This window comes from Fistularia commersonii, chromosome 2 (genome assembly GCF_037954325.1).
Source record: "Fistularia commersonii isolate RoL2024-O1a breed Wild chromosome 2, RoL_Fcom_v1.0, whole genome shotgun sequence".
NCBI lineage: Eukaryota > Metazoa > Chordata > Actinopteri > Syngnathiformes > Fistulariidae > Fistularia > Fistularia commersonii.
The window spans coordinates 15,531,284-15,792,697 of record NC_141285.1 but is presented as its reverse complement, the minus strand read 5'-3'; the positions used below and the strand labels follow the sequence as shown (position 1 = coordinate 15,792,697).

Below are 261,414 nucleotides of genomic sequence, written 5' to 3'. Positions count from 1 at the left end.
ACTTTCAGATTGGTTTTCGGAATAAAATGATTTACAAATAAAACATGTTCTCCTTCGCTTACTAAAAAAAGATGACATTTCATAATAACAGAAGGGTAGCAGTCATGATTTTGACAGCTAACAAACATCCACCAATCATGTTAGGTCAAATATAAAACCCAGTTTTAAAATGCCTTTTTTGGTTTAGCCATATTCTTTTCAAGCCTGCAGTATATCTTGACAAACACCAACAAATGTAAACATGACAAAAAGAACAGAGAACTTAATGGTCAGGTTCAAAATATAAATATGACTTTATTTCACAATCCAGAAAGAGATCAGCCATCCATAAAAGGAATGCTAAATTTCTTCTTTTCTCAAGTCTAAAATGGATATAGTTTTAGCCATGTACAGTAATTCAGTTTTAAAATAAGCAAGACCATCTGTTGTCTAAACACAATACAGTAAAAACCATATAATTCACAAACATATTTACATAATTTCAACAAATGAAATTTCATTTTTCTAGGCTTTTGAATGCTGGTGCTAGCTAATAGCTCCTTGTTGGTTTAAAAAATGTATTTGAAATTTGTATTTTGAGAAATCCACACAGTTGAAAATGAGAAAGCCGAGCTATACATTATCTTTTTTGTTGTTTTGCTCAAAGTGGTCTATTAAGGTCAACTAATTTCAAATATTTTACATTAATTTCATGTGAATGCTGGGTTTTTTCCATTTAGACATTTAATTTTATCACGGTGAGTTTCTGGAAGACTTTTGAACACAAACGTAAAATAATTCGCATTGAATAGGTTCTTCATGTGGCGGCACGGTGACGCAGTGGTAAGCGCTTTGGCCTCACAGCATGAAGGACCCTGGTTTGATTCCGACAAGGGGACCTTTCTGTGTGGAATTTGCCTGTGTGTTTCCGTGGGTTCTCCGGTTTCCTCCCATAGTCTAAAAATACACAGCAGGTTGATTGGGAAAAATTGCCTCGAATGAGTGAATGAGTGAATGGCTGTTTGTCTATGGATGTGGCCCTGCGATTGACTGGTGACCAGTCAAGCGTGTACCCTGCCTCTCGCCCGATGACAGCTGGGATAGACTCCAGCATCCCCCGCAACCCTGAGTGCAGGATAAGTGGCAGAAGAAATTGATGAAAGCACTTTATGTCTGAATGAGAGCTACAGCAGCTTCCCAATCTGATGTCTGCAACCAACCAAGCAAATGACACAACAATGTTTGCTTTGAATTAAATACAAGATCAGTGTGTACTGATTTTGCACAAAAGCACCATGTCACCATTCAATACAACCAGGGTGAGTCAATGTACATTGACATTCTGTCCTATTAGCACCAAATATTTTAGTACAGACATTGTTTCCACCAGTGTTAATGTGAAAGGACTTTATAAATTGCGCAGAAATTTAACTGAGTTCTAAATATGAACACTTTGTCATTCAAGGTGAAAGAGCAATATCCTGTGCCAGGAGTTCAAACAACCCTTAATTCTGACCCTGTTGAAAAGCTGAAAAAAAAAGCTGTAAACAAAGTCTTCACAAGGGTCAAGAGCCCACAAAGTTCCCGGATCTAAAGACTCTTAATGAGTGGTTTTCAGAAGAAACAAATAGAAATGGTTTTAGTACTCAAAAAGAACAAACACAGCTTTGTATGAGAATCCAGAGATTGGACATTAAAAACTGGCAATATTTTGTTGACAAATCTGACACTTTGTGATTTCTGTAAAAAAATAGAGGTCTCTTTAGCACCAATAAAATGTACAATGAATTTTCTGAAATCCTATGATCATACTTGTGCCCTCTGAAATATGCCCAGATTCCATTTCCAGAAGGTGAACATACAGTAAGTGCTGATAATAAGCACTTTGATGTCTCTACTTAAAACTGAGTGAATTTCCTTATATGTGCAAGCCATTTTCAATCAAATAAATGCTGAAATACTGTAAAATAAAACAGGGTTCATGCTTAACTGCCATATATAGCTCTATCTGTACACACATATTTAGGCTTAAGAATTGGGACCTTTTTCAAGTTAAGTTTAGGAAAATAAAAAAGTGCTTCTTAATATGCCACACATTTCTGTGAATAAAAGACATACCATCCAGACAAGGAGAAAATAATCAAAGTAACAAACCAAAGAAGTGCATTACTTCATTAACTACCAACAGGAATCGGAGGCAGCAGAAGGAAATGCACAATGCTACATGTGATAATCTGTAGTAAATTCATGAGTGATAATAGTACTTTATCTTTTGTAAAGAATGACTTTGCTTAACAACGGATCCAGTGAGGATGGCACCAATGTAAGAGCCAATAGGATTCACCTCATCAAAAGAGCACTACTGGCTGAAATAAAGAACATAATCCTACTGTACAACATAGATTGAGTATCAACACATAATGCAGGTTATCATAGAAATCTTGCAGTAAACAGGCTTACACCAGGAATTAAATAGAAATTGTTAGGATCAGAATAAATAATCACATCTTTTTTGTTCTTAATCATGTATATAAAAACCAGTTTAAAAACTTTAAAAAAGTCTTTAAAATGCTGCAAAGCACCATCTCTTTACAATTAAAAACTGACACCGAATCTCACAGTTAAAAAGCCAACAAACTTTGGTCTTCCTCATCACTTTGAAGGTAGAGACAAAGGAGGACAAAGTGAACAGATATAAGAAAGCACAATGAAAATGATATAAAAATGAGAGTAGCAGTTTAAAATTGATTGAGGTAAGGCAAAAGCACAGGGTGGTTGGAGTTTTTTCTGTTTGTAACATGGTGACTAAGTCCAGCGATTGTAGGGACCTGTCACTTGGGTAAGAGCATACGGTGACACAGTGATGACTCCGTCCCTTGGTAGAGTCCATGCTTGACGTGTGGGAACATTCAGCATCCTTCTCGTTTCCTCTGCCTCTTCCCCATTTTCCTCCTCGAGCTCCCCACCTTTGCCATTCTTCCCCAACCCTTTGTTTAGACAATCTTCCATCCTTAGTCTCTCAACCTCCTCCTCCCGGTCACGTTCCCTCTTGGCCATTTTAGCATCCCACATAGCCATTCCATGGCCTGGCTCATTTAAGGACTTGTGCTGGTAAAAGACCAGGGAGATGCGTGTGGGGTGGCTGCGATTTGGCCTGAGGATAGGAGTGGTTGCATGGAGCTCCCGCCGGGCACACTCTATTAGGATGGATCCATGTGAGGGTGCCACAGCCACACCACCTATATTGTGGTCAAGGAAATTGTGCTCACTGTCTGACCACACCTCTTCCTGTTTTACCTCCTCTGGTACAAGGGGTATTGTTTGCGGGGAAAGAGAGAGCGATGAAAATGGAGAAGGGCCATGGCCCCTGACCTCTGTGCTGCCATCTTCTGCAGCCCTGTGGAGTCCATTGAGCCTGCTGAAGAGGCCCTCAGAGGTAGGTCTTGGGGAGAGAGGGGAGGAAGGAGGAGCAATTCCACTGTGTGGAGGTCGCCGCAGTGGAGAGTGCATTTCGTTGGGCTCAGTTTTAAAAGTACAAGGATAGTCAGTACGGGTATGATGTGTAGGTATATATTCCAAGGGATCTCCAAACTGGTTCTTCGGAACATTTCGATCTGCTGGAGAATAACCATTCATGGTGTCATTCATAATCTTGCAAGTAAGAGCTGTGTTATTAGGTCCAAACTGTAGACCAGGAAGGCCATGGTGGCCGGGAGACATGACCTCCTGTGGTGAAACAACCCCTGCAGCCAGAGTGGGATAGTTTGGACCCTGGTTGTAAGTGCTGGACTGGCTCCTCTTAACACTGGCATGCTTGGGTGGTAGTTTGTAGGAGTTGTAATAGGGTTGTTGCTCTGTTGGAATGTAGAAAATTCAAATGTTTATCAATACTGATGGGCTAAAACAACTTTGATTACTTGCTCAAAAAACACAGATGACTAAATAACATGGGTTAACTTTCTTGATACAGACCTGCAAGTGCATCTTGGGAACACATCATCAAAGTACAGTGCAAGCAGACTGCAGTAAGAGTTAAGATAACTAGCAGGTGGTGTTTGGGCTAGCTCCAACCAAATTAACCCTGTCAATCCTAATCAACAACTAAATACAACTAGTTGCAACTTAAATAGCAGATTACATTTGTGAAGAATGATCAAACTACCAATGCTTATCCTACCATTTACAGTTTACTACTAAGACACTTATAGTTTTATCACTGCTTACTAAGACACTTTATAGTTTCACTGAAACACTTTATAGTTTATAGTTTATTTTTATTTCTAATTCTGCCTTTCTTTTATTATTTATTACTGTTATATTTTCTGTAACTCTGGCACTGCAATTTCCTTCGGGATTAATAAAGTTGTTCTTATTCTTATTCCTATTCTTATTTTGGAAGACAGCATATTATGAGTTTTATGAGATACAGTAGATTAGCTAAGACAGGCAAATTGATTAATCAAATGTTTGAATGCATTTAGGCCATAGTTAAACTGACAGAAAGTTTAATTCACTGTTCCTGTTTATTGATTTTTAGAGGGGGAGGAAATAGCCTTGATCATCGATCCATCCAGCCATCTAGCCATTATTTGGGTAGGTCAGCTAAGCACTCTTGTCGACTAAGTCAAAAAACTGACAAATTACTGTAAACAAGGAAAAGCTGAATGAGGTTCAGTGTACCACCTATCAAGGGACATGCATCTATACCTGGACCAGCCATGCACCAGTACAAAAAGTAAGCATTATTACCTTTGCTGGGGGTTTCAGTCTTAACAGGGGTGAGCCCAAGTTTCTTCTCCAGCCTCTCTGCTTGAGCTTTCAGGCGTGCCTCTTGCCTCATCTTACGGGCTGATTTGACTGGTTCAGCCAGAAGACGCACCTAATTTTACAGAAATTTTAAATGCAACACATATTTAATGTTAACCTTGTGTTACGTAACTCAGCAAAAACTAATGAACACTGGAAAATTGATGTTGTAAATATATGAATAAATGTGCTAGATTTTTCTGTCACCTCTCTTGGGAAGGAAGACAAAACTTGCAGAGCACCACTTTGGATCTTGACCCACTGTCCTTCAACCTGACCAAATTCATCCCTATCAGAGATTTTGTAGAGTGGAAGAACATGGAGCTGCTCATCTTCCGGTATGTTCCGAACCGCACGATTATCTTCTTTTGTTAAAGTGCAAACCTGAAAGAGGGCATAAAATAAATCTTCTGATATTCAATCAATACACAACTACTTGAACTAAACCTGGAAGAACACATAATTTTAAGAAAGGCCACATAGAGCTCACCACAGTGCTGCCATTGTTCATGTTGTGAGTGTCCTTATGAGCATGAGCACAGAAATCTACGCACGCAGTGACTCCTGAAAAAGGACGTCCTTCTCTCAATCCCAGCCGACAACCCTCCCCAGACTCCTCATTTTCCACCTAGAGGAGGTGAAAAGAGATAAGACAAGAATTAAGGGTTGACTCCGATTCATGCCAGACACAGCAATTAATAAAAAATAGCACAAAATAAGAGAGGAACAGACAAGAATAGAAAAATGATTAAGATGAATTTTTCCTTTTAAAATTTCAATATAGAGCGCCAATGCAATCTGAGGTGATAGATTAATATCCTACAATTTGAAAAAAAAAAACACATAAAGATGCAAAATCTCAATGTATTTTGATGTGTTAATTGCAATGCGTGTTTGTGCATGTGGTTCTCATTTCCTAAAGGCCATCCTCCAGGAGCCCATGCTAAATCAGGTACAGACCAAACAAAATGAAAACATTGCCCTGTAGGTCCCCCACCCACAGGTCAAATTATTAGGTTTGATGCTAGAAATTGTAAGATGACAGACAGAAGGTATAGACCTAAGCCTGCCAACCTCTGGCATGGCAAAGTGGAATGTTACCTGTCTGGTGGAGAAACAGCTTGAGCTAGTCTAAGAGGTGGATTGGGACCATCTAAAATAGTTAGACACCCCTTGACACCTGGCGTAGGCTATGGAAGCAGTATACAGTATACTCTTAATTTCTGGAGTTGTTCAGGTTAAATAGACTTGGGCTGGTCTGGGGATACTCATCCCCGGCTGAGGGCCAGCGTGTCAGCTGACATTCATCAGTGCCTCACGTAAAGAAGCTCAAGTATCTTGGGGTCTTATCATCATATATCAGTGACAATTGAATGGAACATGAACTGGACAGGCAAGTCAATGTAGCTCTTGCAGTAAGGTAGGTGTTACAATAGATTGTTATGAGGCAGGAGCTGATCCAGAAAGCAGAGCTCTAAATTTCCTCATCCATTTGTGTTTCAACTCTCACCTATTGTCATTAACTTTCAGTTGTTATCTGAAGAAACTGATATTTGATAGAAGAAGCTGAACTGCCTTTCATATATAGGCTGACAGGCTTTACCTTAGAATGAAAGTAAGGAACACAGAAATGCAAAGAAACCTTGTTGTAGAGCTGCTGCTTCTTCATTTGGGTTGGTTTGGGCAACTGATTAGGATCCAGAATACTTTCCCCTCTGTGAAGTACTTGTGTTTGGGCACATCTAACTAGTGGAGGGCCCTGTGGGCATCCTACCTGTGAACTTTTTAGGAGTGTGTTGCTTCGGTCTAGGACACAAAAACTGACCTTTTAGGCCTGCTACTAGCATGACAAAGATGATGACAATGATAAAAGCGATAGAATATAGGTATCAGGAACAAGAACTTTGCTGAAGTCAGTGATGTGCTTTGAATGTAAAAAAAGAAAGGTGTGGCACCTTAAAATCTAACGTGTGTAACTTGGGTCTCTTCAATTGCGGAGGTCTTTAATTGTACTGACCTGGTTCTGGAAGGCCTCAGGAGCTAATGTCTTATAGAGTGGCGCAAGATCAGTAGCAAGACTCTGAAGGTTATTCTCTATCTTCTCCTCCTAAAATTATAATAAGAATAGAGATTGAAACAGCTGCTTTATCAAACAATAAATGATTTGAGTGTTTTTAAAGAGCATGTTGGCTAAGCTTGTCATCTAAACCAGAAACAGATGTTTCTGACACTTAAACAACAGCTTTTTAAAGAGCTGCCTACAAGTTCAACTGCTGTACCCATAAAGACATATTAGGGGCCGATATTTTGCATATTGTAGGGCCACTGTGAACAGAGCTCTTGTTTTCAACAATCTACATCTTCTTTTTCTGTTATTCCTGATGCAAACAAAGATTTAATTCATAGTAAGCTGCTTTGACGGTTTTCTTGAGCATTCAAATTTAACTCTTCAAAAGACAACCCTAACCCTTAACGCAATGGTTTAATAACTGTCACTGACATCTGTTAGCACACATAACCTGATACTGAAAACAATGGAGGAGAACTGTGCTCTTGTGCAACAACTCTGAAATACAGCAATCCTTCCCTATATAAATATTTCCGCCAGATCCTATAGTGCATTCATATCCTCTTCACTGCAGAGCTGTCAGACTGCGCAGTGACATTATGACACCATGATCAATAAATTCAATCTGAGGTCAAGCCCCCTCATTTTTTCTGTTCATATTAAAAAAAAAACAATAGATAATAAAAGTAGCAAAAAAAGATAACAGCAAAAATACACAAAAACAAAAAGGACATGCAAGTATCGCATTGTCCTTTACCTCTTAATGCCTGGCTTTTCTATCAGTAAAAAATTCTCCAAGCCTACTTTGAATACAAATAGCAAGTAGAGCAGCAAAATAACAAATACAAAAACTTTTATCATTTTTTTGCAGTCTATGTCTTTACTTTACAGTACCAGGAAATATAAACAAATAGGAGCTGATCACTGATTATGAAATATGGAAGGAGCTAATTGTCTTACCTCTTCCCGGTAGTCTCCAAGTAGGCGAAACTTGCGGGGCACTTTACTGCGAGCAAACTTACAGCCATTAAAGTACATGCTCCATGAGCAGCCGAAGGAAAACGAAGCTCCACATGTATCTGGGTCCAAACCCTGACAGGCACATGTGCGGCTGCAGAAAAGGGGTGGAGTGAAGTGGGTAAGTAACATGATGTAAAATAAGAAACACATGAAAAGTTGAGAGTGTTACTGCAAGGAAAATCAAGAAGCACTCACTCCTCGTTTAGAGCACAGCGACGACTTGTAGGGGAGCCATATTTAAAGAGGGTCTCTGTGAGCTCCTGGTACAGATGGTCTGCTACTGGCCGAGGGATTCCCTCCCATGCCAGTATGAGAATGACCAACACAGCGGCGTCACAGTGGTGCCCTGGCCTTTGGCGGACCAAACACAGAAGCTTCTCCTCTTCACTACCACGGCGGATCACCTGTCCACAAACACACAGACCCAAAGCTAGCCCATCAAAATCACAATAATATTGTTCATAAAGAGGCCACAAGGGTTAAACTGATTAGCTTATGAAATTATATGTATTGGTTGAAACACCCGAAAAAACTTAGGAACACAACTGAAGATGCCCTCCCAAATTCAGGGCTTGTTTTTAAAAGTGTCACTTTTATGTGCTGGCACTGAGAATTACAACATCTTGCCCTGTGTTAACTGAATCTGGAGATCAAGGTGTGTCCAGTGACTGCTGGGAAAGATAAGCTGATGACCGGGTCTTTGTGGCAGCATAGGGTGACGGCTGACAGGAGAGAAATACCCCACTGGGTCAGTCTTGGGCTAGCTCCCCATTTCGTAGTTTCCCTTGCATAGCAACATATCGGAGACACCCGCAGCTACAAGAAAGAGCATGAGGGAATACCCTTGGGTCTACAAGAGTTGGGGCGAAAGACAACTCATCGACTGACAACACGGTAATGACTAGAATGGAAACAACCATGAGAAATGAAACCCATTGTTGAGCAGAAACTACTGGCACACAGGGTGCGTGGAAATCAGCCCTGTGCGATTGAAAAGATGCTGCGGGAATTGTTGAACTCAAACAGGACCACAAACCTCATGCAACTTTGAGGCTAAGTGGAGAAAAGGTTGGAGAAATTGGGGACCTCATCCAACTGTATGGAATTCAACTGTATGGGGCGCAGGAGACCAGAAAAACAAAAGTGCAGTGATATCACCAGGGGCTTGTAGGCCATTCACAAAACCCAGCTTCCAGGAAAGCTAAAAGCATGGTGCCTGCAGTTTATCCTCCTACGCAGGATATTGTGGATTCTTGCAGTTTGTGTGGTCCCTATCTGTATGATAGAAAGGTTGAAAAGTGGAGCCATTGGTTACATCAAGAGGTGACTTGGAGTGCCACAATGCCTCACCACCTCTATGGAGGTGGGGTCCTCAAGTTGACATGATGCTGGTAGAATCCAGGGATGTAGCGGTATGTGAAAACACAACAATGGACACCAGCAAAGCAGTAGAGGAAGCTACAGCAGCTCTCAGATGAGCTGACATTGTGGGACATGCTCAGTAAGGAGGTGGCAACTTTGGACTGACTCCTAACCAACCAGGTTGGTGTAAGGGAGTGGAGGAAAGTGGAGGAAATTGGTAATTTGCTGAAAATTTGCTGTCAGGAGGAGGCTGTGTGGTTGGCCAAAGCAGTGTCTTTTGGTGAAGAGGGACATATAGCGAAGAGGAGGATCAGCTGGAAAGACCTCTGGGCCAATGAAATGAGACAACTAAACTTCTCCATCAGGGCCACTTTCTTCCATCACCATCCAATCTTCACCAGTGGTTTGGTGAAGATCCGATGTGTGCCCTTTGGTCCATGCCACCCTACCTACCAGAGAGCAAAACCAGCTTAATTCAAGGATACTACACATGGCATCACAACCAAGCCCTCAAGGTCTTGGCAGTCATCCTGGAAGAGAAGTGAGCAACCATCAACTCTCTTCCACCAGCTACATCCGAAATGATATGGACAACATTTGTACATAAAGGAACTACTCCAACAAAACAAGGCAAGTGTTGGGCCTGGCCCATGATTGAAAAATGAGGGGAGACATCACTCCCCCAGCTGGTGTTTCCATTCAAAATTGCCAGGTCAGGTCTCTCTTACGCTACTCACAAAAAAGCAGATACAGCAGCAAATAAAGCAGATACTGTATATCAGAGGTGTCAAACTCATTTCTCATTGCGGGCCACATACGGCCTAGGTAGATGTCAAGTGGGCTGGACCATTAAAATGATAGCATACTCAGCAATAAATGACCAAAATATCATGTCTTTCCTCTGTTTTGGTGTAAAGAAGTACAAGGACATAAGGAAAATGTTGGAATTTAATGAACAATCCTTTTACAAAACATTTCATGAAACACCTCACACTTCCTTAGACAAAAGTGCAATTTTATTTTATCATTCACATGTATACATTGCAATCATGTGATCATGCGATCCCACTGATCTTGCAAAGGCACAAAACTTTAACAAGTAATTGGTATTGAAAAACATAGTAATGCACTTTAAGATTAAATGAGACATATAAAGAAAGGGATTTTTAAACTATTTACACATGTGCATATAAAATCTAAACTGAATCCCTGCCTACACCCTCCAAACTAAAAAGAGTGCTATTAAATGTGTAAGGAAGAAAGTATTTACCTGTCCTGTGAATATGTAAACTTCATACATGAAACATAAATACACATACAATACATACTGAAAACGCATGGAGTCGCATGAACAGTAGAATTCCACCATACTCTTTAGTAGTGAACCTGGTGACTAAAATTAAATTGCACATTTTTGTTAGCAATTAGCTAGCTGGCTTTTACCGCTGCATCACTGATTTCTCGGCTATGGGTGAAAGTGGACGCTGTTTCCTCAGATCCGCCAGCAATTCGTTGAATTTATCTCTTCTCAGTTGTCTTTGCAAGCTGTCATATTTTTCGCGGTGATGAGTCTCGTAGTGGCGCCGTATATTATATTCCTTAAATACCGAAACCTGTTGCAAACTCGCCGAGCACAAAGGTTTCCCGTACGTCTCCGTAAATAAATATGACACTCTTTAACTACTTTTCTGTTTTGATAACGGCATTTGGCTAATGAGGGAGTAGCGGGGAGGTAAAGAACGGGGTAGAAACAACGTCATAATAAGCAGCAGGTGGTACATTGATAACGTCTGCTGATTGGTCCGTCTCAGTGATGCGGATTGTCGTCTACTCTGTCCAAAATAGTGCGCCCCCTAGCGGAAAATTCTCGAATTGCATTTAATCGAAAAAATTAAATCCTTGTCTTTTATGCATTTTTTCACTTTCAAATTATCCTGCGGGCCTGGTCGAACCCACTTCCGGACCGGTTCGTTTGACACCCCTGTGTCAATTATATACAGGTATATAATTGAACTTACAGTATCCTGGTAGGATTCAGTGGAGGAGGCTTATGAAAGAAAACAGCTACGCTCTACTGAACTGGCAGCCGAAGAAGAACATAGCAGTGATGTTGGGAGTCAGGGGCCAAAAGTGCATAGACATTAAAGAATTGTTGGAGGCAGGAGAGAGGGGAAGCCAGTGGGTCTGGTTGAGGAGAAAAAAATTCCTGCTGGGCCCCAAAGTGAGGGTCCACAGATATGTGGTCAACATTGCCTAACTCAGGGAAAAGGACAACCCTGCCTTGCATAGTCCCAAGGGAAGGCTACCACTTTTCTGCAGCTGGCCACTTTGTTGAGTGTGTATAGTGTTAGTGCCAAAACATCAGAGAAAAAGCAGAAACACTACTGAAGACATGCTCCCAAATTCAGGGCTTGTACAGAACTAGTGTCTCTTCTATGTGCCAGCACTAGGGACTACAACATCTTGTCCTGTGTTTACCGAATCAAATATGTTTACAGGTGATGTAAGAGTTTGGTATTTGGTATGAACCCTACCTTTGAATACACAATAATGGGATTATACAACATTAATAATGACCACAAACTACTTACCCACTTAGCTATTGGACAGCCCTGGGAACTCTTTCCTTCTTTCCCAGTGTAAACCACAACCTCCAACCTAACGGCATTTCCTTTGGCACCATATCTGTGATAGATAAACAATTAAGGGTATTAGATCTTTAGTACAGTCTAAACATTCTAGAAAATATTATTATTACATGTGTGAATTTCTATTAACACATGTGTATCCCCACTTGGGCAGAAAGTTGTGTGTGTGAGTATGTGTGTGTGTCCCTTTGTGGATACAAAAAAATGATGTCTAAAGTGGAAGATAGTGGAAACTGCACATGATAAGTTGGCTCAGCAGCCCATCCATCCACCCAACCATCCGTCAATCTTCCGCTGCTTATCTGAAGTCAGGTCACAGGGACAGCAGCCAGAGCAGTGAGGCCCAGAATTCCCTCTCCCCAGTCAGATTGTCCAGCCCTTCTGGGGGGAAGAGCATTCCCAGGCCAGCCCAGGCATTCCCAAGCCAGCCGAGAGACATAGTCTCTCCATCGTGTCCTGGGTCTTCTTCATAGCCTCCTCCCAAAAGGACATGCCAAGAATACCACCGCCGGGAGGCATCCAGGAGGCATCCTGACCAGATGCCTGAGCCACTTCATCTGACTCCTCTCTATGTGGAGGAGCAGCAACTCTACTCTGAGCTCCTCCCAGATGGCTTAACTTCTCACCCTATCTCTAAGGGAGAGTCTGGCCACCCTGCGGAGAAAACTAATTTCAGTCGCTTGTGTCCGCGATCTCATTCTTTCGGTCACTACCCACAGCTTGTGAGCCTGTCAATCTCCTGCTCAGTCCTTCCCTGACTCATGAACAAAGCCCAAAGATACTTGAACCCCTCCACTTGGGGTAGGACCTCTTCCCTGACCCGGAGTGGGCACTACACCTGTTTCTGGTTGAGCACCATGGTCTCGGATTTGGAGATGCTGATCGTCATCTCGGCCGCGTCCCATTTAGCTGCGAACTGCTCCAGTGAGAACTGGAGATCATGGACTGATGAAGCCAACACAACCACATCATCTACAAAAAGCAGAGACTCGATCCTGAGCCCACCAATCCAGATCCCCTCGACGCCTTGGCTGCGCCTAGAAATTCTGTCCATAAAAGTTATGAACAGAAGTGGCGACAAAGGGCAGCCCTGGTGGAGTCCAACTGTCACCGGAAACGAGTCCAACTCACAACTGGCAATGCAGAACAAGCTCCGACACCATACAGGGACCGGACAGCCCCTACAACAGGGTTCGGTAACCCATATTCCCGGAACAACCCCCACAGGATTGCCCACAGGATACATGTAGACTGGTCAGGCAAACTCCCATGCCCCCTAAAGGACCCTGCTGAGGGCATAGAGCTGGTCCGCTGTTCCATGACAGAGAGAAAACCACACTCCTCCTCCTGGATCTGAGGTTCAACGACCAGATGGACCATTTTCTTTACCCCCGCTGAATAGACCTTACCAGGGAGGCTGAGGAGTATGATCCCCTTGTAATTGGAGCACACCCTCCGATCCCCCTTTTTAAAAAGGAGGATCACTATTCTGGTCTGCCAGTCTAGCAGCACTGTCCCAGGGCAGCCCCACAACATCCAGAGCCTTGAGGAACCTAGGGCGGACCTCATTCAACCCCTGGGGCCCCCTACTGAAGAGCTTTTTGACTGCTTCAATAATTTCAGAAATAAGTGTGTCCTCTTCTGAGTCCCCCGGCTCTGCTTCCTCATTGGAAGCCCCCAGTAGGTGCACTCTCTAGCAGCCCCTCTAGGGACCCCAAGAAAGGTTGAGGGAGGCTACCCTCTCGTCCACCGGGTTGAACCCCAATGTGCAGATGCTGAGTCGGGGGCAATCAATGCGCCCACACCTGCCAAGTGCCTCTTACCAGGGGCAACCCCATCCCATACAAACACACCTGCAGGTGACTTGTAGACTTTCAGCCTGTTTCAAGGTAAACATACTCAAGCATATCCAGCAATAAGTTAGTAGTAATCAGTCATTCTACCTGTTTTCCATCAATTCCCTCACTGCAGCAATACTGGGTCCTGCTCCAAGGTGAGTATAGTAAGGGCCCTCCTCCTTTTCACTGATTTGGTCTGTGGAGAAAGGTATGTTTGCCTTAGTTTTCCAGCTTATCAGTGCACATGAAACTTATTTAATACCTGAGGGAAAAAATGACTGGAGTCAGGTAAATTTGAATATTATTGTTCAGTTGTTAGAATTTGGCATGTACTTCCATCACTGAATATCAATATTTGTATTTGTAATTATATTTCAGACAAGTATAATTTATATAGAGACAGGACTTACAACTCTTCATGACATTAGCTGTATTACATTGTATGTTCACTACCAAAAAAAAAGATTGTATTATAAATTGTGACTTTATCCGTCAACGGGAAAAAAACAGGTGAGTCATAACAGCAAAGGAGCCAAAAGTATGGCATCCATTTTTCACTTGATTTGGCTCTGATATCATGGCACAGATTGTGTATAAAATGAACTACAAAGTAATGATAATGACAAAATTAAACACCTCCAGTGTGACATCAATATAAAAAATATAGAAAATCGCTGATGTGAAAAATATAGGTAACACCAACTCACCCATACATTGGCAGGATGGAAGATCACATGTTTTTTTAGAAGGTGTATTAAGCAAATTCTTTGTAGGGGTGTCCAGAAAAGCCATAGGTGACTCCAGAAAGCTGTTGACACTATTCTTGGATGGTGTTGACTCCACAGAGAGGTCCTGACTCCCATCAGTAGAAATGGACAGGACTGTGACAGGTCCGGATCTCTCTAACTTGTAGTAGCCTTGCTGACTTGGAGGGGGTGACTGCCGAGCCCCTGAGAAGCCGTTTGTCAAATCATGATGTGTTGCATGGCTAGGGAAAGCTGTACCAGTAGGGTTGTTGTGATCTTGACAGGGCTGTGCAACTGACGTTAACAAGTGCCTTTCATATTCCTGTCCCAATCCTTCAACACTGTTAAGGTGGTGGAGTGGACTACGTGCAAAGGGGAATGATTGGTTCTCTGGACTAAGAGTCTGGCTGTTCATTCTGAGAGTGCTGTGAGTTGGGTGCATCAATAGGGGTTTACTGTTTGTGCAATTGTGACGTATAAGTGACCTCTCCTCCTCTTGAGCTTCTGCCAAATATCTCTTAAGGTCAATTTGAGACTGAGGCAAAAATAGGTTTCTTTTATGAGGAATACCTGATTTCCCCAGTGGGAGTATCTTTTGGCCTCTTCCCCTGTTGGATGCCTCTCCATTTGCCATGCGTTTTGAAAACGGTACTCTGTGATTGATTCCATCATGTACGCCATCACTCTTTTTCTTCCTCGGCTTAGAAGGAGTTGCTTTCTTCACAGGAGTTTTCTTCGGGGGTAACTTTGAATTGTAGTTGTATTTAATGGCTGGCACAGGTGTTCCTTTTGGAGGATTGTTCTCTGACTGCTGGTTCTGACGGGACTGAATGATGAAGGCCAGATCTGCCAGTTGGGCTGCCACCTCCTCCTCATCTCTGTCCCTCCTCATTCTATCAGCCCTCTTTTCTCTGTCCTCCCAAAATAATGTCTCATGCTCTTTACTAAACCTTGAACTATTTGGATCTTTATTGACACATTCTGATTGGATGACATGAGAGCCAAAGCTTTGCTCTGTCTTTTTGCCAGATGATCTATTAGTATCTGAGCTGGCTTCTAAGAGGTCCTTCACAGACAGCCTTGGGTTTGAGCTTTTCCCCTGGAAACGCTGGATGACATTCCCTTGTCTGGCCACAGGAGGGTGTATTACAGACATCTGATGAAGTGTTGAGCTGATGACCGAGACTTTGTTATATTGGACAGCTGTGGCTGCTTTGACGTCTTGAATGGGAGAATTTGTATTGGAGGTTGTAAATGGAACAGATACAGAAATTGGTTGATCACACCAAACTTCATCTTTAATTGCCACTGGGGTGCTTTGAGGTATAGCTGCCAGTTGAGTTAAGGCCTCAATAGCAATGGCCTGATCAACACTAAGATTTCTCCTCTCTGCAAAAGATTGCACACTTGGTAGGAGGGCTTTCGGAGGGGGTTCACTTTTGATAATCTGAGGAGTTCTTTGCAGACTAATGGGAGTGCTTTTCTGTGTCAAGTCCCTCTTGAAATCCTCTGGGTCTTTTTTGACTAAGTGCAAATCTGGTGGTTCACTTTTGATAGAACGAACAATAGACGAACGTGAGCTGAAAAGTTTCTCCTCTAGTCCTTTCCGCTCAGTGACAGAAAGACAAACAACAGCTGCCAAGGTTGACAGTGGGTCTTCACAGACCTCATCTTCATCTCTCAGCTGTGTGATGTCCTGTTCATTCACCCACACCCAAGGCTCCTCCAGTTTAATCATCTTTAATGGAACTGATGTGTCATCTGGAAGAATCTTGGGGCCTTTGTCCGAGTAGTCTTTGGGAATGGCAGTTATTATGGTCCTTTGAGGGTCCGATGCCATCATTATTCCTTGCTCTGTAGACCTGGGATCAGCTAGTGCAGTCATATTAGCACTGTTGGGTTTTGTTAACTTCTCTACACAAGCTTTCTGAGAGTTCACAGGAGAGCATATGTGTTGTTTAAGTGCAAACCAGGGCATTTGTGAGCCAAACTCGCTTTTAATAAGTGCTGGCTGTCCACCTTTGTTTGGGGCCAGGTTTGGGGTAAGGGAGGAGGTGATAAAAGGAGCTTTTGTATGAGGTATGTGGCCTTCTTCCTCCTCCTCATCCTCCTCTGCTGCCATGTGTGTGTCATCCATCTGTTTCTTTCCTTTGCCATTTACTGACTCACTCTCTGGAACCACCTGGGAAAGAGGGAGAGAGAGAGAGAAAGAGAAACCGAGAGAGAGAATGAGTGGTGACTCAACAAGACCTAGGGACGTGAAGTGATTCAGCTTCTTCTCAACAGTTACACCTCACAGCATAACATATTAGCATCTAACGCTACCACTATCAATACTTTGGAAAATATCTTGAATCAAAGAATCTATCTTGCAAAAGCTGACTCCTCAAGAATAAGAAACAGCCAAAACTGTGTCACCACATAATATGTTATTGCATTAATTCCTGTGCTGCACAGTGTTGACAGACACAGTGCCAGAGGTAGTGAGTAACTGCCAGTGGGTCACTGAGTGTACATTTGCAACGTGCATGAACCTGTTGTATTTGTACTGGGTTTGTTGGAGTGTGCTTGGGAATGAATGCATGTGTATACAGGCACATGTGATCATTCACATAGCTAACCTGCCAAGTTAACCCATGTGTGCTGTTAAGTGAATGGCTGAGCGCTCATTGGCCATTCCAGACAGTGCACCCAAAGCACTGCTTGACCCTCCAATGTTCCACAATGTTTACACTTTGAGCGGCCAAAGCAATTACAGTGGGGAGAACAAGTATTTGATACACTGCGGATTTTTCAGCTTTTCCCACTTGCAAAGCACATAAAGGTCTTTAATTTTTATCATAAGCACTCTTCAACTGTGAGTGAAGGAATCTCAAACAAAAATCCACACATTGTGTGATTTTTAAGTAATTGATTTTTTTTTTTATTGAATGACATAAGTATTTGATCACCTACCAACCAGTTAGAATTGCAGCTCTCACAGACCTATTAGTACTTCTTTCAGAAGCCCTCCTGTTCTCTACTCATTACCTGTATTAACTGCACCAGTCTGAACCCATTACCTGTATAAAAGACACCTGTCCACACACTCAATCAAACAAACTCCAACCTCTCCACAATTGCCAAGACCAGAGAGCTGTGAAAGGATATCAGGGATAAAATTGTAGACCTGCACAAGGCTGGGATGAGCTGCAGGACAAAAGGCAAGCAGCTTGGCGAGAAGGTAACAACAGTTGGCAAAATGATTAGAAAATGGAGGAAGTTCAAGATGACGGTCAATCTCCCTCGGTCTAGGGCTCCACGCAAGATGGCACCTCACGGGGCATCAATGACCCTGAGGAAGGTGAAGAATCAGGCCAGAATCACATGGCTGGACCTGGTCAATGACCTGAAGAGAACTGGGACCACAGTCTCAAAGAAAACCATTAGTAATACACTACGCTGTCATGGATTAAAACCCTGCAGGGCACGCAAGGTCCCCCTACTCAAGTCCCGGCCGGTCTGAAGTTTGCCAGTGACCATCTGGATGATCTTGAGGAGGACTTGAAAAAGGTCAAGGGGTCTGATGAGACAAAAATAGAGCTTTTTGGCCTAAACACCACTTGCTGTGTTTGGAGGAAGAAGAAGGATGAATACAACCCCAAGAACACCAACCCAACCGTGAAGCATGGAGGTGGAAACATAATTTTTTTTGGGATGCTTTTCTGCAATGGGGACAGGACGACTGCACCGTATTGAGAGGAGGATCAATAGGGCCATGTATTGCAAGATCTTGTCCAACAACCTCCTCCCCTCAGTAAGAGCCTTGAAGATGAGTCGTGGCTGGGTCTTCCAGCATGACAACGAACTGAAACACACAGCCAGGGCAACTAAGGAGTGGGTCTGTAAGAAGCATTTCAAGGTCCTGGAGTGGCCTTCCCAGTCTCCAGACCTGAACCCAATAGAAAATCTTTGGAGGGAGCTGAAAGGCTGTATTGCCCAGAAACTGCCCCGAAACCTGAAGGATCTGCATCGAGGAGTGGACCAAAAATCCTTGCTGTATTGTGTGCAAACCTGGTCAAGAACTACAGGAAACAGAAGTGTATCAAATACTTGTTCTCTTCACTATATGATTTTACACGCATGCACACGCACGCACGCACGCAGGCACACGGGCACGCACACACACACACACACACACACACACACACACACACACACACACACACACACACACACACACACCACAAACAGTCCAGAGTTGAGTCCATATTACAGGGTGCAACAATAATTCTATCTGATATAAAAAAAAATATGATACGGCCTTTCTTTAGGAAAAATGCTCTTAATTCTGAATCATTATGAGAAGAATATGACTCATCAAACCCTACTTTTTTAACCCCCATTATCTCATAACTAAGGGGTTCATTAGCAGAAAACTAGTTATATATCAGAGCCTCCTCACAGTCTGTCTGACCTGATGAAAATGCCTTCTAAAGTCTTCAAAAAGCTGAACAAGTACAGTTGCAACTGAAAAACAATTTATAAAATTCTACAGTATAGATATATCCTTTATATGTATCGAGGACATGCACACTGTCGAATTTTATGAATAGAATAACTACATATAACAAACGTATACACATATATATACACACACACACACACACACATATATATATGCAAATATATATATGTGTATATATATATATATTTATGAATGTATATGTGTGTGTGTGTGTGTATATATATGTATATAACATTCGCTGTGGCGACCCCTGAAGGGAAAAGCTGAAAGGAGAAGAAGAAATGTATATAACGTTACATACACTGCATTGCGTTTTTAGATTCACTTGACAAAAGGGTCTACTAATTTAAAGCGACCACTTTGTGTGCATTATGATCTTGTGGTCTGAGTGTGTATGTGTGTGTGAGGGTGTGTGTGAGCGTGTGTGTGTGTGTGTGTGTGTGTGTGCGTGCGGGCGTGTGGTGTGTGGTGTTTGTGTTTGTGTTTGTGTGTGTAGGTGTGTGTGTGTGTGTGTGTGTGTGTGTGTGTGTGTACATGTGTGCAAGTGTTCAGGGGTGTACAACACATCTATTCAGCTCTATTGCTGCAACTTAGTAAATGCATGTTATAAAAGTGCACTCCAAGGGTTTGCGACATTAGCATTTCTATATAAGCCAGAAGCCAGTAAGAAAAACAGAACACATCACATCTTTTATGTTAAAATGGGTGCACTTGAAATGTATCTATCTGTATATCAAAATGAAAATTACTGGGAAAAAAAAAAATTACTGGTTTTATGGAGCTTCATCAACTATTGTGAACCTGAAATGGCAAGACTAGTAAATGAGCAATATCTTCAAGCGGTATAAGTGGTAGAAGAGTAAGTTCCTTTCTATTAAGGGAGTGTACATTTAAGGAGTGATAAGTGTGGGGCCCTGAAACTGTGTATTTATTGTTTTTATTGTTACTTTAACATAATCTAAACCTGTCATATATGTTTTTTGATTCAGAGCAAGTGTCAATGGAAAATGGCCAGTTTTAATGGATTTTATGTAAACTTACAGTTACAGTGTGTAGTACTTTGCTCATGTTCATATTATGCATTGTAGATGTGCTTGAAAACACGTACGCATAGCCGCAAATTGAGTGAATTTTTGCTCAGACAGTCAGTGAACTTTAAGGCATGGTGAAAGTGAAGGTGAAGTTGGGGTAGAGAAAATTTAAAGTTGTGTTTGAAATCACTCAAAAGAAATAAGTTATCATGATAAGGAAACACAAAGGATTTGGTTCCTATCAAATACTTTGGCTGATGTGGTGTTTCTCATTCTTTCCTGATCCATCAGGCTCTGTACCCAATCCAAAGCACTCTGTAAAGTAGCCATCGGTGTACCACCAAAAACACACTGCTGATGCAACAGATAATTTGAACCCAGGCCGACTGGGTACGACAATACAATAGATACCCACCCTACATAATATGTGGACATGGGCCCCTGTTCTTTTCAAATAAAAGCCAAAAAGAGCTCCATCCTTGGAGACAAGGAGTAAAGGGAGAGACAGTGTGTCTGTTACAATAAACTGTTTTCATTGACATAGCAGCACTGGCTGGTTTCCAGCACTGTGCGAGACACATGCATGTTTCTGCAAATGTGGATGTGCATCCAAGTGTCCATTATTCAATGGTGAAACCAAAGCACAGCTGCTGTTTTTGATTATATTACATTTGGCCTGTTGGTAACAAGAATTTTACTGCAGAATGCAAAAGCAGTGTCATGTGCTCTCATTTAGCCAGCGGGTCCCTGGAGGGAGCAGGGCCTGTGATGTTTTAGAGCTCTGTCTTTGTGTTGTGCTTATGTCTGCTTCAGGTCACTTACACTCTTTAGGCAGCTATGTAGTTACAAGTGTTAATGTGCTGTATTTTCCCTCTGCCTGTAATAACTCTTTTGACTGTCAAAGCTTCAGAAACAAACAAAACATTCACTTAAGTAGCTATGGCTGAGTGCCTTACTTGTACAGGTTTAGAGACATACCCTAGTGACCGTTGCTAGAATGCTAACAGCATTCCCCCTAGAGATCCGTCTCCAAGCGTTTGTGTTTATCCATTTGTAACACAACAAGGCAGACACAAAATGCAATCACAAACACATCTAAATATAATCACATGCTATACATGAAATAATTTAAACAAACTACTCTTCTATTCTGCAGTATAGAAAGATTTCCAGTCAATTTATGCAGAGTTGAATTTTAAAGTGCTCCTCTGTTTATTAGTGGCTGAAGTCATGTGATTTTAGGTTTTCACCCCACAATGCTCGCTCTTACAATATAGCTCTGAAAGAGAGAGTGTCTTTCTGGCTTAGAGTGGAAGTTGCATTTTATGTGTAACTCTCAGAGCACGTGAGAATGTCCTTCATTCATTGAGCGAACATTTCCTGTCTTAATGTTCTGTCTACCACAACAACTTAAAAAAAGAAAAATCAAGCAGAAGAAACTTTAAAGAACTAGCTTCCAGTGCACAATTACAAATCGCAATTTAATCATGAAATTTTACAGGTAAAGATGTTTTCTTTTGTGTAGACAACACAATAATAATGCCATACTACTGCAGACAGACCGGCAAAGCCTGCCAAGTTACAACCGGTGGCTTAGAAGCACCCCGATTCTCTGCTAAGAGTAGTTAGAAAACAGCAGGTGCTTAAATAAGGCTGCACAAAACACTAGAAATGTGGAACAAAGGGGGTGTTTCATGAAAGAGGTGAAAAGCATAGAAAGAAAATCAGTTTCTGTTTCTGTTGCTGTGGAACACAATCTCTTTGTTGGTGATTTTGTTGCCACAACCTTTAAATCCACCTTCAAAAGACAAGCCAGACATTCGAACACAGGCGCCAAAGTCCTTGATGATTCTGGAAAAATAATATCTTTCAAATAAAGTACTCCAATCAGGATGTCCCTGAGACATACAGGAGCACCGAATAACCTCTAGATGAGCTTCACCGTGGCTGACCTGTCTGCAGCAAAACAATTGACCTGAGGGTTAGCAGTAATGCTGCCTTTACCTTGTCTGTCCTCGGAGGAAGCCCCTCCAGTTTGGGTAGCATATCACTAAAAGGTATTGGTGGCCATCTTGCTTTGCTTCCTTCAGCCTCAGAAGAAATGCTGGCTACAGTAGCCGTGCACAGGGCAAGCTCTCGGGTGTCATGACTAGGGTGACTGTGAGCTGCTGTAGCAAAACACTGCTACAGCGGAGGAGCACACTCACCTAGACACATAGACGCACAGACATATAGACACACATACGAGATGCCTTTCGCAGATGCAGACAGTGCCTCATCAGCCAATGGCGTGAGGACCTTAGTGGCTTGTAAATTATCTTCCATGCCTAGACTCTCCTAAACAAAGGATCCCCTATGTGGGCTTTTTACTCCAGCCCTACGCACATGAATTGGAGGTAAGCTGTGGAATGGATACTGCACACATGCTGGACCTGGACCGAAGGAAAACAACTCCATCAACTGTGAGATATTAACCCTGGAGCTGCTGAACGATATTCATGCCGGGCCTAAATAACCAAAACTGAATCACTCATAATGGCTGCTGAAAATTGGTGCATTTTACATGTGATAGATTACCACCTGCTTATGTCCCATCATTATATGTATATTGTTTCAATAAATAAAGAAAACAGTTCACTGAATTTCATAATACTCTCGATAATAAATCCTTAATATCCAATTTTTAAATCAGCAAATCATACTCATTAATCATATCCAATTCAAGGTTTGCATTGTAAATATAATTAAACTCAAATGACCAGAAATCTGTAAATACTTCAATCCATACACATATATAAGTAAATACATATTGAAATATCTATCTATCTATCTATCTATCTGTCTGTCTGTCTGTCTGTCTGTCTGTCTGTCTGTCTGTCCGTCCGTCCGTCCGTCCGTCCGTCCGTCCGTCCGTCCGTCCGTCCGTCCGCCCGCCCGCCCATCTATCTATCTATCTATCTATCTATCTATCTATCTATCTATCTATCTATCTATCTATCTATCTATCTATCTATCTATCTATCTATCTATCTATCTATCTATCTATCTATCTATCTATCTATCTATCTATCTATCTATCTATCTTTAATTATCTGTGCAGGCCATACAGAGTAATCAGTTAATCAGTCATAAATTGACAAAAGCAACATGAACAGATACCAACCTCTAGTACCACCTGTAAACAATAAACTCTAGCTAAACTACTCTTTACAATGAGAAAGAAACACAACAAAAAATACAGAAATACTGAGAAAACATTCCAAAGCAAGACATCAATTCTAAAAGAAAGAGGCTTTTTTGAAATTTGCAGAAATCAACCACACTTGTTTACTACTTGAAACTACTTGCCCAAGTGTAAACACATATGATCTATAATATTATGATAAAACACCAATAATACGATTTTCAACAGTGCCTTGGATTCCTACATGATTTGCACTTGTCACAAGGAAGATAACTATTTAGATACTCTAATGTCATTTGTCAAAACAATGATTCTCAAATGGCTTTTCCACATGTTTAAAAATTCCCCAAGGAAAAATTGTGGTTTGAGAAAAAAATAGAGGGACATACAGCAGAAGAGGAAGACCAAAAAATGTAATGAGAAAGAAAGTACTTCCCTCTTTCTAAAGGCAACCATGTGGCCTGGACGCTGAGGTCATACCAGGACAACATGAGCTAGAGGCAGTGCCTGTCTGTAACACTCTGACAACCTCAGCTGCACGTTTGATTACAAGAGCAGAAAGCATGAAGCACGATCCACACAGAAAATGAACACGAGTGTCATAAAAAACATGCAATAATATTGGGACGATACAAGTGCCAAAGCATAGCTCATAGTGGAAGCGCCATGTATTTCTGGTCATACTAGTAGTAAGCTATGCCAAAGCTAGAAGTATGATCTTACAAAACATATTCCATGTTTGCATTTCAACAAGAACTAAACACAATTTTTTCAAGATATTTTGATAATACTCAGGTTTAAAATTGATCAGTGTCTGATATATAACTGATGTCACACTGCAGAGGTAACAGTTACCTTATCACTTCACTTCTAACTTATCAAAATCAAACTTCTGCTAGCTGAGGCTTTGAGTGTAAGTACGTTTGCCAAAAGGCCAACCATTTAATGTTTTAGTTATAAGGGTGACTGCTGAGGGCAAAATATTTTTCTCTAATTACTTAAAATTCAGTAAACTCCCTTTTCCAGAGGGTTGTTTGTTATTCTTAGCTTACTATGAGCAGTGCCTGATAACAGTGTATATCTATGATTGCACAATCATTGACAAGGGATAAACAATTCTTTTAAACAGCCGTAATTACAGCTGATCTCACAACCATACCCAAAAAGCAAAGATTTGAACTCAACACTTTCGATATGCTTGGGCATGTTTGCAGTGTGCTACATGATTCACACCAAATATTCTCTTCACTATCAGTACCAGAATTGCTCAGTTCACAATATAATAACAATCCCTAAATAAACTTAATGCCAAAGCAGAGGAATCCCCTTAAATTCAAAGTGCAATATGTGCACGTGTGTACAAAGTGGTAGGTTTTTGATATTGCAAACAATAAATGTGCAAGAATTCCTGCAAAATCAATGTCTGTATTTTAGAGTACTTTATTGTCATCTGCTGAACTTGCACGCTGTAGTTTGTTCCTACTTATTACGGGTTTCAGAACCTTTTATTGCAGTATAAATTGTCTGTTTACCCTATTAGTATGTTATGTAGATAATAAAGCAATACCTTTTGAGGCAATTTTGAGGACATGTTATCTTGACTTATTATGGTTTCTAACATATTATTCTGGTTTTGAAAAATGCTTTTCTGGATAAACTGCTTTTAAGATAATCTTAGGTTCAATAAAGGTCATCAGCAATGTTAATGTTTATGACAGTTACAGGTAGAGCACCATTCTGGGTGTAGTCTGACTGGTTTTGCAATTATAGAAAGAGGCTATGAGCCTGATTGAAACCAACCCAAACATTGAAATAACATAAAAGACTGTCTGATTCAGTCCTACAAACTGCTGTTATATGCCTTCTAACTGACATTAGCTGCTGAAACTCTTCTATTAGTCTGGAAGTGATATATAATTCTACTATCACCACTGATACTTGTCTGCAACCACCATTAACTTCAGAGAAGTGAAGGAAAGCATCAACCGTCACATCAAGTTTCCATTGTACACAGTACAGTATTAAATGGAAATATGATCAACATGAACACTATCAAGCATGCATTTTCTTGTTTTTTACCTGTGTTTGACTCTTTAACAAACTACCCAACTGTGGTTACAAGAAATAATGATTCATTGGAAAATACAAAAGTTTAGTGCTGGTGAAGAAGAGAAACTTGTTCTGCTGAATGGTCAGATACTGACTCCAAATATATAGGAACTGATTCACTGGAAAAAGAGCCAAGTGTTAGAGCTGTTCCAAATGTGAATGTGGCCAATATTGTCATTTATGACATTACAGCTAGTGCTAATGAATACTTGTCATTCAGTTGCACTGAAAGGCAATGAGTCTTGCAGAAGTGAGTGCTGACAACCCTGGGAAACTGCTCTGACATCCTACATGCCAGTTCTCTCCGGCAAGACAAACAGTGCATGCAAGTATAAGTGTGTTTTTTTACCAAAGAAGGACCTTCCAAACAGGTTGAGCTACCCATGAGGAGAAAACAACAGGTTGATACACCTAACCATACCCATGTATTGAGTTTAGTACTCATATACGGTACATGATTTGTAGAACAAGTTTTTCTTAAGACCTACTTGCTCATGGCCTCCTTTGCAAACATAAAATACAGAGACATACCAGACATCACAAGTATCCTCTGTGACTAGCTCATATGCCACTGGGCAAACCTAATTTAAAGATACAATGAATTCACATTCATAACTCCAAACGCAAAATAATATGGTAATATAGTAGAAATCAGGCTCTTGGAAAGAAATCAACAGCATACAACACCACACCCAAAAACCGCACAAACTCAATTTACAGGGAGATGATGAGGGAAGAGTGGGTCACTCATACCTCCAAACGTTCCAGGAGAGGTGAGTTGACCTTTAGAACCTTTAAAGCAGTCTTTAAATTGCATGTGTTTTTTCGGTAGCAGCAGTGTTTGGTCAGTAACTATAAGAGGTTCATGCCTGCACACACTACGATGAGAAGACTGTTATATTAGGCTTGTGGTAATGAGTTTAAACCCCTATATGGAAGAGAGTGTTTCACCTTCAACCTCCATCAGTTGGTATAAGACCTGAAACTCACACAAACACACACACACACACACACACACACACACACACACACACACACACACACACACACACATACATACATACAGACCCAAATACACACAAAAACCCACACTGTCCATGTGCACAGCCTGGGGGCCCCATATCCACTTACAATGAGACAGGAAAAGGCTTACTTAAGTTTGTGCAAGTGCAACATGCTGAGTAGGCATGCTGGCTATGATATGACTACACGTGTGCATGCATTTTACACAAGAAAATGCAGCAGAGTGTGCAAACAGATGACAGCACTCTGATGTGTTATGGCATGCTGTCCACACTGAGAGACAACAGACAGTAAGTGAGAAGTAAATTGTGAGACAGATTGACAAAAGAATCAACAGGCACATTGATTCATTAAATTCAAGAGTGGACGTCATCGTGGAACAAGAGGTTCTTCATGAACAATGTCACTAAGAAGCCAGAATAGGCAAGTTTTATTTTTTTCAGTAATAAAACTTGATTCTTAAATAGTTGGGCCAATCCAAACAAATACTCTGACTTCTCTAGAAGGAGGCCATTGTATGTCCCTGGTACAATTTGAGTGGCATTTCTTTTGGGGGTAAAGTGAGGATTTCTTTTCACTCAGAGAAACCAAGTGGCACGACTTCAAAGCTGATCCGGGGACTTAAAGCTTTACAACAGGCAGACCACAGCACTCACTTACGGATGCAATGAAACCAAGGGCTCACTAGAGGAGCACTTGTTGTATCTATGAGTAGAAATATTTTTTCTCAACTGTAATACACTAAAGCATACATGCTGACATGTATTTATAAAAACTTATGCTTGCTGCAAATGACTGATGTCTGGATGTGCATTGCAGCCAACAGTCTGCATCTGTCAATAAATCGCTGTCTAAGTGGATGTATATCTGTAATTGGGCCCAGCATTAGCAATAGAGCTTCTCTGATGTATGTTGGGCGGTGGCCAAATAACTTAGCCCCAAATTAAATAAAATGGACATTTCCCCCCTTAGCCACATAGCTTCTTCCTGGGTTACTTGACCAAGTCCTGCAGGTATTCCAGATAACTGCCTCAAATGAATTTTTAAAAGTAATTGACTCAGATCAGGTTGACAGAAAGTACAGCTCTGCCCTAATCAGATGTTTGGCCCTGTAATAGAATGTGTCTGTGCCCTGGAAGAGGTGCTATCCAGGGTAAGCAAGTAGGCAAACACATAGTGCCTTTTCATATGAGGTGAAAATGTTGGCAGTGTCTGACATTTCATGTATCATCCGCCCTCACAACTCGGCACCCTTCTGTCCAGCACATTTATGTCCAAAACGGGGGAAATGCAGTGCAGATCTGCATATATCCATTCACTCATTTTCAGTGTGCCTACCTGTATGTGTGGGAGTTATTATTAAGATTTTTTATCTATCAATGAAAAAGTGAATACAGAGGAGAGTTGCAAACTAAAGCGTTCACTTTTAGCATTTATTTTCAATTTTTCTAAACCACTTACCTCTAACTTGACGGTGTGGATTATTGTCAGAAACTGAAAAGAATATTCTTAACTGTACTTTTATTAGTTTCACATTTTCAATACCTATATTATCATATATACATATCTATATCATGTCGTTATGTGTAAACAGATATGTACTCATGAATATGTATGTTATGTTTGTCTGTATATATGTATGTGTTTATGTTTGTGTATATGTATGATCTATGTATATGTGTAAACACACACACACACACACACACGCATATATACATAAAAGGGTTCACTGATCGCATTCAGTTGGCTGATTTAGAGCCATTGTGGTTTACCCTAATTACCTGGATGCAGGTTATTGAGTTCAAAGCCCTAAATATATAGTTGTGGTCCTCTACTGGTTATCTCTACTAATCCTCATTACAATCCTGAGAATACACCATCAGACAACTGAGGCAGGTCAAAGGTCAGCGCCAGACAATGAGTTCACCATGGCAACCGTCAGAGCTGAAGATCACCACTCCCGTTTGCAAGAGGGGGAGAGTGGGGTTCAAGTCTGTTGAGAGTGTCTGTTTGGACAAATCACTCTCACATTACATTTAAGTGTTTCCATTTATGGATAATGAGACTTTTTAGCTGCACAATGCACCAGAAAACAAGTAGTTGTAGATAGGGACTTATTGAATTATATGTATAAATATCCACATTGGTCATATACATAGAGGTTATGTTATGCATATTTGTATCCGAAATGTGTAGCAGTGCCTTTCCTCTGGTGAATGTATTTAAGCAGAAAAAGGAGAGAAAGATGTGTTGGTGATGAATTATCCAGGGAACAATTGAGTCAAGGCAAAGTCCAGTTTCCCCTAATTCCACCCTTAAATAACCATGACCTAGATTAATGAAAATCTTTATGGACATCATGGCTCTGAATCGTTTGCTGTAGGAGCTAGGCAGACACTGCTATTGGCATTTACAAAAATGTTCTACAATCCAATTAACCCTTTCAAAATGATGAGAAAATGCATGAAACTACAATGACAAAGAATAAGCAAAACTGTAGATATCGAGCAACTTCATTGATTGAATATGATTTTCTTTTTTTACAAAAGGTTCAGACACTTGTGTTGCCATCTGAAAGATGAAAACCTTGAATGAACTCAAAAATAACCTAGCACTTATTCAAAGGCTTAAAATGTTAGTAAACTAGGTCGCTTTCTCTTTGTTTAAGTCCGTATGATGCCCTGTGTGTGTTTTCACTCTTCTGCGGAATATCAATAACATAATCTATGAGTACTGACATCTCTTTTTGTTAGTTCATTGAAAAACAAGCAATTATGCAGCCTACAGCTATAAACATGTCATGACTATTTCTCTCAAATTCACAAAATGCAGGATCTTTTACACTATATGAAATGCATTATTTTGTCATTAGTTCCTATGTGCTATTTTTTGTTTTCTGGTCCAGATCTCAGCTTCATCGTCAGTGCCCAATATATGACTAAGCCTCAAGGGAGCTTGCAAATCTGAGTGAAACCAGACGTTTTTAAAAGGAAAGTGCAATTGTTACTCGTCTTGCACTATCTTATACATACTTTGAAAGTTTCCAGCTTTAATTTATTGCACTGCTTTTTACAGTTTTTTTTTTCTTTTGTTTTGTTATTCATTTTTGCGTCATGCACATACACAGCAAATCAGTCCACTATGTTTCATGATGAAAAACAGAAAGATAAAATAAAGGCACATCAGTCATAGGATCCCTAATCCAATTTCCAGGGTCAGTTCCAGATAGTTATACAGAGAACCAATAAACCAATAATAATTTTATGGTATAAATGTCTATATGAAAATTCTTATAGAGAACCAATAAACCAATAATAATTTTATGGTATAAATGTCTATATGAAAATTGTGGCATGAAATGGTGTTGTGCTACAATTCAAACGAGCAGACACTCTTGAGACTCTTGAGAACACATTAACTGACAAACAAAATTGTGTCCTAATCATTGTGAAATTACACAGATTTGCTGAACCCTAGAATTATATTCATAATGTCATTTCTAAAATCAAATGCACAGGATACAAATCACTGAGTAAGTAGTAATGTTGTCCAAACGATTTTTTCCCTTAAAGTGAAAATTACTGTTAAACACAGTCAATCAGGATCAATTGATCACAGTATATCAGTAAATTATTATTATTATCATTATTATTATCAATATTATCAATAACAACCATTATTATTATTATCATTAATAATAAATATGGTTAATAATATAATTGTCTATTTCTCTACCTGTTCAACATCTGAAAAAAAGTGGAAGAAAGAATTTAGTTTGACTAGCAACCAACCAATCATGATGATAGATGTCCTGACATTGCAACAGCTTACATAGCAGGGGAGAATGCAACACACACACACACACACACACACACACACACACACACACACACACACACACACACACACGCAATGACCCATATTCTCATATTTCCAAAAAATCACACTTGCGAAATCTCTGATCAGGCTATTCGTCCTCGCCTGCCATCTCGTATACTCTGAAATAGCACACAAATGTCTCTGCTACTAATTCTGCAGGTGTTACATAATCAGTCCTAATCTGCCACTGCCAGTTCTCTGACTCGGAGGGCTCAGTCGGTGCATGCGTGCACACTCACACACAAGACTACACAACCACATGGACTCTCACACATAGCTGTTCAGGCAGAGCCCTCCCCCAGCCACATGGATAGCATTGTGAGCCTAACAACTATGTATTATGCACGATTATGCAGTTGGTCTAGTAGTCACTATGAGGAACTCTTAAGTCCTACTAGACTGAATGAAAAGATATTTTCAAGCCTGCAGTTCCTGAGTTTAACTCTACAATAAAAAAAGCTATGTGCTATTTAGCAAACATCTTATCAGTTTGGTAACAAGAAAATGTGACACTGTGGGCAATTTCGCCACTAGATGGTATAATATCCTCAAAGCATGTGAAAACGGAGCGACCAATTAGGGAGCTTTCGATTGCTCGTTCTCCAAGATGGGTCTTGGACATTCCTATTCATACTGAAAGTGGAAAGACCCATTACAGACTGTTATAGCCTACAGCACCGGTTACTCAACAGTCTACTCCTGTCCAGCCTCCTGCTCTGTTGTCACTCTAACTGAATATAAAAGAAGACATAACAGTATTAGTCTTATTTTCATTTTCTTCAGTTGTTGGGTTCAAGCAGTAAAATGAATATTCAATAGAGTGCCTGTAAACTCACTATGACAGCTGCACTCATTTTGACATTGCTCCATTCTAGCAAAAAAAAACAATGAAATCATTTCAGCTGATATATTCAGCATGAGTTCTGGTATATATAAACATCGCCTGTGAGTATTTAGCTGTAAGAAATGTTGCAAATTTCTCATCAAAATAATAATTTCAAACCTTCTATGATGACAAATGCTTTTGCTTATCAGTATTATATTGCTCGGTATCCTGTCCGGGGCCGTGTTTGTAAATTTGATTCCAGAGCCAGAGGGCACTTCTCTCCACAAGTTTATGGAGATTTCATTATAACGAAAAGACAAAAGTAACAGCATAAAAAATCATAAAGAGACAAAAATACCCCTAAAATGCACTGGCAGTTCAAACTGTAGTCTTAGCAAGTTCTTTCTAAAAGCATGTAACTTGTCAGTAGGATGCACAACTTGGACTTGTTTTGGTTTATATAATATGGCTATACTATTATCCGTGCAAACGCAACCAATTCCCAGACACAAGATACAAAATACCATTTTGCCATGGGTAAGCTCTATTTCTTTCTTTCTCCCTCTTTTTGTCTTTCCCGTGCCCTCTCTCCTCTCTGTCACATACTCTTTCACACACGCGCAGAGACACACAAATACACACACACACACAAAACAGATATGCACTCCAACCACGTGCTGAACTGCTGCCAGTCATGAGGCAGGACCTTCCCCTCAACATAATTGCATATACATACATGCAAAAATCCGCAATGTTCTCACATGAACACTTCCCGTTTTTAAACGCTCTGGCATTGAACAGGAAGACACAAATGATATGACATTTAACACAATCAAGGAAGTTGTCTTTATGAAAACCAAAGCTTTCTACTTGTAGATGGTCAGGCAGTCCTCTGAGATAAAACAAAAACAAAAAGCAATGCTGTCAGACAGCAACACTGCCTCTTTTACAGTCACCGCATCTATACTGTTTGAAAGCTTATAAGAGGATCTGATAATTTCCTACTCACAGGTTGACAGGAGTTATTTAAGGACTTGACTGCTACAAGAGCCCGTGTGACGTTATTACTTGAAGAACTTGTTCAAAAATGTATTTACTATGCTATGTCAACATAGTGTAATACAAGCCTTACCTGTGCAGCAAGGACAGCTAGCAGAGATGAAGGTCTTCTCCTTCTTAGTTCCAAACACTTCCTCAGCTTACATATCTGGTGGCCGGTTGTGCGGTTGAGGCAGCAGCTGCACCGGCCACAGCTGACCTTCCTCAGGCATGGCTCACACCTCCCACATCTGCTACGCTTCTTCCTTTCCTTCCTGTGTGGTTTTGGAGTGGTCAAGTGGGGCAGTTGGGCACCCTCTTGCCCGCAGTACCCCGGCAAGATGGAGGTGCTGGGTTCTCCGTAGCCCGCCTCGGACTCGGTGTCAAAAGAAAAAGAAGAGCGCGTGTTTTCGGAGCTGCAGGAGAATGTGGAGCTGCTGTCAAGAGAGGGAGTGGAGATCTTTGGCAGCGAGTCCTGCTCTGGTACTTCTACCACATTGCTGTTCTCACCCAGGGTTGGCTCACACTCAGCTGAAAGTATTTCTGTTTTTGACCGAGGAACATGTGACCGTGGCGGCAAAGATACTTCGTCCAGTGTGGCCGGCTCTTGAAAAGATTCACAATCTTTGGTCTGAGTCTCAGCTGGTGAACAAGCTTGCTTTCCCCACTGAGGAGAAACTTTCTCCAGACTTTGACATTGTTGCAGTTCCCTCTGATTTGACTCCCTTAAGGTCCCAGCTTTGAGGGAGTCACTACGGATGATGACCGGTGTACTCCGTGCCACTACAGTGTTCTGAAGCAACAGGGGGATCTCAGAGGCAGTCGAGAAGCCCGGGACTTGAGGTTTAGCACCATGACTTTGGGTTTGCATGGCTATCTCACACTGCCTCAGAACTTGTATTCCAAGGGATTCCGAGCTGGAGGGGGCTTTGGTTGGATTTGAGGTAGCTGTGTTTGAGACAAGTTGCACTTTTGCAAATGATTCTGGGTGCTCCGTCAGCCCATCATCAGAGTGAGCGGAGCAGAGAGATAGGAAAGCAGGAGCGCTGGGGAGGGAGTCCACCGAATGCATGGAAACGCCACTCTTGTTTTCTTTTTTTCCTCCCCCACGATCATCCAGCCCCTCGACCAACTCCTCCAGATCTTTCTGAGCGTCATCCACACTCTCAGCTGTTTTCTCTGCCTTTAAACTCGCTCTTCTCAAATGATTTAACTCCTCTTTTCTCTCTGCGTCTGCTATGATTCCACTACCATCATTCGTGCTCTTTTCTTTAAAACTGTTGCCTTCCTCATAAGGGACTGGATTTGCACAATTTTCATAACTGTCACTGACAGGATGCTTAAGATTTTCTTCCAAAATGGGTGAGTTTCCCTTTGTATCGTCGCCGCCTTGATTCTGCGGCGAGAAACCGACACTTATTGCTGCTTGATCAGAGGGGCTGTCTTCAATTCTTGTAGGTTTCGACCCCCCGTCACAGACAGGAGCCTCCGTCGCACATCTGAGGTCAACCATGCTGTCATCGACGGGCTTTCCGTCTCGCTGGGGTAGGGTGCTCTCGCAGCTGCAGTGCAAGCAGTGTTCCAGTGTGTCATTACTCGGCGGGGAATCAGCTTTGAGCGGGCTATCCTCCTTAGCATTACTGACGCCTAGGACCTGATCGTTGATATTCTCTAGGACTTCAAAATCAGTTTTCAAAGACACCGGGAGGATTTCTTCTGAGACAGAAGTGTTCAATTTTTCAATTTCCTCATCGGCGGTAATGTCATTGGTGCTGGTTTTTGAAGGCTGCGCTCTTTTTTTACCTCGCTGCGATGCCGCTCCCCTCCCCGTGCTTCCCCTGCTGTTTCTTCTACTTCTACATGGTTTGGGGAACTGGCAGGGAAAAGTTGAGACCCGATTGCCCCGCGGGGACCTCCTGCGTCCCAAGGAGTCTTCCGACTCGCCAATGTGGTCAGCAGGCACCTTACTCGGCCGTCTAAGCCTGGCGGATCCGGTTACATGGAGGGCATCATTAACTCTGCTGGATGACCTCCCGGAGCCCTGACCAGAAGGCCCACTGACCCCTCTCCCTCTTGGACTTCGTCCTGACTGCACCTGAGCCCTGGTTGACGACCTTGTGGGGAGTGCTGGTGTATTCCGGAGCCTCTCCGCGGCTCTTCCTCTGGGTTTACTGGCGTGGCACGTCTGCCTTTTAGTGCTGATCACTTTCTGGCCATTTCTTGTCCGAGCAGGTGTCTGTCTCCTCGTGGATTTGGTCGTGGCAGGCATGGCTGAGGGTGTGAAGGGGAGAATTTCTGACAGCCAGCATGGGAGCCAGATAAATGTCTATCTTCTACTTGGTGCACGAGTGCTCTTTAAAAAAAAAAAAAAAATCCCCTAATTTTTTACTCTTAAAATGCACTTTGTAATGCTGTAGTTACAATGTAGTTGCGGTGCATGACCTGTAGAGAAAGAGTACAGTAATAAACAAAAATATGAGCGCCTTGTACTATAGTTTAAGGGTAAACATTTCGGATTGTGAGCGTAAGTTGAGGTGGAAAATAGAAGAATGTATTAAGATCAACAAAAACAAATTGTCTTTACCCTGACAGTTTGAAATGTCATTTTGGCCACGCCTGAATCATCTACTCGGACGAGCAAGTGCTAAAAGGTTGACGTCAGTAAACGCACACTTCCACCGAGCGGGGTCATTTGTTTCACTGAAGAGATTGTAGGGGGAGGTTGAGGGGGGGAGAAAAAAATGGAGTGCACAAACAGCAGCTTCCCGTCTGGCGTGGTTTTAACAGTTTAAAGGGCGAGGAGGAGGAGGAGGAGAAGGAGGAGGAGGAGGAGTGCGCCCCGGCCGGCGATCGGATCCTGTTTTCGCCTCTCCGTCTGCAGAGGGGGTTATTACCGCCTAACGAACGCTCTTCATTGTCATTGTTATTATTGTTATTTTGCACTTGGCCGCTGTCATCACCGCTCAGCGTTTAAAAAAAAAGCACAGCGCGAAGGAAATCGGGACTTTTCCGATGTTTTTTTTTTTTTATCTCCACGTTTACGGCTGAAATGCTTTACATACCAGAGAGAGACAGTCGCACTGTCTGGACTGCTAATAATACTCCGCTCCGGCGAGACCTTGTATTGCTTTCCCTCCTCGGGCAAATATGGACCGCTGGCAAGTTCAGTCCGTCCGTGGCGGAGACGCATGGACATGACAGGGGCGCAGACCCGGGTCCCAATCCAGCAAGCGCAGCCGGGCTTCGACGCACCGTGTGATTCTGTTTTTTTTTTCCTTTTTTTTTTGTGGGCCGAGCACGACACCCGTTCAGAAAGTAAATCCTTCGTCTGTCAATCCATCCAGGGCAGCCCGCTCTCTCTCTCTCGCTCTCTCTCTCTCTCTCTCTCTCCCTCCCTCCCTCCACCAGACGCAACCCCACGGTCTCCGCTGGGTAGAAACTCCTTGTCGCACTGGAGGGAAAGAGAAAGCGGGAAAACCCGGCGTGGATCGCAGTGGGTGGTTGTCCCGGCCCCGAGGGCACATCGGCAGGTGGACTCCGGGTGCAGGCACCCTGGAGGATTCATCTAGGCTTTTCCCACACAAGGCCTGCTTGAGACAATACATTACAGGGAATAATTGGGATTAAAACACCCTGGTTTTTTTTTTTTTTACCCAAAATATCATGTTTTATTTGGAAGGTTTTTCTCTCAAATGCAATATAACCAACTGCGTTTCTGTGCGTAACTTTCCAAAAAAAAAAAAAAAAAAAAGAGAGACGCGATAGGTATTTTATTATGAATAATTTATTATGAATGTGTATATTAAATTGCTATCAACCATGTGTATTGATGATGCTGAGAAATGGTGTCCGGAAAGAGAAATCCGTCTATTTTCCACTCGTGTTGGCAGTTCGAACACAATAAGAGAAAGATAATTCAGTCACAACTTCGGTGCATCTACTCTATGTCTGAAATCTCAGAACAATCACAACAAAAACAATAAAAAAATAGTTTTAATTACAATTAAAACAACTGTTTTACTATTCGCAACTTTAAAACTTTATTATCCTATCCTTTATTATCCTATTTGACACCAGATGTCTCCCTCTTCTAAATAAAATCCTTCCTCACTTGACCCGGCGCCTCTTCCTCGCACGTCCGCTCAGACGTTGCCACACACAATGTATGACGTCATAGGCCGCTCCCTAACGATCAGATTTTTCTGACGCAATCACACATTATTCAGTAATTTCCGTCGGCAAATATGAAACCAGCAGTCTTGCATTCAACAGTAAATAAGAATAAGAATAAGAATAAGAATAAGAATAAGAATAAGAATAAGAATAAGAATAAGAATAAGAATAAGAATAAGAATAAAAATAAGAATAAGAACAACTTTTTTTATTCCGAAGGAATTTGTTGTGCCAGAGTTACAAGAAAAAAAAACAGTAATAAATAATAGTAGAAAATTGTATAAACAGTAATAAAAAAAAAAGTGTGTGTGGGGGTCAGACTTCATATGAAAAAAAATATTGTATGATTTTTTTTTGTATTTATGTCAATATGAAAATCAAAAAAAACATTCCTTTCATTAAAATGTTATAAACAAAGGACGTGTTTTAGTGCACATTAAATCACGATTAAATGATACGGAAACAACATGATTCAAAGTAAAGTCAATTTCATTTCTTGTATATCAAAGTTTTTATAACAAAACGCAAAATAATTGTAGAGCTCAGCACTAAATTGAAACAAAAATGTAATGTTGTACACAATATTTCCGCGATGTCTCATTCCTTCCGCCTCCTCCAAATGACGTCACTGTGCGTCATTTCTGGGCGACCGTATCCAAACACCACAAACTGACCGTCAACCTGTCAAACGAAGGACTACAAGTGGGCTGGAGTGTCACGGCCGTCTGACGTCTCTCGGAACCGGGCGTTTTTGTCAAACTTTAGGCTTGACGAGCCGTGGGTCGCCTTAGAGTCGCTTCCCATGTTTATCGATCGTCATAACAGGCGCATTTATCCCGGAAGTAGGGGAACGACACACCTGCAGCCTCACGTTGGAATCCTCTACCTTTCTTGATACTGTGCCTTCCTCTCTCACAGTTTAGGGTAAATAGTAAGTAGCATATCTTAAATGAACCCTATGCCCACTTGTTCGGATGATCGCAGAGTGAAAGCCTTATCGATTCTTTCTCCGGCTGCCGACCTGAGTTACGTGGCCCTTCTATGCGAAATATTTACCTGAAATAACAAGTAAACAACCAGCCCTAAAAGGTAAAGTATGAACCTCCGTTGTAATGGAGTTTTTTTTTTCTGGTTGTATATTCTTGCAGCTGTTGATGCTGCAGATCCTTGCGCAAACAGGATGACATCGGAAGCTGCAGTCTCCACGCCCCCCAGCATCAGTACCCCCTCCAAAGGGGACTTCTATTGGCTTCGCTCCTTCGTGGCTGGAGGTAGGATTCGAACCGTGACTCCTGCTGTCCCAGTAATATCTTGGCGCATATGCTTTACATATTATTCTGACTCAGAGGTGGGTCTCAACAGAGCCATAACCTTCTCACTTCCTGACTACCTCAGACAGTGTATGCATGATTATATACAATCAGTTGCACAGTGACTGATATGAATGCATATCAACTACTTTTCCTTTAGGCTACACACTTTGGGGGTCACAGTGGCGAATCAAACTCCCCTGTCTAATCATATTCACTGTATCTTCTTCTCCCACACTAAGTAACGTAATGCTCTCTTTCACTACATCCATGGAGCTTGTCTTTGGTCTTCCTCTAGCCCTCGTATCTGTCAGTTCAGTGCCTCAGCATGCTTCTCCGAATACGCTCACTATCCCTCCTTTTTACATGACCAAACCACCTTAGTCTGGCTTCTCTGACCTGATCCCCAAAACATCTAACATGTGCTATCCCTCTGATGGACTAATTCCAAATACACGTGTGATTATCAACAATAAGGTATACAGTGATTGCAATTACATATCATTTAAAAGATTCATGACATATGCATAGTAGTTTGTCAAGAGCAACAGTGAGTGTGGAAAAGAGGTGAAGAAACACATTCAAGCAGGTTGGAATAGGTGGAGAAAAGTGTCCGGGATTCTGTGCAATAAATAAATTTAATTCTGAATGAAAGGGAATATGTATGAGATGATGCTTAAAGCAGCAATGCTGTATGATTGAAAGGCTGTGGAATTGAGGAAAAGACAGGAGCCAGAGCTGGAGGTAGCAGGGATGAAATCGTTGGGGTTCTCTTTGGGAGAGACTAGGATGGATTAGATCAGGAATGAGTCCATGAGAGGGACAGCACATGTTAGATGTTTTGGAGATAAAGTCAGAGAGGCCAGACTGAGGTGGGTTGGTCATGTACAGAGAGGAGGGATAGAGTATTCATTGGTAGAAGGATGCTCAGGTTGGAACTGCCACCCAGGAGGTCTAGAGGAAGACTGAAGAGGAGATTTATGGATGGATTAAAGGAGGAAAGTTGATGTGATAGTGTGAGATAAGAGGATACAGAGAATAGAGTTAGATGGAGGATGTTGATTGCTGTTGCGACCCCTGACAGCAGCAGCCAAAAGGGCAAGTGTGTGCATAGGAGTCTGGATTACAGATTAAGACTTGGCATTACTTAGGAAACAGATTTCATAAATTTCCACATTGACTTGCAACGATAGCATAATAAAAGTACAATGTACCCTCACTTTTCGCGGGTGTTACTTTCCAAGATGTAATAATTTTGGTGGTATTTACAGATCAACCGCAACGAACCTCCCTGCCATTACGCCTCCTCCTTCTGCTCAAGACGCAGGTGTATGCTTTCCTGGTGCTTTTTTCTTCAGAACCATTGTTATAGGCTGTTGCTGCCTCTGCTTTTTTTCTGGTTGAAAACTGTTTTATAAACTGCCATGACACTCTCGATCATGCTATAGAAGTGGACCGACCGAACCCTATCGTCATCCCGATCTTGCGACTTATTTTGCAGGGCTTTTGCGGCGTTTGTCATAGCTGCAAGTCATTTGAGCGTGAGACCAGTGTCTTAGATTGCTTCCTTCTTGTCGCTTCTTTTCCTAATCCTCGCTGGCAGGCTTCCTCATCTCATTGACGTCCTCGTCTGTCAGCGTATCCAAATGGCAGTCTATTAAGCCATTGATGTTGTCCGGAATCACGTTGGAGAAGCCCTGTCCTCCAAAAATGTGTGCCAGCAATGAGGATTTCATATTTTATTTATTTTATCAAATTTATTTTACTTTAATTTTACTGTTTTTTTTTTCTTCTTAGGCTAGATGTGGCTATTTCATCACAAAAAAAAAATCAAATACTGCAAAAAAACGCTAAAGAATGCTAAATCTCGCGAACCGAATTACAAATTACAAATTACAAATTATGCACAAAGTAGAGAGGGCGCCAAAGCCAAACCATGAAGTAATGAGGGTCCACAGTACAGTTTTGAATCTAAGGAAGTCCAAGAACTTCAAAAACTCAGATAGTAGTAACAGTTTTTTTGACAGATACACCAAGAATTCCTAGTTGACAGAATACAGGAGGGTGAATACAGTCTGTCTGATAAGAGCAGCACAGTTGAAGCGAATATGAAACATGCAAAATTAAGGCTTGGAAGTCACTCTTTGTGCGTCAGGTAGCAGGTACAGAGTTGTCACGAATATAGACTGGAAGTTCCAAAGTCGAAATGATTAATTGAAGGTCTTGTTAGACTTTGTCTTCCAGACTGATAAGCAAGTATTGGCTTGCCAGCTGGGCATTACAGTGATTGTGTAGCAGTCCATAGCGGTGGCAAGGTTTCAAGAAAGAACTTCAGATCTAATAGCATTTGTAAGGGTAGAAAGAACATCAAGGATTCAAGAGGAGTATAGTATTACAACTATTAAACTGTGCAGAACCCTTAGACTACCAGAGCTGTAGGGTTATGGCTGAAATGTACCAAGAACAGCTTCTGAATCTCAACTTGAAGCTGTCAGCTCTACAAGATTTACCTATGTTAGTTTTTTTTTTTTTTTTTTTATAGCCAAGAGAAAAAAGATGTCTTCAGCACCTTGGGGTGTTTGAATGTGAAATGTGGAAAATAGATTGCTAGATTGTTACATTGCAGTCTCTGTCAGCGGATTTTCTGGGCCAGGGCCCTGGAGTCAGTATCTGCATTTTATAAAAATATTAGTTTTCATGACTATGAATCAACTTCCGAAGTCTGTGTCAGAACCTGGTCAAAGAAGTAGTTTTTTTGCTTCGAGCGCTTGCATTATGATAGACAGCGAATCCAATGTCTTTCCTGCAAGCACGAATGACTGAAACATGACACCTGTAACTGACAGACCTCTTTTCGTCCAAGCTTTATTTAAAGTTAATCGGATAATTGTAAGAAATCAGCTATACAAATTTTGAGCACAGCACCGCCATTCTGCTCGATGCCTCGCCAATCTCCTCCAATTCTGTTTGCATTTGTTACTGAGCAGATGGCTTCCACTGTGACTTTAGACACCTAATCTACAGCTGGTTAATACCATGTCCCTCTGTTTTCTGTGAAGGTGTAGCAGCATGCTGTGCCAAGATTACAATCGCCCCTCTAGACCGAGTCAAAATCCTGCTTCAGGGCCAGAATCCCCACTACAAACATCTTGGTAAAAAACCTTCACAAACATAGATGCATGAGGTGACCATTCATCGCTTGTTGTCAAACCTGTCATCTCTCAAACTGCCGATTTTTTAATTATTTCTTTTTTGCAGGTGTGTTTTCCACGCTTAGAGCCGTGCCAAAGAAAGAAGGATTTCTTGGTTTCTATAAAGGCGCAGGGGCAATGATGGTCAGAATATTTCCTTATGGGGCAATCCAGTTTATGGCCTTTGACAATTATAGAAAGGTAAAGTACATCTGAAAAAGTCCCGTGTTGTAAAACTCAATCTTGGAAAATGCAATATGTCAGCGTGTAATGTAAGCTACTGTAATGCCATAAGCGACAGTTGTGCAGTGTTGCTTTTTGAAACTGTTAGTTACTGTTTTCTTCTAGCATGCTGACATTTCCATTAACTTAACAGTTGCTCAGTAAAAGGCTGGGGCTCTCAGGACACATTCACCGTCTCATGGCTGGATCTATGGCAGGTAATTGATCACTGGTGACATCATTTCTTTTTTGATGTAAATGTCTTAGTAGAACTTTCATAATTTCATATTAATAAGATTGAATAGGATTTAAGTTTCGGTGTTGCTCACCTGAAATTAACAATGGAAATTGTACAGTTGAAGTTCATACAGAGACGTTGTGTGTTTCTATAATATTTCTGCTCCTTTATAATAATATATACCATTACAGTAAATTTTGACAGGTATAGGCCACCAGGATGTTAAAAGAAACAAACAAATGCAGTCTACAGACAATTAGGGGGAAATCAAAAGGAAAAAAAATCTAGCATGCAATGGACCCTAAATGTCTTATGTCCTTTTTGAATTAATATAAAACATCAAGAACATGACAGATATTAAAATGCAAAATCTCAAAAGAGTAAATACATAGAGGAGAATAACAATTCAAAGTGATAAAAATAAAGATGAGGGTAAACACTAACATGTAATAACAATAGCAAAGAACACGGAAAGCAAATATAATGTAAACAGTTTGTGGATCTTAAACACAAGTCAGTGGTTATGTTGTGCTCTGTCAGGGATGACTGCAGTGATCTGCACCTATCCCCTGGACATGGTTCGAGCACGGCTGGCCTTTCAGGTGAGAGGGGAGCATCGCTACACTGGAATTGCAAACACCTTCCACACTGTTTATCTAAAGGTGAGTGGCTCATGTTCCTTTCCTTAGCAAAGTGTTTTTTTCCCTTCAACGTTATTAAAGTTTGGTGTCTTTTTTACACAATCTGACCGGTTTGTCTTTTTTTGACATAGGAGGGAGGGGTTACAGGCTTTTATAGGGGACTCACACCAACACTTATTGGAATGGCTCCCTATGCAGGTGAATATTATCATCATTGTGAACATTTCCCACAAGCACCTCAGGTGTCCTCTTTGACGGAAAATATTCTGTTTTCAATATTTTTTGCATCGCATTGTGTGACTCCAGTCGTAACCCCACAGGCTTTTCATTCTTCACCTTCGACACACTGAAAAACCTTGGTCTAAAACATTTCCCCGAGATGCTTGGCTGTCCCTCCTCAGACAACCCCAAGGTTCTTGTTCTAAAAAGCTCTGTCAACTTGCTCTGCGGAGGAATTGCTGGTGCCATCGCTCAAACAATATCGTAAGCTTAAAGTCATGAGCTGACGGGTTGGCTGGCTGAGAGTACAACTGATTACATGACTCTGTAGTTTACATAACTTATGTCTTCTCACCAGCTACCCCTTAGATGTGGCTCGGAGAAGAATGCAGTTAGGGGGCGTGCTTGCTGACTCCGAGAAATGCGTGTAAGTAGCAGCGATCTTTCTGGTCCCTGCCCTGTTAACTAAAATCTTCCATTCCATGTCCTGCTGCACAGGGTTTGAGTGAGAGATACCTAATTTCTTTTGGAGAAGATCATTCTGACTGGCTGTATTTAACATAGTTTTGTATTCTATAAGGTTCCTAAAGCCTGTTAGAATTCATACCAAACATGTGTTTAGGCATTTGAAAGGTTCTTTTAGCTTTTCCAGCGACAACTTTCAAGCAAACTGACACACTTCACTTCAAATTCCAGGCATTTGCATTAAATCTTACAGAAGAAGAACTCTAAAGCACTATTCAGATTTTAAAAAACATAAAGCAAGTGATATTTTTAACAGAGCAAAATATTTTTAGTCTGCTTACCTACATAAGCAGAAGCGTTGTCTTCATATACCCTGAAAGGAGGCCAGGTTTTGGCTTCTGCATTTGACAGAAACTGATTTGGACTCTAACTGAAAAATATAGTTGATGCCACTTAAGGTTTCATTAGCAGTGAGTGTTTTATTTCATGTTTGAAACTCAGAGTCTACAGGCTGTGTAGACCTAGTGACCAACGCTTTTTTTTTTCATATTATATGCTTTCTTTAAAAGCGATCTTAAGAAAGTACTCACAATTTTGTGAGCACTTACACTTTTTAAGAGAGCAGATAGTGGGGGGTGGGGGAGGTGATAGGGATAGTAAATATATTGGTAGACAGATGCTGGAATTGGATCTGCCAGGCAGGAGGTCTAGAGGCAGACACGAGAGAAGATTTATGAAGGTACTGAGAGAGGATATAAAGTTCGTAGGTGTGAGAGAGGATGATACAGAGAATAGGGTTATATGGAGAAGGTTGATATGCTGTGATGACCCCTGAAGGGAAAAGCCGAACGGAAACTAAGAAGAAGAAATCCGTTATATCTCATTTCTCTATACCCTCATTAACGCAGGCCAGTGGAAGTAACTCACCAGCAGCCCAAGATTAGATTTCTGCATAAAAAGTGAAAGAAATGACTATCTGCATGAGAAAATTGCTGATTACCAGAATGTTTCACATTATTATTTGTGTTTACTAACAATGTAATAATTTACTTTCCTTTCCCCTTATTAGATCAATGAGCAAGACGCTGTCATACGTGTATAATCAGTATGGAGTCCAGAAGGGATTGTATCGAGGCCTTTCTCTCAACTACATCCGCTGTGTGCCATCTCAGGCCGTGGCCTTCACCACCTATGAGTTCATGAAGCAGGTCCTCCACCTGAACTAGCCGCTTTGTCCAAGATGTTTCAGTCTGCTCCTGGGCCTTCCAGTTCTACGTAACCACGCAGACCAACCTCAGTGCTTCCTGTGCAGAGAAATCTGTGATCACCATGTCTTAATTCCTGCAGTGTCTTTCCCTTGACTTTCTCTGAGGTGACAGCGGAAGCAGTGGAAGATGGTGACAACTGAAACCGGAAGCCGGACATACAGTATGAAAGCACGACAGTCCATGATTTTTCATAATTTTCGTTTCCTGTAGTTTTTTGTTTTTTTTTGACTTGCCACTTCTTAAGGAGTATTTACTCAATCCATCCACATTTGGTTTTAGTTTCAGCGACTCGCCCATCGACGTTGCCATGGAAACAGCAAACAGCACCATCGGTCTGGCTTGGTCTGCTGGGATGGCTTAGGGTGATGATGCATTCTTGTGTAATGTTTTAGGCAACATCACAACAACCCACTGATTATGTAGGAGCGTCTCTCAGTTTACATTTACTTTGTGTTTCTCTCTTGATTTCTCTAGATTTTAAAATAGAGGGAGGCTTAAAATTGAGCAGTTCATCTCATTGAACAGTCTTACTTTTATGAGCGATACAATTCTACCTCCACATTTCAGAATTGTCATTGTTAACATTTTAATGGATGTCATTGCCTTTTTGGTTTTTAAAAATGGGATATATGTTTGAATGTGCAATGTTTTGTTCAGATGGGCACTTGTGGCTCAGTTGGTATAGCGATGGCCCTTCCAATCAGGAATTTGTCAATGCGATCCCTGCCTCCTCCTATCTGGATGCATAAGTGTCCTTGGGCAAGACATCCAATCTCCTAGTTGCTCTAGATGGTCGGCTTTGCACCTTTTATGCCCTGCTGCCACCAATAATTGGTTTATGTGTGTGTGAATGGGTGAATGTAAAATAGCGCTTTGAAACGACAAGGGGATGAAAGCGCTTTATCAGTGGAGACCATTTACCATTATATGCAGTTGGTTAGATATCTAGGGGTTGAAATTAAACTTCAAGGTTGCATATATTTTTACTGCATACTTGCCTTGAACATTATCCAATCTTAAAATCAGTATAAAACATGTTTTATACAGCAGTACTCAGAAAAAACCTAGTTGAAATGCGATTTCTGTAGGAAAACAACGTCCAGTTTATTACCAAACAGTCAAGAACTGTTTGAAATGCAGTGTTTCTGAAAGTTGGCTCAATTACCGTTTTGTGATCAAAGAGGTATTGTGAGTTGTTTTCATTTTTCAATAGGGATTTGGTAATGTGCATGAAAGGTCTGGTCAAAGATTGTTTTAAAGAATGGACTAAAAGGAAGTGTGCACAGAACTGAATGTTCATTTGTTTATTGTTTTTACTATTTGTGGCCACTGGGTGGCAACATTGAACATGTTTTTCACCTGGGTGGAACAGTATATTTAAAGAAAAAAGAATTACAAATCCGGTTAAAGATGATTTCAGATTGCAATCAATTGATTTTATAGTTAATTATAATTTACATTTTATTTGAGAGAAGTCTTTAAGTAAAATTAAAAATCTAACCAGGATTCGCTCCAGGACGTTTTACATCTTTTATCCGAGGATGTTCAAACCTGCATCGCTTAATTCAGTGTACTGCCAGTGCTGAAATAAACTTCTTCTTCTTCGATTATTGTCTTCAATACAATCTGAGGTTTTACTGGTGTAGTTGCTCTAAGGGCTTCTTGAGATGTCTCAAATGTTTATACATCAATGAGGGAATTTGGAGAAAGCAGATCACATATACTGTAATGATTTATGACATTGTGGCTCTTGACCCATTAAATTGAAGTATCTGCTATTTAGATCATCAGATTTTCTCAATTCTCTCAAATGATTGAATTGGTTTAAAGGTCAGAAGATGGATAACTACTATCCAAGATTATAAAACAAAAAGAAAAAAAGTTTTATCTGCAGGTTTATGTTGCCATGTTGTCACCACATTGGAAACTGTTTCCCTGTTGAAGCACCATGGAGTTCAGTTGGTTGCAATTACTCTGAAAGCAGGGGAAGTGAAATGTTGAAATAGTTCCAGTCACGTCACCTTCGCTGCTTATTAGACGGATGGGTTTCAACTCTCAACTTTCAAAATGATTCCAACAGTGGATGAACACTGTTCATGTAGAATCTGAAAAGAAAATGCACAAATCATTGGATCCAGCTCAGTTTGACTCCCCTGGATAGTATACAGGTACATGTTAATCTACACCACTTCAAAATTATTTCACCTAAAAGTTGGAAATTCGCTTTATTCAAACCTGTGCTCTGAATTCATTATCATTCACATACATAGAGTGGTCTCGCTTCCATTCTGAAAGTAAGACAATATTGCTGAGTAGTTCTGCCACTTGCTGTGCCACATTCATCTCTTGAACTGACAACTTCTTTCTTTTCTTGATTAGTGAGTGATTTTTGAGTGATACTGGTTTTTTTTTTGTTTTTTGTTCGGTTGATCCATCAAGAACACACCAGATCTGTTTCTGCTGCTTGCTCCAACTGACATCAAATATTTATCTATGTAAATGTTTATCTTTATATGTCATACTACCTTGTCTGGTTGTTAGATGAGTAAAGGCTTTTGAATTGAGCAAATGTCTTTTGAATGTTAAATATCCGTTGTATTTTATCTTTTTGTCACTATGATTTTTACAAACAGTGTAAGAAATGTATTGAAGATAATTTATTAAATCAGTTACCTGCCTACATCTCTTTCTTTATTCTAAATGTATATTTATTCAATGATTTTCCTTCACAAATAGACGAGGACCTCTGCTATAATGGTGTCAGAAGTGCCAGTTAATCAGCAATGGTTTCTTTTGAGAGATCATTTTGCAGTTTGGAAAAGTTAATTATTAAATCTTTATTAGGAGGATTCCATATCTGGGTGATAAAGTTTATGTGCGGCTCAGATGTATTTGAATCTTTTAAGAGAACCTGTAATGTGCCTGTGGTTGGTTTCCAGTTCCACATAGAGTTGACTTCTAAATTTGTTGCATGAAAGATACATGAAGCTGATGTACCGGTACCTTTTTGGTTATTTCCAGAACTCCTGCTGTTAGACGCTTCAAACTAAGACTCATATTTTTCTTCTTTTTAGAAGACGCAGGGGAAAAAAAATGGTTTTTATAAAGACAACCTTGTAGTTGGGGACAAATAAATATAATTTGCCAGGTCAGTGGATGGAAACAACTTAAACAGAGGGGCTTAAATTGCTTTATTCCCTGATTTAAAGTATACTATGCGAAAGACCCTTTTTGTGTGCTGCACCTTCCTGTGTTGCTCTCAGGAGTACACATTATATGAAATGTGAAAGACGCTTGGAGGTGTTGCGTTGTTAAGAACCAAAAAACACACGTCAATTGAATCAGACCTCCGTTCAGTTACTTTTCAGGCACAGTGTTCTCGATAAGCTGCCTGACAGGATGCGCTCCCCAGATGCCTAGTGCAGAAACTCCCCAAAACTTTCATATTTTAACATCATATCCATTTCTTATAGTATTCTCTGTGATCATGACTGGTTCTTGATCATCTGATGGGGTGTTGTTGCAACAGTATGACCCAAACATTTTGCAAACTCCAGCCTCCTTAGCTAAAACCATATGCAATGTGATTCTGCTGGGCCATCAAAGATGTTAATTCTCATTGTCTGGATAATCTGTTTACAGCATCCCTCATATAATTTATGAACGTCAGCCAGTGAAAATACAGGTAGTTTATCTAATCCACATTTTTATTGGTGGTCCAGGCCGAATCTGAGATACTGAGACCTTGACTGAGAGAAGGTGAAAGCTTTTGATGTGATGAATGACATAAATCCATGGTGTGTATTGATTTTCAGCAGGTGTCACATAACAATATGTTAAATTTTCTGGATTGCCTAAGTTAGGGCGGCTATATATTTTTGCTTTGGCGTGTACCCCCTCTCTGTATGATCCAACTTTTTTGAGTAGTATGACAACACATCTTTTTCTTTCCTTTTCCTGACATAGGACAGTGTTACAGCTGTGGTCTTTTTCAGAAACATACAAGTAAAATGGCTCTGTGTAGTCAGGATTGTCTAGTGAGGAGGGTTAAAAACGTCAATTGTTTCAGGGCGATGAATGAACGTCGGCGTCCTCTATCCATTTCAATTGGATACCTAATTCCCTCGGTCCAGTGATGCTGACCAGATCTCTGAGAGGCTGCGTAAGGGCAGTGTATCCTGGGATACAGGATCCAATGTATCCTGTTAACCCTAAGGTTAAGCTAACATAGCTTGGACTGTGAGCAGTTTGGGGGATGACAGGATTGTAGCAACTGGTGATGGAAGGTCCCTGACCGGAGATGAGGCAAGCCTAAGAATGTAACTTGCCTTCTGCATATTTGCAGTTTTCGATTCCCTGATTTTGTATCCTGATTTGCTCAGTAAGCTAAGCAGTTCAATACTGTTGAGAAAACACTCTCTCTTGAGATTTCTGAGGCCAGCAACAAACTGTCCATGTACATGCGAAGTATGGTGCCCTCCAGTAAGTCTAGCTTTGAAAGGTCTTTCTTGAATATCCTGGGACTATTCCGAAACTTCTAGGGAAGTTTGGTATTAATGTGCCGTTGCCCTTGGTGGGAAACTATGAAAATGGGCCAGGATTGAAAGATGGTGGCAGACAGAAAAATGCATTTGCCAGGATGATTACCGTACATTATATGTGTGTAAGAGAATCATTCTGTGGGGCAAGGAAGGTATTGGGCCCCTCTGTGTCTGGATCCAATGTTTGGGCTAAACAATGTTTTTCCATGGGACCCAGTGATTGTAGTGGGAATTTGGGGGAGACTGCCAAAGATATATGAGGGGATGCATTCTGATTCAGGCAATATCCCCTTTTCAGTTCCTTTGTCAGGATAACAGCTGCTGCCGTCTAGGTGACTGCCTCCACTGCCTTTGTTATCTTTCCCTTGACTAGTGTTGATGTCAGAGAATTGTCTATGCCGTTCTTTTGAGACAATTGTTTTTTTTTCTTCTGCAGTACCCAGAACTCTTCAGCTTCTTCTGCTTTCTTCTGATCATGCTTCCCACAATGATGTATGATGGCCTGGGTCAATGTGTTCTCATCCTCATTGATCAGCCCTATTATCTTGTGTAGTTTAATAAGTACTGGCAGCAGCAATACCTCCACACATTGTTCCCTGAGCAACCAGCGAGTATCTTGGTTAGCTTCTGGGGGTTCTTCTGTGTTGGTTCCCCTGATGTCTGTAGCTCTTTGCAAATATTCCAGCACATCTTCATCAGCCCCTTTTCTGTTTGTCTTAAAGGCAGAGGGCTCTCCATGAGTGGGATATGTTGATTACAGGATAGCCCACTTATCTCCCCGAATTTTCTCCCAAGTGGTGTCATGCTTAGCGTAAGACTAAATACCTTGTTGCATGCATAGGCTTATGGCCTTGGTGAGACCAACCTCCAGCTAAGGATACTGATGGTATCCCCAAGGTTAAAAGATTCACCTCCTTTTAGTTACGTGAATTTGTTGATGCAGGTGCTTACTCCCTAGTGTAGGCTAGGGAGTTGTTCCACTAACCCCTGCAAATCTTTGGTGGTACATGGTTTGTAGACCATATTTCCTTTCAAATCCAATCTCAGCAGCAAAATTCCAGCTGTTCCCTTGTTTATTCTTGTGTCTTTTCCCGGACTCTTAACCTTGGGATGTACTTGCTGTCTCATTCATCTGGAAATTGGGATGTCATCTGGGTACATGGTTTCTCATATTTGCCCCTGTACTGTGCCTACAAAAGTGCTACCAGTTTGGGCTTCCACTGTTGACCAATCATCGGGATCATCTTTCAACATGTATGGCTCATGAAACTGTGAATAAGAGGTGGGAGCACAACACCTGTTTCTTCACAGCCCTGTTTTTCCTTGCGCTTTGTCCTTTGTGTTCATAGGTGTTTTTTGTTTTCTGAACTTTTCCCCCTCATGACCATCTTCATTGTCATCAACTTCAATAATCAGCTCCTTATCTTTCTCTTCCTCTCTGTCTTTTCTGGCGCATGAGTCTTGACAAGAGCTGGGGCTGCTTCCTTCTTTGTCTGGTGCCTCAAATCTTGGTGTTGAAGCCTCTGGCTACTTGTGGATAGTCTTTTGGGGATCCTCTAGGTGTTGTTATTATTGTCCAGCTGCATTGCCTGTGAGAGCATCAATCATCCTTGTGTTGACCAGCGTGGCTGGTTTTTCTTCATACTGAAACAACACACCAATGAGGGTTACTATTGGGGCTGGGACACTCCCCCCTCTTTGAGCAGAGGAATTGTAAAGGAGTGGTCAAGCCGCCTCATCCTGTAACTTCCTTAAATATGAATACAGACTCACGGTCTGTAGTTCTCTCATTCCCCTGTCCTTGGCCTTGTTTCTTTTGACAGCTGCTGACATGGCCCCACATTTCCAGTCTGCTTCCTTGTGATTCCTCTCAATTTTATGTCCTTCTTTTTTCCCCATACTCCCTAACCCAAATGTTTCCATACTAAATGTCTGCATAAAATCTCTGACTGGTTGGGGAGGGACCCGAAAAGCGGAACTTCCCAAGAACCCCTCCCTATTCAGTCATCCACCTACTCGTTGAACCTTTTTTCCACCTTTGTCCCTTGAGTCTCTCCTTTTTCCTATCTTGTTAAAGTCATCCTTTACCAATTTAAACAGATTTACTAAATTTTTGCTCTCTGGTAATTCTGGAGCTTTACTAACCATGATAACCCACATGAATACTCAGCCACTGCCCCAGGCTAAACGTTATCTTGTGAACACTAATGCTTCCTCCAAGACTGCTTGTCACTCTTATCCACCCTTCATTTCCTCCTTGAGAATATGGAACCACTTTGGTGGTTTTGGTGGTGAAAAGCAGGTTTCATCGACTTGCCACTATGTTGCACCTGTTTTCTTCCTCAATTTTGTCGGTTCGGAAAGTTCACATCGTCAGTCATAGCCACAGAATCATCCTGCCAGCTCTGTCTTCCTACCCGAACCATAAATTTTGCACCTTTTGTGGAAATCCTCAGCTCATCCCTGAGCCATTTAAATGAGTATTTCCAATGTGCAGAATTGGATATAACAGGTTTCTGCTTAGTTTTGATCGGGGCCTGGGGGATGAGAAAAAGTGGAGAGGAGCTTCCAATCTTCCCTTGAGATCATATCGGGTCACCAAATGTTGTGTTCCTAAAAAGATCTCAAAAAAACAAACAATTTTCAATTGTATCAGGCCTCGGTTTAGTTCGTTTTCAGGCATTATTACAATCATGTATGAATTAGTTGTTATTGATAATCCTTCTGACAGGACGCACTCACTAGACAACTCATGGAGAAGCACCCCATTACTTTCACACCCTCTGCGTGTGAAAATTTCTTTTAGTATTCTCTGTGATGATCCTCTTCTTAACCTCCTCCTCCTCCTCCTCCTTCTCTTTCTCCTCCTCCTCCTCCTTTACGCTTTTCCCTTCAGGGGTTGACTGTTATTTGATCATCTGACAGAAGGTTGTTGCCTCTTCAATGACAGGATTCTTTGAGGACAAGTCCTGCATGAACTTGTTTTGATTCATCTGGAATTTTATTAACAGCTTTAAATTGCATCTGTTTTTCTGTTTATAAGGTTTGGCCCTTTTTTTTGCCAAATTGTCTGCTTGGGCATGCACAGCTGTTTTTTCATCATCTTGTTTGCATAATTGTCTTAGTTTAACTATTTCCTAACAGAGACCAGTAGAGTGGGAAGTCAACATCAGTGGCAGACGGTCTTCTGCAAGAGAAACTCCTGCATGCTAAATTTTTGAGGCATACTTATTTTTTAGCAGAAAATAGTGTTTTATTTTGTGGAAATTTCAGTATTTTTAGTGTGTGTGAACATTTTGGAGTCCTGTTTATCCTCTGTTGCCGACATGCTATTGTACACAGTAACGGTTTCCACAGGGAGCCAGTGGTTTGCAGGAACGGACAACTATATCTACATCACTCTCGTTGGAACGGAGCGATGCAGTGCAAGAACTCTGCTGGACAAACCTCTTTACAATGACTTTGAGAGGGGTTCGGTAAGTGAGTCATTTGGGGATAAAGATAAAAAATCCTGGTGATAAAAATGAAGAAGTAAGAAACGGGGCAGCAATAAAATTTGTTTAGTTGTTCAAAACATTCAGGAGCACAGTGTGCCTAGGCTTTATTAGAACATTCACACTTTTTGTCCGCATGACAACTTGCATTGGCATTGTGTTGGCATACTGCAATGTACACAGATTGCACTTGTGAACTGTGCTTCCTGTTTCTCCAAATAATATCAACTGTAAATAAATGTGACGGGTGGACAGATTCCTACCAGCATAGCATGAAGATAGACTTGTTTGCGTGGCAAGTTCTACAGAGCTGACAACTGAGATAAAACATAATTGGGTACTCATGCATTGAATAGATAAAAACAGGATTGATCGTTTGGTATTGTTTAAAAAGAAATAATCAAATCCTAAAGCAAATGATTTTTTTAAAGCAATGCTAGAAAATGCTCATGACTTGCCAAAGAATGTTACTACATGAGAGAACATTGAAACTAACATTGAAACTAATAGAAATAAAATAGATAAACATTTGTTTTAACTGAAAGTAATTAAGTCAGACTAAGAGGCAGTTATGAATAAAAGTGGTTGGATTTCCACCGGGAGAAAAGGCTGATATATTGTAATATGAGCATAGTTATCATGACACCACTATTATTCAACTGAAAGCCTATTCTTTAGAAGTACAAATTCTGCACCTTTTGTGGAAATCCCCACCTTGTCCCTGAGCCATTTAAATTAGTATATCCAATGTGCAGAATTGGATATAATAGGTTTCTGCTCTGCTTTAATCGGGGCATGATGGATGAGAAAAAGTGGAGAGGAGCTCCCAGTCTTCCCTTGAGATCAGGTCAGGGACACCAATTTTGTGTTGTTAAGATCTCAAAATAAACAGCACTTGTCAACTGAATCAGACCTCAGTTTAGTTAGTTTTCTGGCACAACAATAATAATTTATAGATCACTCAGGGGAAATTCCTCCTTTGCATTTAACCTATCATGGATGAACCTTGACCATGAGTTGGCTGCGGTCTATCAGCACCAGGGGAGCAGTCAGGGGTTCAGTGTCTTGCTCAACAACAGTACGACACACTGGGAGGAGCTGGGAATCGAAGCAGGAATGGTGTAAGGACGCTCGCTCTACCTTCTGCACCACACCACGACAAGTTACGATCATGCATCCATCGTTTATCAACAAACCTTCTAACAGGACATGTTCACTAGACATCCAGAACTTTCACGGCCTCCGCTTGTGAAAATTTATTTTAGAATTCTCTTCGATCTTGATCTTGATTGGTTCTTGATTATCTGAGGGTGGGGGGGGGGGGGGGGGGGTCATATATTCACTATTCACTATTATTCAAGTCAACTAGACAACGTAGAAAAACATGCCGAATATGTTTTCTGGTACTCTGGGGCTCAATTGTCTAGAAAAGGGAAACTTTTCTTTTATGTATGGTTAAAAAGCAAGAAAGGCACTATTAAAAAGAAAACTGACAACACACCTGTCTCAGTTGTCCCAAAACCCATTTTTTCTGTATAGGTGGACTCGTACGCAATGAGTGTCCAGGAAAACCTGGGTGATATTGTCCTGGTGAAGATTGAAAAGAGGAAATACTGGGTGCAGGATGACTGGTACTGCAGGTACATCACAGTTAAGACTCCAGGCGGAGACTTCTTAGAGTTTCCCTGTTTCAGATGGCTGGTGAATGATGAGGAAGTGGTGCTGCGGGATGGAAGAGGTAATCATCTGCTAATTTTGCTCGCCACAAAACACTAAATGTTTTTGGTCAAACAAGTGTGTTTCTTCACCCTCACTGTTTTAGCGCATCTGCCTGAGGATGATAAAAGTAGCCTGGTCAAGCAACACAGGAAATCAGAACTGGAAATGAGGCGCAAAATTTACAGGCATGTTAAATTATCACATGTACTGTTTTGTTGAGAGTGAAAGGCTGATCTCCCACCGCCCTGCTGTGTCTTTACAGATGGAAAGAGTGGCAGCCAGGCTTTCCTATGAGCATAGACGCTGCTAGACACCAGGATTTGCCACGGAACATCCAGTTTGACACGGAAAAAGGAGTGGATTTCGTGCTGAACTACACCAAAGCGTATGTTCCCCTTTTGCTATATGTTTATAAAACCATGAAAAGTCAGCTCTGAAGGCCGATGATTGTCCCCCTGTGCACAACAGACAGCTGAGAACAGAGGTAGTATTGTATGTTTATAACCTTAGTTATTTGCATTTTCTTCATGTATGCCTGATCGCTTGCACACAGAGGCACAAAAGGCATTTCATTACACTTCAAAATGATTTTATTATTTATGATTTTGATAGGAAAAATAGTTGATTTTTGCTTATAATTCTCTTCTCACTAAAGAAACATGACCGATAACCCCCCCACAAAAATAGCCCATTTTGTTCCAAAGCTAACATGAGTTGCAGGAATATATGACATTAAAATGAATTTTGATCTGGGATGTTGTGGATTCCAAGGATGGCAACTATGATAACCATGAATTTTTCAGAATGGAGAACCTGCTTCTGAACCAATTTTTACACATGTTTCAAACATCCTGGAGCAATTTCACTGATTTTGAGAGCCTCTATGTGAGAATCAATGGCACAGGCCCAGGATTAAAAATGAAAACCACAATAACAGGTGAGCAACAACTATGGCATATCATATTATTTTGAATTACATTATATTATATTACATACAGAGAATAAGGTTAGACGGAGCAGGTTGATTCAGTGTGGTGATCCGTGAAGGGAAAAGCCAAAAGGAATAAACAGCCATTATGTTACATTTTGTGATATTTTTCCAGACTATGTTATCCAACACTGGAAAGAAGATTTCATTTTCGGGTACCAGTTCCTAAATGGTTGCAACCCAGTAGTGATACAAAAATGCACTGAACTTCCTGAAAAATTTCCCGTCACCACTGAAATGGTTTCTGTCAGCCTGGAGAGAGAGTTGACTCTGGAGGAGGAAATAAAGGTAAACATAATTTTTTTAATGTAATTCTATTCAACTATTTTCTCCCATCACAATATGTTTACTCAAATCTTTTAGCAATAATGTTTAACTGGTGTATATGTCTTTTGGTTCTAGGCAGGCAACATCTATATAGCAGACTATGAAGTGTTAGACGGTATCATGCCAAATAAGACAGACCCGTGCACACAGCAGTATATGATCGCTCCCATCTGTCTGTTCTACAAGAACAGGCAAAATAAGATCATGCCTATAGCCATACAGGTAGGTGATTTGGAAGATGGGATGGGTTATTCAAACATGGCATTTGCTGGGTGTTGATGGGTTCTGACCAGAGGTTGTTTACCAAAGTGATAAAGATAACTATACCTTTGAAATAATTTGAAAAAAAAAAAGTCACAAAGAAATCAATCAAATTTGTGAAATGGTGAGGAAAATGGAGAAAAATATCAGTTAGCCATAACTGTCACACTTTCACTGGAGGGTCGGAGCAGAGCGAATATGAAATGTTATCACTCTGTCTCACCCCCATCTGCTTTGAGAAATGACAAGTGTGTCTCACCCTCCTCTTCATGATGAAAAAGCTCTTTAACAGCTATCATGTCAAAAGAGAAACAAGACTCCTCCTCTGTCTTTCCCAGCTTAGACAGTCTCCGGGCCCTGATAATCCGATCTTCCTGCCCACCGATGGTCAATATGACTGGCTGATGGCGAAGATCTGGGCTCGCTCATCCGACTTCCAGCACCACCAGACCGTCACACATCTTTTCAGAACTCATCTGATCTCAGAGGTGTTTGCTGTTGCCATGTACAGGCAGCTCCCTGCTGTCCACCCCTTATACAAGGTAAAAAAAAAAACTACATGATATTATTAGTTGCATGACAAATGAGCTAACTGGATTGTGTGCCCTCCTTCAGTTGCTTATCCCCCACATCCGTTTCACCATCGCTATTAACACCAAGGCCAGAGAAACGCTCATCTGTGAGGGCGGCATTTTTGACAAGGTGGGTTCCTTAAGTGCATATAATTGAATTCATGTCTTCTCATGAAAAAATAAGTTAAAAAAAAAGGGACATTCTAAATGGATGAGAAAGACAGTGATGAAAGTGCTGCAGATCCTACAGAGCAAGCGGCAATTTATGCCATTCATTGATTCGTTCATTCGTTCATTATCTATACCCCTTCTGCACTCGGGCTGCAGGGGTCCTTCGACCTATCCAAGCTGTCATCCGGCGAGAGGCGGGTTTCCCCTGGACTTTGTGCAGGGCCATCAAAAGGCCACATATAGAGGCGTAATATCATTCTCTTTCTCATTGGAGACCAGTATAGATGTTCATTCATTCACTCTCTCATAGACAAGCTTGGGCAATTTAGACTCTCTAATTTACATATACATTTTTTTTCAATGTGGGGAGAAACTCCCGCAGACACACAAAAACTCCACAGAGAGCCCCCTTTAGGGATTGCTGTGAGGCTGCAGCTTCCTGGCCATATACAAATAAATACATAAAATCTAAAAATGGCATTAAACAGACAAAACAAACAAAAAAAAGAGTAATTTGAAAATGACTTGTTATTTTCCATGTAGGAGAAGTGTGTTAAGTCAGGCTTGGACAATAAGCCTGACACTAAATAAAAAAATGTACTACTTTAATAATGTTGTTGTAATAAATAATTTACTTAAATATCTCCGACAGGTTCTGAGAAGAACAAAAACACAATTCCATTTTTTTTTCTTTTCATCCAGGCAAATGCAACAGGTGGAGGTGGTCACATTCAGCTGGTGCAAAAAGCCATGAAGAGATTGACCTTCAAGTCTCTGTGTTTCCCTGATATGATTAAGTCCCGGGGAATGGACAACAAAGAAGAATTGCCCACCTACTTCTACAGAGATGATGGCTACAAAGTGTGGGAGGCTACTAAAAGGTGACACAATGAATCGAAATTATCACCGAGATGCAGACAGTAGTTAGTGCGTGACAGATTTCAAAGGGGAGGAAGTTTCTGATTTGTTTTTTTTCGATCATTTTATGTGACTGCTGTCTCTTTTTTTCCCGTCTTTGATAGCTTTGTGTCTGATGTGGTGCATATTTACTACACCAGTGATGAGAAAGTGCAGGGGGATGAAGAAATCCAGGCCTTCATCAAAGATGTGTGCTGCTTTGGTATTCAAGACATGGATAGCTGCGGTGGGTACACATTTAAAAGGAACTCATTTGAAAACCCTCCCTTTCAGCTCCTTGAAATAAAGTGTCTTTTAATTGGTTAATCTTCCCACATAATGATGTAATTTTATTTGATTTGTGATAATTTTTTTCATAGGTTTTTTTTAAATACGACATATAGTAATGGGGATGTATGGGCATTGTTCTTACTACGGACCTGGTTCTTTTGAAATCACAAATTTACTTGAAGAACTCTATATTGATATTTATGAATATACAAGTAGGACTTTTAATTAAGTGCTTTACAAGCTAATGCCACTGGTAATTTTAGGAAAGTTAGAAATTCTGTCATCTATAAGTGATTATGTTTATCTTAAGTGCTCATTGATGTCTTGCTGCAAAACAAAAACGTTTATTAGAAAATCCTACTTTGGAAACATCACCTTTTTTCTAGGGCATTTTTTTTTTTCAAAGTGCAATACAAAAGTATCTGGTTTGGTTAAAAATAGCACACTTTAAATTTGGCCAGTCTACTTGAAATGGGTCAGACAGGGAAAAGACAATGTTAGAAATTCACTTTTTTCCCTTGATTGATACTTCGACATATCATGACAGGACACCACTGGTCTGTTTTGAGACAATTGAAATAACTCCTCTGCATTTCACTACTACCTGTTTGACTTCATTATTCAAAGATGTTTTTCTTGCTCAGGAGCTATAGCAATTCAAAAAAGGTGTTTTTTTGTTTTGTAAAAGATTAAATTCAGTTCTTCTGTCTACCTGCCAACCTCTTTGCAGGGTTCCCCAAGTCGCTAAAAACGAGAGAGGAACTGATCGAGTATCTGACCACCATCGTGTTCACTGCTTCAGCACAACACGCTGCCGTCAACTTTGGACAAGTAAGTAATTCATCTGCTTTTATTAATATAAATGATAGCGGTGGCTGAGAAGTAAGTTGTCAAAGTGTTAAATATGTTGACTGGGCAAGGAACCATCTATTACACAGTATTTACAGTATAAATGCATTTAGACAATAAGAAACATGTTCACCCTGCAATTGTGAATGGTTAATGGTGGCTTACATGCATTGTGCACACTGGACACAAGCAGCTCAGGCTGGCAAAAGTTTGGGTTAGTCATTGGATCACTCGAGGACATTTTTTCAAGACATAGTCAAATTACTGGTTAAATGACAGATTCCTACACAAGATAATGAAAAGGCTCGTCACAATTCTTTCATGTGAGATAAAAATTAAGGAACAAATGCAGAAAGAAAAAAGAGAGAGATCTGACTATGGCTTTTTGCTGGTGCAGTGATCTTTGGTGGCAGCAGCCTTGGGACAATTGAAAACTAACGTACCTCCAAAGTAAGATTTACCGCCCCCCAAAATAAAATGAATATATATCAAATGGCAAGGATAGAATTTTACCATCAGTCTATCTGGGGGTTCTGCAAAGGCTGCTTTGAACAATAGCTGATGTAATGATACATTAATAGTATTTGACTAACATTGTTTAACATTTATGGACCACAGAGTCAAGAGTTGTTCCAAAATAAGGATACAGGAAATAAATTAGGGGGGTGTATTTTCATTTATAGTGTCCCATTACTGTTACTTACTATGAAATAGTGGAGTTATATTACTACCTGCAGTTGAGTCCCTTGAGACAATTTCACATGCACATGCAGTTGCGCTTATACTGTAATTTTCCTTTAAACATGCTTTGTATAGTATGACTGGTGTTCTTGGATTCCCAACGCTCCCTCCACCATGCGAAGACCCCCTCCCATCAAGAAAGGTTTGGTCGATATGCAGTGGATCATCGAAAGCCTCCCTGACCGCGGGCGCTCCAGCTGGCACTTGGGGGCTGTTTGGGCCCTAAGTCAGTTTGATGAAAATGAGGTGTGGAAAATATCCAAATGTGGGCATAGTGACAGAAATTCATGATTTCCCATGACGACTCTCCTTTGCCTTCCCTGCAGTTGTACCTGGGAATGTATCCTGATGAGCACTTCACCGAGATGCCAGTGAAGGAAGCAATGGAGAAGTTCAGGCAGCAGCTGACAGAGATAACTGGGACCATCAAGAGGAGAAATGAAGATAAGAAGCTGCCATATTACAACATGTCCCCTGACAGAATTCCTAACAGCGTTGCAGTGTGAGGGACATATGGAGTTCTGCTGAATTGGTGCTGAACTGTTTGAATAAGACTACCCATCCAAGGTCATTTTAATACATAATTTATAGGACTGCCAATTTAGCTGATTACTAAGCAACATGTTAGCCTGCTGTCGCTTTTATAGGTGATTATTTCAGACATTATTGGATTGAGCTTCCTATTAAAATGTTATCTGAATCTGCATGCATGGTTATCTTTTCTTCACAAAATACATGCAATGTAGCCAGGCGGGAAAAGCCCATTATACACATTTCCTATAATTATTGTGTTTCCTGTCAAAGACATCAAATGGTGCAACCATGTAGATAACTTTAATCTGTTACTTAAAGTAATATCAGACCAAAGTGAACAGGAGTTCCATGGAGTGATTAAACTCCACAGCTAACTCCATGGTGGCGCTGAGCAAGCTCCATGATGTCACCCCCTGATGCCGTTGTGATCGCAGCTGGCGACTTCAACCAGTGAAGCCTGCAAACCGTGTACCATAAACATGTGTACATTCCCACCCGGGGCAAGAACTGTGGTGCGTACACGGCCGCACCCCACCCCACTTTGGATAGTCAGGCCTCATCTCTCGCCGTAACCAGACAACTCAAACTCTGGACTCTGGATTCAGAGGGTGTCTTGCATGAGAGCGGGTATGCCACATACAGCACACCTGCCCTCATGCTTCTCGGTCTGGCAATGAGACGGAGTACAAAGCTGCTAAGTACCAACTGAAGAAGGCCATCAGAGCAGCCAAGAGGTAGTACAGAGAGAAGCTGGATAGCTTCCACTCCACTGCTGACCTTGGGTGGATGTGGCAAGGCCTGCAAGGACTACAAGTCCACCGCCAGCATCTGCATTACCATAGACAACCTGCCAGACGACCTCAACAACTTCTACAGCCACTTTTAGAACCCCAACCATAACACAGAGGTGAGTCACACACACAATGAGACCCCCCCCCCCCCCCACGCTTCCTCCCTCCCGACAGCATCATCTGCCCAGGTATGCCAAGCGCTGAGAAGGATCAACCCCTGCAGGCAGCCGGAACGGACATCATCCCGGGTCATACCCTTAGACCTTGTGCCAATGGGTTGGCTGATGTTCTCACCGCAATCTTCAACCTCTCCCTCAGCAAGAGCACCGTCCCCACCTGCTTCAAGAACACAACCATTGTCCCCCTCCCCAAGAGGAGCCCATCCCTGCCTGAATGACAACAGGCCAGTAGCACTCACTCTGATCATCATGAAGTGCTTCGAGACTGTGGTCCTGGCTCACATTTAGAACGACATCTCGGAAACCCTGGACCCCCTGCAATTCGCATACCAACCCAACAGGTCCACCTCAGATGCCATAGCCGCCACCCTCCACTACTCCCTCTCCAAAACTAAATAACAACTCCGTGGGCACTCCCCAAGGATGTGTCCTCAGCCCCATTCTCTACACCTTGTTCACCCATGACTGTGTCGCCTCCCATGAGGACGTCATTCGACACTGCAGTGATAGGACAAGTCACCGATGGAGATGAAGCCGCCTCAGAACAGAGGTGACCAGTCTGGTGAAGTGGTGAGAGGATAACAATCTCACCCTCCACAGGGACAAGACCAAGGAGATGATAGTGGACATAAGGAAGGAGAGGAGACCTCATCAGCCACTGCTCCTCCAAGGTCTTTAGGTTGAGATGGTGAGCAGCTTTAAATACCTGGGTGTCCACATAAGTGAGGACCTCCCCTGGTCGTTCAAAACCACACAGACAGTCAGGAGGGCTCAACAATGACTGTATTTCCTGAGAAGGCTTAGGAGGTTTGGCATGTCACCTAAGATCCTCAGCAACTTCTACAGCTGCACTGTTAGAAGCATCCTAACCAGCTGCACCACTGCTCAGGACCGCAGATGCCTGCATCAAGTGGTGAAGACTGCAGAGAGGATCACCAGAACCCCACTGCCTTCGCTGCCGAGCATCTACCACTGCAGAGTCCACAGGAGAGCTGCCTCCACTGCGAAAGACCACGCCCAACCCATGAGTTGTTCACACTTCAACAGGTACAGGCATGTGAAATGTAGAATTACACGATTCAATAACTTGTTCCACCCAACTGGCATCAGACACTAAAATAGCTGACATTCATTCTTCTGCCTGCACGTGTAAAGTCTACGGCCAATTAATTTGCACTTATCCTTGCACCTGCACTCTGAGTTGCACAAGCTGCACTCAAACGTCTTATTGCATTGTATTCTACTCACTGTTGTATTGCAATGTTCACAGTCATATCTAAAATCATATTTATAATTTTTATACTCTTCTACCAGCACATATCCCAGTGCACTGTGGACAGCAAAGTAGGAATTTCACTGTACAGGAAAACTCGTTTCTACACTGTACCTGTGACAGTACACGCTTTGAATCTTGAATCTTTGAAAGACTCATTAGTATTTTGACAGAATATAGAATCATTATTTAAGTGACCCCGAATCACACTGTTTATAATGTATGCAACAATGAACAAGCTTTAAAAAGGACACCCATTGAAAGCAACTTAATTTTTATTTGGTTGATCTTTTGAATTCTACATACTTTGTTCAAACATGGGAAATTAAACAGAAAACATATCAATATTTATTTTAAAAACAGATGTACTTTTACCAAAGTTTTTACAGTTACTATACCAAAGTAAATTCACAGATTTTTTTTTGTGGAATGATACAAGACAGAGGAAACAGTCATAAATGTTCAAGTCCAGTCAGTAGTAAACAAATGTAGCTTTATGCAGGTTCATCTTTTCCCAGACATGACTGATGGAAGAGACAGCTTCGAGACAAGAACAGAAAGATGTAATTAAACATAAAACACTGACTGCTGAGAAATTACATTCTTCTCAAGAGGGTAAGAAATTTGGGGAGAACTTGGGATGAAACAGTCCATAAAGAAAGACAGAAAATAACAATTGCTCCGAAAATGGAAAAAGTGCCAAAGTGAGGTACTAAACATCGGCAGTACCTCCTCTACTCTTTTGTCTCAGACCTCATAAAAGGAGCCAGCTCCTACAAGGAGAATGTAAAAAAAAAAAAACGCAATCTACAGTTTTTCCACTAATCATCCATCTTAATGAGTATTTCTCAATATTTCACTTTTTATGTCAGTAACAATGAACATGTATGACTAAATATTAAAATATGGATTAAGACATTAATTCCATATTACATAAAAAATGACTTTATCCAGATGTTATCTCGGTGACAAAGCAAAGAAAAACAAAGAGGTATTTATGCCTGAGAAAAGAAAGCGCCAAATCATGTTGAATAACTTTGCTAATGAAAAGGGGCTTAATGAGCAATTTGTAGGTTTTCCTTTTGAAAATAAATAGGACACACACAAAAAAAAAATCATTTTATACCCAGAGGATACATTAGACATTAAAAATCAGTATAGAACTATAGAACAGACCAAAAACAAAAAGGGTAATTGCACTTTTTATCTGTCTAATTGCAAAGAGCCTCCTGGGTACATAAGTTTGAGAGAAGCTTCCCATTACTAGATGTTAAAAATTGACACACCTTAACTCAAATTATATCATATAGAGAAATGATGTTAAGACTTTGAATCTCACCACTGGGGCATTAACAGAAAAATGGTATGTAATGCTTGAAAAAGAGGTGGGGAAAAAAACAACCCACAGATTTAACTTATTGCTGCTGAGCAGTAAATATTACGTGCGGTATGTCGTCAGACCATCGCTCTTCACAAAGAATGCATTGATATCACAGACAGCTTTTTTTCCTTTCATTTTTTTTTTTATTTAAAAAGGTGTGTTGCTGGAATGGCTGGGAAGCTCAACATGAGCCCGGTGTTGACTGCTGTGCTTCAATACACGAAAAACCACTTACAACCCACTGTAAGCCAAATAAGCATCGCCCTGAGAAATGAACTGCTGCCTACCTCTGCCTGCGTCTTCCGCTTCACACCAGCAGGTGATGCTGCAATTGGTGCCCAAGTCAGTGATGGCACACACACACAGACACACACGCCTATGTGACACAGGCTCTATCCCATTTGTGTGTTGCATTGCTTTAGTTGCAGAATATTAAGAGACTAACGTGTGGGCCTACAGTGAAAATCACAATAATGAAATAATGCTGTCAAATCTTAGGCGGCGAGTTGCTGTGCTTCTTGTCAAAGTACGAGAAGCCACTTTTTGGCCATATGTGAGGAAAAAACAACTCACATGAAATAGAAGAAGCAACATGCTGGTTGTTTCGTGATTAAGTTCTAAACTACAAAATCCACCATGTGACAAGTCTGGCAACACATTCATTGAAACAGAGGACTTTTGAGTCGCAGGGATTATTGGAAATGATCCTGTAAATTGTATCCAAACATTCAATGTATAACGAGCACCTCAAACTCAGAATTTTACTGATTTTGATGAACAAATGATCCACGCAGCAAAAAATAAGCAAAACTATTTGTTTTGCTTAAGGATTTGCACAACAGAGGCAGAGGGAAGAACAGACTGTCAATAGGCAGCTGAGGATTTCTCAAGTCATATTCCATGACTGAGTAACATATTAATTAACTGCAGATTGAATATCAGACAATAAGTATTGTCATTCATATGATAGAAAAACAAGAAGCGATGACAGTTACACTTAAAGGCTCTCACTATGATCTTGGGACCTGTAAAAAAATGTTTTATAAAACACGCGCACACACACACACACACACACACACACACACACACACACACACGTATGTATGTGTGTATATATACATATATATATATATACACACACACACACACATATATGTGTGTGTGTATATATATATATACATACATATATAAACACATATGCGTATATGCACACACACACACATATATATATATTCACACACATATACATGCATACACATATATATGCATACATATGTGCAACATTTTTTTAAGTTTACATTCTAGAAGCCTTTAAAAAGTGTTTGTGTTTGGGTGAAGATGCCAGAGCCTTGGCCCAAGTACTATTTAGCAAACACACATTATACTCCTCCTCGAGCTGTCAAAGCGCTCCTATCCTGCAGGTGTGGTCTTTAGCCAGCCTGAAATTCCTTTCTATCATCCATGGACGTATTCAGAAGTATTTGCGCATATTTGGAATTGCAATGAAATATAAATCAGGAAACAATAATTTCCACACATGTATGAGTATATACTCCTTGTACAAAATGGGCCTTAATTCATATTAAACAAAACGAAGGATCTAAGAAGAAAAAAATACTCCATGAACTACGAAACAAAAGCGCATTGATGCATGTTGACGTTTTAGCCTGGGCAGATCCCTGCCTGTGCCAAACAAATAGATCACCCAGTGGCAAATGTGCAGGCTTACCCACCACACAATACGACTGGGGCAATAGGTGAATGTGGTACCACACACACACACACACACACACACACACACGCACGCACGCACGCACGCACGCACGCACGCCAGGTTAGCCTGGACTCAGAGGAGGTAAAAACAGACAGAACAGCCAGAGGGAATAAAAACCATTGGTGGATCTCCACAGCCATTTGTGAGTTTTTGTCAACCGTCGTCCTCTCCTGGAGATGTACAAGTGTGTGTGTGTGTTGGTACGATTCAGGCCTCTTTAGACATTTACAGAAGTCAGTAAAACAGCTCCATCCCATGTAACAGGAGAGGCAAGAGGGTGCCCAAAGGTCAGATAGGAGGACGTGAAGGGAAGGAGGAGAACATGGCCTGTCCATACCTGTGGTTCCATTTAATCTATGATAAGAGGAGGGCAGTGGATCACTTGGGTCATCAGGAGTCCGTTGCTCCACCAGCATTCCCTCACTGTGGGCTTTCTGTGTGTGTGGTGTGTGTGTGTGTGTGTGTGTGTGTGTGTGTGTGTGTGTGTGTGTGTGTGTGTGTGTGTGAAACACAACCTCCGGTAAGCTGAAGCTTGGTGCTCAGACATGGAGCACCTCCATACTGTAATCTTCTGTCTCTGTGTACTGGGAGGAGTTTGTGTCTGAATGGGTGGGAACCAGAGTTTCTTTGTTTTCCACATTTGGCTCCACGAGTGGGGGCTTCTCCAGTGCCACTTTTTTACATGTGTCTGGCCGGTTCTGGACGTATATCACCCGGTTATAAGCCTTCAGTCTCCTCCATAGATGGATGTAGACTTTGCACTGCACATACATGAACACCAGTCCACCTGTAAATCCAATGGCCACCACCACCAGCTTGGTCCAGAATGGCCATTCCAGGATACCTGGTGGGCAGACAGAGAAGTACAGACAAGAAAAAGAAAATATGGATAAGTCAAACAGCAGCTATATATCAAATTTGGTAGATTGCAAGGTGAAAAATGCAAATACCTAATAGTACACATAGAAGGATGTAAAAATTAGCTACTGTTGAATTAACATATTTTAGTGAATCATTCATTCCGTCTACATTAAAGTCTGCCTTTCATTGTATGTAGAAGCCACCATACAATGTAATTTAATGTGCTTACTATACAGACAAATGAGACAAATGGACAGACTATAAATACCCTGTACGCAGCTTGCAGAATGTTTTCTAGCATGCTAATGTTAGATGGCCCATATATGTGCTTTTGCTAGTTTTATAATTAACTTTCATCACACAAGACCAAGTTTGCTTGTTGGGGAATTTATTACTTTGTTGAGATATGATACTAGGGCTTACTGCAGGCTGCTATCACTCCAGTGTATTACACTAATCAATATTTTTCTTACACATCTCTGATCTTACTTAACCGAACCTACACCTGTCAGGTTTTCAGAATTGGAGAAAATATATGAATTCGAGAGAACAGAAATCTTTGGGGAGTAGAACATATTTTATTTACAAAGCTAAAACATGATACAAAAGAGATTTTCAATAGGGCTTAATCAATACTAGATGGGAATGGCTATATTTACAGTTTAACTTTTAAGTGTTGGACAGTCAAAGTTTTTTTCATTAAAAATATGAATGCATAGTAGAGGAATAAGGTACTGGGTTAAAGAGAACTCATTTGTAATTAATTTGTGTAACATCGCATTACTTGTAACTAATCATTCAATTTAAAAACTTGAGATACTCAGTCATTGTTTTATTCATTAGAAAAGAACCAAAAATATTGAAATACACAGCAAGCTTTGGTTATGCAGAAACCCACTGTGCAAATTTCCATCTCCGGGAGTGTGAATTTAATTTACTCTGTATTAATTTTGTGTGGCAAGAAATTAATTTGTTACTTTCACATGGGATAATTTGTTAGTGGTGTTTTTGATTCAATTAAAAGCCACAGTAACAAGACACAATAAGTCACTCTGGGTCTCAAGCGTAAGACATTCGATGAACGGACAAGAATCTAAAAAGCCTGTAAAGGAGAAGCACTATCTTTTTTTTTTATTTATCCTGGCAACAAGTCAGACTAAGGAGGGAAAGGGGCAGTGAGTGCAGTTAGAAAAGATGTGGATACATCTGACAGAAAGGCTGATGCGGTAAAACAAACTTCAAAAGTAAAAGTCAAAAGTTCAAAGGTAAAAAGTTTACCTGGGATTCTTCCGGCTGCATGAATAGAGAGAATGTAAGTATCATGTAAGACCATACATACAATATATTGATAGAGAACACAGATTGAATGTAATGCCAGATATTGTAGTTGTATATTTTGACATAATCAGTCATGTAACCAACATTTAATCTGCCGGAAAAACTCAAGTTCTTAATGAAATACGTTGAGTGTATTGGATTACAAGGAAACTGAGAAAAACAGTATTGGCTCTGTTGACTTGGTGGAGGACAAATGGGACTTGATGTATCTGGCATCGCTATAGTGATTGATCCTGGCACATCTCAGGGACTCACACGGGTCTGAATCATCAGGTCGGAATAAACAGGCACAGCCTGCTCTTCCATCTGTACAGTTTTATCAAAAGCAGCAAGTGTGTGAGCAAGGAATGAGTGACAGTGGATATCGTGCCAATAGATGCTGCAAACAGCTTATCATAAAAAGTCAAATTCCATTTTAAATGCTGGTCAGCGCTCAGATAACTGGTAAAGGATGGTCCAGATGGATGTACAAGGTAGCTCTGCCTTTAGGGGACAATAATGTACCTCAAGTAGCTCCCAGTATTTCGTCTCACACTACGGGGGTACGCCACGCCCCATTGATGAAAATATCTGCACAAAATATCTGCAAAACTACCAGTAATCTCCAGGATTACTGATAGTTTTGCATCTGCAGTCTAGGTTCCAATTCTAGACCATACTGTTTCAAAAACTGATTTACAGCAATCTAGAAAATGCATGTATTTATTACATAAGAGGTTCAAAACCTTTCTGTCGGTACGGAAAAAGGGACAATAATAGTATTGTGCCATTACAACAACCCATGCACTGTGATATGTGGAAAGTGTTCAAAGAAAATAGCAAAAAAATGCATTACATTTATTCCTTTCAGTGTTGGCCCCAAACCCCTTATTGCTCATAAGTACTTGTTTGGCAATTTGCATGGCAGTCTTTACTGTCAGAGTCAGAGTGTGACAATGAGTGACTGCAAGACTGAAAAGTTAAAAGGTGTAAAATGAAAGCTTTGCATTACAAATGAGGCAAGTTTCCTTCAATTTACCTTATCGCTGTATAGGGAAAATAAACTGAGGGTTCAGAAGGAAGAAAAACACCCCAGACAAACAAAAACAATCTCGTTTCCACGAAAGATCAGTCTCAAACTTTATATAGGGTCTGTTCAGTCGTGGCAATATCATCCCCTTTGGTGATCCCATTAACAAATGCCGTGAACACAATCGAGATGCATAGAGATGCAATTGCTGCAATATAAGGTGGTTGCAGACTTTGAGAAAGCAGATTTAAGCTTACAGCTCTAGGTCCTTTGTTATGCAGTTAAGATTACAAATCAGCATGTACTATTTTGTGTCTAAATACATGCAGAAAGTTAATTGAAGACTCTAAATTGCCCTAAAGTGTGGGAGCATGGAACACCAAATAGCTGTATGTCTATGTATGTTGACCTGTGATGGACTAGCGACTGGTCCACGCCTCTCAACCAATGGCAGTTTGGATTATCTCCAACTAAACTGTGACTGAGTACAGGACAAGACCAGGGGTGGGCAAACTATGGCCCGCGGGCCAAGTCCGTCCCGTTGTTCTTTTTAACCCGGCCCGCAAAAGATTAGTACAGAATTCGAACCTGATGTGAATGATTTAACAATTGGATCAATGAATTTCGGAGCTCAAACATGAGATTATTTAATTTTTGGAGAATTTTCCTGAGCTGAATGACACAGATTGGCTTTGTGATTTAGTCTTTACTGTGGACATAGTGACACACATGAATGAGCTGGACGTGAAGCTACAAGGGAAAAACCGGTTGTGCATGAAATGCAAGCAAACGTCAGAGCCTTCAAAACCAAGCTGGTTTTATTTTCAAAGCAAATGTCAGACAATGTTCGAGTCTGATATGTACTCTTAACAAATGTGTTTTTTTTTTTGCATCATATCTTGTGTTGACCTGGCCTGTCTGTCAAATTTTAAAAGTCAATGCAGCCCCTGAGCCAAACAGTTTGCCCACCTGGTATAGACTATAAATGAATGAATGAACTCTGGAGCTTCCTCTGAGTCTACAGGTACCTGCTAACTGAATTTCTGGTCCAGTCTTTCTTAAAATTTGTGTTGGCCTGCAAATGTGGCCGGCATCTGGTGTGTATCAAAGGACTGCTTTGGTCACCTGTCCTCTCATTTGCATGTCATCGACAATTATGTTATACAATACCTCATCGTAGAAAAAAAAAAGAAAAAGCCCATCGAGCTGAGATGCGTTAAGCATCCAGAGCAGTCTGGATTGCCTTCAAACACATTGACGATTTGATATGTCTGTATTTTTTCCTCCTTCACTGGTTTGGAAAAACAATGTATGCGTTTATTTGGTTGTGGAGCAGAAACTGAGGTCGGATCACAAGTATACACTCATAACATTCCCTCTGCTTATGGAATCACATTCTAATAGGAACACTGAATACTTTGACTAGACTATTATGGAACAGATGACTCACTGTGCAGGTTTTTAAGACTGAAAGTCTTCAATTCCCCAGTGAGCTACTGTGATGATGGGGTGGTGAAAAATACACCCATGCATAGTCCAAGAAAATTTCACACCATCCTGACTCAACACACGCACAACCGAAACTGCAATTTTACCATTGAATAATTTACATGAATGAGTCTGAGATAGTGCAAGAATGTAAATGAGAGGATGGTTTGACTGTTTTAAAAACATCACTATTAACACAGACAATGGAATAAAAAATGCTTGTGTGTGTACGTATACGTGTGTGTGTGTGTGTGTGTGTGTGTGTGTGTGTGTGTGTGCTGACCGTGCTTGATTTCATCTGCTGTCCTGTCGATTAGGACATAGAGAGACCACGCCACACAGGTGATAGCAATGACATGGAAGATGACTGAACACATGATCTTCCTCCTCTCACTTGCTGTCATCTGTAACTTCTCCCACTGCAAAAGAGAGAAAAGAAAATTGAATGACTTTCCCGTAGGTCAAATGGCGGAAACATTACTGTCACGTGCCGAAACTGGCTGAATTTACTGACCTATATTAGAAAGATATAATTTTTGGCTTGTTCTACTTAATATTCATGACAAAAAGGTGTAATTCCGGTTCTCAAAGCATGAAACCAACTCGATGTGATGGTTGAGGAAATCAAGGTTCTATTGATATTGCGATAGTTCAATATAACTACTCCTCAATTTCAGCAAACCGTTTCAAATATGGGTAGAGGTGAGTCATTTAAAAAAGGGGGGAGGGTACGTAAGTGCTTCATCTTCAACTCGGCTTCAGAAGGCTGCTGGTCTTTGACTGTCAAGTATTTATTTGAAGCCTCATAATGTTTGTATTCGTTTAATGTTGTAGTATATTGCTGCAAAGGCTAGAGGACGTTCACATGAAAATAAACAGTATTGTGAGCAACAAAGCATGCAGCAGAATACTCATTTATTCTGATAATCATGTGTTTTTACATTGTAAAAACTATAATTATAATTGCTTGCCATAGCAGTGTGGTTTGTATCTTACAGTATATATTTATGCCGGCAAATATACAGTGCGTAACTGAAAGAGAGTTGAGTGCTCACATTGCTGCACATATGGATGTGGATATACTGTTCACAAATATTATTGCAAAATAAAGGAGGGCAAGGGATGAGTGTTCCCATCCATCTCTCCCTTTCTCTCTCTCCTTTAATTTTTTTTTTGTTGATATATCATTCATCTGTCACACCTAATAATTATCACTGTTTACTTATGTAAAATAAGGCCCAATCTATACGTAGGTCAGCTTTTGTACTGTCTCAGAATCATCACAGTCTGTTTCCTTCTTGTGCGGCTAAGCAAAGCTTTTTCCAAAAATGTCTGACATTAATACTGTTTTGAAAGTTTAGTGTTAAATAAAATCTCAAATCTTCCAATTGTCCAGTTTTTTTTTTTTTACAAACTACATGAATTTTGATATTTTGGTATATTCACAAATAAAACACTGCAACAACTTTCGATTCTTTTTGTTAATTTTGACTTGACAGCAAATGTATTTTTCTGAATATCTGAAAATATCAAGTAACAGCGTCAGAACTAGTTACCTCAAAGTACTGCATAAGGAAAAACAAAAGACAGAGTATTTCAGGTTGCAATGTAAACTATTGTATGGGGTTTGAATGTCGTTTTATCCTACAGCCTGTGTGTAAATGAATAATATTTGATCCATTTTGGATCACCCAAACTTCTTTTGTTTGTCCATTACTACACTACAGAGTGTATAGTTACTGTATGCTCACTTTGACACAAAATTGAATAAAGAGAAGCCATTATCCCCCCTTTGAAAAAAAATTAAAAATATTCAGAAAAATTAATGGTGTATAGATTAGATCCAATGGCAATTTTACAGCTGCCTAAAAATAGTTTTAGAAGGTAACAATCTCAGTACATTTCAGTTGTAGTTTCCCTAGCCAGTCTAACTTTACAAAATGATCAAATCTTGTTTGATCAAGCAAATGTGATGCTTTGAGTAATTCATACATAAACACTCACAATTAAATATTATCAAAGAATATTACCCCATTTGCAAATGCATTCAACGCTTAGCCCTGTCCCATCAGCCCGAAAGCAGAACCTGCTGTTCTGCACTTCCCATTATTTATTTAATGAAAGTGTCGGTGATGCACTGACAGTGATATTCTCATATGGCACTCTGCAGGTGAAGAGTGGAATAGCTAAGTGGATGACTACTGATACTCTTCTCACGAGAATACAATTGTCAAACAGTAGCAACAAGCCACTAAGTATTTGGAACTAACAACACTATAGTGTGCTCCACTCTTTGAAAGGGAAGTGTTTGTCGCACATGGAATCTGCTAAAAGAAATACGCAGTTGCACACCCTGGTGAGAATAGGTATGTGATGGCAGAGCGTTTGACAGAGCCACCAGCTGGTGGAAAAGCAGCAAACCTAATTGACAGTGATGACAGTGCTTTTAGAAACAGCATATGTCTCTAGAACAAGAGCGGTATCATCAGCGCCCTTTTGGTTTTTGGCACTGATTTTCAAACATAACAGTTATTGTAGTTAAACTGTAAGCTCTCTTGGGTATTTTCTGGAGCAGACTGAAGTGTGTGCTAAAAACTTAATGAAGAGCATTCAGTTCCAGAGATATAGATCCAAATCCCTCATTCAGTTTTCTTAGAAAAGCCAAAATGACAGAAAAGTGGTGAAGAGGGGCCAATACGGAAGCGAGGCACACGCCAGCCACCAAGAGAGTTACGCCATCAAACTTTAGCCGCTTCTCTCTCATTGGATGAACAATACATAAGAGTGGGTCTAGGGTTACATAGACACAAAATACAGCACTACCAGAAGCAGCTCACATGTAATAAATACTCAGCGAGGACAGAAGTTGCAGTCTGAGTGTTCATGTCGTGACAACCGATTTTTCACTCATTATTAAATACTTAATTGAAAGAGAAAGATCTCAATATCATGTTGACTTATATTCTTACGTGCGAATTTTACAAATTTCCATCAGTGGCTTTCAAAAGCAATTAACACAGAAATATTTGTTTAAGCCCTCTACTGTTGCTAATGAAGGATGGACAAATTTTAATTAGAGTGTCTGTTATCTTACAAGGCACAGCAATTGATAAAGAGTTCTTAATGAAAGTGGATTGCCAATTAAAATGGATGACACGTACCACTTATTAAAACAGCTTGAAAGCTCAGTGTCGTGCTCATGTTGACAGCTTGGATTTAAACAGCTTGAAGGCTCAGTGTCATGCTCATGCTTTTGACATTTTGTGTTGCACAACAAAAGGAGTGATGCGAGATGAGTTGAGATACTTTAAAGGACAAGCATGAATTTATTTACCAGGAATGCTTTCATCGGAATGATGTCCACCTCGGATGAGCACACACACATATTGCTGTCATACCTTGCGCAGGGGTTTGAGCTTGGTCTCCATAATGAACTCGTATTTGCAGAGCTCACAGCAGCGAGTATCGGAGCTCTTGATCCATTGCTGTAGACAGGCCTGGTGGACAAAGCGCAGGCTCCCTGTACAGTGGCATGGCGTGATCAGAGGACTCTCATCATCCCCTTCACAGTGACAAATCCTGCACCGCCAGAGAACACAGTTAACTCTCAGCAAGAAAGAATGTTGGAGGAGGATAAGAATATGGAAAGGACAGATTGAAAATTACAAGGAAAGCTAATCCAGAACAGACACTATATACTAAATGGGAAATTCTGTAGTGTTTTCTGACAGCTTGTGCAGCTGCACAAGAAAGCTATGTGTTTAGATTCAAATCCACCAAGTGTTTTTGTATAATACCCTGAAAGCCAAGGACAACAAATGCTGCGTGTGTGTTAGGACAACTTGATTAAAGATATATTTGCAAATAAAAAAAAAACATTATGAAAGAGTAATCATCCGTCTTGCTTCCATAGCATAGCACTAAATTGAACAAATCTAATATCAGATGTCCAACGTTCCTTTGAGTACGCCAAAAGCAGAATTACATTTTCCTAGAATGACATCTAAGTGGAAACTCCTGAATGTCCATGTTCTTTCAGAGAATGCAGACAAGATGACCTCACTTGCCAAGTAACATTTTTTCCCTTACAGACACAATACTTCAAGGTAACTATGTAATTTCACAGTTGTTTGTGAGGTGTTCTGCCCCCAAAAACGGTTGGAAATTGTTCTGCAAGGTTCTCCTAGCACAACAGATAAGTGGAAAATGAATTTGGGTGCCCGCTGCCGTGCAAGCTTTTTTGAAATCAGACCTCTTGAAGTCCACCAAACAGACACTGTCTAAGAGGTCTGGAGGATGAGGCGTTATCCAACCACATTCAGGATAAGTGTATTTATCATTGCCTGTCTCTTCAGAAGGGGAAACTGTACTCAAATGGTTGGTGGTAAAAAGACAGAAGATGTAGACACTTGGTGAAACTGACACAGCTGTAGGTCAGTGTTAAAGGCCTTCTTAGAACAACCCATTGCCTTGAAGTAAATATTAAATCCATATTACTCAAAGAAGGCAGCAGCCATAGCTATTGCTGTCAGACTTCAATGCTGGGACTCTTACTTTCAAGCAGCTGCTCAGACTTGGACAAGAAGTCAATCAATGAGACATGAGGCCAAAACTCAGTAGCTGCTTGTTATAAAACACAACTTTTGTCTCTGGCTTGACAGGGCAAAAACAGGGGGAAAAATAACATCAAATCAAGTGTGGGCATTTCATAATGCGACTGGCAATTCATTTCAAACTATCCTTGAATCCAAATCTAAAGACGTCAATCGGTAGCTGAGAGTTCAAAGGCTGTACTAATCCAAGTTCAGGGGAGGATAACAACACATGAAGGCACACATGCATACCCACATGCTTCGGCATATGCTGAAGCGTGAGCAAGCAGGATAATAGCTATTTCCAGACTTATCTGATCTGTCCAAAGTGTTACAAGATTACATGACAAGGTAAACACAACAGATAAAAATAGATGATCTCCACTTGCTCCTCTGAAAAGGAGGAGCTGACAGGGAAGGGAGGACTGAGAGATTAAAAGATAGTAAAGACCTGACAAACATCCAAACATGGGATGTTCTTTTCAACTACTGTGAAGTTGTGGCAGCTTTTTTAACTTTTTTTTTTGCATGCGCCGTATGATGAATAACTACTTAGATTTCAAATTCAGCAAGGGATTTTCCAAGAAATTAGAAATCAGCTCTTACAAAATGTTCTTCTGCAATAAGGGCTAAGATTGTGCAAAAACTTAAGGACCAAACAAGCAAATGCAAAAAGCCCGACATTGCAACACACTGCAAGTCATCCACTCTTGCTATCACAGCCAATACACATAATAGATTAATAGTTCACCCACACCTTCCTGTACTTTGCAGCCAAATGAACTGTATCTATTCCAGCAGCAGCACATTGCATTTGGCATTGGAGGGAAGTTAAAATTTAATTTGTGACGCTTGAGCAGTGAAACACATGCCCTGTTTAATACTGAAATGGAAGTGGCGAGGCTATGTTGGATCAACATTAAGATGGGAGAAACGAAACAAAACAAAGTAAGGATATCAAAGCACCACAAGCTGAGAGGGAAACAAGCTCAGCAAAATTATTGCCGAGGCGATGCATTCACTTCCTTCCCTGTCTCTCTTGTTAGTTTCCCTTTTACTTTTTCCCCTATGGCATCTCTGCACTCATCTCTCAATGTGTGCATTCCTCCAGCTATTACTTTCCCTCGATGACAAATGTTTATGCATTTATTTTTCATTAATTTTTTTTCTTTCAACACAGATCTGTGTTGCGTTTTTACGAAACCCATTATGGGAGAGTTATAAAGCGGAATTCATTTCTTCTTTATGTTCACTCTGAGCTGCGTCTCCTGCAGTGAGTAGAAATTACACTGTTCATGGAACAGAGTGCAGCTCAATTAGCTTTGAGTCCAAAGGAGACCATCACCCCTTTTTCTTTGCATGTCTTCTTGCTGTAAAGGGCACCTCTCTGTGTCGTAAGGGAGACCCAGACACATTTCCATTTGGAAGAGTAGGCATGTCTTTAGATAAAAAGATACATTTTTGCTGGTTTCACACATTACTCTAATCCTTCAAACAATGGACAGCATATCCTTTGCCAGTCTTACCTGGTCAAATTGCAGCCTATTTAGTAGTTCAGCATTTGTGCTATTGTTGACCATACCACAGGCTTATTTTGAGCAAAAGCAGGCTCACATTAGTTAGGAGGAGGACTGAAAACTTGAGGGTCTAAATGTCACTTTAGAAACATTTGTTGACTAATTGACCAGCACTCATCAACACTATTCCTTTATCTGTGTCTAATTTTGGTAGAAATATAGTTATTATGTCTGTAATGATAAGCTCAAGCCTTTAGGCCCATGATGCATTCATTTAGATATTACTGGAAAGATTTAAGGGCAGGAGAACCTCCCCTTTTCCCTAGAACTTACCCCTAACACTTTCTGAAGGGATGTCAACAATAGGACTTGTTCCTAACGTGTCAAAACATGTGAGCACGGCCTGCACGCGTGCAGGAACACACAAGGTCAGCATGTGCTCTGAGGCACAGAGCCCATGTAGACTATTTGTAGTCACTAATCTGTCTGTGGCACCTCATCTTGCCAGACCTAGGATCTTGTGTCTCTCTGAGGTTTAGGATGTATAACCTGGACTAGATGAGCTGTGCAAGCTAAGGCTGGGAAGGAGCAAAGAATTCTTTTGAAAACAACGTTCCCTTTTCTTAAAAAAGTAGCTCTCCTCAATCGACAGAGCTCCTTCAAAATGGATCGGTGAGAGGTAGATTAATGTAAAACAAAATGGTTCAAATCTTTCAATTCCATTCGCCGCTCATAATACCCTCACTGAAAAAGTAAGTCCTCTAGCAAGTATAGCCTTTGTACCGGTACCAGAAAGCCTTAACTGGGCCTACGGTTGAAAATTCACACACTTCCCCCAGACAAAAGTTCAGATTCTTCTTTCTTTCCTTTCAACTGCTCACACTGGAAAATACATGAAAAACACATAGGACAGCGCTGTTGACCAATCCAACAAGCCCAATTCGGCTTTTGCCATTTACTATCCTTAATCTTCCTCTCTAAAGCTCAAACCGCATTTCTTTTAAATTCTATACCCTATTCTCTGCCTTCCTTTCTTGTTTGTGTACACAAATATATTTTCTCCTCCACTTATTGACAAAAAGACTGCAAATATTCCTGTGCACAACATAGGAATGATCATCCATAATCAATGAAAACAGAGAAGGACCAATATAGTAAGAAACTAAATTACAGTTCCTCATGTTTGTGCTGAAAACACAACAGGTGTTGAATCAAGACAGCAGAGGAAGGGGCCTGAGGTATATGCTGAGCCTGAAGCAACTACAGGGTGTCAAAGATGCTGTATTAACGACAAAGGCCTCTATTTTAAAATCTTAGCAGGGTAGTTAAACTACAGTCTACTACTCCACAGGACTCTGGGGACATTGTAGTCTAGGGGTGGTCTGGGCTCAATTCACAGAAGGGATGAGCAGGAATTACACCATCCAGTCAGTCACGCACCTGCAGCAGTCACCAGACAATGAGTATGTCGACAGTGGCGCAGTTTTTTCTGACATAGGGGAAGGGCAGCAGTCCAGATCACAGTCCTCATCCATGAAGCATAGGGGGGCCAGAATAGCCTCTGCCCGCTGCACGGCAGTTGAATTTGAGGTTGCAGCCTGGTCCATTTTCTTCAGCGATGGACCACAGTGGTTTTCCTCAAAAAGGCAATCATCTCCAAGTAGCTCCTCAGGGACAAATTCGGCCTCAGTGCCTTCCAAGAGGGCACTAGAGGACTTGGTAATGTGAAGGCGTGAGGCATAGCTTCCCAGATCGGGGCACTGCAGGCTGGCCGAAGTCGAGGAGCGGGAGAACGGAAGGAGCAGCCGGAGAAAGTTGGAAGTTGGGGAAAGATGTGAATGATGAGGTTGCTGATAAGGATTTGGAGGAGGAGGAGGAGGGGCTGGAATATCAGGTAGAGATGGGTAGGATTCAGTACACGGGTTGTTCAGCATGTACTTGTAGTTGTTGGTAAAAGAGGGGACAAGGTAAGGGTGGGTTCGTTTTGGATTTGGGTTTTGATGCGCTGATGCTCCAGCCAGCTTGCCATTAAGTGTATATGCCCTTTGATCTGAGGCACGAGACTGAGCAGGCTCAGACTTCAGCTCCAGCTCTCCCTCAGAGCAGGTGCGATCTATAAAGTGCAGACCTCGATAAAGACTGTCCATGCGCTGTCCAACATCATTCAGAGACATTGAAAACTTGAGTGAGCCATTTGGGCAGATGTTCACCGAGGAAGGACGCAGGAGAGATAGCCAGTCTCGTTGTTTGGCGTGTTTGGAGGCCGCCAGGGCATCTGGGCCAATGGTAGTCACCGATATGCCACCTAAACCTTGAGAGGTTTTACCATTTGAATTCAAAAGTACCACAGCCGTCTGCTTCTGACAATCCTGATCCTGACTGCTTGTGTGACCAGGTACACGTATGTGTGTTTCATGAAAGGGGAGTATGAGACAGAAGGAGAAGGAGTGGAAAAGAACAAACAGAAATGGAAAAGACATCATGCTTTGAAAACAGGGATATTTGATGAAAAAATGTGGCATTAGGGGCTTTTTACCAAAGCAGGCATACACTGACCACCACCGTTTTTTTTTTTGTTTTTTTGTTTTTTTTTCCCTCATAGTCGGCTACCTCCAATCTGGGTTTCACAAAGTTTAATGAACACCCATCATGGCTTATATGGATCACCACTGGAATTTAATTCCTACGTTCATAAAAATGACAAGGTAGAGTTGATTCATACCTGCAGATATCTTGGCTCGAAGGAGACACTGACGTTCGTGAGAAGCTGCATGGAGCATTGACTGAAGTTGGACTCCCCGCCTAAAAAGCAATGAACACAGAGAGGGACAAAGCATTTTCAGACAATGAAACAGACAATGAAATCATGGCAGTCATTTAAGTGAACACAAAACAACTACTTTATTATTCAACGGCTGGATCCAAAAATTTCACATGGTGAGATGATAATAAGGAAACCCCTTTCAGTATCTGAACAAGATCTTCACTGATGGTGCATGCAACAGATGATAAAAGGGGAAAACACAATACTGACAGTAAATCTCTGTTCAAAGAAGTGTCAAGGAAAATGTGTTTCGGTACAACACAGATCACACAAAAGAAAGGGAGGGTGTGAAATGTAGAGGTGCTGAAAGAAGCACAGCTGCAGGACACTCTGCTGTCGATGTTTTCAGTTTGAACTGAGGAAAAAGCCGTACCTGTTAGGGCAAAACTGATGCACTAATAATAAAATATTCAGCATTATCAGCTACAATTTTTCATATCATTGTCCCCATCCTAAATTAACAGTCCAAACATTATCTTGTAGGATTTTCCTCCGAGTTCGTTAGTATAAAATCTTAATGACAAAATTAACTGCTGGGATCTGGGAATATGTGGATCTATATTAAGCAAAAATGGAAACTGAAAAGTGCAACTGGTTTGCTAATTCTGATTTAATTTCTTTCGTATAAAAGTATATGCCAAATTAAATTTAATTTCTGTTAAGTGCTTGTGATGACATACATTGCAGAGTGTGTTACTCTCAACGAAGGGAATCACAGTGTCGACTCGGAAAGCTTTTGCGCATTAAATCAACCAGTAAGTTAATCTCAGACCATCAAACGACATATTTTTCATTATGAAATAAAATTAGCCATTAATTTTAAAACAAGTTGCAAATAGAAACTTCATACCTAAAATATCGTGTTCAGCAGTCGGACAGTTCAACCGCCATTTTTTTTTCCTCAAACATTTGTAGTTTAAAATATGTGTATCTTCATGTTAATCATTACATTACAGTCATTTGGCAGACACTTTTAACCATAGTGACTTACAAAAGGTGCAATTCAGTCACCAAATTCATCACACACACAAATTTATATACATCTGTGTTACAGCATTAGGCATTACAGCAATCACATCCCATTTGTTTGAAAAAAAATGACTGAACAATTTATCTATACGAAAACATTCAACATTTTTTTTGGATTGCAATTGATGAAATAATTACCTCACCACGGAGGACTTAAGATAAAAATCAATCATCTAATTGGCCCGGAATCTTACTATTACCTTATAGCTTAACAGTGTCAAGATATAGATATAAGATAGATATCACAGAAGCATACAGATATTGGTCATTAATATTTGTAAGTAGCAGGGAGTTGGAAAGGTTTTTCAAAATTGCCAGTTCCCTTCACAAGGCACTTTGTCGCCTGCTAATGGTCCTCTGGTGGAGGCAGCTTGAGGATTGAGCAGGACAGTGAAGAATGGGATCTGATAATGCTGAGGTTTCTAACATAAAGAGACATGGAGCCGGTAATTTTAACAAGAAACTAATTACCTATTGATCCAAGCTCTAACTAGGGGGATTATAGCTTACAGGTTGACAAGAGTCAATACTGAATTCAATGTCCAGCCGTGGCCCTCTAACCATTTTGGGTTGGGCGTGGTCTTTTTTTCCCCCTATTTTATAGGGCAAGTCATACATCAAGTTAATTTACTTTACAGATCACCTGACCAAACATCTGAGCAAAGTCATCTCGGGGCCCTTTTGTTTTTAGTGCACAATTCCTGACAAACGTGTTGTTTCTCATGTGAATAGGGTATTGAAATGAATAAATAATCTATCCAAGTGAACAGTTTCTCAAAATCCTTTCATTTCCCCTCAAAATTATATTTCCATCCTAGTTTAAGGAGTTGCCATTGAATGCCTTTGTGTTAGGCTCCCGTGGGAGTCTGGAAAGAGTGTAAAATAAACAGACAGCTTGGTGGATGGGTGAGAGACAAAAAACAATCAGAGCAGGACAGGGTTGTTGTTATGCAACTGATGGTATATTTAACAGAAGATCGGTGGAGAAGCTCAATACTTGACGACTAAAAAGTTACCAAAACGCCATGACCAAAGCTCTAAATATCTAGATGAAAAAAGGAATTTGATGATTCTACTAATGAATCAATACGGTACACGCACTTCTCATTTCAAGGTCAGTGTGAACTCTGTCTTTGTTCATCATCCATTTAGCATCTTGTGCACTCTGGCCAAAGGATAACCATCTGTTTCTTGTTTTTCTAGCAAGGTGATAAAATAGCTCAGATGGTAATGATTAACTTCATAATGGTCTGCATGACTCTTCCCTTAATAGACAGGCTTCTGCTAAACACACACGTTCCTACATCTGCCCACTCTTGACATCTGAACAGAAATTTAGTGCAAGAAACAAATCATTTACGATAACTGCTCAAGAAATGTGGCAAATATTTACCCTTTACTTAATGGAAAGCTTTACAAAATACATTCATATTTCCCTCAAATAAAACCATGCAATACAACATATTCTCATGGACACCTGTTTGTAGTCCTGGGTAAAACAATCCCCAATTTATTATCATATCTCCTCATTTAACCTGGCTTCTTGAGCACTCACTCTCACAAACACATTATACAACAATGAATTGTCCCCTACCAGTTATTCTTTCTTTTTGCTCACCTCTGCACTGGTTGAAACACATCTCTCACTTTTCTTGCTGTACAGACGATTCAAAGAATGAAGTTAAAAAGGTAAACAAACAAACACTCTCTTCAAGAAAGCTTGTAAGTCGCTGAGGATATGTCTGAAAAGTGCGTCAGACTGCACCAGATGCTAACAATATACTTCTACAGCAAACTTAAAAACATCCTTCCTGATATCTTCAAGATATCATAACATTCCAAGCGCAAGGACGGCTTATAAATCTACATTTTTTTTTATTCTATTAAATGCTTCATTGTTTCCTAATTCATGCATGATTTCTATTTGTTATTCAATCATTTAAGTTGTGCCTTGTGTTGTTAGCTTTAGTTCCAGACCCCAGAGAGTGGTTGTGTGACAAGCAGCAAAGGTCTGTCCCACAAAACATTATAACTTTTACATAGATTTTTGTGAAATGTATAACAAACCTTTATATGCACATTGCTGCTATGCCTGCTATACTTTTCTCTTTTATATTTTGCTTTAATTCACCAAGTCAGCATGTAATGTCAGAGTGACCTTGCTGCAGGTTAAATGAATTATACAACAGTCCAATGCAAACTGTCAATATTTTCAATGTAATCACTTAATTTCTCCTGAAATAGCATCATGGCCTTCGAAGAAAACAAAACGAGACAGGACCATGAACTGAAAAATAATCTATCAACACATTTAACACCGTTAATGTATGATAAATGTTGTGCCCTTTATCAAGTGCATACATATTACCACGTTAAACTGACTAGGGAAGTCTAAATGCTCCACGGCCAAATAATACTTGAATCCTATTACCAGTTGCGAGAGACTTAAACACCACAGAAAGTGTACAGATAAGGTAAGAGGAAACGCTGGTCACAATGCAGGGGTTGTATCAATAGCGCAAGTCTTATAATCTCATTATATTGGAAACAGGGGTAAATCAGCATAACAAATTCAGTCAGAAGCAATATGGTTCCCCAACGCCAAAGGGCAGAAGGTCCCTTTTGAGAAACAAAGAGCACATTACAGCCTTAATCAGGATCACTTGGGAGGAGAGGGTCAAATAAAAAGCTTGAGGTGGAGATTGGTGCATTTTAGTGGACAATCTGCACACTTGAGACTATCTTGATTTGTGCCCACATAGCTGATTCTATGCAAGGAGCAATTGGGCGGACTTAGAGCGGCAGCAGGAGATTTTGAGGGAGATGATAAATTATGTTCCTTTGTTATTTTGATATTTCAGAAATATTGCCTTAGTGTGTAGTGTTAGATCCTTATTGAAAACGGCATTGCAGGAGAACAAAGATAAATATTTATTTTGTTAATGACCCATTTGAAGTAAATATTGATGTAGGAGTGTGTACGAGATATAACAAGTGATACCATGCACAAATGATTATATTAACAAATTTTGACATCTTCTGCCTCTCCGGTCACGTAGTGGTGTTTTATCAATGTTTGTGGTTATTTAAAGCTCACTGGTAAACAAGGTCAAAGTTGAAATTATTATTGAGTGCAGTGCTTGGTGGCAAACCTCTTCGGGACCAAAGGTTTACTTGACATTTCAAGTCATTTCATTTTGCGAAAACATTTTTGACCTTTCAGAAAAAGTCATTTTTTAAAAGACAAATAATCGTGGATGTTGACAGAACTTGGGAAGAGAAAAATTTCAAGAGGATAAAGCAGGGGCAATTTATGATTTATTTAAGATTTGTTAGATAGATATCAAAAGTACAAAGAGCTCAGATTTTTGGAAAGTCTATTTTTTTGCTGCATGTATTGGCATTAATCACTTGCATTAATTGTAAATATAATCTGTCTGCCTTAGAGATTAATGTGTGTGTCAATATCTATTTTTCAACATTCTCTGTAGGCAATCATTTACTGCTTTGCTAACAAATAGCGCATAATTCATAATTTTCCACAGAAACAAAATGTACTTTACAATGAAATTCCAAGGCAGGCATAAAATGGCAATTTGTGCATAAAAACAATGAGCAAAAACAATAATGTGTTCCAGGAAATAACAAAACCTGGGTTTTGCACTGCACAAGAGTCAGAAACACTGCAAAATTGCAGCAGCTTGAGTTTTAAAGCATCACCAGATGTTTGGCTGACGATCAACGCCAGCCCACTGAGCACTGGTTTGCTGCTTTTTGTCTTTATGAGGAGTGTAATACTTTAATTCCTCCCAAAACAGAGTAGGCAGCAGCACACACATCCCTGGCACGGTGCTAAAAGAGAGAACTGGCTTGAGCTAAGCCTCCTGACCTCGCTGGGTGAAAACTTGGCTCTAGCTCGCCAAACGGGCAATCCTCAGCCCACACTTGGTGCTCTGATAAAGCTTTTGGAGCTGCTTTTGTACATTCATCATTGACCATTTTGGTATTTACTGAAAATGCTTATTTTCACTCGATGATGCACTTCGGATGAGTTTTCCTTACACACAAATTAGATCGGGGGACGAACGCTAATGGAGGAAAGGGAGTGTGACAATATGCGTGTATTTATTTCCAAGACCGTGCACCTTTAATCCCTCTGCGTAACATGCAGGGATAAAGGCAATATCAGATTAAGAAAACTATTTACCCCATGACTAAACAGTAACACAGGTTTTTATTATGATATTACGAGAGTACAAGAGTACAAGTGACGACATTTGAGACAGATTTTACTCAGTCATCCTCAAAGATGTGAATTTGGTTTGACAAAGAAAGCACTATTTATATAGATAAAAGGTCTACATCTACTGAGGAAAAATGCACAGAAGCCAAACCTGAAGGCATATTTAGTGTTAAACCAGGCCAGATGATTTGACAGAATTAACAAATTTTTTGGGATGTTGGAGCTTTTCACATTCAAATGATCGACTGTGCTGGGATGCCAAACTGGAGAGGATATGAAATATTCCTCTTCAACAGATGCCGAACTTGTCTTATGTACAGCAATATCTTTCAAGTGGGTCAACAATTTGATTCCTTTTTGATTTGATCTGAAATGAGTTGATACGATTCAGCTTGGATCAGTGCCATGCTTCGGTGTCCTTATTTAGAACTGGCTGCAGCTCATGTGGAAATGAGTGAAAACAAATCAGTCGGTCAAAACAACTGAAAATCATAAACCTGTCAGCAACAGCTTGTACAAACCAGGCGTGAAAGACAACTGTAGCTCTTATCAGCGCTACATTTGATACATAATGTGCCTTTATTCTTTTTTATCTGCAGCTTTCAAAGATGAATTACATGACCTGAATTTTTGATCCTTTCAGGAAAAAGGAAAAAAAACATTAACTCACCGCTGGAAATATGAAAATCCCCTGTCACAGCGCGCTAGAATCTCAGAGAGCAAAGAATGTGCTAAATGTGCTGCATATATGCATAACATCTTCTGTAGTCTCACAGATCATATTCTGATTCAGGCAGCTCCTGGCAAAAAGTGGCTTCAGGAGGAGACTGTTTGACTAGGAATATATATATCTCTATATATTTATATCTATATCTGTATATAGATATGGATATCATGTGCTTCACAAGCCAAAGAAGATCCTGTGTTGTCTAAGCATCAAGAGTGTGAAGAGAATTTCCTTACACTTTCAGGCCAACAGTATCTGAACTGATGCACTGTAGTTAATTTTCAATAAGTGACTCTGTTGGGAAATAATTAAGGTGTTAAATGACTAGAACTAATAGTACACATTTACAAGCTCCCAATTTGTTACATTTTTCATCAAGAGGGAACTGGAGGGAGGCTACATCGCAAACTGGCACAATAGTTATCAATAATTACTAGAACTTTGCTTTTAAGACGAGACGTCCACAAGACATCAAGAGACAATCAGAGGACCAAACCCCATTCAGTTCAGCTTAAGGTAGATGGATAAAAAAAAAGAGCAGACAAAGGGAAAGTTCCTGAATCAATAACTGCAAACGTTCTGGAAATACAATAAAAAATATGGTGATTGAGAAAGACAGAGAAAGGAAGCAAAACCAGAGGCATCGATCAGCACTTTTTGGAGTCAATCGAGTCTTTTGAGTTAAGTCAAGTACTGAAGCCTAAACAATTTCATCAAAGGATACCACTCCCACACACCCTGGCCAACAAAATAAGTAAACCCAACCTGCAGAGCTACCACTTGGAAGGTTTCTCTGAAGGTCTTCCAACCTTCACAAAAAGGTTGAGATGGGGGGAAAAACAATTACGATGGCCACCTTCACAAAAATTGTAAATCCTTGTTGACCTTGCCTCACACCACTTGAGCTTCTGCGAACAAGCAAGCTGCTGAAAATACACTGTAAATGAAGTATTTTTGACTTGACTCATAAGATACCTAAAATACAGCAGGGGAGCGGTGCTTTTTCTCACTGCGGTTGCTTTCTTATGTTTTGAATTATTGGTCACAGCTCAGTTCGGTCTTTTGGGAGGAAATTGCAATGAAACATACTTCTCAACATGGGAAGAAGTAGATAACTATTCAATTCAAGCTATAAACTTACTATGCACAGTTTAAATTTGGGGTTCTTTGAGTCCAAATTGATACTTTTAGCTTCACAAAAGGGCAAAATAAGGGGGGAGTGTGTCATTAATTTTTTATTCCCCACAGACACAGGATTTTAAAAACAAAATTGTTTTTCCCGGCTTTCTTAATACATGAAACATTGCTTGACAGTTGAGGTATTTAGACCAACGATAAAAAGCATATTAGGCACTAAAGATCGCATTCTGTGTACATCTATCCATACATCCATATCACACAGCACTGGGATCTTGCTGCCCGTTATCAATACATAAATGAAAACCCCCTGGGTTGAAATGGTTACGACAGATAAAGAAAAAACAACAGCAAACTTGAATTATCACAAGAAAAATTGTGTCCTTAGAAACGTGGAAAAATTCACAAATCTTCTAAAAGATAAATTCAATTCAGCATCACAGAGTCTGTGAATAAGCGATGATATACAGAGGTAAAGTACTTTTTCCTCTTTTTGAGACAATGAAGGCAGTGGATAAGCAGACAGTTATTTTAATAACATTTAGAATATATTTATGGAGCACTTCGAGATTTAAAGGTATTCAGTAAATCTATTCTATTTTTCCTGTACAGAGGGATCCGATGGAACTGTGATGGACGGAAACATGCACAAATGTGATGTTCCCTTTTCCATTTTTCGCGGAATTTTGCTGAAAATTTGAACGTGATTTTGGCTGAAAATACCAATAAATTAATAAATAATGCATGACCACCTCCGCAGCAGAAGATCAAACAGTCCTTGATTCCATCTGCCAACACATTTATACAAACAGCGGGTCCTCAGCAGTCGGCCCTTTATAATGCTATGTATAGGAGAGGCTACACAGAGCTAACTATTACCTCTGTGACAATGAGCCACAGTGTCAAGAAGAGTCTGGTCTGTGAAAGTTTACAGCAAATGGAGCTGATTTGGCAAATGTGATACAAAGAAAGGCAACACTGTCAATTTCTGCCATTCTTTGCAGATCACATCACCATCCTCCCATCTAGACTTTCAGCCATTTTCCTCTCGTTGTGACAGACTGAGGCCAATTTATCATTCATGCATTTTTTTCCATTTGTGCAGTTTGCTTACCTTTGATATATTGCTGGATCTGCTTGCCGAATGACCCAGGGGCTTTTCATTCTGAAAAGAGAGAGAGAAGGGAAAAGTCCAGTGACTGAAAAAGTACATTTGAATGAGAATCTTAAAAGGCCTCTTTGAGTGGCACTTCCTGCAATATCAAAACAAACATATGTCCCATAATTGCTCTCTCTTGAATATGTGTGACAATTGGCCTTTTTTTGTATTCAAGGATAAAAAAAAACATGTAATATAAACATCAAAATGCAACAGATCCAACAACAAGTGGAAAAATACACTCTTTCCAGTGTGTACAATATAACTGAACACGGTAGACAAGCAGAACAAAGCTGCGATTCTCAGCGGCTCTGGGCCCGTGAGCCAGAGCTGTTTGGCATCTTGAGATTGTAATTCAAGTGCAAGTCCAGGCAGGACAAGCTGATTACATAACACATCCATTCAAACTCTAAGTCACACAATGTCACAATATTTGTGTCATTATTGAGAGCAATATAGACCAACACTTCAGCTTGGTCAAGTTTTGCTTGGATAGTGTAAAACCCTCGATTGCTACTTGGCCAGCATCAGCGATTCAGATGAAAAGTGTCTGGGCTGTTTACATTCAGTGCTGGTATTAAATCCGCGCACAGCTCCTTAATGAGCAGTCAAAGTTACATAATGCTGGGTTCTCATAGGATTTGAAAAGGTTGCAGCAGTGCTTTGCACAGAAACAAATCTTTGCAAGAATGTAAAATAGATACATGAGAATCTGCAGCTGGATTAAGTTGTTAAGTAACGTGAATTTATTACTTGGGCCATTATATAAAAACAGATTTTTTTTTAATCTTATTTTCAAAAATTAAACACACATGCCTAATTAGATGCAGAAAAAACAGAAAAAACAGAAAAGAAAGAGTTATGTTTTGATTTGCGTTCGATGCAATTTTTTTGTGAACACAGTTCGCCAATATGGTTTGTTTAAAAAAATTACAGCCTATCACTGTTCTAGTGTTTTAAAGTAACCCTCACCTCTGTAATGTCTCAGGCACAATTTCAACAGAACAGGAACGAAAATCATCTCTCAAAGGGTACAATTTGTACAGCAAATCAATTACCCGAATGTCAGGGAATTCAGTTTTTACAGAAGATGCCAGGGCAAAGCAGCCAAGCAAAAAGAACAGGATGAATGACTGGTCTTTTGAAATTTCTCTCAGCCAAATATGCAGAAACAAGTCAACATGCTTGGACAGAGATGTAACATGACCCCTTAATGTCCCATGACTTTTTTACATCGTAGGAAAAGACCACAAGGGATTAGAGGTAGGTATATCAACACCTTGTTTATTACTTTCTAGGCTACCTTCTTCTACCTTCTCCTAAAAACAAAACGAAAAAAAAAAACTGTATTACCTTCAAGGTTTGAGACTCCTCTTCACTGCTTCACAAAGGCCTTTATCCAACCCATGTATAATTTTATATGAGGGATTAATATCCCATAGTTTGTCTATCTTTATGCACATTATCTAAGGGCCCCTAAGCAGCTACGGTCTTTTATAGCACAACTTTCAGATCAGACTGTAGATTCAACATTTCTTAAACGAGATGTCTGGGACAGCAACGCAGTAAAGGAAGGAGAGAGGTCATTCATAGCGAGTGCTCTGACTTTCAAGGCTAACCCACGATTTGTTCTTTTTTGTTGGCCGCACAGAGGACTACTCGGCCCTCTTTCTTGAATTAATCTCAAGATGAAACATTTGAGGAATACTAACATTAAAGTTATAATAAGAACTGTACTGTAACCTCCCAAGTTTGCATCCAATATGCAAACCAATACATTACCATGTAATAGCCTGAACAAATCCACAAGATGTAACTGCATTATCTGCTTGAGTAAATTTCTTATTTTCTAGGGTTTAAAAAAACTGCATTGTTTACTTAAATAAATTTCTTATCTTCTAGGGTTTAAAAAAATTCAATTGAAGCAATTGGCTATCCCTACAACCAGAGTTCAATGTACTATTGAAAAAGGCAAGTCAACACGTTAGATTATCAACCTTGCCATGAACTTCAGATTTGTCCGTCGGCAGTAAAACACAAAGTTGTTCAAATGGAGATCCCTCCGGGCCCTGTTGAAGCATCTATTGCGACCTCAGAATCTATTCTAAAACCAGACTCTTTTGGAAAAGTTGATAGATTTCCCCTGGGAATTTCCCCTATGGGGATCAATAAAGTTTATCTTATCTTAGATTAAGTAGGAATAGGATGTGAACAGTGAAAAAGCATGATTTTAAGAGCAAAAAATTGCACTTATAGAGTGGCAGAAAACAGGAAGAAGCCAAGTGTGTGACAGTGTGAAACAGTAAAAACTGATTCATGGCAAAAAAGGTTCATTAGCTAATGGTGAAGTAAATTGTAAAAATCTTGATATAAACGTTACCCGTGCACACTAAATGCAGCTGCCCGCTGATCCACAGAGAACAGCTTAAATGCAGAGGATTAACTTGAATTTCTGTAACGATAATTTATAATTGTCTTCAATAAGTATAACGAATGCATTGGAAAATGTAAGTTGTGTTGGCCTGTTTTAAAAATGTAAAATAAGAAGCACCTTGTTGAATGTAGTAATTACCCGGCTGCAAGGAAGTAAAAGAAAACACTTCATCTCCACTTACTAATTGATGGCAGGGCAACAAGAGGAGGAGAGAGCGACTCAGACTGTGGAAAAGGAGACAGCGGGCGAAGAACACGAAGGAGACGAAGAAGCCAAATGAATGCAAGCCATTAGACGGTGGTACTGAGGAGACGGTCAAAGAAATTAGATCAGTAAAAATAATGACAGAGTGATAGGCGTGTTTATAAAGGGTTCATTAGAGTCGGCCTCTTCATTTTACTGTCATTTCTTTTTTCGTCTATAAATCTTTTACATGGAAATAACCTCTGCACTAGCAGGTTTATAATCCTCTGATTATCACAATTTATTATCAATCGCCTTACTGGTGCATGGGCTTGATGACTTAAACAGCCACAATGACGTATTGATTGTAGGAGTACAGATTATCTTTTATGTTAATCTACCGGTCCTGTCTGGTACAGGACTGAAAGCATATAAGACTTTAAAACTGAAAATGTATACAACTTTTTATCGGTTACTGACAGACTTCTTTTCCTTTCAGCTTTTCCCTTCAGGGGTCCCCACACTAACCATCCATCTATCCATCGTCTGCCACTTATCCTGCACTCAGGGTCGCGGAAAATGCTAAAGCCTATCCCAGCTGTCATCGGGTGAGAGGCCGGGTACACCCTGGACTGGTCACCAATCACAGGGCCATATATATAGACAGACAATGTTCACTCTTTCAGGGCAATTTTCCCAATATTTTCTCCTTCACTATCCCTCTTCTGTACATGACCAAACAATCTCAGTCTGGCTTCTCTGACCTTATCTCTGAAACATCTGACATGTGCTGTCCCTCCAATAGATTAATTCCTCATCCTATTCATCCTTGTCACTCCTGAGCGGACCTCAACAACATCTCTCCCACCTGTCTTTTCTTCAGTGCCAGTGTCTCCAAACCATACAACTGGTCTCACAACTGTCTTGTAAACCTTTCCTTTCATTCTGGCTGATACCATTTCATCACACAAGCCCTGACACTTTTCTCTACCCATTCCAACTTTCTTGAACCTGCTTTTTCACCTCTTTTCCACACTCTTAATTGTTCTGGATTGTTGACCCTTCTTTTTTGAAATCCTCAAACTTCTCGATCTCCACTCCAAATAGCCTCACAGTTCCACTTGGGTCCCTCTCATTTACACACAAACATTCTGTCTTGCTGCGACTAACCTTCATTTCTCTCCTTTCCGGAGCATACCTTCACCGATTGAGATTTTCCTCAACCTGTTCCCTGCTCGCATTACAGATTACAATGTCATCTGTGAACATCATGGTCCATGGAGATTCCTTTCTAACCTCTTCTGTCACCCTGTGCATCACCACTGCAACCAAAAAGGGGTTCAGAGCTGATCCCTGATATAGTCCCAAATCCACCTTGAACTTCTGTCACACCTGCAGCATAGATCACCATGGTCTCACTCCTTGCATACTTGTTCTGAACCAGTCTAACATACTTCTCTGCTATTCCAGACCATAGCTCATCCCATGGCACCCTGTTGTATGCTTTATCTAGGTCTACAAGGCACAATGCACTTCCCTCTGGCCTTTTCTCTTCTTCCCTACCAGCATTCTGAAACCAAATACTGCATGTAGTTATTGACATATTAATATTTTGTAAAATATCAAGAGAAGGCTGAGATCTGTGCAGAATACTTGCAAATAAGGATTTTAAGGAAAACAATTAAAAAAATCTAATATAAAATGTAATTGCATTATTCTCAGATACTTTTTAAACCGTTCTTCCAAAAAATTCCCTTTATCATTTTCAAGTAACTGACACAAGGTTCCTTGACAATGATGTTGTACAATTTATAAACTTACTCTGAGGTCATTCAGATTAATATTGTAAAATGTCCATTCTGGTAATCTTTGTGGTTTATTTGGTGTCAGTGAAACACAAACAATGTAGAAAAATACAAAAAAAAAATGAATACAAAATGATTATTACTCTTATGGCAACATTTCTTAAGTAAACAGAATCTATTATTTCCATTTCAAAGAATCTGCCACACAGGGAGGTGTTGGGTTGGTATTTTGATATGAATAGCTTGAACAAGTCGTGATGTGTTCCATGAAATGTGACACTTAAGCCATTTGCGAATTGTATTTGTGTTTTGTTTTTTTGCGGTTCTACAGTTGCTCCAAACAAGCTCACACAAGATTTCAATCCCAACCAGATGCCAATGTAATTCATCCACATAGCGGTAGTTTCACCAAGACATCCCCTTTCCACTCCCACACAAAATATAAATAAGAAAGGACTCTTTTACCTGGTAAATATGACTGACATGCAAAACACCCAGTACAGAGAAAGATGATGACAACTCCCTCATTAGAGGCCACAATGATACCCTCATAGTACAAGCAATAATATGATTCTGAGGACACTAATTAGGAAGGAAAGTTAGTCTTTGTGGTTTCCTGTCCTTGTTAGTGTCCAGTGGCAACTCAAAAACAAAATGGAGGCCGTAAGTGTGGCCAGTCAAGCAGAAGAAAAAAAAAATTTAAAAGGCACAGAAGCTAAAAATCAGGAGAAAGCTTGGCTAACCACAGATATCTTTCCAGAGATGGGAAATAAAATGCAGCATTCCTGCAAAGAGCTGTCATGCACAACTGAGAAGATGAAAAGAAAGATGTTTTTCATTTTAACAAACCACCTATTTGATAAATGGAGTTCCTAATGCAGCAGCAACACATTTGTGTTGCATCATTATGTCTTATTCGAGTGCATCATTCTTTAGTTTCTCCCCAAAAGGGCACTAGGTCTGCCAATCTTCTCCCATTTGTAAGCCTACATCTGCATCTGTGTATTTGTGTGTGTGCATCATAAAACCTCATCAAACTGAAGCAGACACCAAAGTGTGACAGCTGCCAGAGAATAGAAGAACACCCTGAGACAAATGCAAAAAAAATGGCAGCTTTTGCAGACTGTTTGTTTGTGAACACCAATGTCTGCCTTGCACCCTCAAACAGGATGCCAGCTTGTGGTTTCCCTTCCTACTCCTCTATCTGTCACTCATCTGTCTTCATAATTACATCAGTACGTCCATACAGGATATGAGAAAACACAGGGGACATTATATTCAACAGACGGTAATGTAGATGGTGATCTATTGCAGCTGTCTGTCTGCAAGGATAGGACCAAGGACGGTAGTTCAGCCCAAAAATGTTCAATACATAGAAATTTGACAGCAGGGGTGATTGGTCCATGAAGAAAGTAAGCCCATCTTTCTCCCACTTATAGACAACAAGATTCTTATCTTCTGTCTCCTACAAGCAGACAATATGATTCTGAGATGGGTGAAATATTGACTTGTCTTGAAATGAGTGGTAGAAACCGAAACCACTATTATTTTACAGTTAAGGGGAACTGTAAGACTTGATAAGGAGTGTCTGATATTAGCTTGAGGCCCAAACCCACCAAACAAACCCCTTCAGAGCTTGCAGCACGTAGCAGCTGCTTATAGAAACATTAGCTCGAGAGCCTGATCTGAAAACATTTGAAACAAGTTTATTTCTATTTTTCATTTCCCCCCTACAGTATCCAATCCGACGAACAACGAGTATGCACCAAGAACACCAAGTCTGCATCTTGAAGCCCCCAGGGCTTCAAGATGAAACTACATGCCTTTTAGAGGTAAACAAGAAGCAGCGGGAGAAACTGCTGCTGATGCCGCCTAAGGTTCTGATAGGGTAAAGTCAGACCACACTGAGAAGTAAAACACATCATGAATGGGTACACTGTCTAAACTCATTCTTCCTTCCTTTTCCTCATTGCTATTTTGATTCTCTCCTGCCCTCACTAACAGGTTTTAAGCTCCTCCATGACATGTGACTGCATTAATCTCCCCTCCTCACCCTCTCCTGTCCCTCCCCCCAGCTGCGGATTTGACACAAAGCTCTGTGAATTGGTGCATCATTCAGTGACATGCTATGCAGAGCTGTGGACCGAAAGGACACAATATGTCAATATATATGTCAATACCAGATCACTTTGCCACAAAGGGCTGAGTATGTTTGAGTCAAATCCTGGGTTGTGTGCTATATCATTTGACATGTTTACCAACGAACAAGGCTTACACATGGCCATGGCTGATTCTTGAATAAAAGTTTTCAAAATTAAACATTTAATTTCTATCTCAACAGATATGAGGTAAAACTGATAGGGGAAAAAAACAACTAATAATAACCTCCTTTTTGGGAAAGTAACCTCTCTTTAGGTATGGGGAAAATCACATTACATAGATGGACATTGAACGTTTTTAATTCCACTTTTATCCAAACTTTGCATTTTAGCATATCCTAAGCGATGTGCTAATTTTCTGGCACATTCATGTTCATTTCATTTTAACTGCTTCCACATTTCCTGCAAATTGTAAGACACTCGATGCTGATTTTTGGCAGTTACAGGTTTGTTCTTGGACAATTTCCTGCCAATTGTCAAATCTTGCTCAATGTTAGGTAATGCACAATCAAATAATTGTCTAAGACAAAAATGAGATGTAGATATCATATACAAATGCAATAATATTGGTAATGTAGCAATATTACGCTCAGCTCTTCACAGAAGTACAATCAGGCAGCAATGTGTTAGGACATCGGCATTTCCATTTGAAAGCTGATACAGTAGACCACGCACTCCCATTCATCCCAAACAAAGGGCAAGGGCACTGGAGAAAGTGGGTCAACTTTTTACAAAGAAGAGACAGCGGATGCTCCTCCCAAATGCACACACATAATCTACAGTGTGATGAAAACACCAACCATTTAATTATACACAAATTTCTGCAGGATATAGGGCTGGAAAAAAAAAAAAAAACATGATACAGCACTATCAAATCGCAATGTACCTGCTAAGATATACACTGACACATGCTTAACACAGAGACAGCCACTCTCTATGTAGATTAATTTCTTTATGTCTGGCTTTACCTTTTCCTTTTAGATTCACATACAGATAAACACCACCACACATTCCTAGCAAATCTTTCATGTCTCAGCTACTGCAGCAGAAGACTGTTGCCATCACCACGGAGACAGAAGGCCTCACCAGCAACCACTGACTGGAAACTATGATGATCCTTCTCTCCTTTTTATTGCCATTCCTTTCATACATAAATCAGGTATCATATGCACATAGACATGAAGCAAAAGCTACATATTTTAACAGCACTGCATTAGAACACATGCTGCTGCATAGAAAATGAGCATTGATAAAATGAACACACACAATTTAACATTTCCCACAACACATCGAAAATAAGAATCTATACCTGAATCTTCATTTTCCAACAGTAATTCATGACTGGATCCTGGGGCACCTCACTTTTCTCTGTCCCTTTCTCATAGAACACACACAGGCAGACAAACACCGATACAAAAACACAGACACAAGCACACCTTTGAGCAGACAATGGCGTTCTCAGGGAGGTTATATGACCCCGCTGTGGATCCTTGAGGTAAGTCAAAACAAAAGAAAGAAACACAAGAGCCAGGACTGGGAAAATATGGAAGTGGAGCTACAGCAACAATGACAGCAGTCACTGTGACAACCGCAGCTACGGCAGCACGGCACAGAGCAAGAAGACAGACAGAGGAAAAAGGTAGGGAGCAAGAGATATGGAACAGGGAGGGAAAATAAGCAACTGCCCTACATTTTCTCCACACACAAACACAGAATGGGAGCCGCTGCTACGTGTCCGGACTCGCTCTCCCTCTCAGCTGCATGCACAGGCACACACACAAAGTCAATCTGGTACTGTAATCCCATTGGCTGAGCTAACACTTCCTCCAGCTGATCTTCATAAACGCAGGGGGGAGGGGCAAACTGTGGTTGAATCATTCATGAGTGGGAGGCGGTGTCCTTTAAATAGACTCCTTTTGTTGTGCATTTAACATTTAACCTCAGAAGAACCTCCCCTTGACTGTTTATACCAATCCACTTCACACAAGTTAACAAATACATGTGGAGCCTCCTACCTCTGCATCTGAATGTATCAAGAGAAATTTTCAGTCACCAAATAGGTTAAATGCAAACATTACAGTCCACCAATGTTGGTCTGTTACTTGCGGTTCCACCAATCTCCAGCCCGCAAAGATAGACACGATATGGTACATAGATGATTGTTACAGTATGAGTTTAAAAATCTTAAAAGATAAGACCTCACTTTGCAACAAAAACAATTCAAATGCCTGCCTATCACATATGCACGATAAAAAGAGAAAATAATTATCATAATCAAATTAACACAATTATTTCATGCTGCAGTGAGAAATGTTGTTCTGTCTATGTGAGTTTCTGAGTTATTGGGTCAGAGTATTCATGAAAAAAAATGCGATTCCCTTGGAGTTATGGGATTACTGCATTCATGATCATGCTGTGGAGGCAAAAACGGCAAAGTAAGATGCTTTTAGTAGCACCAGCTTGCAGGCATTAAAAAATTAATTTGCATATGTAAATACTTTTTATTTCAGTGACAGGAATGAAAAAAGAATGTCAAGAGTCAATGGTACTCACAATTCATTCAGCAATGTGAAACTGTTTTGTCCACCGTCAGCGGACAGTATGACTCAAAACTGAGATGTATGATTGTGTTAGGAATCAAACTATTATACAAATGGAAAGGATGTAACAACAAAACATGTCAGGGATGCTTGCAACAATGCCCTATTCTGCGATACAGAATAAAAAAAAACGTTCTCTGAGTGAAGTATAGTAAAAGTAACAACCCAAAAACAAAAAAGAAAAAAAAACAGCAGTTTTCAGTTTTTAAATGAGTACCAGGAAATAGGATTCATGCAACAAAGAGGTGACTGAAGTCATTTCACTAAATGTGAAAGTTTCAATGACTCATTCACAAATGAATATATACAGAATGATGATAAATCTGAAGTTGCAGTATCTAATACGCCACATATTTACGCAACATACTCCAAGCTGTTAATTTAGAAGCACAGAACTGGCTTGGTTTAAGATAAACTGATAAGACTGAGGCGTTGTATCATTTGGGTAGAAAAAGGTACAGACTACGAGTGCAGATGGGGTTAATGTACAGAGTGGTAAAAGGAGACGGGTATAGCTGAGCTGTCTGCACTACCATAAGACAAAAGACTTTCATTAGAAATAGGAGATTGAAGTCTCAATGTTTATTCAGAATCCTTAGTAAAATAAGTCAAACTTGTCTCATTTCTGGTTAATGTACCTGTCTGGGACAGGAGGTTGCTTGCCACAAACTGAGCAATTCCACTTCATTCAACCGGGGTGATCTGTAACTGCTGCGTACAGGGACTCCTCTGACAGTGTGTAGAACCCAAGAAGCAAGTGCAGTGACTCTCACTGGAGAGAGCAAGTACAACAGGCCTGGCACTGAGACAAATGATCCCGGGAGAACGAGCCAAAGTCTCCATTCTAAGATAGCAATGAAGAAGAAATCCTGTGCAATATTAACACAGAATGCGGAGAGACAATAGAAGTGTGGAAAAAATACAACTTGAGAAGCATGGATTAGGGAGAGGAAAGGAGGAGAGATCTGATGATAAGAGTCAAAATATGGATTGGAGAGCAGATAAAGGAAATTAAGGAGTGACAGAAAAAGTGAAGAAAAAAAAAAAAGGAGAAAGCATAATGAATCGAAATCATATGAGGGTTTGTGGAGGAAGCGGATGGCAGAAAGAACTGTGTATGGAAGAGAGGAGAAAAGACAAAGAAAGACAAAAAAAACGAAGACTTGGAAGCAGAGGTGCCAGGAATAAGGTAAAAACAATCATTTATAGCATATATACTGTTTTTTTCTGCATCACTAGAAAGGTAATTTCTTATAATTGTCTATTCAGGTAGGTACCTTGAGATAACAATGGGATGAGAGTAGCCCAGTTCTTACCACTGGATGGATCATGGTAGATTTAATCACAAAGTTTTTCTTTATGCAAACTCTTCCCCAGAGCAGTATCACAAAAATAGCCATATAAAATTAGTATTCTATTATGTCATAGTAGATGTTTTTTTCATGTTGGAAAATGTCCAAAAACATGAAGGCTTTTGCACACTCAATGATCATTCATGATTGGACAAATTTAGCTGCCACATATAGAAACCAAGTAAAACAACGGAATGATTGAAATTCAGAATCAGAAAAAAAAAAAAAAAAAATTGTCCCCAAGGGGCAATTGAAGGGCACATTGCATAGCAGCATCAAATTATGAACATCAATAAATGGGGTGTATACATATTATAGGTATAATAAATACTGTACAGAATTGTGTAAATTATATCACTGGTAAGAGACTGAAGTAAACAGCGCTCTGCATTTATATAGTAAATATATCATGATCAGCATTACACTTCGCAAAACTGTGTAACAATCTTGCCAATGCCTAAAAAATTGAATGCATATATATCGGGTGTATTAAGCTAGTGGCTGAAAGTAAACAATATCAAGCTTCAGTAGGTGTGGAACGAGAAACATGTACTCCACCTTCACCCTGAGTGCAGGTTTGAGGTCGCTCATTCATTAACTCTCCCTGTCAATCTTCCACCCAAGTTGAAAGTGCTCTCTAATGCCAATCCCTGGGAAAAAGGCAAGTTTTTTAGACGGTGTGATGAGCATTAAACAATGGTGGAACTGATTATAGGCTCCTGTCAAAAGATTTCATGGGTAATGTGTATATATAATGGTATGATTATAGAAATAACAGTGTGATAGGGTGAAAGGCAGGAAAGTACATGAGAAAAAGACATTCCTGAAAAATTGATGGAACAATAAAGATAGAAATTTCAGGAGATTTGGAATCTCGGAGGTTTGGAAAGGGAGAACAGAGTGATTTCTGCTGGAAAAGAAACATTGCATATATTCCACTGGGCATGATATTGAGCTGTAATAGCCTTTTCATTTCACATTCAAATACAGTCATGCATACTGATAATTACAATATTACAGTTGGTCTGTCTGCTGCATGCTTCAAACAAATCTACCTCAAATCAAGAGACATGGACTAAGATTCAAATGACTAAGTGGGGAAAAAAGGTCATTTAGAAAAATGGAAGAAACTCTTTGGCAATGTTCTTTATTGCTTTATATTCTGTAAGATGTTGAGTTACTCTGCTGGAATAATCATTGGTAACCAAAAGCAGTTTTGATATGCAGTTTTGCTCATCATTTACATATCTCTTTGTAATGCTGAGTGGTTATAAAAGCCTGTTGAATTCATGTGCCATTATCTTCAGACCAACATACACATGCACAAACATCAAGAGGGCTGTTAGTGCAAAAGAAAGACAACTGCACATTGCTGTTTATCAACCAAGGCAACATAAAAAGAAGATATGTAAAACAGACTTACCAATTACTCAAACCAATAATTCTGATCCCCCCATTTTCATAAGTTTTCCAGTAGAAAATCCAATGGAACATTTCGAATTTGACCAATCTATGGAAATGGGTTCCTGTTGTGACCATCCTTAACATGTACCAGCTGAGTGCCCTTGGTTGAAGGAGGGGGATCTTTTAATGTGGCCTCTTTTCAGATGTCGTTTCTTGGCCGAGCTGTTGGGCTGAGACAGAGCTATGGAGTCGACCGGAATGTGCTTGATGATAGCAATCATCAGACAGTGTAATGGATGTTCACACTAGGCCCAGGAAGACGCACATGCTGTGACTGTGATTCAGTATAAAGTGACTAAATTAAGGTGACAACCATAGAACTAAGCACCCCAACAACACGTGGTTGGCTGATGGATATTTAAAAATGCATCACTGAAATGAAAAAACAATGACCAATTGTTCCAGTGAAGAGGGATTTCTAAGAACAATCTAATTGTTGGTAAGAGTGAATGTTTGGGAAATCACCAAACCAACATGCACAAAAAAAATTCAAACTTAAAGGTTTAGCGTTTAGCGGTATAACAGTCTAATACAAATGATAAAAATGCAGTTTATTAGCCCTGAGGTTAGTTAAATATAATCATAATGCATAAAACAAGGCTGAGCTTTATGATGACTAGGGTCTGATCTTATTTTACAATCAGCATTTTCCCAAAAAGTTTGCTCCACGTTTCAGAACTATTTAGGATAACTTTTAAACTACTGACAGAGTTTTTGGTTCTATTATTAACTGAAGGTGGAATAGATAAAAATGAGTGTCAAGTTTTTTAACATCTTAACATCAAAGTTCAAGTTAGCAACATGATCAAAACCTTGGCTGAGTCTAGCCCAGTCAAATGTCAATTTTTCATCAGGGATCAGAATGATTTAAGGTCACATTAAGGTCATATTAAACCACAACCTCAAAACAATTAAATATCAAAGTATAGGGCTGCCCCCCAATTTCAGTCCAGTCGATTGGATCAGAGTATTCAATTAAGAGGTTGTCTTTTTTGGCGAATTAATCCCAAATGAACATGCCTGTATAATTCTTGATACAGAGGATAACAATTACTGTGGCCTTCTGTGCCTTTATCTTTTTTTATCAGCCTAAAATTTGGTGCTTGGTAGAGTCAGGCAGCACAGATAACATTATATGACCAAATGTCTCTTTAATTCTCCCCAAGGCACACAGGTAGGATGTACTGATCAGTGTACATTTAAAATACCTAATTGAGATTGAGTAAATGATCAAAATATCTTAAGAGTCTGAAAGCATTTGCTCACTTTAGCTTGCACAAAGCAATGCATTCTATATTGCTGGGAAATCGGTTATTTCATCACATGTGTATGTTTTAAATTTGGTCTGATGTCCATAAAGTGTTTCATTTATTCATTCTCATCATAATTTGGGTCAAAGAGATGTTTTTGTATTTGCTATGTTTAGATGTTAAAAATCTCATCCCCAAATAAAACCTTAGATAGTAAGACCAGCTATATTTATCGTCAAGTCGATACAGATCTCATCTAAATGGAGTCAGGTCAAATTGACGACAAATCAAAACATAAACGCGGTGTACACTGACAATTTGGAAATGTCCGTTATGATGCTGTCTTTTTCTCCTGGCAGCCGATGTCAGTACAGTGTGCTAAAGCTCTGTATCACTAATGAGTGACTCACTGTTATGGAATACAGCAGAACACACTGTTCTTCAAAAGCAATCTAGTGATAGACAGGTACATGGTGTGTTATCAGAGAGGAGCAGTAGCCTTAGTACACTTCAACTCAGAAGGGATTGTATGGGTCTATGTTGTCCATAATCATATATGTCCATTAGAAAAAGACAGAAGCCATAAAATTTTCTGATTCCACAGCTCGTCCACAGATCTAGGGACAGTCAAACCAGAGAGGTCTAAACGAAAATATTCAGTCATTCAAGAATGCTCTGATGAATGCTTTTTAACCACACACATACACACATGTGGTTATATTCTAAAAACAGACAATGACCATCAGCCATCACTGGATAACTTTTGAGATGACTGGTGATTTTGGTGCATTAGGGTCAGCAAAGGACCAGTAGAAAAAAAAAAAAAAAAAAAGAGGAGGTAGCACGCATTTTTCCTTACATTAATGATAAATGCATGATACATGAAAGACCTTTGTAATGTAATGTTGCATCACACATAATCATGATTCATCATAATCAAGATTATTTTTCACTGAGGTTCATCCATGAGTCCCTAATACATTAGGCTGCATTAAGTGTTATAAATCTCCCTTGCTAAGTATCCTTCACAAAGATGTAACAGTTCACGTAACTGTTTAAACGACTCAAATTAGTTGAGATCATAGCTTGTGCTTTAGAATTAGGACTTTCCGACCTGGTGTGTCTGACACAATTAGCCGAAATGGCTTACAGGGACACAAATGAGCAAAGCACCAACATTGCCTGCAGAGCGGTTATTAGAGATACACATTCTGTGACTCAATGTTAAACCCCAAAAAACAGGAGTTTCAGAAAATCACAGTAGTTCTGTGTCTCCTTTGAAGAAGGGGAAAAAGATTAATTCATTAATTATCAAAAGAAAGAAAATAAAATTGATGGGAAGGCTGACTTGATGCAAGCCTCAGCTCTACCTCTTTCAAATCTCAGCCGCAAAATGAGACAATCCTGTCTCTCAAAAAGTACAAACATGTTAAGCTGCCATTTCTTCATAACATCTGCACTGAATGGTCATATGAATTACAGCTAACCAGAATCTAGCCAGACTATTCCCCTTTCGCCTTTTGGCATTTGTGTACTAATAATGACATCATTACATCATCACCTGCTGGTAACCATATGGTGACCCAATACTGACCCTGTACAGATTGAGAAGACTGCAATGTAAATTGGTTTATTAAACATATACTGTACATGCAATCATATAATCACAGCATCCACTTAAACAACTTACTTTGTCTCCTTCAAAGACTTTATGAGGATATCTGGTTCATGGAAATATTTTTAGATATGATTCAGTGGTTTTCCCACACAACAGATCTATGTGAACCTGACATAAAAGGTAATCAAGTGATTGGGTTCCAAACAAAATGAGAAATAAATCACACTCGTGTCCACATTTTTAAGATAAGTAATTTCTTGGCGCTCCATTGTTTACTTAATGCTGTCATCTAATTTCTTAGTCTTCTTATTACAGAACATTGGTGTGTCAGGACAAAATGGAGACTGGTTTGTTGCCATACGGAGGTGGTTTACCTCTGATCCCCCAAGACAAAGGAGCTAACTTTAGAAAGAAGCAAATTGATCTTAAGCCTTCCACTGGCATCTTCAGATTGGGTGGCTATTGTTTGAACAAAACACTACAGTATACATAATATCCTTAGACTGGTTCCTCTTCAGTGCAGCTTGTTTGTAGATGCTTTGAAGTCCGTGTACCGGTGCAATTCAACTGACAGCTACCTGAGGTAAGGAGCCTTGGACTTACAAACCATCGTACCGTAACATAGGGTTGACTGATGAAAGAAAGAGCCATGAATCTGTCCTCCACCTACTCACTGTGATTGCCATTTGAAGGGTCCAGCCTCATTTGGCTTTGAGATAAATATGGCCAAAAGCAGCAGCAGCAGCAGAAATTTGCCTTTAAAGGCAGTTAATTTTCATATGGGGAATTTACTGTGAGATATATTTGTCCTTTGAATGCTCAACAATGCACACGTGCAAGTAAAGTGGAACTCGTGACAGGAAAACATGCTGGTTATAATGAGGCGAATCCTCTATCATCAGCATGTAACTGAAAATAAGAAATTATATAGTGATTTTGCAGGATTTTTGAGGAAAATAAATCGCATTTCCAGCACATTTGGGTCTTGCATTATTGCCACCAAACAAGAATTTTGGTTTGGAAGAGAGTAGCAAACTATTTGAATTCACTACTAGAAGGAGGAGCAAATGCATCAAAAACTTGTTTCAGATTTAAATGCACCGGTCAAGCGCTGGCCCAGGTACTGCCTGCTCTTACTACCCTCTGCCGACATGATCATGAGCCCTGGGGTCAAACCTGTCTAACAAACCTCCAGCTGGTTTCTGCTTAATCTTCCAAGTAGGTTGCTGCTGAATTACTTTCTCTTTCTGAATTTTTTCCTATGACAATGCCCAATTTAACACAGAGAGAAAAAAAGAGAATAAGTTTACAGGTATGGAGAGGTTATGTGCTTTTGTATGTAAAAAGTGTTTCTTATTTTAAAACGCTCTCTTTTTTTATAAGTGTCATACAAATTTAAGAGTTACACTTTTTTCCTCCATGGAAAAAAAAAAGATTCAAGACATGTCATACCTTTTTATTAAAATGGGAGATTATCACATCTTAGCGTTAAAGTGGAATGAATCATCTAGCGTACTTCTTCACAACAGTGCATAACATCACTTTCGCATCTGCAGACAAATTCAGAACAAAAGAGTTTATATTCCATCTTTTTAAACAAGCAAAGGTTTTATCAGACAAGTACTGCCTACTACCTACATCTAGAGGTGACTCTTGTCTGCACGCACGCAAGCACAACACTCAAGTCATTAACATCCTTCCACTTAGATCTCTTGCTGGCACTCCCACCCTAATCCCTGATTGACAGATTTCGATGCTGGCGTCAATACGAGCTCACCAGCATACATATTTCTGAGTGAAACTTCTCATTCAGGACCGTTGGGAACCTTGGCACAGCTTTGAGCAGCTCACAGTGAGGGCCCTGTAAGCTTCTGCGGGTTTCTTCAGATCATTTTTATAACACTACAAGATAACACAATGACATGTGAAGCAGATCATAGCGTCAAACTAAATTTGAAAATGCAGTGCTGTTTACATGGCATGCATTTTAAATGACTCAAACCCTACAGGGTTTTTTCAAAAGTTACAGCAACGATATCGCACTTTTAACAAAAAAAAGAAGAATCTTGACTGCAGCAGCTGCTGTCTTCAAGTAAAAGAACGAGTAGACTCCCCGGGACATTGAGGTTGTCTCTGTGAAAGAAAACCTGCAGTGCATGTCAAACTATTAGGACTTGCATTTACAGAAATGATCTACCTCACCTCAGGGTAAGAGGAGAGAGGCAGAGAGCGAGATGGAGTGAAGTGTTCAGGAAAGAAGACTACATTTTACAGCCATTCTTTTGATATGAGTGTCAGAATCCCATCTCTCCCAGCTGGCCCCACACACCAACCATCATTTTTATCACTCACTGCCTAGACCTGACAAATACTATGTCCCTATTTTCATTTCTTACCAACTTACAAACTTATTTAAATCTTCTAATCACATTTCCAGTCCCGTTCCGTGATCGGTTCAGGTAAACCATATATCTAGGTAGTCTCATCTTTAAAAAATGAAGTGTTTCAATTCAATTCTAAGCAGAACAGAAATTTACATTCAGACAGATTGTAATGCTTTCCTCATAGCATCTTTTGTCTGTAAAGTAATTTTTCCAGAACTTTTAAAGACTTTATTACTTCATCAGATAAGACATTAAAACAAGCCAACAGCCATTTTTTCCCTCTAAAATGCACAGCCTTATGAATTGACCTCACCTTTAAATCAGTTCTCACCTAATGGGCTTACACAGTTAAATGCTGAACACAAAATGACATAAAAGACTTGAGGCAGACACGGGGCCAAACACTTCAACAGCAAACAGCATACAATAGGTTTCAAAGAAGACATTTGGATGTGATGTTCAAAAGGGAGGGAAAATAAATAAATAAAAAAATTTACCACATATGGTCACGTATAATAAATTCACAAGAAATGTATTCAAGAAACTTAAAAAAAATCAGATTGCAATTTTAACTGGTTACTAGCTTTTATATATTGAAGAACTATTTGTCATAAAACATATATATTCAAAGGAAAAAAGGTGCTTTTATCCGGTAGGACATCTTTTTAAGTGACAAGAATTTTAGAAAGAAAGTCATCATCAAACATCACATTTTCATAAAATTCAAAAACAAAACACCTCCAGACCCCCATTCATATAGAAGCACATTTCTATGGCTGTTTTTTTGGTGTTTGGTCAGCAGCTTCTTGAGAAATCAGCAGCAGCATGTGTTGTCGCCAGTTCAGAAATAGGAAGAACATTATTGCTAATTTTTGCAGTGTATAAACAGCGTGCTCTCTGGAGTAAGAATGAGATTCTATTTGATTATTTTGACCTTAGCAGATATGATTTTCAATATGTAGTTTATACTTTGAAATACTTCCAAGGGAGGCCTTGTGGTGGGAATTGAAGGGAAAAACATCACCAATTTAGGTAATGGCTAATGAAAAAAAGGCCTTGAATGGTGGTTTCCATGGTTATGGCGCTTCCTCTCTTCCCATTTGTCTCCGTATTCATAATGTCCCATGTTCTGAGATATATGAAGAGATAGAAAAGCAGTGTCTGTTTGGCTTTTGACAACTTATATGCACAAATATTGCCATCACCCCTAGCACACTGACCCAAGGCAATGGATAATGGAGCAGCTATCAGCCACCTTGGACGTGTGTGGATTCAAATAAACACAACAATCAAGATGACGGTCGAGTATCCACTGCTACTGCTTTTATAGGCTTCACTATGATTTCACAGAGTAAACATTTTTCTGATTCAAATTGCGTTTTCAGCAGTTTCAGATTTGCATTGCGAATGGTATCTGTCTCTGAAGAGCCCAATACCTGAATAGATAAAAAAGTGGGAAACTACAGCACTCCTACAACATTAGGAAGCAACACTGAGACATAAAGAGCACGTAGAATTTGATCAAGACTTTCAATCAATCTTTTTAAAAGGAAAAAATACCATGGGTAAAAGAGAAACCTGAAAAATAACCTAAGTATTAATCCCCCAACAAGTTGTAAGAGATCATTCTGCCACGTGTTGTGTTCAAGTGTCCTTGACAAATGTCATGAAAGTCTGTGTGCGTGTGTAACAATATGCACCTAGAACATGTCAGAATGATGATGATTACAGAAACGGTGAGCAAAAGCACCGCACGGCCATGATCACGTGCTATGTGTATTCTATTTATTTTTCCGTGTACAAAAGTGCCTTTGAATCGGTTAAACGAATTATGCTGGTTATATAAAATGCAGTTCCTGAAAACAGACCCCGAGTACAAAATTGAAAGTTCAAGTATTCAAAGTGGCTCTGACCATTTTCATTTTTGCACAGGTCACGTCTGTATCTTATCTTCATCATCAACTGTATAAATTTTTCCAACATCTCATCATCCTTGTCAAATTATGACTCAGATATATCAGTGAACACAGACCTGCAACCCCCCTGTGATACCTTAATTGCAAGACTGGAATTAGGTTAAGCTAAATATAGTCATGTCATTAAATTCAAAATATGTCTTGATCAAAACATGCCAATTACAGTCTCCTTTCTTTGGCTTTACTGTCTGCAGAGGAAACAACCCGGGAACATGCTGAGAAAAACTTCAAGGTATCAAAGATGTTAAAAGAAAAAAATGCACGCTGGCACTTAATGCAAGGCTGAGGGAGCACTTTTTAGTAAAACTTACAGGCTGCTGTGAAAGGTCATCGCTTCTTGGCAGTTAATTGGAGTTAGCACCGCATGATTGGCCCACCTGTTTGGACCTGAATGAGTTTACTAGACCTGGCCAGCCTCACCATTGTCAGGACTGAATTCGACAATATGGACCATCTTGGCAACATCATCAGCTTGATCAGACCTTGGACCTCACCATCACACATGGTGCCCGCAATTGCCCATGACATTAGATTGCTATCCAGTGCCTCACATTTAGGGCTCTCTGTGCAACTGGCTGGTAAAGATATTGTATTGAAAGTGGAGCATGTCTACAAAGAATGCTGTGCAACGATCGCAGTACCTCACGGACTCGGATTTACGTGACCTGCTCTTTTTGTTCATGCACCAAGATCCAATCCTTGTAGCTAGCCGATCATCTGACCAACTTGTGGGTCCTTTCGAGCGTCTTTCGAGTGTCTTAGTCAGCATGGACTAATCATCAACCAAGCTAAGTGCCAGTTCAGATTGACCACTGTTGACTTTCTGAGACGGAGTCACGAAGGATGGGGGCGGATCTAATCACTTAGTGGATAGGTGGATTCAATTTCCTCTGGTCAGTGCAGAGGCATGAGACATGACAGTTTTGTGTGAGCACATGCACACATTTTCCATTCTAATGAAAACTGGATAAATGGAAAGAAACAAAACAAAATTGGAGCATTAGACCCCACACTTACAACATAATTTATAAATGTAAATTCCATTGTCCCTGCATTTGTAATTAAAGTAAAAAGCACAAGATAATACTCAGAATTTAGACAAATCTCAAATCTCTAAATAACTCTGTAAAAATTAACCAGTTTTTAAACAAGCATCACCATGAAAAACTAACCTCATGATTAAATCTTTCATTGAACTACTACATGTTATACCATGATGGCACCAAGTTGGTTATTTGTGAAACTCAAGTCAATCACTGCATTCAATAGACCAAAAAAACAAAACAAAAAAAAATATATGTATTCTTTTAAGAGTAAAAATGTAATTTAGAAATATTTACTTAGGATATTAATAAACCAGGCCCCTTGTTCCTCATTACTTAAAACTGGATGAGTTTCATTCCTGCTCTTTTATCTTTCTCCATACTTTCTATTCCTTTTGGCTGCTGCCTTCTGAAGTCACCACAGCAAATCAACCCCCTCCATCTAAAAAATTCTCTGTATCCTCTTCTAACTTCATGTTCCTCTCAGTGACAGAGCCCATATTATTAGTTAGAATAAAAGAGCACAGCCATCGTGAACATCTCTTCAGAAATTCTTCTGGCAATGTTGCAAAGTTAAAGTAAAGTGGTAAACTATGGCAAAAGGAATGATAGTCAAACTTATAGACAAAAGTTGAAAACTTAGCCTGAATAGATGACTACTAATTATGCACCGACCATGATAACGTTATCTTTATCACCAGACAACGACACTTCACAACGTGGTCGCAATTGTGAACGACAGGCAAAGAGATTTTAACAACAAAGTTGTCTGGATACAGTGGAAATAATGACAAAGGGATTAGGGTAGTTGTTAGTTCAAGAAAGAAAATCAAAGCATCCAGGGAAACTGTGTGCAAAATCAAAGTAGTATTTTGGGTGAATTAACAGAGACAGTACTTCTCCAGGCGCTCATGCGCTCTACAGCTGGAAACACAACAGCATAATCTTATTGTAAATATATTAAGAGAGAGACATAAAACCGCTACAAAACCCCTCTGAGCAGATGGATATTCATCACGCACGCACACGCGCACGCACACGCACACGCACGAACACACAACTTTTGAGTAAACAAAAGCAAGACAGTATGTTCTAGTTGGAGAAAAGTGCAGAGGCAGCAGCTCATAATTCAGGAGTGAACGGGTAGATTGAGATCAAAAGGAGACTTAAAAATCTGTAAACATTCTTGTTTGACTGTTGACCACTTCCTGGTTTAGGTGTTATTGGCACTTTTGCAGCAGGTGCTATCATGCAAAGACATTCAGCCATTGATTCATATTTCTTCTTGTCAGTGGAATTCTAAGGAGGAGTTCAATTCAGGGGCATTTGTTTTCCCGATCCTTGCTGAACACATTTGCTAAAGGTTATGAGCTATCTATCTATCAAATAAGGTTTCATAAAAACAAATAGAAAAAATACGGCTTAACATATTGACAAAAAAAAAAGTTTAAATGTTTTCCTTTCAGTAGGTGGGGGTGCTTGAAGGTAACAGGGTTAAGGCATGTATTATCAGTTCCTTTAAATATCTCCCTCCGCTGTAAGGAACTCTTCAGAACTGCTGAAACTCATACTACAAATATAATTCTTCTGCCCCAAACAAAGAAAAAAGGTGAATTGTCTTTTGACTCAATATCATACAAATTCTTGCCTAGTGCTTTGTTTCTGTTTCTTTTCATTCCCCTCTGAGTATATAATGATTCGATGGTTGGGAACAAATATTTGCAGAAAGTAAAATGCTGCAGAGTGTCATTTTTCCCCCAGTAGAAAGAAAATAACCCTTGCAGCATTCCTTAAATAGGTACTTCAAAGTCCCATATTTTTAGCATAGTCAAAGTCCTCAAAGGCCTGGCCATCGTGTTTGCTCTTCTACATTTAATTAGATTTTTGAGCTCTTCAGCGTCAAGTGGCTCAATACAGCCAGTTCCAGTGGGAGACGTCTAAGTCTGGCAGAAGGGCAAACCAACAACAGCAGCTGCTGGCATGTTCCATATGTACCAGGAGAAGTGCACACTAAGTTTACTATAAAAGGTTTGCATACAAAGAAAACAGTAAATTGTGAGACGTTGAGATAGCTGAGGCTTTTCAAATCCATCAGCAGTTTACAACCGTATATAAACAGTAGTGAATCTTTTTAGTAATGCGGAATCAATTAACAAATACAAATTTGTTATACAGCTGATTTAATATTCATGACAAGTCTTGGAAAAAAGGCATTAGACAGCAGCTTTGACTTCTGTAATGTGCTGACTTCAGTCGGTTCCTGCAATAGCCCAATACCTATTTTAGTTTTCAGCTTGAACTTGAATTTGTGACTATTTTTGTGGCTGTTACATTTAACTGATTAAAGGACAATATAAAGAACAGTCATTGTCCTAAAAATTGATTTCTTTGACGTACTGCAAGTTCACAGAAAATAAATGCAAATCCTGCCATTTTACTTGCAGTTACCTTATAGTGTGTATCAGAAGCGTACTTGCAAATGCGTTTTCCTGAACTCCCTGGTTTGAGGAGAGCTGGGGTGAACATATATAATGCCTGTTAATTTGCTGACACATAGGATTTATACTTTTTCGAAACTGCAGCGAAAACAGAGAGACTACCCATTCTTTCTGCGTTATCTTCCTTCACCAGCTTCTGCTTTCTAGGTGGAAGAGACGCCTGTTTGGCCTCAAAGCCTCTATACCTGAATAAAGTATGTGTGCCTGTGTACTGGCATGAGAACAGGACTTAGAAGGAAATATGTGCACGTCTACATTTTTACTACCCAGGTATTGGGCCAACTGAAATGTGTCAAGCATAATAATACGTGTGCTTTTGGAACAGTAGTTGTGCTATGACAGTATGTGTTTCAAAGAGAATAATAAGTCTGATGAAAGAATTGTCAGTTAGGCAAATAAGTAGTTTTTAAAAAAAAAAAAAAAAAAAAGGATTACAATTAGAACTTCTCAATACTTTGAGATTCCTCAACATGCATCCCAAAATCAGAACTGGATGCATAATTTACCTAGTTCAAGAATTCCCTGATGATAACTTGATGATATGCAAGCCCCTGGGCATCAAAATCTGGCAGGGACAGATTTGGACAGCAAAGAGCCAAATGCTTGGCTAATGCCTCCCTGCTTTGGGGCAAAGGAACATATTTTCTAAAGTTTTTACATACATTCTGAGAATATTTTTACTGTGTTTGGAAAATATTCAACTGATAATGGTGAATACGCTGGGTATAAACAAGCTAACCGGCAATCTGCACTCTAAACAAGGATACGCAAGAATCTCCAAAGTGCAGGAAATATTTTTTAATGGAGAGCAAAAAGGAAATTTGGAAATGTAAGGGATAAGAGACTTTAGTCACTATTAGAAGAGCTCTATTGAATCAGCAATGACAGATGCATCAAACAGTTCTCTTGCTTGGGGGGGTGTCAGTGTTTGATCTTGGTCTCTCCAAATCCCAGTAAAAAGCTTTATCAGTGCCCAGGAGGTCTGCTATGGGCGAGTGGAGCCGCAAAAACGAAAAAACATCAGAGGAGGAATCCTCAGTGTCCTTGAATCTTATGCTTGCTCAGAGGCCTCCAGTCCTTTTTAAGAGTGTTTATTTCACATTCACAGAAATATTGTAGCTTTGGATGCGTGGGCGGAGCTTCTCAGCATGCCTTGCCTAAGTTACATCATTGTGCTCTGTGTTTTGATCTGCATCAATGTTGTTTTTCTCCAAACACAGCACAGTAGGTAAAGTTGTGCTGTTTCACACCTGTTTGGCTATCATAAAAACAACAGTAATCCAGCCAGTGTAGCACTGTGAGTCAGAATGTAATAAGAACAATAATAATAATAATAATAATAGTTTATCCATTATTTATCTCTTGTGGGGAAATTCCTTCTCTGCATTTAACCCATCATGGATGAACCATGAGCAGTTGGCTGCCATCTATCAGTCCCAGGGGAGCAGTTAGAAGCTCAGTGTCTTGCTCAACAACACTTCGACACGCTAAGAGGAACTGGGAATCAAACCAAGAATGTTCGTTCCAAGGACAATCGCTCTACCTCCTGCACCATGCCGCCCCCGATGTACATGCCGCTACTGACTCTCCCGGTCTTTCTCTGTATATGTTTCTCTCTATATAGTCAAAAACAGAGTACTGTCTTATTCAAAAATCTGCATTTCATCATTGCTTACATGAGCCCCATTCTGTAAAAAATATACTAGATATAAAGTACTATACAGCGTACTGGTGTGAATGCATGTGAAACATTAAATGTAAATGATACAGATGCATCACCCTCTTACTCGTGTTTTGTTGGATATACAATACGACACAGAGTGAAAACACTAGAGTGACTGTAGAAATGTGATTAGAGAAATATGACTGTGAAAGGAAAAGAAAGAAGCTTGTTTTTCCTCAGTTCTCATCTGCCTACCATTTACTTGGTAGTCAACTCATGCTTAACCTATGTGCTGCAAGCCTTATCCCAAAAGCACAGACCAAAATAAAAATCGGACAAAATTACTTGCTATAGCGAAGAACTGTTGGGGAGCATTTTTCAAGAAATTACAAACTCTTAATCTCAGACACCTCTGAGACACATAAAATATTCTTGAACCTCAATTTATCTAGCCAAACAAGTTCTCGGGTGGGTGAACAAAGTACAGAGACAATGTGCCCAGGAGCATATATCTAAAGAGGATTCTGATACAACAAATGAAGCAGAGCAACACTGGACGAGAAGCCAGAGAGGGTGTTTCTCTAAAGGGGAAGCTGACCCACGTTTAATTCTAAGTAGATGAATGTTCAGCCTTTTTACTGGGATGCTAAAATACCAGCTGTGTCGTCTCAGAGGGCCTGACGGGTCTGTAACTAAACTCTGGCCACAAGTGGCACATGCACACATGCATACTCTCCAAGCTGATCAACATTCAAAGTAAACACTCTCTTCCCTTTGACCAAATTTCCCTTCTCCACAGTATGCAGGTTCCACAGGCACTACAAGAATCACTTCTGTTGATGTACTTGCTCATCGGGGTAAAGAAAATGAGGGTCCGTTGGAAGAGGTGGATGGAGAGCACACAGATTCATGACTTGAATTGTAAAATTGTGGCAGTAAACACAGCAGGAGGAAGACCTAGTGCCCCCCCAGCCTTTGTGTACCAAGAACTTTAACCACTGACAGGCTTGAAATTTCAATATCTTAATAAAAATATATCACAATGACAAGCAGACATCAGCACTCATTTTCTATTGATTATGTTCTTGGAAAATCTATTTACTTCAGCTCACAAATTTGATATAATTGTGAATTTGGGGGAGGAAATATGACAAATAAGTAATAACACAGTATTCAGAATTTCTTTTTGATATCAATATATTCCATTTTGAAAACAAAGGTCTATCACCATATAGAGGTAAGTGCTGCTAATGAGATGTACATTAAATCATAATTGCTTTCTATGCTTATTAAGTGTAGTACTTCAGCACAGCATCATAAATACAATTCCAGTTATTGGATTTTTTTCAAGTTTTTTTTATGCCTGTGTTACGTATCTGTTTTTTTTTTAAAATAAATGCTGCCTAAAAAGAAAAAAATATATATATCAAGCAATTTTCTTTTGGCCACTCGCAAAATGAATAAAATGTTGTAACAAGTTAAAAACAAAAAACACTGATCTGTGTTTTTTGTAATATATTTGTACGATTTAAGAAGCAATCATTGGTCATCGTGTGTGTCTTGATTGGGAGAGAACATCCGTTGGGAGAGAGCAACCGTTGGGCTATAGCTGGTGGTCTACTGGCCTACCATTTGCAATCAGATCATAGTTCTGCTTTTGAAATTTATGAGCAGCTATTTTTTTAATGTTATCTACATCCAACCCAGATACAAGCCTGAGCATAAAAATAGAAAAACATTGTCTGTAAATTGTCACATGTGCACTGAGCCATGGCACCATATGCAGGATGTGAGAGGGTTCTCAAGAGCACCTGTACTGCAATACTGCATTGTACTGTGATGAGGTCCAGGAGAAAGGAGGCCAGACCATATTGTCTTAGCACCTCTCTTTGTTCCACTGATCAAAACAGCAATTGCATCCTGAAAGCTCTTGTGGTGATGGCAACAAAAGCCAGATCCAGAAAGGGGGTGGTGTTTTTGGAGACATAGAAATTACAATCCCATAAACAGTACCAAACAGGTATTTTTGGAATTGCAATCTGCAAATTTTTGCAATCTTGATGTTTATTCTTGATGATGAAGCTAATCTTCGCTTGCCCACTATCAACTGTGATCTGGATTTTTAATATTCAAGAGTTTTACAATGGAATGATGGCAGTGTTTTCCAGTGAGACCGGTTGTTACTTGGTTGAAAGCTGCAACATTACATCACACTCCTCCCTCCATCAGCCCTTTTTGTTTAGTAATTATGGTTAATAATAATAATAAGGATAATATCTATCAAGAACAGAGACTACATCAGTTGTAAAATTATTCTATGTAATTTGTTTGGAGTTGAAATCACAGGGTAATTTCGCACTAATATACCCCAAATCACAATTTATACCATGATACAGCAATTCTGACCATAGTTATTCATTAAATGTGCCACTTATCCAGCACACAGGATCATAAAGAGGCCAGATCCAATCTCAACTAACATTTGGCAAGAGGTGGTTGTGTCAATCAAAGGGCCACAAATAGATTCATTGAACTGATCACTATCATTCACACCTGCAGATTATTTAGCCTTCACTTGACCCGCAGCATGTTTTTGGACTGCGGGAGGAAACTGGAGAACACAAACACAGGCACTGGGAGAACATTCAAACTCCACAGTCTGGGACTGAAACAGGGGCCTTGCTGCTGCAAGACAAGAGTGCTAACCACTGACGCTCCATGCTGCCAAATCCAAGCTGCTGTTTTTAAGATAAGCACACACAATGCAACTTCTAGCAATGGGGACAGGGAAATAACACTTATACATATATTTTAACTAAAGTATTGAAATAATACATCTGTTTATCCTCTTTTGAAAATAATTATTAAAGTAGCAAATTCAAAAATCATGATATTCGTTTGATCTTTGTTAAATAAGGTTTTCAAAATCAATCATGTGTGAAAGCTGAAAATTTTTGTTTGGTACACTTTTCAGCTTTACTGCTCATGAACTATTGACGCCGTCCAATGAATCAAAAAGGTGCGATACATAAACACTGAATATCATACCAATAGGAGCCAATTCTTGAATTGCAAAAGCCAGAGGAAGAGCAGGATATTGTTGCGATATTACCGGTACATGCAAAACCTGTGCTCAACCATCATACAGCAGTGACCTAATGTGTTTTATAAGATAAACTGAATGAAATTGAATATATGTTACCACCACTGGCTCAAAGAAAAGCACCAATTTGCCCCTAATTAAATGCATTTGTTGTGTTCTACTGGCAAGGGGGCGCATAAAAAAGTTTCAACTAATAAGAAATTAACAGTCTGTGGGTGTGTGACTGACAGCAGAAGAAATCCAGATGCAGCCATGATTCTGAAACAGTCTGAAGCAGTGATCAAGCAAATACTGCAACAAAATGAATCTGGAAAAGAACTGCTGTTTAATAGCTTAATGGTAGCCAACAAAATCTAATTTAATGGGTGTGCCCCTGTACAGTTTATTTCATTATTCATAACAAAAAAAGATGCACAAATCAAAATAAGTGCTCGATTCTGGTGGGATGTGACACATCTCCAATTAAACTGTTGATCTCATTGTGTACTGGAAATGAGTGAAACCTGATTAAAGTTATATGACAGTCAATCTGTTTGGCCGTTAAAGTGGAAATAGACTAGTTAATATTTCCTTGTGCACTTCAGATCTGAGATAAATAATGTACCCTTAAATATAAAAACTTCATGTCCTCCTGTTCAAAATTACAGGGTGGATTGATTAGTCATTCTAGAGTTGCAGTACTACTGGCGTGCAACTCCTCCCCTGGTTGATTTAGTGTCATCTTTAAAGCCATAACGTAGATTAATCGTGGTTAATATCAAAAGCAAATTGACATTATACAAACATGGAAAATAAAGAAAATAAATCCAAATGATCCTCACAAACACAACTTTCTGAATAAATAATATAACAGATGGCCTATCATCAATTTAAGCCAGTTAATATTAGGTAAATAAGCTATTGTTATAGTTAAGTTTGAACATGTAAAGCCAGTCAAACAGCTGCTTCTGCTGCTGTTGTTGTTGCAAAATTTCCAACTTGGCAACATTAATCATGCCTTATTTTGCAGATGCTTTTTGATGAATTAATAAATCATATCCTTTGACTATTTCAGAACAGATAGCCTTTTTATATTCTTATATTTTACAAGCTGAATATTTTCAAATTGAAGTTGCTGAGGTAACCTATCTTAAGTCTACATTGGCAGTAACCTCAACATTTTTTTTGTCCAGGTCACAAAACTGTGCTGTTGCGAACGTGCACATTTTAGAAACAGTTCTGATCAGTATGCCATCGGCTCTGTCTACACCTTCTGTGATACTGGCTTACAAAGACTCATCTCAAAAGATCATCACTTTAGCTGTCTGGATACCTGCTTGTCCTTGTCCTTAGCTTTCCCACTGCCCGTCACCCGGGATGAGGTGACATCACGGGGGATGACAGAGATTTGGTGCAGTGGCATGTTCATCCCCGCAGAGCCAATTTGGGACGCTCACACACACGCTTTCTGTGTCGATGCGATGTGTCGAACTGGCATGATGGTGTGCAACACTCTTCCTGCAAGGCCCTGCAGAGGACACACATTAGATTAGAAAAAGTGAAAAGAAAAGACCAAACAAATTCAATATGAATAAGTAAATCATTGGTGCTGGGGGGCTGAAATGAAAGTTGGCCATTAGAAATAAGAATTGAAAGTTCTTAAGTGGCATATTTCCATTTTTAACAATCAAGTTTTTATCTGGGCTGTTGTTGCTTCAAGGGACTCCTCTGCAAAATCATTTCCAGCTTTAAATATAAAGTGATTAAATTCAAACTAGGTCACAATCCGGATATGATCAACACAGTTTCAGTAAAGCTGTGATGAAACAGTACAATGCAATGATATCCGCTAAACTTTTCCCTAGGCGGACTTACACTGTGCAGATCCACTGTCCATTCTTCATGAGGCCATCTACAGAAGATTTTCTAGCCAAACACTATAGTTTATAGTCTCAAAACAGGGTAAGAAAAGTATGAGAAGAGATCAAGGAAAGCCGTGATGTTTTTAACAAGTCACTATAGATGCGATACAATGTGTGTATGTGTTTCAGAGAACCTCAGTATTTCAACAAGAGAGCAGCGGTGCCTCAGCCTCCTGCTGATCTTGGACAGACTCAGTCTGTCTTAGGGACTTACACAAGAGGTTTTTCAAACCGGTTGTTTTAACTTAATGCAGCCATCTGTACGGCCACTAACAGTAATTCAGCTTTAGCTCCTTTGCACCAGTATAGTGTATGGTGTGTGTGTGTGTGTGTGTGTGTGTGTGTGTGTGTGTGTGTGTGTCCACCCGTCTGCCAAGCAACCCCTCAAGCATGACGGTATGAAAATGACAGGATTAGGAAAACCAAAAAGCAAGCAGAGAGATGGGAGGTCAGTGAAATGGCAATAACCACAAACCAGAGCTGTTGACAGGAGCGACATGATGTTACGGTTTCAACTCTGGACTGAGAATGTCCTACAGGCTTATGAAGGAGGGCAGAGACTGACAAGCAAGCAATCATATCAATTTCCCAAGTTTGAAGCCTGAAACAAAATAATACAATTCAATTAAAATTGCTGAGATCTGTTTTCATCTTTTCTGCTTCGACAAAGTCATCGGTGTATTGAGCCACCAGCCTGCAAACGGCGTATTGGACCTATCTGGAGTTAATTGAATCCTTACATCCCAAATTGCTGATGTCTATGGAGAGCGTGGTGATCAGAGTTCCTTATAGACCACAGAATTAATTGTGAGTCAAGATTGTTACGCAAGCCAATATCACAATACTTACAAATCCCTGTTTCAAATCTTTCTGTAGCTGAAAGCCAAAATACTACAACAAAATTGAACCAATAGAAATTAGATTACCTGAAATATAACCATTAAACTGCCCTAGCTTCATCAATAAATCAGTGAATAGACTATGATCCAATGTAATTTAAAGAACTTTCACACTAAAAGATTTGGAAAAGGTCTAAAAAAGGATGTAATTGTGGAAAAACAGTGTCTAGCAGCTATAATTCTTATCCATTTTTTAAAATCTTTTCCTTAATATAGATGACAAAATGAGCTTTATAAAGGAGTTTAAGCTTTTGTTGTTAAGAGTACTAATTTTCGCCGCAAGCCTGCATATGTCTTCGGTAGGCGTGATGATTATAACACCTAAAAAGGGTTTTATCAGGGTAATATCTTTTTTTTTTTAGCGTCAGTAAACAATAGAATTAATTTCACCTAACCCATATATAGGTCTATTGCCCAGGCCAGCATAGAATAAAATGTGAGAGATATTGTGATACATTCAGACTTGAGTTTACCCCAATGTCCACATGTTCTTCAGTAAACAATGTTTTTATTGTTCAGAAACCATCATGCCTTTTTATGTGCTTACAGAGCAGAGCATCTGTGGAAACACTGGTCCAAAACAACTACTAAAGAAAAGCTCCTGGTGATTTTTTCTTTCATTGGTCACAAATGTCCTCCAATGAGGCAAATAATTTAAGAGAGTAGCAAGGTTATTTCAATACCCCAAGAAATGGAAAAAAAAATGAATGAAATTTACTCAGAGGGAGAGTTCACTCAAGTCTGACCTTTTTGACTTTACTCATTGCCTAACAGTAAAAGCCCACCATGTGTTTGTTCTGTGCCTGAAAGTAATTAAATTCACACAAAATTCACGTTACACTGGAGGTAGAGTGCCCTTCTTTGTATGTAGGGGTCAACAGGATGGGGTTCAGCAAAAATGACTCATCGTACTGATTCGCATTCAATACATACCCAAGACCTGATAGTATATTTTTAAAGCTGGTCAGCATGCTTTGGGCTTTTGCCATTTGTGCTCTCAACACATTACTTAATGGAAATCTCTAATCAAAATTTAAGATGGTCTGCTCATGTCCAATCACCAATCAATCATCCTTCTAGAAGTCCGCCCCCCCCCAGTCACCAGCCTTGATTACTTTAAAGCAAAGTGGGATTGGTGACTTGAATGCAAAAGCATTTCCTCTTTTTGGATATTTTATCTGTGTCAGACAATAAAATGAGTGACCTTTTGTAAGTCACTATCCATGGAAAAGACACATACACGAATATTGTTCGCACGTATGTGTAACTAATGAGCTGCAGTAAATGAATAGGGGTCAGGGGAGAGCACCAGCTCCTGAGGGTATCATCACATGGTGGCATCATTGAAGCATGAGCTGTAAATCAGTCAGACTTATTGGATTAAAAACAAAGAACATGCTCATGTGCGCTTTCAAACAATGCAAACAATGTAAATGAGACCAATGCAAAGCTATGGTTCCCGGACATTGTTTTTGTCAAGTGGAAAACAAACAAACAAGTAAAAAAAATAAATAAAAAAAAACAAATGGCATCCATCACGTTTTCCATAGAGCTCATTACTGAGCATTCAGAGTAAAGGGCAGTAAAAACCCTTCACTCCTATCTTAATTGGCTTAGTATTTTAGGCCCACAGTCCATGCTAGACAGGCAGATTGCACTAATGGGCCTGGGGATCTGCTGGCTAAATATATAGCCAGGATCCGCCCTTCACCAAGTGAGCGTGTGCACGCACACACAAACGAATGCACACACAGTGCAGTATACCGACTATAGTTAAGATTAATAAATCTAAACTCCACCTATCAGAACAGCTGTCAGAAGGTGCACTGGATGTGAGATGTGGTGTTTTCCACCTCTGTGTGCGTGTCAGCCTGTGTGGGTACCCGCTCAAAGAGTTCGCTACAACAATATTAAAAGCTACAAATCCTGCAGCTTTCCGACCAATCAGGGGCCTCCAGTGGTTCCATTTTCACACCAATGCGTTAGTACAGAATCTAATCCAGGGATCAGCTTAAGATGCGATGGGAATAGTAAGATAGATTGGTAGTGAATTTTTATTAAGTCTTCTGAAACTGTCAAACAAAGGGTGAGGGATGGTTCTCTTTTTTTTCTGAAGTCTATTATTGCACAGTGTTCAGTCAAAAAATGACTAAAATCTCATGGGCAAGAAAAAATAAATGATCACAGGAGAAGACTCGCTCCAAAGAAGGGAATCATTCCTAGCATTAATAAGGCAGTGCATTTTTAAATGTATTAACTAATCAACTGAAGATATTTTTCAGGATTCTGCAGGACAGCATTTGTTTTTCACCGTTCCAGTCTTTGCCAGACCATTTAAGTGCAATTTCACAATCCGTCGGCTATAAATAGGTTCTCTGGGCAAGTGCTAAAGTTTGGGATGTTCAGTTAAGCCAGCTGACATCTGGGCAAAGTATTTCTTCTCAATTTACTGATTATAGTTTACAATTCAGTAAACAATCTAAGACTGACTATAAATGTTGCTTGGGAAAGCAGCATTTATATTGCTTTTCATCAGATAGGGTATAAACAAATTTATCAAGTTTTCAGTGATGTGATGCTAAAAGCTCCTCAATGTATTTAAGTGCCTTTTTTCTTTTTTTTTTTTAAAAAGCCTGTTAAAATTAGTTACAACTTGATAGCAGAGACAGGAGGAGTTATAGCTCAGGGTACTCGGGTGTCGACCAACAACTCACCAAAAATTAACCACGTGAAAAAAAAAAAAAAAAAGAAATTAAAAATGCCAACATAATTTCAATGGGATAATGGTCAGTTAAGCTGCAGCACATTAAATAAAAATAAAAAGTCACTTGGCAGCAATTACGCAAGTGTTCTCATTTCCCAGCAGGGAGCATTAATTTTGTATGACACTTTCGCGGTCATTCATACAAGTCAATGCTGATCATGTCTTCAGAGAGAGTTGTGCTTACTCCGTCATCATTGGAATTGAATTGGCCATTAAAAACATTTTTTACCATCTTTGTTATTTCTGCTTTTGATTTTTTCATTTCCTTCTCATCCTTGTTGGCTCTGCTCTATGATAAGAACCCCCATCGGCTGATTTTCAAAGCCTTCACCAGCTTACGCAGTACTTTAGTCAACTCAGGTTGTTTTAAACATTCAATATAAATACATTTGACCGGACTTCCAACTTGTTCATTTCTGAAGGTTTCCCCAATAGGTAAATCACTGTCCCGTCTCCTCTACGTTCTGCTCTGCTGAGCACTACTATTATTTGCCAAGAGGCCTCTGTGTGTCAGAGCTGTCAGACCCCACCCGAGATGTGTCTTGACGGCCCGCTCTGCACTTCTAATGTGCAACCATGCAGGAAAAACTCTGCTGTGTATCAATCAATCCTAACATGACTTCACCACACCTGCAGTCTAGATTTAAAAAAGACTCTTCTCCAGGGACTGGCTTGTTAAAACAGACCTGGTCCACAAATGAAGTTCATGGAATTTTTGCTTTTCAGCGATCCTAACTAGAATATGGGTCCCAGGTTGAATTAGTGAATAAAGAAAAGTGATGTTTCAGATCGGATGCTCTGCGTGATTGTGAACATTTGCGTGTCTTTCATGAGCAGTTTTAAAACAATGAAATAGATTTAGGTAATGGGTTACTGACAACGGGCTTTGAAGGTCTGTCTCTGGGAATTCAACTTTTTGATATTTATTTTCTAAAACCAAGAGAAAAGTTTGAATAGGAGACAGTAACCTTAAAATGTATCACGACTATGTAGTGTGTTACACTTGTGCACAAATACATCATACCTTTTAACATATTGTCCTATACCGTTGAGTTTCACCTGACATACCCACGCCTAGACACCGCTATTCTTCCAGACAGGTATCACATTTTATTTGACAAATAATGTATCTTGTGTGTGTGTGAGTGCCTGTGTGTTTGTGTATTTGTGCCTGAAGTGCAGAGTAAAAGGTTCTGCCATTTCTAGACTGCCGTTCTGTCTCGGGATGCGTGTGACACTTTTCAAATAATAAATCTGGCAAGAGACTTTGTTAAAAAGGAAAATTGCACAGATATGCCTCTTCACTGACTGTCGTGTAAAAGAACATAGCGGATAAAAGTTGGGGCAAGGGTGTGGAGGCACTCATTTGATTTTGATTTAACCATGGCTCAGATATTGCATTAATGGAGTACAGAGACTCTGGATTAACAGAGTATCTATAAAACTTGAGACTTCTCAGCTCGAGGTGGTTTGCTTCCGCCTGAATAGATACTGACTTGATTTCTTTTAAGAAACTATTACTTTTTTTCCAAACTTTATGAACGGTTTATTATTCACAATGTGTAATTTAACTTTTTGACTTGGTGTCACACACACACACACACACACACACACACACACACACACACACACACACACACACACACACACACACACACACACACACACACACACACACACACACACACACACACACACACACACACACACACACACACACACACACACACACACACACACACACAACTCTGATGTAGAGGGAGAGTGATTAGAGTTTTTCATAACATACTAGGAATAAATTATCATAATGTTTTTAGCTCATTGTCATTTCAGTTGTAGCTTCATCATTGATCAGCACAGGCATAGTCTGAATAATGCTGCACATTTTCTCTGCCTCCGAAAATGTCTTCTTGCCTATTTACCATATATGCAGGTTTAATCAAAAGCATCAATGATATTTATGTCCACTGACTTATACTCCCCTTGGGCATCCTATGTTATCATGGAAATGACTGAGTTTGGATGTGATTAAGCAAGCGATTGGTGAACGGAAGTCTGAAAAAACACTTTGGATATACTTGTTTCCGTCCAGATAGTAGGAAAAAGTCGTGGTATACTATCAGAGTCTTTAGGCTAAACAGTTAACTTTTTTGCCAACCTTGTCAACTGCTCAGAAAATATGAAAGACAGGTGACGTCAAAAGTTTTGGGGGGAAAAAAAAATACAAATAGGTAGATTCCTATGTACATATTAAAATGCACAGCAACTGAATGTTGTCTTTATGAAAATCTTCACAAGGTTCTAATTCATCCTGGTCGTTGTTAATTCTTGTCAAATGCTTCTTCTAGTACAGTGGTTCTTAACCTGGGTTCGATCGAACCCTAGGGGTTCGGTGAGTCGGTCTCAGGGGTTCGGTGGAGCCTCCGCCGCAGAGGTCCACCCCTCACTCTAGTCTGCAGTTAGTGGGCACAGTCATTGAAAGCGTCCTGCTCTGAGATTCTCAGAGGCAACAGCAGAAGTCACACTGAGGTAAGTTGTTTTGAGTTCATGCACTGTGTTGGTTTTGTTATTTGAACAAGGTGATATTAATGCACAATTCATTTCGTGCACCAGTAAAAAAAATCATATTTTATTTTTTACTAAAGAAGGGTGCGGTGAATGAGCATATGAAACTGGTGGGGTTCAGTGCCTCCAACAAGGTTAAGAACCACTGTTCTAGTAGTAACTGGATTTGATTTTCTTCCCTTGAAGAGGTTTCACCTCTCATCCGAGAGTAGTAGTAGCAACTTCAGTTTTACTGAAGAAGTCTCTTCAGTCCAGTTGCTCCTACCCATAGTGAACTAAAGAAATAAAAGGGATATTAATTAATTCATAGAGTCATCCGTTCCACTACCTGGAGCAATACACTGCAGCACGCTATTAGAAGTCTCTCAACAAAACACACACTAGGGTCTTGATTCAGAGGATTGGGCGGTTGACACATGCTGACCCCGATCACTGAGCTGTCAGGAGCATCAAGAAATCATTTAAGTGGCTCTGACCTTCCCTAACCATGATTTCTGGACACATCCAGACGGAAGGCATTTTATTCATTCTGTTTCAAGTCAGAAAGAAACGATTTTCTTGCCACGTTTTCAAATTCACCCGGTTGAAGTAGGGAAAAAAAAGCTTTTCTACATTTTTTATTTTATCTCCTGAAAATTGTCTGATTTTCCACAAATCATTTGTGGCAGTTAAAAAAATATACAAAAAAAACCCCACAAATATTACCTTTCGCTTGTTCAAGCAATAGGCTGATGGTGAGAGATCTCCCAATCATTCATCCATTGTCTGCCACTTATCCTGCACTCAGGGTTGTGTGGGACATATTGCACATATTGCCACATATATAGACAAACAACCAATTCCTCACTCGTTTGGGGCAATTTTTCCCATTTTTTTCCCCGAATTAATATCCCCAGCTGCATGCTTTTGGACTGTGGGGGGAAACTGGAGAACCTGGCAGACATGGAGAGAACATGCAAACCCCACACAGAAAGGTCCCCTTTTCGGAATTGAACCAGTCCGAGCTGTGAGGCCGAAGTGCTAACCACCGCGCCACTGTTACGGTTAGAAACACTTTTGCAAAATTTCAAAATGGCATTTAGAGATAAAAGAAAAACTCTCAGCCAATAGTAGAGTCATATTTTTGGTGAAGGAACTTAAGTTATGGCACCTGAGCAGGTGAAGGTCAAATTAAAAGCAAGAGGCTTTCATTTCAGAAATGTGGATTGGAGTATTTAGGTTGAGACGCTTCAGGTTGTGTCAGCTACTGGTCAGGAGGTTGAGGACAGCTGTGATAAAGCGGTTCACTTTGATTACATTTGCCACTGGCTATAAAATCATGTTCTTGGGATTTTTTCCCAGAGCAGATAGAGAATTACCTACCTGGCTGCAATTATATTTCTGCTGCAATTATTTCACGCAAGCAGAAAAGAAAAAAACTTGACTTTTTGGGAAAAAAAAAAATTATTAATATGAACAATAGTTGCAACTGAGCCTTGCTATCTCTACTCCTGCAAGATATCAAAGTGGTAAAAATCACAGACTCTGTGAAAGTCTTTCAGCTTACTTTGACACAGGAGTTGATTTAATACAGATGAATTGATGGATAAAATATACTTGGAATTGTATGTGACAGAGAAGTATGGGACAATACAAACAGAACAAAGGGGAGGTGTTGTTAATTTTTCAGACCTCATGCTCTTTCTCTAGACAAGACTACTTATAAATTTATTGCCAAACAAGACCATTTACATTATGCAAAGACCTTTGGTAAAAATATCGAAGAGGTATGCATTTGAACACAAGGCACAGAGAATGGATTCATATCTATTAATTAAATATGCCCTGAAAAGTTAATGAAATGAATGAAGCTAATGCACGAATGAGCTAATTTTGTACCATCCAACCAATTTGTTCACCTGTTAAGTTCAACTCCACATTGTCTCTGAAACTGTAGATAACATCCCTTTCTTTCCCAATAAACAGTTCTATAAATAACACACAAATAGAAACACATGTAACCACTAGACAGGAGACAACGATTAAAAATGCATTTCAAAAAGTACCGCTGATTTTACACTTAAATAATCCCAACAAATAAAATAAATAGAACAACATGATAAAAAGTAGCAGCACTGAACTACAGGATATAAAATCTCACATTATGAACACCATGCGATAACTGATATGATTCATTATGTGCTGTATGGTGATTGTAATTATATTGTAAGTACAAATTATCATCATTATATTATTATCAAAAAAACAATGCAGCCTTAGGGCGGCACGGGCCAGTGTCTCCCTGAGCCGCTCCCAAGCCCGGATAAATGCAGAGGGTTGCGTCAGGCGTAAAACTTTTTTGCCAAAACCAAACATGCCAATCAAACTTAATAACCAGATCATACCAGATTGGTCGAGGCCCGGGTTAACAACCATCGCCATTGGTACCGATGACCTACAGGGAACCAGTGGAAACTGGGATACTCAAAGAAAGAGAGGAGGAAGGTGTGTTCAGAAGCAGACAGAAAAGAGGACAGGCAAGAGTCTGGGATTGAGAGTAGGGACTTTGAATATCGGGACTGGAAAAGGTACAGAGTTGGTTGATATGATGCAGGGAAGGAAGGTGGATATACTGTGGGTCCAGGAGACCAGATGGAAAAGCAGTAAGGCTAGAGGCTTAGCAGCAGGCTTTAACTTGTACTATCATGCTACTGACAAGGGAAATGGAGTAGGATTTATCTTGAAGGAGGAGTTTGTTCGGAATGTTCTGGAGGTGAAAAGAATGTCAGATAGACTTAGGAGTCTGAAATTGGAAATTGAAGGTGTGATGGGATGTGAGTTTGAGAGGGAGAAGTTCTGGAATGAGCTAGATGAAGTGATGCAGAATATCCACAGAGATGAGTGGTAACTGGTGCAGACTTCAATGTGCATGTTGGTGCAGGCAATAGAGGGGAGAAAGAAGTGATGGGCAGATTTGATATACAGGATAGGAACACAGAGGGACAGATGGTGGCAGACTTTGCAAAAAGAATGGAAATTGCTAAAGTGAACACTTTTTTCCAGAAGACAGGAACATACAGTAACCATATAACCGGGGGTTATAGTTGTAGGTGAGAGTGTAGCCAGACAGCATAGGATGATGGTTTGGAGGAGGACTCTGGTGACAAGGAAGATCGAGAAGACAGAGGCAGAGCAGAGGACAAAGTGGTGGAAACTGAAAAGGGAGAAGTGTTGTATGGTTTTCAGGGAGGAGTTGAGAAAGGGAGAGCTTCCAACTACAGCTAATGTTGTCAGGAAGACAGGTAGGGGAGTATTTGGTGTATCATCTGGAAGGAAAGTAGATAAAGAGACTTGGTGGTGAAATGAGGAAGTGCAGGAGTATATACAGAGAAAGCAGTGAGCAAAGAAGAAGTGGGACACTGAAAGGACTGAAGAGAACATACAGGAGTACTGGGAGATACAGCGTAAAGTAAAGACAGAGGTAGCAAAGGCAAAACTGAGAGCGTACGATGACTGGTATGCTCGGTTGGACAGTAGGAGGAAGAGAATGATCTATACAGGTTGGCGAAACAGAGAGATAAAGATGGAAAGGATGTACAACAGGTACGGGTGATTAGACTATCAGCCAGAATGAAAGGAAATGTGTACAAGACAGCGTTGAGACCAGCGATGCTGTATGGCCTGGAAAAGGGTTACAATGACCAAAAGACAGGAGGCAGAGCTAGCGGTCGCAGAGATGAAGATGCTAAGGTTCTCTTTGGGAGTGACCAGGATGGACAGGATCAGGAATGAGTCCATCAGAGGAACAGCACGTTAGATGTTTTGGAGAGAAGAAGCCAGGCTGAGATGTTTCAGTCATGTATAGAGGGATAGTGACTATATTGGTAAACGGATGCTGGAATTGGAGCTGCCAGGAAGGAGGTCTCAAGGAAGATCAAAGAGAAGCTTTATGCATGTAGTGAGTGTGAGAGAGGAGGATACAGAGAATAAGGTTGGATGGAGAGGCTTTATTCGATGTGGCGACCCCTAAAGGGAAAAGCCGAAAGGAAAAGAAGAAGATATCAAAAACACAATCTGCAAAGAGTAAAAAGTATTCAAAACTGTGCTTCTGTCCCCCCAAATTCATGCATATTTTGTTTGCCCATTGTTCATCAGTCCCAAAAGACGGGTAAAATACTGTTCTTGAGTAATTTTGCCAAGTCAGACAGAGACATTGCTCTTTGGTGAATAGTATTATCAAGCTGTATCAAAGCGTATTTTGTTGGCTCTCATTCCAAACCTCACTACAACAAATGAACATGTCATTGATGACAGGGACCAACACAGAGCAGCAGAATGGGATATTCTTATCCGAGGGGATTATAATCCTCATTTACTGTCAATCAACATTTCACATTGCAGTGGGTCCTGGGAAGGGACGTGTCCCAATTATTTGGGTGATGAAAAAAAAAGGTTTTACTTTTTGGAGTGTAGGTACTGCCATCCATGTCACATCACAAGCTGAATTACAAAAATAAAACATTGAAAATTTCATCCAGCTGCCTTATTGTAATAGAGGCATTTTTTTCTACTCCTTGTTCCATCCATGACATAGTAGAATCTTTCTGTTATGCTGAAGCTTAATGAAGACTCAATGAAGAGCCATTTTTACTTCAATGTATTACTGGGAGAATACTAACTACAGAGCACTGTAACAGTAGACTGATTATAATCAATGTTTCATCAAAAACAAGAAAAAAAGCAAAATGCATTATTTTATCTGCAATTTTTAACAGTCGTAAGTCCATGATCAGTATTTGAACAAGATAATGAAAGAAAATCTGACTTATTGAAGTTTGATTGACTGGAATTTAATGGAATTATTTAAAAAAAGATACACTTTTGAAAATGGTTAGAATTTTTTTTTTCCCCTAACAGTTATAAAAGGGGAACGTACTTGTGGGCTAAGCAATACAATAACACCTTGGGGATTGCAGGGGGAAAAGTAGATGATTGAAGCGTTTAATCCCTTCCTTAAATTTAACTAAAGAACATAAGTGGACAAATGCTACCTGTAACTTAAAGCTGGACATCCCCCCCTCAAAAAAAAAAAAAAAAAAAAAAAAAAGGAGCAAAAAACCTTGATGAAACTTCACAAGAAAAATAATCATATGAAATTAGAGGATGCTGGATAGAGAGATATAAATGTGTATCACATTAGCGTCATCTTGCACTATCATCTATATCCTATTTGGAACAACTTTAGCTTTGGTTGGTGGGTTGAATGAGTTGAAGCGTATATGCAATATTTCTGCAAAATTATAAACAAAAATCACAATTCAATTAAAGCAATGTTTTTAGACTGGATATGCCAGTATCGCTTTTTGGCCATGGTTTGACTAGCGTGGAACTCTCAACCTCAGGGCTTCTTGACTGTAAACATCTAAATTTAGAGGCATCCATTTGAAATCAGATCATTTGGGATTCAGCTCAGAACCAAACCTCTAATAGAAAACAAATGGCCACCCGCAGTCATAGCAATAAAAGGCAAATAATGTTGCAATCTGTGAAAGAAAAGTAAATGTTACAAGGAGAGAATCAGTATCATCCTGAACAGTCACTTTAGAAAACATGACAAAAATAATTAAAAAGGAGAGAACTCTTGTTTATTCCTTGTAGGATTATTCATGGGGCTATGAGTGGGTTAATGGGAGTCCTTGTGCTCATGCCTGGAGACAAAGAACCTTGTAAGAGGCCCCTTTGACATCCATCCTATGTTTGTCACTGATATGGTCAGGCCAGAAAATAATCATCCAACACAAAGCTTGACACATTGGTGTTTCTGAGTCAAAACTGTCCCTGCATTATGGACAAATGCACAGTTTACAGCAACTTGGAGGCCTTGAGTGACATATTTCTACAGTGAATGGGGGTTAGTCATAATCAAAGCATCCGTCTGTTCAAGGAAGTCGTATAGTGTAGGCACTTTTGCGTCAGTCTCATTATTAAAGAGTAGCTAATCTGTTTCTGAACAGATTACATCATGATAATTAAACTCTAACACTCTTTAAGAGGCAACTTGAAAGATCTACTTAAAATTTATCACATAATGTACACAAAGCATATTAAGTCAGAAAAGAGCAACAAGGATAATAAATATCCTAATAATAAATAACAATAGGTGAATGACAAAGTTAAGAAAGAAAAGATATTCCACATCACAATGGGGAATAATGACTGGGACAACTTTGCAGATGCTACAAAAGTTTGTTTCTGATATTAATGTACTTGATGAAATTTCAGTCACATATTTCATACTACAGGAAGCAAAAAACTTCTTTTGCAATTGAACTTTCACCAATCTCTGAATCAATAACAGGAACGTTCTTGGTACTCAAAATGGAATCTTAATTGTAATAAAATGAAAACCGAGAGCATTCACATTAGTCCAGCTGTGCATTTGGTGGTTTGAGAATGTGCTTAATGGAAAAAAAACAACAACTAAAGAATATATTTGATAGACTGATTTTCTGTTTTTAGTTCCCTTTATTTACCCGAACAACAGCTTGAGACCATAACCTAGATTTTTCCTCCTGTTTGTTGCAATAAATCTAATTCTTTATACTTGAAAGGAAAAAAAAGGATGTGACCACAGTAGAATATTTGAAAGCCATAATTTACCAAACAAATAGCAAATTCAACTTACATAAACAGGTCAAACATTTATACCACTGTGGCTGATACAAATGAACATAACTTTGTCAACATCCCTTTTCATGAGTTACGATTCCCCATTGTACCCCCTGAATAATGTTAGTTCTGCAAAGGTCGGCTGTGAAGCAGCTGTCTTAAATGTTGCTTCAGCATTAGAAAGATGTTTGATTATTGTTTGCAGAATTGAGTTTAGATATTTTCTTTGATAATTTGCATTGATTTATTATCACAAAATTGCCACCAAAATATTGCAATAATGCAATGTTTCTCGCTATCTCTCTAATATGCATGTCGAGTGTTGCTCGGATATTTTCTCTTATGTCCCCCTTGGTCTTTGCTGCTGGAAGACAGCGTGTTCTGCAGGAATTTAACCTCACCACATAAAAGGCTGAAGGAATGAGAACAGGAGGTATAAAAGTCAAACTTGAACAGACAAGAAACTTTGAGTTAATGTGAAGAGTTTACCTGACTGCAGTTAAAAAAACAGCTTTCTGAATATTCATCTGAATTCCCTCGAGCAATGTCGAGTGGGATGGGATAACAAAATCTTGATATAAATGATCTCATACTAAATTATCAATCAGCAAGGCATTGAAGTGCCATTTACCCACAGCTTAACAAATACTGTCAAAAGAATGATGTTGATTGATGCCCACATCTGTCAGCCCATCATCAGCACATTATGCACAGAAACGCTTTGAAATCAATGTGAGCATCAATGAAGTTAAAGCTTTGATAGAAATAAATTCTGGACGAGGGTTCACCATCATGCATTACGTATTCAATAGGCCATTTCAAGATGGCTGTTTACATCTCAATAAGTAATGAGATTGGAGTACCAAGTGGCTTGTAAAAATGTAGTCAAGTATGATATGCTGAAGAAAATCTTGAACGGCGATGTGAAACCGCCATGAATTGCTACAAGCTGAAACTCAAATATGATCAGGGTCTTTTGGTTTTGAAACATTTATTGGAGACTCAGAGCTTAGGAAGACGGATCATACAATTCTGAGAAAACAAAGCCATGTCAACAAAATCACATGTTGCTGATGTGGAATCTAAAGTCCATTACCGACACTAAACTCTTCCTCTGTCATATGATGGTGTTACTTCCTGCTTTTTCAAGAGAGCAATGTCAGAGTTGCAGTTGAAGAGCTCCTATCAGTTCTGCTGTTGTGTACAGACAGCTCACAATTTTTATTGAAACACTACATCTGGACAAGTAATCAATAAAGACAACATTTCCGTACAGGAAGTGACTGGCAATGTAGATTCTGATGAGTAGAGACGTATCAATAAGCCAATTTTTTATTCCTTCCCAATCTCCATAAAAGAACATCACTGCGCCGTTAATCTTGAGAATGAGAAACATTTGTGACCTTAACTATGCAATCGCTAGGTGGACAGTTGCAAAGTAGCAATTAGGAACAATAGTTTGAGATGGCCTATCATAGTCCATTTTAAATGTATAGCAGTGCAAACTTGGGCGGATCACAAATGCTGATGGAAAAAGAAAGACTAACAAAATAATTTAAAAAAAATATGAAAGAGTTTGGAGTGTCAGGTTGGACAGATCTTTGCAATACCCAGAGTCAAAACATCAACTAAAGAAAATATTTGGAGAAGGCTGTAGTCAGCAATTGGTCTTTCAGAAGTCTCTTACAAAGCAAAAACATACTCCATCCAAATAAGTGCAATTAAAGTACTACCCATTCTGCAATTTATATGACTATTGACTGATGATTTTCTGAATGATTTTATATTCCAAACTGTATTTGGATATGAAAAATAGACTTCTAAATTCATAGTGACATTCATTTTATTCTTTTCAACCAAGCCTTAACTCCAATAAGCTACAGTTTAACACTTGCATGACTGAATTGTGCTGTATCCTGTTTTTTACTATGATACAACTTGAGATGCTCCTCTCAGTCTGCTGCTACAAGCAGACAGAAGCCTGGGAGCCAGTGGAAGCTGTAATGATATCATCAGGCGCAGAATACTCCCTGCAGTGGGACCAACCCACAGCCTATTCAGCTGATTCAGCAACTCTGAGTGGCTGATGTGGACCAGCTGTAATAACCCCCCCACCAACCACCACCACACAAACACACACCGTTCATTATTGTGTATTTGTTCCCTCACAGCATGCAGGGATGCAACCACAAGCTTAAGGTTTAATATGTAGGAAATAGCCGTACAAACAATATCTGGCTGTCTCATTGCGCCCATCAGGTTTTATTACATTCATTTGTGACATCATCGATAGAAGAAAGTCATTAAGTATGATCAATATTTTAATCCCTTCGGGCGAGAGCAGGCCGGTTGCTGTGGGACTCGGCAGCGGGGCTGCTGGGATTGATTTAGAGGCAAAGACAATATGATACCTAATTATGTTATTATATTACAGCCCACCAACACACTGATACAACAAGACTATTTGGAGATATGGTCAATGATTACGGTCCAGTATTAGATGACAGGTATTATGAGGCAGCTGTTTCATAAGGCAATCGGAAACTTGAGGTACATTTGCAGCTGCCAGCTGTGTTGCTTATTTTGTTAGTTAGTGTGGTTTAAATTGAAAAAAGGTTAGAAGACTGGAAGTCTGGTATACAGACGTGATGACCCCCACCATCCAGCCAAATCACTTCAGAAACACCCACACACGTCTGAAAAAAGGGATGGGAACAACATGAGAACTGTTTTTTTTTGGTAGGCTTGATGCATTTCCTGTCTTTTCTCAGAAAGCAATCAATATTATTTTTGAGCAGAATGAGGAGACGGGGGTGTAAGCAGCTCATGTAGGGATGCAGAGTGAGTCAGTGGACCATGAAATAGGCTGACATTCAAATCAGAAATTGAAATACATTAAGTCTGAAGGAAAACAGCTGTTGAATGTTTAGGATGCACATGATATCAACTCGTCGGTGTTGTGGTTAACAAGAACATTTGTACATCTTAAAACTGCAGAGGTGTGTGAGAAGGAAAGAAAAGCAATCCACAGCTTGGTGGTAGTCAGATATTTTGTCAGTCAGAATGTGTCATGAATGTTTCAATAAAAAAATTGCACACAATTATAAAAAATGACCACAAAGCATTATCCATATTGATACAGTTCAATGATATTTTAGAATCATGTACAGCATACTTAAAAAAAGGTTACAATCACCGCAAGTAAACTGAATATGTGTTTAGTTGTTCTGACAGATAATACTGCAAATATGAATTGGAATTCATCGGCTAAAATAAAATTCAATTATAAGGGTTTCATTGATAAAATGATTTATCTCCAAACACCTAGTGAAAATTAGGTCATGAAATTTGTCAATCATTGCAAAGTAATCAATTTGACATTTTCTCTTTTACATAGACTTAGCATCTTCCAAAGCAAAGTGGCATAGTTATACCATCCACTCACCACTCTATCTTGACAGGTTGAAAGTCTACTGGTGTGTGTTTGTGCATGGGGGGGGGGGGGGGGTAATAAATTAAAAACAGTGATAATGATAAATATATATATATATATATATATATATATATATATATATATATATGTCATGTTTTTCTTGAACTCCCATATCTCCAGAGTTTGCTCAAAGAAGAAGAAAAATGTTAAAAATCCTAATAAGTGGAGATGAATAGTTTTTCATCAGACGGAAACACTGGATAAAAAGGTTATCTTAATGTTAGCAATAGAACAAGAATCCCAGTATCTGGTGAAACTATGTCCAAAAAGCCACAACTTAAATGATTTCGCACCACCTGCAAGAGCCCTTCTAATCGCAGCACAAGAGTATTGCTCCAAGAAAAATATTCCTGAATACTACACATTTTAACCCATTGAAAAATTGAATATTAGGGTATAATTTGGGGCCTTTTTTTATAGTCCAAGGCTTTCATGAATAAATATACCTAAATTAAACTAGCAAGCAAACGATCAACAGGAGCGCTACGAATCAACTACAGCTCCTCAAGATTCATTCGAATGAAATATTTTATTTAATTTCTAATCTTTCCTGTTCTACATCATCGTGCATCCATGTATGTGTAACTAGCAGCATGTAATGAATGAGTGCGCCTGCTGATTCTGGCGGAGCTCACACTCTTTCTTTTTAGGAAAGGTGCTTGTTCTTTGTACTGCATCAAGATAGGAATACAACACACCTTACCTTAAGGCTGATACATCCACTGTAGCACAGACAGACAAGAATAAGACCGATCACACCACACACAACAACTGTGAGTAAGAAAGTAACACCAAATTTCCACTGCTAAAACTACTGCCTTGCACGGACTGCAAGACAGAGATCCATGTTTCTGAAGAATTAACACTTGAACAAATATAACAGCTCACTTGCTATAACAATAAAACTCCTTTTTATGAACCTTTCCTGACAGCTTTTTCTTTCAGTGACAAAAGACAGAGCTTGATTGAAATGGCAATAGAAAATAAAATAGAGGCTGTTGAACTCCTCCCATGTTCCATACTGTGAAATACTGTGGGTGGCACAATCCATTGTGAACAACGAGCATTGTACATAACTGTCACAACCTTCAGATACTTTGGCTGCGGTCTCCACACTATTCGGTAACTTTCGTCCAAATGTAACTCTGCAGCCTGAAAGAATGAGTTCATTTGCAAGAGCACAAAGGCACGGTTTATCAAGACTGCAGGCTCCTCGGCTCTCACTTCGAGCAGCTCAACAGACAGTCTCAGCAACCCTCTTCCTCCTGTTTGGAATCATAATTATGGCTTACTCTCTACATCCCCCTGAAGTCGGCACCATCAGGACAACTGACGGCTTCAAATGCTGTTGACAGCTCGGCCGACTCGAGCTCTGGAGCATTTGAGATGATGAAAGCTAATTGTTGCCAGCAAAGTCCCTTGTTTGTTGACAGTCAACCTAGGCATGAAGGATATCTGCTGCTGAAAAAAGGAAAATGCAGTATGCGGTCTTAACCATGTGATGTAGTCACAGAAAAAAGAACTTAATACTACTCGCGGCAGGTTGGTGCAAGTGTAGTCAATGCATAGCAGCTTTCAGTGGAAAGACATACCAGAATTCCATTCTTTACTCGCTTGACACAAAGTGCCAGTTCCTTGATGTCATTTCTCACTTTCAACTGTTTGCTGTCATCAAAACACACCAAACCTGAAAATCATCCATCTGATTCAGCCTGTTTGCATTTCCCAGCACTGTGTGCATCTGGTTATGACAGTATGTTTGTCATTTATTGACTTATCACTACTTATCTGGCTGCATTGCCGACGGCAATGTATGAATTTTATTGTTCAGGGAAACACATTTCCAGACTGTACACATAACAATAAACACTTTGAATCTTGGAACTAAAACTAAATAACTTCTGTCTTTTTTACAAACTGTTCAAGATCCTAATTTTCTGGTTCAAAATGAAAAAAAAGCAGGATTTGGGTTCCAACACAAAACCATCCATATGTTGCTCTTATACAAATTGTGCAGCTATGAGAGTAACAGAGAGAATATGCTTTTGCAATATCTGCAGGTTTATTAACACTCCACAGATATTAATGGGACAACAGGGTTAGTGACAGTTTCACCACAGACTTTAGATACTAGAAGCACTGCTTGGTCTTCGAGGTGTAAAGCTGAGTAAATGCAAGTGTCATAAAATGAAAAAAAAAAATACTAATGAGCGGTGGTCAGTGGCCACGAGGACACAAAACAAAATCCTATTGTTTTTGAAAGATTCTAACCAGTGTCTAGAGGGTGAAACCTCAGTTGCCAAACATGACACACCCTACTTGGGTGTCACACCCCAATTTGCCAAATAACCCGGTGATGTCATAAAGATTTTTTTTTTTTAAACTGGAATCCAACATGGTATAGACTAGAATGAACATCAAAGTGGACACCTGCTTGGTGAAGGGAAGGAGGGGGTCATAGTGCACAATGAACCAAACTACAACACAGGAGGGGACGGAATACTGCAGCTATGGGAGTCACTTGAACAATTACCTTGGATGGGTGTGTGTGTGTGTGTGTGATGGCAGAAGCACGCCTGTAACTCGCGTGTCTTACAGCTTCATTTTGTGTGTGCGCCTCCTGTGTTGGGAAATGATTTTAAATAAAATAAACACAGGTATTGCTGTTGATCGTGGCCTCCAGAGGCTCTTCTCTGCTATCTGGGACGCACCACTACCTTTATTATGGCTCATAGAGCAAACATATCTGACACACTGGTAAATGTCCTGCAAGCTTCAGACTACAATGCACATTTGGAAGAGCAGTCATTTAGATCCCATCAACTCAAAAGACGTTCGCCGCTTCCGCTCTGTGGCGGCCGATTTATGGCTTATATTTTCTCCAAGATTAAAAACAGGGAAACCTTGAGATGGCTTGACGTTTGCAACGCAAATAAAATCTTATCGGAATGACCAGCCGAGCCATCGGGCTGTTAGAAGGGTACAAGGGGACAAAGGAAACATTACGTCTCCTCCCGAGTCGACATCGATGTGTGGAACAGCTGAGAGGAAACATCCAATAATATGAAATACATTTCCATACCTCGGGTCAAACACGCCACTGTCTCCGGGGACTGCGCGGCAGCTTCAACGGCGGTCAACGGATTATAAAATTTAAAAAAAAAATGCAATTCGCACACGTTAAATGTCCCAGCAGAATCCAGACGAGTGCCTGTCCGTCCCTCCGTTCATCCCAGAAACCGACAGACGACCGACTAGCTGACCGACCAAACGCCAGCCAGCCGCCTCCGGTTGGACTTAGTAAACCGAGAGGCGCAACGGAGGCGTCTGAGTCTCGGTCTGGGCGGACGCATCACCGCGTCGGACCGAACGTTGCTGCATATTCCCGCTGATAGGCACGGAGAAAACACTCACCGTTTTTGCAGAACTGCGCGTACGCGTTTATTTCCTGGCCCCGTCGGAGCAGCTGTGCGCGGTGCGTCAGCGACTTCCGCGTTAAAATGGAGTATGATTTAAAAAAAAAAAAAAAAAAAAAAAAAAAAAAAAACACGCAGAGAGAATAATAGATGTGGAGCGCAGGTGGCGGACGCGGGTGCCACGAAATGACGGTGATGAGGAAGATGGTGATGATGATGAGTTGTTGTGGTAATGTGACTATCGGCGAACACTATGTGTAGTTGTTCCTCTGTGAGTGTGCGTCAAAGGTGCCACGAGGGGACAAACGCGCTGAGACTTTTTCAAGACACTTATCAAGCTTCACTTTTATTAAAGCATTTTTAACATCTTTTTAAATTGTCTCAATATGTGTTTCGTCCATGTCCCATCTTCTGTTGATTCTCCGGCGACCCAGGTGGGACACATACAGGACTGTCTCAGAAAATTAGAATATTGTAATACAGTTCTTTATCCTCTGTAATGCCATTAAAAAAAATTAAAAAAAATTACCTTTTCATGATATTATAATATTTTGTGATAGGATTTTTGAGTTTCTTCAGATGTAAGCCGTAATCGGCAATATTGAAATAATAAAAGGCTTGCAATATTTCAGTTGATTTGTAATGAATCCAGAATGTATGACATTTTTGTTTTTGTAATTGCATTACAGAAGATAAAGAACTTTATCACAATATTCTAATTTTCTGAGACAGTCCTGTATGGAGTTGAGAAGTCAAGTTAGATTTTATTTATGCGGCGCCAAATCACAACCCGACATCCACCCATGAGCCAGGACTTGGCGACAGTAGCAAGGAGAAACTGCCACCCAAAGCTTTGACTGATCCGAAGTCAATTAATGTGGGCGGCCTTCTGTCTCTACTGGCTTAGGGTGAGAAATAGAGGGCGAGAGAGGTATAAAAAACCAAGAGTGTGATAGATATGGGCAGAGTATGAGGGCTGGGCACAAATGAATAATATCTGCAGCGGTAATGGCTGAAATGGTACAATATAGAAGATACAATAAAGAAGCGCTGGAAAGGAGAGGAATGAAAGTTAGCTGCAGCAAGACAGAGTATATATGTGTGAATTAGAGGAACCCAGGTAGAGCGGTGAGGCTACAGGGAGTGGAGATCAAGAAGCTGGAGGATTTTAAGTACTTAGGGTCGACAGTCCAGAGGAACACAGTGTGGAAAAGAGGTGAAGGGATGGATTCAAGCAGGTTGGAATGGGTGGAGAAAAGTGTCGGGGTACTATGCAGTAGAAGACTACCAGCAAGAATGAAAGGAAAGGTGTGCAAGACAGTGGTGAGACCAGCGATGCTGTATTGTTTAGAAACTGACACTGATGAAAAGACAGGAGGCAGAGCTTGAGGTTGCAGAGATGAAGATGTTAAGGTTCTCTTTTGGAGTGACGAGGATGGATAGGATCAGAAATAAGTCCATCAGAGGAACAGAACATGTTGGATGTTTTGGAGAGAAGGTCAGAGAAGCCAGACCGAGATGGTTCAATCATGTGCAGAGGAGGGACAGTAAATATATTGCTAGAGGACAAGGAGCTGCCAGGCAGGAGGTCTCGAGGAAGCTGAAATAGAAGCTGTATGGACGTAGTGAGAGAGGATATGAAGTTAGCTGGTGTGAGAGAGGAGGGTACAGAGAATAGGGTTAGATGGAGAAGGTTGATTCGCTGTGGCGACCCCTGAAGGGAAAAGCCGAAAGGAAAAGAGGTAGATGCAACAATTACTTTAATATTCAGAAAAGAAATAACAATGGTGGGCGCCTGGCATCACTGCTGCAGCAGATCAAGCTACGCCCCCTGGGAACCTACAGAATTAGAGACTCCAAGAACTGGGTAAAAGACATGAGGACAAGAGTGTAAACAGGATAGGATGGGTTGGGAGGTCAGTTGTGTAAAATGCAACTGCAAATTCCTCAGGAGGGAAAAAAAATTGCCAAAAAATGCAATTCAGTTGCTGCTACTTGATGTTTACTTAAAGTCTTCCTTCAGTCCCAAGTATGTTTATCTTCTTGATTATACAGTTGAACGTTTGAGTTTCGCCTTGTCCAATGTTCTTTGTGCCGCCTTTGAACATGAGGGCTGTTTTCACATTAGCTGATGAAAATATAGATCTTTTCTTTTTTCCTCGTTTGATGAATGAGAGTTCTCTTTTTCAAAATGGTCTGACAAAGAACGTGTGACATCATAAATATGTTGGCATATGGCCCTGTCCATTATTCATAATATACCAATGTGATTGTGGAAACCTTATGCCTCCAGGTTATTAACTCACAATAGTTAAAATCAAGATGTACACAGCATATATATTGTGAAATATTTCCTATTTGCATGCTCCCCCCAAAACTGTTTAAACATACTTTACATATGTACACACCATATACATTTTAAAACAAAGACTATATACACAAGAGAAAAGAAAGAAGGATCGTACATACAAAAAATTAAAGATTCTAACTATTGATAAATGTTAAACGGTCTCCACCGGATTTGAATCACCCATTCACACCCATATTAACACACGATGGCGGGAGAACTACTGTACAAGGTGCTGACCAGACCCTCAGGAGTTGTCCTTTTGCTTAGTTCTCCCCAGATTCCCTGGCCTTTGCTTTTGATTCCTCTCATGGCAACTGGGTGTGGTCTAATCCCGGAAAGATGTAAGGAAAATGAGTTGATCACTTGACCCTTTTATTTTATTTCATTTCTGTTAAGAAAAGTGTCAGTTATTGCAGTCTTTGATTGAGTGTTTGAGCTTTTGTAAGTAACACACAACCAAAGAATATCACTAATGCCGAACAGAAAAGCTTGTGACCCTACACCAGGGATGGGCGAACTACAGCACGCGGGCCACATCCGGCCCGTTGGTCTTTTTAATCCGGCCCGCCAAAGATCGGTACAGAATTCATACTTGATACTTGATTGGATCAATGAATGTGGGAGCTCAAAGAAGGAGATTATTTCATTTTTGGAGCTACTTGAGAACACTTGAGAATTTTTGGACCTGAATGACAAAGATTGGCTTTGTGATTTAGCCTTTACTGTGAGCATACTGACACACATGAATGAGCTGGATATGAATCTACAAGGGAAAAAACTGTTTGTTTATGAATCAGAGCCTTCAAAACCAAGCTAGTGTTATTTTCAAAGCAAATGTCAGACGAGTCTGATATGTTCCGTTAACAAATGTGTTTTGTTTTTGTTTGTTTTTTTCATATTTATCGCATCTTGTGGTGACCCAGCCCGTCTTTCAAATTTTAAAAGTCAGTGCGGCCCCTGAGCCAAAAAGTTTGCCTACCCCTGCCCTACACAGAAGCCCTTTTTTAGCACATACCCTGATTTTGAGGTTGAGGTAATGGTGCAGTCATTCTGATTTAACAGAAACTGAAAATACAAAGTAAAAAAACTGCTGTTTTTTTTTCTTATCCTTAAAACTGGTTCACTGAACAAACTGCAACTGTGTCCTGCTACTTCCTGTTTCAGAAAAGTAAAGCTGGATCCACTGTCATCTAAAATAAACATTAAAAAAAAAAAAAAAGTTGTTTTTATAATTTACTTTTCTACCTCTGTGTCTGTTTTTGTAGCTTACCTAAATGGTAAATGGTCTCCCTTTACAGGTATATACATACACATTCACACCTTGTGGTTGCAGAGCGCTTTACCCTGGATTACATTCACCCATTCACACACACATTTACAGTGATTGCAGCAGAGCTGCCATGCAAGGAGCTGACCAGGCCATTGGGGTTCAGTGTCTTGCTAGCAGATTTGTGGATGTGCAGACAGGAGCTATGGGTCGATCCACCAGCTTTCAGATTAGAAGGGTGCCTGCTCTACCAACAAACAAAAAACACTCATTTGGTAGAGCATAATATTGGCGATATAATTCCTATATTAACTTAGTTCAGGGGTTGGCAACCAATGGATCTGGAGCCACATACAGCTCTTTGATCCCCCTGGTGCAGCGCCCAGTGGCTTTTGAAAATAATTAACAAGTATTTAATTAAAATGTATTTTATATTAGGTCATTCATTTTTAAAATGTAATTTTAAATTTGAAGATCATAGCGATCTTGTAACGTCTAAATAAAATGTGTTAAAATATATTTGTTGCTCTTACTAAGCAACTACATGTGCCAGTAAAACGATGACAGCATACAGAGAGGGCAGCATTTTTGGTTTGCTGCCGGTGGATAATTTAAGTTTAGCTTTTTTTTTTCATAAATGCAAAAAGGACACAAATAGACATTGAATCTTCTTCCTCTTCTCCTTTTTGCTTTTCGCTTCAGGGATCGCCACAGTGAATCAACCTTCTCCATCTAACCTTTATTCTCTGTATCCTCCTCTCTCACACCAACTACCTTCATATCCTCTCTCGCTACGTCCATAAATCTTCGCTTTTGTCTTCCTTGAGACCTCCTGCCTGGAAGCTCCAATTCCAGCATCTGTCTACCAATATATTCACCATCCCTCATCTGTACATGACCGAACCATCTCAGTCTGGCTTCTCTGACCTTCTCTCCAAAACATCTAACATGTGCTGTTCCTCTGATAGACTCATTCCTGATCCTATCCATCCTTTTCACTCCCAAAGAGAATCTCACATCTTCATCTCTGTGACCTCTAGCTCTGCCTCCTGTCTTTTCATCATTGTAACAGTTTCTAGGCCAAACACCGTCGCTGGTCACACTACTGTCTTGTCCACCTTTCCTTTCATTTTGGCCGATAGTCTTTTATTGCATAGTACCCCTGACACTTTTCTCCACCCATTCCAACCTGCTTGAATCCATCCCTTCACCTCTTTTCCTCACGCTCTGCTGTTATGGACTGTTGATTCCAAGTACCTGAAATCCTCCAGCTTCTTGATCTCCACTCCCTGTAGCCTAATTCACACATGTATACTGCGTGCTCCTAACTCCGCTCGTATAAGTTACCCTATGCACCTGTCTTTTTTGGAAAAAGGTGCTCACTACACCCATTTCCATCCTTTTTGCAAAATCTACCACCATCTGTCCCTCTGCGTTCTTATCCTGTATACCAAATCTGCCCATCACTTCTTCATCCCCTCCATTGCCTGCATCAACATGCCCATTGAAGTCTACACCAGTTACCACTCTCATCTCTGTGGATATTCTGCATCACTTCATCTAACTCATTCCAGAACTTCTCTTTCTTCTCAAACTCACATCCCACAGTATATCCACCTTCCTTCCCTGCATCATATCAACCAACTCTGTACCTTTTCCAGTCCCGATATTCAAAGTCCCTACTCTCAGTCCCAGACGATTGCCTTTCCTCTTCTCTCTCTGCTTCCCAACACGCCTTCCTCCTCTCCTTCTTTGACATACAGTAGCCCAGTTTCCATTGGTTCCCTGTCGGTCATCAGTACCAATGGCGGTCATTGTTAACCCGGGCCTTAACTGATCCGGTATGATCTGGTAATCAGGTTTGATTCGCATGTTTGGTTTTGGCAAAAGTTTTATGCCACGCGCAACCCTCTGCATTTATCCGGGCTTGGGACCGGCTTAGGGAGACACTGGCCCGTGCCCCCCCGAGGCTGCATTACTCAAATAGAAATTGAATATTTTGCCTAAAAGCAACCTTCAACCCAACGTCTTTTTTTCAGAATTCAAAATGTTTTATTGCATTTAAAAAAAAAAAAAAAGTAACACATATTTTGTTTATATATAGCATCTCGGCCAAAAAAAGAAAAACATTATATGACGTATTAATTCAAATTATTAATTTAAAAATTTAAATTTCAAAAGGGTTGTTTGGTTCTCAGTGTTTTCTTTACTGTGGGTAAACAGGTCAAAATGGCCCTTTGAATGGTAACGGTTGCCAACCCCTGATATTTAGATATTTTGTTTTTACACCCCCTTCTGACTTCCATAATGACCTGGTATGTCTGTGCTCAATCGTAACCACATGAAAGATTGCATTCCTGATGTAGAACCAAACTAAGTTGAGTTAAGCACTAATATGGTAAAGCAATAGGAGACTGTCTTTCACGTCAGTGTGTTAGGAGAAAATGGCTTATTAAACAAGGCACTGTAACGTCTGTTGACGCAAAGCCTGAGCTTTATCTCCGTGAAACCTGTTATTGTGTTTGGACTTATTACTGATGCACAGTCCACCACTCCATCGTCGGGGTGGGACAACAGAGTCTCTGTGTTCTGTCTGGCGAAAGAAGGCACATCAGAAGTGAGTCCGCCAGACTGTCATGCATTTATCTTTGTGTCGGAGAGATACAGGATGTCTAGCTCCATGGCATGAGGAGATTAGGATTCGACATTCTTAGATGTACACAGAAGCAGGGAAGTGAGTCAAAGTGTGTTGATCAGTGTTGATACAAAAAAAGAAGGTTTTTTAATATGTTTACCGAGCTAGAAATTACAATGTGATTATTTTAATCCCAGAAAGGGGGGGGGGGGGGGCAGCACCACGCTAAAGAAATCCACAGATATACACATATATATTTTACAAAGTATTTGACTGTAAGTGTTAAGTTAGTAGAAAGAATGGTGACAGAAACCTTTCTGTAGTAGAATGGAGATGAATCGGCAAAATGGTGAGAATTGATTTTGGTATGTTCGTGTTTTATTTGTATTCCCCCAATGACTGTCTCTGTGTCCAATGACTGTGTCCATGCCAGACTGGCAGTGAGCCTGTCAGACAAGAAGAGCTTTTATTGTCAAGTTTAAAACGGGAACCTTCGAGACAGAGCTCTTTCTTGCCAGTGTCTGCCTGCTGTCTTTTAATGGCAGCGATGGCTTCTGTCAATTCTCCCAATCGTTACTGTCTGTGTCTTTGCTTGCATGTTACAGGGGCGTGTTATTATGTTTTTTCTTACTTCCTCGTGTTTTTTCAATTACATCTTAAAAGATAACCAATTTGTGACAAAACACCAGACACATGGACTCAATTTCTGAGAAGATGAGTTTTCAGTTGCATTTCACTGTAATTGGCCCATACCCCCCCAACCGCCTCCCCCCAGATGTATTTCTACTTTGTTCGTCTTTTGAACTTACTGTCTCAGTTCCTCTCAAGACAGTTTACTTCATTATCAAACATTCCAGTACTTAAGAGAATGAGTAATATTTCTAACCCCACTCCTCTAAGTCAAACACAAAAATGTAGATAAATGCAGTGATTATAATTTGCAACACAAATTGCACCAACAGCTGCAGTGCCTTTTGTAATGGGTTACCATTAAAATAGGTAATCAGTAACTTTCTATGTATTTGAAAAGGGAGGCTTATCAGACCTTGACACATTTTAGTCCTGCACCACACAGACTGAGAGGGGCTTCTCCTTGCATGAAAATAACTCCAAAGCATTGTTGTGGTTTCAGCAAAATATAGACTCCTAGCACTTGGCAGAGTTGCAAGGGGCAAGCAGAGCAATCCCAAAACAGAAAATGGATGATGCAGGTCTGGCTGTTTGGTACCGCTCAGGAAAAGATGAAAAATAATCAAATACGATAACAGCCAAAGGAAATTGAACCAAATGTTTCTCCAAAAGTGTGCCATGTCGATGGACAGACAAAAATCTGCTGTTGAATTTTTTTTTTATTATTATAATTGCACTGTCAGAGCAAAGGATTAAAATCAAAGTGTGAAATTTTCCAGAGAAAAACAGACCTGATGCCATTTGGGGACTTTTTTCATTGTTGGGCAAACTCCAAAATGAAACTTTGCACCATCCATTATCCCCACCAAAAGTGCAAATGCCCTGTTTAAGCTCAAAACTCTAAATGTAAATGAAGCCTTTGTTTGAATTTAAGAGAGCCTCTAAATTTCCTATTCACCTCTAAATTTCCTATTCAAAAGAATAAAAGTTGTTCTGCTCCCTTCTGACTCACAGCTCAAACTATCCTGCATTCTGTGATCTTTGCTCTCTTCTCTTGTGCAGACACTTCTCAACATGTTCTTTAGATTTTGTAATAAAAAAAACACTGTAATTAGACCACACTGTACCTCTAGTGGTTGTGTTTCTGCAAGTTGAGAATTCTTATAGATAAAAAGGGAGAGAGCGATATGGTATGAAATAGTATATAATGTGCATAAATCTAGAGAATTGTCTTATTTCACATTTTAACCCTGAACATTGATAATGAAACAGTTCTTTCCCCATACCAACTTTTCAATTTCAGTTATACATTTTCAAACTAACAGAGTGCAGTCAAGTGTTTGAAGGATCACAGACCCCTGTTATCGTTTAATGTCTTCCAGATGCATTGTTCCAAGTCCAACAAATTTTTATGACTTAAACTTGAACTTAAAAAAGTTTTGCTGCAAAAAGTCACAACAAAATCTGTAGCAGTGAATGGCAGTATGCCATTGATCGCCATTCTGATTGACAGGCAGTTACAGTAGCAGTAAGGCAACAACTCCAACTCCCATCTTGTTTTATCTTTTTTTTTAATGTAACTGATCGAAAACCAATGAGAATTTAGAAAGACAGATATCATACGTGCCACCAACCACCAACTTGGAGACACAAATGCATGGCATTGCACTCAGACTCTGGAAACCGAAACCAAAGCTACAAAATGCTTAGGGGTCCAACATTTTCCTTTGGTGAAAAACATGAGTAAATAATTGATAATCAAAACACTTGAAAGAAAATTAACTGTCAGGTATTTATACAAGATTGCGTATTGCAAGATGTTTTGCAAAAAAAAAAAAAAAAAAAAACAAGAACAGCAGATACAATGTTGGACCTCCTTGCTCCTGAGATGAGTTGGAGAAGTCTCTAGTAATCTCACAATATAGGAGCTGAAAAAGTGGGATCTCTAGATAAAAATGACATTCTGGGATTTGCAGATTTGTCTGGATGCTAAGCCAACACAGGAATAATTTCCAAAAAAGTGTGCGTAAGACCATTGAGTCATTGATAGAATTGATTAAGTCACTAAACAACCAAGTCAACTGAATTTTAGGTTAATGTTTGCACAATGGCATTCTTTTTGAACTTGTAATACTCTGTGGTTGTTTTTAGAGACTGCAGATGCTTTTGCAATAGCCACATCTCAGACACAGCAGCTCCTTTTATTTTTTGTATATTCTTGTCTGGTATGTAATAGAGTCATAAAGTCTTTCTCAATCACTCAGTCTGTGTCTCCATACTGAAATGTATTTGTATGTCAAGATAAGGAGCATTTCACTCGAATGCTCTTCCAGGCCTAATTATCTGGAGAGTGAATACATAAACACTGAAAGGTCATTTAGGCCAGGTTTTGTCTTCAACCCACATCTAATTTGGAGATAAAATAAATTATGGCTAGCACTCACATTCCTCTGAATCCTTTTTTAGATACACTACAGCAAGAAGTACGCAAGTGTGTATTTACTCAAAACATCTGTGGATGAAATCTTCTAAGCTTTCTCATCGTCTTTTCTCCCTTTGATGATATGAAATATTCACTTCTTACTATTTGCAGACTTCCAAAAATATTTTGATACCAATGAACAGTCACTTTAATACCTATGTTTATGAATCAACAGCTTAACCTCTTGTGATGGAGCATCAAATTAGCAGAGTCTGGTTAGAAGTATTCAGATCTGTCCTGAGATGGTGACAAACTGCAAACAAGAGATTTGATTGTGAATTTTTGAAAGAATTTTTTTCTTGCCGACTATGGCCATCTTAGTTGTATGAATATTCAAATAAAATATAAGGTATTTAGATAATGTGTCCGTTGCTCATTTTTACTATATGGTGGACAAACTTCAATAATTTTCTTGATAAATTATTTTGCCACATTGTTGACCTTCCCTGAGAGGACAATGTGAACTCCTGTATTGGAGAGGTTGTCATTGTAAACATTGTCCATTGTCCACTTACATTTAATTCATAAAAGGTGAAGCAGTAGTATTAGTTTTAATACAATATTATAATTAATATTATTAATATTAATGTTGATTGATTGGTAAGGGGTTGAAATAAATAGGAACAGTTATTGAAATCATACATAGGTCAGGGACACACGGAAATATGGAAAGAACCTTTATTAGATCAAGTCCCTATGACAGCATTTTAAGTTTTTTTGCAACAGCTGAGCAATAAAAAAGACTTACAAAAAAGATTTATGGCAACCACCTTACTATAGACACTTGATAAATAGCAAAACCAACCCCGAAACCCATAGCTTACTCAATAGGCATACGGATTACAAGTAACATTCACACCTACACAAATTGCATACTTGCCATTAAAAACCAAACTTCAATTTAAATAAGCAGTATTTCATTAATAAATATGTATTTGATCAATAAGTGGCTGTTGCTTTTTTTCTTCTGAGGAAACATTGTATTATTGATGTCTATACGTATGTGCCCAAGTAAGACAGACATATGAGGTGAAGAATATAAAAATCGTGACGAAAACATTAACACTTCATTAGACAAAACACAGACATATTATGATCCCCTGCCCCACATTAAGGGAAGTCCAAAATATAAATATGATAGTTCTAAAGTGCATCGGTCAAAGACTTGTCGAATGAGAAGTCATCTGCGGCCCTATTTTTAAAAAAATGCTGACAAAATTAAAAATAGATATTTCTGAGCATGCAGCAGATATACTGTATTTTGCACAAAAAAACTATCTATTTCCATGCAGATTTTTTTGTATCTTTTGTAACTATGCAATGAAAAAGTACAAGTTAACATAAAAAGAATGAACAACTTCACATTTGTCAAAAGATGATAATTCTGTGCCTTGTCAGTCTGACCTTGTTTGTTCACACTTGGCTATAAAGACTATTTAAATTTCAAGCAACATGGCAGATTTAAACTGGAAAAAAAGCACACATTGGTGACCAAGAATGTTCTTTTTGCAATAAATGTTATTTCTCTTTAAATAGTTTAACTTCTGTGTTCATCCTTAGTGAAAGCTGAATGTTGTACAGTCTAGATCTTAGGCAGCTTGGGAGCACTGACGAGAGGATTGGTCTCCTGTAGAAATCGTCTTCCAGCACTCTTGTAGTCATAAGTGCAGTCATGCGTCTCTGCATAGCGATGAGTGGCACAGAAGTTGTTACCACATCTGAAAGATTGACATCAACAGATGTTTTGGCATGAAAAACAAGTCAATAAATAAAGAAGAATTAGCCCAGGGGTCAGATTAGCGATGCTTTGAATCTTTCCAAATTGGGAAACAGAACTGAACTCCAACATTAAACATTCATCTACTTGATCATTGTTACAAAAGATAAAGAAATGTTGATTTAAGCATATTGTAATTTCCGGACTATTGAGGGTACCTCAATATAAGCCCCACCGGCTAGCCAATCGCTATCTTGGGCTTCCTGCTGCGCACTAAAACCGTCAAAGTCGTCTTCTTTGGTGTCGGAGTTGAACGGACTCAGAATTTCCCGGTCATTTCATCAGTCGGATGTAACGAGGATAAATGCTTTAGCCGCGTGAAGCTTGTTAACCCCCCCCCCCCCCCCCCCAAAAGAAATCCTTTTATTAGCTGCATTGTTGTTTAAGTGTAAAAAGTCACGGCTTATTGTCTGGAAATTCCGGTATGTCACTTGCAAACTATCTACTTGATGAAGCTTTGACAATTAGGTACACAATATTTCTATGCTTGAACCAAAACAGGAATATGTGGTGGTTGTCTCGCAACCACACTCCGGCCTTCGGATTAGGGAAAACACAGGGTTTATCAAGACTACACTGATTTTATAAAAAAAGACCATCTGTACACTGTGACATGGAGAGAAAGTCAACACATCTCTTAATGGTTCTGAGAATTCATTTAGGGTTTTTGGATGTTAGACAGCTTTTACTTAAGAATAGATAATCTGAGCCAAGAATTTACAGGAATAGTTTTTATAAGCTATCTAAAAAGAAGTCTGATTTAAAATATTCTTACACTGTCATCCAAACTACAAAAACTGGTCCCTCAATTTGTTAATTTCTAGAATTCAGCTCCTGATGGGTGCATTCCCACATTACTGATCTATTCTTGATGTCAGCAGATTAAGCACACAGGTGTCTTCTTTAGACAACAAAATATGCTCAATCAACAGATTGCATTTATCAATCAGTTGCAATGTTTTTAAAGTCTTGAAAAAAATTTAGAGACCCAAACATTTTCTATTCATATCAGTCAATTCAGATCGGCAGCAAGCTATACAAGTGTAATTTCCTTCTGGACACTGTAACATTGGGTAAATTGCAGCCCTTTGTTGGGAGTTTTGATCTTCGAATTTAACTAGATTAGTTGCATTGCATCAAAATTAATTAAATTATGTTTGCTAAGCACTCAACTTGGTGGACATAAGTTAAGATTGATATCATTGTAAGAGACTTCTAAAATGACCATCAGCTACTTATGAAAGACAGAGTGTGGAATAGAACTATCTTTGTAAAAGATTTTCAAAAGAAAAGATGCTGTGATTGAAGAGTGACAAAGAGATGGGATCTGTACCATTTACACTCTAGGAGAAAGACAGACAAACGGAATATTCAGATTTATACAGAACTAGGCAGCCGCTGGAAATGTTTACCTGCACTCGTAGCTGGTGGCAAGGCCGGTCTTCTTGCCACAAAGGAAGCAGTACTTAGAATTCTTGTTCTTGCTGCCTGTGGGAGCCTTGACTGGAGGTAAGGGGTAAGTTGGAGTTCCTGAGAGAAGAGTAAACATTTTGGTTGAAGTCAAAAGAGACATTAATATTCTTATCAGTAAAACTATTCAGGGTTAGATAAACATACAGGACTGTCTCAGAAAATTAGAATATTGTGATAAAGTTCTTTATCTTCTGTAATGCAATTACAAAACCAAAAATGTCATACATACTGGATTCTTTACAAATCAACTGAAATATTGCAAGTCTTTTATTATTTTAATAATAATCTATAATTGATTAAATAATCTAATCTGGATACTTGGACAATGATGTCATCTGATGTTAATATTGTATGACTAACCTAAATTCAATGTCATCTAAATATGCAAATGTTAAAATCAGTTAAAATAACAGTGTGACTTTATAACAACTTTTGATGTAAATGTTTTGTTGGTTAAAACTCCACTGTTAGACTAAAAAAAAATCAGATTATCATGCCTTTCTGAATACAAGTTGACACACACTGTGGCCTGTTGTTACAGATGACCTAGTCTGAGTATTACTTTGGTATCGTGCAGTGGGGGAAAAAAAACAACTAAAAGATAACTAAAAAAAACCAAGTAATTCAAATGGTATAGGCATTTTTTTCCAATAGTCATTTATCAAAATCATTACTATCTCAAAATAGCCTGTATTGGTTGAGATATATTGTTGTATAATGAACATAGCAAGGCAGTGAGAGTGTCTTTATCATAAGTCCAAAGGAGAGGGAAAAAAGAAAACCAGACTTTGAAAAAAGATCAGTAACTGGAATTTAGCCTCAAGTAGGCTACAGTAGACTGATTTCTAAATCCTATCGTTCAGGTTTTAAGATTGTTTGAATATCTGCTTTAAACAAGATGCGTTATCTTGTGATTGTTCCATTTTTTATGCTTCATCAACCTAAAGACCTGGAGGAAGAAATACTTTCAGATGATTTCAGAATTCCTTAAAAATACAGAATAAACAGCCATATTTGTTTCGTTATGTTCATTTGTTTCTTTGTTAGACATGACAATTATGAATTCAAAAGCTGAATTTGTAATACATGTTAAGAATACAAAAATGTAGAAAATTACAATTATCTATCATTTTTTATTCATCCATACACAAGTAATTCTGTCATTAATAATAAACCATACCCCATGGAAGCGGTAGTGAGTTTGGGTATGTATTCATCCTAATTCATATGATGCAAAACACCAAGTAAGCAAGGTTTCAATTTGAAAACGCCATTTTGAAATTAGTAATGCCATGATGTCAAGAATGTCATAAAAAGAATATTCAATTTCCTAAGCCTTGAAACATCAGTGTATGCCAGCCAGGAACCCTGATAATCATGTCTGTGGAAGGATGCAGCACGGCTTGGTTTCTGAGCTTTGGGGATGGAGGAACAGATAAAAATTACAGTTCAGTCATGGAGGTGTGAGAAGTTTGCTGTCAAGAAGCTCGGTATAGGATTGGATTTTTATTTTTGGGCACTCTGACTTACAACAAGATGTGAATACAATGCTTCCAAATATATCTGGATTTTGTGACCTATGTTTTGTTTTGTAGACTTTTTTAAATAAAGGTCATGGATTTCATTTAGAACTGCCCTATATAAGCATTTGTTGTCTCATGTTCTAATAAGACTTGTATCATACAGAAAATTTATGACCTTTTCTGATTTGGAAAAATTTTACAAGTATAGGAATGCTGCAGACAAGACACTAAATTTCACTCTGTCATTGTATACATTTAGAGAGATCTGTCTGTATTTCAATATCTACATATATGTTACAATACAGCTCAGTCAGTTACTACTTGAATAGGTTACAATGATGACTTAGGAAACTGGTGTCCTGCGAGCATAAAGAAGGATTGGATTTTAGTAGTAGTTCGATTTAATGGCAATTTACAACCACTGAATATCTATTAGTCAGTAGTTTGTAATTTCTTCAAAGCTTCCATTGATGGAAACATCCATTGGATAAAATTACTGGTTGGATCCCCTTCAGTTATTATCTTAAGTGGGTGTGAACTGGAGAAAAGGTCACTAAAGCACTAAACCCTAACAACCAAACGTGCATACTCTGTGACACCTGAACGTCAGAATAAGATTACATAGTGAAGTATAACACTATATCCACTAACAACTGGCATAGACCGTATGCCCCCAAAAATAATCAATCAGAAGTGGAAGATCATTGAGGGACCAACCAGTTACACGGAAAATCATCGGGCCCTTGAAAGTTGAGTTGGCATATCAAGAGTTTAACAAGGATCTGCTTAAGGACATCAATGTCAAATGCTTAAGGACCTGAAGGCAAACTCCCAAACCAAAGAGTGTTTTTTTGTCTCATACAAGGTATAGATAAGAAAGAAACAATTCACTAATTGTAGTCATTATATTTTGGATAAAATGGACTTTAAGAACAATTAAAAGTGTTCATAAATGTGTCTCAACTTAAAGGCTACAAAGGGGTCTCAAAGGCTACAAAAGCTTAAAAGTACAGCATTAGCTATAATTACAATACCTATTCATTTTAACAAGAGTGAAAGCGGGGTTACTAATAATGACTATCTGAAAACTCACTTGTGAAATTATTAGTCGGGCCTTATTGGTGTCCGCAGCTGAATTTTGATCTCCATCAATGAATTATGAACCTGATAGAATAAACTTAACTAAAGAAATCAATTGCACGCTGACTCACTATGTTACTCCCGGCTTTACTGTGCATCGGCCATCTTCTCAGAGATTAAAGCAGATCAATAGCTGTATAAATACGCAAGTGTAGGACTGTGTGGGCTGACTGCCTTCTGTTGCAAGTGCTGCTTCATAAGTTGTGGCAGCAATGAATATTTAATGCTCTTGGACCACAGCTTTCCAACAACAACACCCTTTCTGAATGTGACTGCATCTTTCAAGCTCTGCATTTCAGATCACAACGGCTTGGCTTTAACATTCCCTATTGAGCGAGCCTGATTCCACTTTTGAAATACAAGTGACAGCTTACCAATATTTTTTAAAACTGCAGTGCAAATTTATTTAATCATTGGTGTGTGATGTGTGAATGAATATATTTGTGTTTCTCTTACCTATTCTCCCGAACGATGTCATGATTCCACTTAAAGCAAGACTGTTTGTGGCCTGAAAAAGACATTATGAAAAATTGTTGCTGAAATGATATTCTCTAGGTCTCAAGTTGCGAAAAAAAAAAAAGAATCCGACTGAACCAAACATATTACTTCACAATGGATGGTTGATAGAACAAAAGAGGTTGAGAGAACTGCTAGCTTCTGATGTTTCAGCTATTTCTTATATCTTGTCAAGACTAATATTTCCTTTTTTATGTTGAGGGTAGTTACAATGCATGTTTTCATACATTTTTCTTACTTTTTTCTTGTGTATCAGGTGACTGTTATGTTGACATACATAACAGATAAGATGTTTTCTTGTTTCTATACATGGATGTAAAGATATATCTATGTTCATCTTTAACATTAGAGTTAAGTCCTGGTGGAGTTAGTAATAGACTTTTGTACACCTGAGGATACAGTGGTCATTTCAAATTATGTTAAGAGTGATGATTCTGGTCAACAATACGGAAATAATTCTCCTGAATAATCAAACACTCAGCAAAACTAAAATATATATGAAATATGAATCTTTTTATGACTCAAATTCAAGAGGGGGTAGAATGAATACAGTGACTGAAGACTGGCATTTCTACTTCCTCAGATTCCAGTCTTTGAAGATGGTACACCTGTACGATGTTACTAATAGTTTCAAGTTATTTGATCTTAGTAAAAACCCTGATGCCCATCTGTGCTCACCATGTAAGAGGATGCTGCTTGGGGCACAGGTGGCATTTGTTTTATGCCATCATCTGGATGGATCTTGTTACTTGATGGTAGCCTGGAGCCAAGGGTGCCCTGTCCTGAGGGAGTGGTTGGGGGCAATGCTAGTGTAAGACCAAATGTCTCACCAACGTTATTCCTAGTGTTGCTGTCAACAACAGTTGTGGAGAGAGAGACCAAGCACTCTGAATTGTTCAGAGGCTCCTTACAAGTGTGGTTGGCAATCTTGGTGATGCCTCTTGCTTCTCTCTTGGATATGAGTTCTGGCCTCTTGCCAGGTGATTCAACTTTAACAGCGCGAAGCCGTGGCACATGGGTTGATGACATCGTGGAGGGGTGAGGGGATGTGTTGCCTGGCTTCACTTGTGCTGTGGAATGTGCTTGTAGATTAGGCTGTAAACAGGGGACAGCTGAATCAAAAGGCTGAGGCAACAGTCTAGTAGAAGTGGATGGGGAACTGCAAGAAAGTGAGGGAGAGGGAGGACTGATATGAAACGATGTGCCAAGCTGGGTTCGTTCTGCTCTGTTGGTGAGGGTTTCACTTGTTCCAAGCATCCAGGTACTGAGAGGGGAGGTGGAAAGAGGCAATTGGTGCTGTGCCCCAACCTCGAAGGATTGACATCCTCCATCTGTTTGATCAGACAAATTCAGACTTAGACGGTCTGGTAAATCCCCAAATGAAGTGGCTGCTTGTGTTGGTGCAACCAGTCCAGTAGCTTCCTTTAACAAACTCAGTCCAACTGCCTCCCCTGCAGGCTTACTGGGATCAAATGGAGGTTCAGGTGGCCTTCTAGTACATAGTGGAGGTAACTGAGGGTACACACAATCCCTCATCAACCTGGTGCTGCCAATATCCAACCTAGATATTTTGGGAGGGGGCCGTATTTTTGCAAATGGGGGGCATGTCTCCCATGTGTCCTCCTCCTGAAGTATATAACAAGAGGGTGAAGAGAAAGAGGGAGGTGGTCGTCTAGGGTTGGACAAGTGAGAATGGGCTGCAGCAGAGGAGGCCAGGGGTGAGTCTAGGTGTTCCTGGTCTGCAATTGGAGGTAGTTTAGCATTTGTATGCTGAGGCTGACTGATCCTGGGGAGTGAACGAAAGAGGCGATGATGATGTCTTGCACTGGAAGGTCCTGGGGAGCCACCGCAAGGATGGAGACTGACCGGGGGCCTTGGTTTTACCTTACTTGACTTCTTCGGCTAAAGAAAAGAGTCCCGGACACAGACATATTAAACCAAAGAATTCTGTCAATTACATTAAATACTTCCCCATCTATTACAATTTTAAAAATCTAAGTATTTACTCCAGCATCCAGGCTATCCCCTTATACAAGTGTATTATGAAGAGGAAAACTTTAACATTTTCTCTAAATTAGGACATTTGGTTCTGTTAATTCTAGACATCCATCAGTTTTAATTGCTTGTTAAAACCAAAACAATAAAAATGTAAGATAACTAGTGTAATTTTAAGATAGGAAAGCTATGTCTGGAAGCTGGAGCAGATATAATGATCATAGAATAAGCTTTGATAACTGTTTGAAGACCAAAACATCACCTCTGACAGCATTTATCTCGATATGTATAGGCAGACATTCCTTTTTAAAATATTGTGACAGTTTACAATTTCTGAACCCTGTTTTTGATAAATTAATTGCAATACATTACAAATATATTTTCTAAAAAATTTCAACAATTTCACTGTTTCTTACCTTCTTGTTGAGATTCATGTCCTCCATCTTGGCTTTAAGTAACTTCATTTTGTTCATAGTGATGGTGTTCTCACGGCTCTGCTGAGCAACTGCAGACCCCTCCGCATCGTCCTCGGTTTCTGTGCACAGGTTGTACATCGATCCACCACTGGAAAATACAAAAAGAAAATTAGCATCTAGTGCCATGCACGCAAAGACGCACACACGCATAATGCCATGCTACACTGAAATGTGACTAAATCTTACATTGTAAAATTTTTTTGAAAAGATATACGGCTCTTCGACGTATTACCATTCAAGAAAGAATTACCATATGCATACCAATATTCCTATTGTATTCACATACAATATTTATAATAGACTATAAATCTGATGATCCAATAATCATATTAAAATAAGGCACACATTATTACAGCATACAAACCTCAGAGATTCTGACAGAGGAGTGAGGGTTCCGTCTCCCCTGTCAACCACTCGAAAAAAGTTAAACTGGTCACCTTCGCGGTAGACCACAAATGTGACCTGCTTGTTTGCCACGGTCTTCTCCCAACCCTCCTCCTTTGTGACCTCCATCAGATCAGCCACTTCTTTAATATGATCCTCCATGGTTACTGATAAAATAAGGACAGTTATTGTAAAGAGGAATCATGTTTTTCAGAGAATATATTGAATTTACAACACTGTTTATATGATGCAAAAATGCCCAGCCTTCATGGGAGTTAGCTTAGTCTTTCATTTCTCTATAATCTTTTCCTCACCTCTTCTGGTGTTGATTGGACCTCCTCTCATAGCTAAAACGAGTTTCAAAGTACAGCCTTCTGCAATGCTAATACACAAGAACGTTCATGAGTAATGCAGCAGGATAAGAATTATTATAACCAATTCTTTTGTGTAAACAAGAAAAAACAATTAAGAGAAGAAACAAGTGAAATTATAAGGGAAAATACTTTACTTCTGAGGTAGAGCTGCCATGTTTAAAAACAAACAGCCCTCCTTGAAAGGTCAGGATGATTTCCAGATGACCGTAAGTATTTGACTACAAATTCCATTGAAGCATTAGTTTCATATGAGCATATGTTTCAACTTTAAAACTTCAAAACCAGAAGGCAGTATGACAGGTGAACTTTGCAAGTTTTAACCAGGGGCCATTCATGTGGAAAATTAAGTGACAAGCATGGACAACAATTCCACCATCTGTACCCAGCAGAACATTAGAGGGCAAGGTTTGCATCTCGAAGTGACAAGAGCAGAGGGCCAAGCTCTGCAAATATGGCAGACAGGCCACTTGTGCCGTCCTACTTTACATCTCTGTCTCATTCACAACATGTTGAATACAATTATGACTGAATCACAGTCCCCGCTAAAATGAATTTAGGGACATATGAATATGATTTTAAACCTCCGTTTAAGATTCAAATAAATTTCTTGTCAATCGTTCACCAAGCCTAGCCGCTGGTGAGATTTTACATCATGGTCACTGTTATTTAGAGGAGAAAGTGTCAGGTGAAAAAGCTTTACCCATAATCATGTAGACAATGTTCATCCTCAAGTTCAAGGTTGTTCCAAATAAGGTGTTGCTGGGCAACAGGGATACCTTTAGAAAAAAAACAAAAAAACAAGACAGAGGAAAAAGGAAACAAGTTTGGTAGGACACGTTACCAGACTCCATCGCTGGGAAAGCTTGAATACTATCATGCCAATAAATATGAGTCAAGTCTGCCCTCCATAGACAGTAATTTGCAATTGCAGGTAAGGCCACATGAAACCGCTACAAAAAAGGTTTCAAAAAGGGCACTTCAATAAATGTCTCATTCTCAAGTTATTTTATAGACAGAGCAGTGATGTTGTGTTTTAATATGTGTAGGTACTATATTCTGTACTGAAGCAAATGACACTAAGATAATAAGGCAAACATATATTTGGATTGCTCATTGTGTGAACAGCTAGTTGTCTCACAAGTCTTGAACAGAAACCTGTGAGTTTTCTGCACAATGAAAGATCCAGGCAGTGGGCTAGCAGGGTGGTGAGGGACCAATTACACCAAGCTCACTGCCTGTTCACAACCCTCCCAACAGGCTGCAGGTCTAGCAGGACATTTTAACATTTTTACCCACGGGTCATCACCCTCCTCATTGTTTTTTAATCATAAACTATGATTTTCTTTTAATTACTGCTAGTTGTTGCTAAGTTAACTTTTCTTTTTTCTTAGAACTTATTCTTTCATCTTGAATATCCTAATACAGGCTGCTCTCGTTCCATGTCAAATTCCTGAGTACTTTGTACATTTGTAAATTAAAGCCATCTGATGATTCTTATTTTGATTCTGATCAAATATACAGTAGACCTTCTTCTTGAAAATAGATGCGCTTTTTGATGTGTCTGTGCAAACAATTTGTGAATTCTAGAACTGAGCCAGGGTGCGTGAGCACAGTGCACAAGCATTGAGGAGTGATGTGCCTTAGCACAAAAATACCAACACTGTCCATACATCACTGTGCATCAAACGAGAGCAAAGAGCAGAACTGACGACCAAAACAGAATATGACAACATTATGGGTATACAAGAGATTATTTTAGATCATGTCTGGCAAGAAAAAAGGTCTTAAAGATGCCAGTTGGAGCAAATATAAACAAAGGGGTGTTCTCAATTGTAATGCAGTTAGGCAGGATGTCTTTAGGCTAGGCCAAATTATCAACCGTGACTGACAGTGGTTTATTCCCTATCGTCTTGGACTCTTTCGACACTAATTTGTGACGTGTGAAGAAATCTGTGTGCGTGCACCACAACCATTAACCCTGCAGGTAGCCCTGAAACCCTATTGATAATACCTTATAATGTGCCATATCTGCTTTATGTAGTGATACTTCATTAAATATACTGCTACTTCAAAGTTTCACAAGAGAGAAATGAAATATTTCAAATCTAATAGTCAATTATAGACATCCTTCAAGAGGCAACAATTTGCCAGTAGAAGTTACATGCTGCTGAAAGGGAGGTATGGTAAATGTTCAATGAGAAAAAGAGTAATCCATAATTGTTTTATCATGAACAAGGCTCTCACAATTTCACCACTAGCTTTATGCAGCAATTACATTTCAGCAAAACTCAAACTGGTTTGTGCAAGTCTGATCATTTTGGGTCATTGTGACCATCTGTAACCCATAAAACCCATTAAAAAAAAAACATATTAGTATTCTGGTGTCTTATCATGGCAGAATGGTTGTGCAGTGGTTAGCACTTCGGCCTCACAGCAGGATCATTGAAAATATTGGGAAAATTGCCCCGAATGAGTGAGTTTTCTGTCTATATATGTGTAGCCCTGCGATTGACTGGTGACCAGGCCAAGGTGTACCCCACCTCTCACCCAACGACAGCTGGGATAGGCTCCAGCATCCCCAATGGCCCTGAGTGCAGGATAAGCGGCAGAAGATCCATAGATGGATGGTCTTCTCACACATTTCATTAAGTTCTCTACAACACTTCAATAGACAATTATCTAAAAAGTAAGTCTAAAAGTAGCTGGTAGATATGGCAGGACTCACTTAAAATTCATTCGAAAGTAAATAACAGAAATTAAGTCATCAGATTGGATTTTGGCCCGGAAACAGAAAAATGACAACTAACTTAATTCTAGCTCTAAGCAATTTTGCCTAAATTTGAATTTGAGCCAGTATTCTTAGGATTTCTTCTGAAATGTACAGTGTACAGGGATGACAAGCTTTTAAGAAAATCTAGTCTTCTTGACCAGGATGCAGTTTATTTATTTTTTTGATAAACGAGATAAGGGCTATAAAGATAGACTATGTAATGGCATTGACTATTCAGTACAAACAAGACTTCTGAAAGGCTGTACATATGCAAATATCTGGAGTAATCAAGGTTTGGCACAACCATTATTATTTAAGTCCAAATGACAATTAATAGTTTGGATACTCACAGTTTGCAAATCCAAATGATGATTAATTTTTTGAGTACTCAAAATTTGCTACACAATGTGTTACCTTTGGTACCAGTAATAATAAACAATTCATCAAAATCAAGCTTTTACCTTCAAGCCTCTGGATCTTTGCCTTGACGGAAATGACAGCCTCAAAAGGCAACACACGCAACTCAAAACAGGTCCCCGTCAGGGTCTCTATAAAAAGTTCCATTGTGTCATATAGAGGAAGTTTGTAGTGAAAAGCCCCCACTCTGTCATCATTAAAGAATGGTGGCTCCTTCCTGTCAGTCATCTTTGAAAGGTTGAAGGCAAGGACTTCAGGAAAATAACCAAATTGGGAGTGTTGCGACAGATGAGGGTGAAGGGGACAAGATCTGCTGATGGGCGGCACGACTGTCACACATCATGTAAGATGACGCCAACTGGGAATAAAAACAAAATGACGGATGGGAGATTAATTAAACACTTAGCGTCCACACAAATCATTTATGGCTCTAAAAGCCTCTGTAATAAGGTGCATGAAAATTAGTGAGTGGTGCAACAACAGCAAAAAAAAAACAGTCAATGCATTTTTGAAAGCTGGTACATTCGAAAGTTATTCTGCATGTAACTGAGATTGATAAAAAAAGACAAAAGAGATATTTGTGAAAAACTTAAGAGAGAGTAATTGACCTTATTTTTTTTAATGGCACACATTATTAATTTGGAATATATGTTACAATAAAACGTTTCATATGTTTGTATGAATCCAATATATCATACAAGACAAAAAGGACATGTATGACATACATGTTCACATAACATGTTATACTGCATATCATGAGTTCCAGGTGTCCCCGAGCCGGCATTTAGATTAATTGGAAAAGCATAGTTTTAGAAAATGCACAAAGGAGCATGTACTGTCGCTCCATGAATCATTCAGTGCAACCTTTACACTCTTGGCCAAAATTCAAGATCAGGTCAGTTGCAAGCCCACTCGTGGTGTGAGGTGTCATGAGCCTGACCCAAAGCCTTCAAAGGATCATTCAGTGTATGCACTTAAAAACCTGCAAAAGATACCGTGTGAAAGGCAAATTTATCGAGTCACATATAAAATCACACACAACATTATTTCCAGAACACACGGAGATGAGTAAAAGAAAGCTCAGATGAGTTTTCCCCTCCTGTACTAAGGAACTAAACAGTTCATTGCAGCGGCTTCTGTACGAGACAAATTAATGATATTTTCAAGTCTGTCTTTTTAAATACAGTCGGTGACAAGGCATTGTTCATCGTATTATAAACATGCGATTTTGAATTGAGATCGAGGAGCCACTATAACCACAGATGAGCTACACGATGCAACGCGAAGCGTGAACCATCTCGCTGTTATTTAGCTATTTAACCATTTGTATGAGGCCTGAGCGACTGGGAGAGGTTATCATTACAGGCTATTGCAAAGAAAACGATAGGATTAAAGGTTACTGGTGAAACTTTCTAAATACATGGCTTAATCTAGCTAACACCAAATAAATATAAAAAGGATGCAGTAATATTATATTAAATCGTTGCTTTAACAGACAACGAAGATGAATGGAGTTGGTGGTCATTTCAATACAATCCCAACGGCTAACGTATGCTGCCGAAAACGGCCCCAGTTGTCACAATAGCATTGTAAAAATAGTATCACCGCTGGCAAAACCTTGTCCCCGTTATTTTCTTGCGTATTACCGAACCGATGCCCGCCTGGGCGGCGATGCTAATATCAGCTATCGTTGCCATGTTAGCCAACAACTCAAACAATGCCTACCTTTCACGACTGTTTGCTAGCAAGCTGCTAGGCTACATCCGCGGGCTCCCCTCCTGTCCCGTCAAGTACAACTCTCGAGGTTTGCGTTTCGTTAAATACTAAGCAGCATGTTTTCACACTGAACCTTACACCCAAACCCACCTAGGTTTGCATCCGATATGGGTCGCCATGGTCTTCTTGTTGGCGACATCGTACCTGTCAAAAGACGGCCGTTCAACACCTTTGTGACTTAATGTGATTGACAGGCAAAGAAACCAATTGGCATCAAGAAGAATGAGGCAAGCCAGATGATGGGTCCAAGGTAGTCGCATCCTCCAGTGCTTAAATGCCAGCACTTTTTTTATTTAAGATTAGCACATCCGATTTGAGTGTGGAAACTTTCATATATATATATATACATACACACACACATATATATATATATACATATATATACATATATTTATACACACACATACATATATATGTGTATGTGTGTGTATATATATATATATATACACATACACACATATATAAATATATGTATATACATACACACATATGTAATACATACACACACACACACACACACACATATATATATATATATATATATATATATATATATATATATATACACACACACACACACACACACACACACACGCACACGCACACACACGTACAAAGAGAGAGATATGTGCACCACTGGAAACTTTTAGAACACTAGTTGTTATGGACAAAGATTAAGGAAAATATAATGCATATATTATACAGTTTAATAATTTCCAAATTTAAGCAAGTTGAAAAAAATCTACACTAAAAATATTTTCTGAAGACTACATGTTTTATAGAAAAAAAAAGATGACCTATTGATTTGGGCCTCTGAGCCTTCAACAATCACTGTCTATTGATACTGATTCGCTTGCATTTAGGTCAGTTGTCTTTGCTAGCTAATGACAGAGGGGATTCAACCTTTTCAGCTTTAACAATACTGATGACTGCAGCATTAACAATAAACCAAAAAAAAATCTCAAAAAAAAAGTTAAACAAAAAAAACCTAATATTCCCTTTCTTTGAAATAATCTTTCAGCTCCTATCATATCTATGTAAGATATAAAACATGAAATCAAGAGTTAGAAATTATCACACGTTTCAAGTAGCATAAAATGTTTCTTTTAGGTTATTAAAATGAACATCTTTTTCATCACAGCCAAGTTAAGAAACGGTTGAATTTTCTTGTTGATAAAAACATTTTCAAAATGCCTTAGACAGAAAGTAAACAGACTGATTCCTCATCAACATAACATGGCACAAACTCAAAGACATGAAATCTCATCATGGCAAAGCCACATGATAAACATCTTCAAAACAAACAAAAGCAACTTACTGTTAATTTCTTTAGGCTTTGAGGCTAAGCATATGTTATGCTCATAAAGTGCTATCATGTGAAGTAATGATTAACAGTATTTAATAATTGTTACTTAACATGTTCAGATGCAATGAACGCTCTTAGATGACAAATTTTAACACAAAATTAAGACATTGTATTCGTATGAAACTTTATGAATAAATACTCCATCAACCATGTAACTGATTTAAAACTCTTCAGAAATTCAAATTGAAAAAAATGATGGATAGTTGTACACATATTGATATTCAATAACAGTTCATTTTCCACCAAGCACATTGAGTGGATCATCAAATATGGTATTAGAATCCATTTTTGTGGAGGACTCCTGGGATGGTGGCATTTTCTTTGCTTGAGGCTGGGGCTTTGTCACTGGTTTGACTACAGCAGATGCAAAGATGTCATCTATGAAAATAGAAGTCACAAATATGGAAGTTAGCAGGATTGTAAACCATATGACCAACAATGCCAAAAGCAGGTACTAATAAATTGGGATATCTGCTTGTGTTATACAATTGCATACCCATGTCATCATCAAATATTGATTTGGCCTCTCCCTTTCCCTTGGATTTCAGTTTTGGTTTTAAAGTGTCCGTAAGGTCAGCAAAAATGTCTATGTTGTCATCAAACAAACTGGCATCAGTAGGCTTTTCTTTGATCTGCTTGGAAATATTAGGCACAGTGGCTACATCATCCTGAAAAGATAGAAATTCAGCCAGTGAGGGAAGAAATGAAACATAATTTAGATTGTAGATAAAACGAGACAGTAAGTTACCTTGAAAATGTCAGGCTTGGAAAAACTACTGCTAATCTTTGCTTCTTTTTTCACTGTGGTGGACGTTGAATTATTGCTTATTTTGAAGAGGTCATCATCATCATCATCATCATCTTCCTCCAAGAATGATGAAGTCTTCTTTGCAGATGAACTTGTTCTTTCAGTTTGGAAAAAGTCATCACTGTTGTCATCAAAAATGGATGGGTGATTACTTTTATCATGGTCTCTTTTCAATGTTGACTTGCTACTAGGCAATTTTTTTGCAGTTGCCCCAGAGTTTGTAGTTGGTGGTGTGTTTGTGGCTGAGGTGCCCCCAAACAGACCATCTGAGCTAAAAAAGTCATCCTCAACTGTTGATGGCACCTTAGTGTTACTGGTATCCTTAGCAGAGTCCTGCTTTCCAGTGTTAGTGGTTACTGGCAATGTCAGATTAGATTGCTGGACAGAGATTTCCATTAGAGAAGGTTGAGAAGGCAAGGAGATGGGCAAGGTTGTGATTGGAGTTGAGTTCAGGGGTGCAGCATTGGCAACTATCTGGCCCAACTTGTCTGGTGCAGATACTAAACCAGTATTGGTGTTAAACACAGGTGTGTCAGCACTGAAATTCTCTTCTCTGCCCAGCATAGATCTTTGCACTGCTTGGTGCCTTGCAGCTCTAGACTGTGGTCTTCGATGCGAAGAACCTTTAGCCCGCCTCTGCATGACAGAACACACTGTATTTACTCAAAAACATACATGCAGAAAAAAAAAATCAATGCAGAGGAAAAGCAACCAACAGTGTCCAATATTCAGATAAAAACAGAAATTAAGAGGGCCCACCTTCTGAGCACTCTCCAACGTTGAAACCTGGACAGGGGTGTCAAAGCTCAATGCGCTCCCATTATCTGTCCTGGGTCCAAGGGAAGTAATGGCAGGGCTGGGACTCAGACTGGAGCTGGATACCCCAGAGGAGGAGCTGGGATCAATATCAGGAAGTACACTTACAGCCCCTGGTATGTTGCGGGCAGCATCAGGAAGTAGCACAGCAGGGTTGATCATTAGATTGGCCTGAAAAAAAACAAAAAAAAACCAGACAAAGGACCCAAGGAGCCAATATAAGCAGACTGTCCATTTTAAAACATTTAACAGAAAATTCCTGTGCTTTAACTCCACATGTTAAAGCTTTAGAAGTCACTGCTCAAAGTGTTTTAGCCTTATAAGCAGCAGACAACAGAGAGGAAAATGAGACACCCGCAAAGCAGTTGAAAATGAGAGAAGTAAGGTGCAAGCATGACATCTTGTGATACTGGCGAAAGGTGAGGGTGAGCAAATCCCTCCTTTTAAATCAATGAAAAAACAAGCTCTATTTTGAGTCATGGTGTTGTATCATTGCAATGATCAAAACCATGCTTTTAACTCTGGATGTGAAGAAGTCTGAAAAAAAATGAGACCTTTAAAAGGGACAATATGTAAGAGGGAAATGTGTTTCTTCAGTTGAAAAGAATGAAATGTCAGAAATGAAGATTTCTAGATCAGTCAAAATAAAAGTTAAGATTACTTGAAGTTTCCCAATCCTTGATGACGGTTCTTTACGTTTTACAGGACTTGGTGCAGGTTTCTGTATAATCAGATTACAGCAAATTCAAAATTTCAAACACTTAAGAAGCATTTCTAAAGTTACTTAACAGTCAGTTTACTAAACAGGCAGAAAATGCGGGACAATTAGTCTGAATTAGACCTTTGAAAAAAACTAATAAATCCAAGAAATAAGGTAATCTCGAACCAACAAAACAAGAACAGAATGAATGGTTACAGCTCAGAAGAACAAAACATTGCTGACTCACTTGGATCACTGATATAGATTCTGTACTCGTGGGTTGTGCTCTGTCATTAGAATTACTGGGCTTCTCTGGTACTTTCTAAGATACAAAACAAAGAAACAGCATATAAACAATACACAAAAATGAGAGACAGATATGTAATCCACTCTGATGGAACTTGTTTCAATTTTGTATTAAGATATGCCGATTACAATTGCTAATGTCAGTTTACAATTTTAAGCATTAGACTATTTTTTTTTTCCTTTTCTGAAATGAGAAATAAATAAAAAGTTGACCAGATTTCTCAATAGAGTTTGTAAAAATAATTAAATAAAACCAAGGTGATAATTAATCATAAAAAAATTCCAGTTTTAACAAAAGGAAAACTTCCAAAGAGACCGGGGAACCAGATCTACATGAGAAGGCACTGATGAACTTTATTTATATAAGTTCCTGGTTAGTTCACACAAAAAAAAAAACGGAACCCTTCTTTTCCAAAATTTCTGCCGGTTTGTGTGTATACAATATGTTCCATTGCTTTGTCAGTGTATGTCAATTAAAATGACCCAGAATTGATGTCAGTCAGATAGTTCCAGTCATGGCTGGGTCCTGTAAAAATCTTCCATTTACAACAGAATGATATGTAGAAGTAATCATAAATGCAACTGAAATATTACCGGTGGAAGAGGTTTAGGCTTGATAGAACTGAAAAGGTCATCTTCATCGTCATCTTCAAAAAGACTTGGTGCTGCTGTCTTCGCTGACACAAGCTTGGAGCCCTGGTGAAAGGGAAGTGATGTTTAATCATCTGAATGTACACACAATTAAACTGTAAAACAGGGCTTCACTACTGCCCTTAACAACTACTTAATAAATAAATACATAAATAATCAAATAAAAAAAAGTTGGAAGCCCCTTTTTCAAGATCACTTTACATAACAATATATGCCACTCACCTATGTAAAACATGTCTACATTCCACATACAGCTGATTGTATGGGCTTCCCAGTATGAGAAATAGTAGTTTACTTCAGATGATTTCACAAGCATTTATAAAGCAAGGTAGCACCGATATGCCCTTCAAATACAATTTCAACTACTAGCATTGATGATTTGGTAAATTTTGTTCATCCCCACATATTCTTGTAATAGTTTATTTATGTATTGGCAACTTATCGTTTTGGATTTATTACTTAGTGATTTCCTGAGATGTAGTAAAACAAAAAAAAACAAAAAAAACAAACAAAAAAACCCCCAAACTTTTGTCTTGATTTTTTCAGTTACTTGTTAATACATAACTTTGAGCTGACTACTTTCCAGTTAATTTTAGTTGATCTGTTACGGCACCTTTCTATTATTTTGACCAAATTAATTTTCCTTAGGAAAAAGAATGATGAGACAATAAGCATGAACAAAGTTGGTAAAGGATGTTAAAAGCGAAAGATTTCTTACTGGACTAAGCACTATGTTCAGATCTAGAGGTTATTGTGTGTCCAAATCTTATTGATCCACTGATTCGCAAAATGAAATCATAACTTAGAATATGAAATATTTAGTGAATATTTAGTTGGTATACTGTACAGCTCTACGTCACAATAAAAGGAAGAGAATGAATAGCCGTTCCCAAGTGTTAGATATTATCTTACACTCATTGTTGTATTCCCTGAGGTGGCAAAGAGGTCAACATCTGGGTCATTGTCCTTCTGCTGCGTTTGGCTGAACAACAATTCCTCATCCTGAAACACACCTGTACTCTTTGCCTGCGGTCGATTTTCTGTGGGCTATGAATACACCACATAAATCAATATAAATCTTGATTATTGAAAGAAAAACTAAAACTAATAAAACTACCTCATACAGACCTTTAGTGTGTTTCTGGCTGTGGGCTGCCTAGGTGTGAAAATTGGATCATTCCAATCTTGCTCATCTTCCTCCTCCTCATCAAAAAGACTAACGGCTGTACTTTTCACTTTTTCCTCCTTTTTTTCCTCCTTAACATTTGATGGTGGGCTGTCCTTGGAGAGCAATCTCCCACTGTCTGCCTCGTCCAATGGGCTACTTGTTTGTTTGTTGGCAAGGATCTCGATGCCACCAAAAAGACTGACTCCCCCAACAGGCTTCTTTTTACTGTCACTGCTCTCTGGCAATGGCAAGGGCATCTCAGGAGTCTTTGCTGCTGGTTTTGCTTGTTCCCGAGGCTGTTCTTCAGCTGGGGTCTTAGAAACTGCCACCTCTTCTAACTTCTCTGGTTCAGGATTGGGCTGAAAATTCAAAACATGTGGCAGAGGAAAATAGTCATTACAACAACGTAGGAAGGTATAATATAGGTATAATAAAGAAGGAAATGAGTGAATATGCTCTGAGTCTAAATGCTTATCAGTAGATTGTTTTATGTATTTCACAAACTATTAATCATATTTGTATAGTTGTGGGAAATTGAAAAAATAATACACAAGATGAATGAAATAGTATCCTAGACAGTATCTGTTCCATTTCACTTGCATTTAACTTTTGCATTTTCATCTGCTCCCTCTTGCATTGTTGATCCTTTGGTGTATGGTTTCACTTCATCAATGAATGAAGTTTGGAAAGGATCAACAACATTCAAACAAATTTTAGGAAAGATAGTGAATATGTCGGTAGACAGAAGAGAAGATTTATGGATGTAGTGATAGAGGATATGAAGATAGTTGGTGTGAGAGAGGAGGATACAGAGGATAGGGTTAGATGGAGAGGGTTGATTTGCTGTGGTGACCCCTGAAGGGACAAGTTGAAAGGAGAAGAAGACACAAAAATATGACGGATAGACCTAATTTAAGATTATTTCTACAATACTTTTTGAAAAAGTCTTATGAATGTGGAAGATGTGAGGGCCCCAGGAAGAAAACGCACTATTTATGATGGCCAACTACAAATTCAAAAACATGTCTGTAAATGTTTTTTTCTTCCAAGTGGGTGGGTGGCTGTTGAGGGGTGAGGGGTAGAAGGACAAGGAGAATTGGGGTAGAAGTGACGTTACACAAGGGAATGTGATGTTAAAGGTTAAGCATAGTACGCTAAGGCAAGATATGGTAGGGCACAAGGGGCTATACAGGAGATTAAGCTGTTAAGCATAACACAGAGGGGGGTGTTTCATGGATGGGATCCTCCAATGAAAAGGGAAGCTATGAGGTAATGTTGGAGGCTCATGAAGTAACATAGTGAGCTGTGATGTCACACTGAGATATCAGGTTATGGTCAAACACATGGGGAGGCTGAGGTGTAAGAAATGGGGTGATGGACTAGGGTCTGCAATCTGAAAGGAAAAATTTGTACATCCAGAAAATAGAAGATGAGAGAGGCGATGTCTGACGGAGAATTATGATAATGATAAAACAAGGTATTGTGGGGCATTGATGATAAGTTACTTTAAGAACATTTTTTGGGGCTCAAGAGATATGATTTTACTAGAAGCATTGCACATTGAAAGTAGGATTGGTGTGTGTCTACAAGAGACATGGGTGAAAAGTATGAGAAGTATCAAAGCATCAATAACTTCTATTTTAATGAGTTTCTTAAATAACTAGGGTTGAGTACTTACTTTTACATCTTGAGCTGTTGTATTTGTGCTGACAGTGGGTTTAATGCCAAATAACGTGCCTCTATCATCATCATCTTCTTCTTCAAACAAAAGAGCAACTCTCTGTGGCTTCTTTTCGCTGTGTGAAGAGTGAAATAAATGTCAAAGTGAATTTGAATGTATTTTCTGTTTCAAATCATGTTAGACCTTTCAGCTTTTTACAAACATAGAAAAACAAAATCATTAAGTCTTTTTAATACCCTGACTTTTTTGTTGGCGTGAACAGGTCATCATCGTCTTCATCAAAGAGGGTGCTTTTTTGGGACGTTCTGACACTGGGGAGACTAGAGGGAGCACTCCCACTGGGTTTCATTCCTCCTGCTTTTGACACATGCTTTGTTGCACTACTAGAAGAGCTGATCCATTGGTCCTACATTGATGCAAATATGTCAACCTATTATTTCATGTCATAAATCATATATCAATGAGTGTTTAGTTCTAAACAAACCTCATCATCACTGAAGAGTGAGCTGGAAGCTTTACTGGGTTGTGGAGTAGAGGCTTTAGTTTGATTGGGTTTTAGCTTAGATTTCGAAGCTGAGGCAAACAGATCCTGCAAGGTGATAGGCAGGATTACTTAAAAGCAGTCACTGCAGAAAAACTTTGGACAAAATATTTTATGAAGTCTTTTTTCACCTCTTCTTCATCATCATCATCAAATAATGACAATGGGGCCTTGCTTTTGCCCTGGCTAGAAAATTCAGGTTTAGACTGACTCTTTGGGATAGGTTGAAAAACCTGTGAAAGGAAAAAAAAATGGATATCACAAAGATATATCATAACCAATCTCTTTATCTTTTTTTCAGGGTAACATGAGAGCCTTACTTGTGTGTCTTCATCATCAGAGAAAAGACCCCTGACCTGTGTTTTTGCAGTTTGCTCAGGTGCTTTCTGAACTTCTGAACCAGGCCCATTCTAAAACACATAAAGAGATCCTTTGTGAATACAAAAGGCCAGCTAAACAGCAACTTTCTCTTTAAAAATGTTATGTTTACAACTGATACATATTACCAGCAAAGAGTGAGTTAGCTGTATAGGGACCAAATAATTTAGTATTTTTTAGACATTAGCTGACATTTATTTAATGATTGAAATTGCAGTCCAAGCAAGGTAAATGCACTTAGGATCCCAACCATAACAAGGACCGACATGACAGAAAAACAGAAAAATAAAAAACTAAATAAAAAAATCAGGTTAGCCAGCCAACAATCAAGTGTCTATTGTCTGTGAAAACACAGAAAATTTGATTTTGTCAGAAGCGTATTATTAAACAATGATCCTTTCAGACCTCCTCAGATTTCTCAGACTCCTCGCTTGTAGACGGCTGGCGTTTTCTCAAGCCCTCAGTGAGTAAGCTCTTAGTCCCAGGACCAAACATGGAGATGGCCCCAGCTGGCATCTAAACTCCCAAATTCATTCTAATTAGTACAATTACTTTTTATAGGACATAATTACTATATGATTAACAATAATTGACACTGAGTAAGTATATTTAAACAATACAAATTGTATCTGTATCTTTACCTTTTTTTCAAGAGGTTTGACTTGTTCTTCAGCTACCACCATATTGCTTTTAGTTGGAGTTGATGCACTGCACTTTTCACTGAATATGTCAGTATCATAGTCATCTTCATCAAAAAGGTCAGAAGCATTCTTGGTGTTATGTTTTCCCTGTCCAGCTAAAATGGAGGGAAAACAAATCCACCAAAGTGTCATCAGGATCAGGATTTCACAGAAGACTACTTGCAGAAGAGATGTACTAATTCTCACATACTTACCAGTTTCTGGCTTTTTCAGGCCTTTGTCGATGAAGAAGTCATCCTCATCTTCATCATCAAATAGTCCACCTCTTCCGACACCAAATCCAGTACCAATAGTGGGGACCTGTTTAGGAGGTTCATTGTCCTTGCTCCCAATGGAGTCAGAGTCATTCCCTGGACCAAAGATGCTGGTGTCTTTTTAAATGAAAGAATTGGGTGTGGTTATGGGATGGATGTTTTGTGCATGTCGGAGTTAAATTTGCAAGCTAGGATGTAACTGCTCCTACCTGGGAATATTGAAACAGCACCAGCAGGAATTTTCTTCCCAGGTTTGTTTGAGTCTGGGTTTTGTAAGAAAATAACAGAAAAAACAAAATATCTGTCATTGGTATTTTGGTATCAGATTATGAGCTTATTCATGATAAAATTGTACTGCAGAGTATAGAGAGTAGCCCTGCTGTACCTCTTCAAATATGAATAGTCATTGAAGATTTTATTATAATGTGGAGATGGGGGAGTTGTCTCACAAAAATAAGATTTGGAGAACAAAGGAAGAGAGCAATTACCAACTACAGTGCCAGCAGGTCTGTTCGATTGCTCATGCACATTAGGCTTGAACAAATTCTGATTTCTAATCATATTTTGCTCATATGAATTTTTCCAAATGCATCAAAATGTATCTTTTCTACACAACTATGAAAAAACTTGTGAGGGAAAACTGCTTTACCTGCATTTCGAGCAGTGCTTGTTACATCTTCAATCACAGAGTTTTCTTTTTTGGACATAGGAGGTTTTGGTGCATCAGAGAAAAGATCCCCCTAGACAAAATATCACAGCTCAGCACAAATCACATTTAAGCTGCAGTTCACATTTCTATGATGCAGAATTGAACTGAACCACAAGGACAGCAAAATTACAGTTTCAATATACCTCATCATCATCATCAAATAGGCCTTTCCCTCCGCTGAAGAGTCCACTTTTCCCTCCAAATGGGGAAAAGTCATCATCATCATCCATCTTTGGTGGCTTAAACATGTCATCGCTGTCTTCTTCAGTTGCTGCTACAATGTAAACAAAGCATGCCAATAAAATGCATATAAACAACTTCGAGGGGACATATAAATACAACGTTAATTAAAAAGCTGGAGTTATGATGATTATGAATAAAAAAAAAAATCCTACCCTCTTGTTTTGCAGGCTTTGGCTGTTTTCTGCCTTTACTTGTCTTTTTAGATGTCAATGCTTTTAAGATATGACATGATAGAAAATAAAATATTCATAAGCATGCAAATGAAATGATCACATATCCCTTGCATTTTCATTTTAATTGAATATGAGGAGTAGGAAGGACAAAGACTTTAAACAAAAATCCAAAGCAAGATGATACACTGCCAGGTACTTGATGATGACTGTGACTTACATGCCCTGTCTCCTGATGGTTTGGCCACTGTTTCCCCTTTAATTCGAGCTGCAAGCTCATCAGCAAAGGATGATGGGCATGTACTCTGAAAATGACATTGAAACAAAAAAGATATGCATTGATTTTACAACACATAATTTTTAAGTGTACTTGCTAATCAACATATCGATATCACTTTAGGACTACTCTACATAAAGTATTGTTTTTTAGGAGTATATTTTCAATATGTTTACCTTTGTTTCATCATCATCATCATCCTCATTGTCAGATTCGCCAAATATGTCAGAATCCTCATCCTCTTCCTCATCATCATAACTCAATGTTGACTTCAAAGGAGAAGCGGCAGTGATGTTTATGGTAGGTTTTTCAAGGTAATGTAACTTTTGATGTGTTGGCTCATATGTAGCATACCTTCTTTATATTATGTTGAACATCATTGTCCACTTGGTTAATGTCCTCATCTGAATTCTGTACAATCAACACCCAAGTCAGAAGAGGGTATTCTCAGGAGGCAAAATGAAAAACCTCAAAATACTATCAAGAACAAGAGAAACTCTTACAGCTGCTTCTTTGTCATCTTCACTCCCAATCACACTGTCTCTATCACTGTCAACTGACAGTTCTGTTAGGTGAAACAGAGATACGTGAGGAAAATGTGCAGTAATTAACGCAGATGCTGATACTGCAGAGACTTTGATAAATATACTACCATCACTAGAGAGGTCACCAAGTCCAACGTCATCTTGCTCCATGAAGGCCTGGGAACCGATCAAATATGGTAGTGGCCTTTCCACATAGAGATCCTACAGTTGAAAGATGACCGATAACACGCATTATCTCCACAGAAGGTTGAATGTGAATCATCAAAGACCTGAATCAGCAAGCAACAAAGACATTCCAATAATCTAAATGCACTATGTCTGTCGATGGCAGTCTGACCTTGGGCTCCAGGATTGCCTCCACTCTGTCTGTGACCTCCTCATCCTCTGAGTCTGAATTTCCCGCTTTGATGTCCAAATGCTCAAAGGCTGACTCCAGTACCTTCAGTCCGTAATTCACAGCCTCTTGCATTTTGGGGATAAGCTCTGCTTCTTTTTGCTCTCTTGTTTTCTTCAAATGAAAAACAAAAAACACATGCAAATAAAGACTGTGGCCACATGCCTGAGGTAATACAAATCCAAGCAGATCTAATCTAGTCCATGCAGTTCCATGATGTCAAGAAAATAGTAAGCAAAGATTTTCATTCCTTTCACCTGCTCAGGTTGCTTCTCCATAGTATCTGCCTTGGGAAGAGTATCTTCTACCTCTTCATCATACACTCTCTGTAACAGCAAATAAACACAACAAATAAATGTATTTAGGTCTATTAGTACACAACTACTGTGAATAATTTGTAACATTGGTAACGCAGACATTTAAGTAATCCAAATTACATTTTCAATGAACTGCGTATTGGAGAGCATCAGAAAGTCATTAAAGACAGAGTGCAAGCAGCTGTCTGTGGCCTTCGTATCACGGATCAACCCGTCCAACTGCTTCTCAATCTCATGTGTCTTTGACAGCATTCTTTGGGAGAAGTCTTGAAGAAACAGGAAAAGCTATGAAGAAACAGACACAATGATGATGAAAGTTTCAAGTACAGGGTGACTTTGTTGGTTTACGTCAAAACTACATTGGTTTTCCTATCATTGCAACAATTGTACATTTTAAGACTATTCTTGGAAGAGTTGTCTAGAGCCGCACAAATAAATTGATTAGCTACCCAAACCACCTGGACATGCATCTGCATGTGTAATACTTCAAGGAATAATTGTAAAAATTCTCTAATCCTCATTCAACAAGTGTGGATATTTTCAGGTTTCTTCACCTTTCTATGACAGTAATAGAAAGGTGAAGGTGCCCTCCAATGTCATCATCTGGGGCTTTGTCAGACACATGAGAATGTTTTTAAACAGTTAGACATTTCATTTCATAGAATAGTCAGCAAATTCCCAATATTCAAGATATTAATTTTTAATGAGGGATAATTTTCAATTTTCTTTTGTACCTTACCCCTGAGTCAGCTGCCAAAGACCAGCTGTCACTGCTCTCCCGAATTTCTTTAAGAGTCCAGGGTCTTTCCCAGACCTGAGCATCTTTTCCTATGTGATCACTGTCATTTGGACCGTTTGCCACGCCGCCTGGCAACCTGCTCATCTGTGACCATATAAACCATTGGTTAAGACAGGAATTAATATTTCAAACAAGGCTTGAAACACATTCATTAAAATCTCAATGTGAATGCCGGCACAGATTTCACCTCACACACCAGTGCTAAAACATTTGATCATAACAGCATGAGAAATGAAAAAAAAACAACAAAAAAAAACACGACTATTCTACTGGAGAAGGACCACATGATGGATGCAAAAGCTTCTAATATGGATGAGAATTCGGAAAAAATGAATAATGTGCTGATCAGTGCAACAATTAAAAAAATAATCCTGTCATCATGAGTAGTTTGGGTCATCATTGTGCCAGTAAGCACCAAATAAAGTATCCTTGATACGTCTGATCCAACTGATAAACCAACCAGTATGAACTGTTGTCCTCAGGGCAAAGGTATAAACTCCCCTCTATCAAAAATGTGAGCATGAGTGAATGCTACAATTCTTTTGGACATTGTAAAAGTAGTGTTCGGGCCACGACGATTGTAAAGGATGCGTGTACTAAATTACAATTCTTCCGAAAAACTACACCACAGCAAACCAGAGCTTGATATACTGAGAAATTGGACGTAACTATACACTTTTAAACAAGGTGAAGACTTACTTCACCCTGTTCGATTTACTTGGATTTACCCGAAGGTATTTGTGCGCTAATCGCTTTCCAGCGTGATGTAAAGTGTGATCGAGTTCAAGAAATATAAACTGCATTAAACATTATTTTGATATCTTCCCTTTAACACTTAAACTTTCTGCACCACTTTCCACACAGACAAACGGTACGGCATTCACGTTAGAAATTAGAAAATGTCCACAAAATTCCCAAATGTTATTTCCTCTTGATCCTATTCTCGTTCTTTCACTTTGGATGTTTAAGTCGCTCCAGGGGAGAAAACGGGGAGTGTTTGATTCGCGGCTAGCTCAACTTAGCTAGCAAACGAAAACGTCAGCTAAAGCTGCTCCGGATACCGCAGAGGAACACAGCAAACCAAATCGACCACTTGCGAGCCTACCTTGAAAAATTCCCCTGTCAACTACTGTCCACGACGACCAAATGTGGTCAGAAAAGACTGAAAAAACGAGATCGATTATGCTAAATTTGGCCTTTCTCTCATTGGTCTTCTGACAGTTCAGCCATGTTCTGTCTGCAGACAGTCACCTGACTACCGTTGCGTAGCAACCGAGGGAAAGTGGGACGGAGTGGAACTAACCTAATCTTGCCGAAAAGGCATGAGAGTTCAATTCGTCTCAGGTTTATTCTTCAGTCGTTCGAGTCAAACGTAGTAATCCGCGATTTAGTAATTATTTATTATCACACATCCATTATTAAAAAGACTTTACCTGAAAGTACAGCGCATTAGGAGCACTCAAACATTAGCAAACTGACTTCGATATTATTGTGCTCAGCGGCAGTATTTTTAAATCAAAAAAATTAAAATAAAAAATTGATGATTGACGTGGCTTTTTGATTACCCATTTCATTTTCCCTTTACCCACTGCATCATCTGTGTCAGATGTGAATGCGAAATCCTTTTGGACCTCTCCCTTTGAGAATCATGCCAATGAGGGAATTCTCAAGGGCCACAAAAGATTAATTTTCCATGCAGTTCAGAGCACTGAGCAGCCGCAGGTCTGTGGTATAACTGTGCTAAGAATTCAGGTGAAGGGAACAAGAAAAACAGGGCAATTTCATCATATCAGCGAATATAAGTGTTAATTAAGTTTCTCGCATCCATTGTTTCGATAACCCATTTAAGAAAGGCAGATTTGTTCAGACAAATAACCAAACTAAGAAGCTTGTCTCTCAGCATGTTGGAATGTGTTTACACACTCCTACTTTTCAATATAACTGCAACGTCAGAAGACAAAAAAAAAGAGGAGGTTGGCTAGCAAGTATCAAAACCTTTTAGATTACCTCAAACTACCCTCTACATGGCACATTGCATTGGCTCTTGCTCATGACTTTCAGTTTTAATCTAAGCCATGTTTCTTGCTGCACTACCATCAATACAGAGCTGCTCTACAAGACCCAACCCTCCAGTTTCCTAACCTGGGTATTCTTTAAGAGGATATGATGACTGTTTATTTTATTGCCAAGGGAAAATCTCGGTTTTTAGAACCCAAAATCCACAAACCTACGAAGGTACAATTGTACAGCTCTACATGTGTTTTGATAATGCCAAAGAACTGGCAGCCCTGGACAAAGAGAAAACAAGCCACAGAAAATACCCGTACACAACCAGATTGTGTTTGGTAACGTATGAAGGATCCCAACTGATGCACCTGCACAAAATCCTCCAGAATTTGCAACAATAGGGTCTTCAAAGTACAAAGCCCACAAAGGACGATACTGCACAAACCTATTCAGTATATGTCAAAGGTAGACCGCAAAGATAGGACTCGGGGCTTTGAGAACTGCTTAGAAACTTCAGAGGCAAAGATTGCTTGCTGGGAATGAGGCACAGCGAAATAAAGAAAGACTGATAGCAGCATGGTTTCCTGACTACTGCAGCTGTGGTACAAAATGGATGATGATGATGATGATGATGATGATGATGATGGTGATGGTGATGATAGTGATGATGGTGATGGTGATGATGATGATGATGATGATTATGATGTGTGCCTTGAGACCAGCACTAGGGGCAGCTCTATCATTCAGCCCTGGAAAGACATCGTGCCTTTTTCTGCAGTCTTTAAAGAGTTAAATAATCTGTTTCTTTCCTTGCACAAATGAGCAAAATTATTATAGCAATGTTTGTCATGTAGTTTAAGTGCTTAAAGATGGTGATAAACAAAAGAGAAACAAAGAACTGCTCCCTGTTTTCGTTGATCCAAAAGATACTGAAACTTGCCAAATCATTTCATGACTTCTGAACAAACTTCCTCCTTGGTCATGAGAAGGGCTTTAGAGAGAACAGTCATATATATATACTCTTCAATAAACCCTTTAGTTCCCATTAACTACATAATTCTTCATTTACAATGATCTGTTTAACTCTTCAACTCGGATTATGTCAACTAGGGTTGGCAAGTTTAGGTATATTGTTGACAAGAGTGGGCTAAAAAAAAACCAACAAAACAATCAACAGTTGAAAGACCTGATAGAATGCCTTCCTTTCACAGTATGCGCATGGAAATGCAAAATATTATGAACATGGAAAGCTTTCTAATATCCAAATAAATGTATTTTACACTACATAAGCAACTCTGCAGCCTGGAATACAGCACTCAGGGATTGAATGGGAAAAGGTGAAATAAAGTTTAGGTTTCAGTGCTTGAAGTGCTCTAAACTTTGCAGGAAAGAACTGGGGAACTTGAATAAGACACAAGGTGCAAACAGACCAGTTCTGAGTCTGACCTGACCAGTTTTACAATTTGTAATTTACTATGAAACACATCTGTCGTAATTACTTCATAGTTGCCTTGAAACCATCAAGTCATCTGTCAGTCAACTATTCGTGTAGAGGTCTTTAGTATGCAGAATGAATGTCTGTCATAACTGTTCAAGCGTCCACAAGTGTGCAAAGAACCTCATAAGGTCAAAATTTGAGGTTCTCAAATACACAAGTTGAGATAGTGCATAACATGTGACAAGTGTTTAAGTCAATGAGTACTTAATGCTGGTCAGTTGAGAGCTGTAGGCTTTTCTTATACTTAAAATCAAAGTCAAAACCATTTTTGAATATTAAAATAAATAAATAAAAAAATCAATTTATTTTCTGTCTGACAGTAAAAAAACAGTATTTTTAATTATTAGAAAAATATTTTCCCATAAGGAAATAGAACACTTATTCAACAGAACAAACAGTTATAATAATGCAACAAGTATAGGACTTTTATAAAGACGGAGAGCACAAATATAAATTATTAACAATGGCTGAATGTTTTTTTTTGAACACCTGTGCATGGTAAATACCTATTGCAGATTTTATTTACACCTGAAAAGGAACAGCTATGAGGTAAAATGACAAGCAGTCACTTCAACAAATAGCTCCCAGTGAACATTTTGCATACTCAAATAGGTCTGAATACCGCATACAACCAAAGCTTGGCCATAAAAGAAAGCTCCATATATTGCAAGCATCCTTACATAAACACTAAAAATTGGATAAAGCCAACCTCATTTCAAGTTTCTAGTAAACTAATTTGTGAGTGCTCCCTCTGGGAATGTCGTCTTAACAGTTTGAAAAAATGGCACTATAATACAACTGGCTTGGTATTTGTTGTTAATCTGATGCTGCATGTCTTGAACATGTATGAATATTTTAACACAATGCAAACAGAGTCAAGTGACGCTTTAAGTAATGGTCATCTCCAAAATAATAATATGTTCACTTGTGTAGACCATTAAACATACATCTTAAATAATTACATTCTGAAATATATACAGATGGTAATTTTGAGTTGAATTATTGAAAATAACTAATTATGGGTTTGGGATTAAATACAGCCAAATAGTGCAAATCCAGCTTTAAGGCAATGGCTACTCAAGCCCAGGAAATACATTTCTCAAACAAATCACATGCTGCTACCTGTTGTGCGGAGTTTCTCTTCTCTCAAAAGGATTTTCAGTCTCTTCATGAGTGTGCATTATATTTCCAACATCTGTTTGTTCATTCATCATTTGAGCTTCCTCGCATGCCTGAGGAGTCCCTTTTAGTGGCCTTTTTGGTTCAATTCTTCTGTGGGATGCTTGCACATCATCACACTCCTTCCTCCTCAGGAATGATTGCAACCTCACTCTCAGCGCAGGTCTCCATCTCTGCTTCAGCATCCCCCATCAAATGATTTTCATCTATAGTAGGGTCCCCTCCAATTTCGGCATTGTTCACTTGTTCTTCTTGGCCACAGGGTAATATATCCATTGGCAAAGGCTGCCAATAATCATACAACTTAGACTGCAAGACAAAATGCAAATAGGAATAGTTTGAATTGATCAAATTTCATATCTGGTTAAGAGAGAATGTTACAGAAATTATATATTCTTTTAAGAGTAAGGCTGCTGTACACGGAGAAGTCTGGTACGCTGGAGGATCATCTGCCACTTAGTGTCAATCCTGGCCACCAAGTCTTTCACCTGGAAGGAGCAGATGAAGTCAAAAGATTTTTTAAGCAAACTTTATCGGTAAACTGAAGAGTTTTTTTTTTTTGTCAAATCCTAACAAATTCATTTTTTCAATGCAATCATCCCAAAGAAGATTGCTGGCAGTTTTTGGACATTTTCCCATATCACTCCACTGTCTCACAAACTTAATCTATACTCTCTGATGCTCTGATGTATTTGAAATTCTAAATGAAAACTGGAATTAGCGTCTATATATTTGTCATGAACATCATGATTTGTATATTAAAAAAAAAAAAAAAAAAAAAAAAAATTCAAACAGCAAGGTGGATTTTCTACTTAGTTTCAACTGCTCCAAAATGTGCATTCAAAACATCGACAGAAATCAAACTCACCTTGCTCCTGTAAAGACATTTCTCACCCTCTCTAATATCACATTTCACATGTGTTTCCAGGTCAGAGCACAAAATCAGCAGCTGTTCCTGAGTGTCAGAAAATAGGATAAATCAACATAATCCCAACAACCTAAAGTTTAATTCCAGTGTTACTAATCTATATCTTACTATTTCAATATGAACAGATGGGCACTCCTTCAGTTTCCTTGAAAATAATTTTAGGACTGAATTTACCTTTTGATGAGATGGGAAGAACTGATAATTTGAAGCTTCGTTTGCTAAGGTCAACAGGCTGTAGCAGAGGTAGTATGACTAAAAGGCAAGAAAAAAATCGACAAGAGGATTTACACGGGTAAATTCACACGTCACACATCAATTCATTCTTATTCATCAGCTTAAACCATCTCAACTCATGATGCTGTAATCATATATATTGAAAAACAAGGCAGGAACACACTGTACTGTAGGGACATTCAGAGTTGTACATAATAATGACTGGCTAACCTGTTGGTCTAGGACGACCATGTCATCTTCTTGCCCATTCTGACTCCTATTTAAGGAGTTCAATAAGCCTCTGAGAAGTAAGGAGGGCTGCATACGGGGCAGGTATGGTCTCAAAGCAGCAAGCTTATCATAGCACAGCAAATGAAAAGAACAGTAAAGATTAATTATGACCCCGCACTACGAACTGAATAATGGAAGAGATCCTCACAAAAAATTTATATAAAAAATAACAGAGGTTTGCATTACAGTATCTGATAACCTGAAATTGTTTGATTAAAGATTACCTGAAATTCTATTTCAGTAGGTCTGTATTTACAAGTTCCATCTAAGAGTTTAGAGATCATGCACAGACTGAGATGCTGTTGCAGTTGCCTGTGAAAAAAATAAGAGGAAAAAAAGTTGAGCGGTTGGAAATTTGCATTTTAGAACAATATGAATCCAACACTTAAATAAAAACAATTGAAAAAAAAGTGAAGACAGGCCTGAAAACAAATGAAATCTCATACTTTCCACGAGTGTGGTCAGGCAACAGATGAACTAACTGGCACATGTTATGGTGGTCATCTGTCAAATCCGTCAGAGCCTGACATATTCTGGGTAACTAAATGAAAAAAAAAAACAATGTACCAGTAATTAGATTCACAGATGTTATAGAAAAATTAAACTACCATTTTTTACTATTAATTAAACATGAAAATAACTGCAAACATACATAACCTAATGTGATAAAGTAATCAGATGCGTGCGAACTAACCATAGAGTCCCAATCCCTGATGTTGTTCACTATTTTATACTGCAGAGTGTTGAGCTCTACATTGGAGTGGAGGATGAGCCGGGTATCCAGGCCCACCTTACCCATTACAGTAAGCAGCAGTAGCAGTTCATCATCGCTGAAAACCCGTGGACACAAACCCATACAGAAGGATAGGTACTGCAGACAAAACCACACGTTAGCTGTGAATGGTCTGAGGGGTAGCATTTATTGAACTAAAATCTGTTTTCAAAGACATGATAGCAAACGTTTTCAGATTCTCACCTTCATGACATTCTCACAATTGTGCAGGGGGAATGTGCTCATTTCCTTTTTGCTGGAGGGAGATTCACTTTGAATATAGACATCATCCCTATACACCAAGCCATTCATACGAATGCAATGAGTACTCAAAATGATCAAAACTTAAAATGATACTTAAAGTAATTCACTATAAACTAGGATTATATCTTAAGATTAATAAAAAAATGACAAATAAAACAAAACTGACTTACAACAAATCTCCCTCTGTGAAACAAGGTTGTAGGTTTTCAAAAGGGAAGAGTGCAACAAAAGGAGCTCCCATGTTCATCAGGGCCAGTGTGATATCAGCCAAGCCTGGCACCCACACTTGAAACAGCTGACTTCCATTTTTTACTAGGAAAGCATGCAGATGGGCCAAAAAACAAATAGCAGTAACTGAGCATATATCAAACCCTGGTGGTACAAAGCAAAAGAACACTTACCTATCTGATATGCAGCATTGCTGGCGATGTCACAGAGAGCCTGCAGCATATTTCCAGATACCATCCTCTCACTATGCACTGACATCATCTGTAAAGAATAAGCCCTATTTTACTTAAGTATAGACATTTAGCCCTCTACTTCAAAGGTTCAAAGGTGCAATAAGTGTGTGTGTGTGTGTGTGTCTGTCACCTTGAAAAGGAATTGAGTAACCTTAGCTGGACAAGGTGAGAGACAACCGTATGCTTCCTGAAACAATCCACTATTGACATGCAATCTCAGCTGCGCTGGGCTTGACCTGAGAAGTAAAAAGGGGGAGGAAGTTGATACAGAAAAAAAATATTCAGTAAGAGAAAAGGTTTTTCTATTGAGTAGCAGTGCCTAATATACTATGAAACTTTTATTTCCAGCTCCTTTTCTGAGGCAAAATATATTTTTTTGGTAATCTAGGGCAAAGAGTCTATCCCTGTGGCAGTATTGAGGTGCATCGAGGAATAGAAATGTCTCGTCACATGGGTCAAATCCTGACTTAGGACATGGCAAGTCCGAAGTGAAGATTGACTCACCTGTAAGCCTGAACTCATAATGGAAATTTGAGAAGGACAGAGGAAACTAGTCCCCCCCCCGCCCCATTGTGAGGTTGTAAAACAAATTTATTCATGAATTCATTATCTACCGCTCATCCTACACTTAGGGTAATGGGGACGCTGGATCCCAAATGTCATTGAGCAACATTCTGGGCCAGTCAGCAGTCGATAGCAGGGATAAATACAGAGGCAAACAACAATTCACTGGGAAATTTTTCAACTGGAAATGGAAGGAAACCAGATGAACCAACGCCAGACAATAAGCAAACTTGACACAAGATGGGGGCCAGTGGGAATCTAACCAGGGTCATCCTTCTTGTGAGGCAAGAGTGCTGGCCATGACACCATACATACAATCAACATATGAATAAAACTCACCAAAGAAGTGTTTTCTGTGCTGTTCCATGTGGAGTGACCTTGAATTGTCTGAGCTGCAGTGTATCCTGGTTGAAGATTTGGCCAAATTTCTCAAGGTTAAACACTACCTCTCCAGGGGGCACCTCTCTGATCGCACTGGATGTCAGTGAGTAGCGTTGAAGAAATTCCCTGACAAATAAATAAATGCCATTAAAAAAAAAGGGTCAAATAAGGATTATTATCTCATTAATATAACATATCATGATCATTTGTTTCACAAAAAAAATTCTTGGAGTGTTTCTATATTCTTTACTGTTGTTCTGTTGAGATTTGCTCCTCCTGGTTCTCCTCAGTTTCTTCATACTCAGCAATTCTCGACAGCTCCTCCTGACACGCATTTAAAAGTTGCGTCTCGTTCTCTTTAGCTCTGATTAAAAAAATATATTAAAACAGTTATTCAACCCCTTCATTCACTGATGATTTGAAATAGTAATGAGTGTAGATCTGATGGAACAACATACTTTTTTTGAGTTTTTATTTCCTTCAGCATCTGATCAAGGTTGTTCTTATAAATGCCCGTCTTTGCAGTAGACGGCAACGGCTGCTGCTGAAAATAAAACAAAAAACAGATTAGATCAAGAGATTAGTGCTGAATCTTGAATACTCTTCTGCTCAGTGATTCCTTTGTTATTTTTTGATCATGATCAAATCTAAAACAAAAATCCCGGTTTTTGTTTCTCAACTTTTAGTTTAGTAAAAACATATTTGCAAAGTTTACGAAGAGGTTTTTCCTCAGCAATCAACAGGTTTTCAAAATCATGGAAACACTTTGTCAGAGTAGGTAAGCAAACCAACATATAAAATTAAGCTACATATTACTTAGAATATCTTCAAGAATGAGAAAAAGGGTTAATAAATATTGTAAATCATCTTTTTCTTTAATGTCTACTTTTTGACAATTCCTCTATTTACAGTGAAGACAAAATACATGGAGCTTACACATTTTAATTGACAGCTGACATTTCCGGGTGTGCTGGGCTCTGAGAAGGATCCCTTCTCTGGTGTATCTGGCAGCTTTGTAACACGTTCCATCATCTCCTGCAAGGAAAGCAGCTGCTCCTCATCACTGCTATAGGAGCTTTGAGTAAGATCCAAATCTAATGCGAAGCTCAGACCCAGGTCAAGTTCCATGTCGACAGGATCCACTTTACTCATGTGCTTCCTATCCCCTTCACTTGCTGGAAAATTGGGAGGTGGAGTACGGTGACATTGCAACGTTGAAGATTGTTTGGAGGGATGTGGTATCACATTCTCAATGTCAAAAGATCTGCATTTCTCCTCAGCTTTACAATTTTCATCATGGAAATGGTTGCATGAATTGGAGGCAGGATTGTTTTTGAGCTCACTGTTTTTAGAGCAAGGGGATACTGGGGTTTCAAGTTGTACTCGCACTAAAGACACAGTTGGCAGGGAAACATGTGAGGGATGTGCTGCTGAAAAGGAAAATTTTGTATCCTCTGTATCTGTGGAGGCAGTAACTGAAGAGGCTTTGGCACTGAGACACAATGATCCATTGCTTGTGTCACTGCAACTTCTCTCCAAGGACAGTGATATGACTTGGCCCTCATCCATCTTGGGCTTTGCTGTCTTATGCGCAGGGCTGATAACATAGGTCATCGGATCAGGGGTGAACAGCGCATCAATATCATCAGGAATGACAGTATTTCTTTTAAGGCGAGAGATTTTGTTCCGTTCTGCTAGTCGACAGCCATAAGAGCCTGAATCTGATTTTGACACCGGTTTATGCGTACCAATGTCCAATTTTTTAGTTTCTTCTTTATCTCTGTTTATGGTCTTGGTTGAAATGTCGATGCTAATATGTTTATGATCAGAGTGAACCTGAGATGAGTTGCCAGTGGATTTCTGGGGAGTACCTGTAGATACAGTGCTTGTTTTATCCTTTCGATCACTGTCCTCTCCTCCCTTCTTCAAAAATGTTCGATACAGTTTTGAAGGTGACTTTACTTCTCTGAGTTTAACAATATGGTTGTAACTGGAATTCATATAGGCCTGCTTTACCCCTGTAGATGGTCGTGCTTTGACACATGGTTTGGGTGACGGCAATGCACAGGATGAATGGTTCAGTGTAAATGTGGAAGATGAAGCAAAGTTTGAATGTTGGCCACATGCAGATTCAGTTAAGAGATGGTCATCAACGTGGTTACGCGATAGTTCCAAATCTGAAGAACATCTCAATGTTGTCTGTGACAGCAGTGATGTGCTCGGAAGGCATTTCGGGGTTAGTGCTTTCAAAGAGTTCACTTTCTGAGGACATGGTCTCTTCACACTGACGTCACATTTCCCAAAATCTCTCGGCCTCTTCTGAGATGAGCAATTTAACTCAACTGTGGGATTAAGAAATACAGATAACCATTTCAGAAAAATACGTATCATCACTACATGGCATGTAAAAAGATGAATACTTAAGTCATTATCACATTTCATATAAATTATTAAAGATACTCTGTATACCCAGAGAGAATTCATATTATCAACTAGTAAAACATGGTTATCCTATTAGCAAAAAGCAGTATAGAAAGCACCATAGAAAAATGAACACCTTATTCTATGCCATTTGTGAAAATAACAAGGCAGAAACAAGAAAGGCATCAAAATGTGAATATTGGTGTCACAAAATAATCAAAAACATACTCTTTTTGATTTCACATTTTGTACAAAACCTTAGTCTCCCTATATTCACCAATACAAAACTGGGTCATCATTATAGATCCACACATAAGTGGCAATAAACATTGGAAATATTACCTGGCTTTAACCTTTCACTTGTAGTTGTCTGTAAATTCTGTTGGCCCTAAAAGAAACAAACAAAGACCTTTAAAATGACATCACCAACTGCGATTTTAATACATACATACATGTATACATAGACTGTATCAATCCCTGAGGCAAATTAATTAGTATAGTAATAACGGCATTAATGAAATCTTTTTAGCCCTATATATTATATCAGAGAGTGAGCTATATCAAGAATGTCTTGAATATTTGCCAGGTTAATGTAGGTAAGATTACTTATAAGCTGGCAAGTATCAGCAATTCATTCATTCATTCATTCATTCATTATCTACCACTTATTCTGTATGTAGGGTCACAGGGATGCTGGAGCCTATCCCAGCTGTCACTGGATGAGAGGCAGGATACATCCTGGACCGGGGACGCCAGTTGATCGCAGGGTCACATATTGAGACAAATAACCATTCACTCTATCATTCAAACATCTGGACAATTTTTCCAATTAATCTCCTGTATGTTTTTGGACTGCAGAAGGAAACCAGAGAAACCCATGAAGACATGGGGAAAACATGAAAGCTCCAGTTTCAACATTTGAAAACAAATTTCAGTTGTTATTTTAATTTCATTCGCAATTAAAAAAAAATCAAAAACTCAGAAATAAGATGTTCCAAAATCTGTTAAAATAACTGAAGCTTCATGTACACTAAATTTATTATCAATACTTTTATTAAAAATCGAGCTTTAAAAATACACAGCTCAGTAAACAGAAATCTTCTTCTTTCTGCTTTTCCCTTCAGGGGTCGCCACAGCGAATCAACTTTCTCCATCTAAACCTATTCTCCGTATCCTCCTCTCACACAAACTACCTTCATATCCTCTCTCACTACGTCCATAAATCTTCTCTTTGGTCTTCCTCAAGACCTCTTGCCTGGCAGCTCCAATTCCAGAATCCGTCTACCAATATATTCTCTATCCCTTCTCTGTACATGACCGAACCATCTCAGTCTGGCTTCTCTGACCTTCTCTCTAAAACATCTAACATGTGCTGTTCTTCTGATAGACTCATTCCTGATCATATCCATCCTGGTCACTCCCAAAGAGAACCTCAACATCTTCATCTCTGAAACCTCTAGTTCTGCCTGCTGTCTTTTGGTCATTGTAACAGTTTCTAGGCCATGCAGCATTGCTGGTCTCACCACTGTCTTGTACACTTTCCTTTCATTCTGGCTGATAGTCTTTTATCACATAGTACCCCTGACACTTTTCTCCACCCATTCCAACCTGCTTGGACCCATCTCTTCACCTCTTTTCCACACTCTCCGTTGCTCTGGACTGTTGACCCCAAGTACCTGAAATCCTCCAACTTCTTGATCTCCAATCCCTGTAGCCTCACCATTCCATCCGAGTTCCTCTCATTCACACACATATATTCTGTCATTCCTCTCCTTTCCAGAGCATACCTCCACCTCTCTAGATTTTCCTCTACCTGTTGTCTGCTCTCACTACAGATCACAATGTCATCCGCAAACATCATGGTCCATAGGGATTCCCGTCTAACCTCATCTGTCAGCCTGTCCATCACCATTGCGAACAAGACGGGGCTCAGAGCTGATCCCTGATGGAGTCCCACCTCCACCTTGAACTTCTCTGTTACCCCTACAGCACACCGTACCAGTGTCTCACAGCTAGCATACATTTCCTGCACTACTTTTAACATACTTCTCTGTCACTCTAGACTTCCTCATACAATACCACAGCTCCTCTCTTGGCAACCTGTCATATGCTTTTTCTAGGGCTACAAAAACACAATGCAGCTCCCTCTGGCCTTCTCTGTACTTTTCTATTTGCATTCTCAATGCAAATACTGCATCTGTAGTACTCTTCCTAGGCATGAAGCCATAGCTCGGTAAACAGAAGTTAAGACAATAAAATACAATTATTTTCAGCTACTTTGAGCCCAGTGTGCTATAATAAAACTAGATGCATATCAGTTCTAGGACATCACAACGCCCTTCTCTATAGACAACTGTTGTTCTGAAGGCTGAAATAAAATGGCAACTTTAGTCACTTTTGTATAGAAATTCTGCTGGACTGCAAAAACGGACTCCAATGTGATAACATGTATCTTTTTTGGAAAGTGGAGATAAAATCCTGGTCAACACATCCCGCAGCGAGTGCAGTTCACAGCAAAAATGAACTTGAAAAGTTATCCACAGATACAGAGATTGAACTTGACCAGCAGCACCAAATTCTTAATGAAGTGAAATAGCATTATGGATCAGGTGCACGTAAGTTGTTGACAGGGTCCGTTACGATAGATATTGCATACTGCTTCAAGTTTAGGGGAAAACCTGCAAGGTTTTGTTACAAAAAAAAAAATTACTACTGTTTTAAGGGTGATGAAAATACACCACACTTTCACCTTTTGCACTTAGCTCCGAGTCACACTCATGTGAAATGACCCCTGTCTTCAATGGATTAAGGCCAATAGGTCAAATTAGTAGACAAATCAGTACAGCACTATAAGACAGCTAGAAGACGGATTACATTAAATAAAGTGTTGTACCTTTGTTGACTCTTGCCTTTGTACTGTTGTATCTTTTCTTTCTGTGTTAGAAGAGGCCAATGAATTGGTCACTTGATCTTTCTTGACATGAGAGGGCAAGGGCAGTTTTAAATCCTTCCTTGTATGAGGGGATACAGGATGGGACAGACTTGAAATCCCTGATGAATGGATTGGTCCCATAGGATTAGAAGACTGGTGCAGTACACTTGGTCTGGCTCCAGTGCACAGTTCAGGGTGGTGAAGTGGCAATATTCTCCTTGGCGGAGGGTGCAAAAGCCAGTTAGTGACTTGAGATGGTTTCATTGGAGTATCTGGGAGAAATTATGTGATGTTAGACAAGAAATTCAGCTGAAGGGTGAGGTCCTTCAGCAGAATAAACAAATTTAATGACACAAGCATTCAGTTTTCAGTCCCCTGCAATGTTCTCCTAAGAACAGGGTTCTTATGTATGGGTATGTTGTCATGACTGTGAATGTCAGAGTGAAAGAATAGCAAAAGAATAATGATAAAAGAACTGGTGATCCACTGAAAAATTCTAGTTGTCTTTATCATATCACCACAAATTTGATGTTTGGTCAATGATATTACCACATCCATGTTTTGAAAAAGATATTAACTAGCAATTAGCAATATTGATCGCAAAAAAATATGATAATCTCAACTTTCAGTCTTAGGGGTATATATTTCAAGATTCTATAAATATGCATTGAAATTTCTGTATACTTGACAAAACAAAGTTAAGAATGAAATATATCACTATATCTCAAAATGGTTTAAAACACAATTGTACAGCTCATTTTCAATTTAAGGTGATCACTCAGCTTTGTTTGAAAATTTTAAAAAATCTTGTCTCTGGCCGTTCTCTGTTGGGTATCCCATAGGGAGTTGACCTCCCTCTAACTCTATCCTCTGCATCCTCTCGCCAAACAACATACACAAACTGGAAAATGTAAACACAAAAATGTGGGAACCTAAGTAATGACAATTACTATGCAATTACAATATGGGACTTCGACCAACCTGTAGCTTTAATCCTCGCGGAGAAGTATTCTTTAAGCGTCCTGTAAGAGACAAATAATGAGGATGTAGGGCAGGGGTGGGCAAACTTTTGGCTCAGGGGCCCGATTGACTTTTAAAATTTGACAGACGGGCCGGGTCAGTACAAGATACGATACATATAAAAATTTAAAAAAAAAAAAAAAAAAAAAAAAAAAAAAGCATTTGTTAACAGTTTACATTTGTTAACAGACATTTGCTTTGAAAATAAAACCAGATTGGTTTTGAAGGCTCTTACGTTTGCTTGCATTTCATGCACAACCGGTTCTTCCCTTGTAGCTTCACGTCCAGCTCATTCATGAATGTCAGTATGTCCACATTAAAGGCTAAATCACAAAGCCAATATGTGTCATTCAGCTCAGGAAAATTCTCAAGTAGCTCCAAAAATGAAATTATCTCTTATGTGAGCTCTCACATTCATTGATCCAATCATTCAATCATTCACATCAAGTATGTACCAACCTTTGGCGAGCCAGAATAAAAAACAGTCCGGATGTGGCCCGCGGGCCGTAGTTTGCCCCCCCAATATAGGGGCTTCTTACATAGGGGAGTTGTTATAGTCTGTGGAAAATTAAGTGATGTACGTCTTACTGCCTTCTATATTTTTTGACATAATTTGACATTTAAAAGTTGAGGGTATCAGAGTATTTGAAGTTTTATGAGAAATCTTGAGTTTCTTAGACACATCAACCGAAGATTATATATCATATTTAACATTTTTGTGAATGAGATATAATCGCCATGTTTATGTATTTAAACACAAATTTGCAAAATGGTCATCTGATTTATAAAATATGAAAAACACTGACATATCATGAGCCTTATTCCAGATATACTCAACGCAGGACCAGATCTTGATCAAAACCTGCACCTTCCGTACACTAAATCTGTTGGCATCGGCGTGTGAAGCAGTTTGGTCAGGCAACGCTTATTCTTAGTGTTAAAAGCACATCACTATCGTACCTGTGGCAGAAAAGGGCAAGACACCTATTTCTCAACTTTTGACGTCAATAATTCCACCGTGTTCAGCGAAGTTACAGTAGAACACCTGCCACATCCATCATTAAGTTCAAACTTGCCGAACACACCCGCAGTAAAATCCTTACCAAATGACATTCTGAGAACTATGGTGCCGAGAAACTCGAAAATCTCATGCATAAACAAACGCAAACAACGGTTAAAAACAGTAAAGTCATAATTATTGTGCCAGAATGTAGCAAAACCATCAACTAGCCATGCTAGCAATGACACTAACGAAATAATAATGGTCGTGTATTCTGTTTTACTACATTTAATTGCTGTGGGGCGACTTTCCCGAACAACGAGGCGATTCCGCGGGCGAAATGCAAAACAAAGGAAAAATTGTAAATCAAGCATTAACTGCATATTTGCAAGACGTTGTTTGAGGAAGTGTTTAGCTAGCTGACCAATGTCTCCGGAACTCGCATCGGAAGGCGAACTATTTTCTTACCTAGAGTGTGTCCTTGATTTTCTGCACCTTTTCTCATTTTGGAAATTACACTGTCGGTGGATAACCACTGACAGCGCCAGTAACTCACAGTACAATTTCTAAAAACATCGCAACATTGACCATCTCCCGCCAGGAGCACTACTGAAGATTTTACACGCGTTGCATTGTGGACCTTGAAGTCCGGATGTTTTCCCACATCCCAAGCTACCTCCCGAAGGATGAATACCGCCATCTACTGTGTCGGGGTATGGATATATTTTTAGGTGAAATTACATCGTTCTTAAAAATGAATACATATTTTCTTACAAATGTATTTGTTGTCTGCTCTCTTCTGAATTCCAAAAAGTCCAGTCTGTTGCTCAGTAGTGTCTCCACTGCTGTCCGCTTCCTCACTTCTAGCACGACTGAAGGAATGTATTGCCAACAGAAATAGATTGGCACTCGATCTTTTTCAGTGAGGTACAAAAACGACCTGTACCTCCACCTCCTGTTTTCCCTCAGTGTTTGTTTGAAAAATGAAATCTTTTCTTCATCATGGTTAGATTGTTACCGTCTCTCTCCAACTGTTGCCAGGGACATGAAAAACATTGCTCTTTTCCACAGGACATCACACTATTACTTTGGTATTGGGCTTGTCTTCCTCTGTGACATCATCAGTTCTCAATTGTGACATCATATCTGAATAATGAACTGGACAGCTCAGATGGTCAGCTCATGCAGCTTCTTTCTAAAAGACTCAACCTATTGAGGAGACTACGGTGTTTTGGGTAACACTCCTGAGAACACTCCTGAAGACCTCCAGTGAGTTTTTCTGGAAGGGTCTGCTGGGTGAGGGGCGTCTCACCTACAGAGACTGAACACACTGGCATAGAAGGCAATTCTGAGCCCCAGGATGCACTCTTGGAGAGGGTGGGAGAGAGGAGAATGGTTGCAAAGCTGTCATCTCTAGTTGACAGTCTAACCCTTCCAAGACACCACCATGGCACTGGGAAGCTCTGTCAGCGACTGACTGTAACTCCAGGGTCCACAAACGGTTCAAGCTCACTACCAGATGCTCACTACTTCGAAGCCCCAAACTCATCCTTTGGAACTCTTGCTGCTTGAGACACTCAGCACACACCATTCTCTGTGTCATTGGCAGAGTTGAGCTCGGCTCTGAGGAGGACAAACCCTGAGAAGGCAGCTGGCCCGGACAATATCGCCAGTCGGCCACTCAGTACCGGCTCAACAAAGCTGAGAGACATCTTCATGGACCTTTTCACCTTTTCAGCACGGTAGTGCAGCGGTTGGTGCTTGTGCTTCACAGCTAGAAGGTCCCGGGTTTGATTCCCGGGCCTGACGGGGCCTTTCTGTGTAGAGTATGCATGTTCTCCCTGTGTCTGTGGAGGTTCCCTCCGGGTACTCCGGTTTCCCCTACCACTAAAAAACATGTACAATAGGTCAGGATGAATGACAGTGTGTTAGTGAGAGCAACTGTGGGACAACGGATGCAAATTAGCCCATCGCTACAATCCGGAGTGGTGTGTTTACATGCATGTCTCATGCGTGTTCAATACATTCAATACATTCTCCAATACACATTCCCTGTCCTCTGTTCCCATTTGCTTTAAGTTCACTACAATTGTGTCCCTCTCCAAGAAAATCTATGCAAATGCACTGCGGACAGCGAAGAAAGAATTTCACTGTCAGGGAAATACATTTCCACACTGTACGCATGACAATAAACACTGTGAATCATGACTCTTGACAATGAGTATTTACCCGTCGCACTCATCTCAATGTTAATGAGGTGCTTTGAAAAAGATAGTCATGACCCACATTAAAAGAACCATCCCAGATAACCTGGACCCACTACAATATCCATAGGGGAAAAACAGTCCACTGACCATGTGTTCAATACAGCTGTCCCAAAAGCCCTCCACACAGCCCTCATACGCTTAGAGGGCAAGGACATCTATGTCAGAATGCCATTCACCGACTACAGGTCAGCATTCAACAGTTATCCCACAGACTCACTCAGAAGCTCTTCAACCTTGGTCTGACACATTCCCTCTGCAACTGGGTGCTGCACTTTCTAACAAACAGTCCCCAGTAGGTCAGAGTTGGAAACTGGACATCAGGCATCAGAACTGTAAGCACAGGGAGCCCCAGGGTTGCGTGCCAAGTCCTCTGTTGTACACCCTCTTCACCTGGCTGCGTGATGTCTCAGACTAACTGAAGTTTGCGGATGACACCACGGTCATTGGACTGATCACCTTTGGGGAGGAGACATTGTGCAGGACAGAAGTGGCAAGAAATAATAAGATAATAATCTCTCCTTAAATACTGGAAGACCATGGAGATGATTATTGATCCTAGGAGGAAAAAGCAGCACACCCCACTTTACATCAGAGCGACACAACACTGCCAACACTGCACAAGAGCCACTTTACTCCCCCTCCCTAATTTTATGTTTCCCTCTTAAGTTACTATTTGTTCCGTTCTTAAATTATTACTGCGCAATAAACTTCTTACTGCCTGTACTGTTTTTGGTACATCTATGCGAGCTGTCGTCAATACAGTTATATTTTGTCGCATTGTTTCGTGTAATCGTTAGTTATTCTTATGCTACCCACCTGGTGTGAAGGAAGCATACAAAGTAAGAATTTTATTGCATTGTCTGAATCACCACATTCTTACAACATGCATGGCAATAAAAATCTTGAATACATGCCGATTAACACACACAAGATCCAAATTTGTGGATAATGTTTAATAATTTATTAAATCATGGGTTTTGGGGTGCAATGGCAATAGTAAATAGACAGGAAGTCTGACAATACTTGACATGTTCCATCATCTGAAAGCAAATCATTGCAGATTGTTGCAATTATCACCCAGAATGCTGGCAGGCCAGTGGTGGGCATCATACAAAAGGCTTAGGGGCACATCACAACTACAATATCAAGAGGAAATGACACGTGAAATGTTAACATGTGGTATACAATGCACCAATACTGGTAAGATTTCCATAGCTCTTCTGTTAATTTTTCAGCATTGTAATGAAACAAGGTTAGTATAATCCAAATGTTGGATTTGGAGCAGCATTAAGCAGCAGTAATCTTTATGGAATGTATGGAGAAGATTGTTGCACAGTACAGACAACAATGTATGTCGGATGTAAATATTACTCTGCTAAAGAAAATACAAAAGGCCATTCAGTTTTTAATGAGCCATTCAGCTCTAGACAATAAAATGTAAATTAGATCCATGGAATACTTCAAACAAATGCTTTGAAAGATGAAGAAAGAACAATAGCACCCTTGTTGCAGGATTTACAAGTCTAATACTTAACCTTAAAGGTTAAGTTTTAAGGTTAAAAAGACAACATTTAAAAATGATTACAGACTACAATAATTCATGTCCAAAATGAATACTACACTTCCCCACCTTTTACAGACAGTTATAATTTTCTTTTAAGTCATCATGATCAGAACATTGCACAGAGAGTCACAGACAGGCCCATTTCACAAGACTTTCTTCTTGTTTTGTTTTTTTCCCAGTCGGTACAACTAATAGAAATTGTGATAGTTTTGATGTTTATTTGGGTTACACTACTATTACTTCCGAGCCTTTCCCTGAGCAGCTACTGCCGCCATGGCTTTGCGAACAGTTTCCTCATCTCCCAGGAACTGCATCGGCTTCACTGGCTTCAGGTTTTTGTCAAGCTCATAGAGGATGGGAATTCCTGTTGGCAGGTTCAATTCCATAATGGCCTCATCTGACATTCCTATAGAGGGAAGCAAAAAAATAATAGTTACTAGCAGTCATTTGTAGTACAGCTGGACAATATGTAATACACACACACACACACACATACATACATACACACGCAGAAGGCACTGGGCCAATGACATTGAGGGAAACTGGAGGAGCTAAGATATCTCAATAAATAGCATTACACTGATCAGAAACACTCATTTTACAATCAGACTTCTCTATTTAGGAAATTGATTGTATTGTGATACTATATATGCTTCTTCTTCTCCTTTTGGCTTTTCCCTTCAGGGGTCGCCACAGTGAATAAACCTTCTCCATCCAACCCTATTCTCAACCCTATCCTCCTGTCTCACACAAACTAACTTCATATCCTCTCTCACTACATCCATAAATCTTCTCTTTGGTCTTTGTTGAGACCTCCTGCCTGGGAGCTCCAATTCCAGCATCCATCTACCAATATATACACTATCCCTTGTCTGTACATGACTGAACCATCTCAGTCTGGCTTCTCTGACCTCTACAAAACATCTAACGTGTGCTGTTCCTCTGATAGACTAATTCTTGATCCTATCCATAATGGTCACTTCCAAAGAGAACCTTAGCATCTTCATCTCTGCGACCTACCTCCAGCTCTGCCTCCTGTCTTTTCGTCATTGGAACTGTGTCTAGGCCATACAGCATCGCTGATCTCACTACTGTCTTCTACACCTTTCCTTTTATTCTGGAAGATAGTCTTCTGTCACACAGTACCCTGACATTTTTCTCTGATATCCACAGCTAATGAATAAAAAAGTAAAGGACATTTACTTCCCATGATTACTTTGCGAAAGCATTCATTCAATCACTGTCCAAATGACATACTGTATCATGGTCGTGGTAGATCTGCTGCCAGGACTAGCTGTCAAACGTCGCCAGTGGATTATAGGGCCATATGTAGAGACATACTGTACAATGATTCACTGTCTCATTCACACGTCTGGGCATTTTAGAGTCTTAATTTAACAAACGGCATGTTTTTGAATTTGGGAGGCAAGCAGAGAGCACAGAGAAAACCCCATAGACACGGGAGAACATGAAAACACGCAAAAGGCCCCAGGCGGTATCAAACTACAAATCTTTTTGCTGTGAGGTAACATTTGCTGCCCCTCAGTGCCACTTTTTGATAACCAGTGAAGTGTACAAATACTGCAAATAATCGTTATTTGCAGTTAAAAAGGACGGAAGGAAAAGACTTATAATATCATAGTAGTGGTATTGCATGATGAAATAAAATACTCACCCTCCAGATGCTTGACGATGCCCCTCAGACTGTTGCCATGAGCAGCAATGAGAACTCTCTTTCCCTGTTTGATCTGAGGGGCGATCTCCTCATTCCAGAAGGGCAGTGCTCTCGCAATGGTGTCTTTCAGGCTCTCACAGGAAGGAAGCTGGTTCTCAGTCAAATCTGCATAGCGTCGATCCTAAAATGAAAATACTGTAATTATATATGTATGTCAAATACGCAAGACCCGAAAATAGGTACTCAATACATAGCAGATAACTCTATATTAAAGAGCCTTTTTATTTATCCGATTTATTGATTTTTTATTCATTCATCTTTTACATTTATTTTTTTGTTCACATTTTTTTAGTATTTTTTAATCCCTCACATCTCTTATGTTCCGCATTCACTTTTTCTGATGCAATATATATATAGTATATACTATACAACTACTTAATCTTTATAAATAGTTGCCAATTTTGAAGTAATTTCTTGACAGGTTTCTTTTAATTTCTTGATGACTTTTAGGTTATTTTTTGTAAGATTTTGTGTTCCGTATTTTGTCAAGTTTCAAGTTGATAACTTGATGATCTGGAAAAACAATCTGATGATAAATTTCAGGTAATTTCTTTTTAATTACCAGGTCTGCTGAACCTTTAAACGTGAATCATTTCCAATATACAGGTTAAATTTTTTTTCTGCTTAATTTACTAACTTGTTGGGAAAAAGTTGATTTACTTGTTATATATTTACAAAGAATTGTCATATTAATAGAAATAATTTAAAGTGTTAAAAATAGATACTGAATTGCCAACATTATATTTATGTATCCCAGTTTTCATTATCAAATAAAATCCATGATGCTTCACCACAGTTTAAACATATTGCATGTAAAGTGTATTGATACTTTCACTGTCCTGACGCTGAATACCACCTATTAAGCAATACAACAAGGAATGCATGCCAGTATTTTTAAAGGCATGTTGTTTTTGCACAATATCAATGAATTCTTCCATTCAATTTGATAGTGATTATCAATGAGTTTAACAAATTTTCTAATTGCTCATACCAAAGACGAACTTTGAACTTGAACCAATAGGTCATCTATTAACTCAGCTTTGGACTTGTGTTACCAAATAGTATGTTCAAGCTACAGCTGCGTTTTGCAAATGAATGGCTGCTGGAAAGTTATGCAATGAATAGAGACACCCACACCTTTTTATAAAATCTTTTTTCTAGACGTCTTGAGACACTTATCCATGGTGGCAAATTTGGTTTCATTGTATTGGTGCAGGAATCAGCTTCAGACATGACTTTTTTATGTGATTCCTGAGTGGACTGAGTTAGCCAATATGTACTCAATCATTTTTGCCTCACAGACCAACAAAAGCATCTTGTCTGAGAGTATGAATAGCAGATATCCCTATCTTACCTTGCTGATGATAGTGTAGTAGTCATGACCTGCATCCATAGGGGGAGGTGGGATATCAAATGAGCGCCTCCATATCTTAACCTGGGCTTCACCGTGCTTGGCAGCTGTCTCAGCCTTGTTAAGCCCAGTAAGACCACCATAGTGGCGCTCATTGAGACGCCAGGTACGATGTACAGGCACCCACATCTGGTCAATGCTGTCAAGCACCAGCCACAGTGTCCTGATGGCCCTTTTCAACACTGAGGTGTAACATATATCAAACTCAAAGTTGGCATCTGTAAGTTTTAGAAAATGAGAGACACTGGTGTTACACTCATACACATGATCACACTTGTAGATTGTTTCAAAAAGAGAAATGCAAGATCCTAACTAATATATTAATTCCTTATATTTTATATTTGACTTGTGATGGAGAGGAACTAAATATTAAGTACAGTTATAGGGTTGATTGTACACAAAAAAAACTTGCAATAGCATTTATGATTTAGTTAAACTCACAAACAGGTTGTTTACATTATCAGTTTTATTACCTTAGAAAAATGTGGTGCAATGTTCGTGTGCAAGGTGCTACAAAATGCATACTAAATGTCTATATAACACCAACGAAACCAATTACTATAATCCACCAAAAGTATTTAGCACTAGCTCCAGGTCAGTAAACATTAAAATACTTTCATGTTTTTTTTTTTGTGACACATACCCATAATTAGTACTTTTATTTAGTCACGCATTTTGCAGAAAATACCTCCTTGCTGGTTTTCTAGCCACATTTTTAAATTTAAGAGTTTTAACTGAGTATTTCTAGACGAAGGTGTTTCAACAGTGACCTCCTTGAAAGATCTGCATATTTTGTCAACCACTGAGAATACAGCAGTTGCACCCCCACGAGGCCCTGCACTTGTTGCATGAAAATCAGCAAAAATTGCCTCCAATACTATACATTTTATAGTATTTAATTTTTAGTATTTATAGTATTTAATTTTCCATTAGAAAACATTTTATTAATAACATTTTTAATAAAATCATTTAATGAAACATTATTAATAAAATGATTTCTAATGATATTACAAAAACACCAAAAATAGCCCTAACAGCGGTGTAATTTAATTCAGAAGTCAATATTTTAAATGTAGTTTGTTGGTGATGGTTTTTTGCTCTGTCACCCTGCTGCTTTTACATTATACTTTACCAGCCGGGATCATTTTCTATTTTTTTCTGTTTATTGCATTCTATTCTATCCTCTGAACAAACGGGTGCAGTGAGATATCTGAAGGTTCAAATCAGGTGGATGGTAATCATTTTATATATATTTTGCAATTGTCAAGCTTTACATGCACTCTCCTCTTCCTCATTCATGCACCACAGCTCCAGCACCGTCGAATTTTAAGAAGGTATCCCTTCCGCACGTTTTCACATCTTCCTAATGCATTCATTGCGCGCTCTGCTGCAGGAACCATTATGCAATCGTAACCGTGTAATGACATTCAGCAAGTCCGATATAACACAGGGGTCGATGGGTGACAAGGACCAGATTTCAAACCTTTGAGAGCCTGTCCGCCTCTCTTAGCCTCTTTTTCTCCGGTTTCACTCAAATCTGCATCGAACCAGCCGCAGAACCGATTCTCCTGGTTCCAGTTGCTCTCCCCATGGCGAATGAGAACTAACTTATAAGCAGCCATGATCGAGGGAAAAAATGTCAGCCCAGCAATAAAAAAACAGAAACTGTGGTTTCCAAAAATATCTCGATCTTATGGATGCTGACTAAGAACTCCGGGCGAATGGACTGGCCCACCAGAATCCGTGCGATAAAGATTTTTTTATCGCATGGATTAGTTAATGCAACACTTCCTGGTTTTTATGTCCAATCAAATTCCAGAAAAACGAGCATCTTTCGTTTTTCCACCAATAAGAATAGTGGGCGTCATCGGAAGCCCCGGATCCTGACCTTTATGCTGTACATTGTACTGCATTGACTTTTCATTGAAGGTTTTATCACCACATTACCCCATATAGCTCTCTCTATAGGGATGAACCCATAGGGTTATCTCATTGTAACATTGGATTTTTTTAAATACGATCTTTAATGAGCTCAAAATTGATTTAATTCAGTTCATGAAACAGTTATCATAATCCATTTTCCGTGAAAAGGATTTGTACCTGTGTGGTGGGGGGGGAGTAATTTTCAAAGCTTGGTTCACTAGCTATACAGCATACAGCTCATTCATTGTTTTGACAATAGATTTGAGTTATAAAAAGTGAGAAAATATAACATCAAATCTAAATGTAGATATGCTTGTTAAAAAGGAATTGGAATATGGCCAGCTTTCAGATGTTAATCTCCCCTCAGCGATAGCTTCAACATTAGGAGCTGCACAAAATGAAATAGATTTAAATTAAATCCATTGTAACTGTTTTCACAGAGCATTGAGACAAATTTAAAGGCAAAACCTACAAATTTCTCAGATTTTTCATCACTAAAAGTGAATTTCACTACATTTTCAATGTTTCGCAACATGAATTAGACTTCTAGATTTAAAGTTACAATGAAACAAGACACCATGATAAAGTTTGAGAAACAGTGATCAACATTTTATCACACTTTTGATGTTCACACACCAGTAGACTTTTGTGGACAAATCAGTTGAAAATCATTAGTTGCTTCCCTAAGTTCCAAACTCATGAAATTAGGTTTCATTCCCAGTCAAATTCAGTTTTTGACCAAACATTGTTGGAAATTTCTGCTTGAGGGAAAATTCATTCTATGAAAGGATATGGAAAAGTTACTACAAAACTCAGAAAAGCTAAACAAGCCCCCATTCCTAAACACCATCATTAAACTAAACTTCATATTTTACTACATGATATTGCATTTTGATAATGAAGGTAGTACTCCCCAAAACTGGACTTTCTTAAGGGACATTTGTCTGGTTTGAAAATACCTTGTTTCCCTATTTTCCTAAATACAGCTGAACACACACATTCAGGTTGGTACACATTTCCGATCGGAGTTGTTAAGTGTGTGGCCACATAACAGCCTGTAGAGGACTTCCCCATTGAGTAATTCTACCCTTTTTTTGATGGCCTATGTGCACAAAACTCAGTATGTTTTTTTGGCCTGTCCAACTGATCTCTTTTTCATCAGGAAGTAATGTTACTGGACAGTAAATTGTCAGCAATATGTCTGACTGTGAGCTAACTTAAACCTACAAATTTGTTAATAACACAATATAAGGAACAGGCACTGCTACCCAAGTACCCATTCTATGCAAATACAGATAAATTGCTGATGAATGCTTTACTCAAAAATCTGCCAGTCTTCGCTGCATTGGACAGATCCAAGGACAGGCAGAGACGGGTAATATCTGTCTGTCCTTGAAACAACAAAATATTTGGTGCCGCCGTGTTCATGTGTAAACTACAGAGTCTGTTAACACCGTTTAACATTTCAAAAGGCTTGTGATGAGAGTTCCTTGGAGTTAGTTCTTTGGACTTTAGTCATGGGAAAATCAAACATCATGCCGAATTCCATATTTGGAAGGATATTTTTTATGAGATTAAATGTCAAAATGATGGAGGTGTTGCTCTGCATGCACTCCCGTCATAAATGTCAGATGGGAAAATACTTCACTTTACTTCCTCTTTGACTTTCTCCCTTGCTCTCGCCAACACATTCACACTGCAAAACATTCTCTGTCTTGCTGAGGATTGGAAACAAGAGGGCAATTGCTCCATAAATAGCTATCATTTCCCACCACTGGCATTCATTGCCGTCTTGCAATACACGAACACTGTGCCCATTCAGAAATATCTGCAGGGCAAAAGCTGCTGGAACAGATGTGGAAGCACTACTCCCAAACAGCATGCTCGGAAGCAATAAACTGATGAGTACCGGAGGCCATCTTCAGGGTCTAACATGTTGCTTATGTCTTGCATTATTTTCCTTTTCTTCTTTTTTGAAGAATTTTCACTTGTTCTGCTGTTTCCCAAACCCCTATTTTCCTGTCTTCCACAGTGGAATGTACACAAAAGCAGTATCTAATGAAAACCTGAGGGTGCTACTGTGAGGTTGTTTCTGTGAATAAATCTCATATATGTGTACATGTAGTGCACTCAATGGTATATGAAATAATGACAACTATTTAATGCAGATAGTTTGAAACTACACAGTCTCTGGACAGGGAAGATTGATGAAATACTTCCAGAACCCATCAACTGCTGTGTATGTTTATTATTAGGGACCTGCTTTAGTGAACCTTTGGAGAAAACATACTATGTTCTGGAAGAAATCATACAACTTTATTTCCTTCACTTGCAAAGTTTTTAGGTTCACCTTTAATCCATTGTAGATCTCATACTTTATAAGTACACCTGATTAATTTTAAAAAGCTTACAAAATAATTTTTCAAACAATACCCAACTCTTTTAAGTTCAGAAGATCGGGTCATGCAGTCTATATAAGAGATTCCTGTATGTGCTGAACCGACAACTTGTAGATGAATATTAATATCTAAGAAACATCTGGAATTGATTTACTGTTTAAATATGTACATTTATAAATGTTTGTTAACATGACGGCCCTCTGTCATGACATAGACCATCTAAAAGTGATGCAAAAAAGTTGAACTTTTTAGTTCCAGTGATGCACAATATAAATTTTGTTTACAAAATTTTCACATTCTTAAATGAGATGTTGACATTCAATTTAGATCTCACTGGTAATTTAATCATAGATATGGATCACAGCTATGCCATCTTCGTTCACTGTACATTTTAGCAGAGAAATCAGACAATATTGGCATGGACATCGGTCCTCGATGCAATCATTTCACAGATGGCCAGAAAAGACTATTCGGAGTGGGTATGCGGGGTTGGTCCTTTTCAGTGGTGTGGAAAAGAGTATGTACAGGAAATGTTGCTTTGGCTGTGTTGCCAAAGAAAATCTCACACAATTGGCAAACCAAGAAAAGAGCCTGGCTTTTGCTTCAATGTTGCTTCAATGACCAAATGGTCTGTGTTTTCTTTACAGTCTCACTATGTAGTTGGAAAGAAATACAACAACCTCACTGTTGTGGTCTCCACACCCTTGTGGTGCATGAAGGTAACAAGGATTCCAGACTTGGGCAATTACCTGTTAAAACTGATTTTCATGTTCATCCTTAAACATCATAAGTGTTTAAGGATGATCTAGCTTTTGAAAAATCTGTACTGACATCCACAAATGGTGGAGAAGTGTGGTATATTCAAACAAGATTTCAGGGTTAATGTGGAGAATACTTTTCCAGTTCTAATTGTCAGCATATGCTATAGTTGTGACTCATGATTGGTCTCAATATCATTGTTTACAACATACTGGACTGTTGTGTACTGTCTCTGTTGGGCTGTGTGTTTTCACAGGCACCGACACGTGGACAGACAACATTTCCCTGAAACGTCTCAGAAGGGGAGAGGGTGGGGGGTGAGGGACTCTTTTCCTTTTAGAAGTGCTAGATTTATATCGTTGCTGCAGCTGGTCAACATTAACCCTTCAAATCCTGAAAGTCAGATCCCAGATGTCACCCCGCACTTGATGCTTGCATTTACACTGTGTTCCCCTCTTGCAATGGCTTCCAATGGTCATTGATGCCAGAGGATGAGTTACTGTGCTGTGATTTTTTTTTCAGAATATATAAATTCTGAGGAAAATGCAACACAAATCAAATACCACATAATTATCAATTATCTGTGATCTTCCAAACGCATTTCTGTCTACTCTTAATTATTAACATCCAAAATTGGTGAGTATCCGAACATTAAGACTTCTCATCTTTGCTAAACTATCAATCATGACTTGGAAATTTGCTGATTTAATATTGGAATCTCCACTGCATTTTTGTTGCCTTTGCTTTTTGTACTGCACATATGGAAGGATTACGTTACTCAGGCAAATTTAAGTCTAGATAGAAACTCTTTACAGCAGCACATGCTCCTTTCTGACAGTATCTAAAGTGTTCAGACTACACAAGAATCTTGTTCAAAGTGTTTTAAATAAACAAATAAATGAGAACTTTGTTTATTTGGGCTGCTGGTACTTGTCATTAGTGTTATCACTGATTTTTCATATTGCAGATCTGCAAACTTAACAAAATATCTTATACAAAGTATTAGATGCAAATCTCAAACTATGCAGGTTTTCTCACATTATGAAATGCTCTTTTGTGCTTACTATGCGCAGGATATTGGCGTGACTTTATTTAGGCAACTAGCAAGCCGACAAGAATAGCTTTTACCATGAATCATCCTCCTTAGCTTGGCTTCCTTTTGAGTGGCTGAACTTTAGCCAACTTCAAGAACCCTAACAGACTATTATGGTATGAATAAACCTCCTCCCAGATAATCACACCCTTCTTCCAAAAGCCAGATAACTCTTACACACCACATTTTCTTCATCATAGATCATATTTGTGACATTGTCACTGTATTGTCAGTTATTACAGGCACAGATAGTCTTTAAGAATCTGTCTGTCCTGTGGTTCAGTGGCACACAGCACATGAATGATCCCTGCTGATTTGCCAAAGCTTTAATTTCCCAACAGGAAGTTCCTTGGGGCTTCTGTTGTTCAACTTCTAAAATGTGTGTTTCATTTGGAGAAGCCACCATGGGCATAATTTCTTTAAGTGCCCCAGTCTTTCTCTAAATTTGGCTGAGAGCACTTGGGGTTGAACACAGTGCATCTGCTTTTATAAGAATAGCCAAGTGTATAATCACAGAGACCAACTGTCACTTACTGCTCTTTATTCTTCAACTTTTTCATCTTTGGTTTTACATGAAGAACACTTGGGTGAGTATTTAGTTAAATGCACATAATGGCAGCAATTACATATTTTTGTCGTCACAACAATGTTGAGAAGGTGAACAGCATTCAAACTCAAGGCACTAAATGTTTGTATAAAAACAGAGCTGGGCAACTGGGTATCAACAAATGGTCTGATTCGAGACACATCAGTAAAATTTGCTGCAATACAAAAACATGTAAACAGATAAAAAATATACTTTTAAAACGGTATTGACAATACTCTCTTATAAAGGACTTTTAAAATATGAAATCACAAGATAAAAATAATCAGGGGTTGTGACCACAACAAGGAAATGTTGAATGATATGCCCGGCTACAGCTTTGGACCATATCAATGTATACATTCTTGTCGAAATCTTTTTGTGGCAACTGGACCCGAATTTCTTCCCCTGTAGATGTTTCACCTCTCATCTGACAGGCTTCTTCAGTTCAGGACTGAACTGAAAGGTGAAATGTCTTCAAGGGAAGAAATTCAAAAGCAAAAGTCCAGTTGCCATAAAAAGATTTTAACAAGAATTAACCCTGACCTGGCTGACTGAGAACCTTCATAGACATCAAGGTACACAAGCTCTCGCACTCTATAAATGAGGCCCCTGTTTTTCAGATGGTTCTGCCTTATGATTTAAGTTGAAAGATTATTTTGTGGAGTTAAATTACAGTGAAGTTAACTATTCATCATCTTGCTGTGGATTGCATCCCCACCCTAAGATCACTACTACCCCCACCTCCACCCCAAACCGTTGCCACCACCTCCCCTGTCACATCAGATCACCGTTTGCTCTCCTCTACACTTCCTGCACGCCCCATATATAACGGAGAGGAGGAAAGCCAGGCAGCACAGGCAGGCGAAGACGGCGGCCGTCAGGTAGACCTTGTACAGACAGAAGTGCTTGTACTGCTCCAGGTTGCAGTAAGAGTTTCGATCCGTTTTATAGATCATCACACCTATGGCCGGGATGTACAGTACGGCAGCGGCCACGTCGTGCGCCAGGTTAGTGGACATCCAGCGCTCTCCGCCCAGCAGCGGTACAAGGTCCTGCTTATCCAGGATGGTGATGAAGAAAAGGGCGAGGGTGAGGAGCCAGAACAGGACAGCGACGAACAGGACGAAGTGAATGGGTCCTTCGTATTTGTTTGCGGCGATGGTTACCCACAGCCCGGCTCCGAACACAATCTGCAGGATGCGGATGATTCCAAAAAAGCTCTTTAGGAACTTGAGGATATTCTCCCTCACCTGCGGAGGTTGGACTGGCATCTCTCTCCTCCGATCGCGCTCGGTCCCTTATTCCCGAACAGGGCGGATGCTTTCTGCCAGCTGCAAACAGCTGGCGAAAAGATTGCAAAATATAGGAGGTGGAGAGGACAGGGCCTGGTTTGTGGTCGAGCGAATGCGCCAAGAGGTAAGAAGTTTTGGGAGAAAAGAATGAAAGCTCTGTTGTTTCCGCAGCCCCCGGGGTTTTGAGATGAGAAGCCTTCCTTAAATGTTTCGTCTTTTCCGTTCCCACTTTTCAGTGTAGATCCAGTATTGGGGGCTGGGTGACGAAAAGGGGGAGGTCTGTAACCTAACGCTCGTCCCTCCTTCGCAAGGCTTCTGGATTCAACAATGCGCATCTGCTGCTGCTTCCAAGATGAACAACCCCCCCCGGGTTGGCGGTGGAGGGGTGTGACCCCCTCCCCCTTCCGTTTGCATAAAACAGAGATATTGACAGGATGTGAGGCGAGTTTGCACTTAAAACAACCGCCAACAACCATCAGCAGCTGTGACACATAATCATTTAGAGCTTGCATAAACAATGGCCAAAACAGCGTGGCCATTTGATGTAACTTGGCTAAACGACACGAGCTATGTATTATGGTTGTTTTGATAAAGTTGGGTGTTACTGGCCTTTATTTTTAGTGCTTTTACGAAGTTTCACATTTTTTTTACGAAGTTTTACATTTTATCTGTGTTAGACCTGCCCAGCTGCTGCAGTTGATAACTCACCTAACAGCTAATACTAGCCCATTTACAGAAGAGCACATTACCGCGCACTGCCCCTGTAACTTTAAATAAATGCCACCAAAAGAGGAGGGGACCCTCACCTTAGGTATTATCGATTTGTATTTTTCTCTCACACCAATAAGTTCGTAGTTTTGTAGTTTTGTAATAATACATGGTTTGTTCGTGTCCAGGGCCCCTGCGTCAGTTTGTTTACGCATTTGAGATCAAATGCATTCTCCTGTGTCTCGTGCCAGTCAGCCTAACTGACGTCAATGGATTTTAGCTCGCGCCCCTACGTGGCCTTGGGGGAGGAGAAAGCTCTAGCTCCCGATTGGTTAAGATAAAGCACCGACGAAAAGAAATGTTTCTCATTGGCTGTGAGGCGTCATCATTGCGTGACTGACAGCGGACTGGAGGGCAGGCATGATAGCAGGTCGGGAGAATAAACAGACTGTTTTATGACTGAATCGTCGGTGCCAGAGTGGCAGCGTTTACTGAAAGGGAACAAGATGCTGTAGTGTTGCGGATTTATATTCTGTTTTTCTGGTAAGTCATAACATTGTTTTTATTTCTATAATTTTTTTTTAGCAGCTCACAGGATACTTGTTCTTTTGCAATGGGAAAAATCCACCGGTTAGCTAGATCGGCTATATCAGCCTGAACTGTTTGGATAATTGCATTTTAGCACACGAGTGTTTCTACATATTGCTCTTTGTCACTTATATACCGCTTCTTACGTGAGAGGTGCAGGGTTTGAGCGTTCGAGATCCTTCATGATTTGTTTTGTTATTAGCAAGCAGTGGGAGGGAAACAAAAAGAAAGGCGCCTTTCAAAGATCTTTGGAATTTCCAGTCGAATAAGTAGGTCAAAGTGAAGATCTGCATCGAGAGCTGGAGCCCAACAGTCCAATAAAAACTTGTTAAGGACTGTTATTATTAAGTACAATGGGCAAAAGTGGTTTAAAAATAAGAGATGCACAAATGTACTCATAATTGACCAAATTAATGCCATCTGCATTAATGCAATATTTGCAAATCTGGATGTGAGAAGATTGTGTAGATGTAAAACTATTTTGTGCAGGCAAATGACTGGTCCTTCTCTCCGGAAAAATTCATAAGTGGACCTTGATTATAAAGGATCTTGAAATAATGGAGAGGCGACTGACTAAAATCAACCATGACCGCAGGGGACTCACCCATCTATTTCCTTGTCAAGATTAAAGTGTTTGTGAGAAATACAGATAATGCTACACCTGTACTTTAATTGGCTTTAAAGAACACACAACGCTTGTCTCTTCACCTTAAGTAGGATTAGAGAATCAGAGCAGATGCTTGGCAGCTGACCGGCAGGGCTCTGCTGGTTTAAGCTGTCGACAAGTGTTTTGACGCACATTTCGCTTTTGTTTCTAATCACGCAGTCGAGCCTGTGGATGCCACCTTTTCTTGACTCTTACCGGATGGAAACTGCACAGGCTTCTCCTCCTTCCTCCGCGGTGGCAGGCCCGGCCCCCCTGTGGCGATTGGCTGAGAGGCGTAGCAGAAAGACTGGCTCAGGGAACATTTTTAGCAATGTCAACTTGTGGCAGCTCCAGAATCTTTTCAAATCAGCGGGAGATCAGGATGCAGAGCAAAGGGCCCAACTGGTTTGGGGTCACAGAAATGAAGCTGAACTGGCCCAGGCCCTTGTAGGATTGAGGACCCGAAGTCACAGGAGAGGGCCAAGGGTGAATGGGAAAGACACACTGGGCACACACTGGTTGAGAGCCTTCAATCACCTGAGGTAAAAAAGTAGCTAGACTCTTGTTCCCTCTGCATGCACCTGTACACAACTGCCCCCTACTGCCTGTGCTCTTATGCTTTCATAATCCTGTCACATAATTAGATCTTTGCATTAGCTTAAATTGCAGTCCTACTGTATTGGCTGACTTATGAAGAGTTACCAGTTAACTACTCTGCTTCCGTTCAGTTGGCCAGCCCATTTACTTTCTTGCTAACCATTGCCAAGGTCATTAAAGATATCCCATGTTAACAGCTTTAGTCTATCTTCCATTCCTAATTCCTTAACTGAGTCTGATTTAAACCAATGCCTCCTGTGATGTCATCACTGCTGACATCTCTGCACTTTTCCTGTGACATGTTTCCTGGACTGACACATTTAATAAAAGGTAGTGCCTCATGGTATTTCAGTATATGCTGCAGTCATGATATAACTTTGATGTAGGTGGCTGTTTTGCATGATTTGGTGAATGATTTCTTTCCCCCTGGCATCTTCGGCAACATCACAATGACTATTCAATCCATCACCTTTATAAATCCCACAAGGGGCAATTCTTAGGAGGGGGTTATACTTAAAAAAAACATCAAGACATTGTTAGAAGAAAAAGGGAAGTAGATGACAAATTGTATCTGTAAATAAACAATCAAGAGAATGGTTAAATAAGATTTCAAATGACTTGTCAAAAAATATTACAATTTTACAATTTTGATACAATTTTGATACAATTTTATTTCTTTTGACTAAAGTGATCATGACTGAGACATGATGTTTTTTGTTTAGGATTGGAGAGAACTTGCCAAGTAGTCAGGGAAGGGGACCTGAAGAACAAAGTGATGCTGGGGCCGGAGTCCACAACGTTACAGAGCCAAGTGCGCACACTTCAGTAGGGATGACAGGAAGATTCACAGCAGCTGCAGCGGGGCCAAGAAAGGGCCAGGGCTCATCTGAGACATCTGAGAGACCAGCTCGGACTGGCTCAGGACTGAGGAGAGGAGGAGAGAATGACCCTGAGAGATACCTCCATAGAATACTCCACTGACCTGTCCCAAACCTCTGAAATGTATGTGGGATTTCTCAAGCTGTGGTACTTGAGAGCATACACTGCCCACTAGTCTCACTTGAATACAGGAGAAAGTCTGAATGAATGTCTAGCAAGAATTTCCTGTCCTTATATCACTTCTTTTCATTTCACAAAGCAGAAAACAGGATAGTATCACATGTGGTTGAGAAATCCCCACTTGGATCATCATGCGAAAACAGAACATTTGAGGGCAATTGGTGTGCGAAACAGGTATGTCATGGTTGCCTCTTAGGGAACTCTTGTTATTCTCCTAGATTCATCTTTCCAGTCAAATGAGTAGGCATAATTGTTTTGACTACATTTTTTTAATCAAGATATGAACAGTCGTGCCATCCATCTATGATGGATTTTTCAATGGTATGAATGAAAAGATGTGAACATATTTAACAGGTGTTTCCCTTTATATGTAGTTTCTTGTTTATTCTAACAAAATATTTATTCTCAAACACTGATATTCTAAAATGTGACAGCAATGTGTATACTTTATCCAGTAATTTGAACAACAGTTGAAGCCATATTTACAAATGTATGACTAAATACAATTTGCCTAAAGTGTTGATTTTGATTTCACCTTTTTAAAATTCAAGTTACTTCAATTTTCAAAAATGTTGATCTTAAAATAATGTGCATTTTCAAACTAAATCCAATTTTTTATGGTTTGTATGTTGGAGAACACTTTATATGTGTCACAGTGGCAGGTACTATCAGTCGTCACATTATTTACTGTAGAAACACAACATACAACCTCACCTCAGTCAATAATAACAATAATAATCATAACTGCAAGTTCATATTATAAAACAGTGAGTCACTGAATGATACTAGTAAGAAAACAACTAATGTGTATGTGTGTCATTAGCATCTTCATATTGTTAAAAACTGATGTATTTTCATATTGCCATGTACTTTCTAGATTTATTGTAATAAATAACAGTTTGTTTTAGACTTGCCATTTGTCGAACCTGGTTTGTCACCTAATGTCTACATGAAATTTAGTGACTGAATGTTAAGAATTCTAATAAGCCCAATAACTGAATGCAACAGTGTGATCACGAATTTCTGTCTCACAGTTAAAGGAATTTCCATGTAGGTTCTACAACATCAGAGCAAATTTTCTGTCATTGATCATGCATGTTTTGGAGGCTCTCAGTCATTCAGGTCATGGTCAATTCTTTTCGAAATCTTGGACTTGAATTTCCTCACTGTAAGACGTTTTCTTCACTTCTTACATATATGAGTATTGGGCAGGTTATGGTGGCTTGTTATGTAAATGGAAGAGTTGATTGGCAGAAATTCGGTCTGGGGGGGTTGTTATACTGATGGGGGTGTCCTGAGATGGGGGGGGAACCTGAGAGATGCAAGTGAGGAAGATGACACTGAAGGCAGAAGTCAAAATGAGTTTCAAAATGAAGATGAAAAAAAGACAAAGAGGCAAGAGTAGACCAAAGTTGTTGATGGGCATGCAGCAACTGTGTTGCTATGCTAACAGAGAGAACATGTCTCTTGTAAGGAGCTTCACTTTTTGTCACTGGCTGTTCACTGTAGACTTACAGAGTGTTGTGTTGACTGAATGGGTGGCTCGTCGTCAGCTAGGCCTGGCTCAGCCTGAAAAGGCAACATGGGTCCCCTTCCCTTGAGCTAACCACCCATAGGAGGGGCCAAGGAGTCAGGAGCGATGTGAGCTGGATCGTGGGTGGGTGAAGGGACTTCGGTGGTCCCATCCGTCAGCTACAGAAGCCAGCTCTAGGAACATGGCATACTACCTCTCTGGTGGGGAAGGAGCCACAGCCGCTGCACAAGGGTGAGAAGTTCCAGGTGGTTGGACTCATCTTGATGCGCAGGGTCTTGAAGCAAGCCTCTTGAGAGGAGTGGACTCTTTTCTACTCTGGCAGGTATGGGCATACAGCTTGCCCCGCCCCTGCATGTTGGGGTTTGACCTTGTGGATGAGAGGGTAGCCTGCCTTTGCCTTCAGGTTAGGGGACAGGTTCTGATTGTTGTGTGTGCCTATACACCCAACAGCAGTTCAGACTATGCATCCTTTTTGGGGTCACTAGAGGGGCTGCTAGAGGGCACTCCTATCGGGGACTCTCACATCTTATTGGGGGACTTCAGCGCTCAAGTGGGCAGTGACAGTGAGACTGGGTAAGGCGTGATGTGGTGGAAAGGTCCCCCAAATCTGAACCCAAGCAGTGTTCTGTTACTGGACATCTGTGATCCTCATGGACTCTCCATATGAACACAATGTTAGGTGATGTAATCATGCACACATGTGTACCTGGCCCCAACACACTTTAGGATGCAGTTTAATGATCAGCTTTGTGGTCACAGAGAGTGGAGTCCAAGTAGGTCGTTTTCCATGCCTTGTTTGTCAGTAGACTGCAGCTGTGGCCGTTAGGTGGTTGGTGCCTTTCAAGGTGGTAACCTTTGAACCTGTTGGTGGACCCCAGTGGCAAAGGATGCCAGAAGCTGAAGAAGGAGTCCCATCAAGCCCTTTTGGCCTATGGGGCTCACATGGCAGGAAAACTGACATGCGGCTGTGGTGGTTGCCAAGGCAAAAACTTGGGCATGGGAGGAGTATGGCTAAGCCAAGGAGATCGACTTTTGTAAGGCTCCAAGGAGAATCTGATCTGCCATCCGGTGGCTTGGGAGGGGGAGGCCTTATGCTGTCAACACTGTGTATAGTTAGATGGTGGGATACTGACCTTAACTCTAGATTTTGTGAATTAGTGGAAGGAATTATTGCAAGGGCTCTTCTATCCTGATGAAACAGCCTCCAGTGAGGAAACAGAGTTTAAGGACTTGGGTTGGACTCTTCTATTTCTGGGGCTGAATTCAGGTAGTCGAAATGTTCCTTGGCAGCAGGGCTGCGGGGATGAATGAGAGCTGCCCTACATTCCCTAAGGCTCTGGATGTTGTACGTCTGTCCTGGTTGATATGCCTCTGCAGCATTGGAAGGCAAGGACAATGCCTCTGGATTGGGAAACTTGGATAGTGAGAAATAAAGTCAACTCAGGGCTGCTGGAGAGGAAGGGCCAGACGGGTTGTTGAACCTTGTATCCAGGAGGAGCAGTGTGGTTTCCGTCCTCGCTATGGGACAGTGGATCAGCTCTATACTCAGGGCAGGGTTCTTGAGGGTGCATGGGAGTTTGCCCAACCAGTCCACATGTGTTTTGTGGACCTGGAGAAGGCAATAGACTGTGTCCCACAGGGAATCCTGCGGGGGGATGCTCCAGGAGCATGGGGTACCGGACTCCGTAATACAGGCTCCTTGGTCCGTGTATGATCGATGTCAGAGCATGGTCTGCATGTGATGCGGACTCTACATCGGTCTGTCTTGGTGAGAAACAAACTGAACCAAAAGGTGAAGCTCTCAATTTACTGATCAATCTACTTCCTTCCCTCACCTATGGTCACGAGCTGTGGGTCGTGACTGAAAGAACAAAGTTGCCTATCCAAGCGGACGTAATTAGTTTTCTTTGCAGGATGTCTCGGGTTCACCTTAGATATAGGCCGAGGAGTTCCGCCATTCAGGAGGGGCTCAGAGCACAGTCCCTGCTCCCCCATTTGGAGAGGAGTCAGATGAGGTGCCTTGGGTATCTGGTCAGGATGCCTCCTGGATGCTTCCTGGTGTGATGTTCTGGGCTTTTCCAACTGGAAGGAGGCCCCAAGGAAGAGCCAGGACACGCTGGAGGGACTGTGTTTGTTGAACGCCTCGGGATCCCTCCTGTCAGTGCTGGACCAAGTGGCCTGGAACCGTTAAGTCTGGACCCATCTGCTGCGGGTGCAGCCCCCACGACCCTACCCTCGATAAGTGGTAGAAGACAAAAGATGGTAAAAATTGAATTCATGCCAAAGCTGTTTCATGGGATCCCATGACATGCAGGTGAATGAACGTTAGAGGCATGCAATTGACGCACATGTAGCTCAGAATATAGCCACTTGATGGCGCACATGTTTCATTAAACTGAAGTTTGCCTGTTACAAGTGAAGGGACAAAAGATTTATCCTTGAGACAGACACTTCTCAACCACATAAAAAAAAAAACAATTGGTCATCATAATCTAAAAGAGAAGACTTACTCTGACAGACAAATGGTGCTTTTAGATTTTAATGTAGAACAGCTGTCTTTCCTGTAAAGGTTGCAATATTGGGAGATGTCAAATGAATTGTATTTGAAAAAAAAAATCTTATTTGCAAATATCAAAATCATCAGACACTTTCCAAATAAGGCAGAAAAATGTACAAAAAACAACCGACAAAAACTTGTGTAATTCAGTGCACTGTGCTGGGTAATTTAAATCGAGTTCAGTGAAACTATGAAGGAACCCTATATTAAAGAAAGTTTATGCTCAACACCACTACAGATGAAAATATAAAAGTAATATTAACTGCTTACTTCTTAATGACATTGTTAAAAGTGAAGTCTTTCCAGTGTATACAAAATTGTCACCTTTATTTTTCAAGATAAATACTGACTGGGATTACACATCCTTAAATATTTTTTGGACAAGAAAAGGAAACTAATGTATGGATCTGGCATCCAAAGCAAGATGACCTTGATGACTTGTAAATTCAGCCATTTGGTCTTAGGTGCTGGATGGTCCTGTGGGATCATCATAAAATAGACCTTTGCTGGTGTTCTGGAAAATTGAGGCATCTGTAAGGAAGCTTTAAAAGGTCCTTAACGCTCCGTAGACTCCTTCAGTGTTTAAATGCAGGATCCTGACTGTCAGGTAATCCTCAGTGAGCTGAGCATAACACTTTGTTGTGTTAAGTAAGCTTGTTGGACAGAGACCTCATTGTGCTGTCCCTATACTGGAAGTTATCTCTATCTTTCAGTCACTGACTAGGCTCTGTGGCAAGTACAGATGAGATCTGAAATGATGATCCAACATTAATATAGCTGCAGCTAGATGTATTAGTCTGCTTTGTGCCTTAATTCTTTATTCATTGAAGCAGACCTCAAGTAGGGAAACCTCAAATGCAGATGGAAGGGACACACAAACCGTGGTGGACAACGGGCCTGAAGGCTTGTGAGGTAACCGTTAGTTGAACCTTTTAAATGTCAAAGCAGATCAACGACTGTGTCAAATGCAGGACAAAATGAATTCCTAAAATTGATTCATGTGGCTACATTATGAGAAGGGTGCAGGAGAAAATAGTCATACCAGCTTACAGTATGGATCATATTGTCTGTAGAGGTTCTCGGTCATCCAGGTCATGGTGAATTCTTGTCCAAATCTTCTTGTCTTGGCTACTGGACTTGATCTTCTTCACTTGAAAACATTTTATCCCTCATCTGAGAGGCCTCTTCAGTTCTACTGACCAATTAGGGGTTTCTGAATATACTGTAACTGCCAAGTTTTTGGGTGGATCTAGATTATGGTGGCTTAACAGTGGTGAGACCAGCGATGCTATATGGCCTAGAAACAGTTACAATGACGAAAAGACAGGAGGCAGAGCTGGAGGTTGCAGAGATGAAAATGCTAAGGTTCTCTTTGGGAGTGACCAGGATGGAGAGGATCAGGAATGAGTCTATCAGAGGAACAGCACATGTTAGATGTTTTGGAGAGAAGGTCAGAGAAGCCAGACTGAGATGGTTCGGTCATGTACAGAGGAGGGATAAAGAATATGTTGGTGGACGGATTCTGGAATTGGAGCTTCCAGGCAGGAGGTCTCAAGGGGGTTGGCTATACCGTGTATGGATCATACTGTTTCTTAAGTATGACAGTCGCACAACTGAAATTCCTTTTTTCATTTCATTCCATTTTATGTTAGATACACTTTCTTGTTCTTTTTCAGAAAAAAAATATGTATGAATTTATTCTGGGACATATGATAATATAATAGCAATATTTTGATACCCCTCTCATGGGTAAAAGTAAGTGAAACGCAATGTCAGCAGCCTCAATTTTTTTACACCTGATTTAATACAAGTACATGATCTATATTGTTTTGGCCAGTATTTGTACAGTGTGATACATTTATCTTGTCTCCAAGGAAGCACACTTTAAATACATTGTGTTTAAATCAATGTCTACCACTGGGCTCTGACTTGTTATAACAAACATCTATAGGTCCATACTAATATTCTGCAGAGCTTCCTCAGAAGGATAAATGTGCAGAGAGCTTGATGCCTGATTTTTATATTAAAAACTAGGATGAACTGCCAACCTTGGGACATTTAGCATCTTCTCTAATTAAAAATGTAATTGATTCATTCCTGAAATTGAGCAAATACCTTCATATCTATAGATATAGACAACAAAATTTACAAGGCTTATTTTAAGACTCCCTGCCTTGATTTTACCCCTAAAATGTATCGCCATCGATCAAAATGAAATGATAAGAGGCTTTTTAAATTAATTTAGAGTAACTAAATGTATGTCTGTATCATTTATATGGACTGACCTGATGTATGAATATTCAAATAATTCTCCCTGTCTGTGTTTAGACGAAGTATTTCAGCAATGTATGAGCTGGATACTGATTATGAATAAAAATTACATTGCGCAGAGGACAAAGCGTGATGTGTCAGAATGGTAAATTTCTTTATGTTTTGAATATTAGAAATTCAACAATAAACAACATAGGTCCTGAGGCTTATGTCTGGTATACCATGGTCCCGGTCATTAGTTCTGACAAGTTAGTTCTTTTGCAAGTGACAGCAGGACACTGAGATGTATTGTTCTGTGCTGGTATTTTCAAAATTAATTAGTTTTGATGTGGTTTGGTTTACAGTAGTGGAACACCTGGTTCTCCCCTGATTCTCCTTGTTTATTCAGGTTGTACTAATAATAAGCAAGGTATAAAATAGCGCCCATTAATGGAAGTGCTTTTTTCCGCATGTGTTCAGTTTCAGACATTCTGGTACGGCATAGACTGTTTATCTTCTTTCCGGTATGTCTCGTAGCATCTGAAAAACACCACACTAACATGTTAACAAAGTCAAAAACTTGTTCTCAGTGGAGCCTATCTTTAGCAGGAACTTCAAATAGGTTTCTGCCCTATTTTGGGAGTGCTTTCGAGTTATTTTGTGTGGATGAAGACGGAAAGGAGTGACAGGTGTACGGAGAGCAAAGGAAGCTGGGCAGATTTTCAGAAGGCGGACTGGTATAGGAAAACAACAAGCTGTTTCTGTGTTTGATTGACAACGAAAGCTGTATCTAGATTGCACATAAGCAATGATCAGAGAGTTTGTTGTGTCCCTGGTGCATCATTATTACTGCATGGAGCAGTAATTAGTGAAATAATATATGCACTTGCTCTGATAATAATTCCAAACAGACAGATAAATCCCATGCAATACACACACACACACACACACACACACACACACACACAAACACACACACACACACACACACACACAATCTTTGTGCCACTGTCTTTGTTCAAGGAAGAATCACACAATGTTGTGGAACACTTGTGTTGTGTTATTATTCGATCCTCTCTGTCATTGTGTGCAACGTTCTTATCCCCACCAGAATACAGCTCCAGCTCTAGTTTTTGTGCATTCTCCAAACATGGGTAGTGCCTTGCTGCTCCCCCTCTGAGGTGAAGCCAGAACATCAAACATGATGCGACAAGCGTCCTGCTGATTTGGAGATAGTGACTTTTCGCTCTACTCTGTTTATATAGGGACAAATCCTTCACCCTCTTAAATCAGAGTCTGTGTCAGGAAATGAAGGTTGAACCTGCATGTCTACTAGTATGACATGGATTTCATATCTGGTACTTCCAGTTAATATAGAAGGTCAAACTTTTGTCTGCCTTAGAAACTATTCTGCCTTCAGGGCTGTGCTGGACTGAGAAGGGACACATGCAGCCAGCTTCACATCAAATCATGTTATGTTGTATTGCCCACACCGGCAGCTTGAACTATTCACAGGGGTCTGGGTGAGTCAAGGGGAAGGAGGACTTGATTCTTCAAGCAGTCTTGAATACCGCCCTAATAATAGGTAAGGTCACATGTCAGATGCTGGTGTTGGCACTTAGTTGTTTGTTCTTTACGTGAACCCATAGAGGAGTATAGTTCAAAATTCTCACAAAAGCAAACTGAGTGTTCATTTAATGCATATTTTTCCTTGCTGTTTATTCATTTATGGAAGATTATAAAGGAGTTTTTTTTTTTCTGAGGAAGATCACATTTGCATTGTCACGTATTCCATCATACCTGTATGCTTTCAACAAGATATGCTCAGCTGTCAATGAGCAGCTTGACTCTTGCTAATGTTCCAACCAGATTTATGTATTTAGAAATATCATTAGAAGTTATCCATATGTACCATGGAATCCCTCTGTCCCATGGTACTATAAAAATCACACTTGCCCTCTGATTTATTGGATCAGTCCTTGTTTTTTTGCTGAAAGACCTTCGAAGAATTTAATGAAATTTGGCCAAGTTTTTGTGTTGTACTTAAAAAGAGATGTGCGTGAAGAAAGGCTCTCAACAGCAAAGACTGCAAGACATTTACAAAGTTGAAACCTACAGTAATTAGGTGTAAATGTATTCGCTCACTTAAAATGCATTTAACATTTATACAAATGGACCGGATCAAATATATTTTCACTGCATCATTTTAGAAGCCAAATTCTTCTTTTCCCTTTCACACTTTTCTTTGGGCTTCACCACATCTAACCCTATCCACTGAATCCTCTTCTTTCATACCAACGTCATGTCCTCTTTCACTACATCCATAAATCTCCATATGCCTAAAAATATTCACTACTTCAGGCAAGTACTTCATTTCACTGTGTGAAATGAAGTAGTTGCCTTGTCATAGCTGCCTTGTCATAGGCTGTCTACCATCCTCTTCATGGTTTTACCTGCTGTTGTAGTGCCAATTCTATAGGCTGCAGCATAAGTCAAGTGACCAAACAAGGCTGTTTTATAACTGTTTCTCGATGTGGAATCTAAGCTTCAGCAACCATTGTGAGCATTTTGTGCACTAGTTTGACAGTGCAGCAATTACATCCTCTATGCCGTTATGTTCGGTTGATCGTTTTAATGTACTTCAGATAATGAAGTAGAATGGATGGTAGAATGGACCTAATAAGGTTGGGCAATTATATTTACTAAAATAACTGCATGCAGGAGTAATCTTGAGAGAGAAATGAGAGGGTTATGTGATTTTTAAGTGATTTATCAATATTGGTGCTGAGATATTATGCTAAGTGTGTCAGTCTCTTGCCAACACATACTATTAATCAACATTAAATGTAAATGACTTGGAATACTATAAATACTATAGAAAACCAACTAATTTTGAAAACACAGTAATGACATCTCAAAAATGGTTCTGTAAATTACTAAAGCTGAATATAAACAGCTGAATATATTAAACACTGTTCACTATACATTTTTAAATGTGAAGTTCATAAAACTTGAAGTCGGCAAGAAAGCAGAGAAACAAATTAAATTTTTAAAAAGACCAGAGCAAAATGGCATGGTTGTTGCACATACGATTTTTAATGTAGGAAATCATGTTTTTTGGGGCCACATAGACATCAAATTGCAAAATAGTAAAGTAGGGTACATTTTACATGCAAAATAGCTCTTTGGTAAAAGACCACCACCAGCACAATCAGTGCAGAAAAAGACTCACAATCTGACTTAATGGGTTTATTCAGTGATCTGGTTGCAGGAGCTGGTTTACTGTGGTGTGTAATAACAGCATCAGCAGGGAGAAGTGGGACTAATTCCATATTAACATGTACCACTGAGTTGGAACTAAGATGGAAAGCACATCTTAATTCAGTTTAAAGGAGACCTCTGAGCCAGTGACACAGTTTACACAGAATAACTTTGTTTTAATGAGCATATTTGCATGCATATATACAGACTGTGCTTTTGCTTTGCACGCAAACAGTGACATAATCTGGAGAAATGTGAAACCCCCTTGCTGTCCCTGTCTCGTTTGTGGACTGCTATCTCATTTTGCAAGTGTCACTGGCAATAGATGAGCCACTCGATCCCATCCTGGACAGACAGTCAAATATGTAGCGGTTGCAAAAACATGACTGCATAAAATATATTGTAATTCAAATCCAATTTTACCGCAACCCAAACTCTCATTTACAAAATGATCATGTTGCATTGAAAAAGCGACAATCACGCAGGACAATATTCTTTGGTAATTACACAATGAGACTATTGAATCTTTGATCTGTTTTCAGCTACATTGCATTCATTGTGGTATTGTGTTCGTTGAATAATAATTCCTGCAAGCATTCATCCAAATTCCTCCAAAAAATGATTTTGTGTGCATGAGCTGTGGTAACATTCTTAAAAAAAAAAAAGTTTTTGTTATATAAATCATATTGTCCTATGAATGTTACAAATCCTGCAAAGAAATCAATTCTTACTTCTATTGGCCTAGAATGTTAAAAATATAATATTATAGACCTACTCCTGCTTATGCAGTGATAGAGTGTATCATAAAAAAGTGTGTGTTGCGAGGAATGATGATGCCAGGGGGGAAACATTTACATTTCAGCATGTTAAACTAATTTTATACTGCAAATACAGAAACACTTGTTATGTGGATGGCTTTCTACATAGCTCACACACACCAAATTTGAATATTTCTAAAAATACCAGTTGCATGGGAGGGAAAATTATGTGTTTATCCTTGAAAAAAAAACTCCCCTTTCAGCATGTAACTCATGCATAAGTGAAATGTCATGTCACAGGGGTTGGATGATTTTTGGGCTGTGAGTGTCTGTATAGATTGTAGGCTTTCAGTCCTCGGCCTCTTTACCAATGCGCAGTCCGTTACAATGTGCGTCCATGTCGGTGCAATCTTGGGTCAATGGTTTTCATTTAAAAAAAACACAGGCTTTTATGGGCTCTCTTTTACAGCGTGAAACACATGCTGATAAATGTCGATTTGCTGAGAATAGCTCTGTGATATTCATTTTTAAATAGATGCGAGTCAAATCTGAGAGCTTACAAGCAGTTGCAAATGCTGCCAGTTAGTGACGTAACTATGTAAATTCTACTATATTGTTTTGGCATCAAATCAGTTGACATCTAACAACAGCTGATTTGCCAAGTTGAAACTTACACTTGACGATAATTGTTGAGGTTGCATCTGTAAGCCACTGGTGCACAGTTAAGGTTACTCAGATCTAAAGGTTCTATATATCCTCCCCATACTCCAGTGTTATTTCAGTTTAAAACAGCAGACTTCTGTTTAATGGAACAGCAGCGCCCGCAGCAATGTCCCGTGTTTGTAAAGGATGAGCACACCATAAAATGAGGCAGTAAAGGAGTTCAGAATGTGGCTGCCATTCTGCTCTTCATCAGGACAATAAAGGTAGACAAGCGTCAGCGTTAAACAGACAGTCTTCTCACCCGTCACTAGTATGGGTGCGTTGAACTCCTCAGCTACGCTTAGCCTTCGATCAGACTGAAGGCAAGACATCTTAGGTGTTCGTTTTTGACCAATTAGCATCCTAAGGTACTTATGGTTATAACATATTGAAATGGAACTTGTTTTGTTTCCATATTTAGGGGAAAAAAAATGGCGTTTTCTTATGTTAGGCCACATTCCTTGCAATTACGTATGGACTTAACACATTTGATGAAGGCAGATTATAACCAAGACCTTACCACTGGGCTATAAACTACACAACTGAGTTCTCACCAAACCACCCTTTTCCCCCTTAAAATTGAGGACCAGAAAAGTTGTTTCTTCAAACTGTGACTGGCATCGAGAGACAAAATCCTACACACATCTTAGATGAGGAAACAGGCAGGAGTTGCTGATACATTGAGTTCTGGCTCCTAAATAGTTTCTTGAAAAGTACTCTCAGTTCAGCAGAAATTTATTCAAACACATTGAAAAATAGATAAAAACGGGGGCATCATAAGCTGAAATTCAGAGAGACAAACCACAAATACCATGCCCATCCAATGCTTCAATCAGTTGAAATAATCTGCTGCCAGATGCACTACTACACTACACATATATATTGCACAAAGTTCTAGAGACTAAATTGGGAAAATCAACATAGTTTCTGGAGAATTCAGGACTCAGAGAGACATCTGAGAACTAAACCTTTGGTGTCAGAACTGTGACAAGCCGCCTTCAGCTAATGAATTAGATCTCTACCCGAGATAGCAGTGAAGTGAAAAAGCTATCTTGAATTTTACCTTAATCTTATCTGGAGATTATGTGACATTAAGTGGACACACATACATGCACAAAAACCTCAGCACAGCAGCTTGCAGAGATTAAGTGCACGACTCTGCTCTAAAGTATTGGTATCATAAACCACACAGCAGCCATCTCAACAGATCCTGGCCAGTGTGCCCATCCCTGCTAACTCCACCTTTCCACCTTTTATACCCTACTGATTACAGAGGTGAAAAAGCTTTGCATAGTCAGCTGCCACACAGGAAGAGGGGTGAGGACAACACCTGAGGTAAGGAAAGTGAGTCGCTCCCTCTCTCTCTCCTTCTCTCCCTTGCCTTTCCATGCTCGACGGAGCTGCTGCTGCTCCACTGTGTTTCAAACTGTGATGTAACAGCTGCTGCTGCTGCACATGTAACATTTCATAAACTAAGTGCCCAAAATATTTATGCTTATGCCAATAGCTGTGCTGCATATTGGAGGTAATAAATCAGAATAAAATGTGTTGCCAGGGAATTAAATTGGACAGGGGACTCTCTTCAAACTAGATAGTATTAATTGGGGACAGGAAAAGTATGTAAGAATAGGATTAAATGATAATGATTATGATGTCACAATGAACCAAGAGACACTGCAGCTTTGATACAAGCCATGATGACAACTTCTTGAGGTACCACAGCATTTAGACAATAGATACTGTGCATCTGACAGCTTCAAATGGATGTGAATGTAAAATTTGCTGAGGATGCCTGCCAGATCTTAAACTGTGTTTAATTGCTCTGAGTGATTTTCATTAAATCTATCCATGCAGAGTGCATAATAATATCTCCTTTTCTCCCTGTCACAAAAAAACATCCAAATATTTCATGAGTTATAGAGAGCAAAACGTTTGAGGATGATTTATTTTGCATAACATGCTAAACCAAGGATGAGGGTCCAGGAATAGAATCCTGCTCAAACCATTTCCACCGACACCTTTGAAGTTGGCAGGATGTGAGAGCGGGCTAAAACGAATTAGATCCTAAACGGAAAAATTCTCCCTGGAGCCCTCTAACCCTTCCTGATCTGATGTGAGGACATAAAAAACATGTGTGGAAGATAAAACTGTCCTTCCCAATAACTTTGCATTTACCTTACTCTCTTCAAAAGCATAATTCAGATGCGTCAAATGTGTCCGAAAACAGTTCCCTCCAGACACTGTCACTTTAAGCGGGACAACTTATTTTAGATGCTGTACAGAAGACAAGTGGGTGAGAAATGTTGAAAATGCCATCTAATAGTTGAGGGCAAAAGCTGACAGATGTATTTTACAGGTGATAATTTGTTGTTGATGGCTTGATGAGGTGAAAAATATATAACAAATTACTGAGACAGTGGGAATGGCTGAAATGTAGACATGATAAGATGTCTGTGTTTTGTCTGGATTTATATGTGGTGGGAAAATTTGTTGAAAAGTCACTGAGTCATATCCCAAATCCCAAAAGTGGAACAAATTAGATGTAGCCTAATGCATCACTTCTCTTGCCAGTCATGATGTGTTGTGACACATAAAGATGGCTTTAATGGATTTGTGCATCAATTATGACTATAACTATCATTCTGTAGCTTTAAGTATAACGCCTCAGTTGTTCAATGATTAGCAAATTTGCAAATTCACAAATTTCCTGAAACATGAAAAAAATAGGGTGTTTGATGATCTCAGGATTGGTCTTTGCTTTTTGTGGATGATGTGGTTCTGTTGGCTTCATTGCACAGTTATCTCCAGGGATGGTCGGGATGATGATCAGCACCTCCAAATCCAAGACCATGGTTCTCAGCCGGAAACAGGTGGAGTGCCCGATCTGGGTTGGGGAGGAGGTTCTGACCCAAGTGAATCGGTTCAGGTATCTCTGGATCTTGTTTCCAAGTGAGGGAAGGATGGAACAGGAGAATGACAAGCAGATCAGTGTGGCATCAGCAGTGATGTGGACTCTCTCCCAGTCTGTCCTGGTGAAAAAGGAGCTAAGCCAAAAGGCGAAGCTTTCAATTTATCAGTCGAGCTACGTTCCTACCCTCACCTATTGTCCCGAGCTGTAGGTTGTGACCGAAGGAACAAGGTCATGGATCCAAGTGACCGGCTTGGGAATGCCTCGGGATACCCCGAAGTGCTGGACCTAATGGCCAGGAAGAAGGAAGTCTAGGCTCTAATACAGCAGCTGTCCCCATGACCCAATCTCGGATAAGCGGTGGATGGATGGATGGATGGCAAAAAAATCTAAAATGCTATTAAAAAGGGTGAGATGGTGGAGCAGTGGAAGGACAAGCACAAAGGACCCTTGTTTGAGTCCCACAAAGGGACCTTTCAGGAACAGAGGATGACAATTAAACAAAGGCACTTTTCCTCAAATTAACATTGGATTGCATTTGCAACTGCCATTTTCTGGCTCAAAAGGCTCAACATCATTGGAGGAAACATAGTGCTCTTTGAATTTTTGTAGTTTCTACGCCTTCAGGGCTACAAGCAGAATGGTTTAAAATTCATTCTGTTGTGATTACCTCTGTGTACCTTCAATTTCCCATTTATTTCTGTTTATATTTGTTAGTATAAGTAATGTACTCGGTTCATATGTTGTGCAGACCATAAATCAGGAGAAATTCCCCCTGTTCAATTGAGGAGAAGGGAAATAGCTGTTGAGTAACAAATACTGCTGAAATACAAGATAGAGTATTCTAGGAGAGGTATTCTGGGGCACATTATCACAAAAGAAACAAGGTTTTAATGGAGAGTACCTTAAGGAATTTAAACCGATGCCATAAATAGAGATAGATTTATATCTTTGAATGTTGTAATGGAGTTGATTTCATAAGCATTGACTTAGCATTTCAAAGGCTACACCATATGCACGTTAAGGGCCAGTAGATAAATATGTCACCACACATACTTCTCTTCCTGTCTTTCCAACTTCCTAACATCTATCTTTCTCTTTCACTTAAAATGTTGTCATGATACCTTCCCTTTGGTGTGACATTGCTCACCAGATCAGTTCCAATTATGCAGACAGATATGAATGAATACATGAGTGCATGCATATGTGTGTGTGTGTGTGCGTGTGTGTGTGTGTGTGTGTGTGCGCGCGCGTGCCTGTGACTATGGTTCATTAAAGCCTGGAAATCTTCAGAGGAAAAGGGCTGAAGTGCAGAGTGTTGATCTGGTTTTGTGCTGTGTGTGTGTCATCACAGGTCTGTGTGGCTGTGGATTAGACTCAGGAGGGTGAACTTTGATCATAGGGTTCAGGGCAGAGTAGAGCCCTGTAGAGATAGGGGTGAGAGAGAAAGAGGGACGAGAAAGAGTCAACAAAGATATCAGGAAATGCATGGACAGACATTTGGTCTCTCTCCCTCTACATATTATGATGGTTCCTTGGCTTTGAAGTCCTCCTTTCAAATTTGTTTTTTTCTTCCTTCTCAGATAGTGGCCTTCTGGGATTGATCTTTCTTTTTGTGCAACCATTGTGCATGTACGCTTTTGTCTGCATTTTCATTTGATATAGTACATATTCTAATCATGTTTGTGGCCAAAGTGTGAGCTGCAAGTGATGGAAGTTGACAGACAATAGGCAATCATCGAAAAGAATTTGCAAAGTTTTTTTTTAAATAGCCAAACATCATTATTTATGATTATAATTATTTACATATATTATGTTTCAAATTTCCTGTGGTGGTGTGGAAGTGTCTGGGAGAGGCAGCGGTAGAGTTTCTGTCTATATTATTCAACAGGATCTTAGAGAGTGAGATAATGCCTGACAATGGAGAAGTGTGATGGTGCCCATTTTTAAGAATAAGGGGGATGTGCAGAATTGCAGCAACTATAGAGGGATAGAGTTGATGAGAAATAAAGTTATGGGAAAGAGAAGTGGAAACTAGACTGAGAGCAGAAGTCAGCATTTGTGAAAAGCAGTATGGCTTCATGCCTAGAAAGAGTACTACAGATGAAGTATTTGCTTTGAGAATGCTAACAGAGCAATTCTGAGAAGGCTAGAGGGAGCTGCATTGTGTTTTTGTAGACCTAGAAAAAGCATAGGTGCCAAGAGAGAAGGTCTGGTACTGAATGAGGAAATCTGGAGTGGCAGAGAAGTATGTTAGACTGGTGCAGGACATGTAGGCTAACTGTGAGACATTGGTGAGGTGGAATGTAGGGGTAACAGAGAAGTTCAAGGTGGAGGTGGGACTCCATCAGGGATCAGCTCTGAACCCTTCTTGTTTGCAATGGTGATGGACAGGTTGACAGATGAGGTTAGACAGGAATCTCTATGGACCATGATGTTTGCAGATGACAATGTGATCTGGAGTGAGAGCAGAGAACAGGGTGAGGGAAATCTAGACAGGTGGGGGTAGGCCTAGGAAAGGAGAGGAATGAAAGTTAGTTTCAGGAAGACAGAGTATATGTGTGTGAATGAAATGAACTCAGGTGGAACGGTGGGTCTCCAGGGAGTGGAGATCAAGACGATGGAGGTTTTCAGGTACTTGGGGTCGACAGTCTCGAGCAACCAAGGAGAGTGTGGAAAAGAAGTGAAGAGACAGGTTCAAGCTGTTTGGAACGGGTGGAGAAAAGCATCAGGGGTACTATGTGATAAAAGACTATCAGACAGAATGAAAGGAGAGGTGTACAAGACAGTGGTGAGACCAGCTATGCTCTATGGCCTAGAAACTGTTACAATGACAAAAAGACAGATTGCAAAGCTGAAGGTTGCAGAGATGAAGATGGTAAGGTTCTCTTTGGGAGTGACCAGGATGGAGAGGATCAGGAATGAGTCTATCAGAGGAACAGTACATGTTAGATGTTTTGGAGAGATTGTCAGAGAAGCCAGACTGAGATGGTTCGGTCATGTACAGAGGAGTGATAGTGAATTTATTGGTAGACGGATGCTGGAATTGGTGCTGCCAGGCAGGAGGTCTCGTGGAAGACCAAAGAGAAGATTTATGGAGGACACAGAGAATAGGGTTAGATGGAGAAGGTTAATTTGCTGTGGCGACCCCTGTAGAGAAAAGCCGAAAGGAGAGGAAGAAGAAGAGGAAGAAGAAGAAGAAGAAGAAGAAGAAGAAGAAGAAGAAGAAGAAGAAGAAGAAGAAGAAGTTTTTATTCATTAAATTAAATTAAATGTAGTTTAGTTACATTTATGTATCAACTGCTTGGTGTAATTCTATTCGCTGCCTGGCCCTCAACAACATCACCTGTGCCCATATTGAAATTTTAATTTTGATAGAATAAAATAAACAGCAATTGGAATGCGTTGGACCACAAAAAGGGTAAAACAAAAGGGTATTTCCCCAAGGTTCCATGGGGAAATACAGTTTGTTCTTCTGTAGTCAAGAATTCACAAAATTTCTCAGTAAGAATATTATTTCAGCATTTAGATTCAAAGATTGGGATGTATGGGGTTTAAGATTTAAAAGAAAGCCACTTTGAAAGAGCAATATGAAGTTCTTATATTGAAAAACTAAAACCACTGCATTACAGATGACTGTGTATTTTGACGTAAACTAAAACATTAAAATGATTTTGTATGAAACACTGCCCCATGTGTCTGAGGGGTTTCCCAAGTTGTCTTACAGACAAAGTCATGGTGTGTTGAAAAATGGTTGTACAAGCCTTTCCTGATAAGCTATTTTCTGTATTTTTTTCCCCGCTGGCTGACCTCTCCAAGAAACTCAATGCAAGGGATGAAAATTGCAAAAGTTGGTTAAACATTCAAAGGTTTTAAATTCCTAATACCATAAACCATGCCACTTTCCAGCCAGCAATACATTTTTTGCTAAAACAAGATGTCGTCTGAATTTAAAATATGAATGTCCGTTTGATGTGAAAGATCCTTAGTGGGCACTGCACTCAAAAGACCTAAACTATAGCAGTAACTGAATGTTCATGAAATCTGTTTTCTTTATAAAACATTTTAACATCAATAATGTATGGTGGCTCTATTAGAAACTACGATGATGATCATAAACTCAACAATTAATGAATTTGCATCTTCTTTTTTACTGTTTCCTTCTGCTTGCTGTTTTTGTGCACAAGGCACATTGCTCTCCATTTCCTTGAACGTGTAGTGTTGTGGTAAAACAGTAAATATGGATGAGTTTTGAGCTTCCTCTCACAGTTTCTAGCTTTGTCCTGGGCATTTGAGACTCTGGAGCATTCTGGCAGCCAAGTCTTTCATGAATCCTCTGCTCACTGTTCAATTATTCCATCTAGCGCCACACTGGAGACTGCGATGATAGGCCAAGACAGTGGTATGACCGATGCAGGGTGTTTACCGTAAATCACATTTGATGATAGTTTCAGAATCTCTCTGGGTGGAGAGGAAGACATAGGTGAAATGGCTGGGAGTGTAATGGGACTTAAAACTATTGATATTGGGACAGTGGGTCAGTTTGCCCTTGATAATCCAATCTTAGCCTCTTGCGCTCTTTGCATCCTTGTGCACTGAACCCTGAAGAAAAACTAAACCTTTGTCAAACTGCTTCCTTGCCAGTGACAGGTATTTTTTCGTCTAGTTAGGGATAACAGGTCTTTATTAGCTTTGGTTTCTTTTCTTTTCTGAGTGCACACTCCTTCTCCCTCATGAATCTTATTCAATGTGCAGCGAGTGCAAATCCACCAGTTTGCTCATTCGTGCACGTAGGCCGGTTGTCCTCAGCATGCACACTGTCAAGCAGGCACTTGTGCACCATTAGATTACATTTCAGGAGGAGGTGGTGTTCTGGTGGAATTAGGCACTTGGCTCAAATTAGCTGGAAGAAAATAAAAATCAATGAAAACTTTGAAGTTTCTCAAGAAATGTTGTGGTAGGAGCAGACGCCCCTACTCCCAGTATGTGCAAAGGCTCGGTCTGTTGCCAAATGACATGTTTTCATCATTAGTTTTCTCCCACTAAGCCAATTACAGTTCAATTACAGAGAAGTTTAGAAGCAAGCAGCATACACCGAGGCTCAAAAACGAATTAAGTTTATTCATGAATACATCAAACAATATAGGACCTTGTGAAACAACATTTAAAGAGAATTGAAAGAGCAAATTTCTACCAATTTGTCCATCTTGGTTTGTGTTGGTGAGTGAGCTCAAGCCTTTAACAATGACATTAGTCGTATTGCTTTGACATCAGAACCCACTGCCTGAATTCATTGAACACTTGATACACATGTGGTGCAATCAACATTACATCAAATGCTTTCTTTTCATTTCTTCTTTCCTTTCTGTCTTCATCCATCAAATTAGTTTGATTAACTCTCTATCTTGATGCATTTCCCTCCAACTCAGGCTCTCACTTGAGGAGATATGACTGACAGCTGTGAGATTTCACAAAATTACATCATAATTCCCCGTCATTACAATAATAAGGATATTGTACTATATCATACTGTACATCTGAATTTATCTCTCCCCTAATGTGCCTTAACCCCAGACTCAAACCCAGTAATCTGTCAGTTTAAGTTGCTAATAATAACCTCTCAGTGCAAAATTAATAAGGTTGAAAGATAAGGCATTAATCCCTCAATTCTGCCATCATAAATTAAGATATCGGATACGACTGATGAAAATCCTTTGAATGCAACATTGGATTGTGTTCAAAATTTTACCCACTGTGGAGAATATACCGACAAACAGGAAGCTTTTGCTATTTCCAAAACAAAACAAAACAAAACAAAACAAAACAAAACAAAACAAAACAAAACAAAACAAAACAAAACAAAACAAAACAAAACAAAACAAAACAAAACAAAACAAAACAAAACAAAACAAAACAAAACATGATTGTATAAGAATCTGACAACTGTTCAAAAATATTGTCATTGCCTGTTAACTTCTTAGGATAAAATTGGAAAAGAATAATAGAGTAAGAGCATCTGGTCATTAGCACTGGAGATCAATAGATGAATCCTGGTCGACATTGTGCTTTGTGAACTCATCTTTCCTTCATTGTCAGCCCAACAGAGGGTTTCCAAGTATGACAGCAGAGCTGTTTCCCCTTAACTTCATGCCATTATATCCAATATGACACACACACTGTGCTACTAAGCAGATCTGAACTGGCTTTTCACTTCATAAAAATCTGCATAGCCTCTTAGCAGGGCAAATGATGTTGGCAAGACACACAAATGCACACACAGGGATAAATGGCTAAATCATTTTCAGTGCATAAAATGACTCATCTCTGGGACTCTGGAAGTCTCTGCTATCAAGCCATCTCTTCTTTCCTGCCTTTGACACTTTGCCTTCCCCCCGGTGCAAAGCTCTCCCAGGAGTTAAATTTGGGGAGGAGGTTTTTTCAAATCAGAGCCCCAAATCTGTCAGAAGTTTAATGTCTACTACATTGCATTTATGTAATTTTTGGAACACAGTCTGGTTTGGTGAATGAACAATGACTGTTAACGCCCCTTAGAAGTCTGAGTTGTTTTGTTTATACCTTCAGCAGAAACAAATTCAGTGACAAGAGCAAAAGCAAATGCTAGTTTTAAAAATTGTCATCTCCACCGAGAAGTACACTTGTACCTCATTTGTTCATTCATTATCGATACCACTTATCCTGCACTTACGGTCGTAGGTGGCGAGGAGGGGGGGCCCCGTGCTAGAGGCAGGGTATATCCTGGACCGGTCACAGGTTGATCACAGGACCAACCTGTATCTCTTTCAACTCAATGAAGTGATGCTTAAAGTGTCTAGAAAATAATTTATTTCTCTGCAAGTGGGTCACTGAGCAGCAGTGGAAGGTATGACATTGAGGTGCATTAATTCAGTTGGTAGCTTAAAGGTGGGATGTTGTGAGCTTAAAAGCAGTACGTGGGTTACATTGGTCAGTATCTGTTCACGTGTTTGCACGCGTAGTTGTGTGTGTGTGTGTGTGTGTGTGTGTGTGTGTGTGTGTGTGTGTGTGTGTGTGTGTTATATCCTCTGGGTCTTTAATAAGTTAGGGCCACTGGAGCCCAGGGTTTAATTAAGAGTTAGAGACAGATTTAGGCCTCAGCGGCGCCATGCTGGTCTTCTCCTTGGAAACACACACACACACACACACACACACACACACACATACCCACACCCAGCAGGAGCAGGGATGTCCTTGGATGCTTTATGAGTCACCGCCCTAATATATTTGCAAGAAGAAGCTACAGGGGCAAACAGAGAGGTGGCTCAGCGATAAATGCTACAAAAATAAAGACAATAAAAACAGAATGTAACCAATTGTATATCACAGATTGATATCTAAAACTAGATGATGAATGTGTGTATCAATAAGGAGAAAAAAGGGATGGAAATTAGATCAGCATTCATCACTAACGTGAATTTCAAACCAACTCAGTCAATTCTGAGGAGGAGAATCTTGGTTGGGTTGGAAGACGGTTGGGAAATTTGTGAATAAAATCAACAAAACAGGAAAATCCCATACCGAAAATTATAAACAGTCCCCTTTATGATAAAATCAAATATATCCTGGACAGTTTTGGTTTTACACAAAGATGCTGTCTAGAACTCCCACAGTTTTGTTCATATTTGCTTGAATGATTTGGGTAACACCCAATCATACACGACTGTTTATCCCCAAGGTAAGATGCCAGGAAGAAGATTTATGCAGTCATTGGTATATGGGAATGCCCTCTAAACTGGTCTTCCAAAAAGTTGATAGAAAACCTTGGGTGGCTTAGAGTTGTGCCAGCAGACCCCTTAAAACTACATGAATGAGATAATACTTTACTCCTGTTTCATCTTTTTACAGTATTTCAAATTTGAGAATTAAGTCCTATGAGTGTGGCACTGTGGCGCAGGGGTCAGTGGTTCAACCTCACAGCAAGTGTGTCCCTGGTTCAATTCCGAAAGTTGGCCCTGTATGGGGTTTAAGATAAGATAAGATAAACTTTATCGATCCCCATAGGTGAACTTCCTTTGTTATAATGTCAAAAAAAAAGAGACAGAAGACAGAAGATCCAAGATGTCCACTGAGAAATAGACAGCAGCAACAACATCAGGAATAATAATTGACAACATAAAGGAACAGTAAGGGTGAAAAATACACAGCCAGAATTAAACAAATTCAATGACAAGAATAAAATAAATAAACACAAATTGGCAGGATGTGTGCAGGCGGTACCAACAAGAATAAGAAACTCAGCTGTTAGGGCATGACATGTGGATGGGTGAGGTAGTGAATGGGGTAAGGTAGTGAGGTTTTGGAAGTAGCAAAGGATGCATCTCATTCCGGTCAGAGTTGTGTGCCGTCCCGACTGCTGTTGTACAGTCTGATGGCCATGGGCACAAAGGAGCGTCTGAAGCATTCAGTTCTGCACCAGGACGGGATGACCTGTCCATCAGCCACAGCGCATCATGCAGGGGGTGGGAAGGATTGTCCAGGATAGCTCCCAGTTTGTTCTTCACCTTCCCCACTGCTAACGATTCAAGATGGTCCAGGTTCAGTCCCACCACCGGGTAATCTTTCCTCACTATCTTGCTGAGCCTATTGTACCAGTCCTCACACCACCCCACCAGCGCAGTATACTGAAAAAGAGTGACTGGTAAAGGGTTTTGCTACAGACACCAAATGACTTCAGTCACCTCAGGAAGAACATCCTCCTCTGACCCTTCCTACAGAGTGCATTGATGTTGTGTGACCAGTCCAATTTACAGTTAATGTGGACCCCAAGGTACTTGTAAGAGTCCACAATCTCCGCCTCCTCACCCTGAATGGTGATTGGTTATTTGTCACCTCTGATTCTTCTGGTAGTCCACAACCACCTCCTTGGTCTCGGAGATGTTGAGTAGGAGGTGGCTCCTGTTGCTCCACTCAACAAAACTCACGATCAGACCTCTGTCTCCCCCTCGTTCTCATCATTGATGCATTCAAGAGTCACTGGAGAACTTCTGGAGGTGGCAGGAACCGGAATAGTGCCGGAAGTCGAAGGTAAAGGGGGTGAAGAGGAAATGAGACGGGACAGTGCCTTGGGGCACTCCTGTGCTGCACGCTGTGGCCTAACATACTGCAGCCGTCCTGTGAGGTAGTCCAGGATCCAGGCAGTTATGTCAGGGTGAAGTTGCATACTCAGCAGCTTGTTCTTGAGGAGGATGGGTTGGATGCTGTTGAAGGCATTGGAGACGTCAAGGAAGGTGACTTTCACAGTGCTTCCGGCATCCTCAAGGTGGGATAGGGCCCTACGAGTAAGGGAGATGATTGCAGCCTCCACACTCATGTTTCCTTTTTTGTCTGTGTGGTTTTCCTCTAGGTTCTCCGGTTTAGTCTTTCTAATCCATAGTTCTATTGATGACCTTAAATTGCCCAATTTGTGAATGACAGAGCGAATGGTCGTGTCTCGTATTTGGCGACTGGCACAGAGTGTACCCTGCCTCTCGTCCAATGACAGCTGGGATAAACTCCAGCAACCCCAATGATCCCGAGTGCAGGATAAGTGTCAGACAATGGATGGATGAAGGTCCTTTGACTCACACACAAAGTTTGGAATTAAGATTTGTTAATCCAATCTATTTTGCTGCAACTTCAAAATGTCACGGTATTATAAATAAATTGAAGTGAAATTGGTCATTCCCAACCTCTTGATATGACTACAAGCAATGGGATCAATATAATAGGAAATTTTCTCGAGTACATAGTGGTAGTTGCATTTACCTGCTTCTCTGGCTGATAGTGACTGATAAAATATTTATGGTCTGGATTTTCAAGGAAGGTTACTTACCTTTGCTTTTTTTTACAGATATTTAGATAGGGGATGGGACCATTAACTTCAAATTTGGTTATGTATTTTTGGATCAACTACTTTATTTGCTGGTTACTTTTAAAACTCATTAACTCTATCATATATCTCAGTTTTTTCCAATCACTGTTAATAAAGCTTGGTATCCCAGGTAAAGTTACTCAACCTTATTTCATTTTTTAATAACTTTGGCATTGGGCTTGGATCATTAAATTACTTGAAATCAAATCCATCTTATTAGAGGAAAGATCGAAAGTCTCTTTCTCTCACAGTTAAAGAGAATAAACCTGTAGATTTGAAGATAAAACACAAACAAAACAATATTAAGCAAATCATATGTAGATATGTTGTCCATCGTTGGATTATGAGAAAGACTCACTGCTGAGGAAAATCCATTCGGGTACATGCTTGTGTTTTCAGTTTATGTATGGGCCAGATATTTAATAACTGCCTTAAAAGGCAAATATATTTATTGTTAGGCTTAATTATGTTAAAGCGGAAGTTATGTTATCTGTATGTGCATTAATATTTGCTTCATGTAATAAAACCAGGCTGTTCTGTTCTGCCTGGGCAGTCCTATGAACACATGGCTTTGACCAAAAATTTCAGACCAGAGTTCCAATGAGTTCTGCATTTTAAGGCCTATAGAATGTTGTAATACTCCTCAACATTTATAATCCAGTATGAATTAGGTATTGAATGGCAGTATTTTTTTCCGTTTTTCAAAATTGCAAAACCCAGTCCACACTGAGCCCCGGAGGCTGGCAGCCAGCAACATTTTAAAGGTGTGAGTTTTTATCTAAGTTTCAACCCCAGAACAGCAGTAACAGCTTTCACTGGGGGCAGCCTTTATAGTAAAGTAATATTACTGCTGCAAAGCTGTACAATCAGAGGTAAAGAGTGCAAATTTGATTTTGCTGATGAGGCTTGCCCACCATCTCGCTCACTCACTTGCTCCAGCCCACATCTTCATTCACCATCACATCCATTTACTTCACTAGATGATTTTTTTTTTCCTCAAAAGGAAGTGCTTAGTTAGTATGCAGAGCAGCAGAACCACAGACTGCACATTTTTCTTTTTCAGAAGTATGAAAATGAAATATTCATGACTATGGAGAACATATAAGAGGCAGGGACAGACAGACAGACAGTGAGAGAGAGACCAAGACATGGAGAGAGAGACAGAGTGTGAAAGTACAATTATCATTTTGACATAAGCCTCCATTCTAATTTCCATGCCCACATTTAGGACAGCTACAGTCTTCTTGAATCTTTGAACCTTAAGAACAGAGAGGAAAAAAAAGCCGTTACTTTTCTCCCCTGTTTCAAACTTTCTCTTATCCGATTACGCTCCTCTTGCTCTCTCTCTCCTCTGGCGTATATCTCTCTTTGTGCCTTTAGTGGCTGTCACATCAACACTGTTGGTGAAATCTTTGCAGCAGTGAGTTAAATGATATTTGTCAGCTGACAACCTATATGTAAGTTTAATGCATGAAATCATGATAAAGATCTAGACTTTAGGAATAAATAATAGAAGTCAAATAACTATGTAAATGCACTTAAGTAGGTAAACTAAAGTATCTGATGCAGATTTACTGTCATGCTGGTACCATGTGATTCGTAATTCCACCCACAGTGCTGTTTCCCAAACAATCGTCATGCCAATACACTGACAGTAACGGACATGGGCAGATGATAGTGACAGAGTCACTGCTGCTGTCGATGGATCAAAAACAAGTCGTGGAATAATGGGTTATTTCACTTACACACTGAAATTATGGAAACACATTGGCGAACCAATGCAAACAAGTATGAAAAAATAGTCTGTTCTTTAATTTTGTAGATTCTTCTTTGAGAAGGATGTGAATTAATTTCACCTTAAATATGGATTCGAACAGTCACTAAATTGTTTGATAGAGTATCTGACATACTGTGGAAAATACTATGATTAGGTTGAGTTAGAAAGGACTTATAACACTGTGGATTGTTAGATTTTTTCCAAATATATTTTGGACATATTTGGTATCAAAAATCTGTCAAACTGAAATTTGCATTAGCTCAAAGATATCCCAGAAGGAACAATTTACTAGCTGTATTGTATTTTGAGCTATTGTGACACTGCATTTTTTAGTTACCATCAAAATTGATTGTCCAGTTAGAATTTGTTGTTGCAAAATTATTGTTCCTTGGAAGGCCTAAAACAAATGAGAGCTAAAACAGCTGGTCCCAGACAGAGGATTAACAGAGGTGGATGTCAGTTTTATAGAAGATGAAAATGTTTTTTTAACTTTGCACAAAGTCAAGTGACTGGAGTGGAATTCCAAACAAAGTTAATTTTATGCAACCAAAATTGGCACAATATGAATACTTTAAAACTTTTTTTTATTTTATTATTTTAATCCAGTTAGAGACATTCAAAGCCATAGTTAAGATTTTACTTTCCTGTGCATTTTCAACACAACCCCATAATGCCCCCAAATTTCCAGAATAAATATTCAGTTCTACATCTGTTCTGACTGGATCATTTGATCAAACACAGATTGAAAAATAACAGCCCTGCTTATCCCTCTTGTCTAACTGGGGGAGTAATTTGTGTTTCTTGGTGCTGTTATGATGGGATCAAAACACATGTCTGAATTTTCAGTAGGATCAACATCCCACTTTCGTTCTTCCATGACTATGGATATGTTCATATGCCTATGTTTGGATGTATTGTGTCTTTGAAATAGACAATTGTGTACCCCCAGTAATATTTCAAAGAGGATAGATGACTTATTGATTAAAATAACTAATTTATTCAGATGAAGCATCTGGAGATGCCTGGGGCTTGTTTTTTGTCATGAAATCAACCCCCCCCCTTTTCCATTTCAGCCTCTGAGAAACAAATCCTACATCTGTTGATATTTTACAGAATATTTGCCAAATAACTCCCTGGAAAAAAGTCCTGGAGCAAAAATTGAGGAAATTTTTGTTTTTCATTTGTTTCTTTCATACTGGATATACTCACTGGCTGAAACAAAACTTTGATGTCAGTCCATTGTGTTATCTCACCCGTGTTTATTACCACTTACATGCAAAATGGATATCACTTCTGGGTTTTTTACAAATAATGAATGAGTCCTCTTCTCACATCTCTCCTGAGTTGATAAACAAGAACTGCTCAACAAATGTTTTATCGTCTTTCAGCCTTTATTTTTCCTTTGTCCTTCAGCCATCTTTAATTATTGGTGCAAAATTGTCACACAGATGTCCTTATCACAACTATGAGACATGCTCCTTGTCACTTACTTTTCCACAAAGCATTATACTTTCCTGCTGGGCTCTAAATGTCCAATACAACCGACTTAGTGAGATCAAATTAAAATGAAATTTAACTGCATGTCTCAAAATTACAAATTCAAGTTTAACCCATGAGGCATTACATTCATTCATTATTCCACTTATCCTGATTTGCAGGGGGAGGGCTGGTGTCTACCCATGCAGATACAGAGGAAAAAATCCAAAGTCCACATAGAGAAGCCCCCCTGTTGGAAACTCAGTGACCTTCACTAACCAACGTGCTGCTTGCTGCCCTGGGGCATTACAGACCTGACAAAGTCCAACTCAAACTTCAAAAACACACAAAATCCCCCTTTGACAGGTGAACAATATTTGTTTACATTTACGAAAATGCTTCAAGGTAGGATGCCTTTGCCAGGAGATGCAAAATAGATGTCATGTATAAAGAGAAGTGACACAACTGATACCACAATACCAAGTGATAGGGCTAAACATGACATGTGTGCTTTTGAAACATGAACAGCAATTTGAATATCTTTCTCTTCTCTTCTCTATACTTGATGTATTCTTTTGAAAAATTAGATTATAGATATTAACTACTGAGATGCCAAAAAAGAACAATATGCACTAAAAGAAAAAAAAACAGCAATTATCCCATATAGTCCTCATCTACTTATTTAGCTAACAATCTGAACCTTGTTTTTTTTTCCTTTGGTTAGACCAGTTGTAATTTATTTACCAGAGAAAATGATCAATTTACCCCAATGCCTTTTGAAGTGTGTCTCCAGTGGGAAAGAAAAAAGGTCAAGTGAAACCATACTTGAAAATGTTATTTAAATGGAGGATAGGTGTTGCATGCCATTTGTTGTTGCAAATAAGAAACAATATCAATTCATACTTTTTACTGTTTACTGCTGATAATTCCAAAATTCAGTGACTCAAATCCAAAAGTTTTAGATGGCTACAGGAAATAGAAAAAAAAAATTGAAAATGGAAATAAGAAGTATGGCATAAAGTTAGACATGGTGCACTTTATAAAATGAAGATAAGAGTTGGAGCAGAGGGCAGGAACATAGTTTTAACTGCACTGGACTGCTGCACCAAACAAGCAGGAAAAGCTTGCCAGCTGACACATATATTTAATATATATGTTCCCTTTTATATAAAGGGAACATATATTTTTTAACTATACGTTCTTTTTTTTTAAAGGAGCATATATCTTGTAGGTAAAAAAAATACAGAGGTGGCACTGCAGGACCGTGGTTTGCGCTTCTGCCTCAGAGCAAAAAGGGTCTGTGGTTTGTATGCATGTTCTCCCTGTGTTTGTATGGTTTTCCTTCAGATTCTCTGTTTTTTTTCCCACAGTCCAAAAACAGGCAGCTGGTTCAGAATAGAATAGAATGGAATATGCCTTTAATTGTCCCACGATTGAGACATTTAAATTTACACAGCAGAAAATGAACAGTATTGACAGAGGTAGTTATGTAAAATTATTTAAGTTAAAAACAGCATACAAAAATATCAGAAAAATAAAAAAGATAGAAAATATAAACACTCTTGAGCAAAAAAAAGGAAACTAGCAGCAGACAACAGCTGCTTACAGCAGCAACATGAGTCTTGATTGTCCTCATTGAAGACTCTAAATTATCCTGACATATGAATGAGAAAGTTAATGGTTGTATGTCTTTATATATAATCACATGTGATGAAAGACTGAATGTTGTATGTCTCTATATGTGGCCTTGTGATTAAAGGGCAACCGTTTCTGGAACATGTTACCGTTACTTGCCTAATTACAGCTGGTATAGCTTCAGCACCCCTTCACCCTGAGTACAGGACAAGCCGTATAGATAATAAACATCAACAACAATGTTATCCTTGTTCGGATGCAGGGACATGAATCAGTTACAACTGACCGAATACTTTTTTGTCTGCTCAAGTTGATATGACATAGTTGCATGTCCGCAGTGTGAATTTTGAATGTGTTAGATTTTCTGTGCTTTTCTGACAAGCGCCAAAGTAACCATTCCTTAATCTGCCTCTAAGCCAAGGATTTGCCTCATGCTTGCACACGATTCTGCTCATGCATCCTCCTATGGTTACAAGGACACGTGAAACTAAACGTGTAAATATACAGGAACGTTTCTTTTTGGTAAATGCAACACCTTCATTTTTGTCATTTAAACACTTAAAGATTTTCAGGTAAAAGCTCAGAGATGTGCTTGGTTTTTTTAATTATCTAATTTCACCATAACATCTCTCTATCTCATCCATCACCTGTTTCTTATAGTAACCAATCTCTAGCGGACTTGCTTTGTTATCAAAGGGTTGGTAACACGTTGCTCCTAACCCTGCTGATTTGTCTAGTTAATTTGCTGGAAAATATGTTATTTATTCATAGAAAGAAAAATACCCTATTCTATGAGGAGGACATGGTAACACATGCTTTTTCAAGGAAAACTTAAAACACAACTCCTGTTTCTCATTGATTGTTGTCAGTATTCCCATTGTGAAAGTCGTAAGAACATGAAATGCCAGGAACATCTTTAATGTTGCATTTCTACTTTTCTATTCAGTTGTATAAAGTGAAAATACACCTAATGCTTCAGAGAAATTGAAATGAGAAGTTGATGAAAAGGAAGCATCATTTTGAACTCTCCTGGTCTATACACCAAAAACATATAATCTTTGTGTCTATCCTACAAACCTTTCATCTTTGGCCTCTGTGGTGGGCAGCTCTGTACCTTGGTTGCACCACTGCATTTATACACCTTGCGAGTGCACTTCCATGGGAGGTTTTCACTTGTGTGTGTGAAAGCTCCTTCTTTGACAGGCGCTTGAATCAGGGATTAGAGGAGGAATGAGAGTTGCATTAATAAGAGGATTCATCCTCAGCTGCTTCTCCCAGCCTTTTGACCAACTTAACAGTGTTCTGCTGGCTAGGGAGTGATGGAGAGAGGTAGAGAGTGGCTGCAATGGTGTAAATGTAAATGCGTTTTCGAAGCTGTCAAATAAAGGGTTTTACACGGGAGGGTTAGAGAAGCTTCCGAAGGTAGTGCATGTTGTGTATGTTTGTGTGTGTGTGTCTGTCTGCATGTTTTGGTGTGTGTGTTTAAGTCAGTGTCTTTGGTTAAAATATTGTGCTCACAATGGCTCTGGCATCCAAAATTGAGAGGGTTTTTGTCAAAATCTTCTCGTCATGGCAAGTGAACTTGAATTTCTTCACTTGAAGACGTTTCAACCCTCATCCGGGAGGCTTCTTCAGCTCTGAAAGGCCTTTGGGAAGTTTTTTGAAGAGAACTGCCAGGGTTGTGGACAGGTCTAGGTTAATGATGGCTTGTTATGTAAATGGAAGAGTTGATCGGCATGCCCATGGCTGCATGCTTTTTGAGATGCTGTAGACAGCTCACCTCTTTCTCCTTCAATGTGTTGGTTGGATCCCCTTTAGGGTTCCATAGGTTGTGTACCCCAGGAGATTGTCCATCTTTGCCTAATAATCCCTCTATCAAGAACCCCTGTGCATCTACTTTTGTCAGCGGAGAGGATGGTGATGCTCTCCGTCCTTCTAAAGTGAGGAGAACACCACCCTCTTGTCAGGTGTCAGACTGGACAGGGGTGGTTTGGTACTGGAGAGCGCTGCTGAGACCTTTAGTTGGATTTGCTCAAGAAGTGGTTGTTGCATATGCCTGTTTCTGTTGCCGTGGCGAAGTCTACTGTTGTGATCCAATCTGGGGTGACTGCAAAGCTTAGATCCGTAGACAGGACACCAGACTTGTCGAGGTTTAGTTGGCGGCTGGATAAGTTCTTAACCCAGTTCCTATTGCTGTTGGTGGTATTGTTGTTTCTGTTCCATGTAAGGAACTGTTTAGTTTATTCTGGTAGGTTTGTTCTGGTAAGAGCAGAATTTCCGTCTCTGTTTTTCTTTACTCATGTTGTGTTGAGCCATCTGTGCATTCTCTACAAACCTGTAAACTTCATCCGTGACCGAACTGGGAAGAAGTGATGTTGTTTCTTCCCTTATCCATGTGAGTTTGGTTTCCAGGAATTCTATCATGAAGTGTGCCTGCCTTAATTTAGAAGCTATTGTTGGATTCTCAGAAGGATGCCTTCAGATCCGTGTCCCTTAACGAAGGAAAGTAGATTCTTTTGGGTGATCTTTTGTTGTCTACATCATGGGTTGAAGCGCAGGTGGTTTCTGTTGTCTGCAAATCTCCTGCCTGTCTTTTCCAAGTCAAAAGATGGTCATCCCAGATTGTGTCCTTTGAAGACAGCAATGTTCCTATTCTGTCCGGAGAAGACAGATGGTTTGAGAGTGGAGTCAAAGAAGCAATCTTGATCAAAACAGAAAAACTGTATCTAAACAGAGAAGGGGGCCTTAGGCAGAACCTTTCATCAACATACAATGTACAGGAAGTAACAAGACGAATAAGCACACATGGATCAGGCCCATCTGCACCCTCCAAACAACCCGGAAAGATCCACCACCAGAACTTCCACATGTGCCTCAGTTCATTTTATCCAACAGGTTTCACTCCTTTGTTGGCATCACCTTTTCTTATTCTAACCAAGGTAAATCCCCAAAAGGTGCTCCTTTATCCACACCAAATGATACCCCATTATCATAACAACCCCCTTCAACCTAGTGTCTGCTGATCAACTCTGTTATTTGCAGAAAAAGCCATCATAAACATAGATCTGGGCAGTTGTATTTGGAAAATTCCCCACAGCCCATTAGAACTGAGGAAGCCTCTTAGATGAGGGGTGAAACATTTTCAAGGGAAGAAATTCAAGTTCAATTACCATGACAAGGAGATTTTGACAAGAATTCACCATGACCTGGATGACTGAGAACCTCAACAGACACAAGAGGGCTCTTGCGCTTTCATTTCCAGGGTTTGTGAGGTGCTTGAATCTGTGTTGTGAGACTTTCAGTGGGGACAAAGGAGTAATGACATACTCTCAATGTGTGGCTGTAAAGGAAACACAGCAGTGAAGTTTTGGGGTGTTGGCCTTTCACTCTAATCAAAGATTCTGTTTATCTATCTCTTCATAAAGTTTTCATTACATTCCATACTGCCTTGAGTTCATTCTCAATAAATCAGGGGAAAACATTTTCACCCATTTTAAGACTGCAGTTACACTAACCCTGTAGATAAATAAAAAAAAAATTGTATCCGCACTGGGTATCTCTAAAATTGGAATGGGGAAACTATCATGATAGAAAAAGAGTTTTGCAGCGTATTCTAGTTCAGGATGGAGCTTTGTCATCACATTTTTTTGCCTTTGTTAAGAAGCAGAAAATACTGATCTGGCTTCCATCGCATTGTCTGATTAATGTCTGTAATATTCTGGATCACTGATTTGCAATTGCAATGCTGATGGCTTTCATATCCGTGGTGATTACTATGACTTTCCCCTCTTGTGTTTTATATAAAAAGGTGGAATTTGAAATGTGCCAGAGGGTATCTCAGTCCAACAGCATTCTTTTTGAAATTTCTGAAAATAATTGATAAGCAAACATGATTGCTTTGGGGTATTCGCAGCTTGACACGCTTTCCAAATATTCATCCTGTTTTGTGCGGCTCTGACAAGGAATCTTATTAATGTTGATCTCTATATACCTGAGAGGGAGAGATCTGAACTTCTACTGATCCTCTGTGGACTTAAGATTTAATTACTCGGATGATGGTGAAAGACAGGGTTGTCAAAGTTCTGGCCACCTCCTTTTTTCGACACCAAACAAAAACCATGTTGTCCTTTTCTCGTTTGTAACAAGACGGGAACATTTTTAGAGATTAAAAATTGATTCCCTGTGCAATTTTGGACCTTCATTCTGTCCATCAATAACATTCAAAGTGTCCAGAAAACTGTCACATTTCATTTTTGGGTATTGTAACTTCCAACACAACATGTTTTGAAATGTCCTCTAAAGAGGTTATGCAATCTGGCTAACCAGATAATTCATGTCCTATTTAAAAACTGTATTTGTTTTGGGCGATCAATTTGTTTGGTGTCAAACAGGACAAACATCCGCTAACTTTGGAAGAGATTGTATTGGCAGCTGTGACTTAGCCGTCCCATAATGCATGTGGTGCTAGAGCTACAGGCACTGAACAATAGTATTATGGCCTTTGTATGAAGTACAGAATGTTAGAGGGTTGGTTTTGCTTTTTTGAAACGTGTTAGTTATTTTGGAAACTCAAATTGTGTCAACCGGGGAACACGGGTAGTATCTGGCCCAATTCCTATTATAATAATAGTAAACTTTATGACATTAAAAAATAGGGACGAGAAAACATTAGAAGATGACCATAATAATGCTGACTGGGGTAATATGATCTATCTATCTATCTATCTATCTATCTATCCATCTATCTATCTATCTATCTATCTATCCATGAAGACATGTGTATATATATATATATATATATATATATATATATATATATATATATATACACATCTCTGTACAACAGAAGAACATGCACATGCACGCTCACCCAACAGCCAACACCCCCTTGTATCAATGCTATTAGAAATTTTGGCATATGTAAAATCAGAAAAGACTTTTTCTTGTTAGAGACTGATCACAGTTGTAATCTGTTTGGAATTTGAAGTGAGTTACAGGTTTGTGGATTCACACTAACAAGCAGCAACATGAATTTGTGTTTATGAAGTCTGGCTCGCTTTTATTCTGTCTGACATGGGGTGAAGACCTTTCAAATGTTAAGCAAGTAAACAAACGTCAGTGCAAAGAAGGCATGCAGCTGCTGTGTTACAAATCTCTTGATCTTCAAAGATTGGATTAGATAAATAAAAACAATATCCCCTAATCAAAACAGTGAGGGCTTCTCACTAATGCTACTGAACCAAAAAAGAAAAAAATATACACAAACACTGAATACTAAGCTACATAACATTTATGTTGCAGTAACCATACACTATAAAGGAAGTGAATTATTCTTCATAGTAGACAACTGGATTAAACGTTTGTATCCACATTGTATCCATACGGATGCTGCAATGTATAAAGGGCAATGAAATGTGTGTCTACAATGTAAGTGACATAGCAAATATTAATGTACTAAATGTAAATGTGGTTGTGGCTTTGGGGTACCTCTTGATCTTTGGATTCACAGCAAAAGCTGGAACCCTGTAAGATACTTACGTGGGCCAGTTCAGCATTGCTGTCTGCCCCCCTCAGAAAATGGCTATAGAGGATTTTGATGAGAATTAAGTTTAATTTCTCTCAATCATTTTCGAACATAGTATATCTTGGGTCATCTCAGAGGTTAATTGGATGATAGAATTCCAAGCCCACAAAGAATAGTAGCTACTCAAACAAACTGAGTTGATATGAGTGTTTGACCTCCTGGATGAACAGCAATGGTAAAGCTTTCTCATGCAACTACACACTTTTTCGACAAGGACACACAGAAACATCAAAGAATTATTGGAGACATGTTGAAAATCTGTTCCTCTAATCCCCAAACCAAATAAAGAGCGGCTTACTCAGTCTGGTGCATATACACATTGGAGCAGTCAGACTCACACAGATACACACTTCATATGGAGCAGCCTGTTCATGAGTTGGCCACTTTCTCCTTTATTTTCCTTATGGTTAACTCTCACATAGTCCACATTTCTGTGCCTGATGAAATTCCTTCTTTTTAATAGGTATTTTGCTTTGTTCTCTTTCCATCTTTTAAATCTGTTTCCTTGTTCTCTTTCACCTTTGTTCATGGACTTACAGACAATTCCTGCTTACAGTATCTCCATTCATTAGCAAAGCCAATCAGTTTTGGAAATTGTGTGGAAAGCACATCAACAGCAACTAACAGTAGTGCCCATAAAATTCCGAAACAAGAGAATCCAAAAAGACAAATACATATTCAAACACTGATATTTTATTCAAAATAATGAACATTATAAAATAAAATAGAAATAATATAAATTAGTGCAATACCGATAGGTTTAAATCCAATGCGGTGTTAAAGTGGTTGACTGTTGTTCATGGGAAGTATGTAGGTTTCAATGTTGAAGTGATTTATGTCTAATTGGTTAAAGTTGAGCTTGTTTTAGATAGATATACTCCAAAACTGAAATAGTGCAATGATTGGTTCATTTAAATTCCTGACTTCAAATTGATGTGAAGCTGGATCTTTTTTTCTTGGGGAACTGATATGTTTTTCTTGTGTTTTTAGAGATTTGCGTTTAGAGATAAGCTTCAAAAACATCTATCATTAAAGATATTTTGCAAAGACCCGTATGAGAAAACTTATGATGACAGGAGCAAACTGAAGGATAATAATTCAGATCATTAGCTAGTCAGAAACCTGGTTAACTAAATACACAACTGTTTTTATTTTGATGAGACACATTCTAAATCAGTTTGTGAATCATAAGGTCAGAATATTTCCAATCCTGAACCTGTAGAAAGTGGGAGGACATGGATGTCCGGATAACAATAGTGACTGGCGATTTTCCGGTGAATGAAGGTGGAAAAAAAACGACAGCTTTAGATTTATATTTAGCTGTCAAGTTGAAGTGTTAGATGCTGAAAAAAATCTATTGCCAAATGCTCTTTTTGCTATCATATAGCTGTGAAGATTTTCAGTGATAGATCATGACCAAAACTGGGGGCAGGGTAGTGCAGATTTTAGTGTCTCACAGCCAAAGGGTCCTTGATTTGATTCTGACAGAGGGCCTTTCTCTGTGAAGTTAACAAGTTCTCCTTGGCTTTTCCCTTCCAGTTTCTCCCCACAGCCCAAAAACATGCAGTGGGTTTGTCGGAGACTCTAAATTGCCCAGCTGTGCGAATATGAGGGTGAATGGTTGCATGTCTATATATGTGGCCCTTTGATTGACAGGTGACAAGTCAAGGGTGAATCTGGTCTCTTGGTCAGTGACAGCCAGAATAGACTACATCGCCCCTTTAATCCCAAGTGTAGGATGAGCGGTATAGATCTTCCTCTTTTCCCTTTGGCTTTGGGGGTCATCACAGCAAATCAACCTCCTCCATCCAACCCTATCTCTGTAACCTCTTCTCCCAACCAGTAACTTCATGTTCTCTATTATTACATCCATACATCTTTTCTTTGGTCTTCCTCTATGCCACTTGTCATGCATTTCCAATCCTGGAATCCTTTTACCAATATACTCACCATCCCTCCTATGTACATGATCAAACCATCTCGACACTGCATCTGACCTTATGTCCAAAACATCCAACATGTGTTGTCCCTATGATAGACTTATTCCTGAGCCCATCACTCCTCATCACTCCCAAATAGAACCTTGATATTTTCATCTATGCCATCTCAAGTTCTGATTCCTGGCTGACACTTTATTCTAGCTGATACTCTTTTATCACACATTACCCCCGACAATTTTCTTCAGCCGTTCCAACGTGCATGAATCTGTTTCTTCACCTCTTTTTCACGCTCTCCACTGCTCTGACCCCAAGTACTTAAAATCCTCCATCTTCTTTATCTCAACTCCCTGTAGCCACCCTACTCTACTTTGGTTCCTCTCATTTATGCATGTATATTCTCTCTTGCTTTATTCCTCCCCTTATAAAAGCATACACCCATCTCTAAAGATTTTCCTCCACCTGTTCTCTGCTCTCAATACAGATCACAATGTCATCTGCAAACATCATGGTCCATGGATATTCCTGTCTAACCTCATCTGTCAGCCTGTCCATCACCACTGCAAACAAGAAGAGGCTTGGGCTGATCCCTGATGTAGCCCAATCTGTACCAACTTCTCTTTCACAGCTACAGCACACCACTACCTCAGAGCTTGTAAACATTTCCTGCACAAGTCCAAGACACTTTTCATACTTCTTCATACATTACCATAGTTCCATAGTTACCACTGTCTCACCTCAAGAAATATTCTGCATCACTTCATCTAACTCTCTTCAGAATTTTTCTTTCTACTGTAACTCACATCCCGCCTGTGGGGCATAGTGACAAACAACATTTAGCATCACACCTTCAATATCTAGCTTCAGACTCATCAGCCTATTTTACACTCTTTGCACTGCCAGAATATTCCTAACAAACTCCTCCTTCAAGATAATCCTTACTCCATTTCACTTCCTGTCAGTATCATGATTGTATGATTTAAAATGTACTCCTAAGCATCCAGCCTTATGTACACTAATATGCCAACTACTTGATTGAGGTGCATCTAGCGTCTGCAATTTAAGGACAACAAAAATGGTGATGTGGATTTGGATAAAGACCTGGAGAAGTAGACACCCCTGGTTTAGACAAAAAAAAAAAGGCAAATCGCTTAATTTAGCAGGTATAAAATGCAAAGTTAATTATTCATTTAGCACAGTTTTAGAATGAGAGAGAAAGTGTGTGTGGGAGAGACAGACAGAGAGAGAGAGAGAATGATGGGGACAGAAAGAGAAAAGAGAGAGTAGAACAGTTACGGTATTCTTCATTTTAATTGTGCTATTTCAAATTCAAATGCACGCTCATTCAATAACTGAATATTTATTCTAAATCTGATTACTTTATGGCTTCAGATCATTATGGTTTCACCAGTCGTGGGCTGTCAGGGCCTGCAAGGCCTTCTCTGCTGGCCAAAAAAATATCTGAATCACAGATGTTAATTATATTTTGTAAATGAATACTTATCAAATAATTCCAAAATGTCTGTTCACTTCCTTTTATCAGTTTCCCCTGGTTGTACCATTACCAGACACTGCATTTTCATATTAAAGCATTTAATTAATCACATTTCAGCCATCATCTGTTGCCAGGCAGGGTCAGAGTCAAAGAAATCTGCCTGGGAAGGGGCTGGACAATCAGTTCAGCTAGCCCTTTACCGAAAAAACAAGTTTTGACATGGCTGTTGCTTTAAACCACTCAGCTTTTGAGTTGGCGACATCCAAAGCCTTCTAGCAGGCTACAGCAACGTCAGCGTATTCACACCCTCTGATTGGATGGTCACAGAGTGGACTAGTGTATTCGCGAGGAGAAGCTACGAGAAACCTGCAAACAGAAATGTTGTTGCGTTTGTTTAATATTGGTTTTGTCAACCCACAATGGCTGCAGGAGGAGAAGAAACGGATTTAGTTGCTAGTATATTGTTAAAGCCATTTTCTAGATGGAGTTTTGAAGTACAGCTGGACATAGTAAAGGAAGGTCAGGGAACTCCTAAGCTAGCGAACCGGTTACAACCAGGAAAAGGATTTGTTCGACATGTTCAAAACACGAACTACGACCGGTAGCCCTGGCTCACAGTCACCGAGGAACACTGCAAATTACCACAGAATAATTTAACTCTTTTTGAGGAAAGAAAGGAGGATGGATTTTGACTACAAATGATCGGAATTTTTGGTGAGTAAAATGCTACCATTGTCCTGAATAATACTGCAAGTTTATAACGTTATTATTGGTGCTTTTTAATTTTTTTTTATTGTGGCTACTGTCCGTTTTTTGTGGCTCCCGCCACGGGAACGGACTTTATGCCCCGGTGTGTTCAGATTTAATTCAGGGAAAAAGGTCACTGAACTGATCAAGCAAGAATGGTTTATTCAAAGTCAAATACATTTACGAAATGTCCCCGGGCCTGAATGAATGTTACCCCGAGAGGAACGTTCACCCTCTTTGCACAACCCGCTGAGACGCGTCCAGCCGATGTGCAGGTGAGGAGGTTCTGGCTCAAAGCCGAGGAGGCACGGACATTTTATACCATCGCCTCAACGGTTGGGCTTACTTCCAAATAAGAACTTGATTTACACACTCTTGGAATTTTGGCACTTGGGGTGCCGGGCCGCAACCCGGACAAAGCCGCGGGGTGCGTGATCGATTACGCGCGGGGTGTCATTGGAAGAGTACAGAGTTGGGCATCTCTTTGTCGGTGCGTGATGCGTTCCCGTGGGCGAATTTTAACACCACACGAGTTCTCTATCTGCGATGCACCTGTCTTTATACTGCATTTCTCCATCATTAGATGTTTTTTTATAGCCATAAACTAATTATTGGGGGGTGGATAGATTCGAAGCACTACTGAAGGCCTGGGTGTAAAATGCATGGCCCGGCACTGGGTTCCACAGAAATGCATTTATTAAGTATGAGCCAACATTCATTAATTTTGTGTGATTGTAGACATTTGCAGCAGTATTCATCTGGCAGTGTTTAGGAACTGTGACATGAATGAACAAACCTTAAAGGACAAAGTTGCACAAAGTAACTGTCTCAATCCCTTTCCTCCCACTGCTAGTCCTCTCCAGTGTTAAGTTGTGTGATATCCAGCTGTGTTCTCATTTCATGTGTAGCTTTGTCCCTTTAAATCTCTGAGCCTTGGTGTCCTAGCTGGCACTATTGTGATTAGCTGAATACAGTCAGTGCTGCACTCCTCAGTAGATTACCATTGCTGTATTATCCCGGCTGAGGGCAAAACTAATCCCATGTGCAAAATACAGAAGAACCGAGGGTGAGGTTAAAAAGAAATGAAAACAAAATTAAAACTCTGACCATATCTGGCCGGCCCCAGGTTCAGTTGTAGCTGAGACTTAATACCAAATTCAAAGTTGTCTGATCACTATTCACAAATTGTCATCATGGATCTTGAAGTTGTTTTTGGGTAACACACACTGTGTGCATCATGCATTACCAGCAGAACCAGATGTCTGATCTCCAGACCACATGGTCTTATGTTGAGCAACATCAAAAAAATAAAAACAAAGGAACAGAACTAAAAACAAGTCACTAGTCCTAAGTTTGACTCCACCGGTAATATGTGTGAAGGGAGTTACATCATTGATGGTATCTTCGCATCCCTCTGAGGCCAATCATCAATACTGTTTAAAACCACCTTCAGTTCAGAATCATAACAACAAACTATGCCATCTTATCTTTCAGACCTCTTTAAGGGATGCATCCAGCTCCTTTGCTCATTCTCACCTGGGTTGCTGGTCAAACACACATCACACCTCAATATGTCAGTCTGTGGAAGGGCTGTTTCCAGACTCTTGATGACCCTGCTCTTGCACATTGACAGACTGATAAATTACCTCTTGTAAATCCTGTCACCTGTTGAAACTGGCATGCTCACTTCAATGGACTGATTCTGTTTTATTGCTAGACAGAGTGTGGGTACAGACTATGAATATGTAATATTTCCCCAAACTATTTTCAGGATTGTCCCCACTGTTTCTTTATTACTTTTCCTCACTTTTTTGTACCCTTTAGAGTTGATTCAGTTCAGCATGGTCCAAAAGAGGAACACAAATCTGGACTATGCTATTTTAGAAACCTTCAAAAAATATGATTTCATGTAATGTCTTATATTTATAATATAGTGCCCTTATTATGTTCCTCAACTATGTATGATCAATTGTAATGACTCTATTTCTCTTTGACAAATTATTCTATTTTTGCTTTGGGAAGAATTCCTCTTTTAGCAGCCTGTGCACGACTGTAGAGAAATGGGATTTATCTCACTGCCAAAACAAATTCAGATGAAATTGAATGTTTTTTTTTGTCCCTTTCCTCAGTCATATTGCTGCCCTGTCTGATTATCTACAAACCCAACATGCAAGACCTCTGAAAGAAGAACCACATCTATTTTTGTTTCATTGAGTGCAGGTGTTTTAATATATGTAGAGTAACAGCAGCTGAGTTGCTGGGATAATACAAGACAACAACTTTCTATTTTTCAAAACCTTTCAAAACCTTTAAAACTGTATTTACTGGCTATGAGAGTCAGCCCCATTTTAGTAATCAGTCAACAACAACTCAAAACCATTCTTTTTGGATACAGTAGCTTTCCAACAATTCTGCCCACTTGTTCTGTCAAAATGTTTATTACCTGCCTGACTCAGGCCTTGCATTGGCCATTTTTGGAAACACATGATTTACTGGGCCAAAGAAGCTTCAATTTTTAGCATAATGGCCAGACATTACATCGCTCCCCTGTTTCATTATCTGCAAATATACAAATGAAGAAAAAGCATACCTTTGTTTCATTGGTTGATCCAAGTCAGGGACAATTTCAGCAAATATACAAATTAAGAAAAGCATACCTTTGTTTCATTGGTTGATGCAATTCAGAGACAGTTTCAGTACATTATTTTTGTCGTGGTTGCCCTACCAATTTACAACACCTTTGATATATTAAAAACAAAAGAAATCAGAGATCATAGATGTTGTCTTGGTTGTTGCTTCCTTTCTTGTACTTCAAAGCAGCAAAGTAGATAATAGATAACTCATCGATTTATCCTGTAGGGTCTTTGTTGGTTCATACAGAGGAATATCATTGATGATTGGGGCTGTCCTGCTACATTCTCTAAGATGGATGTGATTTTTTGCTGCTGCTATTTCTCTCTCTGTTAGAGCAGAGCGGCGATAGTGTCTAGCAGCTCATCTTCATCAGTGCATCTTCTGGTCAAATTTGATCAAGGTCACGCACAGTATGGTCATTTTTTACAATATAAGAATGCTTCAAACATGACTTTTTTGGTACACAAATTCATTCTTCAGTGAAGTCAGTGACATGATGGTCTGTCATCAGTGAAACTAGTCAGTGCATTTCCAAAGTTTTCTCAAATAAATATATTGTGGATAATTGTTTTTCTGTAGATCTAATTGATCTAATCCTGATACCCTAGGGTTGACTGCTCCTTTCCCAGACCTTCTTTTTAAAAGTCCCAAATCTCTGTTACCCTCTTTCTTATCTTTCTTACTAAATATGCGCTGGCATGGAGCACAGGAAGCCATACTTTGATAGACCGTCCATTGACTGGACCAGTCACTCATTGCTGCTATAATAACTGTTGGGACCCTCTGGGTGCCGGTCAATAAACATGGCTTGTATCTGTTCACTGGTGAGAGGCCTCTGTCAGGCCTGAAGGGAAATTTAATGTGTGATCAACTACATTTAAGCAGCAGTTTATTGCAAATGTGTCTGAGTATACTGTATATGAGAAGTCTGCATTAGGTATTTTTCTTTTGCTGTGGTTAGATAAATCTGATTGTGTGGTGACACCATGGGGAATGACCTCACTTATAGCATGTCTGGGTAATATAAATCAATATATTTTAGGGTGTTGAGTTTGCACAACAGAAAGACATTTGGAGCAGGCTGCAGATAACAATCCCTATCACAAATGTTATCCACTGTTAAACACTTGATGGGGTTTATAAGGGATTACGAAGGGATAACCTTTTGCCATTGGCATCTGACTGCACTTACTCTCGTGTTATTAGAAATGAATAGAATATTACTTCAATCATCCCACAGTGGGGAAATTTCAATTCACACACGGAAGTTGATTGTGCAGTAGAGGCAGTAAATAATGTGCAATTATGTGATACTGCAAGTTGACGTAAAAGATGTAAATCAGAGAGGTGAAGGAAATGCAGCTGCATTCAGTGCCTTGGAAAAAAAAATGTTATCAAGAAGAAAGATCCTCCGAAAAGCATAAACCCGATGTAGACTCAGCATCAGTTACGGCAATCCTCTTGAAATGTCTGTCTTGCTCAGAAAAGACAATGTGTATGTGTGTGTGCCCTTGCATTCATGTGGCTGTATGTGTCTGTATGTCCAGAATATTTTTCCAATACCTATTCTCATTTTCAAGCATGCAGCACATATGGCTGACACTTTCCATCAACGTTTGTGGTGCAGTTGAGCAACCACACACCCATACCAGGTCTCTCAAAATACTCTTAAACGAAACAAAGAAACAAACAAGACAAAACAACCAAAAATTGGCACGTACAATACAGGAAATAAGAGTAAACTTGCATGGTTCAGAAATTGGTAGATAAGATGATGTTTTCCTTCACTCTGCAATGGTCTTTACTGAACATGAATATACATTGTGAATAAAGAAAAGCAGATTTGTTCTGAAAAATGCAGCCTCAGGGCATTACAGGCCAGTGTCTCCCTGAGCCAGCCGCAGGGGGGCACGAGCCAGTGTCTCCCTGAGCCGGTCCCAAGCCCAGATATATGCAGAGGGTTGTGTCAGGAAGGGCATTTGGCGTAAAACTTTTGCCAAAACCAAACATGCGAACCAAACCTAACAACCTCATATTGGATTCGTCGAGGCCTGGGTTAACAACAACTGCCATTGGTACATATGACCTACAGGATACCAGTGGAAATTGGGCTACTGTGGGTCGAAGAGGGATATGAGGAAGGCGTGTTCGCAAGCAGAGAGAGAGGAGGAAAGGCAAGAGTCTGGGACTGAGAGTAGGGACTTTGAATATTGGGACGATGACAGGAAAAGTAGAAAGTTGGTCGACATGATGTAGAGAAGAAAAGTGGATATACTGTGTCCAGGAGACCATATGGTAGTAGGTAGGTAGTATGGCCAGAAGCTTAGGAATAGGCTTTAAGTTGTACTATCATGGTACTGACAGGAAGAGAAATGGAGTAGGAGTTATCTTGAAGGAGGAGTTTGTTAGGAATGTTCTGGAGGTGAAAAGAATGTCAGATAGACTCATGACTCTGAAACTGGAAATTAGAGGTGTGATGCTCAATGCTGTTAGTGGCTCACTGCTGTTAGTGGAAACTAGACTGAGAGCAGATGTCAGGGTTTGTGAACAGCAGTATGGCTTTATGGCTAGAGAGAGTACTACACATGCAGTATTAGCTTTGAGAATGGCAATAGAGAAGTACAGAGACAGTGAGAGGGAGCTGCATTGCATATTTATAGGCCTAAAAAAAACACAGTAGCACAGACGTTTTAGAGTGGTTAAGGACATGTAGATGTGAGACAGTGGTGTGGTGCTCTGTAGGGGTAACAGAGAAGTTCAAGTTCGGGGGGGGGGGCTTCATAAGGGATCAACTCTGAGCCCCTACTTGTTTGCATTGGTGATAGATAGGCTGACAGATGAGGTTAGACAGGAATCTCCATGGACCATGATGTTTGCAGATGAAATTGTGATCTGTAGCGAGAGCAGAGAACAGAGAGGTGGAGGTATGCTCCGGAAAGGAGAGGAGTGAAGGTTAGTTGCAGCAAGCCAGAGTATATGTATGTGAATGAGAGGAATCTGGGTGGAACAGTGAAGCTACAGGGTGTGGAGATCAAGAAGTTGGAGGATTTCAGAGCAGCAGAGAATATGGAAAAGAGGTGAGGAGATGGGTTCAAGCAGGTTTGAATGGGTGGAGAAAAGTGTCTGGGGTACTATGCGATAGAAGAATATCAGCCAGAGTGAAAGGAAAGATGCACAAGACAGTGGTGAGACCAGCGATGCTTTATGGCCTAGAAACCGTAACAATGAGGAAATGACAGGAGGCAGAGCTAGAGGTCGCAGAAATGAAGATGCTAAGGTTCTCTTTGGGAGTGACCGGGATGGAGAGGATCAGGAATTAGTCTATCATAGGAACAGCACCCGTTAGACGTTTTGCAGAGAAGGTCAGAGAAGCTAGACTGAGACGGCTCGGTCATGTACAGAGGAGGGATAATGAATATATTGGTAGGTGGATGCTGGAATTGGAGCTGCCAGGCAGGAGGTCTCAAGGAAGACCAAAGAGCAGCTTTTTGGATGGAGTGAGAGAAGATATGAAGGTAGTTGTTGTGAGAGAGGAGGATATAGAGAAAAGGGTTAGATGGAGAGCTTTGATTAGCTGTGGCGATCCCTGAAGGGGAAATCCAAAAGGAGAAGAAGAAGATTTTGTACTGAAACAAAAGTACTTCAACATTTGACACTTGTCCTTCTGTTCCTTCTGTTCTGTTCTCTAAAAAACTTAACATAATACAGTATCTTGTGGGAAAAGCACCTCAAATATAATAATTTATCAATCCCCCCAAAATTGGAAATTGGTTCTCTCAGTTAACCCACCATGGATGAACCATAAGCAGTAGGCTGCCATCCACCAGCAGAGCAGTGTCTGGCTCAACAACACTTCGACACACCAGGAAGAGCTGTGATCGAACCAGAAATGTTCAGGTTCAAGGACGATTGCACTACCTCCTGCACCACGCCACCCCTAAATGGAGCTCTTTGTCCCATAATCTTAACGTGCAGTTCATTAAAAGGGTTTCTGGGGGGGGGCTGCATGATTCAAACCTCTGGCGTTCAGGCTGAGGAGATGGAGACAGCATGGAGACTGCACAGCAAGGTCACTGTTGGGGGAGAATAAAAAGCTGCAAACACTGCGAGCAACCTTCCACAAATATACACATGACAGAGACCAAGGCCATCAAGGCTGAGGGACTTTGGTGAAATGATGGTATGCAGCCTGGTGGAACTAATGCTGCTGTGATGCCACTAACCTATGACATCTGGTTTATGTCTTTAGTGAGTGACTGTGCTGACGAACTGAGACAAGGCCACATCTGAGTTTTCTAATGCCTCGAGTGGCATTTTCTTCGGATGGGATTCACCATGTTAAACCTGATCCGTCTTTGTCTTTGTCTTTGCCCTTATACAACCTTAAAAGAGTGACTTTTTCAAAACTTAAAGTACTGTCTTCGTCATGAGTCTTAATCACTTGAGTCCTAGAAAGGAACTTGCTGCTGATTCTGTCCCACATTTCTTCGTGTCAGGCGAGGAGGGAGGGCGGTTAATATGATTATTGCTAATTTCTGCCAGACTGCTGTTAATGCGGCTCAGTGAGAAATAATGGCCAACTGCATAAACACAAACATCAGTCTGTGCACAATCATGTGTACAGAATCCAAACATGACAGGAAAGTGCTGATTGAATTAAAATTAACGGGAACTTAGGAAGTTTTGCCGCCTCTTTGCAGACACCAATCCGATTACCTTCATTAACATACCTGGCTACAGTTCAGGTGCTTTGAAGAAGTACACGCTGACAGACAAATAGACATTGTATGGATATATGTGGGTGTGTTAGTAAAACTGGAATGATGCACTAGCCAGATGGAGAGGTGAAGCACATGGGGGATGAGGGCTGGTCTGAGTGATATCTGCGGTGTGCAGGGTAGGAAGCATGTCATCTGTCATTTAATAGAAAGTCTATGCTTGTGTGGCCCAATTTAAATGAGAGGACATACTTTTCCAATTTCTGCTCTTGTTAACGCATGCTATTTGTACCTACAGGATAACAGATCCAATCAGAACTCTGCTGCCTCAGTCCATCCATCTGCTGGTGTTATTCACACATACCACTGACATAGTTTACCACATTCTGTGCTATAAATGTTAAGTATACCATTACTAAGAAGTTGATTGCAGGCTGTGTTTGTGTCAGGTGGTTGCCAGACAGAACCATATTTTCAGAGTCAAGGTAGCAAAGCTCATTTGAGGCGGAATGCATCTGTTTATTTGTTATTGTCAAACAGTCGAAAATAAAAATGAATTTTCCTGTTTTGGAAAATGATGCTTGCAATAAGACCCGTGTTTTCTTCAGAAAGAAAAAAATATATAAACTTGGAATCACTGATAATGAGTAGTTGGGAAAGTTTTCAAATTCTTTTGCATATGAGAATATGTTTGAATTTGATGCTGAATTTCTTCATATCTAAGTTAGTGCCTGTTTTAATTTACATCTGGCTCAGAACGTTTCAAAGCCAGTTCTACATATTGTCATATCTGTAGAGATTCACAGTCAACCATGTCATGGTGAATGCTTGTCAAAAAGTTGGGGGCGTAGGAGGTAGAGCAATCACCTTTGGGATTGAACATTTCTGGTCCAATTCCCAGCTCCTCCTAGTGTGTTGAACAACAAAAAAAAAATTTCCCCATGGGGATTAATGAAAAAATGTATTATTATGAAATCATCTTGTCTTGTCGATTGGACTTGAGTTTCTTCACTTGAAGATGTTTCACCCCTCACCTGAGAGGCTACTTCAGTTTGAATGACCTATGGGGAGTTTCCAAATGTGACTAGGTAAAGCTAAACAAAGGAGTGAAACCTGTTGGATCACATGAACTAAGGCTCATGTGGACGCTACCCATTCACATTCCAATCCAGGTAATCCCACAAAGTTGCTCTTTCGTCCCAACGATGGACGACATGACCACCTTTACAACAACAAAATCATCAACCGGATGCTTGCCATAGAAACTTCAGTTCAAGCCAAGCAAATCTTGCAGCATCTCCGTCATAAAAGGGCAACTGACAGCCGAGCAATTCCATATCAGTGGTGAATTCCAAAAGTCCAAGAGAAGGCTATCAAGAGCCCTCGACAGTGGTTTAACTCAAACCTCAGTGACACCCAGCAACTTGAATAACCCTGGCAGGACATGGTGAATGGCCTCAGGCATATTAACAACACCATACTCCAAGAAAAACTGGAGCTCTGGTGCCTCCAGTATGGACTGTTACTCAGACTGTTGTGGCCGTTGGCCATTTATGAGGTCTCGCCTACCCATTCCAATCAACTGGAGAGGCTAGTGAGCTCTCACATAGGGAACTGGCAGGGAACTGGCAAGGAACTGGTCAGGGAACGGACTCATGGACAAGCCATCAGAGAACTGGCCAACACCGCAGGGGACCAGTCACTTGCTGTGGCTGAATAGGAGTGACACATTCTGGGCTGCTAACTGCAAGACACGAACCCAGGCTTGATCAGTCTGTGGTGGGCTTACCTCAGCAGAAGGTGTCTTGTGATAAATGGCCAAAACACCATTGACGCTAATGTCCACAACTGATGATGTGCCCTGGTATAGCATCATAGCAGCCATCCCCAATTGCAACCATATTTTCAGTCCATTTTCTCCTGACTGGGTTCTCTTTGTGTGTGTTCCCTCCTTGTTCATCTGAATGGTTTCTCTCCATCTTCTCCTGCTTTGGTTGTCTCTATGCGTTTTCTCCTTCCTTGGTTTTCTCCTTTACCTCCTGCCTGTGTTCACTCTCTTGGCTCTCCATGCTCAGTTTTGTATATTCTATATATTAGAATTTATATCGATACATTGTGTCCTCTCCAATGAAGGTTAAGTAAATTCCAGTTTTCTAATAGGACTACATCAAATTAGGGCTCATTGGATTCACAGATACAACAGTGCCTCATTAATACTCAGTCCAATTTACATTCTGTTAAAAAATGAATATGGGATGTGTGTCATTAGAGGAGCAGTATGGTTTACCTATTACTGTGTTTAAATATTAATTTTCTGCTACCTTTTACCCATTAACTGTATTAACCATTTATTACTGCCACTCTCACTTAGTCTGTGTAATTTCCTCGTTGCCAAATACAAAGACTCCAGAGATCGCCGTTGCTATCACTGTAAAAAGCTGCAGTGTTGACAGTAAGACATCCTTTTTCCCAGACCAAGGTTTTCTGGTCCAAATCTTTCAATTTCAAATGGTCAGGCTCACAAAAGCTGAGGCAACACAGACATGTCATTGTTCTAAAATTGTACCTACTGTCTGGAGGCTCTGAAGAAGTCTTTCAAGAAAATTATTATTGTTCATCATTCTATTACAGGCATATTTGTCTTTGAATTACCCTATACTGTTTCCCGCACACTAGCATAATGCTAAACCTTTCAAAATGATGCCCAATCCTGATTTTGTGTGCAGATTATTTTCTACCTTGGGTGTTCATGGACCAAAATGACCAGTATATTTCTTTTCCTTTCGGTTGTTGTGTCTGCTGAGGTATCAATTATCTATTTCTACAAGCAGAGGGCTGCTAATGAAACCTTTCATAATATTACAGCAAACACGGTGGAAAACTGTGTTTCCTGTAGAGTCAACAACAAACAGAAGCTATCATTGTTGAAATTCTTCAGTAACTCAGATAATTATCTGTAATGATGGTTGGTCAAATCTACTGATTATCATTTTGACTCTTCATGCGTGCTGCTTTTCTACCTGTTTTCTTTTGTAATAAAACATTATTTAATTGTATTATTTCTCCTGGTGGTATAGGGGCAGAGTAATAATTGGTTCAATTCCTAGTTCAATTCCGACCGGGGGGCCTTTCTGTGTGAAGTTTGATTGTTCTCCCTGGTCTATATGGTTTCCTATGTGTTCTCCGGTTTCCCCCCATAGTCTAAAAACATGCAGAAGGGTAACTGGAGATCCTCAACGCCCAGATGTGTGAATGTATATGTGTGAACCTGGCCTCATGCCCAGTGACAGCTGGGATAGGCTCTGATGCCCCTACGAGCCTGACTGCAGGCTACACTGTATAGATAATGAATGAATGAATGAATGAATGAATATCGAAGTTATTATCTGGTGGGCTGATTAGATGGCTTGATTTTGTTTATCCCTAAATACAAAATGCAAAGGTTTGCATTAAATGATTCTCTCTGTTCTCTCTTTTGAAGTTTTTAGTCTTTATCTGACTGAAGTTGATAGATCATTGGTAATGACACTGAAAAAATCTACACATGGCATCAGCAGATTTGATACTTGTATAGCAGGTGGCTATTTAGTTGCCATGACGCTGTGCTGGTGATCCTGCCTACTGTTTCTTCTCTCTGAAGACCATCTGCTCTATGAAGGATGTGAAATTAAAAATATATTAATTCATTAATTTTAAAGAGTTTGTTCATTAGTTTTTTTTAAATATTTAGCAATGTACCCCTCCCCCCCGACTGAATCATGTAATTCTGGATTTAGGATGGAATTTCGCTTGTATTTGATATTACTTGATGTTAAACCACCCCCAGCTCTCACATTCATTTCAATTTTTGAGCTTCACTTTGCTGAATAATGTACGGGCAGTTTCTTGTCTAAAATTTAACGGAATATATTTGAGGCTTTCCAGTATGAAAATGAAAAATGTGAAATGATGGCGCCATTTTAAATGACGCAAGTTTGCATGATATTAGTTCTCTGGTGTTTTGCCAGGTTTTAAGGAGTGGGTTTAGCTGGTTCAGGCTGATTTCTGTATGTCAGATTGGCCTCTTTTTCTGAGGTTGTGAAGGTAATTGGTGTGAGAAAGGCCGATACAGAGAATAGGGTTAGGTGAAGAAGGTCGATTCGCTGTGCTGACCTGTGAAGGGAAAAGCCGGAAGGGAAAGAAGAAGAGATTGGCCTCCTGTTCTGTGAAATATTCCCTGGCCTTAACAGAGATACAGGTAGTTGTGATTTCATTTAGTTCAAAATGTTGGGACGGGGCAGTAGTTGGATAGGTAGTCAACGTTGCCTGCTGGCTTTGACAAATAAATGTTATCTTTAGAAACAATGTCTGTACATGAATTTCTATGTCTGCATGCTTTTTACGGATTTAGCAGGTGAGTTTTATGACGTGCTCTGCAGAGTGGGAGCAGGATGTTGAGAGGCAGGGTGGCAGTAGGGCGCGCCATCAGATGTATCTGTCAGCTGACAGATAGACTCATTACACTGTCTGTTGCCCTCCTGAGCCGAGGCCCAGATACATACAATATTAGGCCGAATTCTGCCTCACGGGCCTAGTTTATTCATAGCCTACTTTGGAAGGTTGTAGGTGTTATGGGGGATCCCTAAAACATTGATGCATTAATGCTTTCTGTTGAAAGGCAGCCTCAATATCCAGGTGAGGGGTGGGTGTGGTGAGGATGCAGGGGGGCTGCTACTTCAGGTAAATCAGATATGTGTTCTACAGGTAATGCTTCATTTACTTTTTTCTAAAATATGTGTCTTGGTCAGATTTGTTTTTTAACCACAAGGGCAGTTATTTGCACTGACTTCATTCAATTTGAGCCATTCTTCCTTTAAACTGATTAATCTGGAATTATCCAGATGGTTAAAAGGTTTTTGGCGGGAATATGCATCATATAATAATTTTTTTCAGGATGAATGCACAGTGCATACTCTATTTACTAGAACACCCTCATAAATCTCTTTCTGGCTGTTTTTTCTTCTTTCGCCTAATCTCACTTTTTCTGTCTTATTCTATCTCTCTCATACACACACAAACACATACATACCTCTTATTGTTATTTCCCCTGGACCGGAAAAGTGTCAGATCAGAGTTTTAATTAAGCATCCCTTACTAGCGATAGAACAGAAGCAACAAAAATACTTTTTTTTTTTTTTACTGAACGATGATTTACATTCTGCAAAGTTTCCTCATTTGAAAAATCAGAGCAAGACAGATTTGGATTAGTGCAGAGGCAAAAGCAATGTCCCTGCGTGACTGGAGCTGCAGCCTTGTCTTCAACTTAAAATTGGAACGAAAACACTGTGGTAAAACGTCAGGGTTACTCATGCATTTAAGATAGCATTTCATGATTATGCAACAACCAGCTCTAGTTATGACAGCAGATTGAAAAGACATTTATATGGAGATTTATCCAAGCATTGTATTTAATTTTAGTTTTGCCGTTTTACTCAAGTTTAATGACCATTTTAAAATTCAAACCAAGTATTCATTATAGTTATAAAGAGCTGGAAATAGACACCTGTTGCAAGCCAAGTTAGCAGACTGGCTCTGTGAATGGATATACAATATACAATATGTAATATGTATATATCGAGTATTTCTCAGGGAAGATAATCTTAAATTGCCATCTGGTCAAAGATTTCACTTACTTTGTGAAATGCCATCACTAACTTGATTGACATAATAGTCCAAATGTTCAGATTCTCATTTATCTCATCAGAAGGATCATTTAAATGTGTCTTATGTTGTGAAATGTGATGACTGAAAACCTCCCCAGACAAATGTTACATAAAATGATAATCTCCTTTTACAAAAAAAAATCCCCATCAGGTTTTGTAAAGTTTTAAAGGTGCTGCAGGTATCTAATCTTGTGGTTATCATTTAGAGCTGTGCAGATTATCTGCAATGTTATCCTTTCAGTGCAGTTCAGTGTGACATTAAACCAGACAGTTGTCCAAGGTCTGAGGTAAGTTTGTAGTTTGCGTTTATTAGCTTGAAAAGGTGAGCCTCCTCAGCCACGGTGGCATCACAGGCCCAGAGTTCATAGTGGCTTCTTGACTATAGCCTCATGTTGAAACAGATTTACGATTGAATAATAACATATTTATAGGGCACTTGCCATCAGTGTGCTGTACAAACAAGGAGAGATAAGACTAGGACATAAATGAAATAAAACTTACACGTGCATTCAGGTACTCCATCTATCCCGTAGTGAGGGATGCAATGGGGTTCGACGCTTTCGAATAACCTGCTACATATTTTTGGACAAGGAAACCCGGAGGAACAGACCAGTTACACAGCAAAAACTCAACAGTACCACTCATAAGCAGCAGCAACAAGTGGCTGTTCAGCTTTGCTTTAAAGAGGGCAGGCCTGCCTGATGTCAAGAGTCAGATGAAAAGAAAAGGCTATCTTGCTGGGCAGTCTTTTTTCAGACCTCGGGAATACAAAAAAGGCTAGTGCTCTGGGAGTGCAGTTGAAGTCTGGGTGCATATGACTTCGCATAGTCAGGTAAATAAAATATAAGATATAAGAAATAAGGTGCAAAGCCAATGACTATTTTATAGGTGGGGGGCAACACAGCATCACTGATGTTCATTAATACACTGAACAAGATGTTACAAACTGTTACTTTCTCTTGTGCCAAAATCCCAGGTAAAACACATATCTTACTGCCTCCTCTCGCCTATGTACTTCTTCAACTACCATCTTCCTCTTTTCTATGACTGATGCCTTGTTCATCCTTTCTACCTTTGAAAGAGGAACCTCATACACAGTCAATGACTACATCAACTGAGGCAACAACCCAAAATTCTGGAAGCCCTAACCTGTTTATGCTTGAAATGCCTTAACTGATTTCCTCCATCAACTCCTCAAATTGTTCCTTATTATTAAGACTTGCATCAAACCATCTACACAAACTTTTCGCTGGTTTCTCTATTACCGTAGATACCACCTCACCATTTATAACAAACCTCTTATCTATTGCCTTCCCTTTACTGATTGAAATACTGCTAGACTTACTTGGCTTAACTCTCATCCTAGGTCATTGCAGATAACTTTTTAACTTGTCCAACACGCTAAACACGCTAAGACACGGTGCAATTGATGTTAGTAAGAAATACATGTAATTACTGTTCACCTGTCCATATTGATATATATTGATGTATATTTAGTCTTCAAATTGAGTATTTTACACTCCTGCTGACAACATTGTGTGTAAATTCTCTTACACATATATGAATGGGATGGTTACTGCAAGTGCATCAAATATTCTGAATCCCTGGGCTTGCAAATATTCGATTCAATATTTTTAGAATTTATAAAATGAAAATATTACCTAGATAACAGGAGTGACATAGATCCATTCAGTGCTGTGTATCAGCATATTTGGCTCACCGTCAGAGATGCCAGGAGGTTCTGTGGGGCTGAAATGGCGACAGGCAAACTCTGACAGACTCTGACAATAAACAGCCTGCTACATGAAGCAGAGCACTGGACTGGAAATCTGTTGCTGCTGGGTTGTCTAGGGTCAAATCAAAATTGTTGACAGCAGCAGTCAGTTCCTCGCAGACACAGTGAGAGTAAGTAAGATGCATTTATGAGAAAGTGTGTTTAAACCTGTATATTTCTTCTATGGAAGGACACAAATGAAATAACACAACGAATATGAAGAAAACAACATTATTGTAGTATCACAGTTGTGAAGAAATCAGAAAAAAATTATTTTTATTTCTACCATTTTTAGACTGACAGAATTATAAGAGATAGTTCACAGCAACCTAGCATTACCAGAGACCTGTGTTTTTTAAATTTATGTTTCATATCAAGAACTATCATGGCCAGGACAAGCCATAACCCAGTCTATGTAAGATGTGATTCTACAACCAAATCAGTTATACTGTATGTACCGCAAACAGCCAATCAGAGTAATGCATGTATTTGCATGAATGTAAACAGACTTCATCCTGCTTAATACTTTCAGAATTTCATCAAACAAATTTTTATCACAGTAAAAGCATTAAATGTATTTTGGCAATCTTTCAAAGTAAATAAACCATCTAGGTCATTTAATCCCATTCAGCTGCGGGAGATATTTTGTGGAGGCATAAAAGTACCTTCAGTAATGCCTGATGCTGCACAGGGAATTTCATAAGAGATGTTTTCCTGGTCAGTCCTTGTGTTAAAACCTGTACCCAATAAAATATGGTTTTGGCCCTTTTCATTATTCAAGGTCATTGCAACTGTGATTGACCAAATAAAAGAGGAAGGCAGAAGGATCTGCAGTTTGAAATCATACTGAGACCAGTGTTCTGTTGTGCCGATTTTAGTTTATCAATCAGTAGAAGTAATCCCACTTTCAGAAAAAGTTCAGTAGAATCAGAATCAGAAAATAAATCAGACCTCATCCCTTAATTTATCATCATGTCATTAGGGATTTTAAGGGAA

General features: G+C 39.6%; 10 protein-coding genes across 22 annotated transcripts; 3 read left to right on the top strand and 7 right to left on the bottom strand.

Moving 5' to 3' along the window:
• Positions 1–272: 272 nt before the first annotated feature.
• tet1 (tet methylcytosine dioxygenase 1) lies at positions 273–35,622 on the bottom strand. Its single transcript, XM_086170071.1, has 12 exons — positions 35,127–35,622; positions 32,159–34,506; positions 14,429–16,649; positions 13,827–13,917; positions 11,827–11,920; positions 8,069–8,277; positions 7,814–7,964; positions 6,803–6,892; positions 5,276–5,413; positions 4,993–5,169; positions 4,729–4,858; positions 273–3,833 (listed from the first exon to the last, which is right to left on the bottom strand). The coding sequence occupies exons 2-12, from the start codon at positions 34,331–34,333 to the stop codon at positions 2,785–2,787; spliced, it is 6,525 nt and encodes a 2,174-aa protein (XP_086026197.1). The 5' UTR covers positions 34,334–34,506; positions 35,127–35,622; the 3' UTR covers positions 273–2,784.
• Positions 35,623–36,879: 1,257 nt separating this feature from the next.
• slc25a16 (solute carrier family 25 member 16) lies at positions 36,880–45,397 on the top strand. Of its 2 annotated transcripts, none has more exons than XM_086170069.1 (10): positions 36,880–37,168; positions 37,386–37,508; positions 40,607–40,699; positions 40,806–40,939; positions 41,115–41,178; positions 41,739–41,860; positions 41,971–42,037; positions 42,160–42,322; positions 42,417–42,485; positions 43,593–45,397. In XM_086170069.1, exons 2-10 carry the CDS (start codon positions 37,418–37,420, stop codon positions 43,747–43,749), a joined length of 960 nt encoding a protein of 319 aa, XP_086026195.1. In that variant the 5' UTR covers positions 36,880–37,168; positions 37,386–37,417; the 3' UTR covers positions 43,750–45,397. The 2 variants fall into 2 exon arrangements, with proteins under 2 accessions (XP_086026195.1, XP_086026196.1); XM_086170070.1 differs by having other exon boundaries at positions 37,042–37,161; positions 43,593–43,893.
• Positions 45,398–51,500: 6,103 nt separating this feature from the next.
• alox5a (arachidonate 5-lipoxygenase a) lies at positions 51,501–59,313 on the top strand. The gene is made up of 14 exons (XM_086161930.1): positions 51,501–51,808; positions 53,366–53,564; positions 53,649–53,730; positions 53,808–53,930; positions 54,349–54,482; positions 54,649–54,821; positions 54,936–55,082; positions 55,460–55,663; positions 55,737–55,823; positions 56,567–56,745; positions 56,887–57,008; positions 57,783–57,883; positions 58,718–58,888; positions 58,969–59,313. The coding sequence occupies exons 1-14, from the start codon at positions 51,659–51,661 to the stop codon at positions 59,146–59,148; spliced, it is 2,052 nt and encodes a 683-aa protein (XP_086018056.1). The 5' UTR covers positions 51,501–51,658; the 3' UTR covers positions 59,149–59,313.
• Positions 59,314–61,676: 2,363 nt separating this feature from the next.
• marchf8 (membrane-associated ring finger (C3HC4) 8) lies at positions 61,677–135,845 on the bottom strand. 2 transcript variants are annotated; one of them, XM_086170068.1, is made up of 9 exons: positions 135,715–135,845; positions 115,343–115,537; positions 86,454–86,504; positions 78,102–78,181; positions 76,820–77,761; positions 72,669–72,849; positions 69,554–69,689; positions 66,714–66,728; positions 62,921–65,418 (listed from the first exon to the last, which is right to left on the bottom strand). In XM_086170068.1, exons 2-9 carry the CDS (start codon positions 115,436–115,438, stop codon positions 65,114–65,116), a joined length of 1,806 nt encoding a protein of 601 aa, XP_086026194.1. In that variant the 5' UTR covers positions 115,439–115,537; positions 135,715–135,845; the 3' UTR covers positions 62,921–65,113. The 2 variants fall into 2 exon arrangements, with proteins under 2 accessions (XP_086026193.1, XP_086026194.1); XM_086170067.1 differs by lacking the exons at positions 66,714–66,728; positions 78,102–78,181; positions 86,454–86,504; positions 115,343–115,537; positions 135,715–135,845 and having other exon boundaries at positions 61,677–65,418; positions 76,820–78,071.
• Positions 135,846–145,746: 9,901 nt separating this feature from the next.
• zfand4 (zinc finger, AN1-type domain 4) lies at positions 145,747–159,928 on the bottom strand. 3 transcript variants are annotated; one of them, XM_086170040.1, is made up of 10 exons: positions 159,792–159,928; positions 157,970–158,283; positions 155,439–155,514; positions 154,679–154,746; positions 154,345–154,531; positions 153,921–154,068; positions 152,188–153,411; positions 151,450–151,501; positions 148,270–148,387; positions 145,747–146,798 (listed from the first exon to the last, which is right to left on the bottom strand). In XM_086170040.1, exons 2-10 carry the CDS (start codon positions 158,151–158,153, stop codon positions 146,663–146,665), a joined length of 2,193 nt encoding a protein of 730 aa, XP_086026166.1. In that variant the 5' UTR covers positions 158,154–158,283; positions 159,792–159,928; the 3' UTR covers positions 145,747–146,662. The 3 variants fall into 3 exon arrangements, with proteins under 3 accessions (XP_086026166.1, XP_086026182.1, XP_086026175.1); XM_086170056.1 differs by having other exon boundaries at positions 153,921–154,039; positions 154,418–154,531; XM_086170049.1 differs by having other exon boundaries at positions 159,651–159,903.
• An 854-nt stretch (positions 159,929–160,782) lies between these two features.
• Positions 160,783–173,764, bottom strand: washc2c (WASH complex subunit 2C). Of its 5 annotated transcripts, none has more exons than XM_086169994.1 (31): positions 173,631–173,764; positions 172,466–172,609; positions 171,847–172,011; positions 171,667–171,735; positions 171,353–171,523; positions 171,123–171,216; positions 170,974–171,035; positions 170,825–170,881; positions 170,647–170,739; positions 170,414–170,498; positions 170,176–170,235; positions 169,924–170,054; positions 169,721–169,811; positions 169,281–169,334; positions 169,012–169,188; positions 168,758–168,912; positions 168,522–168,632; positions 168,059–168,148; positions 167,870–167,971; positions 167,682–167,786; positions 167,434–167,603; positions 167,195–167,312; positions 165,477–165,875; positions 165,261–165,395; positions 164,292–164,393; positions 163,639–163,713; positions 163,353–163,412; positions 162,635–162,862; positions 161,816–162,511; positions 161,564–161,735; positions 160,783–161,445 (listed from the first exon to the last, which is right to left on the bottom strand). In XM_086169994.1, the coding sequence occupies exons 2-31, from the start codon at positions 172,607–172,609 to the stop codon at positions 161,300–161,302; spliced, it is 4,317 nt and encodes a 1,438-aa protein (XP_086026120.1). In that variant the 5' UTR covers positions 173,631–173,764; the 3' UTR covers positions 160,783–161,299. The 5 variants fall into 5 exon arrangements, with proteins under 5 accessions (XP_086026120.1, XP_086026137.1, XP_086026129.1 ...); XM_086170011.1 differs by having other exon boundaries at positions 167,440–167,603; XM_086170003.1 differs by having other exon boundaries at positions 169,924–170,051.
• A 1,901-nt stretch (positions 173,765–175,665) lies between these two features.
• On the bottom strand, positions 175,666–189,072 carry slf2 (SMC5/6 complex localization factor 2). Of its 5 annotated transcripts, XM_086170072.1 has the most exons (22): positions 188,925–189,072; positions 187,916–188,014; positions 187,692–187,779; positions 187,418–187,458; positions 186,398–186,708; positions 183,847–183,892; positions 182,020–183,425; positions 181,542–181,627; positions 181,334–181,447; positions 181,042–181,209; positions 180,269–180,374; positions 180,079–180,166; positions 179,848–179,989; positions 179,618–179,705; positions 179,336–179,512; positions 179,088–179,182; positions 178,866–178,953; positions 178,582–178,704; positions 178,312–178,389; positions 178,078–178,164; positions 177,629–177,697; positions 175,666–177,518 (listed from the first exon to the last, which is right to left on the bottom strand). In XM_086170072.1, the coding sequence occupies exons 3-22, from the start codon at positions 187,751–187,753 to the stop codon at positions 177,324–177,326; spliced, it is 3,570 nt and encodes a 1,189-aa protein (XP_086026198.1). In that variant the 5' UTR covers positions 187,754–187,779; positions 187,916–188,014; positions 188,925–189,072; the 3' UTR covers positions 175,666–177,323. The 5 variants fall into 5 exon arrangements, with proteins under 5 accessions (XP_086026198.1, XP_086026200.1, XP_086026199.1 ...); XM_086170074.1 differs by lacking the exon at positions 188,925–189,072 and having other exon boundaries at positions 179,618–179,669; positions 187,916–188,143; XM_086170073.1 differs by lacking the exon at positions 188,925–189,072 and having other exon boundaries at positions 181,542–181,624; positions 187,916–188,143.
• Positions 189,073–191,669: 2,597 nt separating this feature from the next.
• On the bottom strand, positions 191,670–197,226 carry LOC147236514 (phosphoglycerate mutase 1-like). The gene is made up of 4 exons (XM_086169983.1): positions 196,917–197,226; positions 195,377–195,651; positions 193,963–194,143; positions 191,670–192,693 (listed from the first exon to the last, which is right to left on the bottom strand). The coding sequence occupies exons 1-4, from the start codon at positions 197,053–197,055 to the stop codon at positions 192,524–192,526; spliced, it is 765 nt and encodes a 254-aa protein (XP_086026109.1). The 5' UTR covers positions 197,056–197,226; the 3' UTR covers positions 191,670–192,523.
• A 4,905-nt stretch (positions 197,227–202,131) lies between these two features.
• marveld1 (MARVEL domain containing 1) lies at positions 202,132–203,709 on the bottom strand. The gene has a single exon (XM_086169970.1). It carries the CDS (start codon positions 203,462–203,464, stop codon positions 202,973–202,975), a length of 492 nt encoding a protein of 163 aa, XP_086026096.1. The 5' UTR covers positions 203,465–203,709; the 3' UTR covers positions 202,132–202,972.
• An 886-nt stretch (positions 203,710–204,595) lies between these two features.
• Positions 204,596–207,993, top strand: LOC147236512 (uncharacterized). The gene is made up of 3 exons (XM_086169958.1): positions 204,596–204,736; positions 205,608–205,969; positions 206,747–207,993. The coding sequence occupies exons 2-3, from the start codon at positions 205,620–205,622 to the stop codon at positions 207,003–207,005; spliced, it is 609 nt and encodes a 202-aa protein (XP_086026084.1). The 5' UTR covers positions 204,596–204,736; positions 205,608–205,619; the 3' UTR covers positions 207,006–207,993.
• The last annotated feature ends 53,421 nt before the right edge of the window (positions 207,994–261,414 follow it).

What these genes read in the sequence shown, in the direction of transcription:
- tet1 (XM_086170071.1), bottom strand. Translation starts at nt 34,333, where the DNA reads ATGCCTGCCACGACCAAATCCACGAGGAGACAGACACCTGCTCGGACA. An exon ending in TCCATCCTGCCAATGTATGG is followed by an intron (nt 13,918 to 14,428) that starts GTGAGTTGGTGT and finishes CTTTCTCCACAG; the next exon opens with ACCAAATCAGTGAAAAGGAG. An exon ending in GCTGTCCAATAGCTAAGTGG is followed by an intron (nt 8,278 to 11,826) that starts GTAAGTAGTTTG and finishes GTTTGTGGACAG; the next exon opens with GTGATCCGCCGTGGTAGTGA.
- slc25a16 (XM_086170069.1), top strand. Translation starts at nt 37,418, where the DNA reads ATGACATCGGAAGCTGCAGTCTCCACGCCCCCCAGCATCAGTACCCCC. An exon ending in TGGAATGGCTCCCTATGCAG is followed by an intron (nt 42,038 to 42,159) that starts GTGAATATTATC and finishes GTAACCCCACAG; the next exon opens with GCTTTTCATTCTTCACCTTC. An exon ending in GCCATCGCTCAAACAATATC is followed by an intron (nt 42,323 to 42,416) that starts GTAAGCTTAAAG and finishes TCTTCTCACCAG; the next exon opens with CTACCCCTTAGATGTGGCTC.
- alox5a (XM_086161930.1), top strand. Translation starts at nt 51,659, where the DNA reads ATGCTATTGTACACAGTAACGGTTTCCACAGGGAGCCAGTGGTTTGCA. An exon ending in GGTGCTGCGGGATGGAAGAG is followed by an intron (nt 53,565 to 53,648) that starts GTAATCATCTGC and finishes TCACTGTTTTAG; the next exon opens with CGCATCTGCCTGAGGATGAT. An exon ending in AGGGCGGCATTTTTGACAAG is followed by an intron (nt 55,824 to 56,566) that starts GTGGGTTCCTTA and finishes CTTTTCATCCAG; the next exon opens with GCAAATGCAACAGGTGGAGG.
- marchf8 (XM_086170068.1), bottom strand. Translation starts at nt 115,438, where the DNA reads ATGAACATGCCACTGCACCAAATCTCTGTCATCCCCCGTGATGTCACC. An exon ending in TCGAGCCAAGATATCTGCAG is followed by an intron (nt 77,762 to 78,101) that starts GTATGAATCAAC and finishes TGGTCACACAAG; the next exon opens with CAGTCAGGATCAGGATTGTC. An exon ending in TTGTCTGGTGACTGCTGCAG is followed by an intron (nt 72,850 to 76,819) that starts GTGCGTGACTGA and finishes CTGGCGGTGCAG; the next exon opens with GATTTGTCACTGTGAAGGGG.
- zfand4 (XM_086170040.1), bottom strand. Translation starts at nt 158,153, where the DNA reads ATGACTGACAGGAAGGAGCCACCATTCTTTAATGATGACAGAGTGGGG. An exon ending in CATTGTCTACATGATTATGG is followed by an intron (nt 154,747 to 155,438) that starts GTAAAGCTTTTT and finishes CTTGTGTATTAG; the next exon opens with CATTGCAGAAGGCTGTACTT. An exon ending in GCCACCAGCTACGAGTGCAG is followed by an intron (nt 146,799 to 148,269) that starts GTAAACATTTCC and finishes TCAATCTTTCAG; the next exon opens with ATGTGGTAACAACTTCTGTG.
- washc2c (XM_086169994.1), bottom strand. Translation starts at nt 172,609, where the DNA reads ATGAGCAGGTTGCCAGGCGGCGTGGCAAACGGTCCAAATGACAGTGAT. An exon ending in ATGATGATGATGAAGAAGAG is followed by an intron (nt 167,787 to 167,869) that starts GTGAAAAAAGAC and finishes ATCACCTTGCAG; the next exon opens with GATCTGTTTGCCTCAGCTTC. An exon ending in AATATTTGATGATGACATGG is followed by an intron (nt 161,446 to 161,563) that starts GTATGCAATTGT and finishes CTATTTTCATAG; the next exon opens with ATGACATCTTTGCATCTGCT.
- slf2 (XM_086170072.1), bottom strand. Translation starts at nt 187,753, where the DNA reads ATGAATGAGCTGGACGTGAAGCTACAAGGGAAGAACCGGTTGTGCATG. An exon ending in GAAATAAAAACTCAAAAAAA is followed by an intron (nt 181,448 to 181,541) that starts GTATGTTGTTCC and finishes TTTTTTAATCAG; the next exon opens with AGCTAAAGAGAACGAGACGC. An exon ending in AGCGTACCAGACTTCTCCGT is followed by an intron (nt 177,519 to 177,628) that starts GTACAGCAGCCT and finishes TTTGTCTTGCAG; the next exon opens with TCTAAGTTGTATGATTATTG.
- LOC147236514 (XM_086169983.1), bottom strand. Translation starts at nt 197,055, where the DNA reads ATGGCTGCTTATAAGTTAGTTCTCATTCGCCATGGGGAGAGCAACTGG. An exon ending in AGGCGGACAGGCTCTCAAAG is followed by an intron (nt 195,652 to 196,916) that starts GTTTGAAATCTG and finishes TAAAACTTACAG; the next exon opens with ATGCCAACTTTGAGTTTGAT. An exon ending in CATCGTCAAGCATCTGGAGG is followed by an intron (nt 192,694 to 193,962) that starts GTGAGTATTTTA and finishes TTCCCTCTATAG; the next exon opens with GAATGTCAGATGAGGCCATT.
- marveld1 (XM_086169970.1), bottom strand. Translation starts at nt 203,464, where the DNA reads ATGCCAGTCCAACCTCCGCAGGTGAGGGAGAATATCCTCAAGTTCCTA.
- LOC147236512 (XM_086169958.1), top strand. Translation starts at nt 205,620, where the DNA reads ATGCCACCTTTTCTTGACTCTTACCGGATGGAAACTGCACAGGCTTCT. An exon ending in AGAGCCTTCAATCACCTGAG is followed by an intron (nt 205,970 to 206,746) that starts GTAAAAAAGTAG and finishes TTTTTTGTTTAG; the next exon opens with GATTGGAGAGAACTTGCCAA.